Source organism: Oreochromis niloticus, linkage group LG2 (genome assembly GCF_001858045.2).
Source record: "Oreochromis niloticus isolate F11D_XX linkage group LG2, O_niloticus_UMD_NMBU, whole genome shotgun sequence".
Classification (NCBI taxonomy): Eukaryota; Metazoa; Chordata; class Actinopteri; order Cichliformes; family Cichlidae; genus Oreochromis; species Oreochromis niloticus.
Window position 1 is genome coordinate 12,158,058 of NC_031966.2, and position 288,358 is coordinate 12,446,415.

At 38.5% G+C, this 288,358-nt stretch overlaps 2 protein-coding genes and 2 long non-coding RNA genes across 7 annotated transcripts in view; 3 read left to right on the forward strand and 1 right to left on the reverse strand.

The window, feature by feature from the left end:
• LOC109203905 (homeodomain-interacting protein kinase 2-like) overlaps positions 1-14,637 on the reverse strand; it is a 17,673-nt gene extending 3,036 nt beyond the window's left edge. The window contains exon 1 of one of the 2 annotated variants that reach the window (XM_019363974.2): positions 14,167-14,637. The gene's annotated coding sequence lies outside the window, so the exon portion shown is untranslated. Of the gene's footprint in view, positions 1-3,607; positions 3,792-14,166 lie in introns of those variants that run through there. The other variant, XM_019363971.2, reaches the window with a different exon arrangement.
• A 23,907-nt stretch (positions 14,638-38,544) lies between these two features.
• On the forward strand, positions 38,545-39,525 carry LOC112842186 (uncharacterized). The gene is made up of 3 exons (XR_003213895.1): positions 38,545-38,654; positions 38,772-38,876; positions 39,406-39,525. It is a non-coding gene; the product is annotated as an uncharacterized LOC112842186 (long non-coding RNA).
• A 1,930-nt stretch (positions 39,526-41,455) lies between these two features.
• On the forward strand, positions 41,456-218,362 carry fstl5 (follistatin-like 5). 3 transcript variants are annotated; one of them, XM_005467247.3, is made up of 17 exons: positions 41,456-42,048; positions 69,223-69,364; positions 76,188-76,218; positions 102,787-103,035; positions 131,066-131,262; positions 136,884-137,004; positions 153,388-153,554; positions 158,011-158,025; positions 161,594-161,714; positions 176,730-176,891; positions 177,544-177,678; positions 195,471-195,497; positions 195,718-195,836; positions 201,908-202,057; positions 206,194-206,301; positions 208,035-208,159; positions 215,941-218,362. In XM_005467247.3, the coding sequence occupies exons 1-17, from the start codon at positions 42,026-42,028 to the stop codon at positions 216,641-216,643; spliced, it is 2,595 nt and encodes an 864-aa protein (XP_005467304.1). In that variant the 5' UTR covers positions 41,456-42,025; the 3' UTR covers positions 216,644-218,362. The 3 variants fall into 3 exon arrangements, with proteins under 3 accessions (XP_005467304.1, XP_019219520.1, XP_003443460.2); XM_019363975.2 differs by having other exon boundaries at positions 158,014-158,025; XM_003443412.4 differs by lacking the exon at positions 158,011-158,025.
• A 58,537-nt stretch (positions 218,363-276,899) lies between these two features.
• Positions 276,900-288,358, forward strand: part of LOC112847756 (uncharacterized) — a 50,155-nt gene continuing 38,696 nt past the window's right edge. Inside the window, exon 1 of the long non-coding RNA XR_003221517.1 lies at positions 276,900-277,190. This is a non-coding gene — a long non-coding RNA (uncharacterized LOC112847756). The remainder of the gene's footprint in view (positions 277,191-288,358) is intronic.

The following is a 288,358-nucleotide window of genomic DNA, read 5'->3' on the forward strand; positions in this document are numbered from 1 at the left end:
CATAGAAATACATTATATTTTCAGTCAGGAGTTTGTCTCAACAGCAGGAAAGACCCCACTTTTTAAATTGCTTCTGTCATCACATTTTTGACACCACAAGGATAAAAGAGACACTGTTGTGTAGAACAATTCCTTGGGATCCTCATAGTTCAAAAGCTGTTTTGATGGGAGTTAGGGTCTTGGATTTAGATGCAGTTTTTCAACAGGTGCACCAAGGCAGATTTGACAGGGTTTTGCCACAGAATAATAGTATGCCAGTAGTTAGTGCAGGCCAACTAACTCCTTGGTGTTCATATTTATATTAATAGTTTTCTATGACAAAAAAGTACACGTGTTCATTTAAGTAAATAAACAGAGCAGTAAGAGATGTTTTTCAATTTTTTTTTCTTTATTTTGATTTGCCGATTTTGTAGTGCTCCCTACAATGTGAACCTCTCACCTGAATTTTTAAAATTTTGTTCAATCCAATTAAATTAAATTAAATTAAATTCAAGCCCAACAATCAAATGATCCCCTATGAGAGCAAGCACTAGGCAACAGTGGAAAGGAAAAACTTCCTTTTAACAGGAAGAAACCTTTGACAGAACCAGGCTCAGAAAGGGGCAGCCATCTGTCATGACTGGTTGGGGGGTGAGAGGCAAAAGAAAAGAAAAATGAGAGCACAATTTAGCTATGTGTTGCTCACATTACCTAAAATGAACAACATATGGTTTCCTGGACTGTGAAGGAAATCTCTCAAGTCAGTTTTCTGTGAGGTGACTGAAGACTTTGCTGGATGGCCGAGCGGATGCTTTTCAGAAACAGTGCATTTCCTTTCTTGTTTAAATGAACTCCGTCGGGTAAAAAATTGAGTTGTTGAAAAACCTCAAGCATGGGTGTTCAATAATCACTCCAGCAAAGCGGTTGACAGCCTTTCTAATGGTGGCGTTCACGATGTTCCTGTCCTTATTGATTTTGCCTGGATTTCCATATCTCCACACCTGACGCTCGTTGATGGATGAATATACAATTGTCATTGAGGGGAACTCTGTGTGCAGTTGCATCAGTTCCTTCTCAATGACAGAAGAAAGCTGATAAGCAGACATGAGTCCCAAATCATTGCCCCCAGCATGGATCACCAATATGTCAGGTGGGCTCTGTGTGGATAGCTCCTCATAAAAACGAGGAAGGACTCCACTCCAGCGCATCCCTCCTTTGCCAAACCACTGGACTTTGGCATTAAGTCCGAAATTTTCTCCGAATATCTCATTTGCGTCACTCTCGCCTCGTCTGATGTAGCTTGACCCAATGATCCAGACTTTTGTTTCTCCCTTCTGGAGATTGATTCTGTGTGGTCTCTCAATGGCAATACATGGGAACCTGTTAGAGAGGCCAGGGTTGAAAAAGGGATGCCGGAGAACCTCCGAGGGTGTTATGCGCTGGTGTGCATCTAAGGCCAACATCTTTTTAATCAGGCTGACAAATAAGCTTTGGCCATCTTCTGGTCCTCGTCTAACCTTCATTATTTGTTCGAGGTCATCGAGACATTTAAGTTTTATGTATCGAGTCTCCAGGGATGGATATCCTGTCTCGTACTGAAATTGTTGGTCAGTCTTAAATGTCCAGCGCTGTTGCTTGCAGTTGTCTTCAATGAAATAGTCATCAGTGTACACGCCAGAGTCTAGAACATGATCTGGTGGCTGACCCTGAGTCTCTATGATGAATTTCAGATAATCATACTCATTCTCCGCAGGGTAGAGGGGCACCCCTGTAGCAAGCTCCACAGCTACCAGACCCAGAGACCACATGTCACTTGCTTCATTATAAGGAAGGCCAAGCACAACCTCAGGTGCACTATAACCAACCGTCCCCACGCAGTCACTAGGATTCACTGCAGACGCAGGACATGCGAGGCCAAAGTCTATGAGTCTGACTTTGACTGGAGTCTCATGGCGGTTTACAACCATGATGTTTCCAGGTTTGAGGTCAGCGTGCACTATTCCCACAGAACCCAGGTGGGACAGAGCATTTGTGAGTTGACCTAAAATTGGCCTGAATTCACTTATGGGGAGACCCTGTTTATTCCGGTCCCGTATGTAGTCCCACAGGCATTGATCAAGGAGTTCAAACTTTAGGCAAACCCGCTCTCCGTCTTGGAAAAAGCCGTTCCATTTAACAATGTTGGCGGCATCTGGATCCAACTTTCGCAGCTGCTCCAGGATGAAAATTTCCAGTTTTGCCTCTTGCTGAACATCAGGGCGGCTCTTGTTGACTTTAATGGCAATAGCTTGGTTGGTTTTTGTGTCGCGACATTTGGCTACAATACCAAAGCCCCCTTCTCCAAGTAAAGCCTCTACCTTGTAGTGGTTTCCCAAAATGCTCCCTTCAACTATTTCAAGCTCATCTGAGTTGAAGGATGGGCTGGCTGACGTGTTGATGTGCACTTGTTGAGAAAATTCAACAGAGTTTTGGAAACTGCAGTTGATTTTCTGTGATCTCTTACTTTTCAAGTTTGAAGGCTGCTGAAAGACCACAGGGTTTTGTCCCCTTGTGCTACTTGCGTCAATGCACAGGGAACTCTTAGGGTCGAAAAAGGGATGCCGGAGAACCTCCGAAGGTGTTATGCGCTGGTTTGCATCCAAGGCCAACATCTGTTTAATTAAGCTGACAAACAAACGTTGGCCATTTTCAGGTCCTCGTCTAACCTTCATTACTTGTTCAAGGTCATCAAGGCATTTAAGTTTTATGTATCGAGTCTCCAGGGATTCATATCCTGTCTCGTACTGAAATTGTTGGTCAGTCTTAAAGGTCCAGCGCTGTTGCTTGTAGTTGTCTTCAATGAAATAGTCTTCAGTGTACACGCCAGAATCTAGAACATGATCTGGTGGCTGACCCTGAGTCTCTATGATGAATTTCAAAACATCATAATCTTCATTTCCAGGGTAGAGTGGCAACCCTGTACCAAGCTCCACAGCTACCAGACCCAGAGACCACATGTCACTTGCTTCATTAAAAGGAAGGCCAAGCATAACCTCAGGTGCACTATAACCAACCGTCCCCACACGGTCACCAGGCATTACTGCAGACGCAGGACATGCGAGGCCAAAGTCTATGAGTTTGACTTTGATGGGAGACTCATGGCGATTTACAACCATGATGTTTCTAGATTTGAGGTCAGCGTGCACTATTCCCACAGAACCCAGGTGGGACAGAGCATTTGTGAGTTGACCTAAAATTGGCCCGACTTCACTTATGGGGAGACCCTCGTTATTCCGGTCCCGTATATAGTCCCACAGGCATTGATCAAGGAGTTCAAAGTTTAAGCAAACCCGCTCTCCGTCGTGGAAAAAGCCGTCCCATTTAACAATGTTGGCAGCATCTGGATCCAACCTTCGCAGCTGCTCCAGGATGAAAATTTCCAGTTTTGCCTGTTGCAGAATATCAGGGCGGCTCTTGTTGACTTTAATAGCCACAGCTCGGTTGGTCCTGGTATCACGACATTTGGCTACAATACCAAAGCCCCCTTCTCCGAGGAAGGCCTCTACCTTGTAGTGGTTTCCCAAAATGCTCCCTTCAACTATTTCAAGCTCATCTGAGCTGAAGGATGGGTTAGCTGACATGATGAAATGTGTCGGCTTGGTCGGTGAATTGCTGAGAAATGTGAAATTCTCTCAAAACTCTCCAAAAGGGCTGTGGCTGCTGTCAGGTCTACGTCCGTTAAGCAGTGAAGTTTAACAGAGCAAAGCCTCTATTTATGGGTTTTGCCTCTCAGCAAGATGATGACATATCAAAGGATCAAAGGCATTCTATTTTGGATAAAAGGCATTCTATTTTTTCAGTTGAAACACTGAAAAAAAAGTGTTTCAACAGGGCAGGCTGGCGTCCTGTGGGAGGCAGAGGTGATTGGGTAAGGATGCAGAGGATAAAATCCAAGAAAAGATTTACTTATCGGTCAGCTCATCAGCGAGCAGCCGTAGAATCACAGGTGCAGCTTGGCAGGCGATGGACTCAGGGTGAAGACACAAAATCAACAATGACAACAATGTTATTCTTTATTCAAATGTTTATTAGCATCCACACTAATAAACTGGATCCTGATTAAGCATCCACAGTATTGTTCTTCGAATCTTTATTATTATTATTCCGGTTTATTCCGTTCAACACCGTTCAACTTAGAAAAACCATTCAACCACCATTCGATTCCTCCTTTTTTGGACATTACTGCTTCTATTTTTCTCACTTTTAACTTTTATATTTTTTAAATTATTCAACTTTATTCAACAAAAATTTATAATATATTTCAATGGGAGACCCTTCAAATCTTCATTCAACTTACTCCTCTTTCAACTGTATCTACTTCCACATACGTTGACCTAGAGCCACCATTCAAACTCTAAAACGAAGCCAAGCCATTCAACTATTCAACTTGTATTTATCTTTTCAATATCTATTATAATTTTTCTTCAGTTCCAGTTTAAGTTTCATGCTTTTTTTCACCCGTTTCAGAGTTTATAATGAGTGTGTATGGGACGGAATGTTGGAGGTTAGAGTGAGACAACTCAACTGCTAGAGTGGGAGCAGAGCAAATTTTTATCTTAAAATCTTCTCTTTAAACTGCTGCTGGGTCCACAATGTTCGCTCTACAGGTATGATTTGCCCTCAAAATGTAGCCATCGCTGTCCTCTTTCATCCAATGTTATTATTATTGTAGTATATGTTATGGTTCTTTCATAAATGTCACCAATGCACATCCTCCTCCCTCCAACTCTTCCATAGAGTCCAATATTAAAATGGATCCCAAAATTCGTCTGAAAATCAGAAGTACAGGCTGTCTTTACACTGTCACCACGTCCATATAATAAACTCCACAGGCATGAAAACTCAGAATTTGGTAGACTAGACAATGCTGACGCTTATGGTGAAATAATTTTGTCAATACGACTTGTAGTTTTTTTTTTGGAAGCATTTGTTTCACAATGACTTTTCTGTTTATTTAAAGCAGCAGAAGAGAGGCACATGTGTGTGTGTGTGTGTGTGTGTGTGTGTGTGTCTGTGTGGGTGTGGTGCCACTGGATGGAGTCGCTATAGCAACCAGGCTCACACCTGCCTGCTTAATGAGCTCTGTCTGTCACTGCCAAGATTAATCTTAAAAACTGCTGCTGTGTGCACAGTGGTTGCTCTACAGCCATAATTTTACCCTGAAAACTTAGCCATTGTTGTTCTCTTTCAAACAGTGTGTCTTTCAAAGGTCAGAGATGTAAACTTTTTGAAGTGTGTGGATCCAAGTAGAGGGATAACCCTGTAACTGACCCATAGAAATACATTATATTTTCAGTCAGGAGTTTGTCTCAACAGCAGGAAAGACCCCACTTTTTAAATTGCTTCTGTCATCACATTTTTGACACCACAAGGATAAAAGAGACACTGTTGTGTAGAACAATTCCTTGGGATCCTCATAGTTCAAAAGCTGTTTTGATGGGAGTTAGGGTCTTGGATTTAGATGCAGTTTTTCAACAGGTGCACCAAGGCAGATTTGACAGGGTTTTGCCACAGAATAATAGTATGCCAGTAGTTAGTGCAGGCCAACTAACTCCTTGGTGTTCATATTTATATTAATAGTTTTCTATGACAAAAAGTACACGTGTTCATTTAAGTAAATAAACAGAGCAGTAAGAGATGTTTTTCAATTTTTTTTTCTTTATTTTGATTTGCCGATTTTGTAGTGCTCCCTACAATGTGAACCTCTCACCTGAATTTTTAAAATTTTGTTCAATCCAATTAAATTAAATTAAATTAAATTCAAGCCCAACAATCAAATGATCCCCTATGAGAGCAAGCACTAGGCAACAGTGGAAAGGAAAAACTTCCTTTTAACAGGAAGAAACCTTTGACAGAACCAGGCTCAGAAAGGGGCAGCCATCTGTCATGACTGGTTGGGGGGTGAGAGGCAAAAGAAAAGAAAAATGAGAGCACAATTTAGCTATGTGTTGCTCACATTACCTAAAATGAACAACATATGGTTTCCTGGACTGTGAAGGAAATCTCTCAAGTCAGTTTTCTGTGAGGTGACTGAAGACTTTGCTGGATGGCCGAGCGGATGCTTTTCAGAAACAGTGCATTTCCTTTCTTGTTTAAATGAACTCCGTCGGGTAAAAAAATTGAGTTGTTGAAAAACCTCAAGCATGGGTGTTCAATAATCACTCCAGCAAAGCGGTTGACAGCCTTTCTAATGGTGGCGTTCACGATGTTCCTGTCCTTATTGATTTTGCCTGGATTTCCATATCTCCACACCTGACGCTCGTTGATGGATGAATATACAATTGTCATTGAGGGGAACTCTGTGTGCAGTTGCATCAGTTCCTTCTCAATGACAGAAGAAAGCTGATAAGCAGACATGAGTCCCAAATCATTGCCCCCAGCATGGATCACCAATATGTCAGGTGGGCTCTGTGTGGATAGCTCCTCATAAAAACGAGGAAGGACTCCACTCCAGCGCATCCCTCCTTTGCCAAACCACTGGACTTTGGCATTAAGTCCGAAATTTTCTCCGAATATCTCATTTGCGTCACTCTCGCCTCGTCTGATGTAGCTTGACCCAATGATCCAGACTTTTGTTTCTCCCTTCTGGAGATTGATTCTGTGTGGTCTCTCAATGGCAATACATGGGAACCTGTTAGAGAGGCCAGGGTTGAAAAAGGGATGCCGGAGAACCTCCGAGGGTGTTATGCGCTGGTGTGCATCTAAGGCCAACATCTTTTTAATCAGGCTGACAAATAAGCTTTGGCCATCTTCTGGTCCTCGTCTAACCTTCATTATTTGTTCGAGGTCATCGAGACATTTAAGTTTTATGTATCGAGTCTCCAGGGATGGATATCCTGTCTCGTACTGAAATTGTTGGTCAGTCTTAAATGTCCAGCGCTGTTGCTTGCAGTTGTCTTCAATGAAATAGTCATCAGTGTACACGCCAGAGTCTAGAACATGATCTGGTGGCTGACCCTGAGTCTCTATGATGAATTTCAGATAATCATACTCATTCTCCGCAGGGTAGAGGGGCACCCCTGTAGCAAGCTCCACAGCTACCAGACCCAGAGACCACATGTCACTTGCTTCATTATAAGGAAGGCCAAGCACAACCTCAGGTGCACTATAACCAACCGTCCCCACGCAGTCACTAGGATTCACTGCAGACGCAGGACATGCGAGGCCAAAGTCTATGAGTCTGACTTTGACTGGAGTCTCATGGCGGTTTACAACCATGATGTTTCCAGGTTTGAGGTCAGCGTGCACTATTCCACAGAACCCAGGTGGGACAGAGCATTTGTGAGTTGACCTAAAATTGGCCTGAATTCACTTATGGGGAGACCCTGTTTATTCCGGTCCCGTATGTAGTCCCACAGGCATTGATCAAGGAGTTCAAACTTTAGGCAAACCCGCTCTCCGTCTTGGAAAAGCCGTTCCATTTAACAATGTTGGCGGCATCTGGATCCAACTTTCGCAGCTGCTCCAGGATGAAAATTTCCAGTTTTGCCTCTTGCTGAACATCAGGGCGGCTCTTGTTGACTTTAATGGCAATAGCTTGGTTGGTTTTTGTGTCGCGACATTTGGCTACAATACCAAAGCCCCCTTCTCCAAGTAAAGCCTCTACCTTGTAGTGGTTTCCCAAAATGCTCCCTTCAACTATTTCAAGCTCATCTGAGTTGAAGGATGGGCTGGCTGACGTGTTGATGTGCACTTGTTGAGAAAATTCAACAGAGTTTTGGAAACTGCAGTTGATTTTCTGTGATCTCTTACTTTTCAAGTTTGAAGGCTGCTGAAAGACCACAGGGTTTTGTCCCCTTGTGCTACTTGCGTCAATGCACAGGGAACTCTTAGGGTCGAAAAAGGGATGCCGGAGAACCTCCGAAGGTGTTATGCGCTGGTTTGCATCCAAGGCCAACATCTGTTTAATTAAGCTGACAAACAAACGTTGGCCATTTTCAGGTCCTCGTCTAACCTTCATTACTTGTTCAAGGTCATCAAGGCATTTAAGTTTTATGTATCGAGTCTCCAGGGATTCATATCCTGTCTCGTACTGAAATTGTTGGTCAGTCTTAAAGGTCCAGCGCTGTTGCTTGTAGTTGTCTTCAATGAAATAGTCTTCAGTGTACACGCCAGAATCTAGAACATGATCTGGTGGCTGACCCTGAGTCTCTATGATGAATTTCAAAACATCATAATCTTCATTTCCAGGGTAGAGTGGCAACCCTGTACCAAGCTCCACAGCTACCAGACCCAGAGACCACATGTCACTTGCTTCATTAAAAGGAAGGCCAAGCATAACCTCAGGTGCACTATAACCAACCGTCCCACACGGTCACCAGGCATTACTGCAGACGCAGGACATGCGAGGCCAAAGTCTATGAGTTTGACTTTGATGGGAGACTCATGGCGATTTACAACCATGATGTTTCTAGATTTGAGGTCAGCGTGCACTATTCCCACAGAACCCAGGTGGACAGAGCATTTGTGAGTTGACCTAAAATTGGCCCGACTTCACTTATGGGGAGACCCTCGTTATTCCGGTCCCGTATATAGTCCCACAGGCATTGATCAAGGAGTTCAAAGTTTAAGCAAACCCGCTCTCCGTCGTGGAAAAGCCGTCCCATTTAACAATGTTGGCAGCATCTGGATCCAACCTTCGCAGCTGCTCCAGGATGAAAATTTCCAGTTTTGCCTGTTGCAGAATATCAGGGCGGCTCTTGTTGACTTTAATAGCCACAGCTCGGTTGGTCCTGGTATCACGACATTTGGCTACAATACCAAAGCCCCCTTCTCCGAGGAAGGCCTCTACCTTGTAGTGGTTTCCCAAAATGCTCCCTTCAACTATTTCAAGCTCATCTGAGCTGAAGGATGGGTTAGCTGACATGATGAAATGTGTCGGCTTGGTCGGTGAATTGCTGAGAAATGTGAAATTCTCTCAAAACTCTCCAAAAGGGCTGTGGCTGCTGTCAGGTCTACGTCCGTTAAGCAGTGAAGTTTAACAGAGCAAAGCCTCTATTTATGGGTTTTGCCTCTCAGCAAGATGATGACATATCAAAGGATCAAAGGCATTCTATTTTGGATAAAAGGCATTCTATTTTTTCAGTTGAAACACTGAAAAAAAAGTGTTTCAACAGGGCAGGCTGGCGTCCTGTGGGAGGCAGAGGTGATTGGGTAAGGATGCAGAGGATAAAATCCAAGAAAAGATTTACTTATCGGTCAGCTCATCAGCGAGCAGCCGTAGAATCACAGGTGCAGCTTGGCAGGCGATGGACTCAGGGTGAAGACACAAAATCAACAATGACAACAATGTTATTCTTTATTCAAATGTTTATTAGCATCCACACTAATAAACTGGATCCTGATTAAGCATCCACAGTATTGTTCTTCGAATCTTTATTATTATTATTCCGGTTTATTCCGTTCAACACCGTTCAACTTAGAAAAACCATTCAACCACCATTCGATTCCTCCTTTTTTGGACATTACTGCTTCTATTTTCTCACTTTTAACTTTTATATTTTTTAAATTATTCAACTTTATTCAACAAAAATTTATAATATATTTCAATGGGAGACCCTTCAAATCTTCATTCAACTTACTCCTCTTTCAACTGTATCTACTTCCACATACGTTGACCTAGAGCCACCATTCAAACTCTAAAACGAAGCCAAGCCATTCAACTATTCAACTTGTATTTATCTTTCAATATCTATTATAATTTTTCTTCAGTTCCAGTTTAAGTTTCATGCTTTTTTCACCCGTTTCAGAGTTTATAATGAGTGTGTATGGGACGGAATGTTGGAGGTTAGAGTGAGACAACTCAACTGCTAGAGTGGGAGCAGAGCAAATTTTTATCTTAAAATCTTCTCTTTAAACTGCTGCTGGGTCCACAATGTTCGCTCTACAGGTATGATTTTGCCCTCAAAATGTAGCCATCGCTGTCCTCTTTCATCCAATGTTATTATTATTGTAGTATATGTTATGGTTCTTTCATAAATGTCACCAATGCACATCCTCCTCCCTCCAACTCTTCCATAGAGTCCAATATTAAAATGGATCCCAAAATTCGTCTGAAAATCAGAAGTACAGGCTGTCTTTACACTGTCACCACGTCCATATAATAAACTCCACAGGCATGAAACTCAGAATTTGGTAGACTAGACAATGCTGACGCTTATGGTGAAATAATTTTGTCAATACGACTTGTAGTTTTTTTTTTGGAAGCATTTGTTTCACAATGACTTTTCTGTTTATTTAAAGCAGCAGAAGAGAGGCACATGTGTGTGTGTGTGTGTGTGTGTGTGTGTGTCTGTGTGGGTGTGGTGCCACTGGATGGAGTCGCTATAGCAACCAGGCTCACACCTGCCTGCTTAATGAGCTCTGTCTGTCACTGCCAAGATTAATCTTAAAAACTGCTGCTGTGTGCACAGTGGTTGCTCTACAGCCATAATTTTACCCTGAAAACTTAGCCATTGTTGTTCTCTTTCAAACAGTGTGTCTTTCAAAGGTCAGAGATGTAAACTTTTGAACTGTGTGGATCCAAGTAGAGGATAACCCTGTAACTGACCCATAGAAATACATTATATTTTCAGTCAGGAGTTTGTCTCAACAGCAGGAATGACCCCACTTTTTAAATTGCTTCTGTCATCACATTTTTGACACCACAAGGATAAAAGAGACACTGTTGTGTAGAACAATTCCTTGGGATCCTCATAGTTCAAAAGCTGTTTTGATGGGAGTTAGGGTCTTGGATTTAGATGCAGTTTTTCAACAGGTGCACCAAGGCAGATTTGACAGGGTTTTGCCACAGAATAATAGTATGCCAGTAGTTAGTGCAGGCCAACTAACTCCTTGGTGTTCATATTATATTAATAGTTTTCTATGACAAAAAGTACACGTGTTCATTTAAGTAAATAAACAGAGCAGTAAGAGATGTTTTTCAATTTTTTTTTCTTTATTTTGATTTGCCGATTTTGTAGTGCTCCCTACAATGTGAACCTCTCACCTGAATTTTTAAATTTTGTTCAATCCAATTAAATTAAATTAAATTAAATTCAAGCCCAACAATCAAATGATCCCTATGAGAGCAAGCACTAGGCAACAGTGGAAAGGAAAAACTTCCTTTTAACAGGAAGAAACCTTTGACAGAACCAGGCTCAGAAAGGGCAGCCATCTGTCATGACTGGTTGGGGGGTGAGAGGCAAAAGAAAAGAAAAATGAGAGCACAATTTAGCTATGTGTTGCTCACATTACCTAAAATGAACAACATATGGTTTCCTGGACTGTGAAGGAAATCTCTCAAGTCAGTTTTCTGTGAGGTGACTGAAGACTTTGCTGGATGGCCGAGCGGATGCTTTTCAGAACAGTGCATTTCCTTTCTTGTTTAAATGAACTCCGTCGGGTAAAAAAATTGAGTTGTTGAAAAACCTCAAGCATGGGTGTTCAATAATCACTCCAGCAAAGCGGTTGACAGCCTTTCTAATGGTGGCGTTCACGATGTTCCTGTCCTTATTGATTTTGCCTGGATTTCCATATCTCCACACCTGACGCTCGTTGATGGATGAATATACAATTGTCATTGAGGGGAACTCTGTGTGCAGTTGCATCAGTTCCTTCTCAATGACAGAAGAAAGCTGATAAGCAGACATGAGTCCCAAATCATTGCCCCAGCATGGATCACCAATATGTCAGGTGGGCTCTGTGTGGATAGCTCCTCATAAAAACGAGGAAGGACTCCACTCCAGCGCATCCCTCCTTTGCCAAACCACTGGACTTTGGCATTAAGTCCGAAATTTTCTCCGAATATCTCATTTGCGTCACTCTCGCCTCGTCTGATGTAGCTTGACCCAATGATCCAGACTTTTGTTTCTCCCTTCTGGAGATTGATTCTGTGTGGTCTCTCAATGGCAATACATGGGAACCTGTTAGAGAGGCCAGGGTTGAAAAAGGGATGCCGGAGAACCTCCGAGGGTGTTATGCGCTGGTGTGCATCTAAGGCCAACATCTTTTTAATCAGGCTGACAAATAAGCTTTGGCCATCTTCTGGTCCTCGTCTAACCTTCATTATTGTTCGAGGTCATCGAGACATTTAAGTTTTATGTATCGAGTCTCCAGGGATGGATATCCTGTCTCGTACTGAAATTGTTGGTCAGTCTTAAATGTCCAGCGCTGTTGCTTGCAGTTGTCTTCAATGAAATAGTCATCAGTGTACACGCCAGAGTCTAGAACATGATCTGGTGGCTGACCCTGAGTCTCTATGATGAATTTCAGATAATCATACTCATTCTCCGCAGGGTAGAGGGGCACCCCTGTAGCAAGCTCCACAGCTACCAGACCCAGAGACCACATGTCACTTGCTTCATTATAAGGAAGGCCAAGCACAACCTCAGGTGCACTATAACCAACCGTCCCCACGCAGTCACTAGGATCACTGCAGACGCAGGACATGCGAGGCCAAAGTCTATGAGTCTGACTTTGACTGGAGTCTCATGGCGGTTTACAACCATGATGTTTCCAGGTTTGAGGTCAGCGTGCACTATTCCACAGAACCCAGGTGGGACAGAGCATTTGTGAGTTGACCTAAAATTGGCCTGAATTCACTTATGGGGAGACCCTGTTTATTCCGGTCCCGTATGTAGTCCCACAGGCATTGATCAAGGAGTTCAAACTTTAGGCAAACCCGCTCTCCGTCTTGGAAAAAGCCGTTCCATTTAACAATGTTGGCGGCATCTGGATCCAACTTTCGCAGCTGCTCCAGGATGAAAATTTCCAGTTTTGCCTCTTGCTGAACATCAGGGCGGCTCTTGTTGACTTTAATGGCAATAGCTTGGTTGGTTTTTGTGTCGCGACATTTGGCTACAATACCAAAGCCCCCTTCTCCAAGTAAAGCCTCTACCTTGTAGTGGTTTCCCAAAATGCTCCCTTCAACTATTTCAAGCTCATCTGAGTTGAAGGATGGGCTGGCTGACGTGTTGATGTGCACTTGTTGAGAAAATTCAACAGAGTTTTGGAAACTGCAGTTGATTTTCTGTGATCTCTTACTTTTCAAGTTTGAAGGCTGCTGAAAGACCACAGGGTTTTGTCCCCTTGTGCTACTTGCGTCAATGCACAGGGAACTCTTAGGGTCGAAAAAGGGATGCCGGAGAACCTCCGAAGGTGTTATGCGCTGGTTTGCATCCAAGGCCAACATCTGTTTAATTAAGCTGACAAACAAACGTTGGCCATTTTCAGGTCCTCGTCTAACCTTCATTACTTGTTCAAGGTCATCAAGGCATTTAAGTTTTATGTATCGAGTCTCCAGGGATTCATATCCTGTCTCGTACTGAAATTGTTGGTCAGTCTTAAAGGTCCAGCGCTGTTGCTTGTAGTTGTCTTCAATGAAATAGTCTTCAGTGTACACGCCAGAATCTAGAACATGATCTGGTGGCTGACCCTGAGTCTCTATGATGAATTTCAAAACATCATAATCTTCATTTCCAGGGTAGAGTGGCAACCCTGTACCAAGCTCCACAGCTACCAGACCCAGAGACCACATGTCACTTGCTTCATTAAAAGGAAGGCCAAGCATAACCTCAGGTGCACTATAACCAACCGTCCCCACACGGTCACCAGGCATTACTGCAGACGCAGGACATGCGAGGCCAAAGTCTATGAGTTTGACTTTGATGGGAGACTCATGGCGATTTACAACCATGATGTTTCTAGATTTGAGGTCAGCGTGCACTATTCCCACAGAACCCAGGTGGGACAGAGCATTTGTGAGTTGACCTAAAATTGGCCCGACTTCACTTATGGGGAGACCCTCGTTATTCCGGTCCCGTATATAGTCCCACAGGCATTGATCAAGGAGTTCAAAGTTTAAGCAAACCCGCTCTCCGTCGTGGAAAAAGCCGTCCCATTTAACAATGTTGGCAGCATCTGGATCCAACCTTCGCAGCTGCTCCAGGATGAAAATTTCCAGTTTTGCCTGTTGCAGAATATCAGGGCGGCTCTTGTTGACTTTAATAGCCACAGCTCGGTTGGTCCTGGTATCACGACATTTGGCTACAATACCAAAGCCCCCTTCTCCGAGGAAGGCCTCTACCTTGTAGTGGTTTCCCAAAATGCTCCCTTCAACTATTTCAAGCTCATCTGAGCTGAAGGATGGGTTAGCTGACATGATGAAATGTGTCGGCTTGGTCGGTGAATTGCTGAGAAATGTGAAATTCTCTCAAAACTTTCCAAAAGGGCTGTGGCTGCTGTCAGGTCTACGTCCGTTAAGCAGTGAAGTTTAACAGAGCAAAGCCTCTATTTATGGGTTTTGCCTCTCAGCAAGATGATGACATATCAAAGGATCAAAGGCATTCTATTTTGGATAAAAGGCATTCTATTTTTTCAGTTGAAACACTGAAAAAAAAAGTGTTTCAACAGGGCAGGCTGGCGTCCTGTGGGAGGCAGAGGTGATTGGGTAAGGATGCAGAGGATAAAATCCAAGAAAAGATTTACTTATCGGTCAGCTCATCAGCGAGCAGCCGTAGAATCACAGGTGCAGCTTGGCAGGCGATGGACTCAGGGTGAAGACACAAAATCAACAATGACAACAATGTTATTCTTTATTCAAATGTTTATTAGCATCCACACTAATAAACTGGATCCTGATTAAGCATCCACAGTATTGTTCTTCGAATCTTTATTATTATTATTCCGGTTTATTCCGTTCAACACCGTTCAACTTAGAAAAACCATTCAACCACCATTCGATTCCTCCTTTTTTGGACATTACTGCTTCTATTTTTCTCACTTTTAACTTTTATATTTTTTAAATTATTCAACTTTATTCAACAAAAATTTATAATATATTTCAATGGGGAGACCCTTCAAATCTTCATTCAACTTACTCCTCTTTCAACTGTATCTACTTCCACATACGTTGACCTAGAGCCACCATTCAAACTCTAAAACGAAGCCAAGCCATTCAACTATTCAACTTGTATTTATCTTTTCAATATCTATTATAATTTTTCTTCAGTTCCAGTTTAAGTTTCATGCTTTTTTTCACCCGTTTCAGAGTTTATAATGAGTGTGTATGGGACGGAATGTTGGAGGTTAGAGTGAGACAACTCAACTGCTAGCAAATTTTTATCTTAAAATCTTCTCTTTCAACTGCTGCTGGGTCCACAATGTTCGCTCTACAGGTATGATTTTGCCCTCAAAACGTAGCCATCGCTGTCCTCTTTCATCCAATGTTATTATTATTGTAGTATATGTTATGGTTCTTTCATAAATGTCACCAATGCACAGCCTCCTCCCTCCAACTCTTCCATAGAGTCCAATATTAAAATGGATCCCAAAATTCGTCTGAAAATCAGAAGTACAGGCTGTCTTTACACTGTCACCACGTCCATATAATAAACTCCACAGGCATGAAAACTCAGAATTTGGTAGACTAGACAATGCTGACGCTTATGGTGAAATAATTTTGTCAATACCTCTTGTAGGTTTTTTTTGGAAGCATTTGTTTCACAATGACTTTTCTGTTTATTTAAAGCAGCAGAAGAGAGGCACATGTGTGTGTGTGTGTGTGTGTGTGTGTGTGTGTGTGTGTGTCTGTGTGGGTGTGGTGCCACTGGATGGAGTCGCTATAGCAACCAGGCTCACACCTGCCTGCTTAATGAGCTCTGTCTGTCACTGCCAAGATTAATCTTAAAAACTGCTGCTGTGTGCACAGTGTTTGCTCTACAGCCATAATTTTACCCTGAAAACTTAGCCATTGTTGTTCTCTTTCAAACAGTGTGTCTTTCAAAGGTCAGAGATGTAAACTTTTTGAACTGTGTGGATCCAAGTAGAGGGATAACCCTGTAACTGACCCATAGAAATACATTATATTTTCAGTCAGGAGTTTGTCTCAACAGCAGGAATGACCCCACTTTTTAAATTGTCCCTGTGGCCAAGTTTTTGACAGCAGGAACATGAAGAACACACTGTTGTGTAGAACAAGTCCTCGGGACCATCACCGTTTGAAATTGATTTTGATGGGAGCTTGGGTCTTTGATTTAGAAGCAATTGTTCAACAGGTGCACCGAGGCAGATTTGACAGGGTTTTGCCACAGAGTAATAGTACGTCAGTAGTTAGTCCTGGACAACTGGATCAAGCATTCTGATTGGCCCATGAAATCCAGGCTTCTGTTTGATTAGTGGATTTGTTTTAAGCAGATAGGTGGTTCAGATCTCGGCATTTGGAGTCAGTTGATGACTTTTAGAATCATCTTTTCTGACTGGATCATTAAAACTTACAGTATTGATCTTTCTGTAGTGGATTCTCCCACATTTCAGTGGTTTGGTGTTTAAAAGAATATGAACTTTTAATATTCATTCAGATGAATTAAATTTTCTTTTGTCATTACTCAGGTTTTTCTAATTTACATTTAAAACATGTTCAGCTACTTTCGAACTTCTGTGTGAATGTAGGCTTTTAGCAGTTCTGCACTTTTGTTTTTAGGTTAAAAATTCTTTATTTTTCATCTCATTCAACATTTTTAACTTAACATTCAGCATTTATTTCATTTCAGCTCAAAACATTCAGCTATCAGCATTCACACAGCAGTTTCTTCAGAAAATTCATTTTCTAGTATTACTTAGATGCTCTGTTATGGTGTATACGTCCATTTAAGCCTCATTCATTGAGCCATAATCCTGTTGGTTTTAAGAACAGAACAAATATATCATCAGAAATAACTCAAAAAACTAAACAGGCTTTCTTGCAAATCTAACATACATTCAGCAATTTTCCACAAGGCTTTATGCTCCCATTTTTAGATTTGTGTCATAAAGCGTTAGAGAACAAGGAAATAGCTTTGACACAGCTTGGAGTCAGCAGGAAAAAAAATAAGTAAGGAATAAGGTTCCCCCTGCTTAGAATCTGCATCCCTCATTGATGTTGGCTAGGGAAATTCAAAATGTTTACGCAATGTGGTAAAATTATAAAGCACTTTAATGTCTGTATAGCAATTTCTACTCCTCAGGAGACACTTCAGTTATACTCTGTGATCCACCATCTTGGATGTAAACTGTTCTGGAGCAGGCTGTACATAACAGATAGGCTTAGCATCCAGGTCTCAGAAGTGACATCACCGCTGCCTTAAACCTGGATGAGTCCTCTATGGTTTCAAAAGAAGTCTGATTGTATAGAAGTCTATAGAAAAAACTGGACTCAGCTCATTTTCCCGAGACTTTTTAAATACAGCACGATGTTAATTATGTGCATTATGGTCTCCATTAGAATCCAGAATGACAATAAAGAAGATCATGCTTCAGGGTGGGCCTACCTTGTGATTCATAAGTAACTGACAGATGGGCGTGAATTGTCTCTGGGTTCTCAGTGAGCTCCACTGTTGCCTCTTCACATCTGTTTCACAGCAGGATTTCAGTAGGCAATATGTGACATCATAGTAGCTACTTTTATTTTTATCATCTATGCCTAATATGCAGCAAACTACCTTTTTGATGGCAAAAACTTGGAATTAAACTAATTCTAAGCCTCATTGTACAGGCCTCTAATGTTTGTATTATACAGTACCATTGTTTTAGGGGGAAAATAACGTTAGCGGCAGTAGAAGATTTTAATCATGCTGCTTCATTCTCGTGTTTTCAGCTGTGCCCAGTACTACTTAATATTTCATTTGATCTATTCTGTATAGATAACTTAATCAACTTGTAGCGCTCTGAAAAAGTCCGCAGTGGAAATAAAAAAATCCCCACTGTGTGTGACAATGTGCATTACTTTCTGCAACAATCCACAGCTCTGTTCCTAAAGATTTCCTCACATCTAAACTGTGGATTGAAGCAGCAGGTGAGGTTGTTTTTTCTATGACCATAAAAAGAAAAATAATTTCCACGAGTAATATACTGGTCCTAATGTAGCGGGATATATGAAATGTGTCCTCACGGTCTCTGATGTAGCAATTCTTCTCACTACATGAATCTTCTATTAAGTTAACCCAGTACAAAACAGCCTAAAGGAGACACAATTCACAGTTCAACCAACAGAAAAACAGTGTGAAAAAAGCTCAGGGTCTTTACCTTTTTAACTTTGTTTTACTCAATTTACATGTTTGCTTTAGAGAAGTGATTTGATTTTCATTTCCAATATTGCTCCACTCTGCTGGCCTCTTTTAACCTTCCTCACCTCACACATTAAGCTCAGACTTTGTGATGTCTTTTGTCATCCCCGTGCCATGTTTTGTCGAGTAATGTTGATTGTGCGTGTTTATCGTTGTAGTGCAGCACTTTGTGAAATTTGTTTTTGAAGCTACCTGTAAAAATACAGGATCACATTCATAAGTGGCTGTGCTCTGTTACCTTCTGGAATGTATTCTGTGCATGTTTGAGCACACCAATGCCTTCAGAAGAGGATTAATGCTGTATATAAAGCTGTGGTTATGCATAAAGCCATTACTCATGCATTTTAATGCATACATTTCTTGCTGAACTATTTTATACTTTGACTTGACACCCTACGTGTTCTGCCATGTTAAAAAACAGAGCTTAAAGGAAAGGTTAGATTGTCTGAGTGAAACATTGGTCGAATGCAGGCTAAATTTATACAAATATGAGTATTTATACAGGCAGAAAAATCAGTTATAGAAAACATATTCTTGTACCTTCTATTTGGGAAGGTTAGTTTGTTAAAGAAGAAAAATATTGTTTTATGTATGTTCAGTACAGAGGGATATAATGTTTGGATCCCTTTGCTATTCTTCAGCATGTGATAGTAATTCAGATTCTGAATAAGTAAAACACACACATGAAATACTTGTGAAGACACGTGAAGATAAAACAAGCGTAGGCGCAGACAATACAGCTACTGGTGTTTTGGCTCATTGTTACACTGTCACATCGTACTGAGATACTTGAATAGAGCAGGGCTTTATCGACTGTTATACCAGAACACCTGTGCTTTTCTTGCAGTGACAAGTTGAATTGCCCATCTCAATCTATTGATTTATCAACAGGTGTGTTAAAGGGCTGCTTACAGCAAGACTGGTGTTCTTAATCTCACACTCGTTTTCCATGTTAGAGAGTCGTACATTCAGTCATCAGAACAATTGAGCATTTTACACTAAAATATTGTTTAATTTTGTGTTTTTAAAACTGTGTTGAAGAGTGCTGTAATATCTATGGGTCTGGACACCGATGTTATACACTGTACATTCCTTGCATAACAGAGTAATTTAAAAGGTGACATTCTCTCAAATCAAATGCCAAAAGTTGCAGTGTGCTTTTCCAGCATTACCCACCACTCAAAGTGCTTTAGACTTCAAGCCACATTTTGATCATATAGCACTTAAATACAGTCAAAGCACTTCATCTACCTCAGCAACTACAAAATTTGTAGTAATGCTCAGCTCTCCTTAGTGAAAAGAAGATACCACAAATAAAATACAATGCAGTCTTGAACCACGCCTCATTATTTTGCTAATGGGGGTGGTTGCTTATTGAAACATGCAAACGTATAATGAAATATATTATGTAAGTTAAAAACTAAATCTGTACAGTTCTAACAAGCTTGAAAGTCAGTTTTTGGTATCACCACCTTTATTCTTCAGCACAGCCTGAACTCTTATTCAAGCTTGCCTTTAACCTCTTCAAGTAGTCTTCAGGAGTAGTTGAATGTCCAAGGACATTCAAAGCTGCTCTTTGGATGTTGGCTGTCTTTTGTTCCATTCTCTGTCAAGATGATCCCACACTGCTTCCATAATTTTGAGGTCAGGGCTCTGATGTTCATACATTCATGACAATTTGAATCAAAGGTTTCACATTTCGATTCAGTCAATATAATCCATTACCAATTTTCTGTCAATTTCTTGTATAACTTTGAACACTTCTGCCTTTTCTCCCAGTTTCCATTCCTTCAAAAGTTTGACAGCTACTCTTCCACTGAGACCATTCCTGCTGAGGCTTCTGCAAACAGATGGGTTAGCTGAAGGTCTTTGCGGATTTTTTTCATGGTGTTTGAGGCCAAGAATTAAGATACTGTTCAGCTGTAGATATTTTTGGGGATCTGCCACTTCTTTTGTGAGCACCTTATCCAGTTTCCTCAAGTGTTTTAAGGAAACAACATATATGAAGTTTTTAGCCAACAGCCGTTTGGAAATCACCTAGATGGTGCAGAAAACGTAGGTCCATTTTTGTGAGGGATCGCTTATCAAACAGAACTCGTTCTGTTCAAAAAGAAGACCAACGCTAGCGAAGGTCCCGGGCTTCCACATGACAGGGTTATTCCATAAATCCACACATATCTAAAGATTCTCTTCCAAGATGAGAAAATATCTCATCATTCTCCAGCAAGGGTCTCTCCAACAGAATATGTATACAGGGAAACATCCAGTGGTATAAGAGCCAGGCTTTACTGTTTATAATACAACAATCCAGCAAAGATCTTGATGCATGCTCAATCATCCAGGTAAATAAATCCCCAAAAGTTGATTCCGTTCATCTGGACATAGCGTCTTCAGTGGGAGAAACGTTTCATCACTCATCCAAGTGACTTCTTCAGACTCAGCTGACTGCAGGTTTCCCCAATCTTATATTTTCCCCAATCTTATATATTCCCCAATCTTTGATCAGTGGTTGTTGATCAGTGGTTGTGAGAATTTGCATATTAATGATCAAGGAAATTACCTCCTAGCCCATTGTTGCTTCAGTGGGCTAGTTTCAGTCGTTATGTAAATGTACTGTTTATAAGATTGGAGAAACCTGCAGTCAGCTGAGACTGAAGACGTCACTTGGATGAGTGACGAAACGTTTCTCCCACTGAAAACGCTACGTCCAGATGAGCAGAATAAACTTTTGGGGATTCCAGCAAAGACTAAAGCCTGCCACTACCTTAAGTACGATGATAGGAGAGGACTGAGGAACCATGACAGTTTTATGTCTGTAAAACCATGTTGTCTTTGGCACTTTTTCTAGTTTCAACAAAAAAAGAAAAGGGAATAAATTGTGCTTTTGCAACAGACTGCAAGTAACAAAGTCCCTACATGTAATTTTTAATACAATTTTAAGTTGGTTCTTTGCTAAATTATCTGTCACTCGCAGACATAGTACTGGTTCATCCCTTGATTCAGGAAATTATATATGATGTACGTACTCTGTTATGCCTGAATGTTTCAAAAGTCATTATTAGGTCGCTTAACAAAACATCCCTCTTAAAATGGTCAGGTAGAAGCAGCTAGTGTCCAAAGAAAAACTTGAAAGACCATCAGAAAACCTGAAGAACTGTTGCTCAAGAGCACTTTAAAAAATTAAAAGAAAGTCTGGCTCCTTGGAAGGAAAATATAAAAAGTGTGCAGCATTTCACATCACAACTTTTTTTTTTTTAAATCATTTTGCATTTTGTCTCGCGCTGTTCGTTGTCACTCATTGATTTCATTTTCTCTTGCTTTTAACTTGTGCATTCCCTCTCTTGTTAGCTTTAGTGAGTGAAATTTATTTGGTTAGTTTAAGAAAAGATTGTGGCTTTGGTTAAAATATTCTTTACAATGTTACTCTTGCATGTTGAAAAATTACATTTAAGGGTACCTGGTGTGTTTAATTGTGACGCTAACGTGTAATGTGTAAAACTGGTCTTTATCCATATGTGATACCTTCTTACTATTACCATCAACTACGGTGTTGGATCAGACCACAGACGGCAAATGAAAGCTTGTATTAGCAGCTATGACAAAAATGACAGTACATCAGTTAACACAATGGGAATGTGAATGTGCTGACTTATCGGTGTAAACGCACCTACGTCTTCAAAATAGCAAGCATACTGTAAGTGTGGAAATACAGGATCTGAAACACTGTGCCGGTGACAGCAAATGGTGTTATACGTGATTCACATCATTTTCGCGCTTACCAGCCTGTTCAGTGACTCACTGTCATTATGTAAGTAACGTAAAAAAAAAAAGAAAAAAGAAAAAAAAAGGACAAAATACTGTAATGGTAAAGAAATACGAGTATTACATAAAACAGAGACTATCTGAATATATATGGACTTGCACTCCTGTGTAAGGCATCTACAAATGTGAAGTGAAGTATAGTACTTCCCAAGTTTCTACGAGTTACTGCTTCAAAGTCTTCTTTTGAGCCTGGAGCAAGAAACACCTCAGATACTCTGATCAGAAAATCCTAGAGACTTGCTGGCGACATAGAGCTGCGCTAATTCTCTAACGTCGACAGGTGCCCAGCCTGTCAGAACACAGAAAGTGAGGAAGAATCTCGAAATTCTCGATAATTGGTAGCCAGCCTAAAGCCGAGTTAAAGGGAGTTGTAGTAAAGTGATCTACATAAAATAAAAGCACAGTAATTACCTAACTTGTCTGTCCGAGCTGACAAGAAGTCCCAAATTATAGCAACAAGTGTACTCTCCATTAGCAGTGGAGTGGCATTATTATCTCTAGTAATTTATTCATGTAATCCATTTAATTTGATAACCTGTCTGTATCTCTTCCCCTTTTCTTAAAAACACTTCCTTCACAAAGCAATAATACTGCAAGTCCTTGCTTACACAGTGCATTGAAGAGAAGGACTCAAATTGTTTGTTGAAATCAAATTTCTTCTGCACCAAATGAAAATATTTCAGAGTAAAAAAACCCTCAAAACCTAGTTTCTTGTGTAGCAGATAAAATGTAAGTGTTTTGTTTTGGTTTGGGTTTTTTTGTTAAACAAAACAAAACAAAGCATTCGATTCTCATAGTGCCTTGTAGCTGTGGACAAAACTATGTAAAATCAGTGTTTTGTAGTCCTCTTTGCCACTGAAAATTTGGGTGCTTGTTTTGCTCCCCGGCTATGACAGCCAGCACCATCTAGCCAAATTGTTTGCACTGATTCCGCCACTCTTGACAGAGAACATAGATACATCCTCTCTCCGGGGTGTCTCCCTCATGGACTTTGATTCTTTTGAGACATAAATCCAGCTTTTTCAGTCATCCCCAGGCTGTGTCAAGCACCACTTTGTGGCCATTTGAATTCTAAGCTTCACTGTTGGCGGTTTGTAAATAGGTGCTTGGAGAGATTTGGTCTGCTGTGAGTTTGTTGATTGCAGTGATTCATGACTTGAAAATGTGTTGGGTAGCTGAGCTGCTTGGAGTGGTTTTATTAATGGGAGCTAATCAAACAGGGAGAAGCAGGATAGGCAGATGGCTGGCTGGCTGGATGGCTGACATGAGCATATTTGGGATCCTAAGCCAGAATCCTTGTTTTACAATGACCACAAAATCTCTGCACATTGCCTGCAAAGTGCTGCAAACTGATTCAATTGTGATGCGAAATGACCACAAAAAGACATGTAGATAGAAGAGACGAAGAGACACAAAATAACCAATGTCATTCAAAAAGATTAATTAATTTCAACAAAGAAACATAAATATGACTGAAGAAAAGATGCAGAAACAGAAGCAAAGAGAACTGACTGCCTTAGATTGAGCCAGTATCCCAAAAAGACAATAGTAACAATCTGTACTGACCTAAACAAATATAAATAGGTTACATGGTGGATAATGCTTCTAACACTGGAAATTAGATCATTATGTTTCTGCAGCCTCACAAGTAAAAATTTAAACCCAAGTATTAAAATTTAAACATGAGCCTGACAAAGCAAAGACTCGATGAATTCTTTGACATCTGGTAATACATTCTGTCTCTGGTTCAACTCATTAAAGATTAATCTGTTATGATGGAATTACTTCTCCACCTTCACATTTCTTAACATGTGTATCTTTTTTTAAAACAAAAAATAAATTATAAAGTTGTGAGATCTCTTTCTCTTTTATGAGAAATAACACATTTCTCTTCTACATATGCAGAGACGCAGCGTTAGGAATTAAGAAAGACTTCTTTTCCTTTTCTCTGTGAACACTAGATGTCCCCATGAGTCTTTAATAAAAATGAAACTCAGCCCAAGCTCTTGGTGTTTCTCTCAGCCTGTGAAAAAGCACTGTTTGGGGGATCATAAATACATATTTTTTTCTATCAAGACCATGTAATATAGATGCAAATTAAGAGATTACACAGAGATTATGCAAAGAAGCAACTGTACAGACAGTGCTAATGGGGAGTAAAACACAAAGCACCTTGGTTAAATGCTGGGCAGTCTGTAGCATCACTGTGGCCTGCAGACAAAGCATGAGCTCAGAAAACAAAACCCTGTGCATTGTAGGCCAGGTGATCCAAACGGGGAGGATTAGATAGTGGAGCTTGAGGGGTGTAATGGCTCAGATCTCCCAGCAACTCACCCTAAAGTGGATTATGAAGCTGATATTGGTGTCAGAAGTTTACTGGAGGGTGAGAGATGGAAGGAAAAGCAGGTCCAGGGTAATCTGTTGGTAGACAGACAAAGAGACGTCTGCTACTGATGCTGGATAAAAGTACAGCATGCCTCGAGTAAGATCAGCATGGAGAAGCAATAAAGTGATAGTGTGATACTGTTAGCGACTGGTGAGGGGGAGAGCTGGAAGAGAGCTTTCACACCAAGGTGAAGCTGTGATTAGAGAGAGATTGGAGTTAAAATCCCAGGGAATCTCCAGTGTCTGTCCAGGTGCTTATTGAAGTCTTACTTTCATGGGTGTGAGAGAAATAATCAAAATGGAGTTGGGGGAGAATCAAGAAGGGGATTGATACATCTGTGCCAGGGACATTGGGCTTAAAGATGGAGGAGATACGCTTGGAAGGAAAGCGTACTGTAAAAGCGCCAGCAGCTGCTTCTTCTTGTCCAAAGTAGCTATGATTTTTTAAATCACAAAAATCCCATCACCATCTATTATTCTGTTTATTGAATCTTCTGATTAACTTAGAAAGAAGAAAAAACAGCAGACTTCAACTTTCAAAAGTTTTCCAAGGCAGAAATGCAGATTTCTTTTTATCCACTGTCTGCGGGTTGATGAAGCTCATTTAATTTGAAATAATCACCTTAAGAAAAGACTTCTCTAATTGAAGTTTGCATGCTGATAAGTTCAAAATGTATTAGCAAAGTGACTGTACACACCAGTAGTCATGGGGCACTGAGATGTAAACAACACATAAATGCTTATTTTCTAAATGCTTCGAGGAGATATTGAAAAAAAGGAAATATGAAGATAAAGGCGACATTTTCTGAGGCATAGTTCAGTCATGCAGAAAGGAGTCTTTTGCGAGAGTAACAAATGTCACCATTTTTCTACATCCTATTTCCATTCATATCGGATTCATTTTGGAAAGCTAATGTTTGCATGTGTTGTCTTTTCATTTAGCATTTAAAATTTCAGCATGCAAGAAAAGACAGAAATAAAAGCCTAGTCTGTTTTGATGGGGAAGCTGCACAAGGCAACCGGAAAGTAAACACTGATATGAATTTTATCATATAAAAGATAAAAGACGTATCTTGCAAAGGTTTCCTGGCTGATAAAAATAAGTTTTATATTTATTTCTCTTCAGAGTCAGAAACAGTAAAAAGATGAAAATGTAGCTTCTGGTTGATGTTTGACATTTATGGTCAGACATCACAAGAAATCACCTTTGATGACTCAGATGTGCTGTGTGCTGCAGATTCAGACTTCTTTTCAAGATGCAATGCTAATGTTCATTAAAACATTAAAATCCAGCTATCACCAGAGTTTAATTGTACAGTTGAGTGTCATCTACGTAAACCAACACACACACAGTACAGTAGAAAGAAAATAAATGACATAAGAAGAAAAAAGTCACTCTTGGAGACAAATCTCCCCATATCATTGTACTTCCCCTGAGTTCCAGAGTTTTTGGTAGTTTTTAGCAAAGCCTCGACCTCCAAGGTTAAAAAAATTGAGCTAATAATGGATTTCAAAAACAAGTCAGACCCCCTACACTCTTATTTTAAAATACCATGTAGCATGTAGCTACTACCTACCTGCTTGGCTTCAATGTAAATTCAAGTTGAACAGGAAACTGCACTCAAATTTATTTTGTAGCATTGCTGGCACCTTTTGAAACACTTAATGCTATAATATGTCAAGAAGTCTGTCCAGTTGCTATGCTAATTGTCACTAATCAGTGTATCAGTTTATGTGATGCACTCTGCCAATCAAGCATTTCAGCTGGATTTGACAGCTTTGAACAATAACATGCAAAATGAAACTTCTAAAACCAAAAAGGTGTGACATCACTGTAGCTCAATCCATCTTTCAGATACAGTCTATGCTTTTTTACTAGCAATGTATAGGATTTGCACTTCACTTTGCCTACAAAGAGTGAAGGTTTTTGGATATGCAACCACAGCATACCTTGCTTGTAGACATCTAAAACCCACTTTGCATAGGAGGTATGGGTTGAATATTTCTCCCAAATCAGTTTCACTTTCACGACACTTCACTTTGTTTCATATGACTAGTGTTAAGCTAAATGATCAACAGAAAAAACAGTCTTGCACATATTTTGGAAGGGGAAGGGGCAGTGGTTTGCAAGGGTCTGCATAGGATAAGTTCACAACCACAAACTCCCATGCTGGTCCCTGGAGGACAAAAGTCACTAGCTGGATGGTTAATTCCTTTAATGCTGAGGACTGTAATTTGTTTGCTAGATGTATAAATCAAGGGTTTTAACTTCACATACGTAGGCTGATTATATGTCATTATGTGACATATAGAGGGTTGGTTTGATACAAGAGGATGCTATGGACAGGGTGAAATGATTCACTGTGGCAGGCTACAAGTGGAGCAGTAAAAAAGAGATGTAGCTGCATACAGCAACATCAAACACTAATGCTTAAAAAAACTGAATTCCCTCTTATGGGAAACATTAACTATGTAATTTAATGTTAAGTTTAAGCCACACAAAGACATTTGTCACTAATATGTTGGTAATATGTCTGCGCTATATGCGAAAAATGTGTGATAACAATGTTCACTGTGGCAATGACAAAGGCTTTATGGACTTTATGACTCATGATTAATAAGCAAGTAATGACATGTTCATAATAGCTATACAGACCATGTGTCCTTCTGCTTTAATTAGTATTCTGATGACAGGCATTACACATTTAATATGCTGTGCCCAGTGGAAAAAAAGAAAATAAATCAATCTTTTCAAGGTCAAACATCTGATGCTAATTGTGACTGCTTTGTGCATGTAAACAAAATAACTTTCTGTATTGATTCCATTTCAGGCAGTCATTTGCAATGTGTGTTTACTGTACATATCACAGTAATAATGACTTACCAGTTAGCTCCATTTGTTAAAAACTGATCCAGAGGTTGTCGGGACTAAACTGCTTATTCTTATCTTTCTACTTTCTAAACTAATGTGATTGCAAACAAGAGTTCTATATTAATGGTCTTTTTACCCTGTCAAACCTATTGTCTCTATTGGTACTCGCACACATATATAATGTCATTCCAAGCCTCACTAAGCCACTCTGCGACTAAATATAACAAACCTGGGTGGAGTCAGTCAGTCATACTTGATTTACATAGCACCTATAATGCAGCTATAATGCAGGTTGATAAGCCAATAATGAGATATAAAACAAGGAGTAATCAAATCAAATCAAACTGTAAAAAACTTGAAAATGAAAGCAGGATAAGAGTACATTAACTGCAAATTAAGAAAAAATAGATAAAACAGATTTAAACTACAAATACAAAAAAAATAACAAATGGTAAGATAAAATGCAAAATATACAACAGTAAAGAAAAGAAAAAGCTCCATTCAGTAAATGTATATTGATTGGAGGTTTAATGGTGGTAATACTGTAATATCTGAACTTGGTGTTTGTTAAAAATCAGTAAAATCCAAGTACAGCTGATAACTGACAATAATTTATAGCAAAGTTACAAAGTGCAACTTCTCGGACTTTTCTGAAAAAGATACTGTAAGTCTCATTAGTGAGGTCAAAACAAAAGCAGTAGTTTCTTTTTAGAAAGAAGTCTTTAATTAACAAGTTGTTGCAGTACTTAACTGCAATGAAACAACAGATGGGCATAAGGACGGTGAGGACGAAATGATTAAAGGTTCAGCATTTGCACTTTACCCCTTCAGTGTAGCGTTCACTTCATTATTTATCTTTTCAGCAATTTTTCACTAGTAGCTGAAACTCAGCCAGAGCCAAATCCCCGAACGTGACAGATGAGCCAATGAACATGTTCAGTCACACGACTCACCAATTAAGAAAAAAACAATTTCTGGTTGTGTTAATTACAGCATAAGAAGGCTTTCCATACTGTATGTGAACTCAAATTTATTTGTATCGTGTTAATTAAGTTTTTTTTTTCCTTTACACGTTGCACTATTGCTGTAATTTTAAAAATCAATTTATGCTAAATTATTTTAGTATGAAAATGTTGAAAGCAGCACATGGGATAAGTGCATTTTTTGAGCGTCTGGATATTGAGCGCTAAAGTTAAACGAAAGAAGAAAAAACATAAAGGTAATACTGAATGAAATATAAAGTAAATGTAAATATTTGGAGTTCTGTGACATTTTTGATGTTCTTGACTTTGTTGATAGTTTGATTAGATACGTCAGAAAACTGTCAGTGGTCTCAGAGCTGTCAGATTTTCAAAAACATATTTATTTAAACAGCTTTGCACCTAGCAGCTAATCCACTGTGTGCACTGCCTTTTGCAATATACACATTGCTGTTGATGGGGTAGCATTTCTGTCACTCCCACATGCATCAAAACCAGTTGCCTACCATTTCCAGGTTCATTTAACTGTGGAACCATAGCAAAATTTCTGATTTATAGCATTCTTGGATTACAGCAGAAAATGGACTTCTGCCACATGAGCCTCCATAGATCCAAATTCAGCACCTGTCCCACATTTTATCTTAGTTTACAGTATTATTTCATATTTTTTGGAATATGTCTGATGAAAGTACACAATTTATGTTTAATGTTGCACATTCTTAAATGAAATCTGAGGCCAGATAGAATACCAGGAGAGAAAAACTCTACAAACTGGTAAAAGCAATACAATAATGGGCTAAAGAGAAATTTAACACTCACTGAAATCTTGTTGTCGCTTACTTCCGGTGTTTTTAACTTCTAAACTTGCCACAAAAATGAAAAATGTGTTGTTACCCCAACAAAAGAAACCAGCATGTCTTTTGTTGGGCTACAAGTGGTATGACATTATTCTTTAAAATGTAATTGTTCAGCCGAGAAACCTCCCATAAGCAGGTAAACCCTTTATCAACACAGCCTTTCCTTTTGCCACTTCTATCTCTTCTTAACAGAAAGCCATTTGCTGTGACAGAGGACCTACCTCTGCAGCAAAAGCAAAATTAAGTCCAAGCTGTAGAGCAAGAGCTGCCATGTTCGCTTGCTTTGCATAATGAGATCTGATCACAATATGGACAGAATGCAGGCGCGCATATAAATCATAGATGTAAGTATAAGGCTGTGATTTGGAGTGTTCATAAGCCACACAGCACATCCAGACATATTGCACGGTAATTCAAGATGAAAATCAGGCCTTCGGGTCACAAAGATAATCTCATGTCAAACACAGCAATATAACCTCATTAATAACAGAAAATCAAACTTTGGAATGAATTTAAGAGCTGTCCTTGAAGCATTATATAAGACTCAAAGTCTTTTTGAACACACTCTAAACCTCGTTCCTATATGTGTTATAAGTTGGCACTAGGCAGAAGTTTCTAACCTATGCTTTTAAAATATGTGTTCGTTTAAATGTCTTTGTGTTGTTATATGTGTAGGCCCTGACACCTGGGGGCGGAAATCTTGTAATATGCAGCTTAACATCCACGCAGTTATAAAATAACTTTAATCAAGCTATACTTTACATCCACACTGTCATGTCTGTCTTTGTACAGAGTTTCTGTCCATCTCACTGGTTTTATTTATTTGTGGACTACAGAGAAGAACGTCTACATCTTATATATAATACTTAATCCCTTTTTCCCTTCATGCCAGAGATTAGCATTGATACAAATCTCCTTTCTCAAACCTCAGTTTATCTCATTCTCTGGTTCCCAGCTTTGACTTTGATATGCACTCAGTGTCTGGACTGTCGATCGCTTTTTGATAGTTGTGGCAAGTAACTGTTTAATTAAGCATGATTTTGAGGTTATAAACAGTATAAAAGATTATATGAATGACTGGCAGTCATTTGAAAAAGAATGTTATCACAGGACTCGATGCAGTCCTGTGGAAAAACTGAGTCTACCCTTCTACTTCCATGGGAATTAAAAGGGCAAGCAGCAGCCAGGTGCTGCAAATCAAGTGCATTGATTAACTGATCATCAGCAAGTGTGATGAGAAATTTTGGCAGTTTTCTGATCTGGAGCATTCAGTTGTGCCATAATTTTCCCAGGAGTGGATGTTTGGACAAATTCACCCCGAGGTCAGACCATGTGGCGTTCACAGAAACGCCACATGTATCTCAGGCTCTCCAGACCTCATTTAACATGTTTAATGTTAAAGTGGATGGCAGTAGAATTTGAAAAATCTTCTACTCTCTAAAAAGTTTTTGACAGCATGGCTCTCAAAGCTACATCTGAAGAAGAAATGTTTCAGGAATTATCCCAAGCAAACCTACAAGTCAAGCCTACAACAGAATGGCTGAAAAAGAAAAGGAGGTTATTGGAATGGCTCACTCAACATCCAGACTGCAATCCAGTTCAGATGCTGTGATGCGACCTTGAGAGAGGTGTTCATAAATGTGTGAGACTGATACAATCATACACAAAACAGTTACTTTGGGTTGTTGCTGCTAAAGGTGGTTCTTCAAGCTATTTAATCATGGGGTGGTCTTAGTTTTTCACAGGACTGCGTGAAAACTTTTCACAGAAGGGTCTAAAGAACAAAAACAGAAGAACACCGATCAGACTTGACTTTGTTATATTTCACAGAAAAATATTGGACTTTGCACATATACAATACATCTGTATGAAAGTTGCTTGCACGCATGTTTTTAAAATACAATGGTATGTTGAAGATTTAAGAAGTGGATCTTTGCAGTTTGAAGGCAACAGTGTCTGGTTGGATTCCCTTATCACATTTCAGATTTAAAGATTTAAAGAGGCACTTCCCCTGTAAGTAGATTCAGTGGTGCTATCTAAACAACTGTTTGAAGCACTAATGGATAAGAATGTTCAAGTATTTCACAAAAGCAACAAAGATTTAACAAAAGTCTGAATAATGAAACACATCTGTTGGGCAGAATATTCTTATTTCTGGAATCAGAGTTATCTTGAACCCCTGTGCAGAATTGTGACCCCTCGGCTGGGAACTACAAACACTTTAGGCATATTGTAAGTTCTGTGTCTTTGCTTGGATTAATTTTTCATGGATTAACCGACACTTAATACTTTATGCCTCCCTCTCTGTGCTTTTTATGATTTGCACCTACTGGAAAAACTTCTGTCTGAATTAAATGCTTACCTGTCTTCATTAAATTTAACAGCTTGCTTTGCTTCACCATCTTCAATCAATCTGACATCCTGTCACCTGTTCATTCTGCATAATTCAGGATGTATATTTATTTTTTATATTTTCCGCTGCACATGATGATTTTACAAGCTTGCTGGATTTAGACCTTGATGTTAATGTGGCTTAATTGATAGCATCACGAGGGGTATTTACTTGTGGATTTTATGGGTTTATGCTCTTTATATACAGGCTTTGCGTTTGCCAATCACACCCCATCCATTAGCATATAATTTTGAAAAATGTCAAAGGCAAATTTCATCTTTGCATATGTGTATATCCAGCGTTCCTTATCAAGTCTGGTATGTGTTTCTTGCAGGTGTGCACGGAGTACACACACACACACACACACACACACACACACACACACACACACACACACACACACACACAGTATATTTACTGTCAAGTCAAAATGCAAGTATGAATTTGAGCATGTAATCTCAGTCAAATTTAACTCCCAGAAGATAAACTTGCACTGAAAAATTATAATCAAAGCTTTTTTGAACTCATTCACAGACCTGCTTTAAAAGTGGACCATGTCTCTTTAGGTCAAAAGAAGTGTTTTATGTTTTTCGTCGTGCTGAGATTGATTTCATACCACATCCTTTGGGGAACAATGTTTAGCTAAGAAGCACATCAAAAGGCTACAACACTCGGTTGTAGCATGTGCACAAAGTTTTGATTAGTGGTGATCCACTTTTTAGTTCACATCCATTAGGGGGAAAAACTGGCTGCAGTAGTAGGTACTGAGATATCCAGCAACTACTGTTAAATGTTTCTGCAATCATGAATACGTCTAAAAGTAATAAAATATGCATAAATAATAATCTTAATAACTGAGCAGCACGCAAACTGTCTTTCCCATCATAGTACAGTCTTTGTAATTCAAATACGTGTTGAGCACAGATTATGTTTTACATAAATTCTGGGCTGAATTCCTTGCCAAGATGCAATCATTTGAGTGCAACAAACACTGGTCACAAATTGAAGTTGCTGTGGCCTGAAAGCAGCATGGTGCCGTGTCTTTGTTTGAGGTCTGTTTGGGTTTCTAGTCTCAAATATCAGAGCAATGTTTGGACTCTGACCTCCAGCCAGACACAAAAGCTTTCAGTCAAAGTGCCGTGACTGCTGCATGCATTATGAATGTAGCTGTAGAGTGTTCCATTAGGAATGACTCAGCAACAACGTCCACTCATTTTCTAAGAATTACTTTGTGCATAAGTGAGAAGAGGAAAACAACTGTGTGAAAAGGCTGTTGAAAGCCTCGAGGAGCGCGGGAAAAAAGTCTGCAGCCCAAAACACTAAACTAAAAGACAGATGCATTTTCAGATGATGATCTCAACGGTATTTGAACAGTAGGCTAGTCTTACTTTGTACTTAAAGTCATCACCTTGTGGACAAATTTCAAAGCATTTGTACGTGCATTCAGGTAAAAATGCTTATAAAAACGACATATGTAAATCGATAGATTATTTAATGGACATTCAAATCAAGGAGCTATGCACATAGTGCAGGAATCAGAGAAAAGAAGAAATATGATTGAAGTCCAGTTGGATTAGATCAAGTCTGAAGGGCTCTTAAAAGACAAAAAAACGTTTATAGTACAATGATTTCTCGGATAATGGAAAGATTTGCGGTAAAAGCACACATTCCACTCCACAAAGCACCGATTGGCTCAAAAAAGTTGAGCCTTTTTTTACTCATCTTTGTCAGTAATCGCACTGTACTGAAGCAGAGGTCTCCTTGAAATGAATGCTCGGGCTAAACTTCTTTGATGAAGAGCTATTGTGAATCCAAACATGGCCTCTGAAATATGTTGTAAAATGGTGAAAGGTGTCCATCATGCTTTGTCAAGGTAAAAAGTGACACCTTTTTTTGACAAACACTTCAGAACTCAGTTCAAAGCAGAGAAAATCAACAAATCCACACAGCTGAGAGGCTGAAGCATGCAAACTGGCTTTCAATTTTTTTTTTTGCTTCAGAAGCATTTTCCTTCGAGATCCCCACAGAGAATGATGTCTTTTCCACCATATCGTACAAATCACTCCGTAAAGAAATTTACTTATAAACTGTGGCAACTGCACTCTCTCTTTTCAAGTGTTTGAACTCTCACTTTGACTAAAGCATAGATCTTTAAGTATTCTTTGTTTTAGCTTTCAGCACAGCAGCTGCAAATTCACCGAGGTTGAATCCAAAGCCTCGGTTCAGAAAGATGGATCCCAGCTAACGTCGGTTCGAGCAGAGGCCCAGAGAGTGGCGAGTGGGAGCCATATGCTCAGTCCTAATGCAGCGAGCACAGTGAATGTACATCAAGTTGACGTCGCAATCTGGAGTCTTGCACGACAGCGTGCAGTTTAACAGATAATGGGATGCGAAACTGGTCACATATCACATCTGTGTGCGCGCGCTCTTGCTGACGCTGCCCATACAATGTGTCACAATCTATTACAGTCTCCACCACACGCCTACACACACACGCACACACACACACAGACACACTCTCTGATTATTCTCTCGCATCCATTATTTTCAAAAGAAAAGCCTGCTCACATATGAACAGATACAGAAGTGGAGTTTCTAACACTTCAGTGTGTGTGCGTGTGTGTGTGTGTGTATGTATACAGGCTCTTTCAAAACCAGGCTTACGCACAACATACCCACAACCTCTCAACACAAAAGCCTGAACACACACAATGAATTTGCTGCTTGAGCACAGCAGCATGCTTTATTGCACCCGTGGAGACAAATCCTTCCCCGACTTTCTTATTTAACATGCAGGGCATTAATTGTCTGCATGATAAATTACAGCCATCTCAGCTGCGCCCATGTGACATATACACACGGGTAGTTTATAAGCACAGATGTGGCAACATAATCTCTGGATTTGTGTGGAGAATGTCAAGGGAGAGCTCCGTCTTATTTGCCTTAATGAATCATGCTGTAACTTCATTTCACACGAGCAGCAACACTTTTGGCATATGTGCTGAGTGAGCGTCAGCACGTACATCATGTTTGATTATGGTGATGTGACTGTTTACACATGTGACGTGAAGCCTGTGACTTGTTTTCGGGATTTACATGAAGGCAAACATTTCAGAGGTTTAATGCTGGCGTGTTTTGGGCATCGGTGGACAAATACATCCATAATAACCTTTCAGCATGCTTTAATTCAAGTGGTCTGAGAGGGAACTTGACTCCTACACCTTGTGTGGGCTGTTTTTTTTTTTTTTCGTGAACAGATCAAGTGACAAGTATAAGGAGCAAAAGAAAAAGTGTGCACATGAATTAAGCAGTGGTAGAGCACTGAGTTAGCCTTTTACCTGATGAGTGGGGAATGAATTTGTGTGAGACCAATTATTCTATACCTATGCCTCATCTGATGGCAGGGGCCAAGATGCCAGAGGAGGGCTGGCTATTTTCACATTTTGGCAGTTTTTAATGGGCTTTTTTTAGTCTTTTAGATTTAGACTTTCGGTTTCAGGCAAAATGTGTCTCTTTCATGTGGAATCTACCAATTAAAACAGCCTCATGAAATTACTGCCAGTATAAATGTACCTTAAATTTGCTACCAGTGAGAGTCAGCAGGTGCTGGCTCCAGAAAACTCTCTGGCTTGTGTGAAAAATTCCAAGAACTCTTTTCACACATTGTTATGATGTCAGGCGCTTATTTATTTTTGTGATGGTAAGTACATAAAGAAAATTCAAAACTGAATAATCACTTTGAATAACCTTTTCTCTGTGCTTTAGGAACGTCCACACAGGAAGTGCACATTGTGCATCATTTTCTGATGGTTGGTCATTAGCAGACATTCCAGGCTTCACTTCTTGGTAACCCTCTTTTTACCCATACTGCTGTATTTAACAGCCTGTCTTATGTCAATCCCCAATATCCTTCACTGGCAGCCACTTGAATCCCTTGCCCTGAAGCTGAGAAAAGTTTAACCCAGGCCCTGCCAACTTCACATCACTAAAACTTCATCTAAGCAACCAGCAGGGGCGGATCTAGAAGGGTGGCATTGGGTGGCAAGTGCCACCCTAAAATGATCCCTTGCCACCCCAAGTGCCACCCCAGTTTTGCATATGACAGTGTTGTTTATTAAAATAAGATAGCATTAACAGTTTGAGCGTAGTTACAGTCAACAGTGAATATAAATGCTAAAACTGAATATATTGCATAGTGTTCCCCCCCTCCACCATTAACAAATGGTTCAGCCCATAGCAGGACTGGCTTTTTTCTTGTTTTCAGTAGCAAGCACTGCTTATGATTGTGCCAGAGCACATTTTGAACAACACCATGGGAATTTCGGATTTTACACAGGTGGTTGGATGTTACACTCTGGAAATGGAAGGAAGGTGAGTGTTATTAACCCTCTGTGGTCCACGGACACGCTGCACCTCCAAATCGCATGACTATTTTAAGCTGACGTAGCAAAAAGCTGCAGCCACGCTGAGTCTCTATTTCAGCCCACATTAAAAGTTCGGACTTCAAAGTTTTTAAATTTTAATTACAGGCCAGTAAATCCAGAGTTATGATAATATATATAAACCACGCTTTTTACTAAATACTGTCGTCACGTTTTTGTGTGTGTGTGTTTTAAGCGTTTTCTAAGGACAGCGCGAAAACAGTAAAGAAAGGGGAATAAAGCCACCTCTTTCCTATCGGTGGAAAAATGCACCATGTCGACCAATTAAAAAAAAAAAGTCAACACGTGGGATTTGGTTGTTTAGGAAGAGGAGAAAGTTTTGGGAGTGAGGGTAACGGCAGCGAGACAGAGCGAGCGATCAAGAGTGAGAGAGAGAGTTTTTAGATGTGGGAGATTTGTGACGTTTAATGTGGAGTGTATACTTAGTGTGTTGTGTGGTCTTGTGTAGCTGTTCTGTTGTGTAGTCGTTTTGTTTTGTGTGTCAGTGAGGGCACTAATGAATGTCACAAAGGCACATTTGCAATGTAAACACTGTCACTAAGTAGAAAACCAGCGGAGTGATACACCTCCTGTTGTGAGGCCTGCAGGTTTGTCCCTGTGCTGTTCTCCTCTGTCTTTTGGTGGACAAACGTTTTTTTTACTGGCACACATCAGTTGTGGGGCATCTTATTGCGAAACCTGATTGTTCTCTCATTTTAGTTTTAGTAATATTTTTAAATGGTTGTACAAAATGAAAAAAACGGCAGGTGTATCGGCTGCATTTTTAGATAAATAGTTGTATATGTTTACAAAAGTACAATTTATATTTGCATTTCAAGTTATAAAAATTTACTCAACATGTCTGTGGGGGTTTTTTTTACAGTAAAAAATACTACTAGGATTTTAAGTTCTTTGTGTGATTTCAGATCAGTAATACTAATGCAGTATGTCAGTGAAAAAACAACTAAATTCAGTTGAGCTGAAAAGAATGATACCAAACAAGACAAGGGGAAAAAAATAAAATGAAACAATCTGAGGGTGAAATACAAACGTAAACTCAAAAGGGGTCAAAAATGGCCGGTTGTATTTCAGACCTCAGTGGATTAATCCAACAAATCAAGAAAAATGAGGTTTAAATTTTTGTTCATGACAGTGCAGATTTCTGACATTTTGTGTAATTTAAGCTGTAACAATGAGATTGTTTTCTAACAAAAAACAGAGTGAAACTTAAGTTAGACGTGTGTTTGTAAATGAACCGCCCCATGTTGAGCTTTCTGGATTTTATACTTATTGGGCTACATATTTATTTATTATACAGGCTATACAGTACATAACATCAAAACTCACATGTTTTATGTAACTAAAGTGTGTAATTATGTGGGCTACAGACAACAATTAAGTTATAGACTATATTTATATGAAAAACGTGTATACTTACTGCATTTGAATCATTTTAACCATATGTAACCGCCTGCATATGTGTTTGGGGGGGAAAAAAAGCTTTGATTTTGCCACCCCATTTGATTTCTTTGCCACCCTCATGCCACCCTAAGAAAATTTCTCTAGATCCGCCCCTGGCAACCAGGTGACCTTAGAAAGTGAATTAAATTCTGTCACTTAAGCAACTACGCCATAACTGCTGCTGACGTGAAGTGGATAAACTTCACAAGTTAAGGTAATTTATTGGTAAATTTAAATAGTTAATTGCTGTTAAATTTCATAGTAAAGTCATTGTCTTACATATACTTTAATACTTTATCTTTTGTATGTGGGTTAGGGAATTTATTTTTATAGCTATTTTTTGGTGTTTATCAGATTGTATAATAAAGCAGCAACCTTTGTTGCTTCACAAACAGCTGTGCTAAATCCATCTTTTATATACAGTCTGTGGTTTAACTCAATATTCAGATCACTGCAGTTACAATTTGTTCATCAGTTAATTAGAATAACTCACTTTACATTAACCAGATTTTTTCAAAAAGTGAGCATTTGTTTATTTTTAAAAGGTTTTTGTTTTAATACATGTTATGTGAAGATTCAGTGTTTAATATGCTTCAGTTTACAGCAGTGATTCATCACTGGCAATGTTCATCTTTGTTTCTATCATTTCCGTAGCATGCAGGCCAAACAACATGTGATTAAACAATTTAATGTTGGTAATGAATGCTGAAGATAGATGCATGTGAGGTATTTTATGTATGCAGAGGAAGCTATCAGGTTGGTTAACTGAGGAAACAGATTAACAAGAGGCTAAGAATATGGAGGCTTAGTCTATGTGATCGTCACTCACAAGAACCCTGCCTTCATGACAAAACGTCACCATTGTTTTTTGTTCAAATGCTTCAAATGACCTGTGTTTACATTTTCCTAACAAGTGACCTTTTGTGTCTTGAGTGACTCACCTCTGCCACAAGCAACAATGGAAGGATGGGAGGTTTGATAATGTCACAACACTTAGGAGGGAGGTAGTCTGAATACAAAGTGGCAGACTTTGACTTTGCATTGTTTACTCCAAACAGTCAGCATGCTTTTTTTGTTTTTTTTTTTGTTTCTTGCGGGTTTTTTAGCCAGAAAACATACTCATTCCCTAACATTAACACTATTTAATTCCTATACCTTAAACCAGATGGCAGAACTGAAAACACTCATATCATGCATACAGTCACAAAAAACAGTCACAGCTGTTTCTTATTTTAGTTTTTTTTTTTTTTTTATCTAGGTTTCCACAAAATGTGTTCGCTGAAGCCTTCAGTCACATCATTCTCTTTGTTCAGATATCACAGAAACATCTCAGTTGTAATCACAGGAAGTTTGGAGCTTTTGTCAGGTAAAATAAACTCTACAAGTGAACTTCTGGGCAAAAGCTGGGAAGTAAATGTTGATTTTGACTGTTTTTGTCAAAGTACTATTTTCAAACTCAAACCTTTTTTTCTTTACATATTAGCATGGGTGAGCCCCTGGGCAATGATGTATGAGACCCTCTTTCTGCAGCGATGCAAGACCTCCAGACCAAAAAAGAGACAAAGACACAAACTATGCACCTATCACGGTCTGTCTCCAAAATTACATCCCTGAGCTATTTTGAGTTATATTATTGTATGTCATTTTAGTTTTTTGTAGCTGTTTTGCACCTCTTTCTACAATCCATCCAACCTTTTTCTTCCACTTATCCAATTCTGGGTCACGGGGCGAAAGATGTCTTACACCATGGACAGGACGGCAATTTATCATCTATTTCTTATTACTTTGCTTTACTCTGTTGCCTGTGTTTCTTGCAGTGATTGCTTCTTCTTGTGGTCCTTCTGCAACTCATTTCACTTCCTTTGTGTGTCTTTGCTATCGTTTTGTTGTCATTTTTTATTTCATTTTGATTGATTTCTGTCTCCTGCTGCTTTGTAATACAGTACACTTTCTCAGATATGCCCATTAAACATTTCATTTTAATACACGATAGCTGGTCCTGAGTCACAACATAGAAGTATCTTTAGAAAATAAATTGCTGCTGATTTTTTTTGTTTTGTTTTATAGCATCAGACTTCTTCATTGAAATCTATTATTATTCCTTTCCCTCCTCCCAGAAACAGACCATGTGTCACTTATGTGTGAGGATAGTTTACCGGAGAGACACTGGCCATGTATTTTTTTAGCACCCAAGCAGGAAGTGAGAAAGTTTTTGTGTGCATGCTGGGTGAGCAGATGTCACTAAAATCAATAAACCAGCAAGTGCCGACTTCTTTTCTGTGTTTTACAGTACATCCGTAATTTCAAATCATTCTTCAGTTCAATAGGGAATCACTAGCTTATTATAAGCTTACTTATTCACTGAAGACTGAAGGATTGGTGACTCAAAGGCTCGTGCAGTTCTCATAATAGCATGGATACGTCAGAAATATGTGCTTGCCAAACAGAATAAATAAATAAATACAGTCAGGTGGCTAGATGATAAATCAATAGAACTTTACACCCAAGATGTTCACTTTGCAAGTTTACTGACAATTTAATAATGGAAATATTCCAACAAAAAACATGCTGGAACAGTAATTTGCTGATTAAGTCCAGCTGTCCTTCCCTACTACAACAAAAGACAAACTCAAGTGAAATAGAAGTGTTGCAATTCCAGGCACTGATGACAGAGAGCAATCATTCCATTTCCTGAGATCATTTTTGCTCCACAGAACTGAACTTTTCTTGCACTGAAACAACCCAGAAAACATCTTATTCCCTGGACAGTTTGTAATGTGCTGAACTGGAGACTGGTCTGAGACACAGCCAAGGTTTCTATTGGTGCTGTTTCTTTCTTTGTCTGTTCAGTCATGAAGACTAATGTTACAGTGCTGCACAGTTCCTTTGCTGACTGTTCCCACTGCTGTATGAAGGAAATGTGCACCAGTCCTTTTGTGTGCGAAACACCAAACATGCACCAGATGTTTACATTACTAAATGTGGAAACATTTGTTTATTGGTTGCATTTCTGTTGTGCTACTCTGATATTAAGTATGCAGAAGTGGCATAGATTGCTACTTGCAACATCATTTTGCAGAGATGTTGTACATTGAAAATCTTTCACAATGAGCTAGAGTGCATTTTAAAAGTAGCCCCGGATGCACAAAAAGGACAAAAAGGTGGTGTGGTATGCGAGGATCATAATATACCAGCAGCAGCCTGCAGTGTCGCACACACATAAAGTAAGAATGGAATGTCGTCTCACTTTAAGCGTGCATCAAAAAGGGGGAATTTAAAACGTCTAGAAAGTAAGCCAAACAATAGACTAAAGAGAAAAAATATAAGAATAACAAATCAACGAAAAGCTCAAATCACTGCATTTGTATATCTACTGACATCCTATAAACATAGCACATGTACAGGTGTCATACTTACAGTACAAGATCAAGTTATTTAAAGCCAGAAAAGCTTTATGGCAGAAGACCCCGAAGGCAAACCCCCTTTGCCATTGTTGTGTCTTCACTTATAGACTTTATTTTGCAAACAGACTACTGCTCTAATAATAATAACTGAATGTGGACAATTGTGAAGGATGTACACTAGACTTTAAGTAGGAGTGCAAGATATAAAAATGCAAAAATGTCCTAAAATGTTATGAACATCATCATTATTATTAGTGTTCGTAGTAGTAATAATATATGCTTTTCTTTACTGTACCACCAATTTAAAACATTGTAGGATAGTTTAGTCTTTTACACATATACATACTTGAATGCATGTTCTTTAAATTTGCACTTTAGTTTAAAACCTAAGTAAGTATCTAAAAGAAAAAATAATAATACTATTTTTTCTGTCTCCCCGCTTTATATGGTCTGTAGCAAAAAAGGGAATAAAGAACTAAGAAATAACCAAATCTGCTCATTTGCGGTTTGTCAAATTTAATTTAGTATAAAACAGAATTTTATGGAGCAGCAGTAAGGTGATAATGAATGGAGTTTAATTAATGGAATATGTAGCACCGTTGATGCATTACTTTATAGTTGATATGTGAATCTGTGTGTGTATAAATATAAATACACATACGTGTGTGTCTCTGTGTGAGAAAGTGAGAGAGTGGGGCAGCCATAAGACCCGTCTCTCTCGCTCTCTTTCTCTCCCACTCTCTCTCTCTTTCGCGCGCTTCCCTTTCCCTCCCGTGTTAGTCAAGGACAGTTTCGCTTGGCACGGAGGCACTAAACCGCTCCACATCCACTCTGTCGGTGTGCGCTCGTTCTCTTGCCTATACTGCCTACTACGGGATATTTGTGATTGGTTCATCCCCTCCTCTCATCCCTCCCTCCCCTGTGATTGTATGTAAATCCGGTCGGGACTGAGCCAGTAGGTGAGGTTGGGGCTGGTGGCTCCTACCTCAGTGGCGCACACGAGACCCGAGAGCGGCCGAGGTGAGATCGCTGCGCCGTCGGAGCTGTCCACTCTGTCGTGGTGCTGAACTCTACACCCTCCTCTCGCCTTCTCCTTCCTCCGTCGGCTCTACTGTACTTGGTGTTATTTTGGGAAAGGATTAACAATCTGCCCTTTGGCTGCTTAGAGGTGCAAACTTCTACGGAGCACAGCTCTCTGCCCAAATCGGAAATTACCCCCAGATCGTCCGTGGATTTGACCCGACCTCGAGATTATCGTTAATTGGCCCTTACTTTGTTGAGAAGTGTTGCTTCAATCCGTTCACCGCAACTGTTGTTTGGATTACCCTCCTGGATGGTTAACGTCTGGACTCACAGGTAAGAAAATGTGTGTTTGTGTGTTTTATATGCTGTTGTGGACTAATTGTTAAAGCCCATCCGATCTGAGCGCCTTCCCGAGGAAGTCCTCATCTCTGTGTGACTCGCTATCAGACACCCAGCTTAACCCCCATCATCGGTGAGGCGCCACAACTCTTTTCTAATAATCCACCGGGTCAGTCTCCCCGACTCAGAAAATATCTCTCAATCTACTGCCTTAAGCTTTTACCATTTTCAATTTACTTTGAGCCAGGTCCCGGAGGCTCAAATCAGCTGATATCCGGATATCTGAAGTTGAGATTATAGTTGCTGTTATGCCGTCAGGGTGCGCGCACTGAAGCACAAACATTCCCCATTGTAACACAATCAATGTTTCTGAAACGATTGCAGGCACGCCGCGCTGCCCAGAGCTTTTAATTTATCCGCGTAGTACTTAGCGTGTTATTTTTTCCCCCCCTTGGCACGCTAATCCTTGAGTGACACCGTTAGCAGCGGAGGGATTATACTTTTGTTTTTCATCCTCTGCTTTGCGCCTGACTCATTTGGCAGTACTATATTACGGGCTCTTGTGCCGGGGATGGCCGTTAACTGTGTTGTCTGGCGATTTGCGAAATAAAATATTTGGGGGTCATTGTTTTAATCTCTGCTGTGGTGCATCAGACGGACTTAAAAGTAGCCCACCAGAAAACCAGATTAAGTTCTCCAATCGATACGACTTAGATTTTACATGTTAAATCCACTACGCGAGGTTTCTGTTGCAGGACGTGGGAGCGTCATCATATTTTTTTTGTTTTTTGTGTGGAAAAGTAGGACTCGTGCACATTAATATACAACAGAATTTGGCAAGTTTCAAATTAATTTAATAATATGTTCTGTGGATAAAAGCCCATTCTTTTGAAGTTCATGTTTCAGATGAAAATATAAATGGGAACCTTACAGGTTTACTTATGTTTTAAACACATTTATGCATCATCGTTTGACACTTTAATAAGAGTTACATGCTTTTATTTACACGGGCATCTTCAGTGTCACTTTTCCTTTTAGTGTTTTGTTCTTAGTGTTTTCTCGCCTTTAAATGATCCAAATACCTCTTTCCGCACAGATTATACAAAAACTAGGCTAACGCTTCAACTTTTACCTTCAATATTCGTTTCTTTTTTGATTTGTGGACAAGACTGAATCCTGATTCACCTAGTGACAACTTCACTTGCTTACAGTAAGTGCAGTAAGCACATCAAAGGGACAAGACAGAGGATGTCTTCATAAAAACTTTAAATTCTTGGTGTTTGGTCCTTCCCACACAATGTTGACATACTTTGTAATTCATAAGGTGCGCAGATGCTGCCAATCCCGGCACATTCCTTGACTAATTGCACTAGCAAGTAAAAATCTTGTGTAGAAAGTACAAATGCCACAGAAGCCATGCAGTTTGAACGTTCAGCCATCTGTAGGCCTCTACAATCAAACTTCAAACACTCCATTCCCGCAATGCATCTACTTTATCTTTCGAAGCTCTTTGAAACCACAAGATAGAATCTATTTCCAATGGTGCATTAGATGGATCTGTGAATCTGGTTTTCAAGGCTGCACTCACTAATTGATTCTCCACTTGAATACAAGCCAGGGACCAAGTAATGTATCATTTATGCAAGTTATATATTATATATACTGTGCAGAATGAAGTGAGGATATTTGATAAACGTGCCAGTCTTAATAAATAAGACTCAGCTGTAGAGGGAAGCAGAAAGTGAGATAATTTTCAGAATGACTCTGTAGACTTTGCGCACTGAATGATGCCAATAATATCAGTGCACATTAATGTTCAAGATGACAAAGCTAAATAGCTGTATTCATAACACTCCCAGTGGGAAAACATTTTTTTTTCTCCACCACACTAAGACCAGAAAAGTCTTTCTATTTCTTTTTTGGACTCCAATTAAGCCATTTAACAAAAGATATACTGTAGGTGCCAGCTGAGCAGGTATAGTGTTAATGGAGCTGCTCTGCTTTCCATTAAAATGACTTTCTTTTGAGCACAGTGGGGAGGCAAAGACTTTAGAGTCAATAATGCTTTTCACTAGAAGGAAGAATAAAATGCTAGGAAACTGATCAAGGCATTTCAGCTTTGAGAGGAAAAGCACACAATGTGAAGGTGAGAGCACCCACTGATGGTAGCTAGTTGCAGGGGGCAGATTTGGGGTGATATGACAATAAAGCTGTATGTTGGGAAGGAAAATTGCGCTGCCACTGAAAATGGTACCATTTTAGGGTTTTCACCGTGATCTCAGGTGTCCAGGCGTCGCAGCAGGCTCAAAAATCTTTAGCAATTATCCTCTGAGATGTCTTTATGGGCTATTTTAGAGAGGTAACTGGTCTTTGAAAGCAGATTTTATTCTGAGAGAAGTACTCTTGTGGCTTTCTGTACACATGTCAGATACAACTGCGCATGCTGCAGCCAGGTCAGTTCGAGTAGGTTTTCCCATTAAACCAATAATGGTCTGCTCGGCCTCTTTTGAAAACTGTACAAGACACTCATCAAATGTGGGGGATAAAAACTGTAACACTACCAGTTTCCTGTGTTGAGGTTTCTAACATGTGACCTGAGCATGTGTCACAAGACAACATACCTGCTGTGCTGGTAAAGCTGCTTTAATGGGTTTAGACAGTGAACGATGTGTTCGAGTCCCTTGCAGATGGAGGTGTACACACAACCTTTCAACTCTCAGAATTTATCACCATGCTTGATAAACACTTTTTCAAAGCTCCGTTTGATATCTAAAAGGTCTGTTCACCCGAAAGACATCAAAAGAAATGTTCTTGGTATCCAGTCATGCAGATTGTTTTCCTCCTTTGCTTTTGAAAAGGTTTAAGAGATAAATGCCTCTTAAACTTCTGCCTCTGCCCAAATACAATGAACATAAATAAATATGAATGTATCTGTGCTAGTTTGAACCCATTCTATAACTCTTATATGGACTGTTTCTGGTTTTTGGCAGAAACTGGTTCATCTAAAGGGCAGAACATTATTCTTAGAAGTACATGTTTATGTTGATTTTTACGCTTTACCAACTGAAGCCAAAAGCTGCTCTAAATGCTGCTTCTCAGACAGTTTCTTCTACTCTTGGTCCTGTATGGTGTCAATTAGAGGGGATATCTCTAAACGGTCAGCTCTTTCTGTAAGCACAGAAGCCCCGCCCACCTGCTGTTCACGGCTCATGTTTACGAGGGGCAGCCAATAAAATAAAAATGAGCTAGTCTGAGATAAAGAGTGAACTGACAGGGATCTTGAACCGTGAATCTTGCAACACTGCCTAAACAGAGTTGAAGAATAAAATTAAGGATCTTAAAATGAGAATAAAAGATCCCCTTTAAACATTTCAGTTCCATAAGCTTTGCAAAATAAATCTAATTCACCTTGGGCCAATAAAAATGAATCAGTGGAGCTAAAGTAAATGAGAAAATATCTTTTAGAATTAGCTGAACCAGATAAAGAAAGTTCAGTGCTCAAGATATACTCTCATACTTTTTTGTCAACCATAAAGTCGGGGGGTGAGGGAACGCATGAAGCAGATGTTTTTCAAAGCTTAAAAATGTACCTGCTAACACAAGTCAACAGATTTCTTAGCTAATTTGTTCATCTGATCCTTGGCTTTGCATCTAATATATGAAGCAACATTTTGCCTGTCACTATCAGTGCATCTTCACTCTTGATGTGGCAACCACATTGTGACAACAAGACTAGGAAGTCACTGCACACAGCTGTCGTTGGCCAAGAAATGTCTCTAGCACATCCTGTACAACACCAAAAATTCATTTAGTTTTTCAGTATTTGCGCAGTTATTTTAGTATAGCCAGATAGTTAGCGAGGTTTAGAGATACTAGCAGATGCAATTTTGAACTTTGAAAAGAGCTAGCAGCTTCTTCCTGCCTCCCCAGCTCAATGTTTACAGTGCAGACATAATAGTGGCATCAGTCTTCAAATTTCACTCTTGGCAAGAAAATAAGCAGAATCCCCAAAATATCTCTCTATTCCTTCAGTTTGAATTCTGTTATTTGTTGAAAGATGCCACCTGCACCGACTGAATTTATCAGCAACAGACTGTTCCTAAGTAATGCCTGGTTTCACAGTCATAATGACACCGTGTATATTCTCACCGGAGAGTTACCCTTTACGGGCACGGTGACTCCACTGGAGCAGTTTGGAGAGTAAAAGCACTTTTAAATTGGTCCCAGTCCAATTTATAGGGTGTTTACTTCCAGAATTCACCTTAAGTAGTTTTTCCCTTGTTAGTCTGGGTTTGACCAGCAGTATGGGTGTTGTCTGCCTACCTGTTTTCAACAATCATCATATGGGTTATTTTACATACAAGGGGCGGCAGCTGAGAAAAAACTGACTAAAGACGGTGAAAAACACTGAGATTAAATCTACATTTCAAGTGTTTTCAGTGTATATTGTCATATAAAAATTGTTTGTTTTTATGTTTCATGACTTAATAGCCCAACCCATCTCAACAATGACACTTGTAACACTGCTCCCCCCCCTTTTCCATCTCTTTTCTTCCCACTCTGAGCTAAGCTTTAACCGCTGCCAACTCCCATCTGTGTCTCTGTGTCTGTCTTTGTTGTTCCCCTCTTTAATACGTGGAATCTTTATTGTGCAGAAGACCCACACAGACTGACGTATGTTATTCTGCTAACATGTTTAGGAGACACAACCTCCTCCTGACATTCTTTTCTCCTGGCAAGCAGCGGTTTGTTTGATGATGTGAAAAATATTTTTTTTCCCCTCTGTTGTGCACGTTGCCGCTCTCTTTATAGGACTTCACCATTGCATGAAAAAATACAAACAAACAGAAAAGCTATTATTATCGCATGTAGCTTTTACAGATGAAAACGGCTATAATGTAATTTAGATTACTATTTGCATTTAGCTTGCTGTAATGATGTGAGAGGATCCCTGCTCTGTGTACAGTGAAATCAAGCTGGTAACATTTCCACTGGATCATTTTTCTTTTTCCTTGCTTGGAGGATCAATATAAGCTAACAGTATGAGGCCGTGTCTCCTGACTTTTCAAACAGCTCTAGATTTCTGAAGCATGACCTCCTACATTCCATGTCTTGATTGAACTCCAAGTGGATTGTTAAATTGTTATTGTCATAACCTATTTCATGCAGTATGGCAGAACAAGGGTTTTGTGACTACTTTTAAGGCCAAGGCTTGGGGATATATTGAGAAGGCTCTTTGCAGATGGTCAGACCATAACAGAAGTAGAACAAACCTTCAAGGCAAAGGCCAACAGGCTGTAGGTTTCTGCTCTAATCCCGTCGAGCACAGTGATGACAAGTGTGGTTTGAGGCATTGTAAAATACTGTATGTTTCAGTGGGTCTGCTAGGAACCTGGCGGCTTTGGTCAAAGTCAGAGACATAACAGTCTGTCTCTGAAATAATAATGCTGTTGTTTGCTGGTTGTTGGAAGCATCTGATGCTCTGGGAGTAAGGGTGGTCTGGCCATGCGTTGCATTTTAATGATATCACAAGTCACAGTTTGCTGTTCGCTGCTTCTGTGGCCAAGTGTGACAACATTGTTCAGGGCACAGTACAGTAGATCAGATCGGTCTGATTATGTAATGATTATTAACAATGGGAGAGCCATGTGCCTCTGCCAGGCGTTTTTCCTGCAGTCTTGTAGTGACAGCCTGTACTTCCTGACATTTGAAACGGTCTATAAATTAAAGAGCTATAAAAGAAAAGTCAAGGTCTTTGTTGCCTCTGCCTCATGTGGAAAGACTCCCAAGACCATAAATGATTGTAATGTCAGCCATATAAGGTTGAAATCTCTGTCAAATCTTTCTCAGGAGTTCCTGCGTTGGGAGTATTTTTGTTGTGCTTCCTCGTGCTCTTGATTGTTAATAACTGTGGTTTTTGGATTAATTGGACGGTACAACTAAAGCTGATAGTACACACTACACTGTTTATAATTCTCAGATGTTGAGCCAAACTCTACAGAAAGCCTGTGCATGACAAAACATATATTAGAATCCCCTTCATTTTAGCTTTGGGTGGTTTTTTTCAGTGCTGTGATGAATAATGAACACGCACTCTGTGGATGAATTAGTTCAAATTTTCATACAGTATAAACTGGCAGCCCGGGACTGGTCACAGTGTGCTATCTGGCATTTCTTAGAGGACTGGCTGTGTGGATCAAAGACACACGATATACTCTGAGAAATTCTCAAGCTTCTTTAGCAGGAACCAAGAATAGAGTCTTTCAATTCCCCTTCAAGTGTCACCAAGTCCTGTTTTTTTTTACATAAAATTATTTTTTTAGGGTTTTATTATCTTTTTTAATTGCTATAATTTCTTAATTCATACATCTTGAGAGAGTGAAACTCCAAAAACTTCAAGTGCATTTCTTATCACTTGGAGTTTATGTTTGAGCTTCAGTTTTTTTTTTTTTTTATTTAATGATAGAAATTGAAATTTAAAAAGTTTTTTTTTAGTTTCTTCCCTACAAAGTATAAAGTAGAGGGGGCTTTGATTCATCTTCTTCATCACCAGATAAAGTTTGCCTACTTCAGATGAAGTCATAAATATTAAAATATTTACTGTTACAAGAAATATAAATGAGGACTATTTGATATTTATGGAATTACATTTATTTACTTTTTGCCAAACTCCCAGGCCTGTATCATAAATGCCTACCTAGTATCTGGTTAGATCAGGTTAGAAAGCTATAAACTGCCTGCATAGGCAGACAGCAATGTAAATGCAAATTGCACTGAGGTTGTTCTTCTTGCCTTTAATTCTGTTTCATTTAATAGCCTTTGATGTCCACCACCGATTTGTGAAGCTATGTATTCAGTTTTATACGTGTGTGTGTGTGTGTGTGTGTGTGTGTAAAGTTTGACATTTTTGAGAGCCTGCCTCAAGTGGCCATTAGAAGAACTGCAGTATTTAACACTGACTTCATTTTTTATCCCTGAGTGCCTGTTGGCAATATGAACGTGGAGAGAGCAAGCACTCATGGGATTGTTAATATTTAAGTTGAAGAAATTACACAATTTACTCTGCAATTACTCAACTACTTTTCATATTGAGTATGTTAGTGGAACTACTTGCATAGTCACACCAACTTTTCTGATAACACCTTTTTTAATAATCCATTTTTCTGAGGAAATTAGTTTCATTCTTTTTGTTCGCTTGTTTTGGTTTTTTGTTTTGTATTTTTAATGTGAAGATACCAGACAATACATTTTAGAAAATATTGCGTGAGTTTAGTTCATTCATGTCCAGCGTTTTTTGCACTTGGTATAAGTGAAAGGAAAATGCATGTATTTCCCATGCAAAATTTGTACTGTAGTTTATATCTATGAAAAATCTTTGCGTCTTTATCTGGACAGCAAAATTGCACACCCTGTTTGAGGAAAGAAAAAAAACCAGTTTGAGTGCTTGCAAGATCACTCAGTCAGTCTCAGCGATCACTGGAAGCCCACAGCCCACACAAAACATTTACAGTCCTGCAGAGAACAAAGCAGGCAGCCAAGTAAGAAGCACATCAGAGGCTCATTAGCGTTCCAGTGATTGACCAGCTGAACTCTACTTACCCTCACAACTTCCTTAATGTTTTAACTGCTGTAAATCTGCTCTCCTATGTACCAATATCACACATTTGGCTTCCCTGTGATTCCAACAGGACTCTTTTCATACGCCAAATGCAAAGTAAGACTCATAAGCAGAGTCAAATGAGCTGCCAGTGTTCTCAAGGAGGGAATCTACCTGCTATGTTTCTCTTGAATTTTCTCTTGAAGTACCTACTTTCTGAGTGTGAGGATCATTGAAATTCCACATTTGATTTCAAAAGTTTCTCTGCCCAGATTTGGACTGCCTGCCAGGATTTATAGCAGATTAACTTTGAAAGTGATTTAGCTCTCAGGCTCTGCAGTCACTACCAGGGCAGAAAAATAACTTTTTCTCATCCTCTATTTCCATCCTCTCTGGCTCACATGTTCTCACATTCACTAAATACTCCAAACATGCAAAATATGAATTGCTTGTATGCCAGTGACAGTGAAATGATGAGTATAAGTTTAATATTAATAAGAGGTTTGGGCGTGGAAATACATTCACACGCAGGTCTGCAGAGGAATCAACTCATCTCATCGCTTGCACACAGCTCAATGTAAGCATAGCCCGCAAGCATTTCTGACGTTCCTCCATCCGTGTTAAACATGTGGTGCTTGGAGGATTTAGTGAGAAGACACAATACGCCAGCATAAGTTCAAAGCACAGTGTTATCACAGTTTATGTGTTTGGATAATATCTGAATGAAACGGATAACAGCCTCATAAAATGGATGGCGGGTGATGAATTATGTCATCACAACATGCAGCCAACAAATTTACACAAGGATCCATCTCCGTCTTTATCTGTCATCCGGTGGCGCAGGAACACACTCCTGTTATCCGCTTGGCATTTGGAGCCATTGCCCTGTCTAATGAGTCGGGGATATCGGACCAGTGGCTTCCTACGGAGTTGAGAAGGAAGGCTGTAGACGGGAAGTTGCTCCTTTGAAGCTGCTTTGAACTTAGTTTGGCAGCCAACTCAGAGGCTTGTAAATGTAGCGACTGAGATTTGATTGATGGAGGGGTTTTGAATGATGATACGAGTCTCTTTGAAGTCTTTTTGTGCTGCAGTTTAATGCATTTAATCTTGCATTTATTCATTTTTGTTCACCCAAGGGCACTGTAACAAATTGAAATGTTATTATCATATACTTGGGCTGCTATACCTAATGTGTTAGTGAATAATTCATATGTATACAAGAAGCAACAAGGGGTAGCTATTCTCACACATGTGCTTTTCTAAACCTGACAGACGCACATGTGAAAATGCAAATAGTCAGATTGAAATGGCCTTTAACCTGCCGGCTCCCTTGTGTGATTTTTTGATTGCGCGTATGTAAGAACAGAACAAGTGTAAAATAAATTCACAGTTAGTGGGCGGATGTCACGGCCTCCTGCATGCTTCATACAGGCAGAGCCATCGCCTAAACCAAAGTATTTTCAGTAGAGAAAACATGTGAAGAGCATTCTCCCCTGCTGCGTGCTACTGTACATGTGAAAAAAGGGCAACTTTAGATGTCATGATCTGATTCACTCAATATTACCGTGTGAAAACAGAAACCATGTTCACTGCCTAAATTTGTCAGCCTCTTGTTTGGCCCTAAGCAGTGAGTGCAGCTGCTGCTGGAAACAAGGCTGATTAGTGCAGAAATGACCAAATCATATAACAGAAAAGTTGTTTTTAGATGAAATTGCTAAAATTCTTTGTAGCAACTAAGAGTAGCATCTTTTTTCTGGATTGTTAGTTAATTTTGGGGGAAAACTGCTGATTAGCAAAAGCTACAAGAGCATAGCACAGAGCTTTTGATCATGTGACCAAGTCTTCATCAGGTGTCATGACAGATGTTCAATTTCCATTTTTTTTTATTCTGTAGGGAATTCTTTTCCACATTGACTCAAGAGTTTAGATTCAAAATCACTTGTTGACCTTGAAAGCAGCACTTGACAAAACAATCTCAGCTGCACTCAGCTGTTCGGGAGATTTCAACTGTCAGTTTTAATTGTAGGTTGGGAGTTTAATTTCTATTTGGCACCATCGTGACTGCCGTAGTGGTGGCTGAGTGCTTTTTCAACCCAGCGTTCCATTCACAAGTCATGCTATCCGGAATTATTAGCAGTTAAGTGCTCAAAACGTAAACATTGTTTGCCAGTTCGATAATTAGTCTATGAAGTATATATAGTCAGAGGCTGGTAGTGGACTTCTTGAAGCTAGGTTGAGCTGAGCATGAAATCAGCAGCATGCTTCATAACACACAGTCACACCTGAGAGCTGCCCTGAGCAAGCACAGTTTTTATCTACTACTCACCATCAGCCCAGCGAGCACAAAATGGGAGTTAAGTTCACTTTAGTGGTGGGTAATGAGGTAAGAATATGTCACTCAGTCAGTCATACTCTGTAGTGTTTTTTGGTTTATCTTGTTTTTTTCTGTTTTTCTTTCCTTTTATGTGGTTGAACATATTTAACTGGAAGATTTTTATTAGTAAAAAAATAGACAGCCTTTACAATAACAGAAAAAAGGAGGAATGAGAGTGGAATATAAAACAGACTCAACAATATGATATCTACAAAACAAACAAAAAAACCCAAACAAGATTTAATAAAGTTCCACGGTCCAATAAACTCTTCCTACTCCTCTTCATCTTGCAGAATTGCAGTTGCCTGTTCCTTTGATAACAAGTCCATAAAGTCATTTTGCCAGTTATTCATACTGAAAGAATGTGTTTATGTTATTTGCAGTTCATTAAAATTATCCTTTTAGTTGATAACAAAAATTCTCAGTGATAAATCCATGTTTGGATCAGTGACATTTTCATATCTACTATATGTTTCTGGTCAAGGTTTGATATCTCTATTGAGAAAACATGACAGTTTTTCAGTAATATGCATTTAAAGGTGCTTAACTCAAGGATAGTACCACAGAAAATGCCTAAAGGTGTAATCACCTTTGCAACCACTGCACGCAGTGTTGATCATTCATTTTCTACAGTGTACAGGATATGTTGTGGTTCCTATCTATTAAAAACAATAATGCTGCACCACATTCAGTCGCTTACATGCTACAACCTGCCTTAAATTATTGATTTGTTTTCCCTATTATCCATCCATTTACTTAACAAGTTATCCAGTTCAGGGTTGTGGGGGAGTTGGAGCCTTTCCCAGCTGTCACAGGGTAAGATGCAGGATACACCCTGGACAGGTTGCCAGTCCTGTGAGGGTGCACAGAAAGATAAGCAGCAATCCACATTTATATTCATGTCAGTTAAGAATCACTAATTAACCTAATATCTATGTCCTTGGACTGTGGAGGAAAGCCAAAGTAGGATACTAAAAGAACACCCATGCATGCATTGGAAGACCACGCCACCTCTCTACAGCAATATTCAAACCCAGGACCGTCTTGCTGTGAGGTGACAATGCTAACTACATTTAAAGTGCATTCAACATATTGTTTTGAGCACATCTTGTTGGTTGTTTGCACGATGCTGTTTAGTAGTGGTTGTATTAGACCGCTTCCAGGTGGGAGGCTGCGTAACAATGCAGCAGAGGTCACTGGATGTCTTGAGCATTTTTGGACACTCAAAATGGAAAACTTCTTACACTTTAGTTGTAGGTAAGAGAAGATTTGTATCATATATTGTATATGGAAATTTAGCAAATAAATAACTATCTTCTGCTTCATATTTAAATGTTACAGTTGTTTGAAATGAGCTTGGATGTCCTTTTATAAAAGATTTTCCTGTCTGGCAAAAAAAGTTGATAACAGACTGATGCACACAACCGAGCCAAATGTGTGAAGATGAAAGCTTTTTGTAAAGAGCCTCTAGGTGTTGTTAATTAATTGTTGAGTAAGCTGACCCATCTCACTTCAAGGAGTTCCTCTACTCCATCCTGCACTTCTTCACCGTCAGGGTATTTTGACCTCCTGCCAACACATGGTGCGTAATCATGCACACAGTTTCTGTTTGTCATACCTTATACTCAAACTGCAGATCAGTGAGTGATGTGATTAATTTTTTGAGTGCATAACTGCATACATTTGCATATTAATATAGAAAAATGTATTTTTGTCAAATGTGTTCAATTCTTCACTGCCTACAGAGCTGATATTAACACCTACAAATTATGAAATGACAATAACACTAACATGAAACGTACACAAATTAGTGCATTAATTAGCTTAATGAATTAGACCATTAGCATAACTGGTCATATTTAATATATCATGGTGATTACGGCAGCTAAATTGCCTCTTATTTGGACATGATCCAGAATATCTGAGGGATGATTATTAAGGCTGTGCCAGGTTTGGGCCTCAGCCTTTTTTAGATTTGGCTCAACTAGTAGGACTCAATTTAAGCTCCACAAAGAAATCCCCCCTTTCTGAAAATTGCTCCTTAGATGAAATGAAAGAAATAAAGCAGAGACATGCTTTTTTTTTTTTTTTTTTTTTTTCAAAGAGCCCTTTTAACTATTTTCTCACATTGTGGCTAGTATGTCTTCTCATTATCATGCTGTCAATAGCAAAAACCACCATACAGTTAATGAAGTCCGGTGGCATTTTACCCGTTTAAACAGTAGGCTGCCGTCAAAGAGGTGGCTTAAAGGTGAGCTTGGGTTAGTTAATCTGTCATGAAAATGCTCTTCCTTCCTGAATTTAAATGCAAAGAAAGTCCAGAGGACCTTATTACAACTCCTCAGGTGCCACCGACACATTTTTTTTCACTCTTTAAGTCCCAGTCAGTCAAAAAAGTGTTAGTGACATCAGCATAACGAAAGGTCACGCATGACCGGCTCTGTGTAGAAACATGAGCTAAATATATTAAATACAAAATTGTCTTCCAAATATGGAGATCACAGAGAAATTAGAGGCTGCACACAAAGCAGAATCCATGTTAGCTGTCAGCAGATACAGCTGCCAGCACAGCTGGGAATCTGCAGAGGAAGTGCTCTCATTGCAAAAAGACGCTGTATATCCTCTCACCAACACATCTGTCACCATGTCATTTGAGATGAATGGCCGGTGATTACACAATGATGGTTTTGTCAGGAGGTGGCATCTAACCACCTAATTCTGGATAGATGACAAGACGGTTCTTGTTGCCACATCCTTCTGAGACAAGACAGCATGGATGGGTTGTCAAATCAATAATATATATTTAAGGAATCTTTTCCAGATATTATTATTCAGATATTTTATACTATATATATATATATATATATATATATATATATATATATACACACACGTGTAAATAGTCCCCGTAGAGCACAAGACAGCACAATGGAATGGAATTGGAATAATTTGCCTCACCTGTGCTCAGTGGTTTTGGAGCATCTTATACCTCCATGTCAGATTGAGTATGATACAGAGCTTGTAGCAAACCCTAGACTTGCATGTGGCCAGTTCTACCTAATAAGTGCTACCTTAGAGGCATTAGCATTTCTGCAGGAAGGACCCAACTGCAAAAAACTTTCCTTGCTCTTGGACAGGATCCTCCTTAACACAGTGCTGCTTATTAATATCACAGAAGGCTGATTCGAAAAGATATTCCATTCATGGCGGCGTTCATATTTGATTTTATAAACATCTGTTTGTTTTAGTACTTTTCTTCAAGTATAAAAAAATGCTCACAGGAAGTATGCTTTATGTTTCCAGGTGCTATAACAGCTTGCAGTAAAAAGAGAAGCGGGGCAGTTATCATGAACAGCAAAACTCACCATGACTTTATAGATAAAAGACCACAAAAGTACAAAAACTAAAACTTCATCACGAGAAAGTCAAAGATAAAAAAAAAAAGGCAACAGCATGGGCCAGAAAATTTAAAAGACAAGTGATCTCCGGCATTGCAGTGCCAAATTTCTACAACTGTGATTATGTAGCTCTCCAGGTTCCTGCCAAAAGACTGTGCATGCAGATCAGCACTGCAGTTATGTTTAACTGCACAGCGATAAAAGACTGTGAGCAACTACAAGGACTAAAGATGTAAAATAACCCCCCCAAAAGTGGAATTTTAGGTCTTTAATGCTCGAAAAAGTAGTTTGGAAAAACAATTCCAGCTTAATATAGACCCAATAAAGAGCATGGGCTGTCATGCTGCATTATGCTGTGGGTTCTGGGGGGGGTCCTCCCCAAGGAAATTTTGACCTTCAGACCATAATTTCCCGCACTATAGTGGATTTTTTCTACCCTTTCAACCTTAGTTTGTAGTGAAAATGTCTTCAAAGGAAAAAGCACACAAATAGCTAGCTAACAATTCAACATATACTAGAATACGTTACAATAAGGGTCTCTAGCATTCTGTATTGCTCTCAAACAATTATGCTCATTTTTTCTGATATAATTATCCTCTCTATGTCAACACATGTACAGACATAATCTGTTCTTCTGTCCTCCTTTGTGTTTGTCTGGTTTCAAACATCAGAGTGTTCTGTTTGATATCAGGCTTCTGCTTGCTTTAATGTGCATGTGTCATGTGTAGTCCAGCAACATTTACACTGATGTTCAAAACTCCAATTATGTCACACATGTCTGTGTTTTGGGATGATTATTGAGTAATCACGTACATGTCAGCTATGCTATTAAGGCTGATTTGCAACAACAAGAACAAGCCATTTTGGCAAACTACACTACAAACTCACACAGTGCTCACAGCTTCCTCCTTTAACTTTTTCCTCACTGAAATATGTCATTATGTTTTTTTCCCTAATGTTGCTGCTTTTTGCCATATTTTTGTTATATGTGCTGTAGCCATTGAGGAAGATATTTCCCCTGTGTACCCAGTGAAATCTACACTGTAGGCTCAGTTGCTTTCTTTAGTTTTCCATAGCGCTTTTCTAAAAAAGAATAGTAAAAATTAATGATAATAATGAAAAAAATAATAATAAAAGAAGCTCTACTTCTAAAACAAAACAGACAAGATGTCCTAAAACTAGCGTTGAGGAAATCTTAACATCTGTTGATGTCAAAATTGAGTGAAAATGAATCAAACTCGATGTGCATGGTGATGTTCACGGTGATGACCATGCATGAATTGGCTTTATTCTGTCAACGTTTAATTAGCAATATTTGACAACAAATGAAAAGAAAAAACACTAGGCACTGTCTTACAGTCTTGGTATGCATAATGACAGCATACCAAGACTGAAGACTGAATGCTGGGCATGAAATGATAATAAATAGAAGTTAACGCGTGACTGTGGACTTCTAATTCATAGGGGGCTGATAACACTTATGTTTTGTAAAGAAAGTGGAGATTTCTCTAGTGTGGACTCGGTGGAAATTCAGGGAAATACACTGAAAAGGTTGGCAACTGTTCTGGAAATTAATTATAAACAATCCCACATTTATCCGCTCCATAAATGAAACTCCAGCGCAAGCCTCTTATCAGTGTGGTAATTAAAGGCTTTGATTTGCACTGGCTGGAAGTGAACAGAGTTCCGGGATCACTGCTGGAAATGACCTGAGGATTGTTTAAAGCTTTCGACAATGTTATCATTCTTGAAAGATTCATATAAAATCAAATCCGATGCTTTGCCACTGACACATATCTTGGTTTTAATTTATGGTTTGGAGCCAGTATACTATACCTGCTCGGGTTATAGCATGCAGTTATGAAGCCTATGCTGGGAAATACGAGACTCGTGAAATAAAAACCTTAATATGAAGGCACAAATCTCAACCTTTCCCCATAAAATATAGGTCAAATATAATATTTTCATCTTTTTACAGAAGGAAATTTCACTCTTGTTGATTCTGCTGACCAGTTTGTAGTTTCACAGTAGATACCTGGCTGGGACTGAGTACATTGCCTGGGGTGGATCTCAACAATATTTTCTGAAGGAGGGGAGATTTTTGTCGTGTTTCTTCAAAATCCCATTTCTTTTAGTTCGTCTCAGGATATAAACTTATATTCACCAGCCAGCTCCTCTAACCTCTAGGCAAGTGCTGCCCCTTTTTATGAACCCACTTTGCCATTTATTAACTGACTCACTGACTGCACTGTCCTGCAGAAGGAAATATAGTCTGTTTGAGTTGTTAGAATTCGTACTCCCGTAGAACCATTAGAAAACCTAAGTGAAAAGCTTTTTTTGCCCTATGCAAAACATTTTCAGCATGTCCCTCTCAAACCCCAACGGTTTCATTTTCATGCACATCATAAATGCACGGACTACAGAGGCAGCTAACATTTTCTTGATGCACCAAAACAATAACAAAGCAGTTAAAAGATGTAAGAAATTTTTAAAAAGAGATTCATACAGACACCATGCAGGGGCATAGCATGAATACCATATGAGATACCCATTTAGGCATGTATGACATTCAGAATGAGTCCTCTGTTCCTTTGTTGTGGGAAGTGCTCTATCTGAGAGATTGGCAGAGCATTTTCAGTATTTGTAAGGGAAGAACAAGGAATAAACGGAAGCACTACCCTTGGGCAAAGAGTGTCGCCTGTGGTTTTGGACGTGCTTTGAACTTGAAGGAGTCCTTTATCAGTATACAGTGGTGTTGGGAATGTATGAGCATAGAGTATATGAGAAGTGGCACGATAATTCTGCCACATAAGACATGCTTGGGCAGTGTGCTTGGGCAGCAAACACACAACAGATGCTCCAGCGTTCTCCAGATACCTCAGAGACAAACTGTAGTACCCCACTTAAACCGAACTGTACATAGCAATACTGCTGAGCGTGCTTAAAGAGATCTGGTCACAGGGGGTCAAGGATGTGTCAGCTGAAGCATATGGTGGAAGAGGGGAGCTGGCGGTCTAGTAGGGTGGGGGATAGAAAAGCCGTTTATCTGCTGACTGAAGTTCCCCTCCAGTGACCTCACTGACAATCTGAATAATTTCAAACAAGTCTCTCAAGGAAATCATTGGTTTGCCAAGCAAACTGGGAGCATCCAAGTCCCAGTATACAGTATGCAATCAGCTGCAAGCTGAATCAGGCGCAAGTACCTCTGCTGCCATCCAATTTCTCCTCTGTATAGGTGGGTTTTATTTTGACTAGAAATTGCTCTGCTGAAGATAATGATTTTTCCTGTGAACATGCACCTCAGGAGCTTAAAATATCAATAAGTTTTGGCAAGTCTACTCACCTAGTCTAAAACGTTTTTTGGTGTTTTTGTCTATAATATGCAGCATTTTATGTCCTGAAAGCCAAAATATGAAACCCCAATAAGAAAATTCTATTACATCAACAATAATTCTTAGCCAGATTAAAATAAGCCAATATAAGCAGTGGTGATTTATGTGCTTATTCCAATGCAAGCAGATTGAGTACATTTGTTTGCATTTGTTTGTCACAACATTTACAGAATCATTTAGGGAGTGTAATATATGAGCAGGACCCTGCAGACAATACACACATAAAATTAAAAAAAAAGATCTGCTTTGCATTTTTACACAGAGAAAAGTTAAAGATATTGAATACTATGTATAGTTTGTAATGAAACTCAGTGACATGAGACCTTAATTTGACCTGAAATTACTAAATAAGCCAAACTGTGTGGAGAAGAAATGAGACTCTACAAAATAACTATAAAAAAAGAATGAGGGTTGAGAAATGTCCAGTTTTCCACTCAATATGCTGCCCCAGTTAAAAAGATGTTTGTTGACCTTGGCATATAACTTTGGGCTATCCTGTCAATTTAAAATAACAGAGTCTTAGAAGTCTATAGAAAGGGGATCCAGTAACTCTGCTTTGCTGTGGGGGGCATTTTGCTGCCATTTGGTCAGCTTGTTCACTTAGAGCCAGTCCTCTGAAAGTGTGGCCCGCCGGCCAATGCAGCCTTCACATGTAACAAGAAAAGAATCGAGTGCTGTGAATTTCAGTCATCCATATTTCACGTTTCACTACATACTGTAGCGGTACTTAACATGGAAGGAAGCATTTCTAATCAATCTCATCTTTTCTAGCCAGTACAGCAGATTTTAATGCTGTACAATTGAAAACAGCCTCAAAACAAAACAAAAAACCAAAAAATAAATTAGCATAGCATAAACTATAAACCTGTGGACACATTATAAACTCTAAAAGTGTTTGGTGTGAATCCAACCCCTGATATTCCAAAAGGAAAACCACCTCCTTGAAATCAATGAAAGGGAAACATTATTTCAGGAAATCTTTAAGGCAAATGTTTGAGATCTGTTTAAATATGGAAAAAAAAAACTTGTTCCATTATTAACTACAGCATGTTACAGCATTTGGCTGATGGCTAAACATCTGTCCTTTGGTCTGAATATTTTAACATCAGATGACTGAAATCATGCAGAGAGGTGACCGTCTCAGTAGTTATGTATAATGATGGTTTTTACAACTTATTTACAAATACTAAATATTATTTTAATCCTAATCCATCTCTTAGTCAGTCTTAATTCAGTAACACAGGTCTGTACTGCAGTGGTATTAAAATTTCAGATAACTACACAGATAAAAATAGAACAGAAAATAATTAGAGTTAATTCATATTCATGAATATGACCATACATTTATTTGTAATTGGTGTCTGTGAATATTTATATTTCCCTATTTTTTCTTCAGGCATATTCTAGTAGTATAGTCTACATATATATGGGGCCACATACACATATTGTAAAACAGTACCTGCCTTCTGATTTCTAATTAAAACAGTTTAAATGAATTCAGCTCTATGTGTGTGATATTTGAATATAAATGTGGAATGTTTGCCCCCTCGGCTCCGTTAGTATGGGGCTCAGAGAAGAAGCGATGCCCACCACGCCCGCCGTTAATCTGCTTCCCAACAGCAGAGGCAGCGTTGAGCTGTGACAGCACAATAACATTAAAACCACGTCGGTGTAACTGCCCCAGAAGTTCACCTACTTGTCTTTACTGGCTGTAAGTGCAAGACTAATGCTCTCCGAGTTCTTATCATTGATAATAAACAGCCCACTTAAATTGAACTGAGCTTATATACTTCGCATTACTTAGCAAAGCATTAAGTTTTACATTACATTTCCCATGTACAAGGTGTTTGTAGATTTGGCGAGCTTGCCTCTATTGAACTCTGAATGGTGAGAGCGGTGCAGCAAACACAGCTGACTTGTGGTCTGCCTGTAGAGGTCCACATGTGTGGAACTTGTGCAATCCCTTAACAGGTAACTAACTCAAACGTATTAAAGTTAAGTGCATTTGGTGTTTCTCAAAAGATGTTACTGTTGATTGTAATTTAACGGGAAAAGTATTAACCTAAGAAATAGGAAAACATCCAGCAAAGACCTGAAACAGGAGCTGAGAGATGTATCTGGAACTTAAGTTGATCAATTTACTGTTCACCAAAGCCTCATCAGAAATGGTCTCAATCATCCACTATCCAGTACCTTCTGGAAAGGATTTGATTGGTAGGATTTTAATTTTTCAGCATGACAATGTTACTAAACACACTGCCAATACAGCAAAAGCGTACCTGGATAGAAAAACTCACAGGGGAACACTGTCAGTCATGGATTGATTGAAAGAAATTACACGAAAGTTTGCCTAAGAAAGTTCAGGCTTTGTTGAAGAATAAAGGTAGTCATACCAAATATTGGCTTTCCAGTTAGTTACAAGAAACCATGTTGTTGCTTTATACTCTCTTTGCCTGAATGTTTGCACATGTTTCAATAAATTGCTACACCGGTTTTCCATTTTCCTAGCAAATTATAAAGAAATGAGGGGTGGCTCAAGACTTTTGCGTGCTATTGGATACATGTGGAGCAGGATGAAATGTTTCACTTTTTAGTGTGCTTTCCGTTTCTAGCATCTTTGAGCCTTTAGATATTCAGTACAGGCGATAGCTGGAATTTTCAGAGTTGAAAAATAAATTGATATGAACCTTGAATAGTTTACCCAAAATTCACTTTCTGAAATTTTCTCAAGTGAATGATGAGAAAAGAGATAAAACATCCAGGGTACCGATGTTTTTTTTCTCCTGTGCCATTAATGTTGAAGGCAGTTACAGTAAAAGTTATGCTGAACAAAAATGTTGTTTTGGCTTGAAATTATGACACTTGGAGTATAAAATTCATTTGGTTGCAGTTTTTAACTGATGTGGTTTTCATGTAACTATCCCTGTTTACTTGAAGTTACAAGACCTCAAAATTACCTGAATTAAAAACAAATATCAACTCAATGCTTTGTACTTCAAAGGCCTTGTAAATATTCATAGTATTAAAGAAATGTTGCATGGCTACATCAAATATGCTCATTAGTATACAAAAACCAAAAGTTGATTCTGAGTTGATTCAGGTGGCAACTGTTTCAGATTTGATTGATTTTATGATATGGCCCATTAGCGTTTTTCTGTCTGCTGGCACACTCGTATTCTGTGTTTTAACATATTAGTGTGGATTTTGTGGTGAAGTGTTTTTTCCTGTTATCAGTGGATGTGACACATTGCATTCAAGTCATTTAAATAAATCAAAACGTGATCATGAAAATTCAAAAGCACTTTTGACTTTTTTATTGGATTTTATTGGATCCTGTGGTTTAAATTTTCATGATTTAATGGCTTTGATGTAAAGCAAAAAAACCCACGCATGCCCAGCGAAGTGGAAAAATAACAGTCCAAAAAAAAGTGTTTTTTTTTTTCCTTCTTGGACTTGGAATGGATAGAAGAAAAGACATAGCTGTCAAAATGTATCTGCCACAGAAAAAAAGATGAAAAACTTCAATCATCATTTTTAAACTTGGCAGGTTTCAAACACGTTTTGCAAAAATGGCATTTAAACATTGATATAACAGCAACAGATTTAGATTTTTTTTATTATCTGCCAGGCATGCTCACACCCTTTTCTGTTGTTTCTTCCACTTGTGTCTGTCATCATTTTGTTCTGTGGCAGCAAAATGGTAAAAATAAACCAAGAGTGCGACTTAAACTTCAGAGATGTTGCCGCCGAAGCTTAACAACTTCTTAAACATTTTCTTTCTTTAATGTTTTCCTGATTGATTAGCACCCATGAAAAAATGTTGAATTATCAAGTCTCCTTCTATGAAAATATCTTTGTATTTAGTGTTGAAATGTCAGGAAGAGTTGCCTCCCTGTCTTTATATGCAATGTGAGAAAAGCAGCCATCACACTGACCTTGAAGCAGTCTCATAGAGTGTTTCAGTGGTTGTTTGGCCACGGTCCATTGACTTAGCATGCATGTTTCTTTCAGCATTGCCCTGTTCCTTATTCATAGATGTTTGCTCCACTCACAATTGGGAGCTGTGCAGTGCAACAGGGGGTTACTGTTTCCCACTTGGAGAGCTCACGGGCAACTGAGGGGAGTTGAAAGGTTCAGAACATGGAAACCTTGCATGCTGTAAGTTTCAAATGGCAAAGGGAAACCGATGAATTGAAAATTCACAGCCTTAAAGCACGTCATGTCAAAAATGCTCACAGCATGTGCACATTCTTAACAGAAACCAAAAGTTATTAAACATCCTTGAGTTCAGGTTTGTGTGCTATTCACTGAATCCCGCTGCTGTTTTAAGACTTTGGTTCCCTCCGTGAAGGTCAGGTTTCCAACAAGGAGCGGGCAGATAAATCTGCAGGCTTGGCAACTAAGCAGGAGGAGAAGAGAGCAGAATAGGATTTTTCATCAAAACAAATGTGTATTTATTACCAACATTTCTGTAATCTTTGTTTTTTGTTGCTTTATTGCTTATTACTTTGAATTGCATCTGTGACTATTATTCAAATAAAATGCAACCCACGCCCCCCGATTTCACTTAAACTAATGTTTATGATGCTATTACCTTGTCAAAACACCCACCCCTAAACAAAACATTACCCCAAAAAAGAATTACTGTCAGTAGTAAACAGGAGTTATGGGGGGATAATAAACAGCTGTACAATAGTATTTAAAAATTAAAATTCAGTTTGTTTTCTGAACATGGAGGGCTTTCTAGCATCTGGTGACTTGACTTTTATTTGTGGGCGTTAATAGAAAAGGCTTGCGTACTTTCATGATAAAAACAAGCCATTTTTAAATGTGTATCACTACATGATATCCTTTCTTTCTCTGTGTGCAACAGTCTGTTTTAACTTCTGTCTCCTCTGCCTAGAAAGTTGGCAGTTTGAATACAAAGTTACCATCAGTATGTCTGCTAACAAGGAGCTTTAGTCTCATGTTACTTGCAATTTTCTCTCTGAGTGGTCTTTTTACATGTGAATAAAGGTAACGTCATAGAACAGCCAAGACTTTAAGCCGAGTGAACAGGGTTTTTATCAGAGTTCTTTTAAAAAATAAAATAAAATCAGGACTTTAGCCTTGAGGAGAATTGGACTGGAAAATGTCTTTAAAGTAAAGGCCAGTTAAAGCCTTGGTTATTCTCCCTGTTGTTACCCTGGTGAACAGTGGCGTGAGCCAAAAGTGACTTCAGAACTGGCACGCACCACACTTCGGTGTAGTTTCAACTTGTCATCCACCTCTTGAATTTTGTAACCAGGCAGTTGGGTTAAAGACAGGGGGTCAGTCTTTATAGCCATTTCGCTGATATATCAGTACAAGAGCTCAGCAAATCCCAGCTCATACAGAGGGAGATGCTACAACAGCTTGAAAAGATAGTGGAGATCTACATTGAGGGATGAAAGATGAAATTGTCCTTGGTTGTTGGTTCAGAGATTTCAGCCTAAAACTTCTCCAAGTGTACAGTATTTCATTATGTTGTTATTCTGGTCCAGACCTTATTTTCCAGTTGGTTTAGAAAAATCTTAGCAGCTAGGAGAAACATTGAAAAAGAAATTGTAATTAGCAGGGCAAAACAGATGTTAGAAGGAAGCGTTGGCTGTGACTTTTGGTGCTAAAGTAGTTTAAACAATCTGCTACAGGGTTTGGTGCCCTTTTGCAAAAGACTGAAAGACTCTTAACTTTTGCAGTATGTTGTTCTTTGTGTTCTTTGTTTGTTCTGTAAGATGCGCTGTACTGCAGCTTATATTTCACTGTCTGACTAAAAACAGTGAGAGAAGAAAGTCGGGGATGGTAACAGTAGACGTTCAGCTATATTGAGAGTTTTGCATTTCTCAAGGGCTTTGTTTAATTATACTGGAGACAAGCTGACAGTAATTAGAAAGCTGTAAATTGAAGACTTATCAGCAATAAGTCAGAATTTGTCCAAGATTACTCATAATGGGGGGAGTTTTTGAGTAAAGGTCTTTTGGGGGAAACCATGCATAATGTCAGGAAAATGTATGGCACGCTTTAATAATATATTCCTATTTTCCAGAGTTATGGGTTACCACACATGCATGACAGTTGACAGTAAATTACAAAATGTGCATTATTCAAATCTAGCCAGTGCCCAGTGTGGTGCAGTCAGTGTGATGCATACATAGAGCCAAGTATCTGTAAGGTGAGCTGTATGGGCATTTATGGTAACTTGCCCAGTGCATGAATGGCAGAAATCTGCTGAATGAGATGGAAAGTGTCTGTGAGCTTGGCAGGGCATGATTCATTGTGTACATAGTGGGAGATAGGTAGTCTTCATTTCAAAGTCAATGCCAAAGCTTAGGTGTGCTCTAGGGGATTTAAAACCACACGGCGAAGTTATGATGGCAGTCTCTCGGGCATCCCGGGAAAAAGAATTGAGACTGTTTTTGTCTCTTGTGCTTTCAAGAGAAATAAATAAGACGTGCAGCATTTAGATTGCATGCTTTCCCTCACATACTAAGACTTACAGTTGTAGATCACCCCTGCTGTGCCTGGGACATTTGGGGGATTTTGCTAAAAATATTTTGAGATTTGTTTATTTTTTTATTTTTGAAAATGAGCTAAAATTCTTAATTTATTCTTAATTGGGTATTTTTTTCCACATAAAACATATTGGTACGTACCAAAGATGTTTTAGCCCTCCATCAAAAGAAAATAATTATGCCTGCCATTTAGAAAAATTTGGATTTAATTTACTCTAACTGAAATCAGATTTTTGTTTTGTTTTCAAGAGGAAAATGCAGAAACGTATGTTAGGTGAGGTGACAAAGACGCTTTACCTCGAGCTACATCCAGACAATTATTTTTATGTGCAGCGTATCGTTCAATAAGCTGAAAAATTTAGGCACATATAAATTACACAGTGAAAATTAATGAAATTTATCAGTTTATTACAAAGAATACAATAGCTTTTTAGTAATTTTATCTTTAAACTGTATATTAATGATGTATACTTCAGAATTGCTTTGAACTTTCCTTTCTTCAAGGCTCATTTGTTGAGCACTGTTGCTTATAGGGATATAGGCAGGGAGTAGCCATTTTCCTGCATTGAGGGTATTGTCTTAAAGCCATCCATCCATCCATCCATCCATCCATCCATCCATCCATCCATCCATCTTCTGCTTATTAAATTCAGGTTCCAGTCCTCCCTCCGCAACCGTTATTCAATATCCTTTTTGCATTTCTCTTAGGGGTTAGTTTGTTCAACCTTATGGCTGTTTTGGAAGTTCTGCTTTTGAATTTGAGCACACTGAACGTCTATGAGTTATAATATTTTCTGCTCTGGTTCCTCCTGTCCATTCGTGGGCAAGATAGTGAATACTTAGTTACTCTTTCCCCTCAGGCCAGGTATATTAAAGGCTGCATAATTTATTTTTCATTTTCCCCAAAGAATCACACAGTCTGCGATCTATTTGTGTGTGGACAATTCCCTTTTTCTCTAAAGCTCAAGGTTTTCTTACCACCTGGGTCATTGGTCAGGTTGGTCAGTATTATTCAGATGCCTCCTTTGAGCAAGCTCCAGCTACTGTTTGGACTGGAACTGATGGTGGTAGTCCTTATTCTGAGAGCTGCTGCAATTTGAAGGGCCAATCTAAGCAGAACCCGCAGCAGGTGGAGAACCATTGCATGTGCCACTATGTCGAGCTCACCAAAGCTGAACGGATTAAAAGGACATTGCCAACTGCAGGTTGGTTGGATGGATGAATGCATGGATGTGTACCCCATTCGTCTGGTACTCACTGGAGGCTGAACTGAACTGGAAGCTGAATATATTGTTCTTATAATTGTATTATTTTGAAATTAATTTAAAAGGGCACATGTGCTCCCCCACTTGTGTAATAGCTCAGCTGCTGTTGTTGTTTGTGTGTGAATGGTTGAATAGGAGATAAATATTGTAAAATGCTTTGTCCATTAAGGTAGGATAGAACAATACAAGTCTAATTTATTTGCGTTTAGTGCCATTGCTACAAATGGGATGGGGAAAATATTATAGAGACCTCTTGGCTCAGCAGGACTGCAACCTTTTTCCAACGATTTCTTTCAAATCCACGTGCTCATTGTAGCGATAGCGGCTTTAAAAGAAAATCAGGTTATTTTAATGAATCATAGGACAACACAGTTTTAAAACAGTCTGGAGCTCCAAGAAAGATTACTGATTATTCACTAGAAGGAGGACTGGAAAGGTGCTTGCTTATGCCGCAGTTGTGACTGATCATAATGAGTTTAATGTCTCTGAGGAACTGTGCTGTATGGTGCAGTTAAACTTCTTAAAACTGTGCATATGTTTTTGTCTCTGACACAGCACCGTGCAAAAGTTGGTCCATTAATAACCCATTTAACACTGGGATACTGGAAAGAAGTTGATTGATTGTGCTAGCAAATATGGTAATCCACCTAGTGTGGCATAAAGACTGTGTTAGCGGAGAAGTGGAGCAGCAGCTGCTGCAGGCAGGGTTCCTACCTGGATCGGGAGAGTTACGACGCACAGAGAATGAATATGAATATGATCACATTAAAAAAGTGAGTGCGACTATTAATGCCCTATAGCATAAAAGGACCATAATATGTCCGCAGGGGGTTAGTAAGGCTGTTGATCATTACCAACATTTTAATAATTATTTTTCAGGTTCATAGATCTTTTGAATTTCTAGACTCATTGTTCAGAACAAAACCTCCCGCTGGATTATCGAGGCACTTTGAATGTCCCTCACTACTGCACTGACACACACTGGGGTAGAGGACCTAGCACGACATTTCATTTGCAGAGGCTTAAAGCTTTGTTCACAAGGTAGCCACACTAAAGACCAAGGCCTTAACATACAGGATTATACGAGTATGTTGTCTAGAAGTTTTTTGTTTGTAGTGAGACAAGTCTCTGTTTGGGGCAGGAGTGGGGTGGGGGCGGGTGTATATCATACCATGAAAAGAACTGGATTGGTTAGTAGGCTGGCGATGATTTGTGTAGGAGGTGATTCAAGGCTGTTTCAGAGTTTGATAAAGAACACTGATTTTTTCTTTTCTTCTAAAGGCCAGTGAAACAAAAAGTCTGAAAATTGGATTAAATTTGCCAGAGAATTGCAGTATACAACACAGCTGTTGATGATATTTTTAATTAAATGTGTTTTCCACCAAAAGACCAAGTTCTTTATATCTGCTCCACATGACAAAAAAAAAGTAGGTTCGAAATAAAAGGAAGTAATTTCAAAGCAGAAATCCTGCAGGCATCAGGCAACAGAGGAGGGCTCTAGAAGACATGTAAAGTCACAAAAATAAAGTTTCAGTATCACCTCTCTGTCCGGCACATCACAGTGACACGCTGCTCTGCTGGTGCAACCTGCTGACCTCCAGTGAAAAGCGCATGGACCCACAGAGCTGCCACAACAGCACCATTGTTGTCTGACTCAGTGTCAGCCCCAAAGAACAAGGAAGCGGGGTCACCATCCTGCTGTCAGTCATCTCCCTTCACTGGAGAATGGTTTTGGATGTCTTAGAAAGTGCAGCTCAGTGTTTGACTGTGAAAATAAACAAGTCAAGTCAGATTTATTTATAAAGTGCTTCTGATGGAGGAGATCTTTGCAGTGAGGTGGATAAAAAAAACTTGTAGGGTATAAATGCAGATAAAGATGAGGGATAAAAATATGAAGGAACAAATCCACTGCAGGTTTCAACATAACAATTGTTTGGTGTGTAAGGCGTGTAAGGCAGTATAAGAGGAGTGGTTAACATATCTTCTTCTCTGGGTATGTCCTGTGCCTTGCTACTTGCTCGAACCTATCCGTTTCACTGACACAGACATTTCCACAGGGCTTGTTTTTTCTTTTTTTCCCCTCCTTTCCTCCACAAGTGTGATTTTGTTTAATTCATGTCATGCAAAGGTCAAACTTGTTTTTACACAGTCCAATGAATAATTGAAAATGCAGTCGAATTGGAGGTGAAAAGTGAATATTCTCACTTTTTAAAAAAAATAAATATTTCCAGGCTGCATCTGTGCAAAGCTGTGAGGAATCCGTTTTAAGATGTAATCTCTCCACTTCATCACAGTTGCTTGACTTAGACACTCAGCCTAATTAATCCAAAGCCCTCACTTTAATTGCCTTAATATATTGGCTCTTTGTCTTCTTTATCTTGATTTTCTCATGACGTCTATTTCCCCGTAATTGATTTGAAAGGAGATCTAATCTCCCTGCCGAGTGTGGGCCACGTATTGATAGCTTTAGTTTAAACCAGCGACAGTTTTGCGGTTCTCATTGTCTTCACTAATTATTGTGGGCCTGATGTATTGTCTTGGCCAACCAGTATTGAACCTGGAGAGTGTTGGAGGAGAGTACGCATTCACCATTCTTGTTTGGTTTTTGACAGGAAAAGACCAATGAAGACGACCAGATGGTGGTCTGCTGCGATTTTGCTGTTGGGGCTCGCTGCGCTTGGCACCAACGGGAGACCCAGCAAGGAGGGATTCGGGTCACCGCCCTATCGACCAGTCGTGAGATTTCGACACAAGGTATTGATTGCCTTTCTGTTTTCGCATGCTGTCCGTAACAGGTCTGTGTGCTCTGGCCAAGTATGAAGCTCATTACAGCGGCACCGTCTTCCTGCATCATATGACTCTCCTGCAGTTGTTGTTTTTCTGCCCACTTGATGAATCATTATCCCTCCTTCTGAGCCAGAAGACTGTCATTTCAAAAACAACATCAGATTAATGCAAGGCACAGATGAGCAAAGATGAAGACGAGCTTTGAAAGAAGATGTTGGCGTGGCATTTTAGTTGAGTGTTTTAAGTAAAAGAAGTAATTGAACACTTATTGACTTAGTAATAGAGGGCAGGCCCCAAAAGCAAAATCCGCCACTTTTATTAATTTCTCGCTACATCTTAAGGAACAAGATAATTTTTTTTTATTTTCTAAAATAAGTAGCATGCTCATTTTTTCTCGTCTGATCCAGTTCCAAAACACCAGCACAGCAGGCATGGATCAATTAGAACCAGACTAGGAAAGAAATTGACTGTTTTGGCAGACGGAGAGTTGAGGAAAACAAACTGTTTTGTCAAGAGGCATTAGTCAGATTGTGGTCCTTCAGTACTCATTTCCCATAAGCCCCCTTTTTGCAATTATGTTTGCTAGTAAACACTTCTTTCAATCCAGTCCATGATAAGAATTAGCAGTGACAACAATAGGAGAAAAAAGTTGTTTTCCTTTGTGGGTTTTTTTTTTTGTTTTACTTTAAGAAAATCTCTTGTCTCCTGGCTACATATTACATTTCATGTTTGTTTATGTCGGTCTGTTACAATCACGTCTGTGTGGAATGAAAGGCAAAGACAGTGGTACTAAAGGGCGGGTAGGGTGAGAGGTAGTTAGAAAGAGAGGGAGTCGGAGGGAACAGATGGTAGGAACGTCATTGCACTGTATCATAGTTGAGTGGGGAGCTGGAAGCGATGCAACGCTGTTGAATCGACACAATGGTCAAAATCACTTTGACCTTTGAACAACATTTATTCACAGCGATGCTTTCTAAACATGTAGACTACACATATCAGCTATTTGGGACTTGTGATTCTTTCTAGCAACATCTAATCTGAAAATTGAGTATTTTAAGAAATTGAAGTGATTTAAACTTCAGTACCCAAACATCTTGTAATATGGTGCCAATAAACTGCAGAGATAGCACTTCTGCCAGGCTGCAGTGCTTTATACCAAAGGGAGGCGCAGCAAATGATCCATCATCCACCTCTGCATGGACAGGGATGGATTCCATCTAACACGACTACGCAACTTTAGAAAAAAAAAACCCTTACCTCTCTAGCGAGGTATATGATTTGTATCTTTCCATATCCTACGTATCCGAGGATGAGGCAGAGCAAGAAGAACTAGTTTCCAGGAGAGCAGTGTTTCACAGTTTCATCTTGTAAAGAGGAAGTCTGCGGAAGATGTAATGTCTTTTTCTTTAGCTTGTATTTGCACTTGGGGCTGAAGGATTTCAGGGATAGGTGGTGATTTTTGAATTGAATTTCTAGACTCATTGTTAAGAACAAAAATATCAGCAAGTATTCTAGGCAGAGTGGCTTCCAGGCACCTGAATCTATAAGATTGACTTTTGAGGGCTTGATAAGATGCTTATTTTATGTACTAGTTAGATTTGGAATAAAATGAAAAAATAAAAATATTGTCTAATTCATTCCTCTTTTTGCGGCGAACCCGCCCCCCCATTAAATCAAATGTAAAATCCAAAAGCGGAGCTTAATTCTTTCTGGGCCTGTGAATAATCCCGAGTTACCTCATCTTACCTTTGGAATGGCTTGATGCTGTTTCATTTTAAAAACATCATTTTTCAGTTTGAGTGAAGGAAACAAAAATACACTCTGTAAAGGTGCACTTATAATCTGCTGGAGTTCAATCCAACAGTGCTACTGGGCTGTTTTTTTTTGTGGCAACATTGGATAATAAAGGTGAGAGACAGGAAGGAAAGGGGAGAAGGAATGACGGCAGCAAAGGGCTCAGGGTGGAGAGCGACCCAAGGCACTGCAGTAAGAATTAATCTTTGTACATAGTGATCTACCTCTACCAGCACTGCCATTAATTCTGATAAAACAATATGCAAACAACACATTTCTTTGCCTTGTTGGAGACTTGTTTTTCCCCACTGTTTGGCTAAAAAAGGAGGTACACACACCATCAGCAGATTATAAATCAGTGGAAATCACTTCCTTTAAATATTAAGACCTAAGAAACTTGTATTTAATTTTTTTTAAATGCAAGTGTTTCAGTGATATCTATTTGTAATGAATATGGCCCTTTTCACTTGTAGTGTCTCTTTAATGTCTCCACTGCAACACAGTCCAGTATTTCTACTGTCCCCTCATTCTCTCTTGTACTGAAGAGAGTGTACTTTTCAGTGTAATGCAGTGCCATGTGAATAAGGCAGACATATTTTCTTTAAGTACTTTTAATCTAACCAGCAGTACATTTTGAAGCTGAATGGTGCTCTTTTCTTTATTGTATCCAGCAGTACATTATCTCTTATTGAAACTAACTGATTTAGACTTTGTCTCTTTTCGCTGGTGTGGTTTGGAACTGCAGTGACTTTAATAATTAAGGTAATGTATACCCACATGTAGCGGAAATCTGACGAGAAGCCACAGAAATGATATATGTGCTTTTCCACTCCAGTGAAATTAATGTGCCAGGCGCTGTGATTACATCGCAGAGGAATGTCATTACAGCATCTGCATACCATTACAATTCGTCTTGCGAGAGGACAGAGGTAAACTGCGCTCATCTATCTGCCTGTCAAATGAGACTGTGGAAATTTACAGCCCTTTGGTGGAAAAAAAGCCAAAAGTAAGCCCTTTTTCAAATTATGTCATTGGCCTTTTTGTTGCTTAGAGAATTTCTCAGCTCTTGTCTGGACTGCAGAGAGACTCGGGTCATGCTCTTGTCAATAAAGCTGAGCGAGCTGTGTTAACAGTTGTTTCAAAGTGAATTATTGTGGAGAAGTAATATCAAGTTCAAGAACGTGGTTGTCAGCTCAAAATAAAAATTAGTTAGCACTGTTTAAAAGCAGATGATGAAGTCAGCGAGATAAAATAACAATTTCATATTCTCTAATGTGCCTCATTTTTGGATGGAAAATAGCGAACTGTGCTGGGAAGGTTAATGCGATGTCTTTTCCTGTGCTTCGAAGGACAGCATTTGGTTAGGGTAACGTGATCGGACACAACCTTATAAGCTTTCCTCACAAAGAGTTCAGTCACCACGTGGTCATAAACAGCTGGTCACATGTTCTACTCCCGTGTAATTCCCATGGCATTGTTTCAGAAAATCACTGTGAAATCCTTTACATGGGGTCAGGTATAGGACACGGGTCCCTGCCTGTAGTTATTATAGGTTTTATTGCATACCCCATTTAAAGTGTTGGTTGTTGCTACTTTTAAGCTCCTGATACTTTGAGATCTTTCAGCCAAGGTCTTACATGAAGAGTTTAATTGTAAGAATGATGGAGGGCTCAATGTGCAATTTGTGAAAATCACGTAGAAGTGCCAGGCTTGCTCAGCATGAGGGACTACAGCAATTTCTGTGAGTTTTTGTCGCTTTGACATCAAGCTGTTATGTCAGGACAAACAAAATGGAGGCAAGGACAACTGTGTGTGCAAAACCCCATCCATCCAGCACTGGCTTGGCCACATGGCAAATCTAGATTAACAGGGGATAAGCAGAGTGAGAGAGAGAGGGAGTGGGGGTGGCGGGCAAATTAGATTGAGATAAAGAGACGGGGAATGGGAGGAACAACAAGACTGAACAGGAAAATTCACAAGAAACAGCTTGTTGTACAGTAGCATCAGTTAAAGCTGCAACAGGCAACATTTGGCCTAAACGTGACTTCTGTCAGTATTATTTCCCCCTTCCTCTTCCTCCTCCTCCCTCTCCTCCTCAGCTGGTCAGTTTGAGCCCCAACCCTTGTCACTCATCTTGATGAGCTGTCTGCTTTCAAATGGCAGCCAGCCCGAAACTGAGGTAACCAGCTTTTGTATCGTCTCCGCAGGGGCCGAAAAGGCAGGGATGCTGTACGGAGCCAGTCTACTAGAACAATAACAAGGTGTTGACCTGTGGTTTTCAAAGTCTTTCTGCTACATGGTTATTTTCCCTGTTCTTTTGGTTTATTTATTATAGTTGTTACTTGTCAACATGATGAGTCTTAGCAGTACAGCTACTGGCCTTGCCATCCTTTGTCAGAAACGGTTTGAACACAGCTACCCACAGACAATTATAAACAGATAAACCATGAAAAGACAGCAACGGTGTTATGATGCAAAAAGGCTAAATTACACATTTGTTTTCTTGAACTTCTTGACCGTATGAAGCATTTGTTAGAAATTCAAGTATTTATTTGTCTGGGCATGCTATTGCAGATACAGATACTGTGCATAACTCTAGCAAGGTACAGGCACTGGAATATGCACATGTCTGTTTTTGTCTTGCTCATAAGGAATAGTACTGCGTACCGTATTCTGGTCACTTGTCATACTGGTATGTTGCAATTTGTTGTCATATGTTTCCAGATGGAGTGTACTTGGAAGTTGGTGGTCTGGAGAAGTGAGGTTTGTGAGATCTGAAGCGGGAGAAAGAAAAGACAAGGAGGAGGTGTTGCTGCTGGAGTGAGGAGGGTTGAGAGACAGTGAGAAACACAAAAAGGGGAGAAAGAGAGATAGATGTAGGCGGTCAGCCAGCTAGCTGTGACAGGAGCAGATGAAGCACGAGTTGTACAGCTGGGTGCTTCACTGTCCCCGGAGTCTCGGGGCAGAAGAGACAGGCCTGCCAGTGGCTCAGGAGAAATCACTCTCTTCAAACAAATGAAGTGTGAACATTGTCTGCTATATGCAAATAAGGCCCATTTGATATCTTCCCTACCTGTAGTGCAATTCTAAATGTCAGCTCCTCTAGTGTGTGTGTGTGTGTGTGTGTGTCTGTTTGGTGGGAGGGGTATACAAAGAATGTCAGAGAGCCACAGGTGTTTTCTCTGATTTGTATCGGATGGTCAGCAGTGTTTCCTGAAACATCCGGAAAGATGATGAGCAGAGAGAGCTGTTACCACATCGCAATGTTTAACTTGAGCTTTAGTGATTGCTGGGTGATGTGCCTGCATATCGAAGAAACCACGTGATGGATTTCCATAAAATGTCATAGCCACATTGGGGACTGTCAGAGTTATGTATTCATCCTCAACTTTCACAAAGAGAAGGCTGACATTTGTGGTACATCTTGAAAACCATTGCATGTCATCAGGAATGCATTGATTGCGAATTCTGGAAACATACCAGGGTGTAAAATCAAACTTGGACCCACTGCTAGCGCTTTGTAATAAACATGGTAAATAAACTGCGCAGTTAATAGTAACCACTAAACACTAAGTTAATAATTTTTGGTAATTACTGGTACAGTTACGTGTGTTATGTGTTCCTATTGATATTTATAGATGAATATTTTGTCATTATAATTAAGAGCTTAGAAAATGTAATTGTTTTTCACACTTTTTTGTATTATGTGTTTATTTTTTTTATAAAAATCAGTTAACCTTTTTAGATATTGTTTACAATAAATCACTATATCAATATTTATTAGATTATCAATCATGTGGATGTTCTTTTCTGTGGGGTAGGGATTTCATTAACAGCAGGGCTCAGTATGTACAGACCCAGTATAGTCTAAATAAAAATATGACAATGTCAAATGTATACACATGGTACCCAGGAAGCAAGATAGCTGAGCTATTCCTTCAGTCAGAATTGATATTTAAAGTCACATCTCTTGGATATGCTTACCCATATATCTTTAAAACACATTAAGTGCATAATATCCTTTATTTTAATTGACAGGTAATTAATAGTGCATTAGGAAGAAAACAGTAGGTCGATTTCTGTGCAAACTGAGAAAATGGGTAAACTGCTGTTTTCTTCATGCATTCAGGGACCACAGTTCATTATTGACTGTAGACCCGTTGCATAATGCATCTTCCTCATAACGCCACCCAGCTTGAGCTGCTAGAAAGAGAATCTGATTTTTCTGTACAAGAACGAGAAGGATGAGCTATGCAGATTTCACTGTAGAGAAATCAAATATTTATGCCTCTTTCTTTCGCATTCATGGTTTCTGGAGAGCAGTTACTTAGAATAGTAGTCCTGATAGCAGCATTTTCTACAACTATGCTCAATAAGCATGCAAATCTGTTAAAGCGCGGCTACTCAGAAGGTCCTAGTTGTTTGCTCTTCGGTATATCTGTAATATCTTTTTTTCTTTTTCTTTTTTTTACTGCATATTTTTTTCTGTTACACTACATTTAAACATTTATTTGTCAACGTGAAGAAGCATCTGAATTACTAATTTGGTTAACTCGTTCAAAACACAACAGGCATATGTACTTTATCCTCAGAATCTAAAGAAACATATCTAATGACTAAAAGCAAGAAGAAGTCAATAATATGTATTAAATAATATGTAAGTAAATAAAATCTCAGAGTTTGTTTGTCCGTTGTCTGTGTAAGCGAGTCAAATTGCCGTGTAAAGGTACACTGTTGTTTGGGTTGTTCATGCAATATTATTTGACATTCAGACATTCAGAGTTCTTGCATTCAGAATGAAGTCCTTAGGCTTTGTGTGATGATTGCATTGAGATGTGAAACACCATTTTTCAGAAGAATGTTAATATACTGAATGGACTACAGAATGTCATTCATCTAATACAAGGACATGTAACTGCACTCATTTACCTTAATGTTGGTGAGTTTTGATCTCATAGATCTTATCTCTGTTTTCTTTTTTCTTCTTTTCCAACAGGATGGCGTTCCAGAGAACCTGAGAATAAAAGGTGAGTCTCTGCCTTTGATTCCTCCTTCTTCCTCCTTCCTTCCTGTATGTCAACATGTTGTGTACAAGGGGAGGGGTTGTTGAAGCTACAGCGTAAGTGAAGCACTTTTGCTTTTTTTTTCTGACTAACTGTAGTATAAAATATTTATGTAGCCTTTTTTTTTAAACTAAAAGACAAAAAAGAGCACATTTGATCAAAAACACCACAATAAGAAAGAGCATAACACTCTCTTATCTTCTCTTTCTAAAATTTTGTCTCCTACACCAAACACATTTCATGCAATGGTCACATTCTTGTACAAAGCTTGACGTTTCACTTATCAAGATATATTTAAACCCTAAATGAAAATTTTATGTAACTAAACTTGTTTTAAAATATACAGTAGCCAGCAACCATTAAATAACAAAACTATCCATCAGACACCAAACTGATAAAACTCGTCATTCTGTACACAAACAGGAAAGACAAAAATCCAAAGACAACAGCAATTAAAAAGTTCTGTTTGGATTCCTTCAAAAACTAAAGTTATCAGGTCCGTGTGCAAGAAATCTGGTTGGTATTTTTTTGCTTGAAATGCCTGTGTCTAATTGTAATACTATGAATTGTGACTAAGCTCGTACAAATGTTGAGAAAAAAAGTAATCACCCTAAACTTTGTCAGCTGCATCAAAACATGTTTTTACGCTTTTGTTTGGAGCTTTAAAAGACATTTTGCAGACCCTCCGCCAACATGTTTTGTATCTGCTCATATTGCCTGTAGTTTTACAAAAAAAGAGTGTTTTTTTCACTAGTATATAGAGGGTTTTTCACATTATACTATAGACATATTTCACTCATTTAACCTCCTGCAGTGCCAGAATAGAATAGCCTTTATTGTCATTGTACAGGGTACAACGAAATTGGAGTGCCACTCCTTTGGTGCAAAAATACAATAATAAATATAAGTGTAAAATATAAAAGGTACAATAAAACAAACAATAGTAAGTACGATATATACAGGATAGCAGCATTAATATAATGACAGTATGAATAGCAGCATAATAAATGACGGTGACAGTATCGTGTAGCTAAGCAGGTTCAATTGTTTTTGTGCTTATTTACTACGGTGATAGCTCTGGGAAAGAAGCTATCCCTGAATCTGTTTGTCCTGGTTTCATGTGACCTGTATCGTCGGCCTGACGGTAATAGTTCAAACACTTGATTGCTGGGGTGAGAATAGTCCTTGATGATATTGCCAGCTCTGCTGAGGTACCGAGAGTTTGCAATGACCTCCAGGCTGGGCAGAGAGCAGCCAGTGATCTTCTGGGCTGTGTTGATGACCCTCTGCAGTACTTTCCTGTCTGCAGCTGAGCACCCTGCATACCATGTTGTTATGCCGTACGTTAGGATGCTCTCTATGGTGGCTCTGTAGAATGTCACCAGCAGCCTCTCCTCCAGGTTGTTCCTCCTGAGCACTCTCAGAAAGTGGAGACGCTGCTGGGCCTTTTTTACCACCGCCGTGGTATTTGCAGTCCAGGAGAGATCATCAGAGATCTGCACGCCCAGAAACCTCATGGAGTGTACCCTCTCCACACAGTTCCCGTGAATGTACAGTGGGGCCGGGTCTGCTCTGCCCTTCCTGAAGTCGAAGATAAGTTCTTTAGTTTTCGTGGTGTTCAGTTGGAGGTTATTAACTGAACACCAACCAGGAGAATTAGGTCTGAGGTTACCTTTTCACACTTGTAGCACATAAAGGGGATAGTCCACAAATGGATATAGTCAGGGAAGGGTTTAGGGAAGCGGTGGTGCGGTGTGGTGAGTAGTAAGTACAAGGAAGGGAATGCAGATAAACGGGTAGCTAAGACGACTGTTTGAATCAGACATGTTACATACAGCTCAGCTGAGTAATATCTATAAAAGTTCAGTGCTGCATTGCATGCTTGAAAGCAGCTTAAGTGAGCACTAAATGGTTATACCCTTCAGCGTCTATAATGGGAGGTAGTTTTATTGTTCTAATGTTTTCTCATACTTTACTTTCAGCTGGGTGTTTTTGTGCAATGAGATATGTTACTCTTGATATGCTCAGTCCATGAAAGTGATTGAATTATATTTCCATAACAACGAGGAGCCGTGTGAACAAGTTAAAAATGGAGCCCAGAGTTTTCAATAAGCCATTTATCTTTAACACCAAATACAGTCGTTCAGCTCTCAGCTTTAACAAAAACATTTTGTGCTGTGAAGGTCCAGCAACCTAAAAAAAAGTTGGATAACCTCAACTGTAAATGTAATTTTTAAAAATGTACTCAGGACACACAGTCAGTATATTAAGCAGTTATTGCATCGATAATGTTCATTTGAGTTTAATGTGTGGCTCTGCACAGTAGTAAGTCTTTTGGGGGGTTTTTGGAGGAGGAAACGAACAGTCTTTACAGTCTACACTACAATAGCTTTATTCATACTAGTGCTCAAGAGCAATTAAAATAGCCAGTCTTTATAAAATCAAAAGTATAACATGTTGTGTGTGCAAAATTAAGCACATCTATTTTTTAAATTTTATTATTATTGACTAAACATTAATTAATGCTTAAATCTTGAACTTTAATAAAATCTATGATTCAGAAACAACCACTGTCATATTTGGGCCAAAGCTCATTTATGGTGGACTGTGACAAAGTTGAAAACTTTTCTCTGGGCAGACAAATCGAAATTTGAAATTCTCTTTGGGAAAACATGCATGTTGCATTCTCAAGACCAATGAGGAGAGGAACCATCCAGGTTGTTATCAGTGCTAACTTAAAAAGCCTGCATCTCTGATGGGATGGAGGTGCAACCTGTACATATTGCATTCTGTTTTTACTTACATTTTCCACCGTGTCCCAACCTTTTTGGAACTGGGTTTCTATAAAATGGTAGGAAAAAACTGTTAGTTGGAGCTGTAGTTGGCACCATTATCTCCAACCAGCTTCAACTACCTCTGTGGGTCTGGACAGTGGTGATGCATTAATGCACCATGCTCTTCTTGCTGGTTGACAGATACATCTCATCTGTCAACCTGTCACCTTTCTAATGTCTTCTCTGTCTCCTCTAAACAAGAGTCAATGTCAGGCAAAAGGTGGTCCTGCTGCCCAACATGCCTGCCACTAAGTGTTTGAAAGGGGCGCTAAATGGACGTCTCCCCATTTTTCCTTGCCGGGGAAGGTCGAAGCAGTAATTGTAGAGGGTGCATTACCATAAAGGGCGGCCCCAGCTGTCTGCTGTGATTCACTTTAATGCACCATGTTCTGTAAGCCGAGAGGGGAGCTCTCACTTTGGCCAGTTTTCAGCAAACTCATTTCCAGCCGCGATAACGAGAAGGCAAGCAAACTGTAGGGAAAATCATAAATTATTCAAGTATCACCATGTACATTGGAGCCTTCTCGTTATTGTGAAACTGAGGTCGATTTAGCATTAAAAGGCCCAGTTTTACAGGCTACGTCACAATTAACGGACTGAATAGACATCTAGCAAGTCAAAATGAGAATAAAAGTCCCCCCAACCAAATTTAGTTTATAAAGCTGTTGTGGTTTCATGTCACTTGGTCAACTTTGAGGTAACGAGTAATCACATACATTTATTAGTTTTAAGATGTAGTTACAGGGCAGACATCTGGATGGGGGGCACTTACCTAATTAATGTTTCCTTCACAAATATAACTTGATATTTCTTACTTTAATTAACAGAAGCCACACCGACTCTTCCTGTATATTAAAACAGATGAAAAAGTGTGTTTATTATTCAGCTTTACCCTCACACAAAATAAATATGCTAGAGTAGATGCCACTGTTTATCTCTGGGTTTTCTACAGATCTACAAAAACACAACAACAAAGTCTAATATTATCCACAAACGTGGTTATAACAGGAAAAATTGTGACTTTTTAATGTGTTGTACTGATTGATGTTGTTTTAATACATAAAGTCATGGTAATGCACAGTAAATCTGACAAATTGTAATGTATAGAAAATATGTTGAATATAATGTTAATCATAAGAATGAGAAAAAAAAATACAGCTCCAAAAGTTGAATTTGACTTTTTTTGCAGGCTAATAAGATAAAGCTAAGTTGTAGCTTTTATCTTAAAAACAGAGGAGGGTGGTGTAGGTATACCAGTAGACGCTCTAAATAGTGCAAATAGTTAAAGCACAGATCAAAGTGGTAAAAGTGTCTTCAAAATCCTTGTTTTGTCTGAGCAACAGTCCAAAATACAAGACTTTACTGTCATGTGCGATAAAGAAATGGTCAAATACTGTCTGCTGTAGATATTATTGCACTGATGAATAGCTTTTCTCCCAAGTAGTAGTTACTGATATTTTGTAAAATGTCCAAAATGTATTATACAACATTGTTCAATATGAATTCTCATTTTTTTATTTTTCTGTTTTTTCTATTTTTTCTATTTTGTATTTATTCTGTTTTAAAATGCAGTTTCACAAGTAGTTTTGTTGTGTGGTTTATTGAGAAATTCTCTCTCTGTCTTTTTCCACGTTCATACATACTTGAATGTGTTCTCTTGTCTGAGACTGTTATATTTTTTTACCCTGTGATATACTGGCGACCTGTCCAGCCCTGAACAAGATGAGCAGTTTGTGAAATGGATGGATGAAAATTACATTGCTGCATTTACTGTGGATGCCAAAACAAAAAAAAAAAATCATAGATGGAATGAATGAAGCGCCTTATAAACTCTAACTGAATGTCAGCAAGGAAGAGACAAATGCCAAACGTATTCCAGGATGCTCGGTAATTGGAGTCCCAGAACGAGCACATACCACACTAAGCGAGCTTGTTATGCATACTACAGGAAGACCTTGGGCTGCTGGTGAAATGCAATTTTACAAAATAAATGGGCTGATTTAGTCATATGAAAAATCTGATTGAGCTTTTTAAGATTGTCTTCCCATTCTCATTACATGTAAAAAATGTCATTGGTAGCAGCACTATTAAGATTAATGACTTTTGCTGGTGTAGTGTATAAACAAGACACAGTAAAACAAACTTGCTGGTGTTCACAGAACCTTATTTTATTTAGCCAACCATTGATTTGTTTTCATATTAAGATGTATGTTTGTGATATTAAAAAGCTTGGTCAGAGTGAGGGGAATAATGTTTTGCATTGGGGTATTTTTTTTCTCGAGATTTGCCACCTAACAAATCCCAAAGTGTCCTTGGGAAAGTTGCCCCACATGGTGAACAGAGTGCTCATCAGAATGGGAATGAAAACCTCTAAGATTAAAAGTACAACATGACTAATAAAGGAGTTTTAAAACTAATACCAATATTTAGTGATATAAAAACCTAATATTCTGATATGTTAGCCAATTTTTTTCTTCCCTCCCTTCTGGCACAAAAACATAAATGGATTTTGCTGAAATTGGTTATGTGTGGTTATATATTAATTTACTTGTTTATGCTCTGCCCTGACTGTAATTCTCACTTAGTGTTTCCTGATAAGTTTAGTGTTACAACTTGTAGTTTCAAACTATGTTTACTGTAGTATAGGCTGGCGAAATGGTCACAACATCAAATATTTATTACATACTGTACAGATTCTCGATCCACGTCCTTACCCTTACCTGTGGCCATGAACTTTGGGTAGTGATTGAAGAAAGATTGTGGATACAAGCAGGAGAAGTGAACTTTCTCTGATTGGAGGCTTGTCGCTTCCTTCGATTCAGTCATTCGGGAGAGCGTCAGAGTAGAGTGGAGTTGTTTCTCCATTTTGAAAGGAGCCAGCTGAGATGGTTAGGGTATCTGACAAGGATGCCTCCTGGGCACCTCCTGCGGGAGGTGTTCTGGGCATGTCATACAGGGATTAGGCCCTGGGGTAGACACAGGACACATATCACTCGACTGGCTCGGGAACATCTCTGTGTTCCCACAGGTGAGCTCGGGGAGGTGGCTGGGGAGAGGGAGGTCTAGCCTTCTCTGCTTAGGCTGTTGCCCACGCAACCTGGCCCACCAGATAAGTAGAAGAAAATGGATAGATGGATGACTGACAGATGGACACAATCAACACCCCTTAGGTATTCAGCTGTGATGGACACTCTGTTACATGTGCTCAAACACATAAAACAAAATACGGGTCAGTATTGATTTAGTTATAGCGAGCACATCCTAGTTTTAGAACTTGTATTCTCACTTGGCACCACAGCCTTGTTCTGTGAGGAAAGCTTTGGAGTTCAGCTGAATCAAACCCAGGCCCACCGGTTAATTATAAATGCATTTTAAAGCAACTATGAATATCTGTGAATGTATATCATGAATATCTCTCCGGTGCTTTTCTGTTATTCACATTAATTTTACACGAGTAGTCACCAGAGTCCAATATAAACAACCACACTTTTGTGCTTTACTTTGTATAGTTATTACTAGTTACTTGATGTATATAAACACAAAAAAAAACCAAACAATAAAAAAACAATCATGTAATAGCATTGAAATTTAGCAGATGAGTCAAATCTTATACCTGCAGAAAATGCGTTGATGTATGTATTTTTGTTGAGTGAACAGATGAAGTGCTGACGTGCGAATTTGGCTGCTGATGAAAGATTTCCTTACAGACGTGGACTATTCCTATTAGTATGTTACAGCCTTTCAGGTTTGAACTCTGCACAAGAGCAAACATCTTGTTTTGTTTCCTGGCACAAATGTTTATGTTCTTCTAATCTATGTCGTCTCGCGTAATTTATTCATTTGTATGCATGGCAACTGCCTACTGCTTACTCCTACCAAACCCAAGCCCATAGCAGTACATTTGAATAATTCAAAAGCTGCAAACAGCAAGCTCTAAATTGTATATTAATTCTAAAATTACACACCACCCCCTGGGACTGGGTTACACTTTTAATAACTCGTCACAGCTGTACTGAGGAGAGGTGAATGCTGCGTTCCTCTGCACCTTTCTCAGACAGAATTATTGGAAGACTCCCTGTTGTTCCATCTAGCGTCACTGTTTTGCCACAATTTAATTTGTAATGGCTTTCATACAGTAAGTCTTAATCAAGTTATTGTAGATTCATGAAGTGCTGTCTTTTTCTGGGCAGGGAAGGAAGCAGTTTTAAAGAGATGCTATGGGACTGCACTGCACCATCTGCTTATGAGCACCCCAGTCAGTCTTAGATGAGTGGCTGGGTTTAAAAAAACAGAAAAAAGGCCCTATAGGATTTGCTTTTTGAATCCCCGCAGGACCTTGTGGCTAGCTTTACAGGCCACTTATGCTCCTTGACCCACTAAGCCATTAGAGGACACTTGTGTCTGCCCTAAATACTGTATGGTACAACTCTTTCACCTTCTCAGGGGAAAAAGCCAGCTGTACCTTGCTTGGTCATGTTGCACTTCAGAAAGCGTTAGACTGTGTTTGCAGTGGAAATCTTCATGCTCTGTTTTAAATTGATGCCCATGCTTTTTTTTGTTTCTTATACTGGATGACGGTCCAGATCCTTCAATATAGCCCATAGACTGTCTGATAGTAATATGACCATAATGGCACACACTCACCAAAAAATTGCATGATATCACATGTGGAGATCTTTTATTCAGTTCTCTTTTTAGGCTCATCATCCTACAATAAAAAACAACTTGTAGTTTAACTTCTACTTTAAGCGTGTCTGAAATGGAAAACCATAAGCCATGTACAATATCTTGTTATAGAACCAGTGACGTAGCTAATGAGCCTGTGTTTATAGTGTTAACAAGCTGAGGCCTGATATCCTCACATTTATCTATACATTTACACTGAATTTATATGAATTATAGTACTATAGCAGCCAAGGGATAAAAACATGAAACATGAAAAGGAATCCTTTTTAAAATTTGTATAACACAAAGCCAAACACTGCGGTTCAAGTAATGGCCGCCTAAGTCAGTTCCTGTAGAGTCCCAGCTGTTTCTGATCGTTACAACAAATTTTCCCTGTCATGGCAACGACTGCATTAAAAATAAATAAAATAATAAATGGCTGCTTTCAGTGCCAGGTGGATGCCAACAATTGCACTCCTAGTTATTTGTACGACTTTACCTCTGCCAATTTAAGTCACTAATTTGGACCTCTTGGCCTTTTTGAAGATTTTAATGCAGTTAACTGACAAATATAATGGATTGCTGTTTGGCTAAATGTACTAACAGCCTGGCCATGAAGTCTGTGCTTAAGATTTGGCGACTGAAACTTTTGTTTTATTAATATAACTTTGTGTCTTTGTGATGCTACCTTACTTAGCTTTCTAGTGTTGTTAGCTGATAATTTTATCCTCACTCTGGCTTCAGAAAATCGTGATGGAAATGGCAAAAATACTAAAATCAAGGCTGGGTATGTTGTTCTGTTGTATACAGTCTGTATTAACTACTCCGAGGAACAGTGTTTATAGCAGCTGAGTAACAATTATCCCTGTCCTTCTAATCTTTAGTAACACCACCTCTGGCATTATGTGTGATACAAAATAACTGTAATATGGTCATTTGAAGGCTTATCACTGTACAGTTGTTTCTATTAAGCAGGATTTTGTAAAGACTATGTAAAGTTATGGTGGCATTTGACTTGTTTATCCTATTATAAACCAGTCAAAGTATTTTGTATGCTGCAGAGTGCTTAACATCAGATGGGGTCATTGTTTTGTTTGATTGGCCAGGGCTGCTGAAGTTATATTGAATGATTTTTCTGGGCATGTCTGGCCTCCTGTGCCTCCTTGGGGTCAGGACTCCTGCTATCCCAGTGTAGACATGTCAGTGAAATGAATGGGGAAGCTGCATTTTTTTGTCACAGTAATTTTGCTGATCTGACCCTTGACAACGAAGGAAAGGCTAAAAAGCATCAAACAAGCTATAGCACAAGCATTTTGAGGGTGGGCTTACCAACACTGTTAAACCAACACACACACAATCCAAGATATAAAAAACACAGTAAAGCAAATTTAATAATTTAACAACATTGTTTTGTTTCATTTGATAAATTGGATTTTTGTGGGCAAAAGCAACAACACTAAAATTGACCATTTTAGACCTACATGTAAAAAAACAAAATAAAAAACAAACGTCAAAAGTTTAATGCACTCTTAATTTAAAACTGCTTATTTGAAAATAATATAATGGGATGCAATAGGTACAGACATCCACATTAGTAAGAAGTCATAAACTCAGTTTGCTTGTTAGTACTTGTTTACTTTTTGTGTTAACATACTACTATTCTAATATCTTCAGAGAGCAGTCTCACTTTGTTCCCTGCCAGGGACAAATGAACAAACTAGAAACTACAGTGTGTTTACTCAGCTTACACTACTGCAACCTGTAGACCGTGATACAGTCTTGGCAACAGAGTTCAGATTAGTATCAGTTTTTTCCCTCTTCTTTCAGTCCAGCCCTTTGGTAAATTGCATTTAACTTTAAATTAGTGCTACTTTATGTTTGTATCTTCTTTAATTCATATTATTTATCCTTAAATGCTGCACACTCAGAATAAACAATCTGATAAAAGTTGAGGTTTCTTAAAGTTTCTTAACTGTTTTGTGTCTTTTTTTTTTCTGTGAAAGTGCATTTGTGTTGTGCTGCACATATCAAATTGTTTAGCATACTGGGACATCTTAAATGGAACAAATCCATTACTGGTGCGATATGAGAAAGGTCGATTTTGTCATGGGGAGAAAAAACATATCCGAAATTAGCTTGATTTTAAAATAGCTTTCTATAGCACCCTGGTATTTCATCCTACATGCTTGTTAATTGCGCTCACCTGGCGTTGCAGGTGTAAGTTAGTTCCTAATTAGATGACTAAGATGTAAACCAGCAGGACTCAGCATAGTGTGAACCACTCAAATGTTTCCTGCTGAGGTACAGACGTCTAATGAGCTACTACCCAGCAAAACACATTGACTGTTCTAGGCCATAAGAATAGCATTTATGAGCCATATCCTTGTATACTGTTATGGCATGTAATTTATTTTCTGGTCTTTGAATTGCTTAATGAACTTTCAAAGAACGTTAAACTGCTTATTTGAAAATAATAACAGACACAGGGTATAAAAAAAAAAAGAGTGATGGGTGTCATGGTGATCATCAGTGCTGCTGCCAAAGGAAGCATAACGTGCTGCACACTTAGCAAGATCAACAATATTACCATCAAAAGTCATCTTGAGTGTATAAATGACTCCCTGGATGTTGATACCCATAATTTTTGGCAAACCATATCCTGAATATGTAGAATTAAATGGAGTGAGACGAATCTAATTGAGATTCATCAATAATTCTTAGTGATCTGCATGAACCCATGCTACTTACAGTGGATAATGATGAAGGCTTGGCAATAGCAGTGCTTCTTTTTCCATCTGAAGGTCAACACAGTAATCACAGGAAGAGATATTATCCTGAAGGTCGGTTCCAGCTTTCAGCCTAGATTAACTTTAATGTCCCTTTTATGTGAATGGCATAACTGCAACAGTGTCCAAACATGTAAAAAAAAAAAAGTCTACTTGACCCATTTACGTATAACTTTTTAAAAATTGTGTTCTTTTGTACATATATACAAGATGAATACATTTGACGATTTTATCTAAGTTGTCACCCAGCTTTGTTCCATGTACTCAACATAATCTCAGAGCAGTGACAGGCAGTCTTTATATGTAACAGTGTGCTTGTGTTAACCAGCTAAGGTCTTCTAACACACTCTGTTCCCAAATTAGCTTTCAGGTGTTATTTTGTCTTTCTCTGCTAATTTCATTGCATGCAGATTGAGATAAGAAGTTGATGTGAGTGAGAGTAGACTGTTCTTGCCGTATGACTTTAGTTCGATTTAGCTGCAGTTTATTTGACAAAAACACCCGCATTTGTTTTTCTTCTGATTCTAGAAATTTCACAAACTGACTTGTTGCACCTTATTACAGTTCATGCAAATTCACTCAAATCCAGTGAGTTTTGTTTTTATAGCATACCAGAAGATGGTAAAGATGGGAAACAGGAGAGGTACCTACTAGAAAGCTGTAGTGTTCGTTACAGTAACCAACTGTCTGCTAGAAATGGCCATAATCTTAGGGTTTTTTAAGAGTTGATGTAAAGTCAAAGTCTTTGCTGTTTCTCTACAGCTTATATTACTACTGTGTCATATATGGATTTTAACACAAGCAGAAGAGAATAGTTAAGGATAGAAGCAAGCCACTGGACATGTACAACAAAGAGGAGCTGAAATGAAAGGCCTTCTTTTCCTGTTTTAACTTCTAAGGGGGTTGTCATCTGAGTTTGTGTTGGACAACAACTCATCAGATGGTTGGTAAAAAAGCAGATGAATTTTTAAAAATACATGAAGTCATCAGTCTGTATGGTGATTTGCAGTGAGCATGCCTGCTGCTTCGTTGTATTAAAAAAACTAGGGAAACAAGTTTTTGTCTTTATCAGGTGCTCCTTCCGTCTTTTCCTTCCAGTGGTTCCTAAATGAAGTCTATTTGTTATTGAAGTGCAATAGTTGGCAATTGGTGTGCTCTTGCAGTAATGTTTTAACTCTTGATTTTTTTGTATGCTTTTATTATTATTTCAGAGTCTGTGAAATTGCATTTTCCTTTCCTTTGATCGTGAGTTGTTGCCGCAAATCCAAAATAAATTAGCAAGGCAGAGCGAGACAGGGGTAGAAAACAGCCATAGTCATATGCATTAACATTACAAAGCCTGTTTTAGTTTAGACTAGGATTACTTCCGGTTGGTGCATCAACTAAATTCTATTCTGAAGACTCAGTTTAACAAAAACTTAGCAGTTAAATCAGGTCTAATAAATACAACTCAGTCCTCCTGGTCCCTGGTCTTCGGTGAATGGTAGTACATACAGTAAGCTGGAAATATCCAGCTTTGGGGAAAAAAGAACTCTAACTCCTGTTTTATTGTTCAGCATAGAAAGCTGTTTCTTGATTTTGAAGAGTTCGCCTTTTCGGTTTGATAGTTTCTTCACAAAATATGTCAAAATTATTTGGTGCAAGTAGTAAGAGTCAGGTTTGTATTACAGTCAATATAAACAGAAACATTTCTTTTTGTATGAGAGAGACGTGTTAATCTCCTCTCTCCACAGAGCCTAAAATATTACCTTAAATGTCAGGAGAGTGTGTAGTGCTTTGAGCAAGAACATTTTACATTGGACTGAATTTACTTAAACAGTTTTTATCTTTGTATGTCAATATTTCACCCAGAGATATAGTAATGCAGAATCAGCCATACTAAGTTCAAGAGAGAGAGAGAGAGAGAGAAAGAGGGAGAGAAATCAGGTCTGAAAAGGAAAGCTGCTTGCCTTTTTGTTTGCCTACCATCCAGCCCACTGTAATGTGAAGTAGTAATGGGAGTAGCGCAGGGTGCTTACAATTAGGCGGCAATCTCTGATAAATGGGGTTGTTGGTGGAAACGCTCTCAGTGCTGCATCCTGATGTGGACAGACTGAGAGAGGAGCCAGACCCACGTTCAGTCATTAGGCCAGGGAATGAAATGGGACGGAAAGTTGCCAAGTGGTTACCAGGTGCTCTCATCCACTCTTACACGTGCACTCAGCCAGGAACCAGCACACATACAGATACTATAAGTGGCTAAAAGTAACACACTTCTCTTAGTGTTGTCCCTGAAATTGAATGCTTTTTCTTTTGGTCTTTTTCACATTTCACACATTTCACATTCACAGCACAAGTTACATAACATAGATAAGGTATTTTCAAAAGATACCCCCCCCCCAAAAAAAATATACATCCTAAAAGGAAAATGTAATGAGTATGGTCACTGAATAAAAAACAGGTGCACAATCTATCTAGTATAGATTTCTTTTCTTTTTTTATTCTTTTAAGTGTGCATCATCATAAGTGGAACTGCGGTTGCTTCATTTGTGTCTCTCTGTGTTTGTGTAGTTATTTGCTGTAGAGAGTGTAGGATTTTGGGTATGCAGCCTATGCAAACGTGCTTGCCTCTGGTCCACTGAAAAGCCAGCAGCACTTACTTCGGTGTTGACAGGAAGGGAGTGAAAACAGAGGTTACCATGAAAAAGGAGAAACATGAGAAAATAATCAGTGGTCACATAAGCAGCATTAAAAACATTGTTTTTCACACCCAGTACACGTCAATCCAAATATTTTTTTGTGTATAGCGAATTAGGACTTTTCTGCATGCTAAAGTAAATAACCAACAACAGCACAAGAACAAGTAAGAGTAACAAACAGACCATTTTTTTCCAGATATTTTTGAAATTTCCCGCTGGTAAGAGTACCCACCTATCACACGTAGACAAAGATCTTGGTTCTCGACAAAGGCTGTGTAATCGCAGCTAGTCAATTAGCATGAAGGTCTGTTGGTTCTCTCTGTTGCTGCATTCAGTAACTGTAAAGGTGGATAGAAATTGAGGAAAAAGAGACCAGACATCCACAAGGAAACCTTGCAAGTCAGTAAGGAGGTTTTGTAGAAGATTTTCTGATCTAAAGTATATAATTCTGAAACAGTTAATGCAATACTTTTGCTAAACTGATTGGATTCAAGCTGAAAGTCTGCTGCTGTTAGTTTTTTAAAATCTACAGTGGTGGTTTGCAGAGACAGAGTAATTTGTCCAAATACTTGCGGATAATACTGGATTTGGTATACACAAAATATGTGCACATCTTGCACAGTAGCATAATTTTCATAAAACAATATTTGTCTCTATATTTGAACAACATTTGCAATTATTATAAGTGTTGAATCTCAAAATTAATTGGTGTAATTTCTACATAAACAGTGCAAGTTTTATCTGCATTAATTAAAAACCATGCGGGGAAAAAAGAGATTTGATGTTTTCATTCATAAAGAGTCTGTTTTCCTTTTGACAGTGTAGTTTGATTAATTTACAGTCCTTCAAAGCAGTGAAAGTCTTTTAAAAAAAAATCTATTGTAGGGGTGGGGATTCTTTGATTAGCCTCTGCTGAGCAGCTGTGATGTATACCTTTGTACACTGTTGACAAGCTGGGGAATATTTCATGTGAAGTTTAGTCATATAGTTTTAATTTGTATTTACACTATGTCCTTTGTACTCTGCAAAGTGGTTTGTGATGAATATGTCAGACAGCATTTTATGAATAAGTTGAACGTGAGTTGACTTCGGTGTTCTTTTAGATTTCACAAACACGAAGCACATACTATTCATGTGCTGTCAGTTGTGTTTGTTGAGAGCGACAAGATGGATGTTGAGTAGTAAACACCCCCGTCTGTATCTGCGTCCTTTTACCTGAACTGAAAATGTCCCTGTCTTGTTTAAACGTAATGCTTTTTTTTCCCTGCAGAATTTCTGTATCTAACAAGTTTTCATAGTATGTGATAATTCAAGGCACACCAGAGCGTATTTTGCAGCTATTCTTGTCAGCACGTAGTGGCTTTGACCCTTGCACTTTCTACTCTGGCTGCTTTTACTGTTAAAGAGAAAATTGGATTTCACTGTTCGGTTGTCTCGTATAAGAGTTAAATGTCGAAAATGTGAATGCAAACGCTTTCTCTTGACCATAACTGTTATATATATATTTTTTATACGGTACTTAGAGATTCAGAGGTTGGCAGGGTTTCAGATCAGCAGGTTGCAGAGCTCAGCTTTTATTAAAATGGAATAGGCTTTCCCCTTTATAAATGATATCAAGGATTTGTCCTCCGTTCCTCGTTGAGTCAGACTAGATTGAATTTATCAAACAAAACAAGACAAAACATGGGAAATTAAATTTAAGAATATATAGTCCAACCATGTAACAGTATGAAACAGAGTTATATGTTGACCTGCAGTCACACAGTGAGTAAAATGATAAAAATGGAAACATAAGAAGTGACAATGTTTTTTATTTTTTCCCCAAGACTTTTTCTTTGCATTTTAGTGAAAGGGCTGTGGAATGAAGTCATTGAGGTGGAAGGGAAGTCATCAATGTTTTAAACATAGTGTGTTGCTCTGCTTAAAAGGCTTGAAAAAGCTCTTATGCCTCAAATAGATACTCATAAATTGTTCAAGAGTTGTTTATGCCACCAGGAGTAAAAGTGTTGTCACAATGTTGCAATTAGCATTTGGTAAGGGAAGGAAGTGCATTTCAGCAGGTGATAACACAACACCTTAACGACGCTGATGGATACAGGTCTTTGAGCAGGTCGTTACCTTTGGGGCTGACAGAAACAAGTCTTTGACGTGCCATGTGTAAAGCCGAAGATAACAATGCTGTAACAGCCTGCCTTTTTGACACCTTTTATCACCAGAAAACAATTTGTAACCGAATGAGAAACCGTGCCAAATGTACTTCCAGTGTAGTTAATGCATCTGTTTCTATACACCTAGACAAATTCATAGTTTGTGAAGAAGGAAGAAAAAAAACAAGAGAACAACTTGGTAATAAATTTAAATCTGATTCAGATATTTTAAAAAAACAGGAACTTTCTAAATTGACAGTGTTCTGGTGAAAAAGTGATAATTATGCACATTTACATTCATATCAATTTTGAGCTGTATAAGCTGTTCATTATCTGCAAGAGTTTTAAACATATTGATATAGTGTGGATTTTAAGTAAACCCTTAAGTAGGCTCTCACGCTAAATATAGAACGGAGAAAATATACTTAAAGCTTCATTTTCTTATGGAGTGCATCTTTTTGCACTGCACGTGTTTTATAGTACTGGCAATTTTTATTTACCCAGCCTTCCTTAGCTTCCTCACAAAGCTAACTCCTGGCCACTGAGAGCATAGATGTGTCTATTGCAGGACAGGTCCTCTGACAGTTGGACACTGAGAAGTTTAAATTGGAGACCCACTTGATATATAGTGGGTTATAGTCTGTTCTCTTGGACCTTCTGGAGTCCATTGTTATTGTTGTTCTGGAACAGACTGTTGTCAGAAGCCCAGACTGCCAGTGTCACCAGCCTGTTCTTTTTACCTTTTAAATTGATGTTTGTTCACTTATTTGAAATGTGGAGATAATCCATCGATCCCTTCTCTTCTGCTCATCCTTGTCAGTGTCACGGGGGCACTGGAGTCTATTCCAGCTACCAAGGGGAAGGTTACACCCTGGACAGGTCACCAATCTGCAGGGCTAACACAGATTGACAGACTACCATTCACACCTATGGGCAGTTTAGAGTCACCAGTTAACCAAATCCCACTACCTACATGTCACTGGACTGAGAGAGAAGCTGGAGTACCTAGAGAGAACCCACACAAACACAAGGAGAACATGCAGAATCCACAGATCACAAAGTCGAACTCAGGACCTTCTTGCTGTGAGGCAACAGTGCTAACCACCGCACCACCATGCTGCTTTAGTAAATCATTTGGCACCGAATGTGAAGGGGGTCGCAGTGACCAGGCTTAACGCCTTTTCCTGGCAGAATATTCATTTTTGAATAAAGAGACAAGTTTGCCAGCTTAACAAACACATCAGACATTGAGCCTGAAATGAATTTATCTGAAGTCAATCCATTATAAGATTCAAAATTCTTTCTATTGGTTAAAGGTTCATGTCTTTAGGTGAAAATTATTCACCAGTTGTTTTAAAATGAAATCTCCAAGACTGTGCATGCCTCTGGCTCAGGATGGCTGAAAATAAATCATGCTTAGTGCCATTAAATGTCCTTCTCCATAAATGTGTCACAAATAATTCATTGTCAACAAATTGGTGACATTTTGGAGATTGCTGTTCCTGAGACACTGCTAATGGTCAGACTTACATGCAGCCATTGTTTGAGAAAAAGGCCCGGTGATGGCAGACTGGATGATGTCAGATGTTTAACCGTGAATATGTTACACCTTTACTTTGCATGACAACAGGTTGGCTAAAAATACACTTTGCTGCTGCTGCTGCTAATGTAGACGCTTGTGCCTTCCAGTATCCGCAGCGCTCCACTTAAGAACTTGCTCACCGCCTGAGATTTCAGATAACTTATTTGCACAAAGTGTCAGTTGGTGTGAGGGAGTGTGACATTGTTTATGCGCAAGTAAAGTTTTAAGATTGTTGTAGTTGTTGTTTATTCCAATTTGCATCTCCTTTTTCTTATTCATCGGCCTTGTGGGCCAGCTAAACTCTGCACTGTGTGAGCTTAGCGCCTGACTGTTGTTTACCACGCTTCGCTCTCTCCCTCAGGACTCGGAGCTGTTGTAATGGAAAACATCAGATACAGGTACTACAGCAACAGTTTGAGTTTACAAAGAGAATAGAAAGCATTCGCAAAAAAAAAAAAGAAAAAGAGGTACAGAGATGCCTGTCCAAGGAAAAAATATGCTTCAAAACAATAATGCTTAAATGGATGTGTGTGTGGTTTTTTTGTTTTGTTTTTGTTTGTTTGAGTCAGCATCAGAACCAGAGTTATCAGAAGCTTGAATGGCTTTACAAAGAGTGTAGGTTGTTACACTTTGGGGAGGACAATTTCCATAACACTATTGGGTTTTTTGTGGTTTTAAAGCTTGTCTTTTGGTGCCATAGCAATGCTTTGATCCATCTGCAAAGACAATCTGATTATGTTGGCCATGTCCAAGTACGTCTGTTATCCCTTTACACAGTGTTCACCTCATTATGCATGCATGGAGGGATGATGCCCTTCAAATACTGCACACTGGAGTCACATCTGTCAGGACCTTGGTGTTGCTTACACGCTCTGACTAAAGGTTAATGTTTTACCTGCACAGGGCATATTTTCATTTGGTTTTTAATGAGATAATTCTGACTAATTGTCTTTGCATCTTAAGCCATTCGCCACACTGAGATTTCAAAACACAGAACTCTATCAAACAAGGTTAAGAACAAAAGTTTATTTAACTCCTGGAAAGATTTTAAAGGTAAATGTTGAATCAGGGATTTTTTTATTTATTTTTTTTAATTTTTAATTTTTGATGACTTCAATATTCAGCTGCAGTTTTACATAAACAGCTGTTGTCAGTGCCATTCTTTCAGCATATAGCAAGCATACAGCTGGTGAACTGTTAAGTAATTTCCAAGGTGACATTAAAGCTGCATCTGATGAGCAGGAAGGATCCTTTCAGGGTCCTTCCTGTCAGAGTCGGGGTCCTTTCAGTCTGTGATGCAAGCAGTAGTTCAGTCAATTACAATGTCCAGCTGTCCACAATAGCACTAACGTAGCTTTAACTTAATAAGTGTCGCTCATCAAACAATTTCAGACAACTTCTCTGCAGTTTAAAGTTACTGTAATACCTGTCACTAATTGACAATTATGCAGCTGTTATCAGTGCTAAATGCTTCATTTGCATATCATGAATATATTTGAATGTAACTTAAAAGGCTAAAACATAACAGTATCCTAATATTTTAATGAATGATTAAATGACTTGGATAAAATTAACCATAATTTTTCTTTAATCTAATGATATTATATTTTTCCTTTATTCACTATAGAACTGAAGGTTCTATAGTGTCTTTTAACTTGATCATGCCAAGGCATATTAACCTCTTGTAAGGAGTCATGATTTACTGCTACTGGTAGTTTCTCTGTGTCAGCATAAAAAGGATTTGTTTGAATATTCACTGAATATTCAGAACAATGCAAAAGGAACTCAGTGAAGATCTGAGAATGAGAATTTTAGATTTACATAAGTTATGTAGGAAGGTCTCTTGGAGTCATTTCTAATCAATGATCCAGGGCTATTTTACTACCAGTGGTCCTGGGAAATTGTACAAAGTTGATGCAGTAACGAAGGAGGAGGACTACTTCTAAATTCTTCAGCTTCACTCAAATTAATGGCTAGACTGTTGACACTTGAACACAGTTGGGTTCGCAAACAAGTCAATGAGTCCAAACTCATTAAAACTGATTTGGAAGTGGATTAGAGAAAATCCAAAATAAAGTCAAATTGTGCTCTCAATTCCTGTTTATAAAAGTCATTAAAGATTTTGCTGTTCAGTTCAGAATTTGCTGTTCAGGAAAAAGAACAATTCAAAGAAATCATTTAAGTGTTTGGAAACTTTTTGTAAACTAATGTAAACTTTTGACCCAATAAATGTTACCAAAGGGTTTTTGTTTGTTTTTTTTGTTTGTTTTTTAATAATCACCTGTTCAGAGTGTGTGTTAGTAACGCTAACCTAACAGCTCAGGCTTCAGATGCTTAGTTTCAAGCACCTAACTCTGACTGTGAACACAGAAGCCCCACCCACATGATTTTCAAACCGTCTGTTGATAATGGGTAACCAATCAGACAAAAGCTAGTTTAAATGGAGTGCAAAAAGAGCTAAATGGTTTGTTTCAAAGAGAAGATAAACTTGAGGGCTGCATTAAAGCCTCAATGTAAGATAAATAGGAATTATGTTGAGCTGTGACTCATGAAAAGCTGCTTAAGTAGAATGCAGCAATGAAAAAGATGGAATTGAAAGTGAGGATAATGGGTCTCTTTTTGTAGAGAACAAAGATGGATTAATTATAAGGCTTAGTTGAGTCAGATGTTTTAGATCAAGAATGTGGGTTGAAAAAAACTTTGGCAATCACAAATTTAGCAAAAACAAAAACAAAAAACCCAGTGTTTTAGTTTTACATTTTTCCTAAAATTATTTGTACCTTGCTTTCTTTACGATGAAGACAGCTAACACATATTATAAATCTCACAAAGGCATTGTTTCCCAGCGTGTTTGACATGATCATCAAAGGAAGCGACTTGATATAAGGCGTCTAAGATCCCTTTGCTATTTTCTTATAAACCTCATGTTGCTGCACTGTTTTGTTGCAGTCTGCATAAATAAACTTTCAGTTCTCAAAGCACTGCAAAAATGATCTCTGTTGGGGAGTATGTTAATGACAATTTCTGGGTTCTGACCTGCTGACTTTTGCCTTTTTGTTCTACTTTCTGCTAAAGAATTTGTGCTCACTGGTTTTGCTTAGTCAGCCTTGGCTGTGTTGACTTCACAAATGTTATATAATTTCTCTGCTATCCAGCCTCAATCTAACTGCAGTTGAAAAAAAAAAAAGGAAATTCAGGTGAGCCAGCTGACAGGAACGACTCTTTCAAACTCAAAAATTGTTGCTAAAAACTTTTATTAGCATGTGACTTTTATATAATTTCCAGTCTGCTATCACCACTCACACATCATCACTATTCAGCCCACCCATATGTCAGTATCCACAGTGTCTCAAAGTGTTATTGAGTCCTCTAGCAAAACTTGCATGGTGTGGGAGTCTGTTGTCATTAGGTCAGATTTTTTCCGTTTCTTTTGTTTTCTTCTTGTTTTTAGTGTAGTAGATGCATGGAAAGAAACGAATACCACCTAAGCTGAGGTATTGTAGCAGAAGTTGTGGTGTGTTTACAAATGACAGTTCATATCATAGCACGTTACGATAAAATATTGTACTACTCCGTGATAAAACAATAAGCAGAGGAGAAACAAATTGACTGGCTGCTCTGAAAAGAAGCATCAGCTGCAATGAAGTTTCACTGAGCGAGACTCATGCATTATATTTCAAGTAAACAGATTGTATTCAGCCACTGGTAGAACATGATCTATAATCTCAGTGGGTGTATACAAGACAAGTTACATTTCTACCCTGAGGGTCACATTGAACATTCAGCATCATGGATTTCTGTCCACGTTTTGAAAAACAATAGGTCATCAATAAAGGAATTGCTGTGTACGATCCCTCATTTGTCTCTGTTGTCAGCTGATGGCCAGACAGTTGGATGTGCATACTGATAACAGATGACTGTGCCCTTCGCTGACCCTGCTGGTGACGGAGGATGCCTCGCTGTGCGACACAAATTCACTGAATAATCATTACGCCAGTGCACCGCGGGGAATTAATAAACTAGCAAATTGACTGGCTCCAATCAGGTCACAGTGTACACACTTGTATCCCGTCTAAATCCTCTGTGACGGATAGAGCATAATGCGGGACTATGTGTGGGGGGATTGTTTGGGATATGAATGAGGCGCACCACTTTAAGTTATTTTGTTTACCCTGACGTCTGACTGCTAAAACCGAGCGCAGATATTCATGAAGGCTTCTGATTGAAAGCCATAGTCCTCAAAAGTGAAACTGTAGAAGTCTTTTAGCTGAATTCCTCTGATGTTCTAGGAAGCTCTGAAATTATGCAGTATGTTTTTTTCCTTTTTTTAAACATCTCTAGACTCATTGTCTTTAAATACATATAATTATACAAACTATTATCATAAAAACAAAAGCCTGAAGTTATTGTAATTTCTGCTCATATCCGTCTCTGTAGAAAGAGACTTTGCAAAAGTAAAAGTTGTTTTTAATAAATGGAAGAATAAAGTGATGCTAACGACGAAGAATGTAATGGATCTGGTCTCAGAAGCAAAGCTATTTCTTTAATGCATTTCTATAACCATCTGCTGCGGTTTTCTGTGAATAGATGGTGTTGATCTTGCTTTCTCTGTGAATTAATAGAGCACTATACTGTCCCACTCAAAGCTAAATATATCATAGATTGTAATTAATGCAGTGAAGCACCTCTCTGTAGTCAATATTTATTGGTTGGTAGTGAACAGCTTGTGTGCAGTGTGAGTAAAATTTGTGCATGCTGGTCTGCTTACACCTTATTTTGTTATTTTTCTATTTTACATGACAGTTTTCCAGTTAAGTTGGGCATCCTTATGTAGAGGAAATTAAGTGAAACTTTGTGATCTACGAGTTGTGATCGTGTGCAGCTAATTTGCATTGGGTAATATGGTTCTGAGTAAATGAAATGCCTAATGCAGTATGTTCACTGGCAACTTGCCGAAATAGCTATGTAAGAAATAATCTTGCTTTAGGAGTGGATAATGGGAAGGAAAACAAAAATGCATTGACATTATATATTTTTTAGATATTCGGTGCTCTGCAGTGACAATGATCAGAGAGGAAATTACATTATGTGAACATTACCAGTAGAAGCCTAGTTGTTACGATAATTCTCAGGCAAAGTAGACAAAATGTAGCTCTTATTTTAATATTTAATCTACTTTTTTAATAATGCTTTGGAAGGTTAATAGAGTTGATAGCTAAATATGGGTTAGAAGTCAGTTCGAGTATAGGCATAAAATCTACTCTTAAACATGAACTGGAACTAAAGTGGTAAAGACTGTATTGCTAAACACCAACATTTTTGTTTTCTTTGCATTGTTCTTGATAGCTATCATGCATTCTCATTATTCCCAATACAGAAGAGAGTGTATGTAAGGGGGGATGAGTGTCTTTCTCAGCAGCAAAGAAATGCCTTGGAATCTATTATTGACTTTTATCTTTTCTGAAACACCAATCTGCTTCACGGCTAAGTCATTTCAGGTGGTTGTAAGCCAGTTAAACTTTACTAAATACTATAGTCACACTAGGGAAAACAGTAACCTGAGACCACTGCATGTGCAATATCATTATGTTTCAGTGCAGTGAAGTTACAATCTTGTCTTTTTAGAAACAGTTGCTATGAAGATGGGCATCAGAGTCTGTGACAACTTGCCATGAGTTGCCATGTTCAAAGTTACTTTGATGATAGATGGTGATATAATGACAAGCTGTAATCAGTCAACTGTGTGTGATTGGGATCCTGTTGTACTGTCTGCATCCAGAAATTCTCATTAACTACTTAGATTCAGAGTCTAGCCAAAACCTCATAGATCTGAAACAGGAAAAAAATCTCCATAAATAGCAACGTAGTTGTTACAGAAGGGGAATTTAATAAAAGTATCACATTGATGATCAACAACCTTGCTTTTATATAGCAATTAAACCAGAATACAACCAGTTGACAGCTAGTGAAGTCAAGTTGCACTCATTGGTGCAGAATGACGTAAATTGATTGCAGCATGTTGGCATTCTGCCATCTGTCCGCATTTATCAATTTAGATGCAATTGTTTGCAGACCTTCATCAGACTTGTGATCACAATCAGTTCTAGCTCAACTGCAATTTTTACGTTGCCTCCTGCTTTTGACCTGTGCAATCACCTTGCAATTGAAATTGGTTGCTCAGAGGATGAGGATGTTGCAGTCTCAATATCTGGGGAAGAGTTGGTCGCTACTTGGTCATTGAATGTGAAATTCTTTTTGCATCCGCCAATTTTTCTTATGAGGTTTCCTATGAGTTGCAGTGAGGTTACTGTCTTATTTTTACTTGAGTAGGACTGAGCCAAAAAACAAAACTGCCTCAAATGAAAATTAGATTTTGTTTTTAAAACTATGATTAAAAACCCACAACAAGAGCAGATTCTCAGAATTAAAAAATGTTTCTATCAATCACATAAAACATTTTTAAAAATGTCATCTGTTATGAGTAATTTGCAGTTAATTTCATGGTGAATATTTGAGTAATTTCTCCAGCTCTCTGATAGATATAAAATATAAAATAAATAAATTGCGAAAAAGGATGATACAGCTTGTTGTGGCACATAGTCTCTTATGGGGGCCTTGACAGGGAAGTACATGAATCAAACAACTGTATCAACCTTGTCTCTTCTGTATTGTGTGTGTGTGTGTGTTTTCATAATCATAAAACCAGTTCCCCCTCTTTAATATGCACAAGGCATGTTGAGATTGTGTTCATTAAAACAGAATTCATGACACTCTTCCATACGGCTGTTTGCCATGGTGGGCTTTCATTCATTAACACCAGTTGGTGGTCTGTATGAAAGGGTGTGTGTGTGTGTGTTTAAATATGTATGTGTTCTTTTTATTTATTTATCCTTGTTTTTTTATTTTAACTTTTATTACGGCCTTAACGATGTCCTTTTTGTCATGTGAAAGAAAAAGGCTGAACTATATTTGCAGGGTAGTGTTATTACTTTGGTAGTTTTTAAATAAGGGTACACTAAGGCCTATAAATACAGTGACCTTTTCTCTAATGGAGTAGGTAGTGGACAAAGCTATAATCATTTTCCATGTAGTCATTGCCTGACTTCCCTTACGTTCATCAGGGTGCAGCCTTGAGAGGCATGATTGAGGTTATTTTTTTCTTTTTTTTTCTTCTGCGCTCAACATACCCCTCCGCCCCTTGTGGACTATTCCAAAGGGCAATCTAAGAGCGGGCAGGCTGCTATTAGAAAGCCAATATATTTGATATGGTTCATGGGTTACTGTACGGACTGATCTGTGGCCTGTCAAGACGTGTTAGTGTTCATACAGGTTGAAAAGGCAGACCACAGAGAAAATCACACTAATCTTGCTCTCATAAAACCCCTTGTAAATGAAGTCATCCTCACAAATCACACAGCTTTATGATTTTATTTATGTTTGCTGCTGAATCACCATATAAGCTGTGATGTTTGGCTCTCTTATTACGTCTTTTCCTCCTCTTTTTTCCCTCCTCCACACAGTGGTCAGAGATCAGGGTTTGTTGCAGAACTGCAACCTTATAGTCTTCCAGAAATAAATCTGTTACTCAAGGACGCCTTTCACACATATGGTTTTTGGTTATTTTTTCATTTTAAATCCTCAATTCCTTAACCCTAGAATTCAATGAATACTGAATGACATTGTAGCCCTTGCTATTTTAAGGGTCACTTTGTTTGAAAATACATTGGTTACTGCAAAATACAAGCTGCTCCATCTCTTCTGGTCATTCAGTTCCGACTTGCAGCAAGGTGGAGGTTATGCACATGTACACTGTGGGGCACTTTGACCTTGTAAACAAACCTTCTCCTTGTGGTTTCCAACCAAACTTATTATAGTTTTGTATTTTTCATGAGTTTATATTCATATTTAATTTCAAATTTTTGCTTTCAATCCATTTTTAATTTGTTAGTTTCAAGAGTGGGTCCATTTAATATTTATTGTTTGAAATATTTAGTTTTAGTTAGTTTAGTTTAAACATTAAATTTATTATGACATGGTTAATGTTTGGCAAGGCAAAAGTGTATAAGTTCAGACAAACACTAATGCCTTTACATACTGGACTTGTAAAAGTCATGCTTAAAGTCATGCTTGCAGACTCACCTTTTCTTAATGCAGCCATTGACATGCTGGTCTGTAATGGCTTTTACAGTACAAAAACTCGGTCCTGTCAACATCTCAACTGTCAGTAAACATGTGGACCAAAGCCTCCTCATCCTTTTTCTGTTGCCACATTTGATCAAATTGACAAAGCCTAAAGCTAACAACAGTTTTTTGTGTTTTACTTCATTTTAGGAGCACAACAATGCATCAATCATTTTTTCTTAAAGTCTAGTTTTCTTTCTTTTTTACTATTTAAGTTTAAAGTATACTGACCTTGTTTCTAACCTTGATTATCAACTTAATTTCTTAAACCGTTCCTAATTTATTTTAAAAGATCCAAATGGTTAGAAAAATACAATAAATACCAACAAAAATAATACTGGAAAATTTTCTATATTGATTAACTGTGAAATTATCACTACCCACGTTTTTAAAGGATTCTCATGGTTAACATGGTTTGTTCTGACAAAAAACATGATATCTAGAAATGAAATATTAATACTGTGTCAAATATTATACAACTGTGAATGACTCTCATTGTTCCTGTTCTTTTGCACATTTATAGTTACGTTCTCTCTTGAACCTCTGTGCACATGTATGTTGAGTTTTGCCTAAAAAGGGAGCACACAGTGAAAATTTCACATTATGACAACCTTACATCACAAATTTGAAATGTGTCTTTTTAAAGGATATTGATCTTTGTCAGGCAGCTCTTGCATTTTTTGCCGATGTTAGATGTTAGCTTAGATAGGCCACACTGAAAAAGGCTTAGCCTAGGTAGTAGACCAAGATCATAGAAACCATCAAAAGACCATAGAAATTATGTAGTGTAGTGACGACAATGAAAATATTCATTAGCGAATCAAAGAATCCCAAATTCCTTTTTTTCCCCCCAATTCTGAATCAAGCAATTTAAATAACGTCAAATGGGAGTGAATGATATTGCTGATTGACTTGTGACGTGGTGGTAAATTGTCTATGCATCAGAACATGGAATGTCTAATAGCTACAAAGTTGTGGGCATTGAACAGATCACCTCATGATGGTTTGGACAGAAGAGTTGCTCTCATGTGTTGCTCACCATTTAATTGTACATAAATAAAAGCTATAGAACTGCGCTCTTTTCTCGTCACATTCCTATAGGCTTATTGGGCCTTTGAAACCTCAAAGCAGACAAGTGACATAAAAGAGCTGCTGGATCCACTCACCATAAGGGTGGAGTCTTTGAACTATTAAAGTTATGTGCATCATAACTGATTGATTGATTGACTGATTGATTGCTGCATTGACTGATTGATGCATTGCTTGATTTTTTTTAAATATGCTTGTGTAGTTGATCCTTTTCTTTCATCAGTCCACTCAGTTGGAGGTTTTCAGGACACACAGGTGTAGATAAAAATAAAATAAATGTAAAAAAAGAAATGTTTTTCTTTGCTTTTCCCTACTATGAATGGTTTGCAGTGAACTTGACTTGCATAATTTATGGATCTCACTGACACTTTGAGTTGAGAAAAACACCTTCCTGTATTGATGGGAATTCCCCGAGGGCCTAGGGGACAGGGAAAAAGCCTGAATTAGATCCAGCCCTTGACAGGAGCCTAAATCCGGGCTTTCGATTTGTTTCTGGCAGGGACCTGTTTAGATCACAAGTTAAAGTCAGACAGAAGTGTAATGCTCTACGCCCCATTGTGTGTTTTTTAGGCTTTATGGGGCACAACAGCTATCCGGGTCCATGTGAACACAAGTACTGTGGCTTGGGACGCCATTGTGTGGTCGACCATGAGACCGAACAAGGGGAGTGCAAGTGCTTGGATCACTGCAAACCACACTACAAACCGGTGTGCGGTTCAGATGGGAAACTCTACCAGAACCATTGTGAGCTCCACCGAACCTCGTGCATCAGAGGACACAGGATTACCATCATGCACAGTGAAGAGTGCTTCTACAAAGGTAAGAAGTTTTGTGACATTTTTCTCATAACACGTGTTATCTAGTCCATCCTGTACCTTTAGTAATGTACAGTATATGAAGTCGAAATGGCTTTTTTGACTTGCAGTATTTAACATATTTGAGTTGTCAGGAGAAATACCATTGGATACACCCACTGCTTATTGTAACAAAGTTTTACATCAGTAAAAAGTCCTGATTTGTGTTTCCTCTTTAAGCAAATCTGTAAACTTGACAGTCATCTTGGTAATGCTTCTGAGAGGTTATTTGGGCAATGATTTTTTAAAGCCAGTATTTAAATATGGTGTTTACCTGGTGATAAAAAACTGTATGCATAGGAAACGTCTATCAAGGCTTAAATAATACATTTGAAAAAAGCTTTATGTCTCTGCAGAGACACTTCTACTGCCATCTTTGCTGTTGTGAAATTTCCACATAGATTTCTCTTGAGGATTATATGGGGTATTCAACATATAGAAATCTGTTAGATAACAGTTGTCATTAAATAAATGTCCTTCATGTACTCTATTTGGTTGAAAAAAAGGCTCCCACTGACCCGAATAAACTGACATGAAGAAATATGTTCTTTCTCACAAAAATTTACTGTGAGTCAGAGCCTGTTTAACGATACGAGGTTGGTTTAGGTAAAAAATGTACACAGTAAAGCAGTTACCCAGTATGGCATCTGCATTTTCATCTTGTCATAGAGAAAATAATGATGTTGTTGAATTCATGTGGGAGTTTTATACAAGCAAAAACATCAAAAGCAGCATAGTAATTAGTAAGATATCAGCAGAACAGTTATGGTTGTGAAAAAGATGCATGATTTGCTTCACATTTAGATATGTCATGTCAAAAATCAAGCAGATGATCTTAAAAAAAAAATCTGCCTGAATAACCAAATCAAAATTAACACATTACAGAACATGCAGACATCCATGACATTTTATTTACATTTACAGTACCGTGTTAATAGCGCATAGTGAAAGCAGCTTAACAAAGAGACTACCTGAAAGCAGTCATATAGCTCTCTCTGGTTTGCACAGCACACTTTAGAGGTAGGAGCAGGTGGTAGTGCTGTTGTGGTCATATTTCCCCAGAGAAGGCTGACTGCATTCTACCATTGATTGTATAAACATACCAATTATTCTTAGTCCACGGAAACAGGCTCTTCTCCCTTCGCAATGCTAGACATCACTGAAGCAAAAGCTCCTGACGCTCTGCACCTTTGTTCCTTTCAGGTCAAAGGGGATTGATGAAAAATCCTCACATACAGCATATGCATAATATTCATGAGAGACTGCATCTGCATTGATTTGACAGGGTTTCTCCACATACTTGTTAACTTTGAAAAGTAACTTCATAAGAGACTAGGAATGGTGCTTGGATCTATATAGTGTTGCACATGAAACTCTCTGCGGTCCTCCTTACAGAGAGTTTTGAGGACAACATTCTCGGGATGTAAAACCAAAATAAACCAAAACAAAAACAAACAGCACATTCTCCTTACCCAAGTATGCGTTCTTCCACTACTGAAATGTTCAATTTAAAGATGAACAAAGCCTCACTGCAGGTAGGAAAACAAGCATTTACAACAATTCCCTTTACAATACAAGAGCCGGCATACAAACCATCTTAAAACTGCAGCCTCATGACTTGGAATACGTTAAGGGAGCAAAAAAGCGATGCAGGTAAGGCAGTGTTAACACTTGAGCATGCGTTTCATCCTAAAAACACAAAACGGCATCTAGATCAATGATCCTCCTGTGAGTGACTGTCCTAACTAGCTTGCCACATGTGCCCTGTCCTGTCAGGCTATCCCCTTCCCACCCATCAGCATCTGTTCGAAATGCAGAGTGGGATATTTGACCAGTGTCAGGTGATCAATATCAGATCAATAAGAGCCAAAAAAAGGGGAAAAACACAGGCTCTTTTTTCTTCTCCTTCTTCTTCTTTTTTTAACATTGCATCCTTTGTTCAGTCCGGATAGTTTTTCTTTCTGCTGTGACTGATATGTAATCAATTTCTCATTGGATGAAAGCTCCAGGGAGAGGACACAGGAGCCTGTTGGATTAGTAATCACAGCATTTTTTTTCTCCTCAGCACTTTAAAATATTTAGAAATTAAGCCATAAATTATATTTTTTAAAAATTGTTTGTGATTTTAAACTTTACATTGGAAAACAGAGCGATTGCTTAAATGTTACACAGCTTCAGGGAATTTGTTCTTTGTTGTAAGTACAAAAGGCAGCATAGCAGCGAGAGGAAAGGAATAATTGAGCAAATGTAATAGGGCTTACAGCCAGATCTAGATGTAATTATGATTCAGGGATTATTAGTGGGTAAAACAGAATGTGCCCTCAATGGCATGTTAAATATGTTACTTGATTATTTGTCCTTCAGGTAATGGGTCCAATTTATGTAGCAATAGGGAGATATATACTCATTATCACAGCATAATAATGACTTTTCCTCCCTTCTTTCAGCATTAGTTGCCGCTAAAGCGCTTGCTTGGGTCCAGACCTTTGAGACTGTGGACTGATTCTTTTGGTGCTGTGACATAAAACAGCAGTTTCTAAATTTAAAAAAGAACAGTCATCAGCTAAGCTGATGTGGGTTGACTAACAATTAACAAATCAGAACCATGAGTGAGATTAAGGCTGTATTTAGGCTTTCATCAGTAGAGGGTAAAGTTGTGCTCTGTCACAGGGATGATTTAAATGGCCAGTTCTAACTTAAAAAAACCAAAAAAACATCCCCAGATATTGTTACTGAACAGTTAATTGGGGAATGGAATGGACTGGTGTGTATGGCACTTTATCTACCACAGCATTGCAAATTTAGAATTGGTAATTGCTCACTTGCACCACGGTGCTGCAAATTGTAGTAAGGTGCACATTGTACTTCTTTTTTTGAAATTGCATAAATTCAGGCTGATATTTATTGCTTGGCTAGGGAAAATCCAATCCCTTACCCCATGACATTATTGAGTGGGCACAATGTAAGACTGAATGCTTGACAAATCTAATGTTAGACTAAAGAGTTAAAGTTACCTTATTATATACAATAAAGCTTTCATTTAGATTTGGAAGATGCCTAAACCATTTGTGAAAAGCTTTTCTTTTCTCTAATGAAAGCAGCTGGCACTAGTAGTGACTGTCAGGCTTTTTACTCTGTCAGTTGAGCTCTTATCACATCAGCTGTTTAAACCAAAGAATTCTTACAAAATTGGAGGGACTAATGCAAACAAACCTGCTGTGTGTGGAAATAATGTGTATATATATATATACAGCACGGTGGCACGGTGGTTAGCACTGTTGCCGCACAGCAAGAAGGTCCTGAGTTCAATTCCACCATCAGGCCGGGGTCTTTCTGTGTGGAGTTTGCATGTTCTCCCCGTGTTTGCGTGGGTTCTCTCCGGGTACTCCGGCTTCCTCCCACCGTCCAAAGACATGCAGTTTGTGGGGATAGGTTAATTGGATAATCCAAATTGCCACTAGGTGTAAATGTGCGAGTGAATGTGAGTGCGAATGGTTGTCTGTCCCTGTGTGTTAACCCTGCGACAGACTGGCGACCTGTCCAGGGCGTACCCCGCCTCTCGCCCTATGACAGCTGGGATAGGCTCCAGTGCCCCCCGCGACCCTGGAAAGGATAAGCGGAAGCGAATGGATGGATGGATATATATGTGTATATATATATATATGTGTATATATATATATATATGTATGTATATATATATATGTGTGTGTGTATATATTTATTTCCTTTTGTTTGGTTTGTTTTTAACATGTAAGCAGTATATAGAAAGTCATTCAGAAAAAAAAAATATAAATAAATATATATATTTATGGCAAAATCTGAATAGACGAGGAATAATGACTAACTATAGATATTGGCAAAGATATGCACTCCCTTCATGCTTCTTGGTTAACACTTTTAAGCATAATCTGTCATTCTAAAGTGAAAAGGAAAAAAAATCCAGGTAAGTAGTTAACAGTTTTAGTATTTGATCGATAAACAATGCATTGAAACTAAGTTTACTGGGTTCATGCTGCTAGGATCTTAGTGTTGAATTTGAGGAGCTAGTTTATGATAAACATGTTTGGCGCATATTTTTCTACAGGCTTTTTTTAAAACTGATGCTGCCCTTGTCCTTCTTTGGATGTGAATCATAGGTATTATTCAGATATGCTCTACTGAATTACTGTGGTTGGCCTCCTTTAATACACAGAAGGTTTATCTTTACAACATAAGGTGCGGTATACTGTTCAATATATTAAACTTGTTGTATTCGGTGACAATTGGCTGTTTACCTCGAAACACAATGCTATAACTGTCGTGACATACCACTAACGCTTTGTTGGCTGGAACAAATTGGTTCATATTTTTGTTGCTGTTGGCTATACAGATGCTGACAAAATGATGACTGTCAAACAGTCATCTACCAATCACATGCCAACACACATTTGTTAGTCTATCTATATTACTTATATATTCAGTACTGTATATGGTATATGATAGTTGAGAATTAAAAAAAAATCTAAATGCTGTTCTGAATATGTTCATCAGCGTTACCCTAGAAGATGGCATGGTGCCTTGATTTATTAATAGATGCTGTTAAATTGTACAGTTATTTAAATGTCATTGTGATGTCTTAATGAGACCACATATCATCAGCAGACAAGCCCAGGCTATCTCTTGATCACTGAAGAGATTTTGCTTCATTTTAATTTGACAGACAGACAATTAGCCCTCTAGGCCAGCTTTAACATAGAGCCACTGAAAATGATTGCTTTTGAACTGACATCCATATGCAAGAAAAGTTGAGTCACCCTTGGTTCTGGTCCCAGCTGGATGGATCTGTGTTGGAAATGGACAGGGCTTGTCAGCCAAACCTTTGCTGGGCCTTTTATCTATTATGAAAGACAGGATAAAAAATGACAGCCATGTGTTGACTGAAGCTTCTCATTAGCACTGGGGAGAACACATGACCCCCATTTTCCTCTCACACTGCATGGCAACTTAACCAGGATCGAATCTGATTGAAAATTAAGTGGTGCACAAAAGCCTGTCCAATCTGTGGAGGGCAATGTGGGCATGAAGACGAGCAATCTCTGCAGCAAGCAATTGCCACAAGTGGAGACAATTAGGGCTACGGTTGCGGCACATCAAGCAAATGGTTACAGTGCATTTAGTGCATCCAATTATGTGGGAGATCATACATTGAGGAAAAACTTCAGACATTCAGCTTCCAGTAAAATTCCTGCACCAGTCCTGCTTAATTTTTTATTTACTACTAACTGTATTGTTGCATTGCATCACTTACTTTGCTGTTGCATGCTGCAAGATGGATCAAAGTTTTTACTCTTTGATCCTGTCTGTGTTTCAGCTTTGGGGATGAACTGATGTTATTACTTGACATCATACCTGTATGAAGTGAAATGGTATGCTGGAGACTTCTGGCAGTTGCATAACATATTGGTTTGAGCATTTTGGAAGAAGACACATTTTTTCTCTGTGATTTGATAGGGTTAGAATTATTGCCATAGGCTCAGAATATAAATGAATTCTACATTCCTGTGAACATGTGCAGGATCATGTGGTTCAGTCCAGCAGTGTTTTTCAAGGTTATTGGATCAAAAAACAAACAAAAAAAAATAAACCAAACAAATACATGACCATGTATCGGAGTTACAATTTTCCAGTATTTGTTAATGAACAAGATATACATTATAATTTCACACCTCCTTCTCATGCTAGAATTAGTGTCAAAATATTTTAATTGAAATACATTCTAGATATTGTTTTATTATATCACCTTACCATGGTACTGTGATGGGTGATTATTGTTTTTTATTCTGCTGATAATCTTGAATTTTGAAGCAACTTGCTGTAATCTAGTAATCATAACAGATTTATATAACATAGGCTCTCTATATATGATTTACAATGTGATTTTAGAGACCTCTGATACTGGCAGAAGTGAAACTCTCTAACTGCCTGTCTTTAATAACTAAAATGTCAGCTTCATTAAAGTTTTTATATAATAATTTCACACAGGCTTCAGTGTCAAGTTGCAATATTTGGTATATCTGCAAGTAATAGGCTGTGTTATATTTTCTGAATGAAGACCCAAGAGGTGGCATACAGAATAAAAACAGAATTGGAAGAATTAGGCCTGAATTTACCATGTCAGAGAGGCTGTTTTAAAAGGTAAGGAACCAGTGCTGAAAAGCAGGATCATTAGTCAGATATGACTTGGAATAATTTAGGTCATGGCCATGGACAATGATACCCGGTCTCATAGTCCACCAATTCAAAACGTAACAGTGAGATCAAGCAATACAAGAATGGCAGAGTAAAAAGTATCAGCAATGCATAAAACGTCATTAAAAAGTCATGAAATAGCAGATTCCATGCTGCGGTATAATTTGAAGCCACTTTGAAACACCGTGACTTCAGACTTCAGACAATACAGTGCAGAGATTGGTTTAAAATTTGACTGATCTGTAGAACCTACATTGTCATACATACATACATGGACATAGTGCTGCATGTTTAAAATATCGTTGCGCTAAATCTGTTAAAAGATGAGAAATTATGATTGGAAAAATCCATGACCCAGTTAAACAAAATAGCTTCTTGAAACACCCAGAGGGACTGATTTGTGATATGCACATATTTGTCAACAGTTAGTACAACTTGAAAGGTAGACAGGCTCAGATTAATTAAACCAATTACATCTGAGTAACCTTAACTATAAAATATCTAAGTATCACCCTGTATGTGTCAGAGCAGAAGGCACACATGATAGTAAGAAGATTTGTGGTAAGGGGGTTGATGATAGAATTTTCGTCTCTGAAGCAAATTCTTGGCTTATGAGAATGATTTGCAATTCAGTCTGAAAAATATTTGTTTCTTGTAGCCTTAAAAGCATTTTGATATTAATCATTTGTAAAATTTGATACGACACTCAAAGACTGTCTTTTTCCCATGTCCACTCTGTTCTCCTGCCCTGCTGAGTGCCAAAGTAGACTCATTCTATCATATTTTATTATTATTACTATTTTATTTAATGTAGGACTGTAATAGTTACATTTAGGCTCTGTTTGTAAGTTTACATTAGCATCATTTGTGCTTCAGTATATGAAAAAATGGGACTGAGGCTGTTGCATGGATGAGAAATGTATGATGCTACTGATACGTGGCACTGATATGAAGATATTACTTACTTGGAACGCGTAAGCAGAGAAAACTAGCTGTCGCAGGGTCTAATTTATCTACTGCTTGGTTGTAAGGAAAAAACAAGAGTGATTTAGGAGCAGCACACCAAAAGATTTTGGGTGTCCCTTGTACTTTTGCATCCATGCATAGCTTGGCTTATAACAAAAGGTGAGAAAGAGTTTTTGCTTTTGAACTCCAGTGAATAATAAATGTGTTTTTTTTTCCCAAAACCTATATTGTTAAGAATCTTAAATCAACTCTTAATACAGTTCAAACTGTAGAGCAATGGTACATATTGTCCTTTGCAGCAATATCATGTAAGGCAGCACAACTATGGTGAACATCTGTAATTAGGTTATGTCTATAAAAGTAGGGCTTGTAGAAGTAAAGTGCTTCTGTTATTAGCTGCTTCCCTGGCATTCTTAGTACAACAAACTCTTTGTGGACAACTCCCGCGGGCTCCACCAAGAAAAACATGCTCATGAAGCATCATAGCTTCCGGCCTCTAGAGACATCCTACCTTAATGATGTGTCTGCGCCTTTCCCACTGGAGAGTCACTCCACTGAGATCAGCTTGTGTACAGGGTTTCAGAACCTCCTGTGTGTTCTTGCTTTCTTTTAATGACTCTGTGGCGCCATTAATGCTGCGACCTCTGTACAGGACCTGGCACTGTCATCGGCAGCAGTGCCAAAGAACAAGCTCCTCATTAAAATCTAGACCTGTGAATCATTAAGTTCGCAAGGACGTCCAAACCATTGTCAGCTGCAGGGTCTTGGTGCCAGTCAACTCTGAAGTTAGTCTGTGCACATCTCGATATGCTTTGTTGATTAAAGGTTGTTCTCGGAATAAGACGGACTCATTTGAGTCAGTCACAAAAAAAACAAAAGAAGAATATTCCCTTTAATAAAACACTGGAATACTTAATTATCATAGGGATGTAGTTTTGAGATGTTTAAAAATACTCTTTAAAAGTTTTCTGGGATATTATTCTATATTTGACATATAGTTGACACAGGTTTGAGACTTTATGTTGTATTCTGCAATACTCAGGGCAGAGGAGATTAATGTTCAAGTTCAATCTATCCAGATTATGTGCTTATCTGATGTGTATTAAATCAGTCAATGCAGGATCACATTTGTCTTTTTTGTCACTAAGAAGAGGAAGACAGACACACACAGATATACACATACACATCCACAAGGCCTCAGTGTGTGTAAATTTACACAATAAATGACAAGTCTATGTGCCGTCACACAGTTCTTACACTGGAAAATGGATATTTATGACAAAAACCTTATCACAGTCAAGGAAATATAGATTAAGGGCAAACTAGTCATTATCTGAAAGATAAAGAAGCTAAGACAGCAACATATCCTGAGACATAAAAATCCACACCTTGCTTGAGACCAGTGCCAGCCGGCTTTGTTCCTTTTTAAATGGTCAGTCAGAGAATTAATGTTTGACATTATGCAGAGAATGGAGAAATACAAGGCCAGGTTGAAGGCATTATGCTTGAAAGAATGCACTGAAATTACTTTCTAGAGCAGGAATAAATGGTGCCTCTATGACTTTGCCACATTTTCAAAGGAGACACTGAGAAAGTCTGCTGTCTGGAGCCGTGATAATGCCCATTCATACTTCCCTCTCTCGTGGCTAAATTGACACTGCACAAAATTTTGTTATTGGACAACTTGGAGAGCAGAACATAGTCATCCTAAATCAGAGTTGGGGCATTACAGCGAAACAGAGATGTAGCTTTTTTATTGATTTTTTTTCCCCAGCCTTTTTCTCTGACACAGTGATCTGCTAATGATAGTCATATCACTGAATACATGGCAGTGTTGACCTTCCTTATTATAGCTGAATGAAAACAGATGCAGTAGAAAAAGAATGTAGCTGTATGATATAGCTGTAGGGATTAGCACTAGCCCATTTGCTGAAAACTGATTGGGCAAATTTAGAGTACAATAGTTTCATTACTCTGTTGTGGTTAGCAGGAACAGCTTTTCTCCTGCACTTGTTGGGAAGGATGCACTGGAGATGGAGTGTAGACAAAATGTTAAATAATTGGGTGCAGAGAATTAAAAAACAGTGGGCTGAGGGAGAAATGTTAACTCGAGGTAAATCAAATGTCCTCAACAAGAATACAGTGGAATCTGCAAACGTATTGTTTTATGAGTGAAGGCGCCGGTTGTATATTGAACACTTACCTTGTACTGTATGGCAAAATGCATCCACTTGTATTTGTTTTACTGGCATTGTCAATCACTGACATCTGCAGTCTTGGACTGAGTGGCATAATATCTGTGGTGTTGTTTTGTACAGTGAAGGTTGAAAAATTGGAAGACAAGGGCAAGAAGTGACTGGAGATGGCGAAGGCAGTCAATATTTACCGAAGGCTACAGGACCTAAAGCTGTTCTTCCATGTCAAGAGAAGTGATCTAGTCTTATAGGCTGCAAGTTTAGTTTGTTTATACACAGCCCTGACTCCTGTCAAAGTGATAAAACACTGAACCCCAAGACTTAGCAGCTAATTTAGCTGGGAGGTCTATATGGCAGCTCCTGCTATAAGTAGGTTTCACTACAAGCTGTATCAACAGTATCAACAGTCAAACAGCAGCTTCCTGAGCTGCTCAAATTACTCATGTTGAAGGCCTTTGTCCCAAGGGCAACTGAAAGTCATGAGCCCTTCATCTAAATGCAAAAAAATGTTCCACTTTAGCCCCTAATTAAAGGATCTGTTAATCTGATACTTAAAGGAGATACCAGTCCAATACAGACTAAATATCCTGGACTAGGTGTCAGTGAGAATGGGCCAATAATGGTGCACAGTATCAATTCAGTTTATTACTGCTATGTTATCCTACTTCAGTGCAATGGTAGACTCACATATTTTGCTAGAAGGAAAGTGAAACAGCATGGAGGAACTTAACAACAAATGCTCCACAGTCTGGAGTCATTTCATGCTCACTTCACCCAGAAATGCTGTTGGTTTGTGATCTTTTTTTCTTTTTCAGTAGTCTGTGAATTAATTGTGATTTAATGGGAAACAGCAACTTGTGACTGTGCTTTCACTGTTGGTCTCTTTTGTTATGCTAGGCTGAAAGCTTATTATGCACTTAAGATAAAATTATGAGATATCGTCAGCTTGATTAATGTCAGCTGTCTCTTGTCTGTTCTGGACTGTCCATGTATGGAATGTGGTGAAAGAGAGAAGAGAAACTCTGCATCTGCAGAACACAGTGCTCTGTCTGTGTACTGATGTTATTTAAATAATAATAAGTACATTTTTAAATAAGAATGATTCATTAACACATTCATTTTTACACTGTTATTAAGTCAGTACTTTAAGCAAAGTCACATGCCTTACATTGCTGCGCCCTTACATTGGATATCAGGAGTATTTTTTTCGAACCCAGCCCAGTAAGGCAGGAGCTGTAGAGTTTTTACTATGTACAGTAAACTTCTCTTGTTAACATAGGAATACATTTTCTTCCTGCAGTTTTACAGTTTGGTTCATGTTAGTAAAACTGAATTTTGTGGAATGAAAGAGATGATTTGTAAGTTTCCAAACACAAAAATACATGAACATGAACGAAACTTGGGGAGCTTTAATGGAAATCTTTAATAATTTTGTTGATCTGTGTTCCTCTGGGTTGTTTCTACACAGCAATCTGTCACTTTACTCTTCCTCCCTTTGGTTATGTAAAGGCCCCATCAACCGTAAAGCAATGATCTGCAGCGTAGCCATGATGATGATGATGATGATTATAACACAGCACTGTGATGGAGAGCTGTGTAGTACACTGGACATTAGTGATGTCATCTCATATTTTAATTTGATCCATAGCTGACAGCGTGCCCTTGAATCCAGTAAACATGATGGGCTTTACTGGCAGTAGTTTCTGTGATGTGATTTTGATTTTATAGGACAAACACACTCCTTGTCTTTATCTGTGGTTTTCAGTGTCCTTGTGTTGTGTTTATCTATTTTTCTTTTCCTTTTATTTTTATGTGGGCACTTTGTTTTCCTCTCTATTAGAAAATTTCCACTTGCAGAGCGTGTTGATTTGATGACAGAGCAATAACACCTGCATGGACTTTCAGAGTTTTTAGTCTGGGAACTTAACAGCCAATCTAGCTCAAACAATAAACACAGTAATTGAATCACACCGAGGTTACTTTGTTATAAGCTACTTACTTTACTTAGACTATTAAATTATATATTATGTAACAATGGCTGGAAGCTCTGATGCACACTGTACTTTTTCTATGCATCACCATATTTCATGTGTTTATATAACATAGATAAAATAAATTCCTCCTTATATGTATTCACTGCAGTCGTGGCTATATATAGCCATAGTTTTTCTCAGCATAAAAGCCAAAGAACCAGCACTGTTCTAAAATTATATTTTTAAACAGTTTCCTTAAGATGTTTTTCATTTATTTAAACATAATTGTCTTTCTTTTGATTGAGCATTCAGAAATAATAAGAAACTCGATTTATGTCAGCTACAAAAGCGCATACTTGGTGCCTTTACTGCATGTGTAGTTACTTGCATGGTCGGACTCCTCCAACGGCTCACTCTGGGCCAGGAAAAACTCTGATAGTGTGCCATGTGTTGGTGAATAACATAACAAACTTACAGTAGGTGTTTGCATTTTGTTGGCATGTCATGTTATTAAATGAATTCTAATTTGGATTAATGCTTGATCTATAAATAATGATTTATACGGGTACTATTTTAGTGACACAGAAAGGAAAAGCCTTTGAGAATTTACCCCACAAAGAGACTTCTAATTTATACAGTGTTCATTTCTGAGTGGTATTTCTTCCTATTTTTTTTATTTTTTCTCCTCTGTGTGTGTGTTCTCCTGCGGCACACAGTCTAGACACCTGAGGCTCGATTTACCCTATTTATACAAACAATTAGCACCATCTGCTATGGACTGCATAAAAAAGCAATGCTATAGACAATTCTGATTTGCTGCAGTGTGTTTGTTTATAGTGCTTCATTGCAGACAAGTCTGAGGGAAAAAAGCTAAAACATATTTAAGACAAGTAGAACATATAGTCTATTATAATTTTAACAGCAAATAAAATCATACTCTATAAGTAAAAGGTCCTAGGTCACTCCAAAAGGTCTTAGTCTGAGAGCAATATCTGTGTAGGCTGGAGTTTTAAATTGAACAGTAACAAGGATCTTGGGAAGAAACTGAGCATAGAAGACAAAGAACATGGTGTTGGTGGAAAAATGTTTTTTTTTTTCATTAATCATTAACTATTAGAGTGAAAATAGAATGTATATAATGTACTTTCTGATGAAACATCACCACAGTCAAAAGAACCACAAGCAATTTATAAATATTAGATGGAAACGTTGTGCAGAATTGATTTGAAGGACAAGTTTGTCTTTGATATCAAACCATGAGCCTTTGGAAAAAAATGTTTCAATTATAGTACCCCCTGCTAACGGAGAAGAATATGAAACTACATCTCTCTTTTCATGGTACTTTTCAGCCCTATAGAAACCTACAGAAGCGGCACATCTATTTAGATGCTGCACTAATTAGCACTGTTTAGTGCCATTTTTGGTACAGTTGGCTCCCCTGTACACAACGCACACACCACTGCAGGTTTGTGAACCTCAAGACAAGAAACTGGTGTCTTTGATCGATGGCTTTATTTTTAGCTTGGCCAGCTTCAAAGCAACTTATAGTCATTTGCATGTCATTATGTGCCCAAAATGGCCAATTATTCCATCAAAGGCGTGTGCTGAGGACTAGGCCACAGATCCCAAACAATCATATGACAAATTAGCCAATTAAACATGTTTGATGTTACTCTCCCCTGTAGTGCAGAATAAGAGGTTGTCAGTGCAGAATAATTTCATTAATGTTTACAGGAGGACTTTCAGAGATAAGTGTAGCTACCTATAAATAGTAGAATTGAGTTAAGTAGGGAAAACATAAGGGCTATATATTTGTAATTTAGTGAGGTTATCTACATGACTTTTTCAGTAACAGTTTGCTAGATTGTGCAGTTTGAAGAGATACAGTTTGGACTATAGGTTTTATGAACTGTTTTGTCTGTTAATATCCTTTTATAATATAAACTTTTAAGCTTTTTTGTTGGTTTCTGTTTGTTTTTAATTTAAATTTAATTTTTTCTTTTCCCCTGTTGTCCTCTAAAATATTCCAATGACAACACAAGCTTAAATAACCCCTTAAAAGCTCTGCAGACTGTTGATGATTCAGTCGGGATTCAATTGGCCGATTGAATCCCGTTGCAGGTTTGTTTACTTGAAGTGAATGGGTTCCAAAACCATTTTTGCAGTCTGCGCAAGATGGCTTTCCATTAAAGTATTGGTTAAAAGCCATTTTCCTGCATGAGCCATTATCCTGAAAAGTTTTCATTTTATTGCTCACTGCATTTTATTCCTCTTTTGTTTCCACCTACTTTGTCCTTCCTGGATATCAGACCTTTGTAAAATTTGGTGAAATGAAAGTGAACAGTAGCTGCCAACATTGCTTGAAGCAGCGTTTGTGAGTAAGTCATAAATACAGAGATGTACGGAAGAAGAGGAGTGTGGGGGGGAGGTTGACTGGGTTACAGCATTGTGGGTGTTTTCTAATATCAAAGCATTGACCTCATTCTATATTTAGTGCAAAACATGTGACCCAGTGACATGACAAATGTGTTGGATTTTCAGCTGCTGGACAGTATAAAGTGAAGAAGCTACTTTTTCAAAAGGAAGAGAGGAAATAGAGAATTGCTAAGTGATGCAAATTTAAGGACTTGTTTTTTCACTAGCATAGTGAAATCCAACCAGTTATTATACGATAGTGTATACTGTAAATGCAACACGATGGTGTAATAAACAAATCCTTTTTAAAATTTGAAATTCCGGTGTTTTCCACACGTAGACTTTATTTAGACTGAATGCTCAGGTGAATTAAGGGCTGTCTAAGTAATATTTGGAGACCGGTTTTAGTCTTGCCTCAAAGTCTGATGAATTTACATTACAAGAGAACAATATCCTGGGTAGTATTTTGAAAGTTGTTGCTAACAAGTTACCACCAGTCCTTCCTGTACTGTGTTTGCCTTCGAGCTAGCCAGCTTAGCTAGAGTTTTTCATCTTCAGTCAGACAGATAATCCTTGATCTCTTTGGGGAATCCGATGTGAGATAGATCGCCGCTATATCCAGAAACAGCTGTAGGTGGAGAGCTGGCTATTGTACTACGAAGCAAGTTCAACATATCCTAGGTATCTTTTTGTTAAGTGGCTTTATGCACCCTAATATCAGTATATAGAAAAGTTAACCCAGGGTTTGTCAATCTAGCTTTAAGCACATTTACATAAAGGGGTGGTGTTGGCAGCATTCGCTCAGTCACAAAGATGATATAAGTCACAGGCAGCAGGGGAGCTGATTTTACACAGAAAAACATAAAAGGGTTAAACATATAATCCAGACTGAAATAGACACAGCTGCTGCAGACAAATGACTAGAATGAGTGTATTTAACTGGAAAACCACTGTACAGTAGTTTAGTATTAAAAGTGATGTATGAATGAGCCTGTGCTTTAAGCACTTTGGTCAATAAGGCAGGACAAGACATTTGGACAAATTGTGACTGTGTAACTTAACAGATTTATCAAAATTAAAGCTCTACTAAGCTTCAGGAGTATCTTCTGGATTATTATTATTACATTAAAGGAATATTTAGATCTGCATAAGTCAGTTAGCATTTAATGGTCTGAGAGTGGAAAATGAATATAAAAACATACTTTCCTCGTAGGCGTCTCCTTACAAATTTAATATAAGGTCAGTAAGTACAAATGATAATCCTTTCCCACTAGTACGTACTCGGCTCCACTCAAGGCGGCTTGACTCGACTCGGTTTTGGACATTTTCCATTCCAATCGAGTATAGTAATGCTATTTACTGTAGAATTGATTGTCTGTAGGTGGTAATTCCATACCAGTACATTAATCTGGAACATAACTTGCTCCAGTGCAGTTTAGGTCTACAGCTTAAGTTGCAATGGCAGTATACCCGGGTAAGAAATGAAGCGCCTTTGTAATACCAAGGGTTAATCATCATCAAGTTTCACTTTTAAAGCTTTAGAATTGTTCCAGTGCTTCCAAAATTCCTTTGAGCGTCCTATGTAAGTAATATTTTATGATTATTGTAGGAAAGCATGGGTGCACTTCATATACATGTGCCCTACGCCACAAATAAAATCTAATACATTAGAAATGCAAAATTGGATTTTGCTTTTTGGGTATAAAAAATGCTTTGCAGGTTGGAAAGTGTTATTGGGAAAATAATTAAGATCGATATTTTACTCTCTGTTAAATGTGATTTGGAAGATGTTTTTATCCACTGCCTTCCCAAAGAGTTTTTGGACCTTGGAAACAGCAGCTGAAAATGAGCCAAAAATGATCTGGGGTGTTCTTGCAACAAAGTATAAATGCTCAAACTTTCTGTTGTCCTGAGCAAACTGCAGCTGCTTTTACAGTGAAAACTTTTATCATATCAGAAATACAACTCCTGAATAAATTACCCTTCCTCTTCTGAGAAATGTTATCCTAAAAATGAATGGTTCAACAAACTAATTACCAAAAAAGCCATCATGACATAAAATGCTTAACAAACTAAAGTATCACATCTGCTCTTGTGTGCAATAGCTTGTTCTGATCTGGTTGAACGCATTCTGACCACTTCATTAATTGCACCTTCTATTGATGGTTCCATGTTAGTGTCGTGGTGTTTACACATAATTCAGAAATCAAGACTCGTCAAACCAAGCAACATTTTTCCAATCTTCTTTTGTCCAATTTTCATGTCCAATTTTGTAGCATTAGTTTCCTGTCCTTAGGTGACATAATAAGAAGTATAATGTTCTTTTAAGTGTAAGAACATTACTAAGTAATTAATGTTTAATGTTCTGCTCATGTAGAGCAATGTACATCATGACATTTGATTACAGTTTAAGTTGATTCCTCATGGCTCTGTCAGTATGACTGTGAGTCTACTACAGTAAGCAATGACTGAGCTCACACCAATATGGCAGTTTACACCAAGCATTCTGACAAACCATTAGCAAGAAGAATACTTGTAAATCTAACTGATTTGGTTCCATTTACTCCACCCTACCAATGTTAAAGGTGATCACAGCAGCACAGAATGAAATATTGATTATTATTAAATGCTACTTAGTATTTTGCTGGAATGCAATTGAAAATAATCAGACAACTTATAATGATCGATCTGTGTTGGTGCTGGAATAGTTGTGACAAAATCGTCTTGTTTCCATCCATTCTGAATGTTTTATGAGCCGATCAATAAAGGCTACAGAAAGCGCCGTATCTCAGCGCAGCAGATCTATAAGAATTCAACTCTTTATGGTTCCCAGCTATGAGCTGAGTGGCTAGATAGATGATAATAGAGTCCTTTAACCTAATGCTGACCCCACAGTGCGATGAAAAGCAGGAATCTATAGGCATTGTGATCAGAGTGTTGCCGCTGGTCAGTATAAGAAGCTGCTTTACAATCTGTGTAGGAGTAAGAGATTGTGTGTCTGTGTGTGTGTTTGTTTGTTTGTGTCGGTTAATGTCGGCAGTATAATACAAGCCAGTACATAAAGCTGAATAGAGTACTGTATGTCTTCAGACCACAAAGCAGACTTCTGGCAGACTAGAGTTTATTCATGCAACACAAACATTTCTCAGAGGCTGAGCTGCACTGGAGAGTAAAATAAACTCATTGGTTGAGGTAAACACTGATATGCTGAGTTAAAGAACCAAACATTTTCTTTGTGCAAAGTCTCTTGCTGGGAGGAATGTAAATGCCATTAGTCTCTAGATGTCAGAAATTGAGTTTCTAGGTATGTGCTTTAACTACAACGAAAACAACGAAAAAGTATCTGAAATTGAGGTCAGCTTCTGGACTTTTTCAAGAGTTTTAGACTATAGTTAATTACATTTTAGTGATGCTAACCAAAGACAGATTCCTGCTTGGGCATAATAGATACAAGGGGTCATAACTGTATTTTTAATTAAATTAAATGAAGTGATTATAATATAATGACTTAGATTCTTAGTCAAAGTACTGCAATGTACTCCTGCCTAGCCTGTAGTGTTTTATCCTGCTAGTCCAAGTTCAGAGTAAGACTGAACTTGGCAGTAGAGTAGCAGTGCTAGCACCAATACGCTGGGACAGAGTTGGCTGCACCCTGTGACATCGCCTGTGGAGGACAAAAGGTGTTTGATGATGGATTGGATTCATCACTGTCCTAACATATGCATTTAAAATGACAGTCATGTGAAAAAGAAAGCTTAGAGATCCTATACAGTCCTGTAAAAACACAACAGAACACAAAAAGAAGAAAACCAACCAACCAGCTAATCAAACAAATAAATAAGAAAAACAAGTACAACCTTACTGCTTCCATAGGAATTAACAGGGTAAATACCAACCAGGTGCTGTTAATGAAATGCATTTATTAATTGATCATCAGCAAGTGTCACCATCTCTATGTAAGCAGGTGTTTTGGTAGTTTTCTTGGCTGGATCGGTTAGGTCTATGTTAACACAATGCTGCAGTCATCCCAGGGGTCCGAATCCCAGCAGATTCACCCCGAGGTCAGACCGTGCAACGCTCAGAGAAAAAGTAGAAACTCCGAGATCTACATCTCAAACTCTGCTGTCCTCAGTTAGCATGTTAAGTGTAAAAATTCATGACAGTACAATTAGGAAAAACACTGAAAACAGTGTTGGAGGGTCGATGGGTTATGAGCCATGCAAATAATGGGAGAGGCACAACTTGAACCACAATTTATTAACCAAATAAAGCAAAAAAAATATAATTAACTTCGTGAGGTGTGTCAGTCATTGTCAGTGTGTCAGTATTTAGATGAGTGAATGTTAAGTCTGTGATGTTGTGTAGTTTAAAACCTAAAATAACCCGGCTGTAGTCAACCAAATCAAATCCTGGGTCGATGGAGAAAGAGCTGAGACAGACACCTGTTAAGTCCTCCAGGGACACTGGCCAGGTCCTCCCAGTTGTACTAATTAACCCCACCTACTAGGATACTGCACGACAACACAGAGGGTGTACTCTAAAGTTCATCAAAACTCTCTTGTGTTCACCATGGAAGCACCAAGTTTTCATGTTTTTGTTGCAGCATGTTATAAGTGCAATATAGATGATTTGCTGGGATAATATATTTGATATGTGCAAGTTGTTAAGACGTATCTTAAACAACTGAATGAAGCACAAACTGTGCATCACATTGTAACAGGAATGTGCATGTATTCATTTGGTGAAGCAGATAAATTATCAGTGGTTTTTGACTTGGTCCTAATGTGCTGCTAGGTTTCCTTTAAACTGCTGGAATCGCAGCTACAGTACCACAACACAGACCAAAAATACCTGCCCAGTCAACAAAATAATTTCACTTTATCTTGCTACAAATTAATGGAATGTCAACATCTTCTTTATTATGCTGTGTGACAGTAACGTTTAGTGTTTAGAGCTCTATAACTTTAGACTGGATCATTTAATGTGGTGCAGTCACCTTATTTGCACCAGTGTTGCATTTTAATGTCATAGTTTGTGTTATGTAAGGATTTATCATCTTCATCTGATAATATGATAACTCTGATTGGAGTAGGTGACACTCATAGGGATCACTTTTTTTCTGAAGCAGAAAGCCACTGAAGTAAGGTCAGCATGCTTAAAGGGTAAAGTACAGCAAAGCAAAATGGCAATACCGCGTGAAGGAAGCTGCCCTTTTACTGTTTGCTGGTCACACCAGCACACATCTACCCATCCATTCCAAATCCATCTTGACTTGGGGCTAGATAGTTAACCTCGCAACACCAAAAGCCATTCTGACTAGTTTAAACTGTAAATTTTACTCAGGTTACTCCTTATTTCTTTGCTTCTACCGCTGGGTTTCAGTCTAACATTATTAACTCAGCTATTGACATCATTTATGCATCAGCTATACATCTGAGATATATTTCTATTCTTGTTCAAGCTCGCTTATCAAACTGTGGCCCGACTGTGAAAAAATGATATTCCTCAGTCTGTCTGCAGTAGACCAAATATAGACCTGCAGCAGTGTTGATTTGATGTCTTGGCCAAGGTGTATTCAGCCCCTGGGTCACTGTCTTCTATCATGTCATCAACAAGACCTGCCACTGAAGGAGTAAGCTCTGTGTAATCAAGCCTTCTGGGATCATATTTGAGAGGAAAACAAAGCCTTCCTGTTCCCACAATCTCCTTCTCTTCTCTTCCTTTTCTTTGTCTTGTATTTCAGTCTAGCTTCATCTCAGTCTGGAAGATTAGTCTAAGCCAACCTACATTTTTTAAAGGCCTGTTTTTTTTTTTTGTTTGCTTGCCCCACCCCCCAACTAAAAAGACCTACAATAACCAACAATTTCAAAATATTTAAATGTATACTTATTCTTTATTCTTTTTTGACCAGTTTCCATTTACAGTCTCTCTCACTTATACATGTATTGGATTAATTAAATTGGAGCTCCAGCCTGTAATGCTTTATACAATGCAGGAGTCAAGATGAGTCATATGTTTCACATTCACTGAAATTAATAATTAAGATAATCCATCAGAACATGCCACAAAGCCACCATGGCCAAGATCCAGCAGTGCTAGAACAAAAGGCCAGTAAAGTCAGAGTGTTCAGGTGTGGGTGTACTGGAGTATATAGTAGCAGATGGCACAGAAGCTGGGGGGGTTTTTTTAATAGGGGAATTGAAGCTCTGAACACCTCCTGGGGATTCTGTCAGTCGAGTGAAAAAAAGGAAAGCAGTAAGGGTAAGTTGGGTGGATGGAGTAATGTTTGAGTAAAGTCTCCTAGATGATAATGATTCCATTCAAGGTAAGAGAGGAGGGGTGGGGTGGTGATACATCAAAGATTAAGACATGAGGAAGAGCGGCAGTCTTGATGAAAGATTGGAAGGAGAGGATTACACCTGCATCTGGGGAGGAAACAGTAGTGACAGAGACTGAATGAAAGGAGGGAATCTGTCTTGTGCTGTTACTAAAGGCTCAGAAAGTTACTAAGTGGTAAAGAAACAAAGTGAGGTTTCCAAAGAAACTTTTGTATAGAAGCTGTCCTCTATATGAAAAATACACAATTGTTATTTGGTAAAGACAGAGTTGGAGTTACTTATTTATTATTTTTATTAGTTTTTTATTATTTAGAATTTTTATTATTATTTTATTATTATTTGCAAAACATCTCATGGAGGAGGCTGGTGTGGGTTTTTGGTATATAAGACAGAGTTCACCTTTGGTGACTGTTTTGATATACGAATATATTGGCTATAAACACAATTACTTGGTTGTTGTAGAGACAGTACAAAAATGGGATGGCACCCATGGGTTATGAAGTCATGTCAGCAAAAATGCTCATCCTCAGGGTGAGTGTTTTTGCTATCAAAAATCTTGGTGCTTTGAATCTCAGCTTTCGAAGGGTGTGTGTGTGGCCCAGAAACCGCAGAACACTTTATGCTCATTAGCAAATGACTGTGATAATCGTCCTTTACGACTGTAATTGTAGCCATAATTTACAAAATTCTACTTACCCTATGAAGTCATAAGAGAAGCCTTTACTGAGGTCACAGAGCAAAGCAGCCAAGGGCTATTTTTCTATAGTCTTCTGTACAACTAGCAGTTTGTTTCACAAACTGAGCACTCTGCCCCTGACCATTAGCAAGAAAACAGGTTTACGGTACTTGTGGACTGACATTACTTGTCATACCCAGAACCTACTTCCATATAAAATATGGAAGTAGGTGTGTGTGTGTGTGTGTGTGTGTGTGTGTGTGTGTGTGTAGCTGGCGAATATATCAGTAATCACTAGTTTTCGGATGACTGTGAATGGTTTGAAAGTTTTAACATGTTCTCCAAAACAAATACATATCCTGTCTTTTACCAACTTTTTCACGTTTTCCTTGTGGCTTAACTAATACAGTTCTGTAACTGACACCAAGTTATTTTAATTGCCTGAACTTAACAAAATATTAACAGAGGAGACTGATAAGAAAATGCTCCTATGATCGACTTCAAACAAGAAAGCTTGTGGGGGTTTTTCTCACTAGTTTCTGGTTTTAATAATTAAACAACAAACCAATCATTATCTCCAAAGGATAATTCAATAGATCAATCCTGTACTTTGTACAGATATTATTAGATACTGCAAAACACTCAGCCATCGGGCCAAACACAAGAAATCTGTTCATCAACTCTAGCAGCCACTTTGACATAAGTCTAACAATTTAGAGACCCATTCCCTGTAGAAATTGGACTGGCTTGTTTCCAGATTTGTTCTTTACTTTCATTGCCATGCAACCACAGATGGAATTGGTTTTTAGTACAGCATGAAAACAAAATTTCAGTACACAATGTGATCATATAGGCACATGTAATAAAAGAAAAGCAGCTCCATGACAGCTGGGTAAACTCAATCTGCTGATAAAGATCATGGAGTGTGATTAAAAGATCAAGAATATCTAACAAAAGGACCTTAGGGTGTGATTGTGTTTTAACTTGCTGTTTCTAAGGGCAGGAATGAACTTCAGTTTTGTATTTCTTTACTTTTCAGTATGGATGCAAAAAACCTCAGTGTGACTAAAATTTTTTAGTTTGAACTCTGAGATATTAGCGGGAGTCTCTTCTCTGTGCCTGAGGTCTGCTGTGAGTGTTTTGCATTCATATCGCCCTGGCCAGAGCAGCTTTGAGGGGTTGCAGCTCTACTGCCCAGATATCCATTTCAGATTCAGTCAGGTGTTGCGGCACTGACACCTCCAGTTGCTCTTAAAGATTGCAATCAGTGACCTCTGATTTGGTTAGCCCAGTTGTCATGCTGTGCTGTCTTGATGTATTGTGAGCGGTGGCAGTACCCAGGGCCCTGGAGACGGAGATGGAAAAGCTGCAAGAGATGGTTGGTGGGGGGCAGGCTTAGTCGGGCAAAGATGGGACAGTTTCAGCAGAGTTGACTCTAGCTATTCCGCTGAGCCGCCTTTTTCTTTTTATAAATAAAACAGTAGGGCTTTTAAAGGGGCAGGTTGAGGCAGCGAGGGGGGTTCAGTCACTTTTATGGTCTCTGTGGAGAGCATGTAGAATTTCTTTTTTCTTTCTCTGAGTCTACTGCATGTTCGGCAAAGGATTAGTGTGTATTTTCAGCTCGAAAAGTAACTTTTCATTAGTGCCAGCTGGACTTATATTGGTTGCTAATGCAGCAGCTGCTTCTCCATGCTGTTTGGCACAATGCACGTTTGAGACTCTAAATGTCTTGTGCACAGCAGTGTGCCTCTCAGGTGCTTAGAAAGCAGGCGTTTTTCATCTGTACAATATTTACGTTTGCTACACTGACGTCATCTGTATGTGGAAAAGTTCTTTAAAACAGAAACTGCTTTTTTTTGCTTTTAGCCTTCATGCTTCATTACATTTGCTCACCACAGAGTGTACCACCATTTCCCTGTGCTTGCATGCTGTTATACCCATGAGAATACCACTTTTGTATGGTTTGAATGTAGGATTTTGTTGTTGTTCTTTGGATACAGCAATCTCCGGGTCATTGAGTCAACAGCAAACAGTAAAAGGGTGGCTTCCTTCACGTGGTATTGCCAAATTATCAAAAATTAACACTGGCTTCCATGAATACCTGGATGGCCTACATTTTGACTAAAAGCCACTTATTAACCAATTGCCCACAGATGAATAGTCACTGTGAAAAGATACATTTTTTAGTCACTCTCACTAAATTGTTGAATGTCAGAGCTAACAGTAGATGAGAGTGTTCACAGCCTGACTTCTCGTGACCCGTTTTAGGTGCATCTGTTGCTTTCTCTGCAACGCTGTCTATGAAAAATGTCATGTATTCCATCCATGGATAATATTTAGTTTTGCATGTATTGCAACACTTTTCCATGTCCCTGAATATATTATTTACTAATCATATGTTGTTTTCAGGGTGTATTCTTAATAAGGAGACTGTGAATGAAAGGTACAGTTAAGCTTGCACTGGGGATAAGGGAAGATGAAATTATTAAGCACTAAAAAAAAATCAAAACCAACATGTGGAGAACCCAGTGTGAAACATTAGTTTAAATTTTAGATGTTCTTTCTAAGGCTGTAACTGCCTGTTCAGTCTGTTTGTGAATGTCACTAAATGTAGAAAAAGCTGTCGGCTGCATAAAGCGGTTAGCCATAAAGATTTTGTTGTTTGATCACTATTCATCACCATCCATCACTTTTGCTGCACAAATGCAAGATGTCCATCGATACCACTTACATAGAACAAATAAGAAGAACAGATTAAACTACATTCCAGCTCATCTTTAACACTTAGCATTTAAGATGCCATTGCTATTCAGTGGGTAAGGCTCAATCGTTTAAAGGCCTTACCCACTAAAGTAAACAAACGTAACTTTGGTTAATGTGATACTATTGCAAGAATTGCTTTCTCTGCGTCCTCGAGGTCTTCATCTTGAAGCTATTGTATACAATACTTTGCTGTTTACCTCTTTTATATCTACTGTTTCTTTGCTCTTTTTGTTGGCACAGGTCACTTGACCTTTACCAGCACCAGCTGGAATAACTCTGAACTGGCAGGAAGCTTGTACGCCACATTAAGCTTTTGCTTGAAAGTTGTCCTTTTGTTTGTATCATCTTATCCATGCACATGAGTAGCTATACTTGTGTGACAGATAGATGGACCTTTTAGTGGAATCTGCATGTTCTCCGTGTGCCTGCGTGGGCTCTGGCTGCCTCCCACAGTCCAGAGATATGCATTTTAGGTTAACTGGTGATTCTAAATAGGCGAAGGTGTGAATCTGAGAGCATATGGCTGTCTTTCTCTCTGTGTTGTGATCAACTACGTATTTGTCCAGAATGTACCCTGCCTTTTCACCCATTGCTTTGCCTGCTGACAGTGTTGTGTTATAAATCAAGCACACCCATTTGCCCTGCTCTAAATGCTCAGTCTCACTCACTGTTTACAGCCCCAGACAAGATGACCAAAAGAGAGTCTTTGGTCAGTAAGATCAATCTAGAGGAAGCTCTCAGGGTTTCATAGTTGAACCTGCTGAAGGATTATTAGTTGCCTGCAGCTGTCCTTGTCCCTGGATTTCTCTGAGTCTTGCAGCCTCTCCACTTTCACAGTAATCGGTGACAGTTGACTGTTGGCTCTCTGTCAGTTACCCTGTGGCTACCGTGTTGGTCTCCCAAGGCATGGAAGTCAATGGAGGCATGCTTGCTGTTATAGTCAGGGTCTTAAACTTCCTACTGAAGCAGCCTGCTCTCCTACCATCAAATTATTTTAAAATAAAAGGATAAGGTTAAAGGATTATTTAACATTATTATCATTATTGTAAATAAGATTATATTGTAATATTATATATTATATATTGACGGAACAGTAGAACTCCATTTTAAGCCTTTTACTGATATCTAACATGATCCTCCATCAAAAAACAGCCCGAAACAAACAAAAAAACCAAAGCAAGCACCTCACTGTTCTTCCCTTGTTGTTCCATTACAAGTAATTTTGAGTCCAGATGAGGTTTGCACAGTTTTATAACCCATCCTGATTTCCTGTGTCTTTGTCTACAGTAAGACTGAAAAAAGGCATATGATTCAATTAACAAGACAATGTTGGAACTGAGAGCTCATCAGTTAGTGATGATCAATTTAATGATCAAAGTTTTAATGGGAAATGGTTTTTCTTTTTTTTTCTTTTTTTTTAGGATAACCCCGACAATTACACAGAAAAAGCAGACTCCATTGATGCATCCCTTTTGGCTCAAAAGCCATTTCTGTGCCTGAGACATTTCCTTATTTACAGGGAACTTTGGATTTCACGAAACGGAGAGTTATTCTTTCAGCCATCAGTAGATCTTAGTTTGACAAAGTGGATTGGACTGAATAACACAACAGCTTTCTGCTGAGTTTTTACTTGTTCCCTGAAGTACCGTTTTGACTAAGGCATGTTGGCATAGTTAATTTGACAGATTATAGTCGCCATTGCCAAATTAATGCTTAAACTCCCCTGTGTAGACAAGTACTGTTTGGATATGTTGGAGTGTTTAAATGCATGTCTGTGGGTAGCAGTTTGTGTATAAGTAGTTTCATTTACATCCACGTGTGGACCTGTATGCGTGTGCTAGTTCATACTTCTTTTATGTAGCTGACCTTAGCCGAGGGTATGCCAGCAGCCATTTATCTTTTATTCATTTTACCAGCCATTTGTGACCAGGGCAGCTTCTCTGCCACTGATGCTTGTTAAAGCAGAACCCGCTCCATGATGTGCAGCATGCTGCAGTTGGTACACTTTGGAGGGCAAGTTACTGTTTTGATTCCCTAAAATTCACCAGCTATTCTCACTATTTTGACAGCCAAAGCAAATTTTGTCATTTAAAAGATCCTCCTGTTGTTTTGTTACCTGCTGCGGCTGCTAGAAAGTCCTTAGCAGCCACCACTGTTTTTGTTCACACCCTGCTAGTTACAGAGCGCTTCTTACTGAGTGTGCAGCTCAAACATCTGTCAACACCTCAGTTTGATAGTTTTAGAAGCCAGACCAGCACTGAGAGACAAAGTCATTGTTCCAGAGCTTCTTTCTCTTGCCTAATTTTCTCCACCTGGCTAGGTCATGATTTCATAATTTTGGTACACCAGGTCATCAGAAAATAAAGCATTGTAGGAGTAGAATTACACTGTTGACAATATGTCTTTGGATGAACAAAATAAAAGAGACCCTCTTAAAACACAACATATAGATCACAGGGAAAAAAATCTTTAAAGTGAAATATGTCCACAAGCATCTAGATGTGTTTTATATGCTTCTTGGGACCAAACTGTTAGAGCAACATTCCTACAAAATATAAACCTTGTTTTTCAGTTTTTTTATATTCATAACTACAGCAGAGAGCATGATCTTCAATATGTTGATCCAATATCTCCCACAGTAAACATTCGTGGTTGGAGTTGCTAACTGCAAAGGTCATCGCATACGATTCGCATCAATTTTACACTCATCAAACATTCACTTGAACCCTTCTGCCCTGCATGGAATAGCAATGATCAGACACTAATGGTGTTAACTTTTCCTTTTCATTGCAGCACAGTGAATGTGGCAGTTTTTAAATTTGAAAAGGTAGAGCGCTGGTATCCAAGTGGTACCCGTTGTCCATGATATTGACATCTGTATTAAAGAGAAAATCTTATTTAACAAGCTTGTATGGAAGAATCTATATTTGTCGTGTTTCTTCTTATTTGTCAAGGCTTTTCTCTTTTGATTCATAGCTAAAGGTATTTCTTCACTTTTCCGCCAAGAGAATATCACAGAAAACAGCAAATATCAGTAAATCGTTTCTAATAAGTTAAGTGTCAGTTGTACATTGTTTACACCAAATCTTTACGCTACCATATTTTTATACTTAAGATGAAAAAATGACCCTTTTTTTTAACTTCTTCATAATAATAAACATTATATGAATGCAAAGAATAGAGTTTTTACACCTTGGGGACTTTACAAGGTCACAGAGAACTGAGATGAAAATAAAACCGACTTGATAGCTTCGGTGAAAGCCCATTTATTTCCCTGGCAGAGTTTTAGGAGAACTTCTTCAAGGCTCTCATATCCAAATGATGGCGAGCGTCGGGATTACATCAAGCATCTCATTTAAATGCTCACTGATTGCTCAAGTTGTTTCTCTGAAGGAATGCTTGAAGAAATTTACTAGATAAAAATGAGATCCCAGGTATCTCATAATGACATGTCATTGGTTTCTGGGGTCACTCTGATTCTACTTAGCTAGTCATCAGCTCTCGGTGAGAACCCAGTTCTACTGTGTGAAATTCTCATTACCAGACTTACTAAATCATTCCTGCTTGATCATCCCCAACAAAGATCATTTGTCTCACATGAGACTCTGCATCGAAGCTATTATTCCATACTTGTCCCATGTTGATCACGCAGTAAGATGTGGTATAGATGTCAGCGTCCTCTCCAGAGACTTAAAAGACTTCCCAGTGAACAGCAACGTTTTTCCCATGTGCTTGTTGACATCAGCTAATATAACTGTTATTAGTAGAGAGAGACTTCCAGATTTAACAAGGAGAAGCTGATTTGACATGTGTCAACCTCTAGTTTTAGTCCTTATTTTTCTCTTTGGCTCCACTCTACTCTGCTGAATCTTTCATGTAGTTTACGTCTTTGATCTGGAGCCTTTGATGGTGGATTGTAAATACAAAACCATCGTGTTTTCTGTTGCTGTCAGGGTTAGTGTTTGACACCTGTGTGATGGATTTGTTCATCAGTTTCTTTGTGTTGAAGAGGCTCCCGCTTTCTTAGTTTGAGGCAGTGAAGGCAGCACGTCTGTCACACTTTGTGCTCCCCTCGGGAAAATAATCCTTAGCATTTGTTATTATGAGGAAGACAGTCAGAGACCTGCACAGATTTGGGTTTTGCTGAATATAAACAAGAGCTAATGTTTAATAATGTGAATCTTCAAGGGGATTCTACTTTGCTCGGGTACTAATTGGCTAAAAATGTGAAAACACTACATCCATTGTTACAAGTAATAAGTTCAATGTTTTTAATTGTGCTTTGTTCTGCACCTGGGAATAATTTAGATATTTATGAAACATGTTATCGGACAAAATAAACATATAGTTTCCCCTTAGCTCTTATTGCATTTTTTACTACAAATAAATCAGTAAACTCTCCATCATCCAACCAATTTGCCTTTTCTATTTTTTTCCCCAGATGATAACTGTAGACTGAGCGACTACCGGCGGCTGAAAAACAAGATTCTGGATTTGCATGACAAACGATACATGGGGACTGCCAGCCATGGGAAACACAAGGACAGCATGGTTGCCAAGAAGCAACTGGTTGATGTCATGTTCAAACGCTTTGATGCGGACAATAACGGTCAAATAGATGCCAGCGAGCTCTCACAGGTAAGAATATGGGAGTATAAATGAGCTTGACTATGCCACTACATATCCCCCCTTTCAAAAATGAATGTGGTATTAGTGTGTGCCTGGCATAAAGGTAACATACTGCTTAACCTTGACTCACAAGCTAACACTGGTCTTAAGGTATTTTGTAAAGCAGCATGTAAGTACAGAATAAAAAGGTTTGCTTCCTATTTCAAGAGACTTCACAGTATCTGTCAAGTCTGTCAAAACTTGAGAGCCATTTCATTTAAATATCTCATCAAAGGGGGATAAAAAGTGAACAAACCATCTGTGCGCTCAGGTGTTTAAACTGTCCTCTTTCATGTGTGCCAGAATTGTGTCCGCTTTACTCCTTTTACCCTTCCCTCTGGTGGCTGTTGTGCATCGCTCAAGGTAAATCTTTTGAAAAGCAATGTGGGTCAAAGGAGCCATGAAGCTTAAGGGAGGCTACAGCCTTTGACCGGCACTACCAAGAGGGATGTTGTGAAAAAGACCTTTTTGTGGCTGCCGTAAGGAAAGAAGATATTCTGTGCATATCAAATAAAGTCTACCAGTACCCTGGGATTGAGTTAATATAGAGCTTATTTGAATAATTGAAGGGGTAAGCAACCCGCAGTGGTTTTCAAAACCATCATATCAGTTCCTTTTCTTCTGTTATCTTCCTGCTGATCCAGTAGGAAATCCTGTCTGTACAGGGGTCACCTTGGTAAGCTCTGTCAGTGCCCCTTCCTCTGACTCATTAGATCAATTTCAGTATATTTTAGCACTGGAGGTTTTTGGCATATGGCCACAAAATAGTGATATTTTTGTCATTTTCATATTATTTACATATTTTTACATGTTTTAACATTAAATGGTACTCTTTGCCAGCTTGAGAGAAATCAATGCTCGGTGAATAAAATACATGGTCAACAAACCATGTTGGACTGTTTTGTCTGTGAAGGTTCTCAGTCATCCCCCCAGGGGGTTCATGACCCTCTTGGGGGACACTCCCCTAGGACTTAAATCTGGGCCTCTCTACCATTTGACCTTAGACCTGAAGAAGCTTCTAGGATGATAGGTGAAACATCTTCAAGCAACTTAAAGAGACGCTTTTCTTTCCAAGCTCCTTAGACCATGTTGGACTGTGTTTTATGGAAAAATATTGCCAATATACCCCAAGTGTTAATTTCAATATGCCCTTTCAACCTATTGAATATTACTTTGGCCTGGTTTTTAAACATGTTTATAAATGACATGTATTCTGTTCCCCTGCAGAATTGATACCCCCACCCCCACCAGGTGTTTTGAATCATGCAGGCTAATAATATACGTCCAAATGGAGGAGCTGTTTTCGGGGATTCCTCCTGGGCTGTTTTTAGCCCTCCTCCCATTTTTGTTGTTTACATATATGGGAAATTTGGCATATTTCATGCAGAGCCAGCCACATAAACCTCATTCACAGGAAAATGGAGAGAAGGGAGCACTTTTGGGAAGGGCAGAAATTGAAATATCAGTGAATTGCAGGTGGCCCTTATGGGGGTTTCAACTGAATTTATTATTTTTTTGTTCATACAGATATGCTTTTTTTCATGACCCTACCTGACTTTGGGATATGCATGCAGTTTTTTTTTCATTTGTTTTGTTATTTACCTTGGAGAAAATATTGTCCAAAAGAAGTCCATCAATGCAACAGTCCAAACTGTATTTTTGTTTGCCTGTAGTAAGTGAAGACTATTTACATGTTTACTTTACGGGCATAAAAATGCACAGTTTCTGCTTAATTTAATTCATATCAGAATAACTACATAATGACTGAAGGACAAATATCACTTTGAAATTGGTTTCTCAACCTAATCAGTCAGTTAACAAACAAAGGCTCTCGTGGGTTCATAGCGATTTAACATCATGGCTCCTATACCAAATTAATAATTGGGTTTTTGATAGATTCTCTGCTTTATTAAGTAGTTCTTCAGAATTGTATTTCAGAGTAATTCATAGCTAATAGGATGTAAGTTACACAGTAAGGTTATGACTCTCTTAACTTGTACTGGCAGGGCCGTGCACGTTTTCTTAACCTCATCTGCTTGAGCTGGGGCTGGGTTCTATCTTATTAACAAATGATAATTTTGAAAGAAGAGATTAATGCAAATCAAATTTGGTCTGAACAAGCCCTCAAAAAGCACTACATAAGCAATTCACGCATTTTTCATCAGTTTAAAATTACAAAATTATGGCTGCCACCCGCATGGCCTAAAGCACCCTTTATAATTGGAGCATTCTCTGATCTCATTTGAAATTCTAGGACAGAAATCCCTCACTTGGACTTACTTGATGTGCTAGAGTGTGCACATGAAGAGACATGGGGAGCAATTGTTCCTGCCCTTTTAGTCTAGAGTGCCCTTTAAAAATGGCAAATCAAAACGTATTTTTTCTTCATGCATTCATCGTATCTATCATTGGACCAAAGATAGTATTTGGAGATTTATCTTTTACTAGAAAAAAAAATTAAAACACTGCCTCTTGTCCAGTATTGATCCTTATATACCGTGTATTGTCTACAAAAAGCATGATAAAAGATGCCGTAGAATTTGCTGTAAGAAGAAACAAGTTTATTTTCAACTTACATCTATAAACTTTTAAATATAGTACAAATCTCAAGGTTATAACTAATGGGAAATTGCTCTTTTAAATCTCTGCAGAAATCTAGTCTGAGTCTGTTATCAGGTCTGCAAATATTTCTAAAAGAGCTGAATTCAAATTAAGAGGAGTGCGAACAGGTGACTTCTGATCCCTCTTTTGGGATTTTCGGGGGCTAAAATAGATATAAAAAATAGATATAATGAATTTGCAAATCTTTTGAAATGTTCACAGCACAGACACTGAAGATCTTGCTTCATAAGTCACACATCCTAGTATAGGTCCTGCAGTATTGTTTTGTACTGCAGTACCTAATTCATCCTCTTGACAATGCAAACGTTTTTTTTGCAGATTCATGCATGCAGGGTTCACGACTACCCTCTGCTCGCATGAATAACACAGAATCTTATTTTGTTTGTGTGAAAAAATAGTAAAGGTGGATAAGGAGGAGACAGATTAAACTTAAAACTTTTGAAATTGTAAGGGAGATGGTGTGTAAATTGTTATGGTTATGAGGGAAGAGCAGAGTTGAGAGTGAAGGAGATGAAAGCACGTCTGGGATGCTGGAAAATGTTCACATACAGCAAGGTTTCCACCAGTGTATTGCAAGCCTGGAGGCGCAACAGGGGGTCAACTTAAACATCCCAGCTGAACAACTTTTCTGGCAGAAACCGTATAGTTATGGTACATAATGTCTGTATTACAAGAATAGGTTCAGTGTAAGTAAAAAAAAAACTCAGTGTAACTGCTAATTGTAAGACATATGTTCTGTCTGGGTAACCAGCCAATGTTCCATTGGCTTTGTAAATTAAGGTTCGATTTAAAACAGGCAGAAGCTGCAATCTCAATACACATATATCTGGTTAACCCATCGATGATTTGCCTCAGATCATTTAGCTCACATGGTCCACTGAACATGTGCAGGGTGTGTTACTGCTTTGTGTTGTTCTCTTTTTCTCCAGAGGAGTCACTGGAAAAACAATGTAGAAACCGAAATGGAGTTTATGCATCAAAGCCTGCAATTCCAACACATAAAAGTCTCTTAAATGCCACATCAGTCCTGGTCAAAGTAAGAAAAAGGACCAAAAAACCAAGTAAAGAAAGGAGCACTGAGTAAAGACCGTTTTTGAGTTAAAATCTGCTTCTTTTCAATTGTTTCTAAGTCCAAGAATGAAAAGAATTAAAGTTGAAAAGAATATGAATTCTAACCTTTTTTCAGTTTTTCAAGATTGAAATGAAAGTTAGGTGTAGTTCACATAGCATCACAGGTAACTCTTAAATTTTGGCAAGTCATCTGGGAAAGGGAAGTGCACTCATCCGATGGACAATGCATGATGTATAAAGCGGTCCCTTGTGATCAGCATTTTGACAGCTGATCTAGTATGATGGATGCTTTACTGCCAGGGCCATGCAGAAGGTGTTGAATAGGATCATGTTTTTATCAGGATGATGACAAAAACTGCAGTATTGTTGTACGTTTCTACAGATATTGAAACCATTTTATTTGTTTTTCAAATTTAAACTTTAAATTGTTGATTGGCTTTGTCTGAGTAAACAAGATGGGGGGAAATGGCCTGACATTGCGTAGTTTTTCCACCAGAGGGCACTTTGCGAATTCACTTTTGGCAACGCACACGTTTGAAACACAGCAAGCTTAAAAACGACACGATCTAAGCAGATTTGGACAGTGTAAATCACTAAATAAATAACTATGTATAAGAAATGCTAGCAAAAATTTTAAAATGTGAAAAATGTTCAAATCACCAAAATATCAACATTGGTAGTGGCCTTAAAAATCTTATGCTTCGGCTTCGGTATAGCAAGTGGATAACTGGAGAATATAGTTGATATCTGGGCCATTACTTCCATTTTTGCACATAATTTGCCAAACATCCATGAAATATCCAGTAGGGTACACACTGGTCACATCACCATTCTATCACAGAGGTGGATTCAAACCCATCATCTTGTTGCTGTGAGGTGACCACAAGTTAACATAAAAAACTTAATTGACCTGAGATAGTACCTGATGGTTTCGACTTTGCATTTCAGCCAGTGCATTCCAGTTACTGTTTTCATGGCGATTAGATATATATAGTACTCAGTTTTTCATTTTGTAATGACAAGTATAATCCAAGCAACGCCTATTGTTTCTTGGGTTTAAACCTGGGGTAAACACATTTTTCTCATCAGTGGACAAAAAAATCCATAATAATCTTACCGCCCACTCACATCTTGCGTCAGTTGATCTCAGTAGGTCACATGATAGGGTGAGGCAAGGTCTCACAATGTTTCGCCCGGACCTCTGCTGATGTCCTTGGCTCATGTGATGAGGCACATGATCAATAGCGGGTCAACAACCATCTTAAGGGACAACTCCCACTAGGGTTTAAATACCTGGGACTCTCCACCATTTGGTCTTAGAACTGAAGAAGCTTCTCGGAAGAAGAAGCTTCTCGGATGAAACGTCTTTAAGACACTTAAAGAGGTCCAGTCGCTTTTCTTTCCAAGCTCCTTAAATTACCATGACCTGGATGAATGAGAACCTACACAGACAATCCATAATAGCCTTTGTTTGCCTCATCCCACTTGAAATGGACTTAAAGGCAACTGGACTTCTGTCCCTCTACTGTATTCAGCTTATTAGGATATACTTGTCTGGTGGGTAGGACTTAGAGCAGAAAGCAAGTTTATGTGTTAAACCTACACTTCTCTGTGTAGGTTTAACACATATCTGTGTTGATTACTCACTGTAGATCGAATAAGCGATGCCATCACTGCTGTGGTTTACTTTAAGAGACATCAAATCCTTTGGTGGAAAACAAAAATGTTATTAGTCAACATCTGGCTGATTTATTTAGTGACAAAATTAATTGCATAGAGGTTTTGTTTTATTATAATTTCTGGAACAGTACTGAAAAAAAAAACAGACACACACACACAGAATTTTTAAAAAATGCTCTTAACCTTCTTTAACCAAGATTGATGTGTTCTCGTTGAAGGTCATCAAGCAAGAAGGTCTATCCAAGGACATCTCTGAATGCACATTGTTTGACTTGCTGAAGTACAACGACGTGAACGATGATGAGCGCCTTACAAAAGAGGAGTTTTACACAGCCTTTGGTGAGCATACAGTTGTGTTACTCCCATTGTCTGTTTACATTGTTCAGTAAAATATATATCAGATGTGACATAAATGCATTTTTTAATTCGCAGTTTTAGTCAATACTCAATAATAGCTCTTGTCTTTTAAAAAAAACTATATTTTAAAGTTGATTGTTCATATTGTCCTAGTGTGTAAACATTATGGCAATGATCTTGGTGTTCTTTTTACCCAGTTGTTTGTTAATTGATTTGGAAAGTAGTGCAGTAATTATGAGTATTATGAGAAAACAGGGAGTAAATTGAAACCCTGGAAAAAAAATCTTTCAGATGTCACGACATAATTAATCTGTATACTCATATTTCATTGATACTGATGCTTGTTTCATCTTTATTCTCGTTTTAGAATAGCCCTTTTATTTGTCCTTGTACACTTACAACAAGTACACATACAACTGTGCTGGAATAAAAAATAAATGGTAGACAGCAGGAATAAATGGCAAACAGGGGAAATATATACAATCAAGAGGTATATATACAAAACAAAAGAAATGTATACAAAAATAGGAGAAAGGCACACATTAGAGAACAAGTAGTGCAAAGCAAAAACGTAGTCTGAATAGAGTCCGTGTGTGAGGGGCCTGAGTGATGAGACCATGGCTCAGATTATTGAGGTGGGTGGGCAGGGGTGGGTTGTGGGGGATAGTATTTATTGAAAGTCTGCATGGCCAAGGGGAAGAACCTGTTTGTGAGTCTGGAGGTGTGATTGACCAGAGGGCAACGGGTCAAAAAGGTGGTGAACAGGGCGCATGGGGTCACCTGTGATGGCCCTGGTTTTCCTGAGACATAAGCAATTTCTTTTAACGTGTCTAAAAACTTTGGCCTTCATAAAAGAAATATGTGTTTCATTAGGCTTTGATTGAGTTTTTCTTTGAAACTGACAGACTGTTTCTGTTCTTTTGGCCAAAGTTACGATTGTGGTAAACCTCGAGAAATATTTGATGTCTTGCCAAAGTTTACTCACTGAGACCTGCAGATTGTTGCCAACAGCGTTGTACCATTGAAGGAGTTCAAAGTGGAAATGGTTCAAAAGAAAGCGGGTCACAACTTCTTAGAAACAGTAGTTCAAACCAAATCCCCATCATTAGGCAGCATAAAGACGACAGGTGCTGTGTGATATCTGAGTCACACTAACACATGTGCACCAGTTTCTGTCTTTTGTTTCCTTCCTATTCACGGTTCCTCCCTGTCTGACATTTTCAGTCAGCTCAATATCCTCTGACAGAATATCCTCTGACATTTGGCTGGCTTGACACATTTAGCAGAGGGAGAGAATTCATAATCAACCTTCATCCTATCAGCCCTTTGTATTTGAAGCATTTCCTAGAGGAGACCAAGAAAAAAAAGTCACGGGAGCAAATGGCAAAGTGCAAGAGTCTCATCTAGTCTGCTGGATTCCACATCATACATGAATGTGTGGGAGAGAAACCCCTTCTGGCAAGTCACAAAAACACAGAACCCCATTCAATCTGGGGCGAGATTTCTTTGAAGAGTTGAGTTGCTCTGTCTCTTCCTTTTTTAGGTTTCAGAGGATTTTTTTTTCTCAAGCTTCCAGCTTAACTGCTCACAAGGAAATAGGATATTTAATGTGAGTAAATCTCCCCCTCTGTGATGGAGTTTCTTTCAACCTGCCTTACTCCTCTTTTAGACTTTTTCATTTTTTGTATCCTTTTTTATGTTCCTATTTAGCGACAGCGGATAATTATCCAAGTGTAGAATTAATCTTTGGATAAGCTATTTTTTAAGACGCTTTATTGGAAATTGCTTCTATATTGATGTTAATAGTTACGGAGGCAATCAATAAACAATATGCTTAGCACAGCTGAAGTATCTTTGGCAACAACTCAGGATTTCTGAGTAGATTGTTATAGAAAATAAACAGAAATAAATCCACAATACTTTCAGTGGTAAAAGTTCTCATGTAACATACTCAATTTCCTGTGTATATCTCAGTGTGAGATAGAAATACATATAAAGCAAAAAAGATTTTTTTTTTTTTATTCCATCCCATGTGGGCAGTATCAGATTGCTTAAAGGAATTCAACTCTCTTCAACTAACACTCAATATTGAATACTTGGTTTACTGACGTGCGTTACATACCTGGAGGTCATGGTAGTACTCAGCTTGTGCTTCCTCACTTTATTCATGTCCAAACCTGTTTCTCTCTCCTAAATACTTCCATCCTTTGAAAATAGGCCCACAGCTCAGAAGGAAATGGTGATAAAAAGGCCACCATCTCTAGAGACTTAACAGCTTGACTGAAGATTTTAGTTCTCCTAATTTCTATGTAAATGTACTTATCTATCATATAGTCACTAGAGAGAGGTGATAATAACTCTAGTGTAGTATAAAGTGTCTTTCTTCTAGGTACTAACCAGAAAGCCAACACCCCAACCCACTGCCATTCCTTCAAGTTGAGAAGCAGTGAAGTAGTTATGTTTATAGAAATACATCTTTCTAACTATGGAGGAATCAGAAGGGGAGCCAGTATTAAGATATTTCATCACAAACATCTGATGCAAACCCCGTCATTTTGTTCTATAAGCAGGCCTGAAACATGACAAAAACCGCTCAATTCAGAAAAAAGCTTCAAGTGCTACTCCTAGTTGGTGTTTAGGGAGTAGGGTTAAAACCATATGCAGTATAAAAGATAGATGTAGCAACCATGACATCAGACATTGGTATTTTGATCTTTTGAAGCTGGATCTGACAAGTGAAGGATGGACCTGGCTATGGAACCTTACGCTTATTGGGTAATGACTTGTGAATGACAAGTGGTTGGTAAATGAGGACATCCTCCTTTCTGATTCTTTACAGAGGTCACAGAGAAAGGGAGCCAAGGGTCATTTTCACGTTGATCTTTATACAACTGGTCTTTTTGCAAGTCTTTTAAGTCACTTCCATTTGCGCTTTACTTTTCAAACCTGAAACCTACATCCATCTTTTTTGCAGTGTAAAACCAAATAACATGTGATCTACTACAGCAGATTTTTTTTCTTTAAGTTTAAATGTGACTTTGTTAGTTTGCTAACTAATTTCAAGGTGATGTTGCGTGGCCTTCTAGTTTTCAGTCAGCGTCAGTAAAACTGGGGAGATCAACATAGAAGTATAAATATGTGTATATTTAAATAAAATTCATCTCGAACTGAACAGGTAAGATATTTAAACAAGCTCACAGAAAAACAGAATCTCTCTTTTCACACCAGAGAGAAAAAATGTGTAAACCCAGACTGGTTGGCAAGTGATTGCTGGAGTTAGGTTTGATTGTTAAATCTCCAGTTACACTGGTGTAACTGGAGATTTAGCTCTGAAAAGCTCCTTGCAATTGCTTTGATTGGTAGAAGATTGTCATAGTGACAGTAGTCACCCTTTTTCACCATTTAATAAAATCCAGATTTGAGGAAAAAAAAAAAAAAAAGTCTTGTTGACTTTTGAAAAACAAAACGTGGGACATGTCCATTATACCGTGTCTTGAGACGAGGGGGACGCCAGGTCATTCTGCTGGGAAGACAACCCAGACTCCCAAAAATATATATTTCAGGTAGATCACCACGCTGCATACTGTATTTTGCCCTGATGCTCACAATCATGCAACATAAACGCTAATTGGAAAAGCATTATTTTTTATAGTATATTGAACTTACTAAAAACACAAGTCAATCAGTTTTACTGAGCGTGGCTAATCTATTTTATTACTGCTGATAGTGTTCTGTCTGTGCACAGGTAGAAAGCAGCTATATAATGAAACACTTTTAATTCTTTTCTTCTTCTTTTTTTTTTTTAAATCTGAGTGGGCTGGTGTGCAGCTGCTGATAATACTGCAATAACAGGCATCTCCAGTATAAATCTGAGTCAGAGCACTGAACATTTATTTCAGTGACTTGTAGGTTGTAGCCTGTGGCCTGATAGAGCCTGGTCACAGAGCTTGGGGTAAAAATACATTGTAAAGTTATAGTTTCTCACTTCATTGCCAACATAATATCTGAGTGGCAGCTATAAAAATCTATGCAAATACCTTAAGCGCTGTCGTAAACTGAGCACGATCATAAAGTAAATCCGTTGATTCAGTGTATCCAGAACTATGGTGTGGCTTGGAAATGAACAGCAGTAAAGGCAGAATGACTCTCCATGAAAACGACACCTGTCTGACTGCTGCGCTAATAAGGACCCTTTGCACACCTTTATGGAATATTCAAAGCATTGCAACATTGTTTGTCAGGACAGAAGATAAGATTCTAATGTCCATGCATTATTCATTCCTCCTTTGCATAGACTGGAAGGGGGTTGAGAATCAATTTGCTTCAGCTAGCAGTAAGGAAACTGTCTGGCAGAAGTGATGTCTTTTAATTAGATGATGTTACAGATATGAATGATGTCTGCCACGCTGCTGATAGTGAGTACCATGTCATCGTTGAATAATTTGGTGAATGATGGCTCAGTGCATCATGGGTAAACAGATAAGGTGTCATCTATCACAAAGTGTCATTAACTTTTGGCGCGGAGGTGACAGAATACATTGCACAGACACTGAAGCACCCGTATCATGCTCATTACCAGGTGCCTTGATTTTATTTCGGGGTCTCATAGAAAAGTTTTACATGCTTAAACTATGTTATTTATCTTTTACATACTGTACCACCTCTTGCCATGCTTTATCTGCAGCACTCAGTTTTAGAGTCTGGTTCTTTAACATCTGTCTTCTAAAAACCCCGGTCTGCTCTGATTAGTTTTGGCATTACAAAAAAAAAATTTCTAAACTTTTTGATTGTATTAAAATGCTGCAATGGCAGCAAATAGTTTCATTCACATAGTGATGGAGACAAGTGACAGAAAAAAGACCAGGACTACAAATGAGCTGTTTTAGTCCAGCAGCAATGTTTCCTTTGAGAGAAGAAGACTGTTTGGCATTGACAGTGCTCTTTTACATGCATAAAATGATATATACAGTAACATCTGTCATATTAGAGTAGAGCAAAGTATATGAGAAATCTTATACCAATACAACATGAAAATAAACTCAACTATGGTAAATATACATGCCTCACTAAATGCGAATGTCAAGTCAAAGTCAGCTTTATTGTCAAAAAACATATGTACAGATCATACACAGGAGTGTGGTGTAACAAAATCTGTAATACAGTACATACAGCAGTTATACCTGCACTATGGGGTTTGTTGTAAAGTACTAATTTTATGCCATGTTTAGTCAGTATACAGTAGCAGCACTTGAATTATTTTATTTTTAAAAGAAGATGTTGCTGCCTGCACATGTGGCAAATGTACCACGCTTGCTACTATATATGTAGTTAGTAGGATCCTTTCTGCTTTAATGCTAAATCTTTTAATCTTTCCTTAGTGGAATAGTAGAATTTAAATATTTCTTTCCATCTCTTTCTTTGCTTTACTCAAATTAAACAACTACCAGATAGAACAAACCTCAGGACGTAACTGCCGTCTTTAGGACTGAGCTGAAGGTGCTAGGCCAATTCAAAAGGCACAGAAAAAAGTGCTACTTTAGACTTTTTACACTCTTTTGCACATTTGCAAATAAAGTTTTGTTGTATTTAAATTCAGGAACCAAATCCACAAGCTGAAAGAATGGACAGTGTCTAAAGGGTGGTTTAAGATTAGCTAAGTTGGGTGCTTTTAGATTGAGGGCTTTTGAAAGCTGATGCGTGCAATTCACACATTGAATAAATCCTTGTGTTAGTGAGCTTTTTAAGCTCTTTGAAGTTGGCTGTACAATCACAATGCGCTTTGCCTGTGCACCGCACAGTTTAAATGTTATTAGTTTGGGAACACCTACTGAATGCAATCTTGAGGCATACTGCTTGGCAGACAACAGTGAAAATGAATTTGAAAGTATTTGGAAAGATCTCTCTGGATGAGATGCAGCCTGAGGCTAACTTTTTAGTTTGAAAATTTATCAGGTCCATAGACATTATACAGATTTGAGGCCTTGTCTCTTACATTTAAACTGTAAACTGTATTTGCCCTACTTTAGGCTATATCCTGTTAGCATGACAGAAGTAGGTGGTTTATTTAAAGAATGTGGGATGTAGTATGTAGTTTATAGAATATACAATATCTGACTGATTCATAGTAATGACATACTCCACTCTCCTTGGGTATCAACATATTGATCTGAACCATGACACCTGCTGACAGAACACACATCCAATATATACACCGCTTTGATTTCTGCTGAGAGTAGAAAGCCTTGGAGTGCCCGCTGGCTTCTTGAGGGATTGGTGGGAAGCTAAGATGGACTGTAACGTGAGCTATCATATATTACTCTTGTGATCCGTACACAGAAAGAATTTTCTACTGTCTGCATCAAAACACATGATGTGTATTTATGCAGGGCTTATCCACCATATCCATCTACCTACAGCATGATTTTTCCTGGTTCAAAATCAGCCTTGGGCAGCTGACTGCATTTTAGCACGATTGATCAGTATGTAGTTAAGGCAATAAATCTGTGTTACTTTAACAAAAGCCTATTTCTGTCCATTCGTTAAACAAAAGCGTTTTATATTAAAAACACAATATAAATAATTCAAGCCTGGTTATTGTGCTTTGGGGGAAGGTCAGAATGAACAATACATTTTTCGAGTGCAAGAATAATCCAGACACATGTGAACACACCTAAAGTAAGTTATGAGTGCATTTTGTTATATTAGTGCAATATCCAGTTGTGTTCAAAGATAATGCTGTGGTACTGTAATAGTTTGCCAGCCATATACATTATAAAAGATAGATGTAATTACACAATGTCACATGTTGTTTTCTGAAAACTGTTTTCTTTAAATCAGCTAAATTTTATCAACATAGTGTCACATCACAACATATCAAAAGGTACTTTATATTGTAAGGTAGAGACCTTACAATAATAAAGAGAAAACCACTGCCCCTAGAAACACAGTGCATCACAGGAAGTACCTAGCTGCCTAGGTCTATTACAGCATAATAAGGCAGGATTCAGGGTCACCTGATCCAGCCCTAGGTATATGCTTTATTAAAGAGGAAAGTTTTAAACCTAATCCTGAAAGTATAGAGGGTGTCTATCTCCTGAATCCAAACTGGAAGCTGTTTCCACAGAAGAGGGGCCTAAAAGCTAAAAGCTCTGCCTCCCATTCTACTTTAAAAGGAACCTCAAGTAAGCCAGCAGGTGGAAGGAGCATTCTCTATATCAGTCATATAGTATCAGTAGCTCTAGATAAGATAGGGCCTGATTATTCAGAGCCTTTTGCGGGAGGAGAAGGATTTTATTTATCCATTTGAAGCATCAAGATGAGCGTTTCTTTCATTAGTAGAGCCCAACCCATATCAGATTTTTAAGGCAGAAAATTAGTGACTTAAAAATATATCAGCTCATATTTTTGTTATATTAGACACATAAAACATAAATAGCCTTCCCTAACATCTGTTATGTGTAGTTATTTTTGAATCCTTAATAAGATGAGTGTCATTTAAAAATAATCTTGTTTTATTGAATTGAGTCATGTATTACTCATTCACCCAACTCTTTACCCAACTAAGGTTGTTGTGTTGGTGGCATTCCAAAAGTATGTTACCTGAAGGGAAATTGCAGAGTGGACTTCTTGGTTAAAAGAAAAAAATAGATGTGACAAGGACGAGTGTTTCAGTGAAACCGCTCACTTAATTGTTATAATCAAACATTGCTCGTATACTACCTTTATTTTTATGACCCAATGCCATGTTCCTTTTTTTGCGGTATCTTGCCAACCAAATTATTGTCAGTGAATTAAAAAAACAAAATATATATCAAGTAAAGTTAACCCAAGTTTGGGCAAATACTAGATTCACTTGAGAAAACATTTCCAATTAGCTGCTAGAGTGAATGCTCAAACTTATTAGCCTTTTTAAAATTGATTTGGAGGAGCATAACAATTCTGGCTGTACAGTTGTGATTTCCTTTTGGTTTTTATTAATTATCTTTTCTTGTTTCTTTTTTATCATAATTGTTTTTATTCACGTTCTCTTTCTTTTTAACCTAGTCCACCTCTAATCTTGTGTTGTTTCATGTGTGGTGTAATACAGACTTTGCCAGGCTTGAAAATTAGTTGACTTACACCCTTTACTTCTCTGAAGATTATAATTAGACATCCAAACCATCAGCCAGGCCTCTTCTAGGAAAAGCTGCTTCCATTAAGTCAAGTTTGCTGTTATTCAGCACCCATGGTAGAGCGAGAGTTAATGGATAGTCTAACTGTTGCTTGTCAAAACCCCTGCTGAGTGTTTCATTCAAGTGCTAAAATGGTTTCATAACTCGTGGCTCATTTTCAAACCTTTTTTCTGATATCTCCAGAATTTATTAAAAGAAGAAGTTGATGTACTTTTTAAATTTGAAGTAATCCTTGAGTGAAGCACTTTTTAGTTTAGTGTGGAAAAGATTAATCCATCAGTGTGGTATAATTTATCTATGTATGCGCTCCCATTGACATGACTCATCACCCTGCCAACCAACACTGTGGGGGACAAGCGGGACCAGTCCCCCCTGCCACCCCAATACGTTACATCTCAAAGAACACAGTGAATAACAACTGTAAGATAAATCCAAATAAATGTCCTGCACCAAAAAATAAGCTGGGAACTTTACTGCATGGAAAATGATCATAAACCCCAATTTCAGTATGAGCTTTGCAGTTTCACTATGCTGATTCAGTGGGCATAAGGTACTCAGTAAGTTTACTTGTGAAACATGTTTCTCTGTGGCAGCTAGTTCTGTGCACAGTGAGGTTGGAAACAGTGGGGTTTCAATTAATTAACTTTTCACTAGTGTTCATGTGCCACTGATGGGTCAGGTTTAAATTCCCAGTGAGGAGAAACTTTTTACAATATGTTCTACAGCCCTCTCAGTGAGAAAGGTTCAACTTGCTTTTCTGGCTGTCAGGAATGTTTAGGAGTTCAGCATAAACGGGCTGCTGCATTCATTTGCTTCTCTCAGCATTTAACATCTCCTGTCATCTATTTGAAGGTGTAGGCATGCACCATTTGCAGCTGTTCAGCTGGGCTGTAATGTTGCCGTAAAACTAGCAGAAAGCCAAGACAGTTGGATGGAAGTGTATTGTAGAGGTGCTAAATATACTGGCCCTTTAACACACACAAACTGGTGCCTGATGTTTGTCAGAAAAGTGCATCAACACACACTGGACTCAGCAGCATTAGTGGCTTTTATATCTAAGAAATAAGAAGTCATTGAAATATAGCCTCTCTTATGCTGTTGCTTAAGTGCCGTGTGATTTACTTATAGCAGGAAGATGGAGGATTTTTTTCATTACTTGTTTTCCACAAGGTAGCTGTGATAAAATTAGTCCAATTAGACATCCTCTTAAGCTCTGTAGCATACTAATGCAGGCCGTCCCTCAGGATCTCTACCAGCAGCTTGGAAACAGACTAGAGGCTGATCAGCCAGAGGTAATGCACTCACAAAGGCCATTTGTGACTGTTTTAAAGCCATCCTGATGTTTGTGGGAGGAGGGTGGAAGGAGATAATAATAATCTTCTCACCTTTTACCTAATACCTGTAATTTATTTTGCATATTTAAGATTGTTTTAGCAAGCTGCAAAAGCACAGTTATTTCTCCTCCTTCACAAGATGGTGAAAGGTGACACGGGATGCTGAGATGCCGCCCCTGTAGCTGCGCATTATATAATCATCTCTTACAAGCACAGATTCATCATAAAAGGCAGCTCGTTGTTCTTTGACCTGAAGTTGAGTGGCAGTGTTTTCCGTGTAAGTAAACCCAAATTTATTATTTATTTTGCAGAAATCACTTGTGCAAACGTTAAGTACAGCTGCCTCGGACAATATCGATTACAGTTATTAACGTCAAAGCTCAAAAGATCTGCTCAGAAGATCTTAATTACAAGTACGTGATTATGAGTTAACAAGCCCCATGTCTGCATCTGTTTATATTTTCCTGTCTGCTTATTTATTTTTTGAAAAATTATTAAATAATTTGCTTATTTTGCATAAAGAATTAGGTACAAAATACACTGAAAAGCACTGGCAATTGCATAAGACTCAGTAATGAGTAGCAGCTCTAGTGGAATAAGAAGACAGTGCTGCTGTGTACATATACTTATTAATATAAAGAATATACTGAAATAAGACAGCCATTATTACTTCACATCCATCCATCCATCCATCCATCCATCCATTCTCTTCCACTTATCCAATTCAGGGTCGCAGTCTCTACCCCAGCTGTCTTAGCGTACTCCCTGGACAGGTCGCCAATCTGTCTATGGCGGTTTGGTGAGAGAACTGTAAAAAAAATGCTTCATAGTGTCATAATATAAATATTCTGTGTAAGCTCAGCCTTTTTTGAGCTTACATAAGATTGTTTTGGAATAATTGGTGTTTATAACATGCAATCAACTTCTTGTAGGTACTGTTGTAAGCTGTAATTTTCTTCCGACTACATCTTTTTCTCCTCTGAACAACAATTATGGTTATGTTAAACCTTTCATTTGTACTCTCTCACCAGGTTTTCCCACTCATGTCAAAAACTGCTTTTTGGTCTTCACAGCTAAGTTGTTTCTGCATTACCAAACAAGACGGGAAAAATATAAAACCTGGAATGAAGGAAAGGTGCAATGTTTCCCTGTCAGCAATGTGGGTTTGTCTTAATAGACGCATAAAAAGTCACCTGATTAGTGTTTTGTTTCGTATTATACAGGGAATTATTATTTTTTCTTTAAGTAGTGCAACAAGCCACAGCAGTTCGACATGAAAAGCAAAAATACGAATCTTCTTTGGGAAAACAAAGGAAATGGGAATGTTTCACCAGTCAAACTATTTTCTGTCTCTGCCAAACATCCAAGTCCACCGAGTCATTCATGCGCTATATCAAAAACACAGAAGCAGAGACTCCATTCTTCTTGCTTTGGGAGAGAGTTTGCACAAATCAAGTCAACCATCCAAGATCAGAGAGTATTCAGATGAATGTGTATTCTGTTTTTTTGGGGGGGTGTTTTTTTTACCTTTGAGTCTATGCATATGATCTATGAATACTGAGCATCAGGGAAAAATACTTTTATCTCCTCTTCAAAATGTCAAACTCAAAAGCAATTGGGGCTACACAGGCGTTCAGCTTTGGTAATATTGAATGTCATTAGGATTGAGCGAGGGAGTAAGTTAGAAAGGAATGAAAGACTTGGTGAAGAAAGACAGCTCGAGTGAGCATGTATTTGAGAAAGAGGGCGACAGAGCATGATAGAGGATGGAGTAAGAGGGTTGGCTAAGCAACCTTGGTGCAATTTGTCTTCATGCAGCTGGTCCTTTGCAGCGTCCTCTAGGCAGAGCCTATTTTCCCTGACAAGCTTGTTGCCTCCAGTGCAATAGGTGATTTACCTCGTGCCGTGCCACTGACCAACATCCCCTTCTGAGAGCAGAGGAGAGTAAATCAAAAGTCTGGACCTTACCGTTAATCACTAATTACAGGTCGAACGGTGAAGGTTGATCCTTCCCTGGGGGCTGAGTCCCTCAGGCCTCAAATCAGACCAAAAAGAGGAGCTGGTGCCACTTCCTCCACTGATAAATCTTTAACACAGGAGCTGCTGCACGCTGAAGGCTTTCAGCTGGCTCTGGCCGCCCTGACTCCCCTTTCTCTGAGGATTTTCTCATTCGGGTCGGATCCCTTCCCTTCCATCCCATCCTTGCTCCACCCAATAGCTAAAGCTTGCCTGCCTGTCTGCCTGCCCACTTTCTTCTTAAAATTCTCCCTATACCTTCACAGATTTCTATCCCCCTGGGGATCAGCAGCAAATCGAGTTTGTTGCTTGCAGCGTATTCCAAAAGCATTAAGATACAAGGGTGCTGTAATTGAATGGTTAGGGAGGACATTATTGAAGGAGATTTTTGTCAGTGTATCCACCCACCACCACCTCAGCACCATGTAGAGCACCAAGTAGCTCCTTGGATTGTTGATCTGCTGGCTATACTGTTATCAGTGTCGCGGGAGGAGGAGGTATGTGGCTTAGCCACGAGTGACTGAGGATCCACTTTCCTTAAATCTTTGCTTTCTGCATGAGGGTGATGTTATTGTGTTTTGTTTGGCTTGCTTTGTTTTTCTACTTACTTTCCCAATTATGTTTTCTTCTGGATATTGTTCATTTTGCTTGACACCTTGATTGCTTCATTTTGGGTTGCTATGGCTATAGTTAATGTAACATGAATTTGGTAGAAGTACACTCAGACTCAGCCCATTATTTTCCCATGAACTTTGATTTAAACAAAGTTGAAGTAAAATAAATATCCATTTATTACAGGAAGAATAAACGTAAACCAAACTTACTAAATTGTCAATAAAAATAGAATGCAATGATCTCTTAAATGATTAATGATAGCAGTATAAAGAGTACAAATCAAATGTTTGAACTGATAAATGTCTGTTTTAAACAGTCATCTTAAATTTGCCTGCCAAGCATTTGAAAGAAATTTCTGACGGAAGGTAAAAAAAACCAGTGGACAAACTGTGTGATTCTTAAACAAAAACAGTGACACACACACACACCAAAAAAAAAAAAAAACTCTTGTGGAACATCTGAAAAGTAATAATTGGTGAACCTGGTGAAATGTCACCTTGTCTCTTAGATACTGATAGCTTCAAAAACAGAAGCAATTCTTCCATTTTGACAGCTTCTAAGTATTTAAGGCTAGTGACATGAGCTGGAGCTGCTGCTTCAGTTTTCATTGATATAGCCTGCAGTGTTCTTAAGAAAACACAGTGAAGGGGCATAGGTCAGGAGTTGCATCAGTAGCACTTATTTACAGGGTTGTGCACTATGAGTTCTGCTGTAATGTCCTCAGGCTCTTGAGAGAGAGTATATGGCAAACACGACCAGTGCCACTGGGTCGTTGTGTGCCTGAAAACATCACAATGGAAACAGTTTTTTTGGCCTTCCAACACATTCTTTACTGTCTACCAACCCTGCACCATACTTTGGGTCCTTATAACTTTGTCTTATATCCTAAAATAAAGGGGGCGACATAAATGTATCAAGTATTGTTATGTTAGTAGAAGTTATATGCTACCTGTGGCTGTGGATCCACTTTGTTGAAACATGAAGAAATACTGAAGAGGTAAGCTAAAGACAGCAGTGCATCTGTAAGCCCTGAAACAGCCTTTCCCTTGTTGACCTGAAGTTGTCCATGTACAACAATACTGCATAAAAAAACATGTTTAATGAGGTGCTATAAAACGAGTTTTTACTCCTAAATGTTTTTCCATTTCCCTTCAGTCATTATTATTTATTTCCATCCATGACAGCTCTCATATCACCCCCGCTGACAACTGTTGTCATGTCTTTATTACATACAAACAGTTCTTAATTAATCAAATGTGTTCCATCAAATGACTGTCATATTACGGTGTCCACAGGGGAGATGTTCCAATCGTTTATGAAGCTGGTTATTGCTTTTCATGTATCATTTTCACCATGCTTTTTTCTAAATCAAAACAAGTGGCAGGCTTATTATTTATTTCCGTCTAAAAAAAATACTGTCTGTGCTGGGCATCACATGACATTTTATCATTAACCAACAAAAGAGACTGACTAATGAGCAAATATGTTTGCTTTTTAAGTTTCTTTATGTTAGTTTGAATGTTTTTTTTCTTTTCAACTTCAGTATTTGTGTTCAAGATCATTTGTTATTAAGAAGGAAACACTTTAATTTTCATCTCCTTGGGGATTGTAGTGCTGACACACATAGTAATATAACAAAATAAAAAATTATTAAGAAATCTAAAGTTCATCCTTCAAGTTTATCCTTCAAGCTTGTGTCCTCTACCAGAGGTCTCTTCTCCGATTCTTAGGACTGTGCAGTTCTGGACAGAGATCTCAGATGTTGTTCCTGGGATCTGATGGAGCAGCTCGTCCAGTTTGGGCATCACTGCCCCGAGTGCTCCCATTACGACAGAAACTACTGTTGCCTTTATCTTCTACATCTCCTCTCTCAGCCCTTGGTATACCTCTAGGTTTTCGAGTTCCATCTTCCTGAAGTTGTTATGACAGATTTAGCTGAACGTGTCGTTATCACGTTATAGCTACATCTATCACTATGGCCTTCTGTTTGTCCACCAGTACTGGTTGGTTAGCCATCACCAGTTTATCTATCTTTATCTGGAAGGCCCACCAGATCTTAACTTGGTCATTCTCAACCATCCTATGAGGCGTATCCCATTTTGTGCTAGGGATTTCCAGGCCATGCTCCCCACAGATGTTCCTGTATACTATGCCAGCCACGTGTTTATGGTGTTCTGGTTATATATAGACTTCGAGCATCTTGCTGTTATGTGCTGAATTGTGTCAGGGGCATCTTTGCACAGCCTTCACTTTGGGTCTTGGCTGCTTGTGTTGAGAGCTCATTCCTGTACTGGCATCGTTAGGGCCAGCCATTGATAGGATTTTACGATATCAGCCACTTCTTCCATCTGCTGGTGGTACATGCCGTGCAGGAATCTGTCCTTCCATAATGTTTCCTTTTCTTGCTCCTCTTCTTTCTTGGGTTTCTGCTATCTGAGTTATTCTCTACGCACATAGGTCATCTTCCTGATGTACCTAAGGAATCTTTGTTCTTTCATCTATTCAATGCATCTATTCAAGCACAGACTTATGCAATAGCCTAATGGTATACGGGTCTCTGACTCACCCCAATGAGCTACAGTGGTAGACAGTGTCTTTTTAATCACTTTTTCATCAGTTGAATAAGAAAACAATTTCTAGAAGAAACTGCAGCCTTATAAATTACAGCAGAGTTTGTTCAACACTTCACTAACAGTATAATCATTTAAACTTAGTTATTCTTCACTCAGAAGAAAGGGCTCTCATTAATCCTCTAATTTTGATGTAATCCTAGCAGTGATTTGCCTGGGCTTAAACAGGGTTTCATTGGGCCAAATGTGAGATTAGAAGTCTTAACTCAAAGCTTCCCACTGAAAAGAAGTATGAGTTTTCTCGCGGTCTCAGTGTGATTAGCTTGGATCTAACACGCTAGCCAAGTTCACAGTTCAAAGACACAACAAGTGGACCAAACACAGCAAATGAGTGAGAAGGTTAAAAAAAAGCAATCAGCAGCCATTGGTACAAGGGCCACAGGAGTCATGCTGTAATTGAAGGTGTTCTCATCCTCATTCTCTGGGCTGTGGCAAGTGAACACTGTTGGACCTGCTCTTTCATTAGGTTTTGTATTTCATGCCCTTAGGAGCAGAACAAATTGAGTCTCTGTTTCCTTTTGCTCCATTGCTCATTACCCAAGAGAAAGATTAAAAGGCATTCTTTCACAGGCCGCATTACATAATATCAGCAAAGAATGGCGGACTGTATATTGTACTTGTTGTCTCTTCAAAATACTGGATGCACAAAGGGATTAAACAACTGCAACCATGGTGACCTCTCGCCAAGCCACCCGATCGGGCTTACTTGCTGTTCTCTCTCTGTGTTGGTCTCATCATCATCAGAATTAGGTTTTAAACACTTTGGCTTATTGCAGAAATACTGAAGCGAGCAAAACGCTAACTCTGGTTGAGGGTGAGGGGTTGTGTTTCCGTGGGGAACCTCTGTGCACATAGAGAATTTTTTTTCTTTTCTTTTTCTTTTTCGATTTCAATGTTACTTTCATCAGAAAGTGTGTACTCCTGGGCTTTTACAACAGCATGGAGATGTTTTAAACTCTCAGAAGACTGAGCATGTTAAAAATATTCCAGCTTTAAGTTACAAAGCACCACGCTTCAGTTGAGATTTTAGCAGTCAGCCGAAGAGTAGTACTGGTGCCTCCCAAAAGTGTCAGGTTTGTTCTTTTAGCTAAAAAGGAAATACGTAGTGGTGGACACAGACTCTGCAGAGAGGCTTATAAAGCAGAACTTCCATTAAAGTATCTTCACATAAATTATGCAAAGTATTTACAGAACGTTAAACTTAATTCCCTCTCATTACTGTGCAAAATGCAATAATTGTGCTGCCTCGGTGCATATTTAAAAAAAGAAGTGTCTCCCGCTATAGCACGATAGCAACTAATTGAAACACGCTTGTATTGTGTGTTCTTATTTTTATGCTTCGTTACAAGACAGATGTGAGAAAACCATGAATTTTGAAACATCTCAGTGGGTAAATTGTGAGCCATTAGAAGAATGAAAAGCCAGCGAATACTCAATGTAGAAAAAAATATAGGATGACTGAGTTGAATTCAATTTTTTACTGTTAGCCGTCATGTTCAAAGTTTAGAGTGGGCACTTTTACTTAGCAGGTTAATTGTTTCAAAAATGATAAATTGAGCCAAAGACAGCCACTCTAACTTCTGTTTATCTCATCAACAGATGCGTACCTGCTCACCCTTCCAGAGAACCAGAAAATCAGCGTGACAACAGTAACGGTGGGCCAGAGTGCTGTGTTGACTTGCGCCATCACAGGTGAACGGAGACCTCCTATATTGTGGAAGAGAAACCATCAGTATCTGAACTCCTTGAACCTGGAAGACATCAATGTAAGAGCTACCTGTCAAAACTGTCTTTAATTTATTGTTTCTAAATAGATGCAATCTAGTTAGATGTGCATATAACTTTGAATCGGTCTAATTATTGCATTTTCACAGCAGCAAGTCTCACCAATTTGCAGTTTTTGCAGTTTCAGGGCTGTCACTTTTTTTTTTTCCTTTTGGAAAAAAATTACACAAAAAAAATCCCTCCTATATTTTCTTCTCATCATATTTCAGCTTTATTCTTTTGGCAGTGGCTCAGATTGTCAGCGCATTTTATTTGACTGTTGGCACTGGCTTTGTGTTGTAGGCCTGACAGTAATCCGGAATGTCAGTTTGTGTTCCTGGTGTCTGTGTTTAGAGACTGCTGGGAGGGGCTGGGATTTCAGACAAAGACAAAAGATGAAGGGGGATACCGAAGGGGTTCAGCCCTAGAGGAAGGACCTACTTTTACAACTTGGTGAAAGACTGCGTGTGCGTATGTGTTGGCGTTTTAATCTGTATGCACGGCCCCAGACAGCCCTCTGTGTCACTTTCATCCACATCAAAAGGAGCACGGATACTTAACGTAGCGAGATACACAGAGAGGTACAGAGGCAGAGCTCCTTTGCTTTACCCTTTTCCTCTCCATGTGTCTGGGCTGACCAAGATGAGTGTGATACTGCTGTGCATAATTAAGTCAACACTGTCGAAGAAGATAAAGGGAAACCCAGCGAAGCCACTAATGTAACATTAAATCTTGATGACCCTTAAAATGAGTAAGAGGCGCCCAGCTGTCGCCAGTCATCCTTGGCACCATCAACTGGCTTTAAACTAGTGTGCTGGTACTGGATGGAGGTGATGTGTGACTATTATAGAAACCTGTGCCAACCCCATACGTAAGTCAGATTTTTTTTCTCAAGAACGCTGTGGATATCTTTCGGAGGATTTATGGAAGTGAAAAAAAAGTGAAATGCAAGGTTTTGTAAGGTCAACCTAGACTTTGATCTCTTTCATATATGTTTTTTTCAAGAACTGTTTTACTGCTTTGTTTTTTTTATTGTTTTTTTTTTTTGCAAGATTCAATAGAACCAGTTTTTGTTTCATCTTCGTATTTTGCCTGAAGACACAGCAGAGTTCAGCATCTCAACGAGGGGTGGTCTTTGTCTGCTTTTCATGCACTGTCATCCGTTTCCACAGTGACCAGTATCAGATCTTGCTCAGGTGTAGTTTCAATTCAAATGTCAGCTCAGGGATGAAAGCTTCTGCTACTGAATGAGGTTCATTATGAAAAAAATGCTTTCTCTGAAGTTCATCAATAGCTGGGAAAAATGACAGCATATAGACGAAGGAATAAAAATGACCTATTTTAAAACTGTTGGACATTGCTATGATTTTACATCAGAACTTAGATAAAAAATAATCTCTCCACCTTTTCTACTCATACATTTTTTTCCCATTATTGTGAGATTTGATGTCCGTCCACAGAACTCAAGGTTTGAGTTGCACATCATGGAGAAAGCAGAGTTGAAAGAAGGCTTCAGCTAACAGTTTGCATTTTAATTAACCCTAACCCACTTTGGTACCCTCAGAGCTTCATAGTACTTGTGGTAAATGTTGACACATAAATTATACTCACTATGCCTCTCGCTCTATGGTACACACAGCCTGTTGGGTTGATGCCAGTGCAGCTTCATGAAGTGAAACTGAGTTGGACAACTACAGGGACTAATCTGGCACTTCATACTGAGAGAACTTGATCTAGTCTGATCCTCGGGGTATGCGATTGTCAGATTAGATCTTTTTTTGTTGGTACCTAAAAACGCCCAAGTTTACAACCTCTGGTGTTGCTCAGATTACCTCTTCACTTACACTAAACACTGTCAGCAAGGCAATCAGCATGAATGCTAACAGCCTCTTGCTTTTTAACAGAATACTGTGTGAAAGCCACGCAGCATCAAGAGGAACTACCAGTGGAACAGGCGCAGCTCATTCCAGATTTATTTTTGGCCCTCAGACATCCAGTCAATCATTGTTGTTCTTTCCAGAGAGGAGAATGGATTTTGCCTGCATTTGGCATCCACAAGCCCTTTCCCAAATTGCCTTGCAGACAATTTCTGTATAATTGCTGTCTGTTAATATTTGTGAGCATCTGATGCCAGCCTTAATTGGAGTTATATTCCTGTGAGTACACATGGGAGATTTATGCTGTGTAATCTCGCAGGCCCTCCCAATTTTAGAACGTTGTTATTTTAGATTTTTTTTTCTTTCTCAGACTTAGTGAATTGCACATTAATCCCAGCGGGGCGCTTGTATCCTGGAGTTCAATAGAGCCTCTCTGAATTTTGACAAAGCAGCTTACTGTAATTCCGTGAAGTTGACAGTTGCTGGCTATTGCATCATCATCCAAGGCTGTCAGTATTTCAATCCTCCCTGAGTGGCCAAGCCAAAGACACAGTTGTGTACTGTGCATGTCTCTGTGTGTGAGTTCGCGTGTGCACCTTCGTATTTGCTTTTGGGGATGATGACTCTTGGGTTTTGCCAAAAGTTCAGATGATGACATTTTTGTAATTTTTCAAAAGTTTGAAAATCCATCTATTTAAAAGAGTATTTAGAGGAGATTTGTATACAGTATTTGTCAGCAGCTTTCAGAGTAGTACGTCCTACTTAAACTAGTGCTTTTACAATAGAAACATATCTCATTAGGACCAAAATCTTTGATCTGAATGATAAAAAACATGAACGTGTTTAAAAATAGACATGTTTTGAAGACAGACACCAAAGCTTCAATAGGAGAAGATGAAACACAGGAAACAGTACAAGCTTATCTGAATGTTTCTTATTCTCCTTTCTGATCACATCCATTGAAGTAGGCATTTATCTGATATAATTCTTCAGCAGCTGTTTTTTTTAATTGAATGCAGCTCCTGTGCTGTTTCTAACAGATGATTCAATCAAGTTTTGTCATAACACATTTCAGATAATACATGAAATAACTGAAACTCAGTGTCCTGTTTTAAAATAGCTACAAAAATATGTAATTTAGCAAAGCAATCATATGGTCTGGAAGCTTAGCTCATATTCTGTACTGTCTGTACTGGGTGACTTGCTGCCGTGTCAGTGTGCATTCAACAGGCTGTTTGCCTCAGAGATTCTGAGAGAGTAGCTGAAAGGCCAACTTAAATCTCCTAAAGTTATGCCACAATTAAACACTATAAAACAAGAAACAAATTGCGAAAACTGCAAGTTTTCATATTTGCGACAAGTGTATTTTTATCATTTTTTTACTGAGACTTGATGATGCAAGTGTTAGCACTAGGGCAGGTTGATAACTCCTGATTTGCAGAAAGTTGATCGAGTTCATTTGGATGCAACATTTTCAGTGGTACAAATGTTTCATCACTCATCCAAGTGACTTCTTCAGTCTCAGCTGATTGCAGGTTTCCCCAGGCTTATCAACAGTACAGTTGCATAACGATCAAAACTACCACCACTGCATCACAATGAGCCACGAGATCCAAGAGAAAAGGAGGACACTCGCTGCCCAAGTGATAAGCATTGTTGATCTTATATATGTCACGAGTGTTGGAAGAGTTGCGATGCATATTTTTAAAACTCTGTGTCTCTGTGGCTTTCAAACCCCAAATGCAATGCACAAGAAATGGTCCATCTCAAGCAAGCGTCAGGTTCACAGCAGGATTACTACCAGCTAGTGCCAAAAGCACTGAGGAAACCAAGTAACCACTGCTAAGTGGTTGCAATCAATCATCACTCTTTACACCTACATGCCAGTGGCCACTCTTTGGATGAAAGGATGAGGAAGGGATTCTGTTTGAGCGGATATTTATGTAAAAGGGAATGATCATCTCAGAACAAAGTTCAAACAGTCCAGTACTGTGATTTCAGACATTCTCCAGTTCACTGTGAGTAATACTCATGGCCACTGATTAATGCTCATGACAATTTGCATATCAATGATCAGGAAACCGAGCTTGTGGCTCATTGATACATAATGATGATAATTTTGATCATTATGCAGTTGTGCTGTTTATAAGACTGGGGAAACCTGCAGTCAGCTGAGACTGAAAAAGTCACATGGATAAGATATGAAATGTACCTAAATTACTGAGAACGTGTCAAGACAAATCTCCTGGTTGTGTGTATATATTCTCCCTGTCAATGTGTGGGGTTCTTCGATTTGCACCGGTTTTCTCACACAGTGCAAAGGCATGCTTGTTAGGTTAATGTTAGGTTAATCGGTGATTTTAAATTAGCCATTTTTCTCTGTCTGTTCCTCTGTGACTGGTGACCTAACTTCCACCCCTTGACAGCTGGTAGTAGGCTATAGACCCCATTTGGATAAGTGGCTAAGAAAACGTTGGTACTTTATTATTTGCTTCCCTTTTTTGGTTTGGAATCCATGTCTTTCATAAATGCTTTGATTAGAAATGAACCTCTAAATCTTTGACTTCTGTTTTTCCTCCAGCAGATCCCGTCTCAGGTAGGGTGTTTTTGGTTTCACAAAACTGACATCAATTCACGTTTTCTGTTATTTCATCCAAAAAAAAAGCCCACAAAGCTGTAAAGTGCTGACAACAAATCATGTCTGTCAGCTCAGGGATGGGACAAAAAAGTCTGAAAATATTATACATGAACTGTCATGCAAACTTTTATGGGACAGTTAAATCTAAAGAAGTAATCTGGTCAAAATAAAAGTGTTATGCTAGAAGGTACTAGGATTATTAGCATAGGAAAGGGTGGAATTTTACATGCCTATTATACTTTCACCTTATTGCTGTTTTAAAGGGTAATATATTCCAATAAATATCTGGTAGTGGTCAGCCGTGCAGATAGGTCTTTTATGTCACATTTAAAAATATGTCTCTCTGACATTTACAGCTTTCCCCACTATGACAGAGGTGACTTGAATTTTGTTTGCAATGCGTGCAACATCAAAACAAATTAACTTCAGCAGCTGTATTTCTCTCCAGGAACTGTCTGCTTAAGTTAGAGAGTGAGCTCTGTGGATTAAGTCAATCCATTTCCAACATTTTCTTTTCCTCTCAAAAGGCAATTCGAAGCAGTGAATCTGCAATGAAGCATTCGTAGATAAATCACCTACAAACATAAAAACAAACAAAATACAAAACTTTATATAAGGAGGAATTGAAACAAAAAAGTGTTTCTATGAAAACATGCACCTTTTTTAAATGTCAGTTTTGTTAGCTCAACAGATTAAGTACCATTCACCTCCATTGTGCTGGGGCGCAGGAGTAATTACAGCAGCTGAAATCTCATAAACATAGGCACATAAAACTGAAAATATTTGCATGGATAGAAGTACACAGAGGTAAGTAATAAAATGGTTCTTTGTATTAAATTGAACTGACATTTTAATGTCGAACAGCCTATTTTTAGCTGGATTGCAAAAACATTTCCGTCTTTGTTTACACTGGAGGGTATTTTTACTCAAAATGTTGTGTTCTTCTAACAAAGTTTCACAAGGCTGAGCTGGAAACTTCTTTAAAGGCCATTGTCTGAAATGCCTCATCATACCACAGGTTAGCTATTCAATGAGGTGGCTCTTCAGTGTCCTTTCAGAGGTGACTGGGCAGTGACAGCTTTATTAATTATAGTTTCTTGAGGACTATGGCCTATTTGTAAATCCACCTCTGCCTGCCCTTGTCTCCTTTCCCTACGAGTAGTCCTACCCTTGCCTGTTTCGTGTGCACAGAGCTGGGTGCTGGGCGCTGCTGATAGCTGAGGTTAGGGTGGTGAGGTGAGGTGGAGGAATCTTGTCGACAGCCTCCGCCGTGGCTCGTTCCACCCCTGTGAGTTTCATTTCTCCCCCCATTCATTTTTCATTTAAGAAGGTGACACAATATGCTCTCAGCCCAAGGGGCCAAAACGCACCATCGATTTCCCCTCATATTGTGGAGCTCTGATGCTTCACTCAGCCCGACCCGTTACCAAGCTTGTACGTTAGATCGGAGCACACCGGGATGAACCGATAAACACCCAGTTTGCCCGTAAACACGAAGGCTGCCTGTCCTCGCTCATCTGCAGACATTTAAGGGTAAGCTGAATGTCAAGATGTAAAGCCGGCAGAGATGTGATCAAAATGTTAAAAGCTATTTAATGAGAAAAGGTACTTTTCTTCTTATGAACTTTTCTGATAGAGGGTTGTAATTAAGGCTGAGTCTTGACAATGCTGTGTTCAGTTATAATAAACCCGAAGCACTGAAGCAGAATCACGGATATTCTTAAGAGCAAACGTTCACACTGCTAAAAGATATCTGGATGATTTTTTTTAAGCGTAGCAGCAATCAGAAGTGAACACGTTTTGGCATTTGGCCCTCATCAAGTTAGATGGCAATGGTGAAAACTCTAATGAAGGCAGAGTGCCGCAGCACGCTCATTTCTGAAAAGCCACTGTGCACCTCAGTGTTATTGTAAGAACAGGCACTTATTTAAGTAGTCCCAGAAGATTTATAATGTATTCGCTTGGTTTAGATGATATGCTTAAAGGAGTGTTGTTATATAATTCAATGTACGTTTATTTTTTCCTCTCAAATATAGAAGCCGATTGAAAATATTAATATCTTCTTTTTTAAAATTACTACCAGTTCCACATTAAAAAAACGGTAAAACCCATAACATGTGTCAGCAACTTGGAATTCAAGAGTGAAATTGCCAACCACAATAAATAGTTACACTAATACTAATGAATGATTCAATAAAAAGCAAATAAATAAATAATAGTCAACCATAATATCCCAGGTAACTTCCTGTGCATTAGCATTATTAGCATGTTTAGGTCAAAAGTAAACTAATAAATTTGTTTCTCCTTTAGGGTTGTAAAAAAGAGAAAAACACTTTTGCTTTTCTTTCAAGCAGAAGACGTCTTTTTATTACTTCATATGAATCCAATGCAGAAAAAGAGCACCTCTTTAATTAATTTTTAGGAGTAGATTATTATATTACCCCAGGGCTCAACGTAGTACCAAAATGTATTATAGTAACTTGTGAAGATGACTTTTTATTGCAGTGTGATCTTACCAAGAGGGCAGACATTCACTCTTTGCCAGCACACCATCAATGGGCTCATTAGCTTTGGGGGCTTCTTTCTGTGCTGCAGCTTCAATTTATTCCTCTGCTCGCTTTGCTTCCATGTCCGGCACCATTTTTTTTTTTCTGTTCTCTGGCTTAATAACCACAACACAGCATGAATTAATCATGTTTCAGTTGGCTTTCATAGATAGGTTTTTGGTTTTGTTTTGCTTGAAATAAGCCACATGAGCATTGCTTTGTGTATTTGTGGAACATGCATGGACACAAAGTATCAATGTTTTGCCTTTTTCAAGGTCGGTTACACTTCAAATAAGTAGCTTTTGTTATTTTTAATATTTCACTGTTTTTGTTTGTGAAACACTGTTTGATTTTTGTCGGTGACCCCCGTTAGCACTAATGCCTCACAGCAAGAAGGTCCTGGGTTTGAATCCACTCTGTGTGGAATTTGCATGTATCAGTGGAGGGTACTCTAGCTCCCACAGTCCACAGATATGCATGAGGTTAGGTTAATTTGTGATTCTAAATTGACTATAGATGTGAACCTGAATAACCTGTCCAGGTTGTACTTCTTACCCTATGACATCTGGTATAGCCCCACCACCGATGGATGGATGTGTAATTTCTACAGTAATCATCTGTCACCTCAGCTCCTTTCCATCAGATCTCTTGCCACTGATTGGAAAAACTGAAAACAATTCTTCTTAACTGTGACTTTGACAGTTACGTTCCGCACTTGTTTTCTGTGGCACAAAATGGCTTCAACTTTTGACTTAGATTGATGGCCATTAGCTCAGCAATGTGCCTTTTTGGTTGTCATGTGGTAGTTTTAATTTCCTGTTCTATAAACGATTCTCATCTGCACGCCACAGGCTTGTTGCATTTCATCTGAAACGATTCATTTCAAGCTCTCAATGCCTAAAGCCAAAATTGCTGCTTCTGGTAGCTTTCTGTAAGTGATAAAAGCTGTTATTTATTTATTTTCCCTCTGTGTGTGGTAGGATTTTGGGGATGACGGTTCACTGTACTTCACCAAGGTCACCACTACTCACATGGGCAACTACACCTGTTATGCTGATGGATATGAAAAACTGTTTCAGATCCACACTCTTCAAGTGAACGGTAAGAGGCTTACACATACATTTGTCACAGTATTTGTAAAACAATAGCCCCTGGTTAATGCTAAGATTTCATCTGAAAATCTATATTTGGTAAATAATAGTGACAAAGTGGAAAAAACATTCTTGTCAGGTTTAAGGCAAATTTACATTTACTGTTAACATTTAGAGTTTTGTTATGATCTCACAATGGTCATTATAATCTCTTTGTATTTGTCCCCACAGTCCCTTGTCACATTTGTGGTTGTATCCAGTCTTTGTTTATATTGCTCTCAAAAAGTCATGACAATAAGTATTTGAACAGTCACACATTTTTGTGTTTTTTTTTTTTTGTTTTGTTTTGTTTTGTTTTTTTCTCTGTACGCGACCACCGTGGATTTTAAATCAAAGAACAGAGATGTGATTCAAGTGCAGACTCTCAGCTTTAACTCAAGGGGAATTTGCCTTGAAAAACTCCTGGGTTCCTTTTCCAGTGTGCTTTGGGTCGTTATTCATTTGCACAGTCAAGTGCCGTCTAATCAGTTTTGCAGCTTTCGGCTGAATCTAAGCAGAGAGCCCTGTACACTTGAGAATTAATCATCCTTTTTCTGTCACCAGTCGCATCATCAATAAACACTAGTGACCCAGTTCCAGTTGCAGCCATGCCATATTGCATTAAGCTATACCATACCAATACTACCTCTATTATGCTGGGCAAGGGTTAGGATTAGGGTTTAGGGGTAGGTTAGATCATGAGCTGTTCTAATCTGGCCTTTTTGTTGAGTGTAATCAGTGGTTTGCACCTCTTTGTAAACCCTCTGCATTTACATTCATGAAGGCCTTGACAATGATCCACCTCCTTGAGCGTGTTCTTGACTTGATTAGATTTTGTGAAGGTGTTTTTCTTGCATCAGCATTTCTTTATGTCAAGAGGTTAATTTGTAATGAAATAACAACGGAACAGATCATAACTAGCCATCAATCTGATTGTCAGTCAGTTGTCTAACTATTTTTTTGAGCCTCTGAAAATTGGAGGCTATGTGTAAAAATAAGTGTAATTCCTAGAGGAATTCTTTTTTTAATCACTTGAATTAAAGCTGAAAGTCTCTACTTCAATCACATGTTCATTGTTTGAGTTAAAATCCACTGCAGTGTTGTACAAATCAAAATTACAAAAAATCATTGTCCAAAAATGGACTTGTGGACTTGACTGTAGCGGTGCATTTAGAGCCAATAATGGGCTTTTAAAACAGCCTCTAAAGAGTAGAAAAGTAGAAATTCATTTCTGAGAAAATTGTTTTTTTTTCTAAGTATTTCTTCCTGGAACAGTCGTCCTTTAGAAAAATGTCCCTCTCCAAAATCACTTCAAAACAATCATTGTGTAGGGCACTCTTTATTAACGGAGACTGTAAGTAAATGGGTAAGTGGTAAAATATCATGCTGCTCTCAGGAATAGTTGTCACCATACCTACTGCTTAAAACTGCATGCCAGGTTCTGCTGTGGTGGGGCTTTTTTTCTTAGCTGGTTCTATAAATTCATAATATCTCAAAACTTTTTGCTCCGTAATTAATAGCAGGATAACATAAGGGAGATGTTTTTCATACGGCATGAGTGCATTATCCCAAAAGTAAAACGTAGTCTTAAGATGTAGTCACACTAATACCAATTGAAAGGAAAAAACTGTGGCAGACTGAAAGAGCTAGCTTTTTGTCTTATTGTTTAGCAGCCTGAGTGGTTTCTCTAAAAGTTGGTTTGCACTATATGCTCTGGATTAAAATGCAAACAGTGACTACCTGGCAGCGGCATTTAACAGCTAAAGATTCAGAAACTTCCCAGAGTAGAAGTCAGTCCAGCAAACAGTGCTGGAATGAATATTTGACTATTGGTCAGAATTGCAACTCTAACTATAAGACATTCTTACTTCTTACTTGTTGGTGTAATGCCTAACATGAGTAAATAAGCCACTGTTTGCAAACAAGTCTGCCTTATTCAGTAATGAGTTCATTAGATGTCTGTTGCATTTATGGCTTCTTCCTGCAGCCTCTGAGTGGCCATACAAATCAGTTATTGCGTATTTATTATTTCTTTTGTCATTTTACTCGATTAAAGGCCAAAAGACTGAATGCTAAAATCCAGTTTATACTCTAGTGAGATCTCTGTCTGCCTCTGCTAGACTTATAAGTCTATTCTCAAAAATAAATCTTTGAACCAGGTGTGTTCCTCATACAAGGCTTTTCTTGGCTCACAATGGGCCTTTGGGGGTGACTGTACACCTAAGCACAGCTGGTTCAAATATAGTTAAGGCAAAGAGTCTGTGTTTCCTGTCTTTAGAGGTTTATGTGTTTTTCTGCAACTTTTGGTCATTTCATACAGAAAAAAAATGTTTGGGCTTGAGTAAATTAACCCCCACTTAAAGGGAAATAAAAGCCATATTTCATATTCAGGGAAAACCCTGTAGTGATGGTAGTATTGGCTTTTTGATGGTGCTAAACAAAAGTCATGTTGTTCAAATATTGTGTAAACAGGAAAAGTAGTACATAAAATTTAAGGAAAAGTTGACACATTTTAATTCCTTGAAGGAATTCTCATCATTTCGATAAGCATGCTAATGTTTCAAGTAAGTGGCCTTCATCATAAATTACAGAAAATGAAGGTTATATCACTTATGTACCTAATGTTGGCAGGTGTCACGTAGTGTCCTGATAGAAAAATTATTATCATGTAATAGAATAAAAATGTAGATTTTTGAATTTGAAAATTAGTAATTGATTGTGTGAAAAAAAGTCAGCACTATCAGCTGATTAGTCTCGTGAGTGGCAGAGAATGCAAAACCAGACTTCCAGTAATTAAAATTGTTAGAGCTAGCACTACTTTTATGTTAACTGAGTACAATCCACCCAGGATAGTGCATATTGTATGCAAAGTCAGAGCAGCTGCATATTGCTGCAGGTGCAAATAAAAGAAAGTGCTGATTGGTTCACAGAAGGCAGGCAACCCCCCCCCAAAAAAAAAACAATTGGACCAGAGTGATGACGGAATTAATTTTGGCAGTGTGGGAAAGTTGAAGTTGAGTAAAGAACAGACTAGAAGCCCCAGTACCCAGAATTCCACGCAAATGAGTAAAGACAGACCAGCCTTCTTGAATCGTGACAATGATAAAATGAAGCGAGGTGGTGTGATTCTGATGACAGTTACTGATGCTCAAGGTTCTGTTATGTATGCTCTGTTGCTATGTTTTTAAACTTGTTCAGAGAAAGCATTTTAAAATAAAATCATCATTCAGTCCAGCAGGTGTCATTGTGTATAGAGCTGAGCTCTACTACATATCTCTCTGCGGCGTCACTCTTGATTGATTGCCCCACCTCGGTGGAGGATTTACATGTTCAGGTCCAGTGAAATACTGAATGGCTGTAGGGCCATGGCTGGCTAACTGATAGTTTCATTCTCACAGATTTATTTTTTATTATTATTTTGTGCACTGCACCCCTTTTTAGAGTATTCTCCTTTCATTTGTGCACAAGTCAATGTGACCTCACTTTCATTTAGAACTAATACCAGTTCAGTATATTATCTACTTTTTACTAATTGGTTTAGGATAGTCAGTACAGGGAATAACGGTGCAAAGACTGACACAGGAGCAGTAAAGAGAGGACAAAGGTGAAGAGGGCGAGTTTGTGTGAATGAGACACTTTTCTTCCATACTGCCCCTAATGAGCTGAATGTATTAAAAAAAAATCACAATGTGTCAGTGCGGAAAGCTCAAGATCTTCATTACTTTTGACAGACACTTGGCTCATTATCATTCTTCTAGAAGATTACTCTGAGGTTAATTGCAAAGAAACACAGGCCCTAATAAACCCAGTATTGTGTATATGGAAAATGGGGACCCTCATGAGGCCGGTGACTTTTGGTTGTAATTAATACTCTAACTTCCAGATGACCTTTTTACTGAAGACTATGAGTTTCACATGCTTAGTCTGGGTGAAGCCTCAGAGGACCTGCTATCATCCTGCCATGGCTACTGAGCTTTTCTAAAACTCAATTAAAAAACAGCTGAAATAGGGTAATCCTGGAGAAGTGGATTCAGAATGCTGTCCATCACTCTTGGGGCCGCAAGAGAATGGCAAGATATACATTTAGAGTTTTATTCTGAGCAACTAATGAAATTTAGACTGGATGTACATTTAGGGGAACTTTTTGATTTCCCAGTGAAGACGTCTGAGAGCAGAGAGGTTTCTATGTTGTAAGCTGAGTGCAAAGTGCGGGAGATCATTAAGAAGTTTTGGTTTTGATCCCTTTTTACCCACACAAACTGACTCATCAAAATGTCCCTCATGGATTTTATACAAGCATTTCATCTATTGTCCGCATGCTTTTATTGACAGCTAGCTGCCTCCTATTGTTCACCCCATCTTAATGAAGACACTGCAATGCTATCTTCAGTGTACACTATTATCCTCGAGGTGTTTATTTTGTCGTGATTATTTGTTGTTGTAACTCTGTTGTGCCGGCTCTTTTTTTTGTCTTCCTTTCTTTCTGTTTTGCGGTGACCCCACTTTACCCACATGAATCAATAGAGCTGAATCTCATTTATACTGTGGCTGCAAAGTTTGCCCACTCTCCCAGGCACTTAAGCAGAAAACAAATTGTTGTTTGGGGTAAATTAATGAAAGTCTTGGTTGAATCGTCAAATACACCAACCAATTTTCCTCCTGGAAAAATACATTTTGTTTCCCTGTCTACAAAGCTGCTTTCATTCGGGGGAAAAAATAATTTCAAAACATATGCATTTTTGAAGTGTTAAATGTGAGAGGTAGTATCTTTTGTCAAAAGTTGGCATGTGCATTTTGTGTATGAATGGAGTTTGGTTTTTACTTTTATCCAAGAATGAATTGATGATACCGTCTAATATTGTTGTTTATGTGCCCTGTGACCCCTGGAAGTCGTGTTGTTGGGGGTTAAGAGCTCGTGGTAGGGTGTATGGTGCGAAAGGGAGGGCACACTAATGGGGATTCAGAGACCTGCTGAACCTAACACATACCCATGGGGTCTTGTTATGAACCCTGAGGTTAGCTATAGGTGGTAGGTGTGGTGTGCTAATCCCTTGCTCCAAAATAGCCCCTTGGGGCCTGAAAGAAGTCATATTTCTGAGAAATGGCGCTAGAGGTGGAGCTTAACCCATGAGAGCTTACCTATGCAGAAGCTCAGGAAGCATAAACCTTGACTGAAACTGGACTGTCTGTTTTTCCGCTGCTGCTCTTTGGATGTGTGAATACTTACAAGCCCCTAGCTGAATGCTGCTGTGTTGGAGTTTTTCCTAGAGAACCAGTGGGTTGCCCACACACTGCTGGATTTTGATGAGAGAAAAGGGTCTGAGTGTTGCTGTGCGTAGGTGCTGAAGAGCAGTTCAGACAGAGTGTACAGACGTGTAGATTTGGAGTGTCTGGTTGGGGGTTTTAGGGGGGTTGTCACCTGTGGAAGTTCTGGCTCTGTCAAACAGACACAGGTAACCAGACACACAAAATATCAGAGATAGAGTAGTTTAGGAAAAATGAGCTATTTCATGTATACCAGATTTGTGTGAGTCTTTTTTCTTTTCTTCAATAATTTGGCCAAGAACTATACATGTTGGACATTTAATCTTAGTTCTTAAATCTATATAATTGCATGGTTGTTTTTATTGTGGGTACATTAAACATATAAACCATAGACCTTTAATCAAAAAGGAAATAGCTACTGTAATACAACCCATTGATATGTGGACATCTTTTTAAAGGATTAAGACTGTTATGGTGTATTCAATAACTTTGAGCCATATACAGTTTAAATATGCTTGTTTCTTAGCTGACACTGGATGTATGGATGTTGCCATACTTCAAACTTTTGGTGAACTTAGCGAGACAGCATATGAGAGCTGTACAGAAAAAAATACACATGCTGAATAAGTTAAGTTATTAACTTACAAATTACTTAGTTATCTGTGATGTTTCTGAACACTAAATCTATGATAATGATGGCTGGAACAAGCTGGTCCAAGGCTTTAAGTATCTTGGGCTGAGACATGACTGTTCAGTGCTTCCTTTAAGTAACTTTTGTTTCAAAATAAAAGATTCTGGTACAAATTACAGTAAATAAAATAGCAAAATAGGTCTCATTCATATCACCTATTTGCATTTTACTGGAACTGAATTTATAATCAAAGAACTATTACAACTATTATAACTCTAGTTGTATCTTTCCACAGAAAAAAAAGAAAAACCAAAACATCTGTTCTTTTTTAGTTTCTTTGTTTTTGCTTTCTATTGTTATGTTCAGCAGGTGCCCCATGGACCAAATTTCCCTAATTTAAATTGTATTATTTAAATTCCTTGTTGTAAATAATGAATCAGATAGAGAACACACATTAAATGAGGAAAAAGTAGCCCAGCCCCTGTGCACACGTACAGACGTTTCTGTTTTTGAGACAGAAAAGAAAAAGCATATAAACACAGCATCATGGTATTCCTTAGAGATCCATTATACTTAATTTCCATTCCAGATCTTTTTTAATAACAGTCCTAGCAGTCTTACTTTTGTTTTACCCTTGGAAAGTACTTTTTCAATTGCTTTGTGATTTTTCACATAGTGCACTGGATTCAGGCTCTGGACCAAACTGTTTTCTGAGCTTGATTACTTCCACATATCCATGGGAGGCATGCAGGTGAAAGAGTAATCACAACCGAGAGAGAAAGCTTTCATCGTGGTGTGCATATTTGTCCTGGTGTGTGGCTGTGGATGTGTGTGGACAGTATTTCAAGGTGGCGTATGAGTCGCTGTCATAGGGAGATGTGCAGAGGTTCATGTGTGTTATTAAGAGTGTGTGTGTCTGTGTGTGTTTAATAGCATGAAGCACAAGTTCAATTTGACTGAAGTTCTGTACCAAGACTGCCAGGCTTAGTTGGAAATCTCCCAGTCGTGTGATGGTGAAGTGGTCTCCTGCCATGGTGTTTGTGTGCGCCACGCTTGTTTGTGTATGTGTGTCTCTGCACGCCTGCTCATCTTCTGGAGCGCCATGGCCGACGGGAGCCTTGCTGAGTGATTGACGACTGGCTGGGGAGCTTTATGATGGAGCTGTCAGCCCTGCTGTGTCGCATTCTCCTGGCAGTGGCTCTCCTGACACTCTCAGAAACACATCAGAATGCAACTTTTCTCACATCTTGTCTGAATTGAGTTTTGAGTGGAAAAATCCCCCTGCTTGCCTTGCTCTTTTCGTTTTCACGAATGTCTGGGCAAAGAAAATGGTGATTTGCACGCAGGAATCGAGTATGTGCATATGCATTGATGGACTGTGTGAGAGAGGGATTTTCGAAAGGATGAGTGTACACTTTCTGTTGTTTTTGAGACTCTGGTGAAAGAGCGGGATTTACTGTGGGAGAAGGCAGGCTTTGTCAAAAGTCTTCAAGCTACATTTTGTGTCATTAGATACCACTTTATCAGAGTAGCTATACTGTCAAAGCATATTTTCAGGCTTTCAGCTGACATAATCATTGGCAACAAACAAAGGTGTCAGAAAGTAACAGCTAACAAACAGCAGTTGTGTCTTCAGAAACACACAGCGCTCTCAACATCAAATAAACTATGTTAATTTCATTTAAAACTACATTTAAAACAAAATACAACTCTGATATTGTTTTTTCTAGAATGAGAGAAAATCACTCTACACGCATAAATTAAACAAAAAAAGAGACATTTTAACCATTAACAGTATATAGCAAATGTATAGTGAGATTTTCTTAAGCAGAAATTTTGTTTACGCTCCACAAGAATGATTCTGAGTCCTGCTGCATAAATTTCTTCATCTTGTCCTCCAGATTGAAATGATGGCGGTCAACGAATATTACTAAGCCATGACCACTCTAAATGGCTACATCAATAAGTAAACCCTAAAATAAAGAATCTTAAATTCTGATTATTCTGAATTTGTTGCACTAGAGAAGATATTGATACTGTAACACTGTTTTAACTATTCATTTAAATAATAAGTAAAATAGACGTAACATTGTCACCATAACGATCTATGTCTGCAGGCAGAGGTTTTGCATCAGCAGCATTTATTTTTCTGCTCCGTACAAATCCTTGGAAGCTCAGCATTTCCAGTGCACAGCTCACTGCATTCTTGGCACTCTGAGTTGAAAAGTGTGATTTTAGGAACATGACCACACTCAAGACGTGAAGGTTTTGTAGCCAGACAAAAATAAACACTCAAGAAGTGCTCTAAAAAATGGGTCATGGGCGCGTCCGGTGCAAAATCCAATGTGTGTGGACACAGAGCCTAATTGATGGAATCGAGCAATCAGATGGCACACCTGGTATCATTATCTGTTGCTTTGTAAGCACATCCAATTATTCCTGATGACAATTTTAAAGCCAAAAGCTTGAAGCTACATATGCTCGCATGCCTCTACTCTTTTTATCAGGGGAATTCCTCTTTTCAGGTATCTGTGGTGTTTTCCTGGAATGGTAACACTGGGAGAAAACTGGGTACAACATGCAAAAATAGTCCCCTGGGCACTTATTAAACTGTAAACGAATGTGCTGTAATACTTTACTTTAAATGATTATATTAGTTTAAAAGTTTCACCCATTAAACTCATAATAACCCACACACACATACACACATGCACAAACACACTTTGTAGTTAATTGCTATTCGAAGCAAACAGTGCTTCTCCTAAACTAACAATTATCCCAATTCTCCCGATAATATTAGCTAAATTGGTTTTGAACTTAATTACATACATTAACTATGACTTTCAGTTATTGCAGTGCCACAATTCAACATTTCAATTTGCTCTCATCCAACACCACACAAAACTTTCCCTCTTTTTTTCTAATTTAATAGATGTGCACGGTTGGCTCACCACATTTTAATTAATTCATTCTACCTCAGGTGGGAATTAAATAACTTGGTGGACTTATCGAACGCTACCAGTGACCGTTCGGAACCCTGGTAGCATTAATAGATATCTGCAGCAGGGCAGGATGGGCTTTCTCCCCCACATTCGCACAGTCACATGGGGAATTCACTGACATGAGCTTTTTCTCAAATAATAGGCCTTTAACTAAGCAGTGACCTTTATTGGGCTCTGTGGGCAGCCACTGGGAATTATGGCAACATTGATAGAACTTGGCACCTCCTACGCAGGTTTCAGCCCTCCACACCTGCTTTTCAGCTCAGAGTAACAACTGTAGGCTGTAAATGATAGACAGCAGTCAGATTTTCGCAGTCATGATACATAAGCTGTATATTTGACAGGGAAATTTGCAAGAGGAAATGCACCGCTCTGCTATTTGAATAGCTTTTCTGGTCTAAAGAAGAGATGAGAGCTGATATCTCCCATTGCTAAATATGACTTATGACAGGTAGAAATCCCATTTTTATTAATACTTATTCATACTGATATATCCTCAGAAACTTTAGTATTAGAAATCTGACGCAACGCTGCAAAGTCACAGTATTCTCCTTTTTATTCTATAATGCAGTGTTTTCAAATGTTATTGAAATACTGCGCTACAGCACATGTAATTTTATTGCAAACATCCTTTAGAAGTTGTTTGGAATTTGAAACAATTGCTACAAAGTCAAGGATTCCAAGACGAAGAATAAACAAGTCTCTTTTTAAACAATAACTTTTTGAAAAGACAAAACCTAAACATCTGCAGCCCAGATGCAGTTGATCCAGCTCAGGATCCGGGAATTTTTAGATATAGCACAATGAAACATTTTGCATCGTGTGTTCACAAATGCATAGTATATCGACGTTCTCAAGTAAAATATCCCAAAATAATTTGGATACAAATCTTAACAATTCATGCGTGGGGGGAATTTTCAGCCTTACGTAACCTCAACCTGCTCTTACATAGTTAATTATGTATTTATGTTGTGCTGAACACCTTCATGAATAAAAAAGTTGGAAAAACTAGGCTAGGTTACAAAAATTTTGGCAGGCAGTGATTCCTTCCCATCACAGATAGTTGAACTAGGTCCATGAAACCAACAGAGGACCCACACACCTGCTGGTCTGCCTGCGCAAGCCGCTGTATACCCATCACAGCACTGATTAGTCCCACTCTTACTTACTGTGTAATTGCACCTGTACATGCTGAAAATATACTTTGACTGTAATCTATTGGACTCCTGTAGTGTTGTTACCAGCAATGATTAGATCGTAGTTCAGAGACCTCCAGCTGAAAGCGCCAACCAGTTCCACCTTCTGAAATCACACAAGCAATTTACTCAAAAATTGGATGAGATGTGAGCGCAATCTCATTCTATCCACTTTCCATCAGTCTCAATAGTATCAGAAGATATTTCTATATACTGTATTGGCCTTAGCAAAAGACCACCCTGATCACAACCTGGCTGCCACTTTTCAACACCTGTTTCAGACTGAGAGTGAAGACTAAAAAAATGTGATCATATCATATTTGGTATCTTTGAAATCACATTAAAATAGCAAAAATGAATGGATACTAGTATTTTTAATACAAATTTATTTATAGTCCTGTTTTAATTCTTAATGATGATGATAATGATAAAGAAATAATAGTTGTAAAGTTGAAAAAAAAAGAGCGGAGTGAAAACATTATTGTATCAAAACATAGATTAAACATATAACATACTTTGATGACTCAAAACTTAAAACCTAAAATAAGACAAAGAGCTACTACGTCTGATCCCCTCAGACAGCTTGTTCCTGAGTTGGAGCGCCTGGCCTCTAAAGCCTCAAAGCCTCTGTTGCCTCCACCTTTGAATTTCAAAAAATATCTCTGCTGGATATCTCAGGCTGTATTAAGGCTTATAAAGGTATTGTTATGCTGTAAATCTAATAAATGTCTGTCTATCAGAGACAATAAAATTAAACTATCTGTAGATTGTAAATTACATCTTTTATTGGTTTGAGTAGTCTTATAGCAGCCTTATTGACCTGTTTAAGCGTATATATTTTATACCGGCTAAGACAGAAATAATGATGGTATTGGTTCATCTTCCAAAAGCATAAATTACAGTATTAACGTGTGGATTTGTTTATTAAACCATCACTAAACCTTTGCGAAGCAGCTGATGGAGCTACATTAATGTATTTTTTTCCTTTTTCCTTCACACTCTTTAGCACTACTTTCAGCTATCAGTAAAATACCACTGAATGCCTAATGACATTTTCTTCAAGTCCCCAATTTTTGCAAATGTAATTAACAAGAAAAATCCTGTTGGGTCTGGGCCAGTAGAGAGCATCATCAAGCAAGCAGCATTTAGAATACATTTACATTTGTACTTCTGTGATGTACTTTAAAGAGCTTAAGCTTGAAACTAAGTGATATTATTGCACTATGAGTTAAAAAAAAATTAGTGTTAATGCCTTCAAATCAGAGGTGTGGGATCCACTTCCCCAACCCCGGCCTGAGTGGGAGTCTGTGAGACAGTCATTTTCAAATTCATGCTGGTAGACCTTGTGATTCACAGGCATTTACACATTTTATTCTTCACCCCTCTCTTACTTTTCATTTTTGTTGCCAGGGTTTGGACTTGTGCCTTTCATGGCTCCAGAGGTCTCACCAGACTTTATCCTTTCATTTTAGACCCTTGCATTTCTCTGCAGCAGTTGCAGATGGGAGGATGAGAATGGTATCTATCTATCATTGCTTTTTCCTCGAGAACTTGCTGGAGGCAAAGGCTTTAACTGACATGGCTCCAGACCACCATGGCCTGGTCTTAATATCTACTTGGGATTCTGTAGGTGACAAGTCCTCCACTTATAAAAAGCACTCTGTGTCATAGTAAGCTGCTTTTCTATGTAGTCGTCCATCTTTCTGTGACCTCGGGATGTCACAGAGCAACTCCTGCCTCAGACATCCATACCTGCCCCCTTCCACAGCCCTGTTAGCTGTTATTTTCGTAGATTTTTAAAAGCCTTGAGGATCTTTTTTCTTCTTCTTTTAATTCCAACACACTAATTAACACAGCTTTGTCAGACTGCCTGAGAGGTTTTTAATGATGGGATACTCAGGGGAACCTGGCTGATCCATGCTTGCGCTATACAGCTGTTGATTAATGGGTTGTTGTTGTGGGCCAAGAACATGCCATTTTTGTCATGACCCTCTTTCTTTAACACCTCCACGCAAAAAATACATCCCGCCACTCAGTCTAATATGCACTAGTAGAAAAATCTATAAAGAAATTTAACATCTTATAATTTAACTACAATGAATTTAGTCAGAAACAGTAAGAGCACGGTGAGGAAATACTGCCCATACAGTGGCTTCATTTACATTTTCCAATACTAAAATCCATTCTATTTATTCAAATCATCATTTCTCACTTCACAGTGATTAAATTTACATTCATAATGACAATGATATGACAATGACATTAGCACTGTACATAAAGAAACCTGGTTAATTAGATCCTTCTCTTGTGCTTGATGTATTAGCTATGCAATGCATTCGCCCTTTTTTAGTATCATATGATTTGTAGTTATTTTAAAATTATTTGTTAATTCATCAAAAGAATTTTAATAAATGCCACCTGAAGTATTATAGCTCAGTAAGATAAAGGTTGCAAGCTTCTGAAACCAAATATGATACCAAACATGACGTGGTATTTCAAAATGTCAATTATAATCTCACTGCAGGTGTGTTTGTACACACTTTACAAAGTATTACAAAGCTGGACTCTTAAATTCTACATTGATGCTAGATGGGAAATAATACGTTACACATAAAATGTTATATATATATTAACTTTAGTCTAGACATAACTCTCATACACTCTCTGCTGTTTGGATCGCTTGTTGCATATCTCGTTCTTGCTCCTTGCAGGTGCATCACTTTTGGATCTCCTGCACATGTTGCAGGTGCAGCTCCACATTGAGATGATGTCACAGTTCAGGTTGTTTTCCTTGCACTTCTGGACATTACTGTAGAGCTTGCCATTGACTGTTTGATTGTGGGCTACATAGTCACGTTGAACAGCCCTGTGAACACTATAAACAAATAGCAACCATGTTCATGGTCACGCTTTCTGCAGCTGACTCATCTCCACGGACGATTTTAAAAATGGGGTCAGTTTCATACAAAATCTGATGTTTGCGCAAGTTTTGAGGTTCATGGCAAAATTGCACATGGTCAGAACGTGACTTCCAGGGTGCAGCTGGCATGTAGCAGGAGTTATAGGAACAGTTTATGGCTGCACAAGGAGATTAACCAGAGCACTGACCAAATATGAATCACATATGATTGTTTTGCAATCGTAAGGTGCTAATTGACATAAAAGTCACATAAAATGTGATTTTTAAAAATGATTTTTATGATTTGTGTATTCAGGCTGATTGATATAAGGACGCAGGTGTAGATTCGAGCTTCCTTTTGGAACAGCTTGTATTTACCGAGTAAACAAGTTGTTTCACCAAACAAGGCAGTCACAGAGTGATTTACAGTAAGCATATGGCACAAAAACAGATAAGCAAGGAGGATTGTAAAACTTATGCTCTTCACCCCACCCCAGCTCTTTCTCTCTCACACACACACAGACACACAAAAGAAAGAAACAGATCTTTTGGGGGATTGTGTACGCATCTGTGAGGATATTAAGCATGAGTAATAAACTTTATTCAAATGATTGTACAAAATAATTGTCTCCCAGAGTTCTATGCAATCAGCATTGTAACTGCTAAGAGGCATTGGCATAAGCGGAGTGTCTGTGTGGCTGTGATTGGTAAGGTAACCTGAGTGCCATAAGAACCCTTGTGGCCCACTGTGGACAGTGTGTTGGCAGTCGGGTTGACGGGAGCTCCAAAGCCCGGGAGTGCTGTGGTTACCAGATGGCCATGGCAGTAATCTTCAGTCCTTTCACTCACCTGGCTGAGTAAAGACTTCCTCTAACCCAGTGCCCACAGGAAATGGTCTCTACAGCACGTCTGCCTTCTCTGCTTCTGCCAAGACTCTTGCTTCCATCCTCCGCTCACGTCTCTGAAGTCTGTTTCAGGAAAGAGAGGGAAAAAAGGAGGTTCTGATTTGGGCCACAGAGACTCAAAAGGGATCGCTCAGAACAAGATGGCAAGATAGAGACATTTGATGTCTCTACTTTAACTGCTGCCAGGTTGTCATCCTTATATGTGACAGGCTGTTGTGGAATGAATCATGCTGCATTTTTATGGATGCTCTGTAAACAGTTCATTGTCACTGTCCAAGTTTGAGTCACCATTCCAGTGAAAGAGTCTCCTCAGACATACCGCTATGCCTCTGAAAGGTTTTATCATTGTTATGCTATTCAGAGAAGTCTTCCGTCTATAAAGGATTATTCAAATTCATTCTTCTGATATTTTCCATGTTTTGTGGAGCAGGGCTCTAACAAGTTGGCCCCCGGGTGTAGAGCAAAATTTGTGGCATAATTCTCAGCCAATGCATAAATGCATATTATTAATGTATTTGTGTGTTTTATTGATTTATGTTAATTTATGGTTCTTGGAAGTACAATATGTCGGAGAGATATTTTTGTTTGTCTTTGCTTCAGGGTAGGGTAAACAAGTGAAACAGCAGCATGACAGTAGCACCGTGTGCAGAAATGTGCCAAGTCAGCTTTTGGAACAGTTTGCAGAAGAGAGCGACATTTAGCTTTTACCTTTTTTTTTATTTCTGTACAGATTTTGTTTTCTCTTCTTCTATCACCTCATCTCCTTCCTGACAGGAGGTTACAGAAAATCAATAGCTACCAAGTGAACAGAGGTTCCCTCCCTTATTTATCTATCTGATTTGTTTGGCTTTGTGGAGCACATTAACCTTATCTAAAGGCATTCGGTAATGCTGCAAATGCACTCAATCCTATTGATAGTTTATGCTAATTCTGAGCCATAAGTTCAGAACTTGTTGTCTTCTTGAAAACTTCTTGTTCAATGAGGTTATCCAACTCCTTAACTGATTCTAATGTAAACAGCAGTGAGTGATGCAGCAGCATTCATTCATTTCTCTATGCTGTCTCTTTTCTCTTACACCATCTTTCAGTTCCTCCTGTCATCCGAGTTTATCCAGAGAGCCAAGCCAGGGAGCCGGGTGTCACTGCCAGCCTCCGCTGCCATGCAGAGGGCATCCCCAGCCCCCAGCTGTCCTGGCTCAAGAATGGCATGGACATCACAACCAAGCTGTCCAAACAGCTCACTCTGCAAGGTAAACAGGAGTAATGAGTTTACTGCAAGTGCACCTGTGCATTTACTTTTTCTGTAATTGTTTTTACCACCACTCTCACACTTTTTATGCTAATATCTGAACATGGTTGCCATCACTTCATGTATCAAAGAGGACTGGGTGACATAGATGATTGCATGTATTTCTAATATTCTCACACATTTGTCCTGTTAGTTCAGTGGCTGCTTGAAGACTGGTTCTTGTGACTAATTTTACTGTGAAGCTGTTTGTTTGAACAGGAGGCATTGTTAGATTGATGTCACCAAAAGATGCACAACGTCAAAGTCTTTTGTCCAAATTCTATATCGAAGGCTCAGAAGTAAAGTTATCAAGTGTCACTTGATTCTCAGAATAAATAGTGAAGATTGCTTTTCCCCTCAGGTTGCTTACAAAAGCTACAGAGCGGAAAACTGTCCCAGATCTCACAGAAACACAGCATGTGCCACATTCTTACTTTGAACTCCCACCTTTTTGAAATCTGCCCGAAACAAACCTTTCACCCTTCTTCCAAACACATAACTGTTATATAATGGTAGCAGAGGATGGTAACATTGAAGTCACCTTTTATCTCTTTCCTGAAGGAAAATTGTCTTTTTATTTTTGTTTTTCCCTCCTGTTCTGTTGTCCCTTGCAGCTAATGGAAGCGAGGTTCACATCAGCAACGTACACTTTGAGGACACCGGCGCCTATACCTGTATCGCCAAAAATGAGGCCGGCGTGGACGAGGACATCTCTTCGCTCTTTGTTGAGGACTCTGCGCGCAAAACTTGTATGTATAAGTCAAGATGTCAGTGTCTGCTTTTTTCTTTTTTTTTTATTCAGGGGGAAAATGGAGCCATGCAAATGGAGCTCTTAATAATTTATCCTGTCAGCTCTTAATAGTTTATATCCTGTGATGCTGCGATGAAGGAAGAGGAGTAATGGTGATACTATCTTTACTCTCTGTCTCTTGGCTTGAAAGCAGGGAGAGTTGTTCTTTTACCCTTTCATCCACTATCATGCCATTTGTGTTCCTCATATTGCATCTGCGTCTGCCTTGATACACTAGGGATCAAACCAATCATAATTTCTATTAGTGCTGACAAGAATAATTTAATTAACTGATTAATTATTAGTTCCAGAAATGACAAACATGTTCTGTTTCTTGCCTTTTCTACTTGCACTTTTTTGTAAAAGTGATCATTAATTGAGCATCTCGTGGTGATGGCTTTCTGAACAGATAAAATTCACGTCGGGTGTAGTAATTTTTCATCATTTTGAGACATTTGCATAATAAATAGTTGATTAATCTTAGAAGAAATGGTAGATTAATCGGTTATGAAAGTAATAAGTGCAGCTGTAATGTATTTATGAATAAATCGGTTGCTGTTTATTCTATAATCACAAGCATAAGGGAAAATCTTAAAATAATTCTTTGTTCTATAAAACACTACGTAAACCAAATATATTAAATTTGCAATTATGTAAATGTAAAACATAATTTTTGATCCTGAAATTTGATGAGGGGAAAACATCTCTATCCATAACCATGATCCACGTCACCATGTTTTGTTTTTTTTAATACCCTTATTAATTGATAAGGTAACTGTCAACTGCCTGCATGTAACTTGAGGGCACTGATAATCATCTTATTCGTATTTGGAAGCTTTTACAGTCTAAACAAACTCTTCTGATTCCTCTTCGTGAGTGGAATCACACACTCTAATTAACGTTGACCTTCTCAGAAATGTCAAAATCTGTCTTTGGGGTCTATGACCAGTTGTTAGTGTGTTGTATTTTCCTGTGGGTAATTAGAGTTCCCAAACAACACACGCTTCAACTTTGCAGTCCGGTCACACATCACGCACACCCTGTCCCACACCGTCACCTGCCAGACCCGGTGCGTTTAGATGCGATCCCTACAGTACGACACTTCCTCCTCCGCCCCGCCTGTCACGCATCAGAGGATCATACTTGGTGAGGTCAGAAGTCACTCCTATGCTTTGAAGCCTTTGAAGCTCTACCGCGGGCAAAATGGTGCTATGAGTTAGATATGGCAGACCCTTTTGGAGTGAGTTCAAAGGGATGTCAGCTGACAGGCAGACAAGGTTGCACTACTACATTACGAAAGAGAAAGACAGGAAAAGACAGACTTTACTACACATGCTGTTGTCTGTCTTGGATATCTGAAGACTGCATTCTTGACCCGTTCTGCTTTTCCCATGAGATTGTCCCCTTTATTCAGATACCAGTTAAGTGAGCAAATAGAAGCTGACTGTCTATTTTTCCTGAACTGGCTGCCTCTATGAGCCTGAGGCTAATGTGGGGTGTCAGCTCACAAAGCCTTCATTCCACAAACACGTACGTCTATTTCTAAAACAAATACACATCCATTTCACACACAAGGGAACACCCAATTAAAATTCACAAGGGAACTTTAAAATGCATGATCGTCAATTTTCATTGGCACTTAAGGTGTGGTAAATACACAAATGTCATTCTATTGATATCAGTGATTTCAGCTTATTAATGATCTATTTATTTAGTCAAAGACCACACAGGATTGCCTTAAACCTGCATCTTTGCTAAGTGTCACTTCCATATAACCAAACCTGTTTTTATAACTAGAGAAGATGCCCTTTCTTTTTTTCTTTTTATTTATTTATTTTTAAATATATTAAAAAGAAGATGCTCTTTCTGGTTGTAAAACTTGTCTGGTTTAGACTGGTGGCTTTTACCTGTAAAGCTTTGCTGGAACTCTGCTATATGTTACCTTTTCTATTCTGATGTCAGGAAACACTTTCCTAATAGGTTTATGGGCTCGGTGGCTATTTACAAGTGTTATTAAATCTAACATGATGCTTATTTTGTCAGTCATGGTCCTATTATGCCAATCTAAGCGCTGCGCATCTCTCGAATTCTCAGGCAGGTCTACTCTCTGCTTGTCATGTCTGGTTTGAAAACAAAAAGATGGCAATAGGGAAAACGCCAAACTTGAGGCTTCAGAGCAACCTCTTGTTTTATGTCCACCTATTATGTAGGGTCTATGCAGCCATTACAATGGAGGGAGTCATTCATTTGTTTTAATAGGTTTTTATTCCTTTTCACTGGCATCCAGTATGGCAGCAGGTAGCATTTACCCTCACTGGCAATTATCCATCCACCCCATTGTCCTACACATATTATTTTATTGAAACCACAGACTGTGAGAAAAAAATGGAACTTGAACCCGTGGATCTACTTGTTCCTTGTGATTTTGTCTTGGTCTTGTTAAGTTACTAAGTGTTGTCACAAGCCTGGCTGGATTTGCAACTGAAGGATGAACTGAGTTGATTTTCAAGTTTAAAGACTGAGTTTACTGTAAGTCCTTTCTGTTCTTCTGAATGTGATAACTCAGGAACACTGGAAGAAATTTCATTACATCTGGCACAAAAAGTTCACTTGGAGTGAAGGATGAACTCTAGAATTTCAAAGGTCAAGTTTCATGTGACCTTACAAAACATGTTTTTGAGCATAATTCAAGAATTCCTCCTCCAATTATGAAAACATTTCGCACAAGGTCAACTTCATGTGACATCACCGTCTTCTGAAAAAATACTTTTCTCGCTATTATTCAACACCAAAACACAGGAATGGAAGGATGTTAACTTTGCCTTCAGTTGACAGAGGCATACAGTTCTGGGGTGGCAATTCTACAAAAACTGCACTGTAAGACAGAATTACTTTGAATGCAAAGAAAGCACTTGTTAGTAGATTCAAATCTGTGCACATATTGGTCTTTAGTGCACCAAGAGTCAATTTTTACTGTCAACAAAGTGTTCTATGTTGATAATAAAAGTAACACCAAAATCATAGGTATTCTTCGGTGACAGAATATCAGTGTACTTCTCATGCTGTGTGGTCCTGAGACAAAAACAGACATGGGAAGAGGACGCGGGGGGATCGTATTCAGTCTTACAGATGTAATTAGAACAGTTAAAACATGTCAAGTCAGAAATATCCCTGATGCATGCAAACTATGGGATCATTAAAATAAAGTAACTATCTTACAAAAACTTCAAAGATGGACAATCACCTGTTAAACTGGATTTTTTCAACCCTTTTGTCTTTATCAGCCTATCATAATCCTGTTAGTTAAATTCATCTTGATAGCTTCTCTTCCCTTTGTCACCATGGTGTGCTTTATGGAGCATATGCAGCCATGATTTTCCAGACTGATTGCCATACTATATTAAATTATTATCTTTGTGCTTCTTTTTTTTCCTCTTTTTCGACAGTTGTAGCTCCAGTTTTGATCACAGGTGATTTAGTTTCTGCAGAGATGTGAAAGTTGTCTAAGGTTGCTTTGAAATCTTGGATATCAAAGAGTTGATATTTCGGAAGCTGAAAAATGTTGCTAATTGGCATCAACTCTAATATAACTCCCCTTTAATATCATTTGTACCTTTTGTTTAAGTTATTTTACATGTATGGCCAAGTTAGTTTTATGGGATAGACTTGTTGTTAAGCAACAATGCTCATGGAGGTTAAATATCATCATTATAAAAGCTGCAATGAGCTGTAAAAACCCTAAAAATCCATCAGTTCTTATTTAAAAGTGTGTGTGTGTGTGTGTGTGTGTGTGTGTGTGTGTGTGTGTGTGTGTGTGTGCGTAGTAGCTTTACCTCAATATCTTTGAGAACACTACTGTGGGGACAAATGATGTCAAATATAAAACTGCCAGCAAGCTCTCTGAGTGGCCCTAATGTGATGAACACTGGCACATTCATTCAAGTTGTTACTAATGGTCATTTGGCAGAGTTTAACAGTTTATTCCAGCCTGTTTTTGTTAATCATGTTGAGGTTGCCAAGCCAACAAATCTTTGAAAAAAAATTAAATCAATGCAATTAATATAAAAACATTAAACAAAAATAGTTAAATACAGACTGTTCGACACTAAACCATCACCTCAGCTTTCTTAGCAACAACAGCATTTGATGGTTCTTTTTGCATATGGACAAACATCTCGATAGGACACATCTTTTTTTCTTTTTCTTATCTGACCAGTGGGCATGCAACTGTCTGATGCAGCTGGATCAGATATTAATCAATTTTAAATCTGACAGATCTCTAATCCATAGTCTGTGTAAGAATAGTGCAGTTAATAGTCCGGTGGACTTTGTTGCCTCATATGCAAACTATAAAGACAGCTCCCTCGCCTAAATTGCATACTAGTGGAAATGCATCTGAAGCTGATCATTTCCTTCTGTGTGAAAAGTGACAATTATGGAAACTATGACATTCATGCATTATTCAGGAATAGATCCAAGAGGTTAACGATACAGGCATGTGCAAACTGGACAATATATGCGTGCTGATCATGAGGATTATGGATGAAACAATAATAAACTATGATCTTGGTAATTCCTCCATTCATAACTCAATACAGCAGTACAATCAAAACCAATCATCATTCATCAATTTACACTGTAGCTACAACGCTGTCCTCTTCACATAGAAAACAGAAGTGGTCTGGTATAAGGGAAAGACAAAGAGGTATTGGATTCTTCAGCTTTACAAGTGTAATTAGTTTAATGGTCACACGAGGTCATGTCAAGTCAGATTTATTCCTAAAGTGCTTTTAACACAGATCCATCACAGGGTGCTTTACAGCTGACAACTGTGTGTTTGTGTGTGTGTGTGGCAAGTAAACTATTAAGCTGTCCCCACTCCATCTAAAGGTTTTCCTGGCTTGAAGGAAAAGGCATACAAGGTGTTGACTAATTAAACAGATTTAAAATGTGTTTTTAAAACAGCCGCATACTGAAATTATCTAGCTCAAGAAAAGAGAATAAACTGATATGACAAATGTAAGATTCATGCATGTAAAACAGAAAAACAACCTATTATATGTAATGTTTCATGTGCAGTCTGTTAAGAAATAATAAATAAATTCGTCTCTATGCTCAGATAATTTAATATCTGAGCATAGAGGAGAAAGGCTGACTAATATAAGTTCAGACTTGTTTGTGTCTGTGCAGCTGCTCGTGTAAAAAGGTGAGACAAACACAAAACTCATTAAATCTGTGAGAGGGTTGCAGGTTTAAATTTTGACCCCCTGTTGTCATTTGCATTATCTTGGTATTTGATTAGCCTCTGCAGATGGACAGATATTCCTATTGGGCTCTCCAATAAGAGGCTGCCATGGGTGATATTTCAGAGGAAAGCTACCAGCTGTTGTCAATACATCAGTGTTTTAAGGCCAGAGCACAGACACCGAGGAGTCTAAGCTGCTCATGTGTATTGTAATGCACAATGTACTTGTACTTTAACACAACAAATTTAATCAGGTTTAGCTAGTGTCGTTGTACACTGCACCTGGTTTTACCTGAGAAATTGTCTGAGTAAATATTGAAATGTTTGTCAAGCAGCTGTTATTTAAAAAATATAATCACTGATTTACCGTGGCTTTATAATGATGAGTGCAAACAGATAATCCCAGGATTCATGTTTGGAGCGTGCAGGGTTGTCTATTTTACTTAAGGTGTGTGTGTAAACTGCATTACGTATGCAATTCCCAGTCCCACTTCATGTTGACAGACTTCATGTTAAAGTTATTTAACACGTATTTGTCTATTAACCCATACAGGTTGATACTATTTTACATTTGTGTAGCTATTAGATTAGACAGTAAGCATATAGTACTTTGATATACTATTAATTCTCTACTATTAATAGATGTAGCTAAGGGACTGCTTGACAGTTGCCAGAAATAGTTCCCAGAAAATAGTTCCTGTTTTGTCAGACAGACGGGTATCACTTTTAAATAACAGAATACTTTGGTATGCAGAGGAGTTCATGTCTGCAGGGTCCTTTGGCTCAAATCATCATGCTTCCACCACCACCATGTTGACAGTTGGTATGAAGAGTTGCTATGGTGTTGGTGTGTCTGTGCATTATGGCCGGACATTTCTACTTTGGTCTTGTCCGTCTAAAGGACATTGTTCCAGAAATTATGAGTTCGTTCAGATGCTACTTTTCCAACCTGACACTTTCTTTTTACAGAGAAGAATCTTTTTCTAATTGTTTTGTCATTAACTTTAAATTTAACATGCCTATTTTTTTTAAGGATTGCACCCCCTGACTGTTAAAACACACCTGAATGCTCCAGTCCAACAAAGTACCAAAACTTGTAGGTTTATAAAGGTGGTCACAGTTACTGATGATCGGTAAATCAGTAGCAGCACCAGTCTCTTAATTCCTATGCAAGCAGTAAGGGTGTGCTTAGTTTTTCCATGTAGAGTTTGGTGGAAACTTTAAATTTTTCATATGACGGTGTCCTTCTCGGCCATCCAGTATTTAATCTCTGTCTCCGTTTTACAAGAGCATGGTCACCCTTTTCTTCTTAAGCATGGGACTTTCCACATTAGGCGGCACAGTTTGATTCTTTCCCCTTTATTTCCAGACGGCAGAAACATTGGCAATTAGACAAGTTGGTTAGACTTTACCTGTTCACCCCTTTTATCCTTTTGACTCAAAGATCTTTTGGTCTGTCACATTGTCTTCTGAGTCTGAGCTTATTCTCCACCTTGATCTTCATCAGCAGCCTGCCAGTCCCTCTATTAGCAAAAAAACCTGCTACAAACTTTTCACTACTTTTCAATTGTAGCAGCTGTTTGTAATAATAAGTAATTTTAGACTGTTTAGATAAAGTTATGATTAATTACCATCTGTGCCACCCACTTATGCCACATAAATCACAGTCTTTTCAGTCTTTTCCTCATTTAAACCCACACGCTGTAGTACATTTGGAGTGTGAATCTAGATTAGCTCCATGTGATATCATGTTGGGCCAGAGAGGCTCTCTAAAGTCATTGGCAGTTATTACCCATCCAAAAAACAGCATCTGGTTTCATAAGCTAGTTTCAGGGAGACACTATGGGGACAAATATAAAGGGAAATTATATAACTAGTGAAGAAGTATTCTGTACAAAACCAATCCTAATTCTTACTGTGTTTTAAATTTGTAAAAAGTTTTAGTCATTCTCAATTCCCTAAAGCCATTGAAAATAATGCCTAACCATAAAGATTAAAGTAAACTTGCAACTCAACGTTTTTACAGACCGAGGATGAGGATTTCTCAAAGGCCACAAATTATTCTGATTTTGATGAGACTTTATTATCTGTTTTCAGAGGTGACATACACGTCAGTAAGCACAAGTAGTCTGAATACAGTAAAAGCAAGTAGTTTGTGTTTCATTGTTTGATGTATTTATCAAATGAATTACAACTATAACTTTTGAAGTATGGCCATTTCTAATAAAATGTACCCATTGTTGGCTCTTGTAACTACTCTGTTATCAGAGTTCACTGTACAAAGAGAATGACTTTGGCTGGTAAGAGGTAGATTCACTGACTGTTTCATGGTGAAGACATTCCAGACCCAAAGGCAGTGTTATGAACTTTAAGTGCCTTCTTGATATGGGGAGGAAAACTTCACCGGTGATTCTACACAAGCATGTAACAGTATCCTTCAAGCCAAAGCCAAGATAGAAAATTCCCTCCACACCGTGTATAAATGGCGTCTCTGTATCCACATCTGTTTGTGCTGTTTGAGCAGGACATTCAGTCATATTAGTTTGGTAATGGAAGACTTAAACAGCATTGCAGAAACACCACAGCTCAAGTTAATTATCCAGTTCATAGTAACTTAGTGTTTCTGCAGTGATACAGTTAACTGCTCTGAGTAAGGACACTGATCCTACTGATGGGGATTTACTTGTGCCCTGATGATTTTGAAAAGGATGTCCTTAAGAATGCAAGTCGCATTTCAAAAACTACTCGCTTATGTTTCATCGTTACTAAAAAGAGCTCATCCATTAGCTTGTACTGCTAGCTTGGAAGGATGATTTCACTTAAAAAGTGCTAAACAAATGGAGATCCTGCCAACTGTCACATTGTGTAGTGGGGCTATTTATTCCCGTGTGGACTTTGGGAATATCCAAAGTTCCCACTGTGTTGTTAGTTTAAAGTCTCTGTTTTGTGACTTATGGAATTATGTGAATGCAGATTTTTTTTGTAAATGAAACAATAAAGTAAGATGAGCCTTTCACCCTGTTAAAACATATCTTTAGGCTCTGGCGCCGACTCTGAATTTAATAACAGCTCAGCTCTGTTAGCTGAAGATGTGCATTAAAAGTTTTGGAACAACTCCTATATGTGTGTAATAATTCATGTTTTTTTTATGTACATATTTTTCACTAATCAAAAATTGGACAACCAACTGCAAACACTGTGAATCATTTACATACAATACTTAAACACCCCTATATAAAAAATACTTTTTCTTTGTACATATATAATTGTCGTACTTCTGGTTTTCTAACTTTTTGATGCTCACAAGTACTGACTTAATTGTGTTTATGCTCAGGGACAAGATATGCACATTATTAAAACAGACGACATTTGCCTTAAGTGCCAGAATCAAGGACGCTTTCAAGCAAAAGCTCAATACTCTGATCCTACACAGGATGAGATGCTTGTGGGCATGTTGTGGCAGCAGACTACCCTTGATCTACCAGCATTGATCTGAAACAGACAGAGATTTAAATGACACGTTGAGATTACACTTGGAAATGTTTTAGAAACCTAACTTCGTGGAAAGTAATGATCTCTTTCTGTGGAATCATTGTTTATGACCCGCCTTGGGCTTCTCATTCAAACACTTCAATAAGAGAGAGAGGAGAGCTGAATAACTAACTAAGGCAGTTGTCAAAGGGCTGAATAAGGTATTAAGCATTAGATGAATTGAAAAACATGATTTGATGAGCAAGGCATGAGTGATCTTTTTTAGATGAATCCACCAGAGGAGCTTGGAGGTCAAAACCTTCTCTTCACAGGCGCAGCACTGAATTGTTTTTCTCTCAGATTTATCCAAGCACTTTGTTGTTTGGGAAAACCTGAGCAGTCACTATTCTGAGATCTCTTTAACAGAAGCTGTCACCAGCAGGCAGAGCACCATCCATCTCTGACAGTCTGCCGCTAAACTGGCATAAATATCTGCCCTTCACAATGTGCCAATTATTTCTGCAGTGTCAGAGGATCTGCGAGACTCAAAGCGAGTGTTTGTTGCTTTGGTCTCTCCACTTTGTTATGTCTCCACATTATGCTGCACTTCATACCCCATATCAGGGACTTACAATACTCTACAGTGAATCTAGTGGCCCGAGTTACTGCTTCTTTACCTTCATTGAAGTGCACTCGTGGACCAAATAAAGAACTTTTAATTATGCTGTTATTACTAGAAATAATCTTGTGACAAAATCTGCCTTGCACCGTTTCAAGGGCCGATCATATCGTTATCGTCTAAAGCAAGCCACATATTAACTTTATTTTTATGCCCACCAAGGGGTTTATGTGATTAATTCAGTGTCTCTGTGTATTTGTTAGCGAAATTACTTAAAAGGTTACAGGTGGATTTTGGAGTGATTCACGATCTGGATCCAGGAATTTTTGGGAGCAAAATTGGATGATTCATGTCATATCTTCATAAATATGAAATTGAGAAGTAAAAAAATGGGAAACATGATCTTGGCTTTCTCAAGAAAATATCACAAAGTAATCCAAATCTGGATATCCACTTGGCTCCAGCGACTGAACTAACGGAGAGTGTGGTGGGAATGTTGAACAGAGGTTTGGTCTTGGTGTGCTCTTTTCTGTGCATGAATAGCTTTTGTATATGTTGTTAATCAAGGTAACTCCTCTGCTCAGCAGCTATGGTTTGATGCAGCTAAAGTTCTACTATTTTTATACGAGTCTTAATTAGAAAGATAATTAACATATAGAACACAGCGTGGTGGTAGTAGTTGTCTTCTGTAGCCTTGACCCCTTAAAATTAGTGGCAACTTTCAGCCGTTTTACCTTTAATAAATGAGTCACATTACATTTACCTTGCCAAGTGATAATATTTGCTTACTATAACAGGACAATTCTTTCCTTTTGTGCTGACTTTCCTGTTTTCTGTCTTACTTTGTGGCTGTGCTTAGTGTGTAGCCTGCCTCTAAAATATGTGACTATGTAAGTAAAACAAGAAACTGAAGGAAGCATTCAAGTTTTGTTTTTTTTTAATGCAAAGAAAGAAGCAGCTGTTTAACAGGTGGATGGAATTTTTAAAAATCTCCATTAGCTATTTTTGTATCTGAATCTTTCATTTTATATAATTTATTAAAGTTACAAGTAAGTTTGTTACTGTTACAATATTTTTAAGCTCACTTACAGGATAACGTATTTTGTCACATATTTTTAGTGTTTAATTGCAACATGCATCTTTCACTTGTCTCTCTATTAGCACAACAATTACATTTACATTTTTGATACTTTATATATATCCGCGTTTTAATAGTATGGCTGTTTGTGGCATGGTTATGGCCTGTTGTGAAGAGCAGATGAGGTGAATAACATTGATGATTTCATAACAGTGCAGTGTTCTGCTGGGAAAACATCGGCTCCTGGCATTCGTGTAACTTTGATATTAGTCTCCCCAGCAGCACCTCACCAAACTGTAAAAATATCTAAGCATCTGATATTAGCCAGTCCCATTTCCCACATTCACAGGACCCAAAAGATCTGGTGCAAGTACCATGGTACCAGATAGTGCAGGACACCCACAGAGGTCCTGAAAGGGTCATAGCTGTTTTGGCAGCTCAAGAGAAAGATGGCTTTTAATGTTCTGGCAGGTCAGGGTACATCCCCATTTTTCTCTTTACTCTGGTTTTGACTCACAGTTCCAGTATCTATTTATTATTACTATATTTTCTCTACTTTATATTCTTTCCTCTGTACTCGTTGCTTCGTGACTCACTGTAAAGGTTCATTAATTAATGTATGACCTTTAAATACTCCAGCAGGAACAGAGAGTCTTGAAACTCGAGTGGGCTGAAAAGTGAGTTAAGCAGTTCTGCTGCGAAACATCTCCACTCAGACATGATTCACCTATTGAGTCCTAAAATCATTATTTTGTGGCAAAGCTGCAGACAAGGTAAAGCTATTTCACCTTTAGGGTACAGACAAATTGTTTTGGAGAAATTCAGACTGTCTTCATTCTGAATCAGTCTGATTATTCTCTAGTCTTGAGATTTTTAGGGCTCTGTTTTCATGTGTATTTCGCACTGGTGGCATTTTGTGCTTATTTCTTCAACTGGCAGTTGGGTATCCTGAGTCATTTCCACAAAAGCACTGCAGCCATGAATTTTTCTAGGGCTCAACCAGCGGAGGTGCAGGTAACACAGTGAGACTGAACACTGAGCCAGTGTTTAACCTGCCAGCTCCCTGCTACAAAGTCAGTGTAATGCCAGGCTGCCTCGATGTTTTAACAGAGCATCTAATCGTTCTGCACATTCACCACTAGTGAGTGGGCGTCACATGTTTTGCTTCCTTTATTGTAACAGTGTTCTCATCTAAACCACACGGAGCCTTTTTCATAGTATGTCCCACATGTGGAGAAGGACAACTGTGGAAATTATCACAACCTAATTCTCCTAATTTTGTCCAGAGTACATGTGTGAAAATAAAGATAGTGACTCACTGTGTGCAACTGTAGGAGGTGTGATCTGATTCTGAGGTTGATGCTATGCTGAGGTTTATTGCTTAGAGCACTTCCAGAATGAGAAATTTAATGCATTTTGGTAATTTTTTGCAAAGTGACACCCACAGCTCCCTTTATTCTTGTGTTCTTCATCCCACTTGTGTTGTATGTTTTTCAACCAGCTAAGTTTCTAGATTGAATCATTAATGTCAGACATAATAGAGCAATTTGTGATGCTTATCAGCTTTTTAATACACAGAAATAATCAGGCAACCTTTTCTGTTCCACCTCAATAGTAATGCTGTGTTGGTGCAAACCACAGTTGGCATAGAGGCTCTTTAAATTTTGTGCAAGTTAACAGACTAATAACTACAGATACCTGCTGATCTGCAAGATAAGCAGAGAGGTATGTGACCAATAATAGATCATTAAAACTCCTCTCACAGTCAGATACTGCTGGTCCTCATCTGATGTCTGTATCTAAGCCATCGAGTGACATGAGGTCTTAGGATCGTCCACATTAGATTTCAGTGTGGTGCTCCAACAAATTCTTGTTTAAAGTAACTTAAACTTTCAGATATACACCATGAAAAGAACATTTGACATTTTTACAACCCCACAGCTGATATCTACCTGTAGGTAAACATTTCTCACTGCAAAACTGCATGAAAAAAAATGACATGTCCAAAGTAAATTCAAAACTGAGATCATTGGTCATGCGCATTTCTTAATAACCCCATAACTTTTTTTTATGTTATTAAACCGATAAGTATGCTAGACTGTTGTCTTTGCTCCATACTGTTCTGTCCTCTTCTATGCAACTTTTTTCCTCCCTCACCATTTGTCTGCACACCTTGCTGTTTTCATTCGGTCACGTTTTCTTGGCCATTTTATGATATCTTGCAGTTTGTAAGCTTTTGTTCCAATCAAACACGCCACTGCTTGATTTTACAGTTTCAGACGAAGGGGAAGATCTAATCAGTGAAATCTGCTGCTGAAGTGATTGGTTGGAACAAAGCCCTGCAATCTCCTGGGCCTCGGCGCTACACAGATGAGAACCACCGCTGCACACCGAAGTCTTCACAAAGCTGTTTTATGCTATGCTGTTCGCCGTGCTGTCTGCTTCATATCCTCTGAACACAGAAGATCAGCTCGAGCCAAACTAGCGTCCATGTTTCCATCAGTAGCGTCCCTCCCCATCACAGCAGGCTTTCACACAGCGTTGGACACGCTGTCAGCAACAAGGAACTCTAACCAGGCAGTGACGCTATCCGCAGTGTCAGCAGCCTACTGCCTGTCGACTGAGTTTCACGCTGAAGGCTTTCCGAAATGAATAACGTAAATCCAGTGGAAAGTTTTAACGCCTTTAAGCCCCAGCTACAGCATGACAGCTTATGAATATTTGTGAAGATTCTTTTGAATACTAATGTAATAATACTAATCATGAGGATAATGATCATAATCAGTACAAATCATGAACAGCAGAGGACACAACACGAACACCACTTAAAATCTATTTACACTTGAATGATTATAGTGATTACATTAAACCTGGTCTGTAGAACTAGACTGGCTGAAAGGTTGACTGGATTTAGTTGCCATGACTTTGCAAAGTATTATAAATGTGATAGAGCATGATTCATTTAGTGATGTAATAAAAATAAGAAACCACAAGGGTTTTTTCATAATTATAGATGGATCACATTGGCTGCACTGCTACAGCGGATATTCATCCGTGTATGTCTCCCATAGCAGCCCGTGTTTGTGATGAAGCACAATCAGTTAAAACAAGTTTTATTTTTCAAGTTTGGATGTTTGAAGTGCTCTCCAGTAACTCGTTTTTTTTTTTTCCCTGTCTGAAAACTCTCAGGGATTAAGTCTTTTGAATACGTTTCATCCTAAAGAGATGATACAGCCTTCGGTCGTCCACAGGCTCCCAGCTCTAATTCAAGTGCCGTCAGACCTGTTATTTTGAAAGCTTCCTCGCTCTACCTGACTTTAAATAGTACTGCTGGGAACTTGCTGTTGAAGCACAGAGCTGCTAAAAGCAATGGGGGAAGAAGAAAAAAAAAAAGCTGTTAGGAAATCTGAAGAATTTCGTGACTGAAGAATGGATGGGTTAAATATAAAAGCTAAAAGACTTTCTCTGTATGAAGTTGGACTTGATCACTAGGTGACTCATAAGTGTTTGTAGTGCAGAGAGAAGAAGCCAAGTGAGAAGCACAAGGCTCTGAAAATGATATTGTTTCATCAGTATTCACTTTAACGCCAGAGAGGCTGAGCCACCATCAGTTGATAGCCACTTTAAATAAGACATGAAATATCTTGGTGCTTAAAATGACCCTTCATGACTTTTTCTTCAGCCGTATCAACCATCATTTTTACATTTTGCAAAACACGCAGGAAAAAGATACTCTGCTTACCATCTGAGAGCTACAGCTTCATGACATTTTCTCTGACCTTTGACTCACAAAGGTGCACTGCTTTATAATTCTCATTTCCTAGAACTGGATAAAGATTTCTGCTGTGGCTTTTCTTTGTAAAGCATACGGCTCATGATATGAAAATTGCCCCCTAAAAATTGTACTCTGTACTTTTCATTGTGTTAAAGGGCCTGCACAATGGTAATGATGTCAGACCTCTCAGTAGAAAGACCAACGTGTATATACTGAAAACTTAAAAGTATTTAACAAGTTTTCTGTACCCCTTTTTTTGTACTTAATTTTTGCATTTCTTTTCTTTTCTTCTAAAACGGGAGGGATCGGCATAAGCATAAAATTTTAAATTATTTGTCTGAGCACAATTTAGAACCAGAGTATGGAAAAAAAGGCCTCAGTGTGACTCACGTGTCAAAGCTCCACTTCCATCAGTTTGACATGTTCATCTGTCAGAAAAATGTGCCAGTGCTGATAAAAGCAGTTGGGGGCATACAGTCGAGATAGATTGGACAGTTGGAAGCGGTTCTCAACTCGAACTGTTTTTTGATTCCCACCCTGCGCCCAGAGCATTGTCTGATAAACTGAGGTTAAAGGGACAGTTCACTCTAAAGTCAGATTGCTTTGGTGTGAGCTGCCAGTTGCAGAGGTATCTGCCTTCTCTTTTTATATAATGGAACTAAATGGCACTCACTCTTTGGTGCTTTGAAAGTAAAAGAAAACATGTCTGGCATGACATCTGGCATTACATCCCATCCAATTTAATAGTGTATATTATGTGTATATTTACATACTTTTGGGCTGTCACTACCATGAGCACCTTGCTGTGGATGAACACTTCTTTATTGTTACATATTTGGCATGCGTTCTTGCATTTGTTTTGAAAATTACTCAGTTCTCAATAGTGGTGTGCAGTTCTGTGTGGTTTTTTTGTTTTTTTTTCACTGAAACTGCAGCAGTATCAGACAATAACAGCCCTCTCACTCTCTCTCTGTGATGGGAACTTTATCTGTGCTTTCTATCTGACATTCATAATCCAATAGATGCAAACTTGGGGTTAGTATTTTACCCAAGGACATTTGGCATGCATACTGGAGCAGCAAAGGATCAAACCACCAATCTTCTGATTAGTAAATGACTTGCTCTACCTGCTGAACTGCCTCCCTAGATTTATAGTTTGACTTCTAAACGTGGTTTCAGGTAAATTCCTGAGCTTTTTTCATTTTAAATCAGAGGCATTAAGGCAAAAATATGTCGTGGCAAAACCAGTCTTTTTTATTCATGCTGAAAGTACTGTAGTGTTCACTTGTAGGCAGCGTCACTCATAGTGTAGAGCAAATTAAGAAAATAGTCTTTCTTGAAAACACCTACAAGAAAATTGATCAACTACCTAATTCTGAAAATCAACACAGAGAAAATTCGAAGAACAGAACATTTTGGGGTTGTAGGTAAAAGGAACACGTATTTACTTTTTTTAAAGGAGCATTTGAAAAGTAGTATTAGACACCGTTGATAAAGACAAATTTCTGCTGATATTCGGGTTTACAGGGCTTGGCTAAGACCCAAAGGAGAGAGTCCTAAGGCATCTTGATCCAGGCCTCGATGTACTGCAAGTGGGAGTTGGCAGGCACATGCAAAAATCTTTTTGGCTTCGCACAGATTTGTGGGGTACCTGCTCTGCATGGTATCAGCGTTCTCAAAAGACTTTTGTATCAGTGTAGATGATGAAAGAAAGAAGAGGAAGAATGATATTTTTCCCTGTTTTCTCGAGCATTATTTTTTCACTTTCTGAATATATAATGCTACAGCAGCGAGTAGGCTTTGTACTTCCAAACTGTCGAGAAGGTGTGCGTGTGTAGAGCTTATAATTAAAGCATAAGTCTGGGTCAGTTTTTCCAAGAAACTTCGTAAAGAATACCTGGAAAGAGCAATAAAACGCTGAACACCTAAGGCAGTCATCCTGAATTACATTTTACATTTGCATCTACTGTGACCCAATTACTTTAGCTGTATTATACTGTCTTCTGCCATGCCACTGTGGTGAACATCACAGGCTGTTTGGCCCACTGTCGCAGCAGCGTGCTCTTGTAAACAAATTGAATTTATGTAACCTTGCTGACGGGTAGGAACTGCGGAGGCCAGACTGGCTGGTGAGCGTGGCGTCCCCGATGTTTGGAGCCCAGTGGAAACATAGTTATTACGGCCAGAAAGAGTGAACTCACTGCCTACAGTGGCAGCCAGCTTGTTTTGTTATATGGATGATGAAGTTGATGTATGGGCTCCTTGTATGCGCAGAACAGCCACAGTGTTTCTGCCAAGTGATGAATAGCATCAATACTGTGGACTATTGGAAAAGACCGGGGCACACAAGATCTCATCTCAGCTCCTCTTTTCCATTTTCCATTTTTGGCAGATCTCAAATAAATTGTATTGTTTTCCTTTTTGTTTTGTCCTTGCTTTCCTTCCTTCCTCGATCCTCCAGACCCCGCTATACACCCCACTCCTTTTGTGTAACTTTTAATGAGCTAAAAGGTATGCAAGAGTGCACAGGAAAGACTTGACAAAGCACTTTTGAAAGATTAAGGCTGACTAACGGCACAGTGGTGTCTGGTTGGCTTTGTCTCAGCTCCCTTTTCTTTCTCTGCATCCGTCCACCCGAGCAAGAGGCTGCGGGAATGAGCACTGCAATAGAGGCGAGATTAGAATCGGATGTGAATTGGCCTGGAGATTGGTTTGTAGACTGAAAATGCATGAAAATGGAAGATGGAATGGAAGCAGAGAGAAGACTGGGGGACACAGAACAATGAGAGAAGGTCACAGTTAAAAGCCAGTGTGAGATGATAGTGGTGGTGGCGGGTTGGGGGATGAGAATGATTGAGTAGAAGAATTTGCTCTTATCTTTACATGGAAAGTATATAATAGCTCTAGATTTTCTTCTCACTATTTAGTCTTATAATGTCATCTTTTCTCTCCGAGTATCCAGCGGCTGCTTTGAGAGCCCACTGTCAGTCTGTGTCTTAGGTCGCCAGTGAACATTCAGGGTGTTATGTGGCTTTCATCCCACATTTCATGTCATTAGTCACTTCTAAGTAAATTTAATGAGAAATTACCTGTTATAGCAGCCAAAACAGGTTTCATGCCACTGAAGAAGCAGCACATTAATCCTTCCTAATGACTTATGATAATCATCTGAGCCTGAAACCTGTGGACTACTCATGGGTGTCTAAGGCAGCTTACCCATAACGCTCATATTGATGGATGATGATCTGAGGTCTAGGATTTTTTTTTTTCCTCTCTCTTCGTAAGATTGCAGCATCCAAAAATCATAAGCTGTTTTACAGTACTTGTTGTTGCCTGCACTCCATTTTCCAGTGTTTGGAATCAAATTATTTCCAAGCAGAGGGCTCCATCGATTGTTTGTTGCACTTGGTGTCAGACAGACAGCTTCCATAAAACTTTCATGTGGTCTGCTTTCCTCTTTGCCTCAACAGGAGTCAGTATTTGGGTGTTAGTTCTCACAAAGGGACACTATTGATTCTTGCATTTATTTTCATCTGTGCTTTCCTCTTTTTCCTTCCTTGCAGTGGCAAACATTTTGTGGCGGGAAGAAGGTACGTCTAGACTGCTTCTGCTCCACTATAGCATTCATTAAACTGAGTTAATTGAATTTCTGTAATAGGGTTACTGAACTGTGATGAGAAGGATTAAATGATTTGATGCTTCGAGAGTAGATAACAATGTTGTATGCTTATTTCCGTTCGAAATGTTCGTACTGGTGCAGTCTCATAAGCTTTTTCCGTATATAACGGTGCTGTTGTTACTCCTTCGCAGGTCTCGGCATTGGCAACATGTTCTATGTGTTTTATGAAGATGGGATCAAAGTCATTCAGCCGGTTGCATGTGAGATTCAACGGCACATTAAACCCAGTGAGAAGCTGCTGGCTCTGCAGGTGAGTCGTCAGAAAACATTTAAGATTCAGTGCATTAAAAATGTACGAAAAAGCCCAAGTCTAGTCAGAAGGTGGCAGTAATGCTGCCAGAGGTTTTTTGTAAGCCACCAATGAAACAGCAAGATGTGTAAAGACGTCTAACTCAACCAGGCAAAGCTCAAAGCTAGCATATTAGAAGTCGACCATAACTATATGTAGCCATAAGGTGGGGGACAGGAGAAGGTTGCAGTCTTCAAAGAGCAGTGAAATAGTTCTCAATGAATATCTAGTGTCAGTTTTGGGCTTTGCTATAAAACAGATCATAGTTTATAATGCATTTCTAAAGCAGTGATGTAGAATACTATAAATGTAAAGGATTTACAGTAATTATTTTTAATACATTTTTACAGAAGACCTGAACCAACAGTGGGTTTCTGGTTAGAAACACTGTTAATGTATCCAAAAGTATAAAGTGTATAAAAAAGAAAAACACTTGCGTGAGCCACATTGTGGTTTCTTTGCCGACATGCAGCATAAAAGGAGACCTCTATGGTGCATTTAACAGGGTATTTTGCTCTTCCTTTGTATAAGTGTCAGAACTCCAATGTTGAAAATTAACAGCACCTAACCTAGTATACTTCAAATTTAATTGTAATAATTTTAATGACATTATTTAATATAAATTCATGCCTCTCTGCATAATCACTTTGCAAAACCCATTTCTTTTCCTAAAGTCCAAAGACTGTTATGATTTGTGCCTGCCAGGAACTCGCAACACTGTGAAATGTTCCTTGTAAAATTTTTATTTTAACTTTGGAAAATCTTGTCAGTGAACCAGTTAATTTAATGAAGTGGAAGCAGAGGAGAGGTGCTTGAATACTCTTGTAAGCCCTTGGCTTGCATAGATCTAAATGTCAGTGTTTGGATCTTAGTGTTTTACAGTGGACTCCTGTGGACAAACAGAAGTGTTTGTTAATCTTTCTGAAAGGATGTAATGTGTTATTCACTATTTATATCCTACACATCAAGTGCGCTGTTATCCGACAGAGTGACAGCTTCTGTGAGCAGTTGGATTTATCTGAGGTTCAGAGTCAGCTAAGCTGCTGAACGTTCAGTGTCCTGCTGAACAGTTGATTGCAAATATGATTTAAATATAGATCTGCATTTTCTCACACACTTGTTTGATAAATGATGGTGTAATTATCTTATTATGTCAGCAACAGATCCATTGTAAATGCTGCAATGTCCTCCTTTTTCTCCTGATTTTTAAATGAATGGACCTAAAGCTTTCCATTGCAGTATAGATTAATTTGAACGTTTTTCAGAGAAACCCCAAAGAGAATTAAGATCAGACTAGACCAGAAGATTGTCGTCCGCAGTGGAAAAATTCATCCCAACAGCTTGGGTGGTGGAGGCAGGGCTAACATGGATAGACATGCAGCCATTCACATGGCAAATTTAGGATTACCTGTTGTGAGAGGGAGCTAGAAAACACACACAGCCATCGAGAGAATATGCAAACTCCACAAGAACAAAAGCAAACCCACCAATTGGTCTCCATCATCTCCTCCCCATTTACCAGGTAATTTCATTAGAGCCTTTTTCACTCAAGGAAGAAAAACAAACGTGTTCTGTAAACCTGCAAAAACAACAGGCTCAAACAGTCATTTTCCTAACATTGTTCACATAAATATGTTATTATTTTGCTTCCGTCAGATAACTAATGAGGGAAGAGAAAAGCAAGAGACTGACAGGCAGGCCTGGTGCAGTGTACTGATGTGGATGCACTACTGATCTGTCAAAGTGGAAAGAGCTGAGTTTGAAGATGAGGCTGTCGATTTATTGGTCAGTCTGGGTTCCTAGCTTCACTTGTGTCTACAACCTTCAGTGACAGAAAAAAAGTAAATCAATGTTGCAGATTCAAGAAATTGGCTTCTTTTAGACTGTGTCTGGGCATAACAGAGGGTGAGGAATTGAGTCATTCTTGAGTAAAGCCTCCGCTTCTCCGAAAAGGGCATCTAACTAAGATGCCTTCAAGGTAAGGTGTTTTGGGCATATCACCAAATTTGGACCAAGGGGAATACCCAAGATTGCTGGAGAGATGTATCTCTGTTTTGGCCTGGGAATGTCTCAGTTACGCCCCAGAAGAGTTAAAGCAGTGGCTGGTCTAAGCATCTGTGTTGTTTGGACTGCTGCCCTACGACCTGGATCCCGATAAGTGGTAAGAAATGGACAAATGGATGGATAGTTGAACAAAACAATGCCCACTAGACACGTAGGGTACCCACTGGGTCATGGTGTTAATTCACTAACATAGCTCATGCAGTCAGAGTGAGTTTCACATGGCAGTGGACTGTTTACACCGAGCCTCCCCTACTGAGACACAGTTTATCACTGAAGCTTTCAAGCAGCAAAACATTCAAAGCACCCAGCTGATAGATACCTGTTAGATTTACACGTGTTCTCGAATAGCAGCTTTCCTCTGAGCTGCCTTTCATCCAGGAGCCCTGCACTGATTGGACGGCTGTTATACATAAAGCGATGCCATGAACGCGCAACAATCAGCCAAGCGTTCCTCTGAGAGGTGTTTGTATTAGGATATCAATCACTGCAGCACTCCACTCTTGTCTTGGTGGATTGCGGTGTGAACACATGAGACCGTTTCCCAGCACAGTGCTCACGTTTTCTCCATCACAGAGGATTGATTGGTTATGCACAGCCAATCCATTATCCAAATCCACCATATAGACTGCTTAACTGCAATACATGTCGTATTGAAGAAAACACAATGATGTCCAATTCTGCTTCAGGAAGCATCTTTATTTGGTTTCCTGTGGAACAAAGGACAATCAGATATGTTATGAGGTGTTTGTTTTGTTTTTTTATGCTACAGGGTTATGTTAAGTGCGGTGGTTGTCTTAATGTTTACTGTAAACAATAACAATAGCTTATTTTTTATAGCACCTTTTAAAACATACAAAGTGCTTCACAGTTTGGAGACAACCACAAATTAAAGATAGTTGTACATGTCTAAATATACAAATGTGAGTTAAAGATAGTCTTAGATTTTCTCCTGCACATTAGAAGAAGAATAGTTAAGAAAAAGGACAAAAGGTTAAAAACTAATGACTGCAGAAAAATTGTTACGTTACGTTTTCTGCAGTTGTTTGAAACAAACCACAGATTTAGCCTGTTCCAATATGTAGGAGCTACAACCTCAAAATGATCCCCTCTGGTTTTTAAAATAAGAGCATGGAACAGTTAAGAGTGTGTACAGATTATCTGAGAGAGACATTACTGCCACAGTAATGTCTCAGCACATGTCCCTGTACAAGATGGGCTTTATGTTGTTAGCAATATAGCTAGTTTTTGTTAGCAGCCTAGCTGCTGCATTCTAGAGCAGTTAAAGATGGCCTATTGCAGATTGTGGGATGCACATCACAAGTGAGTTACAGTAATTAAGACAGGAAAAGGCAGGAAAAATTCAAATGCGTACTAAACGTTCCACATTTTTGGGTGTTAGTAAAGGTTAAATCAAAGAAACACGAATGGATGCGCTCAGATGGACGCAGTTTGCACTTTACTATCGTTGCTCTTGGTCTTTTGTACAATAAAAATAATTTCCATATCCACGCTGTAGACTGCGCCACTGTTTTCCTCCTCCACCTGGTGCTCCACTTGGTATTCTACCTGCACCAGAGCGCGATACATCCACATTTTCCAGTAGATAAAATTTGTTGATCGGCTGAATACCCTCTCGGTGTGGATGGAAGCAGCTCGTAGTGTTCTTTTTTAGGACTCACCGCTTGGTGTTTCAGGGGGTAGAACAGACTTGGGACTATACCTTAGCCCCAAGGATAAGCCACACGATGTTGGCCAGATCCAGGCATTGCCTGAGGTGGCTGGTCCTCCTCCAGTAGTAACAGAACTGGACCAGGAGGGTGTGGTGTGACCATGAGGAACTTAGACTGAACAAAGAGTGGAAGAGTAGCTGTTGGTATTTCCAGAGTAGGAGGAGCATAGAGAACCCAAATGCTTAACTTATGTAAATGCATTAAGTATGTATATAAACCTCACATTTTTAATGATAATTTTAATCATAAAACAGTCAAACAGTCAACTGTAAACAATAACAATAGGGTAAATAGAATGTAATAATTGGAATTTTAGAAATGCCACATTTATCTTAGAAAACTGACGGGACTCAGTCAACAGCTTGAACACTCTCTCTATATTTCTTTAATTTTAACAGAAGTGTTTTCTAAGTCTCATGTATTCCAAGAGGACCTTGTTTACTCTCAAGGGTGATAATTAGCATGCTGGTTCAACAAGAAAAAAAACACTTTAGGGTAATACTAGCTGGAACTCACCTAAAGCTTTTTGAAAAATGTGCTTAGAGAATCCTCTAAAAGCTTTAGGTTCTAACTAAGCTATCAGTACATGTTAAAAAAAATATTGTGAGTTGCATCACGTCATACTATAAGAGTACAGAAGTTTGGATTGAGAGCTTGGAGGAACACCTCAAGAGATTAGACATGATTGTGCCGTGACTTTACCACAAAGTTTCTCTTTTTGACACTTTTGGATGTTGCTGCTTCACTGTTTTCGGCACTTTCCCTCCCCACAGACGACTTATGTGTCACAAATGTACTAGCTCTACAAATCATCCGGCGGCTAAGCTGGAGAATATCAGAAGCCTCATATTTCTCACAGCAGCTCTTTAAATGTCATCATCCACATTCACAAGTGTAGAGAGTAAAAATCCTCTAAATATAACTTCACACTAGTATTTTTTTAAATATCTTTTAAAGAAATACAACACCGCTGTATCAATTCACTGCAGCATAATGTCCTACTGCAGTATTTGATGAAAAGATATATATTGTTTTGTATCACACTGTAGTCATTTCCATCATAAAGGAGTACAGCAAATTTTTGCAGTCTTTAAAACCTGTCAGTTACAACATAAATTGCATACATCGATTGCACCCACATACATACTGACATATGCAACACACATACAGAGAGGATTACAGCCGCCTCCATTCACACCCTCGGCTGGGCATCAGATGTTCGACTTCTCACTTCTTAAAGGTGCCACCCTAGCAACAAAATGACCACAGCGTAGGTCTGCAGGGGTGTCGCAGGGTTCAATAACAATGACTCAACGATTACTTCACAAAGTGGAAGGATTTCTGGCTTTTAAAAAAGACTCCTCCAACCTCTTTTGGAATAAACAGTAACAGATGGCGCTGCACCTGGACAATGTAGTCACAGAGAATTGAAATCCTTGTGATGGAGCCAGAAAATCCAAAGCAGTGTCATTGATTTAGTGATTAGCTTCTTGAAATGACCTCTTAGCTGGATGTTTTTGTGTGCAAATTAACCTACAGAGAAGACACTAGGGAGGTCGGAAGTAGAGTTTAGATCCCTTCTCGTTCCCCCCCCCCCCATTCTTAATATAAAGTTGAGTCAAGTTCATAGATTAAATAATGCCCCTCAAACCAAGAAAATTTGGCCAGTGGAAAGGGACCTGTCATGGGCTGCCTCTGTGGTTGTAAATATGAGAGAAAGTGTTTATCCCGCCATGCCGGAGCCCTTCATTCATCCTTGCAGCTCCCAAAATTGTCCCACAGAGTCTGAAATGGACGACTGGGCACTGCCTGGAGGATTGGATGACTAGGGTAGGGGGTGAGAGGTGGAAATCTCCAGAGCCAGAAGGCTGGTTGAGTTGCCCGTTAGCCAGCAAGGCGAGAGCTGCCAGGAGTGGAAGCTGAACAGCCGTAGACTGTCCGCGGGCTTTGTGTTGAAGAATATGTGCGCACAAGTGGGAGCGATTACAGAGATTTCGCTGGACCACGTAAAGCTCATTTATCCAAGTTGCCAAGATAGCACGACTCACATCAGCATAGGTGATAAGACTGCAGGTAGTAAACAACACAGAAAAACGACTAGGTGAAGGTAATTGTTTTTTAATGAGACGTATTTCCCTGTAATATGAAAAACAATTAGCTCACTGTCGGTGTGTGTGTGTGTGTGTGTGTGTGTGTGTGTGTGTGTGTGTGTGTGCGCGCGCGCCTTTGTTTTTGCAGGAGGAAGTGTGCCCCACCTCACCAGGAGAGGCGGTTCAGAGGTGTGTGTGGTCATCAGCGGTCAACATCAAGGACAAGTTTATTTATGTGACACAGCCAACCTTGGATCGAGTGCTCATAGTTGACATCCAGTCTCAGAAGGCCGTCCAGGTAATTGTCGGGCTAAACCGGAAAAAACAAGTTCTCGTCCGTTTTGCCAGAAACACAGAGAGAGGGTCTGACGATAACACGGGTCAAGAAAAAAAAGAATCTTTCCTGTTTGTGTCTTTGTAAAGGTGAAAAGTTCTTGTTTACAGTAATTGACTCCATCTGTGCCAAAAAACCTCAAGGTTGCTTGGTGTCCCCATGTTGATTGAACGCAACATATTTCACAAAAACCTTCAATACATCATTGCTCCATATGGGTATTTTCTGTGATTGATTTTGCTGAATGAAGGACACACATGTTTTTTTTCCTTTCCAGTTCCATACATCATCCTCCTTCATGAAGCTCAAATATGTGAATGCTTTGGGCCTAAACTATGACCTGTATCCAGTTATTTGGGAAACACTTGTATCAGAGGTGTTGGAATATTCTACTTAAGTAACAGTTTAGTAGAGCATTAGTACAAGTAAGTGAGTGCTGTGGTGTGACGATGTATGAGGAGTGTAGACCAAAGTAAATTCAATATAGCCAGGCTTTCTTCATGTCATCTGGCTCAACAAAACAGAGCATTAATGAAAGGTATCAGAATGGTGGTTATCAGCTTTCTTTGTTAACCCACACTTCCTTCAACCAAGTATTCTGGGTAATAAACGCCAGTAGACTAAATAATTTTCCAGTTTATGGTCTATTAGTCTGAGTAAAACACCACCAAGCATAAAAATACATTTTCTGATTCATTAACTAAATGTACATAAATTAGTGTAGTAATGGACATTATATTAGGTACATTGTGTCTGATACTGTGCTGTATCAGGTTTGACGACCTTTGGTTTTCAGGCTGCATAAAACGTAGCCTCAGGTTCATGTTTATAGCAGCCAGCATTAGTGACACCTGCCAATGTAGCCCATCGGCTTCAAGGTTCAACATGTTTCACATTCAGTGATGCTGTTCTGCATACAGAACAGCTAGTTATTTGAGTTAATGTTGCCTTCCTATTAGCTTGAAGCTGTCTGAAGCAGTCTTTTTCCCCAATGTCTGACACCAACAAAACATTTTTGGCTATAAACTGCCTCTCCCTGGTATTTTTCTCTTTTTCTGATCATCCTCTGTAAAGTCTAGAGATGATCGTGCCCATCTGGTACAAAAAAAAGAAAACGTTAAAGAAGAAAACACATTTCTTTAATATTTCAGGCAGGATGACTTTTGTTATCTTGCTTGAAAACAGCCTGAAACATCATCACTGCTTGTACATATTTTTGAAGCCAGCTAAGAGTACTCATTCTATTCTGTTTACTAAATACTCAGAGATTTTTTGCATGCACTACTGTTAGAGATTTATCCATAAGCTTTCATTGATGGACTGTCCCCAGTCCCCAATCTGAAAGCCATGATAAAACATTTAGTTTGCATTTCTTGAGGTTGCACATTGTGGAATTTGAGGTGCGTTTAAGGTCATTTTCCTGCCGTAGAAGCCAAATGCTTTTCCTAGTTGGTATTTAATTGAATCCATTGTTTCCTCTAACAGCGAGAACCCAAAGCACGGTCAATCTAAAATGGTGCGACAGTTTGAGAGGAGTTCTTTTCATGAAAATCTGCACTTTTTTGCTCCAAATACTTCGCTGTTCAGTGTAGCAGTCTGCCATTCATCTGGTTTGTTTGGATGTTGTTTGGATGGCAAACTTCTGATTCCATGAAGGTTATTTTTATGAAATCGTGGAGACCCACTCCAAATGTCTATTTAAGAAAAAAACATTTTTATTTGGTTTTCTAGCAATTATTGAAGCAGCTCTTTCAACCTGACCTCTACTTTCTGTTAACTGCCGTTTCTTAATTCCATTACAAAGTAAGAAAGCTTCTACTTGAAAAAAAGCTATTTTCTTGTAATCAAGCTTTGTGGGCATCAATTATTCTCTGTTCTTGAGAGTAGTTGGCAGCTCCTAGTTGTTGGGACAAGGTCTTAGGAGTATTTATTAAACTCTGAAATATGCATCCCCGGGCCTTTCCATAATTCTGACCTAATAAGAAAATGGGCCTAACAAGCTACCGTAATCAAGGTTGGAAACCTTGGCAAAACTTATGTGAGAGTCAAATCTTGTGGGGTGCCCAAACTTTTATTTTGCACCAAAATTATATAAAACAGAGAGCGTGCTCTAATCTTGCTTAAAATATTCAAAATAATGCTTCATATTTGTCTTTTTAGACATCAGCTTATCATCTACTCACTTAACTATTTACAGTAGCAGAGATTTTGACCAGGGGTTCCCAGCTACTGCTGTCACCACTACAGAGAGATTATAAAATCATTCTGATAAGCAACCTCAGTATCAACAGCAGAGTGCAGGGCTTTGTCTGCATGTGTTGAATTTTTCTACTTGATGAAGTCTGTTGTGTTTCTTACTTGCTTGAAAGCTTGCCAGTGCATCAGCCCGGCTCTGTTCCACTTGAACTGCTGCTCTAAAGTGCTGCTTTTTCAGCTTTAAGATCAGCTTTTGTTTGACTGCTAATCCCTGACCTGACCCATTTCATACAAACTGCAACTGTCAAGACCCACAGTTAACCTTAGCGTCAACGTGATGACCGAGTGACCCTGAGACCCACCTCTTCATGGATACTGTCGCGTGGCAACCCTTCAGAAATACTTTAAAATGGCAAATCCTGCCATCTTCCTCACAGATGGTGTGAGGAAGCCGCCCCTTTAACACTCTGCCACCTTGCTGCACCCGTCTCTTTTCCTGGTGGATTTTTTTTTGTAATGCAAGGCTTTCTCAGGAAACGGCAGTGAGTAGTGTGGAGTTGAATCATCAGTGTCAGCGGGGTTTTTTTTGGGTGTGTCAGACTAATTCCGGGCTGTTCAGATCCCTGCAGATGTTCCTGACACTGTGATAGCTGTTTACGGCTTGCCAGCCTCTCAGGGACCTGCCAGTAAGCAGGTTGGTGTCCCAGAGTCTGTCACAAGCTCATTATTCAGTCGCCTGGAGGTTTAGCTTCATTGCATTATATTACCAGTTGTTAATTAACCACCTGAACCCGTCACTCGTCTCGAATGGTAAGAGACACGCAAGTTCTGGTTTCCTAGATTTTCGTGTTCTCATTGGATTATTAATATGATTGACGTGCCGAAAGCAACAATAACAAGCGATTTGCGTTTTGAAATTTGTAACCAATTAAATTGTTAGGTTAACAGTTTTTAATGAGCAAGCTGTATTCCAATCCGTGCATTATAACTAATTAATTGCGGAGTGCATGCGGATACTTGTGTGGAAGTAGCTGCAATGTTCTCCGCGCTTCATCTCTGACAGATCTGCAGAAGTTACTAGAGCATATTGGCTGAGGATCTTTATAATCTTCCTCAGCCAGAAAGAAGTTGTCAGTCGAGAGGAAAAGAACAACGTGAACACCTGTTTTCTCTGATGACTACATGCTCGGAGATTAGTTAGGATTCAACAGATATTCTCATCTTATTTGCAATAACTCTCTTAGGAGAGGTTTACTCTCTCAGTAATACAGTATATATTTTGCCAAGGTAAACAATACCATTAGGACTTTGTGGCAAAACAAATATTATAGAAAGAAAGCTGCAGTCAAAGGGGGTTGTGGGAATACAGGGTTGCAATAATTCTTTTTAAAAAAGATGATTGCTTTTTCTTGCTGTTGTGAAAAGTAAAGCTACTGCATGCTCTCGCTTCCCCTGAGATTTCCGTATTCCCTTTGAGCCGGCTGTCTCTCTGCACTCAGGTGGACATAATGCATGAGGAGCGCTTCTCTGTCACATACGACTCATCTATTGTTCTGGTTGGGAATATTGCCGCTGTGTGTCAAAGAACGGATAAAGACTGAAAGCAATTACTTCAGTGTGGTAAAGCAATTGTGTCTGTCACCACTTGATTTGAAATGCAGCTCAACACCAAACACACCTTATACATAAAAAGCACACCTCCAATCTACCTTGTTAAAAGAAGACTTGGTCCTGTCAACCCGCGGTGCATTAGTCTGCAGGAAAACTTTTCAAAAGCATTACCATTGCACATCAAAGAGGGATCTCTTCAAACACCAAGTCTAGTTTGCCTTGCGTTATTATACCATGGCCCTGCTGTCTTTGGGCTCAGTTTGGTTTTCGATCGGTTGTGTGTTCTCTTTCAGACGGTCAGCACTGACCCGTATCCGGTGAAGCTCCACTATGACAAATCTCATGACCAGGTGTGGCTGCTCAGCTGGGGAGACACGGAGAAGAACTTTCCTACCCTGCAGGTGTGTCTGTGGTTCACTAGTTAATTATATTTCAATGTCTTCCTCTCCTCTGCAGTCCTTGTCCGTTTTTGTCCTTGTGAAACTGTTGAAAGCAGTGAGTTATACAAACAAGCACAGAGATGCAGACTATCAAGGCAAAGTTCGGATGGTTCACATGCTTTAAAACGTATTTTGTTCACCAACTGTCAGAAAATTGTGAAAAATACCAATCATGGTGTCCCACAGTCCAAGGCTGCTCATTTTTCCTTTACCAACAGTGCCAAATTAACTGGTCATTAATTTTCTATTACTCAACGAATCCTTTCAGGATTCTATAAATAAAGGGAGCTGATAGAGGAACTTAATATCTTCCTGCTGATTATATTAAATACACAAGCCTATCTCCACACAGGGTAAGCTGTAAAATCAGCAATAAGGAATAAATATTAGCATAACATTACCAACAAAGCCAATCCAGAAAGCTACAGGTGATAAAAAACCAAACTGATCTTTTCTCCCTACAAAAAATTCAGTGACTTTAGCTGTGCATTATTTGACAGTTGAAAAAAGATTTTATTTTTATTGCTTCTCCCTTAGAGTATATTTTAAGTTATTAAATGTAGATTACTCCAAAAAATCCCATTCCCCATTTTTTCCAAAATGACATAAATGCATTAATCATTCAGTCTCTTCGGGATTTTAAATTGTTGACCTATTTGTCTTACCTGCCTAATTAAAAGGCACTTCGAGTGCAGCAAGCATGAAGGCTGCAGCAGTAGGTTTTGGTTCTGAACCACTACACATAAATCAAGGCACATAAACTTCTGACCACAAATGTAGAGTGTTTATCATTAAAAAGTTAAATTAACATATATATATCAAAAGATGGTGCTTTTTTTTGCACATCAGGATTGGTCCATCTCATTCACACTGCTCTTTAGATATCCTGTGCTGACCACTTGTGTCTCTGTGAACAGCAAACATTAACTTGTTGGGTCAACATCAAAATGACCCAAATTTCATGTAATAATTTTTAACGTGATCCTCAAGATGAAGGGTTGCTGGAGGAGAGCCAGTGCAGCACACATTGCATACTTCAAGTGGTAAAAGCAGGACCTCTGGAGAACACGGAAAATAGCACTTGCGCTGTTATAGTACTAACTAAATCTGCTATTTATTTCTTTATTTATTTAAATTCTGGAATTCACTATACTTATTGATTGCACCTTGTAAATACTCTTTGTATATGTTCAATTTTGAGGAATTTGCTATAAATGGAACAAATATTTAATGAGTGTGTTTTTTAATTGTTTCCTTTGAGTCAAATTGAGTGGTTTCATTGGAAATTCTAGTTTGTCATCAGCAGCACAGAGATGTGTAATGCTGGGATTTGGTCTGTGGCAATTTACCTTCAGCATTGTGGTACAATCAAAGCAAACCCTGCCTACACACAAGCACATGTCTGCATGCTTCCATGCATGCATGATTATTATTTAGACACCAAGGAATATAGCACACATCACCTCCTACTGAGAAGCTCCAGCAACTCAACAGCACAAGGAGAGGCTGAAGAGTTTTATCTGTTAAAAAATGCTGGAAACCATTGCAGCTTTCTGATATTAGTCCCTTTTGGTTCATTGTTAGCTCCAAGTAAGTATGATTTAAAGACTTTAATGAGGAGAAACCAGCAGCACTGAGTGTATTCATCAAGCTCATTTTAAACACCCACCTGCTTCTCTGTTGGTCTTCACCAGGTGATCAATCAGGCCAGCGGAAGAGTCTCCCACCACACCGTTCACACACAACCGGTCGGCAGGCGCTTCGACAGAGTGGACGATTTCTTCATTCCCGCCTCCAGCCTCATCATTAACCACATCAGGTACATCCAGCATGATCCAGCAACATTCCTAATGCAAATTGATTTGCAAATTAGGTTCACCCCTTTGGCATTTTATTCACTTTACTTAAAATCTCTTCAAGACTCAATACAATAATTTGAATGGGCATTGTTTGGCGCTACTTGAGTGGGTTTTTGGATCAAGGCCAAATAGTTATCTGATGAAACTGGGCACCCTGAAACAGATCATATAATTCCTTATTTTTAAAATAAATTCAAAAGACAAACAAGAACCAGCATAAAAATCAAAACAACAAAAAACTTGTACAACTAAGCAGAGAACAATAAATAATATAAGCATTATTATAAGTATTAGAAATGTTAAATATGTCAGTGTACTCTTTGCTTTACATTTCTTGGCAATATCTCAAAGGAAACTTGCAGAAAGTCGCAGCATCCTTACAATTGTTAAATATCCTTTGACTATTTAAAGTCTGGTTTGGCCATGAAGAAAAAGGTCAAAGTTACTGATTTTTTTTAAATCGAATCACTCGGTCATAAAAACTTCCAAAAACAAAAAAATCTAATTAATCTCAGTCTTAATTTTTCCAACCAACAGATTACCAAAAATATTCAGTTTTCAGTAATAAACAGCAAGTGGCAGAAAATGATCTGCATTCTTGCTTGAAAACTTTTTGAACAGTTACTAGATTTCAGTACAGTTGCAAATACTGGATTAATTAATTAATTTTTCATCAATTATTATTTTATCTTAAATGTTGCTAGGTTGCTTAAAATCAAATCTTTGTTGGCTGTGTGTTCCAGGTTCCTGTGCAAAGACTGTAAATATTACACAGTAGCTCTGGTAGATCTTGTACGCAGTGCTTTTCAAATGCTCAAAAAATAAGAGGACTGACAAATGCAACTGACTAGAGAGATAAGCATGTCACACTGGTAAATTTATAATCCGATTCATTTTTTATAATTCTGTAGATTTAATAATACATCATAATAGATTCTGAATCTACCCTTCAGGGCACGTTAAGCTGTAAGGCAAATTCATGCCTACATTAAAGTGTCTGGGAGGCAGAAGCTCAGCCCATCCAACTGGTTCACATTCCAAGCCATCAAATACTGCTGTTGGTCAGAAGACGCTGGGGTGACAGACTTACACATGTCCAAGGTGTTTAGGCATCGGTGCCCTGATGCAGGGGCTCCTGCAGTATTAGACTCTAAGAGGTATTGTGTATCAAATTCTAAACAAAGGAGACGCAAGGGGGAGGGGGAGGTCTAGGATACAAGATGCTGAGGCAGGTGGCAGTTAATCTCTCATCTCTGGCATCGTTGTATTTTTCTGGCATCGTTGTATTTTTTACTCAGTTGTATATAGCATTTGTATTCTATTTTTATCTTATTGTATATTTTATTCTATTTTATTCTATTCTATTCTGTACAGTTGTGTACTGTATTTATTCTTATTTTATTTTATTCTAATTTTTGCTTCATAACTTTTGCACTGTCCACTTCATGCAGCAATTTCGGGGGCTGAAAAGAACACCAACGAGGATGTGTTTCTTTAATGGCCACTTTGGCTCCAAAAGTGAGTCTCTGAAAAAAGCATTTTTGTAACCGGATACAGGAAAAAAAAAAAAAAAAAAAAGATTGTGGCCTCTACGAATAGTAAACACCCACTCCCTGTTAGGGGGGTTATAGAGGTTTTGACTGACAGATGGGACAAAGGAAAGTGGCTACAGCTGACGGCTGCCTGCTAGGCCCTACCTTTACTAATTTGATTGTAATAGACCTTTCAACCTTTTGGACTTTTTTCTTTTTCTTTTAAGGAAATAATGTAACAAATTTCCGAGCTTGGTGCTAGACATTACCAGTAAATGGTGATTACCTGATAAATCAGCAGCAATACCTGAGGCTTAAGTTAATTTCCAGTTCTGCACAGGTTGTCCACATAATGTGCACTAACTTTAAAAACAATTAACTAAGGTATGCCGTTTATAGCTGTTGAAATTTTCCTTTCAGAAACATCAGGACCAAAACAGAATAACAACAATTAAATGGAGCTGCCTCTTACACTGATAAAGATATCCCCAAACTCTTTGTGTCAAATGGTCAAAGAGTGGTTTTAAGAATGAATCGGCAATTAGTATTATCATCAAATGCCACTACTTACAGGAGTCATTAGTGTTTTCTTTGTTCTCACCAAGATAAAATAAAAAAGCCCCAACAAAGTCAGAGAGGGGGGGCAAGTTGGCACCTCACCTGCTCTTTATCGCTTTAGTTCATCAATAACAAAGCATAGACCTGCTGAGTGCAGAGTGCATCGAAACGCTGCTTCGGTTTTCACATGTCATGAGCAGCTGTCACACCCAGGCTTAACGCGGATAGAGAAAAGCTTTTCCCAAACGCTTGGCTAATGTCACGGAGAGGCCGGGAACAAGCAGGAGGTCTGGAGGATTTCAGGAAGTTAACGGTCTCCTGCCGAGGAGGAGCAAGCAGTCCGGCGTGTGTGTGTGGTGGGAGTATGGGTGGGGTTGCTGGCACAGCTGTAATTAGATCCACTGAGACCTGCAGGGAAGATTGCAGGAAAGTGTGACCATGTTTTCTTTTTTTTCCCCACAATGTTGTGTGAAAATTGCTCTCTTTAACAGCTACTCATAGTTAAAAATAAGCTTTCTCTTTGGAGGTGCAACTATTATGAATGTTTTTCATATGGCTAAAATCTGACACAGTACCTGAGGCTGAAGCCGAGTACTCTTCTGGAGAATGTGTGACAACAGGTGGAGCAGACAAAGCTTTGGATCTATACACAATTTTTATTTGGACAGCTGTTTTATTGCAGATAATAGGAAAGTTGGAATTAACTGCTACCCTGTGGCTCTGATTTTTCTTTATATATCTGGTACTCACACAGGCATTTATCTGCTGGCAGGAACGCAGCATCGATTAGTCGATTTAGCAACATGAGCTGTGTGTGAACAGCCAACATATATTCAGCAACTTCCAGGGATTGTTTAATGACTGGGGATTCCCTCAGCAGCTACTATAAAGCAAACAGGAACTTCCAGGGGCTGTCATTCATTACAACCATCGACTTGTAGCCAAGCAAATTTACATGTCAGCAAAAGGAAAGAAAAAAAAAAGTGGTTGTTTCTTATTTATGCCCACATCTATAGCACCCTGCAGCTCAAGCTACCCACACTTCTTTTTTTTTCCACAGATTTCTAATCATTGCACAGACTCCCTTTTGGCAAAACAAGTCAAGCAAGATGTTGATTTGATGTTTCTTTTTGTGCTGGAGGATGGGTGAACAAGAATTGCTGTGCTTTAGATATATTTTGCTGTTCAGCATCCATTGTGGCTGCTCACAAGCTTTACCCTGAGGATCTTTTACTGAACTGCATAGCAAACATTACTCTGGGGTTAAGTGTTTAGACTCAGCCATTTCTAAAGTGAAAACACTGACACAGAGATGAGATAGCATGCAAAGCAGCCTTAGTTGAACATAGCCATGTCGTGCAGAATTGGGGAAAATCTTTAATGCATTAGTCATTGGTACAAACGACAAACAGCAGCTGTCAGTTTGGCACAGAGCAATCCGAGTCTGCCAATGAAGCACCCCAGCTGTGTTCACATCACAGCAAGGCCAAACAATGTCTGATTATCAATTTTTCATACATGAAAAAAAAGTCAAACCATTGAGAAAAGTATTTGTTTCATTGCAAGATAAATGCACCACTGACCTTTTGCTTCCAAGCATGTTACCAGTATTTCACAGCATTTGTGCACTAGTCATTGATCAGCCACAATATTGATAATAATCCATGGCAAAACAATTTCAGTGTTGTTTGACAGGCAGAGTTGTAATATTGGTCTATAAATCACCAGCTCTGCCTGCCAGTGGATGAAAATGGTTTTTCAGATTTAAACTGCACAATACATTTTTCTGATGATTTTCTTCTAGATCCCCCCCATCTTCCTTCAGAGCTTATTTTTTAATATAGGTGGGGGACACTACAGTAGAATCAAGAACCAACATGTTTAGTTTTTAATTGACATAAAACCGCTTCAGTGGTTTCACAGAAATGATCAAATGATCATAAATCTTTGTAAGACTCCAGTGACTCGAATACCACCTATGAAAGTTAACATTAACCAGTGTATACTGTCAACAAATTTTACAGTCTAAATTACTAAAGTCCTGGTTGTATAATGGAAACTTTATCTAATTAATTCATTTGAATGGACATTTTAAGTCTTGGCTGTTCTGAGATTTTGGCTGTACTTATTGAGAGAGATTAGGATGCAGTGCAGTATTCACAACGCTTCACTCATTCCACAATTTGTCATATTACAGTGGTTGTTTCTTATTGAATCTTAGGATTCAATTCATTTTTCACCCTTAAAATTCTACAAATACCCCATAATGACAAAGTGAAAAACGCACACAGCCACCAGTGTAGACCAGTTCTGAGCCAGGAAAAAAACAGCAAAGTGTAGTTCATGTTAGTTTGATGTCAACTCCAAGTAAAAGTTTATTGGATATAATCATTAGTTAGGCTAGCATTGACTCTACTAGCCTAACTAATAGGTTAGGCTAGGCTAGGCTGATAAGTATTAGTATAAGTATTTTCTGCTGCCAAAATTAATAAAGAAACTCTGAAAGGCTGCTGATATCACTGCTTGCTTCTTATGGAAGTAACACATTCACATATCTGAGCAATAACTTGGTAGGATGAGTGCACTGGTCCAGTGTTATACTCTAGCCTTAAATAAAAGTCCTGTCCAGGTCTCTTACTCTTACCATTTTCCTGCAGCAACCTGCCTACTCTGACCTGTTTCCTTTGTCTTTGCTTTACTTATTCTGAAATCCTTGGTTCCCCTTACAGGGATTAATTAAAAATAATTAAAAACATGCTTTTTGTATTTTTATTAAATGACAATGAGTAGAGAGTAGCTCTTTAACTGTATGAAGGGGGTGGAGTGCAGAACAGAAACTGGTCAAATAATTCATATTGCAAGTTCTTACAATAACACTGAGTTAGAAAAAGAACAATTAAATCTGCTGTTTTCCTGATTACACTGAAAAAAATTTTTTTACCTGTGCAAATGAATGAAAAGAAATGGTCTGCTCCACAATTTTTGTGCTAAATGCAGACAAGTGTTTTGTAGCACAGTCCAGACGTGGCCACAAAATATGAAAAACTGCTCCATTAATAATAAGACAGGCTAATTAAAGACTATTTAATATGCCAAAAGCCATCGATCGTTAGCAGCTCCAAACCAATGGCAGGAAATTTTTAAGAAAAAAACCCCCAAAACTAAATACTGATCACATAATAAGTAAACTATAATTAATTGAGGAGTAAAGCCAGCCTCGCACATGTGAGAAATAGTTGTTGTCAATTTATGCTCGCATGTTACAAACCAAAAACTCAGATTTAGTTGTTTCTGTGACCCTGTGCAATCTCCTGCCTGGCCCCAGTGGACACAATGATCTCTGGATCAATGATTCCCTTCACAGTGATGATAATGTGCTGTGTGGCTTTCAAACAGCCATTTTCTGTTCACAGGTACAGACAGTGTGGTGTTCAAACGGCATAAAAGATGATGAATGACAGCAAGATTGAAGTGCCTGTCAGCATCAATCACCTGGTATTCGCATTTAATTGAGGCCTGTCCGCTCCTTGCATATTCCAACTGTTCAGCTGTTAAAGTGTAATGTGCCATTAGGAGGTTCTTTGGGTTTTTCTAATGAGTAGCATTTTCACTGATTGTTGCCCACATATAACACTGCTATAATTCTATTAAAGGGGAAAGTGTAGATGATTTTAGACAGCCAATATTAAGATTGTCAGAGGGCAGAATATGGTCGTTTTAGTGTTTAAATGGACCTCTCAGCAACATTAATTTTTGCTCCTGAAAATTTCTTTAAAATTATGACAGTCCAACAATCTTCATAATTACCTAGTAAAAAAAAAATCAATTTCTTATTTCAGGTTGACCTTGTCTTGTTATGTGCATTGTGCTGGTTTATTTAAGTTTTTTTTTCCACCTGCAGGTTAAGCTTCTCAGGGGCATTTTACTGTCAGATTTCTTTAAAAAAATCGAACATTACAGAACATTTTCAAATACAGTGCATGACTGTTCAAAGCAAATGACTTGAGCTTTGAACTAACAAGATGTCCTTCTGCATTAATCATCCAAAACGGCCGGGAAGCTGGAGAAGACAGCCCAAAAATGTATGATTTTGCCTCTCAAATTCAGCTTACAAGCACTAATTGCAAGTCAGTCTGTATTAGATCACAAATTATAAAGAGTGTAGAACTAAACACAGCTGCAGCTGATGGGATGATCTAGTTGGTCGTAAAACAAAAAATTAAAAATGCAATTGGATGATGGTGTAGGATGGAAAAACTAAGAATCATCAAGATTCTTATAATTAACTTGGGGGAGAGATGAATATATACTTCAAATTTCATCAGGAGTGTTTGAGATATTTTATCTAATAGTATGAGTCCTAGAGTTAAAGGTAAAACTCTAGAATTTTGTTTCACTAGACTAAAGTTGTGCAGCAATCCAACGAAAAGGCGTTTAAAAAAAACCCTCCAAGGTCTAATGTACTGTTTTTGTGCACTTTTGGTCAAATTTGTCAACACAACACGACTGAGGAGACTGTATGTTTATTTATATGGGGATGTCGGAATGACAAGAGTTTCCATCGAAATACCTTTTGCGACCTGGTTTTCATTTGAAAACCAAGTTAAACCCAACATTTATTTACTTTTTTCCCCCTAAATCTTCCTATATCTATAAACTTATAGATTAAAATCAGTTTCTTGCATGTTTAATTGGTCCACTAACCAATAATAGTCATGTGCCACCAACCACAAAATCAAGAAAGTGCTATCAGGCTCTCAATCCGATTTCAATGTCCGGGCAGAGTGAGGTTTCCTATATTAAGTCAAATTAATCTGCAGCCTCAACTCCTGGTGGTGCCTTTCGATTGGTTCCAAGCAGGTCATGGGAGAAATGCCACCGGCGGTCAGAACTACAACGGTACCTGATGATCTTCTAATCTTAGCAACACAGTGTTGCAGTGGCTAGCACTCATGCCGTACAGTAAAAAGGTCCTAGATTTGGATTGACTGACAGCTGAGCTCTTTTTTGTGGAGTTTGCATATTCTGCCTGTGCTTGAGTGAGTTTTCTCCAGGTACTCACTCCACTTGGTTTAAAGGAAAGCATTGACCAATTACAATCCACAAAGGCTAAAAATGAAAATGTTGCAGCATCACTAAGGAGGCAAATTTCGCTGGCTGACTCGCTAAATCTCATTCTCAGCAATGTGTGGATGTGCTGAGTTGGGGCATTTTGTCAGATAACCGAGATGTTTGCTGGATGGGGATTATAGGGAATACATTGTGCATTATTTGGAGTTTATGCATCAGAAACTGTATATAGAAATAATATACAACATTTAAACTTGCTTCTACATTTGTGTTTTATTTTAACACGGGGGTCTGTGGGGATTGATTTGATCTCGAAGGAAGCCTCAAGAGTTTATTAAACAAACTGCAGATTTGGGCAGTTGTGCATTACTGCTTGGACGGTCTTAAATGAGAAAAAAGTATCACTAAAGTCATGCTCAGGTAAACCGAAATGTTTTGGATATATTCTGACACTACTTTTGTACAAAGTGTTCAACCAGTCAACTGGGTTGGCAGTTTCTTGATTCTTAATTTGGATTTCAGAAGAAAAATGTGATATTGATTAAATCTTTTCTTTGTTTTTCTCTTTAAATTCCCTGCAGATTTGGCCTCATCTTTCATCGAAATGAGCCTGTCCTACACAAGATTGACCTGGAGACGACTTCATACGTGAAAAACATCAGTTTATGGGAGTACAACTGCATCCCCAAGTCTGTAGCCTACACCCATCTGGGTGGCTATTACTTTGTTAACTGCAGGCCAGACTCTACCGGTGCCACGCAGCCTCAGCTCATCTTAGACAGCGTGACAGACAGCGTAATTGGACAAAACCGTGACATCACTGGCACTCCCTACGTGTCTCCAGACGGCCACTACTTGGTCACTGTCGATGACAGTGATGGCTTGATGAGAATCCAGACGATCTCAGAGCGAGGGCAAATCCAGGAACCCTTCGATATCCACACCAACTTGCACCTATCTGATCTGGCCTTCCAGCGCTCCTTCACCGAGGTCCACCAGTATAACGTTTTCGGCAGCTCCGGCCGTCAAACTGACGCTCTGTTTGTGGAGCTGAGCACCGGCAAAGTCAAGATGATCAAGAGCTTGAAGGAGCCCACCAAGTCATTTGAGTGGCCATGGAGCAGCAAGAACAGGATCATGGCGGGCAGCGGACTGTTCGGACAGTACCTCATGACACCGTCCAGAGAGTCCCTCTTCATCCTGGATGGACGGCTCAACAAGCTCAACTGTGAGATCACCGATGTCCTCAAAGGCAACGTGGTGGTGTGGGTGGGAGAGTCTTAGGGTCATGACGATGAGACCCAGTGAGCTTTTTCCTTTCAAAGGTACTAATGCACTGAATTCTGTTGCAGATTCTTTAGTTTTGTGGGAGTCCGATAATGAAAACCACAGATTCAGAAACCAAATTGACTTGAAAGTCCAACGGATGAAGGACTGTCATCCGAAAATGAAAAAAATAAATAAATAAATAAAAAAATGCTAAAAAAAGAACAAATATGTGAGGGCATAATTGATTGATATTGTCTTGAAGCCAAGTTTGTTTGTTTTGTTTTCACCTGGTGGTTTGCCTCTACATCAAAGTTGCTTGCTAGTAACATTTTTTTCAGAAAAATTGGTATGAAATCATAAATATGTGCAACTTTGCATTATTATTCGGTTGTATTCAGTGTGTGGGAATGCTGTAGATAATCTCTTAACAAAAACAAACTAAAGTGAATCGGCAGAAACGCATATATACATATATATTGTATACACCCAGATTAAATCTTATAATTTTCCCATTCCCAACTTTTTTCCTGTGCCTTCAAGGAAAATTCCCCTTCATCAGAGGAATTAGCATAATTATTCCCAGTGTGACTGCAGACTAACACCTCTTTCTTTGACCCCTTCATTCATTGTGAGTGTGAGTGGTTCCTCACAAATCTACAGCTTTCGTCCATCGAATGCAGCCAAGTCTGTCTAATTAAAACGAGCCCTTGCTGTGATCCCATCCTGTTTGAAGTGGAGACTGAGTGGTTCATTATGGTTGTGTGCTCTGTAACCTTTGATCCGAAATTATAACCAGCTTTGGAAGATTTTGAATGTTATAGTTTTTTTTTTTTTTTCCTCTTCTTTTCATTTATAGTCCAAAGCAGAAAAATGAAAGTCAGTGGTGATGTTAGGTAAATATTGCCAGCTTTACACATTATGAAATTTAAAATATTTCAAAAATGTTCCTTAGCTAAGAGTCAATAGAGCACTCGTGTGTGAAGAAAATTCTGTCATAATTTTAATATCCCTGGACCAAATAAACGAAAAGCATCTTAGAGTGTAGCTGAATGTGGAGCACATGCGTAGTCTGCTCTGTTTGACAGCGTGTTTCAAGTGGATGTTTTAATGTGAAGTAATGATGAACTAGCACACTGGGGACTGGGGTAGATGTGGTTGTGCCGTGTAGAGGGTCTTTGAGCATGAGAAGCAGCTCTTTCTAAATGCTCCTGCAGTAGTCAGTGAAACCGTTTCCTAGCTGGACACATTTCTATGCATTTTCACCCTAGCACTCTATGACTCTGAATCACAATGGGCAACTGTATCTCAAATTTAGTATGAACTTTTGATGTGTACAGATTATATATAGTCATTCTGTCTTTCCAGTTAAGCCTATATACTTTGATTTAAATTTTCCTGTTTTAAACCCCGACTCTGCTGATGACGACCTCTGACCTTTCTCTCTGTTAATGTCCTGTACATAGCGGCTGGCTGTGAGTCCATTAGTTTCTCATCAGTGTACAGATTCTGCCAGGTTCTGTTCATTTCAGAAAATCAGCACACTCCTTTTTAAGAATGAAAAACAAAACACACAGCTATCATTATGGACATCCTGTACCCAAGCAGCACATTGTGATCACAAACACTGCTTCCACCTCCATATAGCCATGTCTCGTATGTTCTTTCATGTGATTGTTATTTATATAGAGAAAACACGCTTGTCATTTTACCCAACAATAAAAAATATATCATGAACCAAGTGTATCGTTGTGTCTTTTTGTTGTTAAAGTGACCTTCTATAGAGGCCGCTTTACAGCTATGGAATAAAGGCTCCTTTAGGAGCCAAGCTGACCGTTATTTATTCTGCAACAAGAACAAGGTCACAAGTCTGTTTTCCCTTTGGGTGCATTTATCTTGCAGCAAAGAATGCTTAAGATAACTGTAAGAAGCAGAGAAAAAAAAATACATAAATTAAGACTTACTAGTTTCATGCAAAAGTGAGTGTGTATTTTTGTTATTGCAGGCCTCAGTCACACAGAGACCAATCAGCTTCCCTAAGCTTGCTGGGGAACAATGTGTATTCCCCGATGGTTCGTGAATGATTGCTGGAGGTTACTGGCTGTGTCAGCTGAAATCAGTCACCAAGAGCGTCCTGCACCAAAAACCTCCTTGTGATTGCTTTGGTCACTAACAGATTACCACAGTTGCCCATAGTGTGCATGGAAGACACCGATTTATCTGCAAACACTCGCCTGCTGCTTACTGAGAAGTAGTGAAACTTGAAAAAGTGCAACCCAAACCATAATCTGAGGGGAAAAAAACACCACAATTGAAAATGCATGACTTTTACTTTGTGAATCAACAGTCTTTGCAGACAAGTTAACATCTTCCATGAATACTGCGAGTGAATGTGACACTTACAGCTAGAAAGAATTGCAATTGCAACCCCTGTCTTCTAGTGAGCAGTGGTTGCCAACAGGTCTCTGTGTGACTGCATCTTAGCTCTCAGGTAAAATGTGGCATGTATTTGACTAACTGAAGGTAAAGAAAGTATATTCTTTGTGTATTTTAGTGATATAGCACCAATATTTGCTTTTCAAGTACTCGTTTACTTAAAAAAATTATTTGTACAAGAAAGTCAGTGCCTCCAAGTGCCTGAGGCCATGGTTCTCTGCTGGAAAGAGGCTGCTTCAAGCAGGGGACTTCAATTATCTTATTAACAAGTGATGAGCAGGTGGGGTGTGAGTTGGACTAGTGGATTGATGAGGCGTCAGCAGCAATGTGGCCATCGTACCAGACTGTCGTGGTAAGAAGAGAGCTGAGCTCAAAGGAAAGTTTTCATTTTACGAGTCAATCTGCACCCCAACCCTCACCTATGTTCACTGAGGTACTTCTGCATCTGCTTAGGATGCCTTCTGGACACTTTCCTTTGGAGGTTTTCCATGCACACTGAACTGGGAGGAGACCCTGGGGTAGACCTAGAACCCACTGGAGAGATTATATATCTCGTCTGGTCTTTAAACACCCCAGGATCCCCCAGGAGGAACTGGAAAGTATGGCTGGGGAGAAGGACATTTGGAAAAACCTACTTAGAATATTGCCACCCTTACCTGACTTTGGATAAGCAAATAACAATGGATTAATAGGGTAAGTATGTTCAAAATTGTTCAAAATGGCATTAAAATCTATTTTAGTATTTTTTTTAAATCACGCATTATTGACAATTTTGTATTTGTGTTTACTACACACTGTATGTACATTAGTGGATTATTATTCTACATGCATTAACAGGCTTAAGTTGATCCAGTTAGAGCTCATTTTGTATCAGGTGATTTTATAACTTAATCTATAAAATCATATAAAGTCACGTTTTGCCAGCTTTTCATTTGGGAATCACCTACCTGTGAAGGTAAAAATACTGCCATTTAAAGTGTGCTGCAGGCAGAAGACATTTAATGAAAATGAAACTGAGAAGTCCCCAAGAACAGAGTGAATCTCCATCAACACTGATGAGGCAAACTATTCTTATGCAAGTTATGGTGTTCTGATGTATAAGAAAGAAAGGCATGGCTTTTCCTGATTTTCTTTTTTTTTAAACACCACCACACCGGCAAAACTGCCTGAGTAATCTGTGGGGTTTCCTGCAAAGAGAAACTTGGGTTAAATGAGGCTCATCATGAAGGTCATGGTTTTTGAAAACACTGAGAAATCTATCAAACAAAGATTAAATTAATTTTTGGATGTTTGGATTGTTGGATGGACAAAATGGCTCATTTGAAGAAGTCATCTTGGCCTTTAGGAGATTGTGATGGACATATCTGGAGGCATATAACTATTTGATTAATGAAAGGGGGGAAAACTGAAATTTTTGGATGCAAATCTAAACTCTAATTTGGAACCTGTCATCTTCAAAGGAAGATGAAGAAAACGTTAAGACTTTTGTTTTTATTAAAGTCATATCCTTGACTTTTTCAGTGGTTCATCATTGAAATTTTCTTCCCACTGATATGTGTTATGGAAGAAAAAAAAAATACTATAGCCAGTATATTCATGTTTTAGCACAGGTAATGTTTTCTGGCACTGTCATATTTTTCTCTCAGGGCTTATTCATCTTTAAAATGTATACAGCTGCAGGTTCAGTCGGATGTTTTGGATAAAAGGATCCTCCAAATTGCATAAGGTTGAATACTTATCTGTGAAATCCATGTGGAGAGGTACTTCCATCTCAACAACCCCTACAGCAGATAAGCCTTTTTTGTCCACAGATATGAAAAACTTACCACATTCAACCACAACTACGACACAGAAAAGTCTCACCTTTTCACTGCCTGAAATATATTTACTCTGTGATGAATTGATTATATTGATTCTTAACGAATGAAATGCTTTTCTGCCTAATGTTCTATAGTACTATGTAGCTTGAAAAATACATTTACTCACCTGGGGATTTAAACTTTTTTCCTTTCTTTTTTTTGAATCATTAAAAGTGATGAAGCTTGAATGAACAGGAGACTAATATGCAAAAAACTGCAGCTGTGTGACTTTTTTCTGCAGCAGCGATTTAAATATGTGAACATGCAAACCGCTCAAAAGAACCTTTGTTGCTGATTACATGCGTTTGTTAATTCACCGGAGCTCGACACAGCTTCATTGGCAAAGTGTGGAGCCCATTCTCATGATCGCCGTGCTCCCCTGCGCTCCTGATAAACACTCCCTAATGCATTCCTCCACACACCGGCCCCAATTTATATTCATCTGAGTCACACGGGCTGTAGTTTATATTAATATTCTTCCTGACTGAATCCCCTTTAATAATACAGCCATGTGAATAGAAAAGAGGTCCTGGCAGTTCCTTAATTATCTATTGTCAGTCTTTTATCTTCTCTCGGTCACATGGGAGGGCCTCGGACTCCTCCCCACCGCATACTCATGTCTCACCTCCATCAGGAGAATTTAGCACCAGACTATGCCTCCCTCTATTACTCCATTCATAAGGTGAGCAGCGTAATCACACCGCTGGCTCCTTAATCATGCTGCCGGGGGCTGCCAGCACAACAACCTCTCTGCTCCATTCGTGCTGAGGCACCTCATGACTGATTGAGGCCACTGGTGGTGCTTGCACCTTGTGCCAGTTGTAGGTCCTCATCCTGCATTCTCCTGCCCGCGCTCCCACTCTGTGCCTCCGGAATAATCAGCATACTTGTGTGTGGCGGTGAATGGTAGGAGCTAGAAAATGGATTTTCTCTCAGACAAAGAAGCCTTCCCCAAATGCTAAATGAACTAGTCACAGTGGTGAAATAAGCTCAATGTAAACATAAGAAGGAATTTAATTACTATAGCAAACATGGACTTTGAATAAATTACACATTTCTCTTCTGTGGGGTTGCAGAAAATGAGCAGAAAAAAAATTCTTAAGGCTGGGATGATAGCTTTGAATAGTGACAGGGGTACAATAAGAGTCTACCGTGTTCGCCAAGTTTGTGTGCTTTTATTTTAAACTGAACACAAAGTTTAGGCTGATAAGATTTCCACTTAGTGCCTCACACTAATGCTAAAGTTTAGTGATCACACAATGTACACACTGAACAACTGGATGAATGTAGCACTTTGACCACACACAAAATACATGCAGTCCAACAAATCCACACAAATAGCGCAAACACTGTACAACAACAGATCTGGATGGGCTGTTATCAAAGCCAGATTTACAGTTTATAACAGGTTACGTGTGTATTTAGGCTAAGTTCATAAAAAACTGGTCTTTCACTCATCACATGTTCTGTGTGTCTATTTACTAGCTCAGTAAACACTGGCTCCCTGCTGTCTTCCCAGCAGACAGATAAACCTGGAGTACTGCGACGTGGATTTAAGGTGCAAGTGATGATTGTGAGGATCTATTGGGTTATATCATTTTTTATGGTCTATTTTAGAAATAAGAAATGTGCCTGCATGTTTTCTTATATGATGTGATGATCACAGTGTGGTCAGAGATGTTGCAGAACCCAATGAACTAACATCCAGTATTTCCACTATAAAACACTTCCACCCCAGTCACACAGGCTGGGCCTACAGAATGGTTGGCCATCAGGGTCAATGCTTATTTTGGAATTTGTTGACTGCTTAAATTAAGGCAAACAATTTATTATAATTTTTTTTATTGCTAAAAAAAATGGTTGTTCAGTCTACAAGATGCAAATTTCTAGATTCCACACTGGAGAAGCAGCAACAATCAAATCTCTGGAGTGGTTTGAAAGCAGCACTTTTTCAGGTCAACATGTTTATATTGTCCTGCTTACAATGCCAGTTTGCAACATTTAGCAAAACTGCTTTGTTAATATTCCATTTTAATGTCCATAATATTCCTTAGGAAATTAACCAAATATTGTCTCCTCGTACATAATTTCCTTATGAATTATTAAAGTATTCTGATTCTGATTCTTGTAATTCATCAGGACATCTCGTCTCTTTTTAACAGATGGGAGTTTTAGGGTTTTTGCTCCTTAAGCCAATGTTCAGCAGTCCTTCGGGGAGTTCGAGGATCTGCACACCAGTCTGCAAATAGCAAAACTTTTTAAAGGTCATTTCCTAAATCTTTGCCAAATGTCTAATTTTGACAGGAGATGTTGAATATTTGTATAATCAGTTCAGCATTGTTTAAATAAATTTATATCAGCGTCGAGGTGAAGTTTTACTAGTTCAGATTTTGGACATATGTTGATGGCAGGAGCCCAGGATTTGGTTTTAACTGCTGACAGCAGACGGCTTGTCCCCTTTAGTTGTCCTATTGTCATGCTGAGCTGGCTGTCATGACACCAAGGCCGAAATACGCCTGTGGACACTCTGCAGTGATGGGGACGCAGGCAGTTCTGTCATCCAGACACAGACGACTGATCCCGTCCTGATAGCACCCAGGTCGACTATGACAGGAGCCACCACCTTCACTTAACATGCACCTTGTCTGTCCTTTTGCTGTTCAGTGTGCTGTGAAAAGGCAGCAGAGGGAGGGCTCCTCAAGGTCGACCCGAAAAGAAAAAACTAGCAGCAAAAGGCTCCAAAGTCAAACTCAGGATTCCTCAACAGTTTCTGCATCTTTTCTGAGACATATTTGTCATATTGCTGAGTAAAAGTATCAGCACTGCTAGCTCTCAAATGGACAAGCATGGTAGGTTTCTCCTAGCTTATTCTAACTGCATCACCTCAACCATAAAATAAAACTGAAACCTTCTGATATAAAGTAGTTAAAAAATGAGAGATTTGGTGTATGCTTAATCAGATTCTTTGTCTTTGATACTTGTCATGATCGTCAAACATCTCCACCGTAGTAAAGACAGCCTAGCGGCCACTGACATGTCAAATTGCAGTTGCACTAATGACCACTTGAGGCTGGCTCCAAAGGATTCAATCCCTATACAATCTGATGTTAAAACACAAAACATCAGCCACTGAAATAATGTTTTAGAGCATATTTCTTGCACTAATTAGCAGATAGCAGATGTCTGTGTGCTGCAGCCATATATACTGGGAGTAATTGGCTGGTCCTTTTGTGCATTTACATTAACAGCAAATGATCAGAACCCAAAAGATTGACAAGAGGTGCCATAACTGAGCTTAGACTTAGCTTGACTTTAGCGGTTGTTGCTGCCATGTAGCAGGTACCTTTATTTGTCAGTTTATAGATGTCGGTTTACTAATCATTTCTCAAACAAAGTAAATAAACAAATAAATAAAATAAAAGGAGGCCAAAACATTAATGCAATAGGCTTCAAACTTTAGTTCTTGTTAACTTCTACTACACTGTATTCTGACTGAAAATATCAACTGATATTGGACATATACACCCCAGAAGAAGGCTCTGCAGCTGGTGATCAGAATCTCCCAGAATATCACCAGCAACAATCTTTTGAGATACCAGTGAGGCGGCAGGGCCTAAAGCACCTGTAAAAAAACAAAAACAAAAAAGCAACACCCCTGTTCACCCTGCTGCTGTCTGACAAGCAGACGTATCTGCTGTCATCCCACAAGACTTCACAGCAGGTTCTTTCCTCAGGCTGTAAGACAATGGAACCTCTGCACTTAACATGAAAAACTGATTTTTTTTAAATGACTAAATCATTTCTTCATTTTTTGTTGTTTCTGAGTTGAATAAAAGGACTGCTTCTACAATTTTGTTGTGCAGTCATGTGTTACATAATGATAATAAATCATCTAGAATCGTATACTCTGATCCAGTATTTCCCCAACTGAAAGTCTTCAACCATCAAAAAAGGTTATTATCTAGTCACTAAAATGGATCCATGTTGAAAACAAGGTATTAAACCAGCACCAAGGCTGACAGAGGGGTGGAGACAGCTGTTACTGTGACTTGCTGCAACATATTGTTAGCTTACTACAATATAATCAGGGATAGGCATGATTTTTGAACATTCAGATAGTCATTAAACTATTCAAAAAAAGGCTAATTTATGCAACATTTTGTTTTTATTTTGTTTTTATTTATTTATTTATTTGCCCAGAAACAACTATTCTGCGCTTTTGCCATTTGGTAGTATGTAATGCACCACTACAGCCTGAAGGTGGTGCTAATGCACCTACTAGCTGTGTGATGAACATCAATAAACAACCAAAATAGTGGAAGAAGTTACTAACAAACATTAGATTGATAAAATGTGTCAGATGCAGTGAGGTTAGCTGGTAATGTACAAAAAAGGATAAACAGGCAAAGACAAAAACGGCATCATCAAGTAAACTGCACTAGATAAAGCTAGCATGCCACATGTTTTCCACAACTGTGCAGTCATTTGAGCTGACCGAGGTGGAGGATGAATAATAGTGGAACAGGTTCCAGTAAAATAGCAGAGATAACAGTCAGTATCGGGAGGAAGTGGGTAAAACAAACATGGAGGGATTGGAGAACAAAAAGCACTGTCTTTGTTTAAATCACTTATATGGACTTATTTGGGATTTATTTATTTTACGATGGATACGACAAAGGAAATAAATATGACACATGGGATTTGCAAGAAATGTTGTATAAAAGGAAAATATTCTGAGAATACAACCAATATGAAAGCTCATCTCATGGGTTATCATTCCAATTAACATCAGCTAAGGACGATTAAGCTAACACTAAGTCTGCTCAAATGAAAAGCTCACCAACACTGGAAATGCTGAACTTGGAAAAGCTCACCAACACTGGAAATGCTGAACTTGGAAAAACTACATCACACTTCACCAAATCCATCACCTTTAAAGATTTCTCTCTGCGTACTGTAGAAGGGAAGAATAATTGAGGAAAGTCTGAGTACAGCACAAAGGGTTGCATCAACTTTTCGACATTTTCACTATCACATTATTATTAGACCAAAAGAGCTCATTATATCACAGAAAACTGGCGACTGCTGTCCCACATTCAAAATATTTTAATAGTAAAGTAATCTACACTTTTACTTTAATACGAGCATTTCATTTTATCATGTGGATGCAATATTGCTGACAGGCTTTATTCATAGGGTTGGTAAGTCGTTCCATTTGTAGCAAAAAAATAGCAAAAAAAAAAAGATCTTAGACATATTCAGTTTTGACAAGTTTACCACTTGGAAGATTGCAAAATGTTTAAAGCTGCAATGATATCACTTTGTGAGCTAAGTATAATGATAATATTGTATTGGGTCTCTCTCTCTCACACAACTATGTTTTATAAAAGTAAAACTCTGTTTCGGTGCTCATGACGAAGCAACTTTGATTACCAAATCTATTCTGAGTCGGACGTTCGTCTCCATACTGTTTCTGTACATCAGACAGGCTCACAGACATTTAAGGAATATAACCATCTCAGATTAAAAGACTGTTATTTCCTGTTTCCAAAGATCAGTCCCAACTTCTTTGAACAAGGAATCTTTGAACGGAACTGTCATACAGAGCAAGTCAGCCCCTGCACTTCTCCAAACAAATTTCTTCAAACTATTCACAGTGATAAAGGAGTGTGTATCTGTGAGCCCCAAAAAGGCATGAAATGACCATCACATTACTGCAAGCAAATTCTGGAGTATATTCAAAGCGCCCATTGTGCTTCTGTATCTCATGACAGCAGACTTCTGACTACAGCAGTTTTATAACACTCTCAGTGATATCCAGCTGAGATGTTTGCAGGAAATGAGGTTGATATGCGTTAGCTGTCTATATGTTGGTACACTGCTAACAATCTCTTTGGGTGTATTTGTTTGGATGTTTTTAGGCAAAGTCTTTGATGTTTGAACTTCCTCAACAGAAAATCTAAGTTTCCCATGGCAACTCTTTGTTCATTCAGCAACAGAGGATATTGTTGGTAAGGCTAATCATCATTTTTTATTATCTAATCTTTTTCATTTTTTTTTAATTTATTGTTATTGCAAACAAGATAATGTGAGAGTGAAAAAAAAAAGAAAAAAACATATTTATTACAAATGAAAAACACATTAAGTTAATTTTTGGTTTCTTATCGGTTTTTGGAAAATACACACTTATTGTCATTGCTGCTGTCTTTAATTATTCCCTAATTTAAGGAAGATAAAACATTTTTTGAGGCCATTAATTGAAATGGCACTTAAGATTTAGGGCTGAGGAATACTAAAAGAAAAAAAAAATTATCAGAATTGTCTATATTTTAATATCGGTGATGTTAATATATATAACAATATAAATCAAATTTGATTTTCTGTCCAGCTTAGAGGTTTCTTTTTACTCCTAAGTGAGATGTGATAATATACGGATATACGGATTTTGGTTTAAATATTTAGCATAAATGCCTATACAGTAGATATAATCTAGGTACCTGTGCTAAAAATTATCTGGTAAAAGTTGAAGTATTGATTAAACTTCTTTACTCAAGTAAAAGTGAAAACGTACCGGCTCTGAAATGTACTCAAACTAAGAAAGTAAACTCTTTTGAAGACTAAAGATGGCTGCCGCTCCCTAAGCCTGGTTCTGCTGGAGGTTTCTTCCTGTTAAAGCTGAGTTTTTCCTTCCCACTGTTGCAAACCACTTGCTCATAAGGGGTCATATGATTGTTGGGGTTTTCTCTGTTTTATTATTGAAGGATCTACTTTCAAGTAATCAGTTCTGTTGTGAGCGCCAGTAGATTTTCTTTGTGTACAAGCTGTGATCAGCTGACCTGCTGCTGCTGAGGTTTACTGCTCTTTATGGAGTACACACAACTGAATTTCTTATCTTTTGCCATCTCCAAGTGAAGTTAGTTCTCATTCTTTTCTCTCTCTGAGAAATACAGCAGCTGGACCTTTAGCCACATACACAGTTTGTGTGTTTGCTGATATTTGATGAGCTGATAGAAACAGTGCATTTGACATTTCCTGATACCAAGAAAAGTTACTCCCTTTATGCTCTCTTCTCTTCTGTAAGGCTGAAATGCCACTACCACAACTTATCACAAATTAACAAAACAAACCCATGAAAAAATGGGCCACTTTAACTCGTATGACACTATAAATAATCCATAAATTAAATGCTGTTACCTCTTTAATGTCTTTGGATATGATAACCTTTGGTGATTGATACACCATTAGGTTTGCCTTTTATGTGTTGCTTTTCAGGCTCAAACCAGTTTGATGTAAGCAGTAGATATTTGTGTTAAAAATAAACACTCAGGTAAAATACAGATACCTGAAAATTCTACTTAAGTACAGTAACAAAATATTTGTACTTCATTACATTCTATCTCTGTATTTCTGCCTTTATCACTTCTGTCACTGAAGAAGTAGTAACAACAACAGAGCCTGAACCAGAGATGAGACTTGGGAGGTTTATGAGCTATTATTATTGTGATTTCAGTGTTCACAGAAAATTAACCAATGAAATTACCAGTTTCCAACATTGTCAGACACAGATTTACACCCTGTGGAGAACACTAATGTAGCAGGCATGATTATTTACTACAACTTTGACCAAAGAGAAACTAGAACATCCAGCAACAACAGAATCATTGATTTCTAAGTTTTATTCCACTTAAAAACCTTGCAGATACTTGTAGTGTATGAACCAGCCCTGAGTTAAATCCCTGCTGTCTTGTATCAATCAATATGAACATTTAGTATCCATCATGTAGCTGACCTACCGTCCATCTGGACACAACAGCTTTCAGACCACAGAGTGTGACCTTGGAGAAAACAACTAGCAGAGTGAAACATGCAGCAGCATGTTCAGTCTCAAACCTTTCTCATTTCCATTCATGCACCGAGTGAACCCCGCCAAATGTGTTCAATGTTTCACAAATCATATAGGTCCCCATATTTGGATTTCTCTCTCTACTAGAGCAGGATGCCAGCTTTACACCCAGGCCCTGGTGGATCAGGCCGTTGGCCAGCCAGTCGTCATTAGGAGAATTTACCTCTCACTGCCTGTCGCTGTTGAGTGCAGGACCAGATGTGATGCCCGTCTCCTGGGTTGCTAAACACAGCGAGACGCATCCTGCACGGGGGGGAAATAATTCTAGAGAGCAGCTCTATCACTGCCAGGAGGAAACATCATCCAGCTCTTGCCAGCTCGACGGCTCTTAGCCAAAGAGCCAGCTGTTCAGAGAGAAAATCTGAGTGCACAGAAAGAAGAAGTCGTCCTGTGGTTTTTAGGCCAAGAGGGACTCCTCCATAATGCAAACCTCTCAACTGAAGAGCTAGACTACAGAACTGAATGAGGACCTTCACTGCAATCTGGCTCATGAATTTAAAGTTACTTCAGTAAAACTACAAGAAAAAAACCCAAACAGATTTTCTTCCTTTCTTTTGTTATCTATAAACTCACACTTCACACATTTTTACAGCAAATTGGTGGAGAAAAATGTCAGAAATCTCACTTTGCAGTTGAGTTTTTCTTCTGTTTCCACTTAATTAACAGTGACACCTATGAACTGATAGGAGTATTTTTAGCATAGAAGCAGTGACAAGTGCGTTGTATTGCTTGTTATCATGTTTATACATATTTTTAGGATGCAACTCCTAAAACTCCAAGTGAGTTTTTGAAAGAAAATTAAACAGGTTTATTGCTCTGGCCTAGGATTAGCCACATTACTATATTCCTTATAACACCACATCCACTACAGTCTGTCCACTTCTATTGTTTATATAGAGCCTGTACAGAAATTAAGATGCGTCTCTTCACTTTGGGACAAGTTAGTCCTTCTTAACCTGTTGAGGATGATAAGCCAAAATAATAGTAGCCATTACAAGCATAAAAAGTCTCAGTCAGTGTGGCTTTGTTTTGAAATGGCATAATTGGGTGTAAACATCTTCATATTCTGGGCAGCTGGCCAACAGGAATATATCACCATTACTGGGGAAAGACAGTGCTGCATGAGGGGAGATATTTTTCAGGAATGTAGCGATGTACAAGTGTCACATGAATCTGTGTTTTTTTCTTGTTTTTAGTTATACAACAAGTTTTAACAAATACAGGTTTCATAAATCATAAAAGTAAACACTGTAAATAACTTTTAATTTGCTGAAATGATGCTAGCAACTTTGGCGAATGGAGGTTTTCTGGATCACATGTTTGCTCAGAGTTGTTAATGAGACACTTTGTATACTGAAGGCAGACGTGTTAGCTGAAACCTTTGCGGGTTCACTTGTTATGGTCTAATTTTACCTGGATGTTACTCACAGAGCATTAATCCTGGCTTTTACATGTTTTTAGGTGATGCAGTTGTTGACAGCAGAGCAGCAGGTAATTTGTGCCTCTAGAAGAATCAGTTTCTGTCTTTGTTAATTAGAATCAAACTCATAAGAAGATTAAGAGTAAGAGATGCTTCTTTTGACCTTACAAAGGCAGTTTTTATTTTAATTACATAAAAAAAAAATACAGCCATATGCTTCTGGATCAACACGCTAACATATTAATATCCACTGTGGCCATGTGGGATTTCGCAGCTCATGCAGGTTCTCATCAGTGCTTTGTGTTTTGATATTTAAACTCTAGTGATCCAGGTAACTTTAATGTGAGTAAAAGTATCTTCACAACATAAATGGCCACTCTACCTTTTAATGTTTCTGCTTATTTTTTTCATCTTTACTTGATTTTTTTGTTCGTGGGTGTCTTTGTGGTGCATTTTGCGCCCTTTTAAAGGTAATGGATATCAGTGCAAAATGAAAGTTTACTTCGTTACTGAAAAGAGAGGACTGAGGAATGGCACACACGTGAAGTTATCTCACACCCACCCTATTCCAGGAGTCATTGCCAATCCTAAGCTTGAAGACGTTTTTTGAAAAAAATGGTGGATGGTTGAAGTGAAGCGGTCCAAAGATAAACTTTTAAAAGTAAGCACTGAGTTTTAGCTCACTCAAATAACCAATGGAACAAATGTTAACATAACGAAGAATATTGAAGTTAAATTTACCTAACTTTCAGCCAAGTTATGTGACATTAGTGATATCGCCACTTAACATACTTTGGCTGGTTGGCTATTTAGTTCAGTTTTCTGTCAAAGTTGGGCCTGTTTGTCTTAAACGTTTTAGCAAATAAACAAAAAAACAAAAAAAAGAAGCAGGCAGTTCACTTTTTAAACTAAGTGTATTTACCTGGACCAAACATTTTATACGTGAACTATGATAAGGAAACAGAGTGAATTAACCATGCGCTAAAGTCATAATTACATGAGCTCTCATCCTGTATAGAACTGTTTCCCAACCTTTAGGAGACACAACACATATTTCACATTGGAAAAATCACAGGCACATCACCAAACATGACTGTTATGTAATTTCTTCTTGTCTTCTTCTGTTTTACTGGCAGTTGGCAACCCATTTAATTAGAGCAGGTAGTTGTACTGCCCTCTAGTGGAAGAGAATGTAACTGTTCGGCCAGTTGCCCACGCATGCTAGCAACTAATAATAAGATATACAGTAAATGCACAATTTTTGGCATGCTTATATCATACAATCTCAGTCTGTCGCCCTTGTTGTAAAGCCCAACATTTCTGCAGGATTATATGTTCCGTTTCCCCTTTTTAATTTTATTTTTGCCTCTGATCAAAATATAAAAAATATATACAGGTGATTCTAAGAGCAAATTGTGTTTTCATCTGATTGTTAACAGAGACTTGATAAACTTTTCGGCTTTTGTTGTTAATCACACTGGTGGATTTCCTTCTGCAAGTGTCCAGAGTCAGGAGAGACTGAGAAACCCACCGGTGAGAGCTGAGAGGTGAAGGGACAGAGGCTTTTCACCCATGGACAAATTCGGCAGTGTTAGGAAGAGGAGCCAGCAGCAGCTTAGAGATGAAGAGCAGAACAGGGGGAGAACAGATATCTGTTCTCTGTAGTTGAGGGACTGGTGGAATCATTTAAAACAATTTCTAGATATTTGTTTCTTGTATTTGCAGAGGTATCTCCAACACAAAACAAAACAGATGCATATAGAGAATCACAAAAAGAAATTTGTGGTGAATCACTGATGTTTATCCTGCAGGACAGGACAGGGGGAAGGACAAATAAAGGAAACAACAGACAACTTGATAATGCTTTGATTTATCCAGAATATGTTTAGTTAAAATATTGTTCTCATCAAAGTGGGATGGTGTTCTTCATGGCCGAGTCCTTGGAACGATGCAGCCCTTGACCTGACAACAGCGTCACCTACAGGAAGCTTCTCTCTGAGGCACTTTTATCTGACACAGCAGACGCAAAGATGGACGTAGCTTCCGGGTTTATAAATTTAAGCCAGCACATAAGTGGCTTAAATCTGCATTCTTTTTAGTGGTCAGCAGGAGGGGACTACACTCGTTGGAATATACAGCCTATGGTTGGAACCATTTTCAGTGGCTGTATTCCCCCACCCACCCCTCATTCATTTTTCATCCATTTTTCATTCATTTTTGTCTTTATTAGAAATAACTGTTGATGATTGGACAGGAAGGCAGAAAAAGAGAAGGGGGCGGGTAAAGTCTCTGCCTTTGTACAGTTCATTGGTTTCATGCTCTACTAACTGAGCTATGGCGGCACCCCGCAAAGGAACAGGTTGCTTTATGATGGGTGTGCAAGCCTCTGAAAGAAGGTAAGATCATTTCTTATTTTTCTGTTATGGAAATATGGAAAAAAAACAATACTGAACATAAGAAACAGAAACAAGGTTGTAACATACTGAGCTAATTACAGGTGTCCTTTGATTACACCGGTAAGTACAGCTAAGACTGATTTGGATAAAAAGTTAATTGGTGAACATTAATAGTGCTTTTCTGGTTTTAACAAGTACTAAAAGGACCTTTATATTACAGACTATGTTCACTTATTCAAACACACTCACATTCTTTCTGCACGCACACACAGTTGGATGCACTGGGAAAATTTGGGGGTTCAGTATCTTCCCCAAAGACACTTCAGTGTGCAGACTAGATATGCTGGGTGTTCCCATCGCTGACCCTGCACTCCACCTCCTGAGTGCCAGCAACCACATCCCACTGAGCTAAAACACTGCCCACTGTTCTTAAACAAAGCTACTCTGGCTGTCTGTTAATTCACCAGTTTCACCACAGGACAGATCGGAACGGGTTTGTAATGTCTGTAAAAATACCAACATCCATGATTTCCAGAGTGTGAAGTCTACTCACTTAGATGATACCTTAACTTTTCATCCAGCACCATTATCAATTGAGCAGCACTGTTGCCTTACAACAAGAAGGTCCTGCGTTCGATTCCACCACCTTCCCTGTGTTTTTCTGTATGGAGTGCTCTTAGGTTCTTTCCATGCACACCGGCTTTCACCCACAGAATTCTACCCAAAAGTATGAATGTGAGTACGAATGGTTGTCTGTTTCTCTGTGTTAACCTTTCTCTGTGCAAGAGGTGGGGTACACCCTGGCGATCTGTCCAGGGTGTACCCCACCTCTTGCCCTATACCCTGATAAGGATAAGCAGAAGATGATGGACCATCATCTGTTTACGAAAAAAAACCTTTGCAAAACTGACAACATTTCCCTCTGTTTGTGTTTAGTGGCAACTGTGAGCAGGTGGCATACTAAAAAGCATAATACTACAAACATTATTCCTGCTACATATCAGTAAGTTAGCACTGTCATCACTTTAGCATGCTGATGTTAAGGCTCCTTGGCTATAGATTCTTGTTACTGCCAGACAAAAACACAGCCCTTCTCTGGAGATCTTTTTTGCTCTATTCAATTGGTCTACAAGGTTCAAGCACAGACTTCATGGCCACAATAAATAAAATTTTCATATTTCAAACATATCATGAAGAGAATGTGCATGCACAAACTAAATGACTGAAGTCTTACTCTCAGCCTTCAGAATTACTGAGATCTGGAATGGAGCCCCCGTTGCTGCCATTCACATCCTTCCTACTAGTAACAGCTGATGAAATAATACCCATATTATGGATGACACACCAATATTAACAAAATAGGAAAATTCTAGCCTGACACTATAATGGTGTAACTAAAGCAGGAAGTCATAAACTGGCAAAAAGCCTGCCACATTCTGCCCTCTGCAGCTGCATGTGCTGCCATTTGTCACAGAAATTCAAACTGAATTCATTTTGTCACCTCACACACAATCAAACACATGTAGGTGTATGGCACTGACCTTTTAATGCATGTCACTTGCTGGAGAAATGATAAATAACTTTGTCTATCACACTGACACATTAAGCTAAAAAAAACATTTTTCGTGCGACACTCAACTTGTGTCTGCTCTGAGATGCATTTCATTCTTGCCTTGATTTAATTACATTTAGCAAATCAAAATACTGAAATAAAGTACTGTGCAAAAGTCTTGAGCCACCCCTCATTACTTTACACTTTCCAAAGAAAAGGGGAAATAGGTGCGGCAATTTCTTGAAACATCTGCAGACATAGTTGGAAATACAGTTTTTAAGGCATAAACAATTTCTACAATTCAAAAAGCTTGAAAATCTATATTTGGTATGACCACCAGTAGTCTTCAATATAGCCTGAATTTTCTGAGGCAAACTTTCTTGGTATTTCTTTAAGTAGGGTTCAGGAATATTTCTCCAGGCTTCTTTAAGGACATCCCAAAGCTCTTCTTTGGATGTTGGCTACCTTTTGTTCCATTCTCTGTCAAGATGATCCCACACTGCTTCAATAATGCAGAGGTCTGGCCTGTGAGGAGGCAAATTCATGACTGATAGTATTGTATTGTGCGTTTTTTTTCCCCCCAGGTATGCTTTTACATGCCATGCTGAAAAATTGAGGCTTTTGTATATCAGACACTTAACAGATGGTATTGCGTTTTTCTTCTTTGGCTGCTTCCTTTAGTGGTCACCAGAGCGAATCATGTGCCTCCATCTCAATGTATCTTTAGCATTAATGGTCTGCATGTCATAAAGATGGTATTTCATGGTGAAACCAAATCTGACTGCAGTTTTTTGTGTTTATAATTCCATCAATTTTGACAGCCTTGACCCAACACCACTAGCTGAAATGCAGCTCCAAACCTTAACAGAGCCTCCACCATGTTTTACAAAGGACTGCTGTTGTATCTTTCCTGACTTGCTCCAAACATATGTACAAAGATTTTAACCAGAACTTTAGATTCACCACTTCATAAGACCTGTTCTCACTTATTATCAGCACAGTTCTCATGTAATCTGACCTACTTCAGCCTTTTCTCCATGTTTCTCCTTTCCACTAAGACCATTTCTGATGAGGCAAATAGTAGATGGCACAACTTAAGGTGTCAGATGGATCTCTTAGGTTCTGTATCAGGTCTGCTGGATTTTTTTCCCTGTACTTAAGAACATGAATTTCAGATACTAATAAGTATCTGAATTTGTCCATTTTCCTCAAATTTTTTAAGGGCCTGCTTCACACCATGCCAAGATATGCCAAGCTTTTGGCTAACTGATTTTTAGAAATCATCTATGCCCATGAAACTGTGCCATCTTTGGCATTTTTGTTGATTCACCTGAAGGAACAGGAAGAAATTATGTGGTTTTGCAACATGTTGGTACTACCTTAAGATACAATTTAAAATTGATTATTTGCTGATTATTAGTTGTCTGTTATGGGTAGACAACATTGTTCATTTCTAGAGTTTTGTGCTTGAGTGATTCATAGGTTAGAGTTACATGTTTAAGTGGCTTAACAAATAAAGAAATAAAAAATTCATTTGAAAATGGTCAGGTGCAAGGACAGAAAAGAAGTGAAAAAGCAGCCAGTGTCGCAAACTTTATAAGACTTGGCCTGGAGAATTATTGTACAAGACTACTTTCGAAGATTACCACAAAATCTGGCTTGATGGAAGCAAAATATAAAGGAGTGAGGGGTAGCTCAATACCTTTGCACAGTTCTGTACCTCTGGGATACAAGTAGAATCTCAAACATGAACTATGTGTTTTTTTAATTGTTCTACCTTGGTTTACTTATCATCAAGGCTGAGACAAAGACAGTACAATTAGAACTCACCCATGCGAATTGTAGTCTTTGATTACATTTTCCCTCTGTCATTAATCCTGTTTGAATGATAACATTTCTGCTTCCCAAAGACTTCCTTCCAAGGCTCTCCGTTTCACTTAGCTGAACAGGACAAACACACTGATGGTGAACTTTACGTCAGCCTTCAGCTACTGATAAAAAAAGACCTTAGGTTTGTTGTCTTTATCAGAACATCACCCTACTGTCTTGTTTAAGTAAACAAAGACTGTCAACACGAAACATGGCAGCTTTCCCATTAGGGATGACCTGGTGGCACAGAATTGGAAATTTATTGTAGACGTCATTCAAAGCTGTTAGTCTTCTTTGCAGTGATTGTGTACTGCAGAAAAAAGGGGCTGTGGTTCAAGGTTTATTCTCACTCTTTAAAATGGCCATAACAAATACACTAGATGTCAAATCTGTCAATGCTGTGAAGGTTTCAGGCACACAGCATAATCAGCCATTGGACTCTGTGCAGTTGTGCAAAAGTAAACTTTCAATTTTTCAGCACCTCAAGGACTTCTTGTCCATTCTTGACAGCTTTGAAGAAGGGACAGAAGAAGCAGAAGAATGAAGGAAGCCAGTTAAAGAAAAAGTGAAAAAAGTACAAAAAAGAGCCAGACAGATAGAAAAATAGACCTTGGAGTGAAATTATTTTATCAACTTCTGCTAAGCCCATAGAACATTCAAAATAGTGCTTATTTGTCTTTTATTTGGCCTTGGTGCAGCACTTTCATTCATCCTCTTTCTAAACAAACTATTTTAGCTGCCTTGCCCCTTCGTTTATGGAAACTTTTAATTAGCTGCCAAACAAGAGGTCTGAACTGCATTTTGGTGTGCAGCTGTATGTCTGACATGACCATATTTGAGATAACTCGTCTCAGTGATGTCATAGAGAACAAAGGATTGAAAAAACTGTCTGAAACAGAGTTTCCAAAGTCTGAGCTTTTGGCGTATAGGAATGCATTGTACTAATGTTGACCTTTCATTCAAATGATTCTTTGAACATGTTTATAGATTGTAACAATAATGACAGAAATCATGAAATGAGGAATGTTTGAATTATGATTTCTGTCATTAAGTCATTCAGATAAGTGTGCCTGTGGTGCTTTAAACAGTATCTACATTACTAAGTAGATGTTAGGTCTCCAAGAGAGGTATGTTTCCCCAGTCAGGTTCCAAGTGTCTATCAACAAAACAAGCTAATTTTCAAATATGGACACTTCTGACTCCAAAAAAGCAAAGGCAGTGATGGCTAAAATGACACATTTGAGCCTTCAAAATAGTAGTTAACAAACCAGTAGGTGAAGTCACAGCAGATAAGTCCACTATATAACAGACTGTAATGGAAAAAAAGACATTTTGTGAAAAATTCCCAAGTGCACTTGAGAAGAAAAAAAGAAAACAAAGCATCAATCTTACCATCTGCAATTTAACATGCAGCAAAACACCATGAGCTAAGGAAGAATGATGTGAAATGATGAAAAGCTCCTGAACAGCCAGTAAATTAGCTTTTGTGATTGATTTTGTGATTTTATGTGATTTGTTTGGCATATCTGCTCATTTGTTTGTCGTTCTTTTTGTTGGCAGGATTACTCAGAAAGTTATGGGATGTTATCAGGATTTGGAGACATCACCTGATGTTCGATAAAATACACCATATTGCCAGAAGTATTCACTCACAGATCCAAATGATTGAATTCAGGTGTTCGAATCACTTCGATGGCCACAAGCACCTGCAGACTGCTTCTACAAACATTTCTGAAAGAATGGGTCGCTCTCAAGTCCAGTTGTTAAATTTCTTCACTTCTAGACATTCCACAGTCAAAAGTTAGCGGGATTATAACAAAGTAGAAGCAACTGGGAATGACGGCAACTCAGTCATGAAGTGATAGGCCACGTAAAATCACAGAGCGGGGTCAGAGGATGCTGATGTAGATATAAAAACTTCATGTGGCCTTTGGACTAGTTCAAGAACAGTGTGTAGAGAGCTGCGTGGAATAGGTTGCCATGGCCAAGCCTTACATCAAGAAGCACAATGAAGAGGATGAAGTGGTGTAAAGCATGACGCCACTGGAAAATACATGAATTCAAAGATTAAAAGGTGTGGTCTAATACATTGTTCACAGTATATACTTTGAGTGAAGTCACTCATTTGATTTTAAAATCCATGGAAGTATTTCATATAGACACAATGAATAAGTCTCTTGGCAGTTTTATATGACCAGCAGACTATTTGTGGCAGAGACAGTGGTGGGTTAGCTCTAATTAGCCTAGACCTGAGCTTGCACCCTACTGGGATTTTCAGTAGAAGTCTCCCCACTTTTCAAAAACAGATGACTTCAATCCATTAGTTAAAGAAAAGAATCCCCTCCTCCCCTCAGTCTCCCCTTGACTTTTTTATTATATCTCATGGCTACAGCAGCAGCTGTTGCTATGCAATGGCTGACACTACACTACAAATATTAATATAGTGTGTAAACAGTGTTAAAGGAATAAGCAATTAAATTAATAGCATTTAACACCATATGATATAATTAAATACAATAAGAGTGTGAGACATCAAGTGTCAGATGTCAGAGAAAACTATTTTGAAAACCAGAAAGAACCACATCCTGACAGAAGAGCAGGAATGATACCATCAGCTCTCTGTGAATACCACTGAGTGAGGAGGAATCAAACGATTTTTTTACTGGCTTGAAAAGATTTTACCTGGTTCATTTGATTGAAAGCTGCCCAGTTGTGGAAGCTAGCACACAGCTTCTGAAATTTCTTGCATAGATGAATTATCCTCCACCAGCTTGACTATGAATTACTCAAGCTGTTGGAGGATGTGTAATAAAAACTAAATGGCCAAAAAGTTATTCACTCTTTGCACATTACTTTAGTGCTGATTGTTGGTCTATATAAAGGACAGATAACCGATTAATTGACCCATTTAACATCCTCTCATATGTCAATTAGCATTATCTGTCACTTCTATTGACAGCTGCTTCAATCATCCATCTCAAAGTTGGCAAAATTTTAACCTTGAATCCACCCACTTGGAATCACTATCTGAAAAGAGCAAACTGAGGTCGTTTGGGCATTTTGTAAGGATGCCTCCTGGGCAAAGTGTTTCGGGCATGTCCCACCAGGAAGAGCGCCTGGGGCAGTCCCAGCATAGGCTGGAGAGATCACAGTATATCTTTTGGATAGTCTGCGAACACTTTGGTGTTCCTCTGTATAAGCTAGAAGAGGTGGCTGGGGAGAGGGAGGTCTGGGCGTCCTTGCTTAGTTTCCTTCCCCCACGAACTGCAGCACACACCTGTCAAAGCTCCATCTGATTCACGCCCCAAATATTTTAATCACCTCTCAAAAGCAGATAAATAATAACATCATAACCAAACTGCAAGTTTGATCCACCACTTGTGAATTACACATTGCGGCTGCAACAGTGTTCAGACCACTTAAAAGCCCTTGTTGAACTCTACTTTGGTCAGGTTTTACAAAGAAATTATAGAGAAACCGTCCACCCCTATTATACTGCTGCCTGGCTGAAACATACAAAAGATGCAGACAGCTATATCTGAATGGATCAATAGTGCTGCAGTTTGGCTGGTGAAAGGTAAGAAATTCTTCATTGTCAAAGCAAAGGTGAATGCTAATTAGCCAAAGGGTTAGCTATCTAACATCGACCCGTGGATCATTAGATTCAGGGTTTCTGTAAGTGTTTCGGGGCAATAGTAACAAGACTAATATTTTGGTTAGATTTAGCCAGTGGGTGATGTTTCCCATTTGGCCCATGTGCTTGTGCGGTCCTATGCAGTGGTATACAAGCTACTTTTGTAGCAGCTAGTCATCAGTGCATTTGAACAGCTGTAAAATATTTCAGCCTAACAAACCTGGTTTTAAAAAAGCTAAACAAAAAAAACCTCAGACAGGGTAGGAGGACACCATTTTGCCCTCTGGACTGCTAAAACTATGAACTCGACCAAACAGATCAGACTCTGAAACTAAAGAAGAGTCCAATTATGTGAATTTTTGATACTCAGAAAAATAGTACACTCACCTTGAGTTTGCCCCCCTTTTTTATTACAGTCAGTGTTGGAATTATTCATAAAGGGACCAGACTTTACAGCTAAGAACCAAATATACTGTAGGTATTTTATTAATGATTTCAGAAAATTCTGTTTCATTCAAGTCAGTCGTAGCCCCACAGCAATCTCCTGACCTTATGTTACCATGCATAAAGTTTTATCAAGAACAGAATAAATTGTTTAGATAACTTAAAAAAAGGAAACACAGACTTAAACTTCGAAAAAAAAATTACAAACTGTTAATATTTATATTTTTAGAACACTCCGACCATATTTATTCAGTGCTATTAAGGGTGAGTTACTACTCTTGCAGTACTTTCATTGTATAAAACCAGCACTGCTCTGAGGCATATGCTGTTTGTTGCAGAGCCACTGTCGTTCTATTCTTATGTTTATGTGTCTCCACCGTATACTCTCTAATATGCAACAAAGTGATACGAGTATAATTAATTATTAAAGAAAACAGTTGTTCTTCTAGAAGAGCAGAAACTGGGAGGAACAGATCATTGGCAATATATGGGACTAATTGTCTTCTGCTGTCATAAAGTGCTAAATGTAAATTTCTTATTGTCCTCTCTAAAATAAAGAACTGCTTCTCTCTGCAAATGAATGTATTATTTAGCCATAATAAATGGCTGTAACAATGGTTCCCACCTATGCAAAATGTTGCAACGGTGTTTAAAATTCTATGTGTGTTGAGCTTTATTTGGCTCACACATCTCAGCTTTAGATATTGTGATCTTGATGATTTGATTTCCTTTTTTAACACTTCTAAGCTGAAGTAAAGTCCTGGCAGTGCAAACAGAGTAACAATCCACTGCCTGATAAAGTGGTGAAATTGAGTGTCTTTGGCATTCGAATCTGTGGGGACATCTGATTTACATTACCAGCCCCAAAGCTGTCAGATCTATCACTGGTGTTTGACACTGTAACAAGGTTTTAATCTTCTTTCTCTCACATCCCCTGACCAATGTTATAGTCCCTATACTAGAAAGAGAACAGCATGATTTTTTTAGTGCTCAATATATATTTGTTTTTGTTAGGACTTGAGGAAAAAAAGCACACACACATGGCACAAGTATAAACAGTTATTCCCACCAGGAGAATGCTATGTGCAGGTGAGTTGGAGGCAATTCAAATGCAATGGAGCAAGCAGGCTTATATTTCCCAAAATAATATAGAGCCAGCCAACACTAGCAGCATTTCTCAGCAGCCTGCCTGCCCCCCACTGCAGTCACCTCAATTGGGAATTTAAAGTTTTTCTTGGGAATATATTGAACACAGAAGTACTTTTCAAAAGGCTGCACGTTCATCATTTATTACTGCCTAGTCCTTCAGTTCTGACCAGACTTGAGGAAATCATTTTAAAGGTCTTTGCGATTTTATAGAGCTACACTAAAAAGTTGGGATGTTTTATGTGAGTGGTTTTACAGATCAATACAAAGAAAGGTGAGTACATATCTACATGTATTTCTCTTCAATACATTAATATGTAAAGATATGCATAAGACAGTAAAAAAAGTGTATTTTTATTGTTTGAATTCCATTAATACACACTTAATACAAACACACACACATAAAAGATAGTCATGTATTACAGTTTTAAAAGCTTTGAGCTCATTGTTTTGATTTTCCAATCCATTAATTTACAGTCTGGTTCAGCACCAGTCATACATAAGTTTCCAACTGCAGCCATAAGACAGGCCAATAGACATCTCTAATGGAATGTAATTAATGCTTTTGTTTTACAGGGAAGTGAAAAGGCAATGACTGCACTAAAGGACTAAAATCACCATATAAAGGTTTTAGTAGACTGTTTTAGAAGGCACACGTTTCTCTACTTCTGTCAGATTGTAGCAGCAATTTTTTTTGTTGCTCAAAGCTCCAGTATGTTCAGCATCTATATGCTAAATTTGCCCGTCTTCTGTTTGGCACTAAGCTGGCAGAGTATATAGTCTATCTGATATTTTTTCACTGAAACCAGCCCCCTGTTGCAGAGGAGATGCTGTTGGCAGTGCAGTGATTCTAAACCAATGAAGCAAAGTTGCCGCATGTAAAAACTAAGATCATGCATCAAAAAGAATAAAAGGAAATTGTTCTCAGTCTTGTTGTAGTGGTGCGTTCGTTGGCCTTCTGATGTATGATGAGCTTACAGACACAGAGAGTGGGGCTGGGTATCAATACCTTCACAGAACAATAAACATGGTAAGACATTAATACAGATGAGAGCGGTAATATTTGCATGTACAGGTGCATGGTCTCAAATTAGTCCCAACTTACACAGACTATTCTAAATGCATTCACACTATCATGTATGGCATGATAAAATCATCTGCAAGTACCTGGATGGCATAAAAAAAGTCAGTGATCACTATAGTTACTATATTCCAGAAATTATAATATTTAAACAGAAATATAACACTTATGCCTTTTAGTTTTTCCTAAAGGGAACTCACCTCACCTGCTGGCATTCCCCTTATTCTTGCTGAGTGATCAGTTAAGATTACCCACAGGACACACTACCCCAATGGCACTCATTTCAAAATGAGGCCTGAGAGTATGAGATCTCTGTTACACATCAGAATCTTTCTTAGGATAACTCGTTACTACAGATTATAACTAAAAGCTAAATTTCATCATCTATCAACAGATAGTTAAAGCTAGTTAAGTGCCAAGTAACTGCATTTAATTTTTTTTGCCGTCCGAGACCGATTGGAGCATTAGGTTATCATGTGGTTGAGGGTGCAACCATAGATACCGTGACACTAGTTTCTTGTGGCTGACTTGTGATTGATAAATCATTAGCAGGTGAGTGTGCGATTTCAGATTATCAATAGTTTGTCTGGAGGCCTTTAAATATAAAGTAGATGTAAAGATTTGCATTGCATTGGTTTAATTTTTCCAACCCTGAAGTGACTGGTGCAGCACACCAACTTATGGCCAACCACTGTCAGTCACAAGGCAACTGTACAGCCTGTCACTACAGTCACAGTCTGACTTTGACTGACTCCTGTCACTGTCAGACAGATTGGTGAAGGCTTGCAAATAATTGCCATGTAGATTAGAAACACATACAGAATGATTGCACTGGTTGATCAGGCAATCAGTGTAAGTCTGTGCCAATGAGTGCAACACATCTACGATGCATTTCTTTGCAAGAAAGAACTTAAGTGGTTGCCAACTGGTTGCATGCTTGTTATATTTATATATAAAAGTTAGCTTGTTGAGGTCCTGTGTTAATTTGTAGTTGAATCACTGTTCTGCAGCAACTCCATCACTGGTTGGGGAGGAATTTCTGTAATTTTGTTTCACATTGATAACGTTCTGCCTGGACTGAATTATTGTGTATATAGAGAGCACATATTTGAGGTTTTCTCCAATTTATCAGAGCTAACTGAACCATAGACCAACTCTAACTTATTGCCATTTTATTGCTGTCTTCAAGCACTATCATTGCTCTGAAAAGTGGTCGCTGACCTGGTCACCTGATCAAAGACACCAAAATCACTGCACATAAGAGTAATTTTGGTTTTCCGATGATTTCCAGCCAGTGCGATTGTAGCATACTCAAAGTGAAAGGAGCTGCTGACACCAGAGGGTCCCATGTTTTTTTCTTGATCAAAGAAGGTAGTAGCCTACTGTTTAAACTTTCTTCATCACCATGGATTTTTTTTATGACTAGAAATAAAGCACCAAAAAGAATCATACAAAGCATGATTATTTTTGTTAAGGTATTATCAGTAACAGAAATGGCATGATTAATTTCTTCAACAGATGAGTAGGATGTCACCCCGTCTCACCCTTACAAAGCAAAGTAGACAGTTGACCTTTGATGAAGATGAGCTGTGTCATTTCTAACTTACTTTAACCGACATGTCTGCTTGATGTGAGTCATCTGTCAAAATCTGTCCATCTCATACTCCACATGCTGAGCTGTCTAAATGATTTTTTTGGGAAAATGCAAACACCAGGCAGGCCCAGCTAAAGCAGAAAATATTTACTGTGATGGATTGCTATTATTTGCATGCACACTGATGTGTCTGTATTTATGTTTTATTACTTTGACTTTGCTACTTTGCTTGTTAGAGAAATATGAAAAAATAATACCTACTGCGCAAAGTGTGCAGTGGATACTAAAAATCAGTCAGATTAAAAACCAACACAGATTTACACTTGAGAAACTAAAATGTACGCCATTTTTTAAATCATGTAGTCACATTCACAGATGTATTCTGTCAGCAGAACAACATGGTCTGTTTTGTTTTTAACAAGAGCATGAATGTCAAAGGCTCGCACTGTATAAAACAAAGTGAACCAATTCATTATGTTCCACTGACTGAAAAAATTAAATGCTCTTCTGCTATCACAATGAGGGCTGTTTCCTTTGTTGCCTCTGAATCACTTCTTGGCTTGGCTTGTCCACTGGGAGCTACCAAGACTTATAGTTCTGTTTGTCCCATTCATTTGCATTTTTCTACTGCAGAACTGCATTTAATTATCACACAGAGTGCCCATTTAGAGAGATAATGAGAGGAAGGCCAAAAGCAACGAAAGCTTCCCATTCCAGAGTTAAAGACTATATACAATAAAAACAAATCCTGCAGTATGCTCATTCAGTTTTCCTCCATATGTTCTCCAAAAAGAAAGATAAAGCCTCAACAGTCACATATCACTCTTTGCTTTAGCACTAGAAGCCTTTATTGGACATTGCAGAGCACAGACATGGATTAATGAGGGGATATAAAGAGATCTGCCTAAATTAAAGTTATATTTCAGGCTCCATTCCTTGAAAGATCTTCTGAAGTATATCTACAACAGCAGATATCATTTTCCAGTAGAAAGAAACAGTGACAACAACAGAAGAAATTACAGTCTGAAAGCTGTATCAAGTCAGATGTATTCAGTGTGGGTCTGCACTGTAAAAACTTGCTTCAATCACCTTTCCTCAGTCCTCACAGTAGATATTTTATTTCACAAACCTGTGAGACACTTAACTGTGTCATAGTAAACTAGTTACTTTTGAATAGAGAGCTTGATTCATGCAAGCAATTAGTTTGAGGGAGCCAAAATATAGTAAATAATAAGATGGATGAGTTTTAATAATGGGTACATCATTCTGTGATTTTACTACAGCTGCTACACCACAAGTGTAAACACTTTTATTGCTGTGGCTGTTTGACAGTAACAATAAATAGAAAGGGATAATATGTGAGTAACTATCATGGTTGGTTTTTTTTATTTTTCTGTTTGTCTATTTATCTTATGATCTTATGGGATCATAAAAACAACACATTTCAGCGGTTTAGGTCTTTCTGTGAAAACTCAATCAGTGCCTCCTAATTCAACCCACCTAATTTATACAATAACCTTATTTTATTTAGTAGACTTTCTGTTTTCCTAATTTCCAATATTTTTTTCTCATCACTTCACAAATAGAGGACACTGACATGCTGCAACTGAATCAATTTTACACCCACTCCAATTGTCACTATCTACATGAGTTATTAAGGGATATAATGACTGTAAAAGTTTTTCTAGACTACATAAAGACACTGAATTCTCTGCAAAGCATCTAAATCCAAAGTGCAAATCTTGAAATTTCATTTCAAAACAACCAATCAGCAAAATATCTTAAAAAGGAAGGATTTTATAAAGTAAGGAAATCACTTAGCTAGAGATACAAGAGAAAATGTCTTAGTATTGATAATTTGTCATAATCGTTCAAATAATCTAACTGAAGTGAAGTCGTTCCTTCCCTCCAGCATATGAAGACACAGATGAATCGATACCAGTCGGCGGCAAAACTCCTGCCAGTATGTAATGGGAAAAAAAAAAAAAAAACAACATGTCTTGGCACCAATTTTTTCTTGGCATTCATCTAGACTTGTTCACTTCATTCAACTAATATGAAGTGTATAACCTTTGGTTGGAATGGCCCTCCTCAGCCTTGAATGTAAAGCAGGGCTTTGCCAACTCTCTTGACACCTTACAGTGTACTGAGGCGTGTGATTCTGCTGCTATGTTGGCTCTTTCTATTTCCTCAGCCAATTTCAGCCATTCGCTGTGTCAGGGAATTTGCATGTAAACACTGCATATCTTTACTTTACTGAATTGTATGACATTTGTCCCAGAGTTAAGCCTGGAGACAGATAAAGCAGCTGGAAAAAAGTTAAAGATTGTCTGGAAAAAACAGGGGGGGAAATATCAAAGGTAGATAAGTCAGACTCCTTGTTTCTAGCTGTTCTCAGTACAAATTATAACCATCCTTTTTGCGATCAAACTAACCAAGCTAACGTTACTTATTTGAAAAACACGCTTGATGATTGGTTTCTTAAGTTTTAATTCATTAATTACTGACATAAAGTCAGAAGACTGATGCTAAAGGTTCATATAAACAGGTAAAATGTCAGCCTCTCAAAGACTGCAAAAAGTACTGTAGTATTTTTGGTGTTTGGAGCTTCGTTGATTTGGTGTTTTCTCTGTTTTGGGTAACAGGATAAAGTCACAAAGAGTCAATGAGTGAAGACTGTGTGAATGTTTTGGTTTTTTTCTTTAAAATGTGCTGTGAGGGTGAGCCACAGTTCAAATTGATTGCATCATGTTTCTTCCATAGACATTCCAAGTTACTACAGTAAAACTGAACTTTGCCTGAAGGAAACAAAAACAGTTCAGCCAGCTCCAGGTTACACATCTGGATTTAGTCACTGTTGTTGGGGCTAATATAGTGGATTGAACTGAAGCCATTCCTAGGGTTCTGGGTCAGAAACCCAGTTGATATCACCAGTAAAGATCCTCAACATGAAAGGTGGGTCAGCTTGACCTTGTTTGTTCTCAGTGGAAATATGAGTTGCATGATGAAAGAACAGAGACACACATGCTGAGAACAGCAGTCCCCCTTCTGGAAGAGGTGATCAAGAACTGGGAATTGGCCAAAAAGATCGTTTCTATTTTTACAAGAACTGTTACTCCTCGTAGAGTATTGAGAAGTTTTTAGTGAAACATGGACACAATGACCTAATGGATGTTCACTGAAAGCATGCTCAAAGTTAAGGTAATGTTAAGGTAATTCTTTTCAGCTAGTTAACTGGAATATAATATTATTCCATCTATCTCACTGTAGACCAAGGTACATGCATCCATCCATCCACTTCAGGGTTGTGACGGAGCTGGAGCCTATCCTAACTGTCATAGGGTAAGAATGGGGATGAACACCTGGACAGGCTGCAAGTCTGTCACTGTAGCTTAAGATTTGTAAGAACAAGTTACATTTCAGCATCTGAGGAAGTCAAATGGCTTTTTACATGTTTCATTGTTTCATAAGACAGAACAGAGTCATATAGCTGAAATGTTTTGTTAAAGACAAATAAAAGATATTGTGCTTGTCCTGATTGGGGTTTTATTGTTTTGTAAGATGTTTTGTAAGATGTGCCAATCAAATGGAGTAATGCTGAGTCGCCCGTCGAGTTCTCTGGAAGATTACTCATGCAAAGTAAACACAAAAGCTTTGTCTTTGACAGACAGTGCAAACTATATTACCACAGAAAACAGGAAGGTTAGACATTTATCAATTTCTTCTCAACCCAGAAAACCATACCATAGAAAGATAAATAATACCAGTAATAACAGGTATTACTTCTCTTTGCGTTTAGCCTTTGAAAACATCAGAGGGTCTTCTGTTGTTGGTTACAATGAATTTGTATAGCACCTTTCTCACAATTCAATCTGCTGGCCTGAAAAAAAGGAAAGAGAAAAGTGAATCCTTTGCTCAGTGGGACACTAATAGCTGTACTTCATACGGTACCTTTTCATATATGAGAATGGCCAGTAAGAATGTCAGAGAGATGAATAAATCATGACAATGTACAACCTGAGAATACCAAACGACTCGGAAAAAAGAGTGCAACTATAATCTGTTCACCTCAAGCTGGTGTTTCCTTTTTACAAAATTCTTGTCACAGAAGAAAAGTGGATTGGTAATCACGCCTGTATCACATTTAAAAAAACTCATGCCAATTCTGTAACCACATAAGAACATTTGCAGCCTCATCAATAAGTTAGGAAGAAAATTACACCACATTAACTGAATGGTATTTGCTGAATTAATTGAATTTGAGGTTTATGAATTAAAGAGGAGCCATGTACATTATAATTCTAAATTCACTTGACAACTTGGGCGTGAAATCCATTTTCTTCTTTTTTCTGGAGCTCTGAGTGCAGCGCCTGATCATGTCTCTGTGTGTTAGTGCAACTGGATCTGACTGCAGATAAAATGAACCTCAGAGGAAGCAAAAAGGCAGCAGAGGATGGTCGACCTCATTCATGAACAGATAACTGCAGAAACAGATATACTGGACTGTATGCAAATGAGAAGAGAGGACTGTATTGCACATGCACACACACACACAAATTCTTCAAACCTTTCTTGCACACATTGCAACTGAGTATTAATTATACAGTGACTTCCTGTTATGTTTATAATATCATTCACTTTTTGATATTGTGACCTCACCAGGCTCAGTAGGTAGTTGCTTTGTACTCCTCTTTAATGAGACATGAACAAATACCCTTTATAAACGTTACTGTATGAACACACTCTTTGTACGCTGTTTGAGAAACGGTAGCAATTCTCTTAAATCAGATGAGAAATAGGCCATAGACTCATGCGTATTTATATCTGCATTGCAAATAATTTTAAAAAGTGTTCAGGATGAATTTGGAGAGCCTAAGTTGCACTATTGTTGAAGGCTTTTGTTCTGTGGCACATTACCTGGAGATTGCTTGTAAAAGAAAAAAAATGTCAGCATTAGTCATTTTTCCAAATGCTTAGACGTACTTTAACCTACTGTATGTTCACACAATGATGCCAGTAATTAGAGGGCTCTCTAAATAGCGCAGGTGGTTGGAAAGCGCTACATGTGCCTTCATCCACCTGTTTTTCCACCTGCTATTTTGCTCAAGTAGGTGATGCCACAAGGTACAAAGTTCAGTATAAATCCAGAGCTGCAGTGATTAATGACGTTAAAAAAAAACCCAAACAACAACTCACATCACTGAGGTTAAAAACAGCAGTGCTAATCACAGTGATGTATGACAACAACAGCTCAAAGACTTTCATGAAATCAAAGGTTTGTCTGAATGATGCAGATGTGCAGACAGAAGCAGATTATCGAGAAGTTCAGCTGTTACGAAACAGTTGAAGGAACAAACAGAAAAAGAGAGTTTGATGAAGCAGTGTACTGGACAGCATTTTACATCGTGGTTTATTAACATCTTGAAATTTAACATATTATTGATTAATATTACATTTCCATAATAAACATGATTTTAAGTTGTAAAGGAGGATGTGATTCACATTAGTTGGTAATAAATACAAATAATAACCAAACCATCTGAAATGTATAGAGGTGCATGGGGCTATTTTGTAACAGCTCTGGATTGTTTAAATTTGATTTAATGAAACTAAATGCAATAGATGGCTGAATGTAATGTGCTTTGTGCTTTGACGCAATCATTTTCAGATTAGTTTCTGCAATCAGATGCCTGCAGGGATCTAATGAACTGAAGTAGTCGCTTTTCTCCGAGTAGAAAGAAGCTCAAGATTGCATTCACTATAAGGTTCACCCAAAATTGAGAAATGCAGACTAATATACCATAATCACATTAATGTTTTATTTTTATATGCATGCCTAGGTTGGGGACTGTTTAATGGTGGGCTTCTTTTTCCAGTTGGATGCAGTTAGACTGAACCACATTACAATCAACAGAAAAACTACATTAGCAGAACATTAGATACAACCGATAGATATAGATGGATGTAATGTCCTGTTCTGCCTCTTCTTAATGAAAATGAAATATTATTAAACAAAATAAATATTTTAGACCAAAATAATCAACCAAAATATTTTGGTTGATGATCTTATGAGCTTTGTAATTGGTCTAATATGTCACATGGTTATGTCGTTGTTTTGCTGTTGGATTCCTTCTAAAATGTATTTATACTATTGAACTGTCACAGAATCCAGATGAAAATTAACAGATATTGATAAATCCAGCATCTTTACATGATGGACTACTAGTATTGTTTTGGGCCTGATTTTGCATTCTAAAATTCCTTCATTCTTTATGCAATAAATTCAAAAAGATGCTGAAAACATTCCTCAGAGACTTTGTACCACTTGGCATTACTGCAGATTTGTCAGCTGCACATTCTTGATGTAAATTTCCCGTTCCACCACACCCCAAAGGTGGTCTAATAGACTGAGATCTTGTGACTGTGAAGGTGATTCGAACACAGTGAATTCACTGTCTAGTTCAAGAAACCAGTTTGAGCTTGTTTGAGCTTTGTGAAATGGTATGTTATCCTGCTGAAAGCTTCCATCAGAAACTGGGTACACTGTGGTCATAAACGGATGGATGTGGTCAGCAATAATATTGAGATAGGCTGTGGAGTTTCAACAATAATACAGTAAATTGGTACAAAGGGGCCCAAAGTGTGCCACCAAAGTATCCTTTACATAACTGGAACACTGCTAGATCCCTGCTTTCATGTAACTTTCATCACTCATCAGACCAGGGAACATTTTTCCAATGTTCTCTTGTCCAATTTTTAGTGAGCTCATGTGAATTTTTAGTCTCCGTTTCCTGTTCTCAGTTAACAGGAGTGGCACCTAGAGTGATCTTTCACTGCTGTAGCCCAACTACTTTAAGCTGCACATTCAGAGATGCCCTTCTGCATACCTTGGTTGTAACAAGTTATCATTTGAGTTACTGCTGCCTTTTTATCAATTTGAAGCAGGCTGGTCATTCTCCTCTGGCATGGACAACGCATTTTTGCTCGCTTACCAGATAGTTTCTCTTTTCTGACCATTCTCTGAAAATCCTAGAGATGGTTACATAAGAAAATCCCAATAGATCAGGAGTTTCTAACAGACTCAGACCATCTGCCACCAAAACCCATGCTACGTAATAATTATGCAGATTTTTCCTTAATCTGAAACAAGAAATTAAAAATATAATGCATTTAGCATGTTACTGAATAAAACTTGACGTTACAAGTTTCAGTCTTTTAACCAAAACTCTGCAGGAAAGATTTATGCAAAAATATGATATAATTAAAAATAACAGGCCATCTGTGTGTAAGTTGTATATAACATAACAGAACTTTTACTTTAGATCAATTTTCAGTTCAAAGTCTTACTGGGCTTCCAATCAAAACAAATTACTCCAGGCGTATGTGTCGTCTAATTGCATATACTGTTCATAGCCATAATCAACTGTCACTTCCACAGCTTCTGAGAAAAAAACCTGAAAATTAGCTGTAAGGCAAGCTTTTTGCTGAATAAATTACAATTTAAACCTGGAAATGAGTTGTTATAATTTTCATTTGTTGTTGTGCTTGTAATGTAAGTGCTAAAAAGCCGTGTGATTGATTTTTGATGTCATGTTGCTTTAGTTTCCACGGACCACAAATTGCAATATTTTTTTTAATTTTTATTTTACACAACAACGCCTTTTCCTCATCAATGCTTTATTTTCACAGGAAAGTACATAGTTTTTTTGGGCTCAGCATGCATTCAAATCAGCTTTACCTAAATAATAACTTTACTCTTTGTTATAATTTAAAGCCCACAGTGAATAAAGTGAGTCCAGAAGAATTCATTTAATTACGCTTTATTGTAAACAAATAAGATGTAACAAGCCAGATTTACATATTTTCAAGTGTATATGTTTCACTAACAAGCAGAGGCATTTTGTTAAAGTAACTGGAGGACAGGTGGTCTCTGTGTTTCATTATAATCATCTACCCAAAATAAATCAGCAGAAATTGGAGTCATATCGCTGTAAAGTACTTTACCTCATCATAAAACGGAACAAAACACAAAGTGAACTTTGCTTCATTTTTCCCAAGACTATCTCCAAACTAGAGTTGCACAAACTTTTATATTTCTGAAGCTAATGAGAATATCTAAAGAGTCGTATGAGACGTTTAGTGAGAAAATCTAATCGCCAATGCCTTTTTGTGTTTTTCTGAAGGTATATTACAGGCATGTGAGACATCTGATCACATTTTCTGGGCAGATGGAATAGCTGAAGTCAGTAAATCTGATGGCTGCACATCTGTTTTTCAATTGGCCGATCTGGAATCCACTCTATCACCCAAACTCATTACACAGAGAGGAGGAAATGGTGACTGATAAACCTCCGCCGAGTCCATCCATTCTGCAAGCATATTCAATTAAAAAATTCATTTGTCTGAAGGACTTACCATAAATGTATAATGATACTGTGATATACAGGAAACATCACTGTCTATGACCTTGTCCTTTATATAAGGAAACTTTCTCGGGGTCTTTAATCTCTGTATGAGCATAATTTAGGTGTGAATACATGTTTGCCTAAAACTTCAATAAAGCAGTCAAGTGTGTGATTGTCACAGCACACAGCAGTCAAAAAGGAAACAGTTTGCCTGTATTTTGCAGCTGTGGTTTCCACACAAGTGAATTAATAAATAAATAAATAAAATACAATCTGATAAAAATGAGCCATGTGCTTTGTAAAAGGCATCACTTCTAAAATAATCGAATAACATCCAGATGAAAATAATAACCTGCCTCTTCATCACTGTTACAGATGCTTCTCTGCCTTTAGTTGAGATGGATCTCAGCATCCCAGAACCTCCCACAATTGTCTCAGCTGTGTGTGCAGCTCCCGGGTCCAAGAGAGGATTTGGCAGCATTACAATCACAGGGCAGACATCCAAATTCTCTAAGCCTTCACTTTAGCTCCTCCTCTCCCCGCCCAAATCTGACTGTCCTTTACTCCCAACTCCACTTTACTTTCTCTGCTTTTATTACATCTCCTCCTGTCTCCTGTAATCAAGACTTGAGTTGACCAGTCTGTCATGACAACTGAATACAAATAACTTGAAACATGAATTATATTATGATGATTACCAAGAAAAAAAAACAGTAAGTGCACACTATTGTGTTTATTTCACTGTTTGCATCAGTAAATGATTAAAAGACTAGTTAAGGTGAGGTTTGAGTTAATGTAATTAATTGGAAGCATCAGGAAAGTGAACTGCTTTTCTTTTTTTCTCATCTCCAATCCAATTTCTTCTATACGTGTCTCATATTGTCCCATTTTCTGCCCTCTAAACTCATTGTTTTTGACTTGGCAAAGTGCTGGGCACTGGAACCCTAAATTCACTTTTCTGCAGACGAGCTCCAGCCTTGTTGATCACATGATGCTCACAAATGATGCTTTACACCTACAGTTTTCAAATGAACCATTTTTTAACAGGTTTTATGTTGTTTTTCCATTTCATTTTCAGTGAAAGCTATTTGAAAGTAAAGCCAACTGATTATTAATGTTGTCCTTATGCCACTCTGTTGACACTACAGCTTTCAGCTAAATTAATATACATGCTTTTCTAACTAAATAATTGAAACCCTGCTTTGCTTAAAAGGCTGCACATGTGGTAATCAGAGCTTAATTTAAAAAAATAAAACAAAAGCACCACCCACAAAGTCTAACACCTCCTTTTAGTAAAAGATTTGGTGCCTGGTCTCCATTCTCTTAAAAAAATTGATTTATTTCAGCTGTTGTCCATGGAGCCTGGGGATCAACAAAACACAGCTAGTTCACTTTCCCCAGTTCTGAAGCGGCCCATCTGCCATGTAGGTGAGAAGGAGAGCAAAGAAAGATGAGGGGAATAGAAAGGAGGAATGATTCTGCCGCTGTGAACCCTCTGGCTCGTTCTTTTGTCTCTTCTTGGTGGCAAGTGAGCATCTGGCAGCCCAAAGCTCTCCAGGTCTCCCCTTCCATATTTCTTTCATTCTCTCTATTGGTTTCTTTCGGGTCCTGACAAAAGCAAGCTGGCAGACAAACCCAGTCAAGCAGAACATGGTGCTCAGATGTAAGACTATTCGTTTTAACAGGAGCAAGTCAAGGGAAATAGTCTCTCCTTTTCTGCTACTCTGGTCAGTTTTGTACGGGGTTTCGAAATGAGGCGAATATCAGGGTGATGAAAAAGATGTTATTGCAGCAGAAAAGTGATTTGTGCTGTTTTTAGAAGCACAAATATATAGCTCAGAAATCTTTATCAACAATTATAAATTCAAAGCCATTTAAACAAAATAGAAATGATACTGGCTTTTTTCCAGGTGCCCTTACCCTTGAATCAGCTCAGAGTAAGATGGAAATGCTGCAGATGATTAGTGACACACATGACTCATCTGGATTTCAAGGAGGCACATCATCATCAACCAAGGTCCTTCTGGCAGCTGCGAGAACAATTGCAGCTGGATATTGGTTCACATTCAGGTTGGGCACCTAATCACAAACTTGATAGGACTCTGTCAGGTAACTGGAGCTGTAATTTTTCGCTCCGGTGATTTCAGAAAAGCCATTTGATATATATGTTTCAAAGCTAAAACAGACAGCTTATCTGATCAGCAGGCACATTTTATGATAAATTACATACAAGCTAAGGTCAAAAAAATGGGACCACCCAAATGTCAACATTAAGGCTACACAGAGTGACGGATGAGTTTTCTGTTCTAGAGTGGCTCCATTTCCTGCCAAGTTCTCAGCCCTGAGGGAGCTGAATTAATTGCAGTAATTTCTAATACAACACTTTGTGCTGAATACTCTCATTCTGGGATGCAGCTCCTTCACATGACAACTCCACTGTGATAATCAAGCAGTCAGAAGAGAACAAAAGAAAGACAGAAAATGGGCCTTAATTTGTTGATTACATTTGTGCATGCTGTTATCCAAAAGTTAAAAAAAATAGAAATATTTAAGCAAAGATATCTGCCGTAAAGAAAAACAGATTTAACAGCCGTCATTTTCAACATTTTAATGTAAAACAATGACTGTTCACAACAACATTTTGCTTATGAATCACTACGTTACTGCCCTTCATTAATTTCCTGATTCTTGCCACTTGGGCTCATAAAGACATTGTCATCATCACTGAAATGCTTTGTGTTAAACTATATACAAAAGATAGACAGGCCAAGGTAATGCCAAGGCTAAGGTCATATAGCTTCTCTAATTCAATATATTATTCAACATTTTTTACTGCACTTTGTAAGAGTATAAAAGTATCTAACAGAAAGTAGACATTGTTATAGGAGATAGTGTGAGGCTGGAGCAGAACATAGGAAGAGAAACTACAAGTGTGCAAACATTGGCATTAACATTTCATCATTTTTACTTGAGTTATCTACAGAGAGACTTTGATTGAAGCTGATGAGCCACACCATGAAGCTGTGGGAAAGAGTTGTTGAAGCTAGGTTAAGGAGAGAGGTAATGATCAGTGAGCAGCAGCATGGCTTCATGCCGAGAAAGAGCACTACAGATGCAATGCTTGCTTTGAGAGTGTTGCACTGTGTCTTTGTAAATTTAGAAAAAGCATATGATAGGGTGCCAAAAGAGGACCTGTGGTAAGGAAGTCAAGAGTGGTAAAGAAGTATGTGAGGCTGGTGCATGTATGATGGCAGAAAGACCGTGGTGATGTCAGCTGGAGTGACAGATGGGTTTAAGGTGGGAGTGAGAGCCCATACTTGTTTGCTGTGATGATAGAAAATTTGACAAATGAGGTCAGGCAGGAATCTCCATGGACTGAAAACAGAGTGCAGTTCAATTAAGTGAATTCAGATCAGTTTAATTTGTTATATAGTTCCAATTCAAAACAACAGTCACCTTAAGGTACTTTATATACACCTTGAGAGCACAAGAGCAGCAAAGAAGACATTTAAGAGAAGGACAGCAGCAAGAATGAAAGGGAATGTTCAAAAGACATTAGTGAGCCCTGCTATGATGTATGATATGTATGGTGCTAACACAAAGACAGGAGGCTAAGCTGGAGATGGCAGAGCTAAAAGATGCTCAGATATTTGTTGGGACTGACCAAGACAGGCAAGATTAGAAATGAGTGCATTAGAGGGACAGTTTGGACACAAAGTTTGAGAGAAGGTTGAGATGGTTTAGACATGTACAGAGGAGAGATAGTGGATATATTGGACAAACGATATTAAGTGTGAAGCTGCCAGGGAGAAGGAAAAGGGGAAGAGCACAGAAAAAGATTAATGGATGTAGTCCAGGAGGATAAACAAATGGCTGGTGTGACAGAGGAGGACGCTAGAGATAGGTTGAGATGTAGGCAGATAATCTGCTGTGGTGACCCCTAAAGGGAGTAGCAGGACAATGATGATGACTGCAACAATGGAGGGAAAAAGAAGGAGCTTATAAGTATTTCTTTTCTGCTAGTATACAGACTTTTCTGAAGTAGGGATGCTCCTTGGGCTGTTTTACTGTGGATTAAATTGGAGGGAAAAATGACTAGGCTAAAGGCAAGAAAACACACCATTAAAACTGAGGAACATTTACTGGAAAAGGTTAAACACTCCCTGTGCAAATGCTGCATGTGCATTTAAGGGTCATATAATAGCTGTTTATGTTTAATTATCACATCGTAATTTAATTTCACGTGAATTGTTATCTTGTTAATAACTTTACCTCCTCACTACGTACGACTCTGGATACTGTAGCTCCTGTGAAAACTAAGGTCTCAAATCCGAAGTACCTGACTCCGTGGTATAATTCTCAAACACGTAGCCTAAAGCAGATGACTCGTAAGCTGGAGAGGAAATGGCGTGTCACAAATTTAGAGGATCATCATTTAGCCTGGAGAAATAGTTTGCTGAGTTATAAGAAAGCCCTCCGCAAAGCCAGAACATCTTACTATTCGTCACTGATTGAAGAAAATAAGAACAACCCCAGGTTTCTCTTCAGCACTGTAGCCAGGCTGACAAAAAGTCAGAGCTCTACTGAGCCAACAATCCCTTTAACGTTAACTAGTAATGACTTCATGAACTTCTTCACAAATAAAATTTTTATCATTAGAGAAAAAATTACCAATAATCATCCCACAGATGTAATATCATCTACAGCTACTCTTAGTACCATTGATGTTAAGTTAGACTCTTTTTCTCCAATTGATCTTTCTGAGTTAACTTCAATAATTAATTCCTCCAAACCATCAACGTGTCTTTTAGACCCCATTCCTACAAAACTGCTCAAAGAAGTCCTGCCATTAATTAATGCTTCAATCTTAAATATGATCAACCTATCTCTAATAATCGGCTATGTACCACAGGCCTTCAAGGTGGCTGTAGTTAAACCTTTACTTAAAAAGCCATCTCTAGACCCAGCTGTCTTAGCTAATTATAGGCCAATCTCCAACCTTCCTTTCATATCAAAAATCCTTGAAAGAGTAGTTGTCAAACAGCTAACAGATCATCTGCAGAGGAATGGCTTATCTGAAGCGTTTCAGTCAGGTTTCAGAGCTCAGCACAGCACAGAAACAGCTTTAGTGAAGGTTACAAATGATCTTCTTATGGCCTCTGACAGTGGACTCATCTCTGTGCTTGTCCTGCTAGACCTCAGTGCAGCGTTCGATACTGTCGACCATAATATCCTATTAGAGCGATTAGAACATGCTGTAGGTATTACAGGTACTGCGCTGCAGTGGTTTGTATCATATCTATCTAATAGACTCCAATTTGTACATGTAAATGGAGAGTCCTCTTCACCCACTAAGGTCAATTATGGTGTTCCACAGGGTTCAGTGCTAGGACCAATTCTATTTACATTATACATGCTTCCCTTAGGCAACATCATTAGAAGACATAGCATAAATTTTCACTGCTATGCAGATGACACGCAGCTCTATCTATCCATGAAGCCAGGTAACACACACCAATTAGTTAAACTGCAGGAATGCCTTAAAGACATAAAGACCTGGATGGCCGCTAACTTTCTGCTTCTTAATTCAGATAAAACTGAGGTTATTGTACTCGGCCCTGAAAATCTTAGAAATATGGTATCTAACCAGATTCTTACTCTGGATGGCATTACCTTGGCCTCCAGTAACACTGTGAGGAACCTTGGAGTAATTTTTGACCAGGACATGTCCTTCAACGCACATATTAAACAAATATGTAAGACTGCTTTCTTCCATTTGCGCAACATCTCTAAAATTAGAAATATCCTGTCTCAGAGTGATGCTGAAAAACTAGTTCATGCATTCATTACTTCCAGGCTGGACTACTGTAATTCTTTATTATCAGGATGTGCTAAAAACTCGCTGAAAAGCCTTCAGCTAATCCAAAATGCTGCAGCAAGAGTCCTGACAGGGACTAGGAAGAGAGAGCATATTTCTCCTGTTTTGGCTTCCCTTCATTGGCTTCCTGTTAAATCCAGAATTGAATTCAAAATCCTGCTCCTCACATACAAGGTCTTAAATAATCAGGCCCCATCTTATCTTAATGACCTTGTAGTACCATATCACCCTATTAGAGCACTTCGCTCTCACACTGCAGGCCTACTTGCTGTTCCTGGAGTATTTAAAAGTAGAATGGGAGGGAGAGCCTTCAGTTTTCAGGCCCCTCTTCTGTGGAACCAGCTTCCAGTTTGGATTCGGGAGACAGACACTGTCTCTACTTTCAAGATTAGGCTTAAAACTTTCCTTTTTCCTAAAGCATATAGTTAGGGCTGAATCAGGTGACCCTGAATCCTCCCTTAGTTATGCTGCAATAGACGTAGGCTGCCGGGGATTCCCATGATGCATTGAGTTTTTCCTTTCCAGTCACCTTTCTCACTCACTATGTGTTAATAGACCTCTCTGCATCGAATCATACCTGTTATTAATCTCTGTCTCTCTTCCACAGCATGTCTTTATCCTGTCTTCCTTCTATCACCCCAACCGGTCGCAGCAGATGGCCGCCCCTCCCTGAGCCTGGTTCTGCCGGAGGTTTCTTCCTGTTAAAAGGGAGTTTTTCCTTCCCACTGTCGCCAAAGTGCTTGCTCATAGGCGGTCATATGATTGTTGGGTTTTTCTCTGTATGTATTATTGTGCGATCTGCTGTACAATATAAAGCGCCTTGAGGCGACTTCTGTTGTGATTTGGCGCTATATAAATAAAATTGAATTGAATTGAATTGAATTGTGTGACACTTTGCACCCTGCATAACACTGTACACACACAAGGTCAGATTAGTTTGCAGAGTGTAGCTTCTTTTCTTGTGGTTTAAGCCTTCACTTATACAAGGACTTTTTAAATGACCCTAACTCTGCAGTTTCTTTCTAGATATAAAATTGAAACAGTTTTGGAAAAAAGAGAAGATGAGCTTTGTGGGGATATTTGGTGTATCATGGTAGCACAAGGCATTCACAAGGTACTGCTGTTTAAACACAGACTGAAAAAAAAAATTGCTTTGTCTAGATGTTACCATGTCCACTTCACATTACCATACTCTTCAATCATTTTGGGCTAGAGAGAAAATTTAAATGGTTCCTGAAAGATTTGTTTTTCATTTTACAGCCAAAATTTAAAAATAAGTCCATTAGGCTTGTATAAATCTTAGTCAAAGGATCCTCATGCTTGTGCGGAATGTGGTCACACTTGAGGTTGTGGTTTAGTGGGTTTACCCCGCTGACATGCAACCATTCAATTTCTATTACAAAGTGCTGCAGAACTGTGCTGGCTAGCACAGCTGTCATCTGTCTTACTTTACACCTTTATGTCTTTTTTTGAGTCTAGTCAACTAACTGCACACATACATAATCCGAATCAGCTGACAGCATTGTAATTTAGTAGTTAATCACTACACAATGAGAAGTTTCCAGATTTCAGCCTTCTGGTCAGTCCTTCTGTTTAGAGTATGTCCACGTGTTATTTAGCTGGTTAGAATTGTTTAATGAAAGTACTGACTTAGTATGACCTTCCCAGCAATCATGGCTGTAGGTAATTATCACCTCATATAATTGCATTTGCTCAATCATGCTTAACAGTAATGGAGATTCTGTTTCCACCTTAAAACAGTTTACATAAATAGTGGAAATTTCACCATCTACAAACTTTCTTACCTTACCTGTTTCACAGATAGAAGACTGCTTGTGTGGGTTCTCTCTGGACACTGTACTTTCCTCCTACAGTCTAAAGACATGCTTGTTAGGCAAATTGGTCAGTCTAAATTGAGCGTAGGTGTGAATGCAAGTGTGAATGATTGTCTGTCTCTCTGCATTAGCCCTGTGATGGACTGGTGGCCTGTCCATAATGTGCCCTCTCTCTCTCCCTATGACAGCAGGGTAGGCTCCACACCTCACACAACACTGTATTTTTACTTAGTATTTAGGATACATTACATCTCATGATACATGTCTAACTGATTCTAACAACACAGGCATCTTCATACCTTAACATGGAAGAAATCCAATATAAATTACTACAGTACTGTTTCCAATATGTATTATTACATGAAAAATCTGTTGACATAAATATCATTTTGAACAACTGAAAAAAAAAATCTTACATGAACGAAATCTAAAAAAGGCTTTATGTGAGACATGATGGCATTATTTCTGGGTCTTTGTTTTTTTTCGATAATTGTAGTGTTTGAATGGAAGAATATCTGCAGAACGGCACGCAGATTTGACTTTAAACAATTCTATGAGCCCAAGGCACTAAAAAGATCAAGATGCATATTTTATGAAGCTAACTACCAACATGAATGAGTCCAAACCAAGCAGCAACCCCCATGAAGCCAATACAGAAGTGCAGAAAATTGCAGTTCTCCTTATGGCCACTTGAGGTTGGCTCAAAAATTGAGTCAATTCCCATAGATGGGGGATTACAGGCTGGTCCCAAATCTGGTTATGGCCTGTACGGAGAGCTTCACCCATTTATGAAAACTCTGCTAGGGAGGATTTTTTTTATAACTCATCCTGGAGTACTACCCGGTCTCACGGGAGTTCCTGAAATAGTCTTGACCTATAACCTATTGATTTGTACTGTAGAACATGAATTTTCTTTCTTGTGTGTGTGTGCGTGTGCATGTGCGTGTGTGTTCCACAACGTGAGTTTCCCAACTTTATTCAATGCCTCTGAACACAACTTTCAATCAGTCTGCTATCATATGCAATAATTAAAAGACAAAAAAAGTCCAAATTTAGGGGTTGGATGAGTGGTGGGGGAGTAACTAATATCAACGTTCATGCCAAATGCCCAAGTTTATACACATCACAGATTTTCACACACCATTTGTATGACTTTAAATATGCTATTTATTACAAATATATTGTTAGGAGTAGACATTGAAAAAAGAAATTCCTGATCTACTAGGTACCGAACCCCTATGGCTCCTCCTGTGGGTGGTGGGCCAACAGGAGGTCCACCTCGAAAAGGAGCCAGTTGACATGGTTCAGGCATCTGACTAGGATGCCTCCTGGGTGCCTCGTCTGTGAAGTATTCCAGGCATACCTCCTACCAGGAGGAGGCCCACAGGGCAGACCCAGCACTCACTGGAGAGATTATATCTCTCGGCTGGCTTGGGAACATCTCGGTGTCCCTCTGGATAAGCTGGAGGAGGTGGCTGGGGTGAGGGAAGTTGGGGCTTCTCTCCTCAGTCTGCTTCGCCCACTACCCTAACACTAACCCTAACAAGTGGCAGAAAATGTATGCATGGATGATTATAGCCATGTTTTTGAAAACTTGCTTGACATGGTGGCAAGATGGGGCTTTTAGAAACGTTAATGAGTGTGTGCACATACAAATACTGTATAATAAATTGCATTTAAATTATTTAAAAGAGGCCTTGGGCATATGTGTCCACCATATTATTACATTTCTACATCCTCTGTTGTCTCTAAATACTGCCGTGGAACAGGTTACACAAATAAAGGTGTCTGAAGATGCATCTTTAACATAACAGAGCTGATAAAAACAACAAGCAGCTCTAAAGTCTATACAGTGTTTAAAGGAGTAGTATTAGTATTTGTTCCATTTCTCATATTGGCAAAAATTTCTGTCGACTTAAATATTAAGTTCCAGTTTTTGCCCACCAGCCACCATATTCATACTGCATGATTCAAAGCACATACTTGAAAATATATCGGAGTGCAATTTTAACAAATCATTGTAATTTGATCTAATGATAGTGTTTTTCATTCAATCAACAACAGTGTAATCAAGCAATTGGAAAGAAGCTGAGCACCGCAGCTTGGCAGGTCTTCTGATCCTCAAAATTCTTCCGCAAAGTGAGAAAAAAACAACACAAAACAGCATGCAACTTCCTACTTTCATGCAAGATGTTACTGAATGTTTTTACAATAGGAAAACAATTATCCTTCTGTTCTGTCACCTTTCGTAATGCTTTTTTTTTTTTTTTTTAAATTTACACTACATATTAACTCCACAACTTGCTTCTAAAAGGTATGTTAGAGGCTGCATGATTGACTTGAAGGTCAAACAACAGCTCATTGCAGCATTAACCAATTGACACTACTTTTTTTGATTTCATCAGTGATTTAATTTCTGTCAGATAAAGTGTTATGTTGAGTCAGTTTATTCATATGCAAATGTATATTCAGAGTGCCACATTAATAGAGGCCTGACCTGGCACAGGCTTCACAGCAGCATCACAGCAGGAAAGCAAATGCTAACTGCACAGAGGAGGCAGGCTTCCTCCAAAATAACTGTCTGGTTGGTGTGTTTGCAGGACAATTCTGCCTCTTTATCTCGCCTGAGCCTCAGCGGATACTCAGACTGACACATTCCAGCTGCTTCTCTGCACTCGCCGCAGACAATATAAACTGCCAACTACTGAGGATGTGTAACGGGATGCACACTGTGCCCTTAAGGATTTATGCCCCAGTCTCTTTGAAGTCTTGCTGCAATCTCCGTAATTGTCTGGCCTTTTGTGGACTAATTGCTTGTCTGCTGCACTGTGGCATAGTACAATTGCTGAAAGGAGGACTTAAGGCTTGTGTCTTGAAATAGAGATATCATGGGCTGTGCTATGGTTTGGCTTGCTTAACATACCTGAGAAATACCACTCATATGTTTTGCAAGAGAACCCTAACACAGCATGAAAAATAAATACTAAAATCTAGAAAATGCACACACAAAGCACATCAATAACCTTCCCAGCACTGCTGACTGCATTAGTACTCATAGCTTGTTAGGGCCAACTCAGCAAAATGGCAACAGCTTGATTGGACCATATATGAACTGACAGGCCACATAATTTCCAACACCCTTCTATCTGTCAGATGCTGACTGTCTACACTACAGCATGTGACTTTTGTGATAAGGTTGCCATGACATTTTCCAGATGGCGGCTGAAAAATGTCGGAAACAAAAGGCTGGTTAAATGGATTCTATCAATTGCAGCGGGTTTGACGCTTTCTTATCAACAGGCTAATTCCCCGAAGGAATAGAATGTGCCAGGGGAGGAGACTAATGACAAAAATGGAGACCTGTATTCCCCAGACATCCTATCTGGGTCTAAGCTAGGATGCTTATGTGCTGCAGCACTAGCCAGCTCCAAGAGCCTCTCTTTATCTTTTGCTATGCATCACTTGCCACCTTGATACCAGGTTGAAAGGTCAAACCTACATCAGATTTATCGTTATATTTAAAAACAAAATGCTGTATTTTTCATACTTGTAACCCTGTGTGAAAGTGGGGGGTTGGAGGATTTCTACTGCTGAGAAATGTGCCAATGCACAGCATGTAAAGCCAGGCTGACAATGACACATGACAATGACAACTCTTTTGGTGCTCAGACTCCTGGTGAGATTGGATCCACGGTGACAATACAGCAGTATAAATAACTCAAGCAGTGGATTAGATGAGGGAGCTCATAAGAGACTGTTCATACCATTTATACTGAAGCAAATAAACATAGGCAGCAGGTGACATGTCCAACGGCTATTGTACCCGTGAAGTACAGGACTCCTAAGGCAATATCTTGAACTTTCTGGATAAGAGTGACTTAAAAATAATGGACCTGCTACTGGATTGAAATGTTGAACACTACATTTATATCATATAAAAAAGAGTATATTGTGCCATATTCTTATCTTTAAGATACTTTTCAGATACGATATGTGTTTTTGACTTAATTTCACAATAATCCAGAGAAGATTCACAGAGCAGCTGGTGCCGTTTTACACAGTGGGACCTTTTGGCAGCGGGAGTAGTAGTAGCGCGTCATCTGTAAGACAACGGGGTGTGGCGTCTGCTGAGCTGTTCATTTGTGAAATGAGCAGTGCTGCAGTTGTAATCAAGGCTCACCAACAAAACTCAATCTAGGCCCAGGCATAAAACAACTGGGGATGACACCAGCACCATCAGCACCAAGGCAGCTGAGAGGATTTTCAGCCATGATCATACTTACTGTTGATTTACTGAAAGACATTCACCAATAAATTTAAACGTAATACTCACCTCCAACAAAATATAAATTGATATTGTACAGTAATTTACTCACTGGTCACTGGTTTGTATGAAATTCATATATTCATTTATTTATTAATTTACTTTTTAACAGAACAAATTGTCTAGATGCATTAACCATATTAATTTTGATAACTTAAACCAAAATTTCCTAAATTAAAAATGTTTTGTTTCTTGATTAATATCTTTTTAAACTGGCTGATACCATGAACAATCTCTTCAGTGTATTCTGTTTTTAGCTAATATTATGAACACAGTTCCCTAAAATGCTTTCTGCTACTATGATGAATAGTAGCAGAAAGCATAAGCTGCCTCTCAGCATCACAGGTCCCACATGTTGCTTAACTCAGGAACCGATTTGTCTGTGTGATAGGATAAAAAGTGAAACCTGCTGGAAGATAATCTCACAACACAATGGAGCTGATGAGGAAGTCTTTGTGCAGAGGAAACAAAGAAGTCCTGCAGGACACCGCGGTGTGCAGAAATATCAAAGCACTGTTGACTGGGTAATCGCAATCAATACATTTCCTGAGTCAGAAATGTGTCTGGGGAAAAAGGCACAAACATGTACAGTGCGCAAAAAAGACTGATGCAGAAACATGTGAAAAGCATTAATATTTTGTGGTCTACACTAAAATGACACACTAACAGGGAAAACACTTTAAAACTACTTTGTCTATGAAAACAGTTTGAAGTAAATGTTTAAGCTTATCAGTGTTTCAACAAACCTACCTATGGAAAAACTAGGAACCTAGCCTATTTTAATGCATGAATCCCTCCCTTTGATACAGTTCACCTTATAGAGTCATAAACCACCTCCTTTATGTCCCCATCTTTTATTTTAGTTCAGTCTGAATGTTTCTACTCTCATAGAATTAATGATGTTTTGTGCACAGTTTTGCCCTTGTGTACTAATTCAGGGTGTGACTGTAGTGCAGACTTTCAGCTTTAATTAAAGGGATTTAAAAAAAGGTTTGTTGAAGACCTTTCACCTCTTCGACATTTGTTTTCAGAACTGGAGAAGCTTGTCGGATGAGAGGTGAAATGCCTTCAAGAAAATTAGAGAAGTCCAGTCACTTTCTTTCCAAGCTCCTTAAAAAGTATACAATGGATACGTCACTTATACTTATGGTATATCGATTACTATCAAGGAGAACGGATGAAAACACCTGTTAATGCAGGTATCTTCATCCAGTGAAGGCCCAATCACACACAGAGTTTGATGTACACAGTCTTACATTAGTTCTTCAGATAAGGAAAGACAGTATGTCCCTGCGCTTTCAACAAGCGACTGGGCTGTGCGAGAGGCCTATCATAGATCCAACACAGCCAGCACCTTCTGCGAAAGGCTCTACTGAGACTAACCTTATTTTGGGACTCACCAAATACAAGGATTAACCCCGAAAAAAATCTATTACATTTCCTGCTGTTTTCGGTGTCACTGTGCGTGTGTGTGTGTATTTGTGTAGGTGTGTGTGCGTTTGTGTGTGGAGCAGGAAAAGGAAAGACTAGCAATTGCCTAATGACTCACGCTGAGCTGAAATGACACTAATGAAAATAAATTAGATGCCACACAGTTTAGAATTTTCACTGCGTCTATCTTGGGGCAGTTATTTATTATACCAATTATTATTTTACCAATAAATATAAATTCAGTAATAATATATTATTATTTATTATTAAATGTGTTTATTTGTCACATTTAATTTGATCAAGTTAGGAAGCTATTTATCATTTAGACAGGATGTTCATTTAAATATAAAGAAGCCAAGGTACTGGTATTGTTGTCAGTCAGAACTTGAGATAACTGAACTGATGAATCTCTATTTCAAAATGGATTAAAAATAAGCAATGAGTTTCTGGTAAAAATAAATTGTATTTTATTAGTGAATCACATAGCACTAACACTAGTAACACTAGCAGGTGCGTCTGGTTTAGATGTCTGTATGTTGCATTCCATAGAGTTTATAGATGTAGCTTGCTAATCAAGCTACCTAGCATTAGCTTATAAGTTAGTACTTTACCCTGTTGTTCAAATACGTAAAATAAACAAACAAACAAAAAAAAAAAATCACAGTCCAAAACACTAACTTTCAGGCTTTAAAATGCTGTATGCAAAGTATCGTTTAGCTGTGATGATGACAGATGCATGTTTCCTATGCAGCTGATAATTCTAAACCACTAGCAAACTAGCCAACAGACAAAAACAAACAATGACAAAAAAAGGCAAAATTTTAAAAAAAATGACGTAATTCACTGAATATCTCATTAGGCAGCAGCTTAATATATTCATACATATAGACATGGCCAAGATGACCTGCTGACACTCAAAATATGCATCAGAATGCTGGTATTTGAGAAACTGCTGATTCTACAAGGATTTTCCTACACAAGCATCTCTGGTGTTTACAGAAAATTGTTTGAAAATGCCATCTTGATGCTGGAGATCAGAGAAAAACGGGCAGAGTATTTTTGCTGATCATATCCCTTTAAACATATTTTGATGGCTGTTTTAAGCATATAATGTAATAATTATCCCAGTGAGGTTTAGTTCACTGTACTTATATGGCATCAATAGTCACCAGATGTCAATCCAGTAAAATACCTTATGGATGTGGTGGAACAGGATATTCACATCATGGACATGCAGCAGACAAACTACGTGATATGAATTTGGATCTCTGAGAAATGTTTCCAGCCTTTTTCTGAATGAAGAATGAAGGGAGTTCTGAAGGTAAAACGGAGTTTAACCAAGTACTAACACAGTAGTGGTAAGTGTATTCTGTAATATGTAATACAGTGTAATGCTATATTTCATTTATCCCAACATTGTTGAAATTGTGTATTATTTATTCACTTGCTGAGGGCATTTATGTACACATTTCAAAAAAAAAAAGTTTGTGCCCAAATAAAAACTTAGACTTTGTTGTTCCATTTTGCCAAATGCTTTATGAAGATGTGTCAGGCTTTATTTGATGTTCTTGACACAGATTGCATGGCACTAATTTGATACACCAACACAGACAGACGATGAAATGACATAACAGATATGGTGAGAAATGGTCAGGTGTGTCATGGGCCTGATTAGTACTTTAAGCAACTGGTGTTAGTAACGGGCAGAACAACTGCATTCTCTTCCACTAGAGGGCAGTACAACTACCTGCTCTAATTAAATGGGTTGCCAACTGCCAGTAAAACAGAAGAAGACAAAGAAGAAATTATATAATAGTCATGCTGTGAATGAGACAACACAGTGTGTAATAGCAATAGATAAATACAGACGTGGACAAAATTGTTGGTACCCTTCGGTCAAGGAAAGAAAAACTCACAAGGGTCACAGAAATAACTTTAATCTGACAAAAGTAATAATAAATAAAAAAATCTATGATGTTAACCAATAAAAGTCAGACATTGCCTCAAAAGGTAGTGCAACAAAATATTAAGCTTTGGGTACCATCATTTTGGTCCAGGCCTGTTCCATGCATTTATTTTTTAAATAATTCTGTTGAAGCATTGTTGAAAAGCAATGTCTGACTTTTATTGGTTAACATTCATAAAATTTTTATTTATCATTACTTTTGTCAGATTAAAGTTATTTCTGTGACCATTGTGAGTTTTTCTTTCATTGACCGAAGGGTACCAACAATTTTGTCCATCTCTGTATTTGAAAGAAAAAGTAGTCAATCTGGGTCCTGGAGAAAATTCTGACCAGATGAAGGCCCTAGCATGAGAAGTGGTCAGAAGAAAGCAATAAAGGTATACTGGGGACAAACTGAACCAATTCCACTATACCTGGTGCGTGGGGAAAAATAATCAGTATGCTTTTTGTGACATTTTTGTTTGGTGGTGTACCGTGTGATTTTTCTAATAAATATGTGAAATACGTGCCTTGGCTCCAAAAGGTTGGGAAACACTGCTCTAGACCACATGTAGGTCCAAAATGTAGGTCTGTGAAGGTTCTCAGTCATCCAGGTCATCGTAGTCTAAGGAGCTTGGAAAGAAAAGCGTCTGGACTTCTTTAAGTTTTCTTGAAGACGTTTCACCTCTCATCAGAGAAGCTTCTTCAGTTCTAAGAGCAATTGGTGGAGAGTCCCAGATTTTAAGCCCTATGGGAGTGTCCCCAAGAGGGCCATCCCAAAGACCAAGCTCCTTAGATCCAAAATGTAGATGAAAACATATCCTGAAGGTTCATTCTTGTCTTGGAGAAGTTGTTTTCCTTTGAAAACTTTATCAGTAATAAGTACATCTCTAACTCATTTTTTTTCTTTTAAAATTATCCATCCATCTGTTTAGATTTCTTGAAACATGCCGAGTAGTGGACCCAGGGGGATTCAGTTCTTGTCTTTTGACAAGTCATTCTAATTTTCCTCCTCGTGAATGCCTCAAAACTGTTTTGATAGCAGCAACTGCAACAGACAGATGGCTTTGAACTAGGGTCATAATAAAATTTTCCACGTTGAAAAATTACTTTTTCCTCAAAGCACTGCACTGAGAGGGATCAAATTCCTGGTTCCATTTAGTTAACTTTCTGTTTGTATAATAATAATATTGGATAAAAGGATTGCGTACTGCACACCTCGGTTACAAACCAATGGTCTGTATTCAGTTATGGAGGATACAGTCATGGTTTAAAAAGTATGACACTCATTTCTTTATCCACGATAAAACAAAATGATGCAGCACATCCTGTCAGGAAGTGCCGCACATGGGTTTATTTCTTCACTGTGTATTAACATAAAAGACTCAAAATAAATATTGAAAGTTAATAAACATAAAAAATAACAGTGTGACAAAAAGGCTCCAAGCTATTTCCCCCCATGCATTTAACTTTAATGATATCATAATGCACAATTGTTCCTTGGAGAACAAGAAGATGGAAAAACAGAAGAAAACAAGATCACAACGGAGACATGTTTCTAGACTGTTCCATGAAACTCAAAGCCATGTGCCTTACTGAATAAACAAACTTAGACCAACAAATAAAACAAAAATTAAAGCCAACCTTCAAACTTCAGCACTAAATTCTAAATCCTAATAATGTACAGTTACCTACTTGGTGTATTGTTTTGACTTGTTACCATTTATTCAATTTGTGTAAAACACTAACTGAGAAATGTTATTGTGCCAATCTTTAAATCAACTGACAGAAAACAGAAAATGCTCTCAATGAATGGAGTCCAAAGCAGCAAACTTCACATCCAAGACTCTGAAGCCCTGTGACAAATTAAGTACACTTTGCTGCTATCAAAGGAGGTAAGAGAGTAATTAGCATCTAGGTCTGGCAGATCATTGGCAAGTGTGACTACCTCCAGAAAAACATGTGAAACAATGCCACAGTCTTCCCCAAGAGTGGATGTCCTAGTAAACTCCCAGCAGATTCAAACAGTGCAGTGCTCAAAGAAAGAAAAAAACCCAAAGCCATATATCAGACTCTACAGGCTTCCATTAAATGTTAAAGTTCATGAGTTGGCAGGGAAAACCAGTCGTCTCTAAAAAGATCAGCACAGCTTAAGTCTGCAAAGTTTCACAAACAAAGTAGCACATTCTCCTTTAGACTGATGAAACAGCCTGTTTTTTTAATGTGAGTTCAAATAACTTGCTGATAAGATAACAATATATTAATATTACAAACAATTCAGTTATAAGAAAAAAAGGAAAGCTAGAGAAGATATTGATTTTTTAGAATGATTCTTTGTTTTGGTAGAACATTTATTTAAAAATGATTTATTTTTGATCACTGTAAAACATTAAGTAACAGTGATTTAGTTCAAATTTATCTTAGGCTTTGTTAAATGTTCAATACAAATTTCAACCAAATCCATTGTAAAATATGCAATTAGTGAAGCTTAGAAAGATTTTTTTAATGAGATTTTGCTCTGGAGGCCCCAACTTAAATAATGTATGACTAAAAAAAGTATTTGGTTTAGATCTTTGGGATTTTGCAAGGTCCAGTGAACTTAATAGAAGTTTTTTTTTCTTTTTCTTTACATGACATTCAAGAAAATCCTTAACATGAACTGAAGTGAGGTGGATTGAATAGCCCATATGTTATAAAGAGGAAAAATGCAATAAAACTGACAAGACAAGCAAGTTGGAACTCCAGCCCAGTGGGTCTGTTTGATAAATATATCTCATATGTTTGGGCCAGAATGCATAACAGGTGCAAAACTAAATGCAATCCTGTTCATGTAGGGAAACAGTGAGTTTGTCAACAGAAGCGTAATTTAAGACGGTGTAAAACTAATTTTATACAGTGATATATAGATATACATGTATGAAGAATGACAAACTCAAACTTGACAAACTTCTGCAGGAGAAAATTCTGCCTGTCACATTAAAAAGATATACCCATGATCAGCAACAGTTAACTTCTCCCTTTCCTCAGAAGTGACTTCAGACGTTTTATACTTCCTATCTGCCCTATAAGCAGGTTAGTAACCTTGAGCATTACAGCATCATTATGACCGAACTGCACTCTCATCTCATCAGAATGCAAAAATCTCATTTACGTGGCACATCTCTGGGAGAAGACATCAACATTGCAATATTGTATTGCAGGACTAAATGGATTTCCAAGTGCTTTCACACATATTACCACATCTTTATGTTTTTTTACATAGGAATATTACTGCAGTGGATAGGGCTGTGTAACACTGAGTTATCTAGAGATACTTCATCAACTTACCTGGTAATGAAGTTGCCAGCGGTTGAGTAATTTATTGGCATGTTTTTCACCATACTAATGACGTTTTGCCTCATTAAGCCACATAGTGTAGGCAGATATTTTGTCTTAGAGGTTAGGTGTATAGGTTTGACTCTGACTGCAGGTAATAATTTGCTCCTCTTTTTTTGTTTATCTGACATATCAGCTTTTGTTAAATATAGTTGTGGAGTTCACAATTTGTTTTATAATTCATGCTTATTTTATGTGCACAGCAGTCATAGCTTATCACAACAATATGCAAGCTCATTCTGCCTTGTATCATTATCACTGCTGCAGAATTCATATATCAGACTTATATAGGACTTCAAACGCAAAAGGTAGGGGAGTTGTTCGTGTAAAAATTCATTACCCTGACAGTCTTTTCCTTCATCTGTAAACAATACCTTTAACCAAGTTGTCTGCAAGGAGTGCTTGTCATTAAATCAAGAAGCAGCTCTACAGAGGTCATTACTTTTAATGGTTACAATGATAAATGGGGGTGTTAGGACAGGTTGTTGAGGTCAGGCAAGGCTCTCAGTCTGAAAGCACCTCTGAAGTCTTCACAAGAAACCTTCCCCAGCAAATTTTCAGTTGATTTTTTTGCCATGAAAAGTTAAGTTGCTGTCATCATATGCACTAATAGTCACTGTACGCTTTCTGCAGAAACACATCTTGGCAAGCTTGCATGAAATAAAGGTTATTGCTGGGGAAACAAAGTGCAGCAGTGGCTTTAGGCTCTGCATTGATTTCATGCTTGCTGGCCAAATTAATGTAATACTTTAAAAACCAACCTCCAGTGTGCAAGCATCTGCAATTAGTCTGAAAAATTACACTCTTTGTTTTGTTGCTTTGGAGATCTTGAATTGTATAACAGATCACATGACTTTTAAATGTGCACATTCCCACATCATTTCTCATTCCCCACAGCCATTGTAGCTATTGCTTTTCTAAACTTTTATCACCAATATCTGTGCTGTTCCTAGGTTGCAGTTTATACTTTAATCTACAAAAACCTCACTGCTTTAAAAAAGACATTCAATATAAAGGCTCACAACACAATGGCTGTAAGTCAATCCAGGAGGCATATGTTCACTTACAACTCACTCATCAGTATTTTTATTTGAATCTGCACTTCAGCAACCAAGAATCACTCAAAGGAATCATTCAAAACAGATGTAGCATTACGCCACGTCTAGACTTACTCAAGGAAAGTTGATTGCTCATTTCTACCATGTTCTATATTAAATTATTTCTCTATATTATTATTTTCACTATAGAGGGCCATTAGACCCAATGGCTCCTGCTGCTGCATGATTCAGTATTTGATGTTGCACTTGATTCATGTAGTACTACTCACCTTCTCTAATGCTAAGTGTATGTAAGTTATGTGCAGTTATGTGCAAAAGATTTCTCAGGACAGTATAGAGTCTCACGATTCAATAGGATGTAGAACCACCTTCAGAAGCAATCATTTCTTTTTCAGCCATTCTCCTGTAGATTTCCTGCTCTGCTGGGGATTATAGTTCTGTTACACGACTGAGTTTAGACCAAGCTGCCGGGCAGATGGCCTCATATTTGACTCTAAAATACTTTGGTATACAGAGAAGTTCATGGTGGACTCGATGACTGCACGATGTCTAGGTCCTGTAGCTGCAAAATAAGCCCAAATTTTCACCCCTCCGCCCTTATACTTGACAGTTGGGATGACATGTTTGTATTGAAATGCATTTGCCAAATGTAGTGCTATGCTTTGGTCTTGTTTGTCTAAAGAACATTGTTCTAGAGGTACGGTCATTTATTCAGGTGTAGATTTGCAATCTTGAGTTGTGCAAGCCATGCTCTTTTTAGCAGAGGGCTTCTGCTGACAACCCTTGCCAATAAGCCACACTTGTTCAGTCTTTTTCTAATTCTGCTGTCATAAACTCTAACATGCTAAATAAGTGTTGCAGAGTCTTATTTTTTTTGCAGTCTGTCTGAGCATTGCAAATCTTGACCTTGGGGTGAATTTTCTAGGACGTCCACTCCTGGGAAGATTGTAACATTGTGTTAAGAGACAATTGATTTTTTTTTTTTTTTTTTTTTTTAGAAGAGGACCAGACCAGCAAACTGACAAAGCTTCTGCTTTTAGAGGCGGTCACACTTGCTTGGTTAATCAAGTGCATCTGATTAGCAGCACCTGGCTGTTCCTTTTCATTTTAATTCGTATGGAAGCAGTAAGGGTGTACTTTTTCACTGGACTACATAGAGCCTTATGAACATGCATATGAACATACAAAAATAAAATTATCATAAGGCTCTATGTGGTCTTGTGAAAAAGTATATTTTATACACACACACACACAAACACACACACACACAGACACACACACACACACATACACACACACACACATATATACACATATACATACATATAGTGATGTCTCACTAATAACATTAGTCTTGTTCTTTCTTCCCCTTTAAAGTCATTTTAAGCTGTTTTTAGACGTCTCAAAGTGATTAATAAGAACAAAAGATATGATGATGATATTGTGATATCAGTCTTTGCATTTCTTTTCAGTTAAACGAGTTTTCAATTTTCCCCAAACAATGGCACATTTATTTATTACAAATAGTTCAGTTGCTCAGCTGCTTAATAAAATGTGTTTGGTGGATATCAGCATGTACAAAAAGGCTATTTTAAGTTAAAAAGCTAATACAGATGAGATGATAGCTGGTTGTATCAGCTGCCTTGATTCCTGTCTGTGACAAGAATAGTTATAGCCAGACAAGCTACTGTCTTGACTTAAAATGGTTAAGTCGTTTTTTAAATTTTTTTTTTTTTCGTAGCTTATCTAGAGATTTGATCTAAGAGAAGGAAAAAAATGAAAAAAAAAAAACATCTGCGCATTGATCTGATCTCTTGCAATGTGTTTGTTGATGAGATTTTATCTCCAACTATGAGATATAAAGCTGTGGAAGTCAAGTGGACAGTGTGATTCAAATGTTGTAGAGGAAATAGAGGAGTATTTTGTTTAAATAGCTTGCTGAGTTAAAAATATAAAACACTAAACAAAAGCATTGAGGTCAGATTGCTCAGTTTGTCTTTGGTTTTTATACTGTGTTTATTTATTTTAAGTCATTTTGCATATAATAAGAACTAATAATATTCCATGAGATCAACAAATGTGACACTTAGTCATCAATTCCTAAAGGGAGGTAATGACCTCCTGAGACTTTGTTTATAGTATAGATAAAAGTAACAAGATTACAGATTGCACATGCCCTTTTTATAAATTGCATTGAGAGTGTCATTCAAATTAATCCTAATTATCAAGCAAGTGTAAATGATTTAAAAACAAACATCAAACTGCAACGCGAAAGAAAGTGTCTTTCATGTTGTCCATATGATGTGCTGTTTGGTGAACATAGTTGCTGTTTCCTGATATGTTCAGGATTAAATACTATGAGGTTGGACAATATTAAATAAATGAATTCTACAAAAGGGTCCGAATCTGGAGACGAGCGACGATGCTGTAAGAGGTTTACAGTGTTATGTTTAATAATGATTTAATTCACTCAGTTGTCAAGTACAGATAATAAAAACTCACTCTCTTCCTTTACACACATACAAGAATCTACTGTTTTATACATTCTTCATTAATTACACCTCGGTAATACCAACACGGAGGAAAATGAGCTGGAGGTAATGGGGGACACCAGGTCATTTGGTTGGAAGGTGAGGCTATACCAGAGGATGCTTCTGACCTTGAAGCCTGTCTTGGACTTCAATGATGGAAGGCCCTCAGGCAATACAGGGAGAGCAAAGGCGAGCTGAGCCTCTAAAGGTTCACATATACCTAGAACTTCAAATTCTTCTAGATAAATCTTTTTGAACAAAAATTCTCTTTCTGCCATCCTGGCTGAAGCTGAACATAAACACAAAAAACAAAGGTGTGGTGAATTTATAAGACAAGACAAAATTAGAGTACTGTGAAACTGTCCATTCCTACATGTCACCAACTATCAAGCTTTAGGGAGCTAAGAACTCTTACTCCATTAAGAGTTGAGTTATGTGTGCCCCACCTAAACTTCTTGAAGCTTTAATATTAAAATCGGACTGAACTCATTTTTACAGTCTCCATCAGGTCATAAAATAAATGTGATTACATGACTCCCAACATTTTCTGATTAAAAATTTTAACTGTCAACCTTTTAACTGTCAGCCTAAAAAAGTAAGCCAATAACAGCTAAAATATGATTTTCATAAAAATGTAAAACATTTGGCACTATTGCTCTATGCAGAGTGAGCTAATTTATTAGACTGAGCATTAGGTTCTGCATTCATTTAATTGCCTCTTAGATGATCCACAATATTCAGTGGAAGCAACCTCCAATGCTTAGCATTAAAATGTTATTGTCCCTGAATTATCAAGCAGAGTAGGTGACCCTTATTGAGAAGCCCCGAGATTTCAGAATTTGCATTAACAAGCCTATTTGTCAAGTTATTTACAGGCGCTTGCGCAAATTATCTCTGGGATATTGATATCTGTTGGTACTGAAAGCCATCCACTTTGTCCAATATAGAGGGTAGAGGTGGCAATATTACACCGGCGTTTTCACTGGGATACTCAATTAGATGGTGATAGCTTCTTTTTGAATAATTTAATCCAAATTAAACCTTAACCAGAGTATGGTCAATAACCACACTGCTTCGTGCATGCAAAATGTAACAGAAAAAGAGCAGTAAAGACATTCAAACAGGAACAATGGCTGTCAATGAATGCGTTTTCCGCTGATGGGATTTAAGCTGTGACTTTTTAATTATAGCACAGTATCTTTAAACCACAAGGGCACCTCTTCCCTCCTCCACCAGAGAAATCAAACAGAGATTTTTCTTCTGGTGGACAGGGATCTTTCACATCATATTTTATGTTTTTGTCCTTGTCCTTTACTTTGTCTCCTTACTTTCTGCTACATCTCACTCTGCTTATTGAGATGTTTCAATACTTCCATCTTTAGATATCCCATGTCCTCTGGAGCTCTGCAGGCAGAGGGTTGCACTAACACTGCCAGGATTAGGGGTTTTATTACCTGTGTGGCTCAATAGATAGAGCATTGGCCTGACGCTGTCAAGGTTAGGGGCCCATAGCACAGTGTAACAACCTATCATGCTTTATAGATGTCAGGATTAAAGTTGTAGCACAGAAAAAGCAGGATCTTTAGAATCGTGTGCTTTGAAATCTATAGTCAGTATAGTGCAGGTAAGCACATAGTTGAAGATTTGCCATGACAACAGGTTAACCAGTATGTAAAGGCAAAAGCAGCACAAGAAAAATAAAACAATAAAACAAACCGTGTTCATCTGCATGTAAACCAGAGACGCTCTGACAAACTGTCAGGCTGTTCCCAGTAGAGCAACATGTCGGCGTCCCCTCAAAAAGGTTTTGACCTTCCTCAAACAAAAATACCAGGACTAAAAATAGATTTGGGGTTTCATCATAAAAAACGTTATTTTATCAGTTTGTCAGAAATATTAATTTTCTGAACATTTGTTACGTGTATGTTATGGCTTCACTAGGATGATTTTCGTTTTGTTTTTTCCTTCTTCCTTTTTTTGTTACCCTATTAATCAATTCTCAGGTGGAGTTGCTGAGGTGACTCTATGTGTGGTCTCCACCCAGGGATGGTGTTTCCTGGTGTGAGTCTCTCCCCTCACACCTGTTTGCCAACGTGTCATTAGGCGAGCTAGTATATCAAGAACAGGTGGTGCCATAGTTCTCTGCCAGACTGTCCCTGTCATCATGGTGACAATCAGGCTACCTTTTTCTTGTATCTGTTTTAAAAGTTTTCACTCGGTAACTTGCAATCGCTGTGCCCCTTGCAGCTGTTTACCCTTGAAGCCATGCTTGGAGCTCGTCTGTTTGGAAGATTACTTACCAGCACTCTGTGGACCGCTTCTGTAAATCAGCTACCCTCCTCACCACTGTTGCAGCAACAGCTCCAGCTTGCCTATCCACCTGCCAACTGTCTGGAACCTTCCTGCCGACTCTGTACTCCCTTCACACTCTGCCTGCCTGCCATAACAAGTAAGACAAAAGATTCATCTATAACTCACTGCTACACTACCTACCTGTTGGAAGCTTGGCTAACTTCCACTCTCTTCTCTGGCAGAGCTTCTGTGATTCCCTTTGCATTGAGGCCTTTCCTTATTCCCAGTCCCCTATTTTCCAACTATTCCACATTCTTCAATAAAACGTATTTAACTGAGAACGTAGCTACAAGTCAGCTCTTTGGTTCCGGCCTGAACCAAATCATCACAGAGTAATTATTTATTTGTATGTACACTACCCAACTCTGCTGAGGTCATCTGGTTATTGTCCTTGGGGCATAAAGCCACTTATGTTCCCAGCAGGGAAGTTGGAGTCAGCACTGGGGAGCAAACTATGCAACTTCAACACTCGTAACATAGTTGAAGGGTATTTCCCCCTTCTCTTCTTCACTTTTTAAATTTCATTTATCAGCCATTAAAAATGCTGACAGATTGAAAAAGAACTGTTACTCTTAAGTGTTATTTTCACATTCACATTTGCAATCAACAGTTTTCTGACAACTTTGTCATGTTTCTCTTTGACCCTATGCATTTGTGTCTCTCATGTCCAGAGACACAAATGAGATATTACGGCATCAAACTAGCATATGTTATAACTTACTGCCTGGTCAGAATATACTGTATATATTATTACTGCCACTTTATTTGTTTGGGTGTGTGTGTGGGGGGGGGCTGTTTCTTGCATCGTCAAGCACCACAGAGATCCTGGCAATTGTTTATTTTCTTAAGGCAAGCTAGGTATTTAATGAGTAGTCAGTCATGCATTAAAAGTGACACCCAGGTAGAAGGAAATTGCACACAGTTAAAAGTTTTTCCAACTGGGCTGAAATAATCTGTAACACTTTAGACCACTAAAAGCAGGAAAGAATAATGTAATAATGATAGGAAGAAGACAACTCGAAGATGGCGTAAGTGCCCATCAATTTTGCCATTTTAGAAATTTTCACAGTTAAGATGCTAAGCTCTTCAAAGTCACATGTGTAACAAAGAGGCATTTCTTTGGACAGTTTTTCCCCCCGGCTATTTTGCAATATTGTATCAAGAAAAGAAAATTAACTGTTAAAATCATTTTGAACTACTTTGAGAAATTTGGCCTCTATTCCCTGATTTCTTTTTAAAGTCGTTTTACATTCCAACCAACTTTCTTGGGACTCACCCCCATAAAAGAATGTAGAAACTCAGAAATTACAGAGGAATTTAGTCATGTGAAGTAAGGAAATACACAATTTATACACTAAAGGTACTATACACAAGATCCCGAAAACTGGATGCCCTGGATGCATAAAATACATTTTTAAAAATCCAGCCAAAAAATAGCAGTTAAGATATTCTGCAAAATATTTTCAATCAAGCTTAGCTTTCATGTGCTGCAGTCTGGTGATCTTTTTAGCTGATGCCAGAGACACTTAAAATCCTAATTGTACAGATCTTTTTTTTCCATCCCATTCCTATCATACATTCATGGTTTAGATGCCAATACATTTGTGTTTGCTTACTTCTGCATCTAGCTAGCACTACAGAAGAAGAGCCAGCATAAAAAGGAGTAACTGTTTGAACTGGCAAGTAATTCCCAATTCAATGTTTCAAACAACTCAACAAATATGACACAAACTGTTTCAGAGCATTCTGGCACACAGTATGTCTGCTAACTAAATGCACACTGGCTAAATAACCAAGGAAGAAAACATGTTGATGTGTGATCATTTTACTTTCAAATGCAGAAGATGTAAGAAAGAGAAGGCAGGAACATTAGATGAGAGATTATTCTCAAAGTTAAGGACCGCTTGACAAGTGATCCTATATAATATGGAAATTCAATGCTTACATGTCATGTCCTGATTAATTTTATATTGTTTAATCAGATACATGATGTATTGTTTAGGTTATCTAGATAGTTTATGTTCTGAAATGTTTACTAATTCCATGTTATTAAAAAGTTTATAAGGGTGCCGGTTTAGTTCACTGGGATGAGCAGGCGACCACATGCCGTATGGCTGAGAGTGGCTGGCCCGGGTTCCTTTGCCTGCATGTCTTCCCCCCTCTCTCTCTCCCTCCGCTCCTCTGTCACTTTTCACTGTAATTATTGAATAAAAGCCAGAAAAAGGCCAAAAAAATAATATTGGACATTTTTTGTGTCCCACTGAATATTGGAATTAATGTTAATTTAGGTAATTCTGCAAAATAAATGCAAATATACAACAAATATAAGTGCTCAAATTTATTTCAGCATGGCTGCCGTGTAACAAGAGTAGGTTCTATAAGGTATCATCATTCTGAAATTTAGCTCATAATGTTCATTAACAACACTCATCAAATTTCACCTTTACAATGACCATGGGTTTGAAAGCAGCCACATTGGCTTATGTAACATGGGTTATATATTGAATAGTGTAGCTGGCTAAATCCATAAAGAGCAGGAAACAAAATCAGAACTAAGAACAGCACAGGTCTAACCTCAGTCTGTACACAAAGAAAATCTGCTAGAGCTCACATCAGAAACTATTATGTATTATTAAGTAACTAATTTTCCCCTCCTGTCAGGAACTAAAGAGTCCCCCACCTGCTGAATCCCACTTTAACCTCTGTATACCAATTATTGTAACATAGTGCATAGTACATAGTATTCATCAGTCCGAGTATTATTATCTTACCCCATGTGTGTACCAAGGAAACCAAGGAGCAATCTCCAGTGCTGAAAAATGAAGCCAATGCGGAAGTACCAAAAACTGCAGTTCCTCTGGGTGCTACTTAAGGATAGCCTCTAAAGTGAATCAATCCCTATAGACTCCCATGTTCAGATGTCTAACTTTACAGGGTTAAAAAGTATATTTCAGTCTAGGTACAAAAACTGTTTTAACATCTGTGAACATTTTCTTCCTCATCAGAACTGTGAGAGGGCGGAATTTATTTATTATAACTCATCCATCTGGTTAAACGAGTTAGGTGTGTGGCAACATTGATTAACAGGTGTCCCCACACAAGCCAGCTGGAGCTGGCATCTGCTAGACCTCATCCACTACTTCCAAGTCATTGAACTGGACCTTTTCACTGTGTGTACCATTGGTGCTTTTTGGATCACTTGCATTTAATATTAGAACAACAGACTACTGTAGTGTCTTTTTTAGTCAATTACCCAGCTTACTAAGTAAGCTAGCTAGTGTTAGCTGATAACTTATTACCCAACTCTTTCACCCATATAAAGTATTTCCTGGTAATTCCCCCCCCAAAAAATTATTTTATATTGTCTATAGCTGAAACAGATACAGAAAGTGCAACAGAAAGCACACACACACGCACGCACACACACAAATGGACACGCAAAAATGAGAAGGTGAAGCGAAATATGAATATGAAGACGACGAGATGACACATACTGTTACCCTAAGTATAACAAAGCTACCAAACGCTATAAACAACCAACATCTAGCTTTTATTTTGTACAGTATCTCACCTACAATATCAAACATAACAAGCTGAAAAGCGAGGGAGTGAGAGAAGAAAATCCAAAGCATCTTCTGATCTGTGCTTTGGAATGTTGTCAGTTCACTTGACCAAAGCTTGTGGTTAAGTAAAAACCATCTGCAAGCACTGAACTGAGTAGATAGAGTGACAACGAGGCAGCTTTTGAAGCAGGATTGACAGACCAAATAGGTAAATTAACTTTAAAAAAATTTGACTTTTTTAAATTTAAAAAGTAGTTAAATGTTACTATTTCTAATTAATAATTCTCCAAAAGCTTTCGGCACTATAAAGACACTAAACAGAGGTAAAGTTTAGTGACTTGAATTAGTAGAGGTGAGACGAGCAGATGGCAGAAGCCTGTGCTGACACATCTGTCAATCAGAATGAGCGATCAGAGGATGATGGAACATAAATATATAAACTTAAGCTAAAAGAGACAATACAGCTTGACATTAAGGTAGTAATATATAAAAACTAACCTTGAACTTTAGTGAAGTCAAACAGCTGTCAAACGTCTGCTAAACACGGTGTTTGTAACCAAATGTTTCTACTTACTGTGACACATCTGGCACGTTCTCTCACTTTGTGTCAGATGTGTCCAACCTCGCAAGTCACAGGCCACTTTACACAGAGACAGTCTGAGACCCATTCTCAATGTCTGTGACCTTCATAGACTTTAATTATAGTCACCTACATGCTCAGCATTAATGTTTGAGAGCAAAAGAAGGCGAGGACTCAAAGTGCTGAATCAAAGGACAAACTATCCAGTGTAGGGCTTGATGAGATGCAGAATGTTCATGTGGAGTTGGGCGATTTTCTCCATAGTCCAATCATCTTATCGTCACCCTGCGAGATTGCCAATACCCAATACGATCACCTCTGCTCCCCACCGTGTTTTCTGCACACACTCAGAACAGGGTCTTCCACATACACATTGATGAGAGAATCACTACTGTCTCTCCAAACACGCGATTACATTTCGTTTAAATGTAAATTTAACCCAACACACATAAATTCCCTCCTGTTTTCTCTCATTTTGTGATGGATCAATATAGTCACTCTCCAGTCGTACAATAATTTTGCAGAAGCTTGACCTTTGGTAGTGTGTTTGTGTGAATGTTTTAAGTGATGGTTGTATTAAGGGATGCAGACCATGTTGTAGCAAATTAAATTTACCATTAATTAAATTACACTCATTTGCTACATTATATGCAAAACTAGTTACATACACAATTAATTGGCAACATTTGGTTCTCAGTTCTGCTGACAGGGGTCTTCTTTTGATTCTACATACCCATCTGAAATCTACAAGGGATTGTTCATTCCAGTCCTTAGCTCTAAAACAAAGTGTTCTTTAAAAAACAACTTAAAACTCATCTGTTCAGATAGGCATTAGGTAGTGTTTTGTTTTCTGTGTTGTTTTACTGGTTTGTGTTTGTTCATTTTTGTCCTTGCATGAACTGTTTTTATTGATACCTGTGTAAAGCAAATTATGACTAGTTTCTTGTCTTGAAAAGCACCATATAAATACATTTTCCTTACTTTTTTACGTTTCATTTGGCAAGCTGGAAAGCTTAGCAACCACTCTGACCACAGCTAAACCCCTAATTTATCTTCTATTTGCACAAAAGGTGCAACAGTACAGCAAGTCCTCAAGGGACTGTGCTGAATCTATTCCTCTTCACCTCAAGCTTTCAGTACAACTCCAGGTCATTCCACCTTCAGAAACACTATGTTCAGTGGTTGGGTGTATAAGTGATGGGCAGGAGGAGGAGTAAAGAACACTAGCGAATGATTCTGTGGAGTGGTCAAGCAGAAATAATCTGCTTCTGAATGTGAACAAGACAAGACAGATCCTGACTAATTTCACAGCTACATGGCCGACCCTGGTCTACCCTGGGAAGCGATGCTTAAGTGAGGTGATGGAGGAGTACAGGCTAAACTAGAAGACCAACAGAAAGGCTGCATATAATATAATATAATATAATATAATATAAGGGGAAGAAGAGGCTACATTTGCTGGTGAAATTGATATCTTTCAATATATGCATAAGAGTGAATTAACTGATCAGGAAGAAGAACTTTTTGACCGACCAAATTGTTTTCCATTATGGCCAATCCTAACCTAATCCTGACTACCCTCTGCACCACTTAGTGGACAAGCCATGGAGCACTTTCCGATTAGTAAGGACCAATACAGAAAATCTTTCTTACCTACTTTAAAATGCAATACATCTGTGTAGCAGAAAAAACACCTGTTTCTCATACTGACAATTTAGTTTTTATGTTTTTAGCCCTGCCCTGTCACAGCACGTTGCACTTTGTTATCCTGAGAAACTATTTTTCCCCTTTAAACCATTTTGGTTTTGGCTTCTGTTTTTACTAAATGTTTCACTTTTACATTAAAAATTCAGATTTCATCCTTGAAATCTTAAAAAGAAAAAAATCATCATTGAAACAACTTGCAACTATTTCAGGTAAAACACCCAAACGTGCTACACGATGTGACATGACTTTTGCACATGTTCACAAATTAGATGCTACCATGAGTATAATGAGCAAAATAAACACACAAAAAAACCCAGTTTTGTATGAGAACCTCAGTTTCATTACACTGCACAAACACACACAGTACTCAGTGAGTATTAATAAATGCATTCTTATTAACTTTGAAATATAAAGATATAAATATGCAATTATTAAGTCTGAAATTATGCAAATAAGTAAATATGATCATTCATCAGTATCTATTACTGATGATAGGCAAGCAGAGAACCCCCCCCCCCCCCAAAAAAAATAGATTAAAACATAGCGTTTGTGCAGCCTGTCTGCACTCTTCATGGATATCTTCACCTTTCTGCACTCCTTCCTGGATGAAGAACTATAAAATATTTTTACTTTTTGGTTAAATAAATATCTACTATATTACCAAATATTACTTATTATTAGCTGAAAATGACAAGTGGTAGAAGAATTTTTCAAACCATTCCTTTATGAAAAGCAGCAATAAAACATGTCAGTACACATTAAACTGTATCGAAAGCTAAAATAATTATTCTGCAGAAAAATGTCTTTCATCAGTGTTAAAGTAATTAATATTTCTGATGCATATGTTTAAATGGAGCTCATTTTAAGTACTTTATGTTTTGCTTAATATCGTATTCTATAAAGCACAGGATTGTCCTGTTGCTGTTCTTTTTTTTTTTTCTTTTTTTTTCGACTGGGGAAAATAAAATGGAAATAATCAGAAAACCTGGGGGACTGGAATACCTTGGAACACGAGGAAACATGGAGACACCGGGAAGGATTTTAAGGGATTTGCAGAGGCACTGAAAAGGTATGAGGAAGAAGTGGAAACACATGGGAACACAGCTGGAAGGAGTAGACATAACAAAGGGGAAGCAAAACTGAACAGACACTGGACAAGGGACTGTCACCAAGTGGCACGATGACTGAGACCCAGATAAGGACAATGACTCAAATTGAGTCAAACTGTAAAACTGCAACTTAAACCATCTTTATAATACAAAAAGTCACAAAACACAAACTCAGATCATCTGAATTAAAAAGCTTGAGTGGTGAGTGACATGGTGAACTGTCTATATCTACAGGGGGATTAAATGCTGGTTAGACATTTTACATTAAGGGATTCTTATAGATTTTAATCTGAAAGTGTTGCTCAGGCTGTGCCTGCTCAAATTGCCTGATTTGTTGAAGCAAACATGATCAGATCTGTTGCTGCCACTCCATTACAGCTTTTCTTGTTAATGCACTATAGGAGTTATTATAATTTTCTAACTCCATCTTCTCTACATCACATATGTTGGCTAAGGTGGTTAACAAGAGGAAACTTCCATGAAGAAACTTAATTGAAGCTGGTGTCCTTGTTAATGTTAGCTGTGTTTCCATAGAAGTGCTCTAGTAAAGGAGCTCAGAGCAGTGAAAGCAGACCACCAGCAGATTTTGTCCTCAAAATCTTTTTAAGGATTCCATGTACATATATGTTAAGCTTTCAGCTAATAGCTCTTTAGCAAACAAATGCTTTACTGGGTTTTCTTGGTAATTTTATTTATTAATTTATTGATTTGTTAAGATATAACTTAAAAGCTGTTCTTTGCTCTTATATATACAGAACACTGGTTCATGGCTTAACATATACAAACAACATTTCTCTGAAAATGGTCAGCTATAAGGAATGGACTGAAAATGAGCCAAAAAAGCAACAAATGTCTAAAGAAAAGGTTTAAAAGAGCTTCAGAAGGCCTGGACAGCTATTGTTTGAGACCACTTTCAAAAATTAGAATAAAGTTTTTCTCCTTGGAATAAAAAGAAAAAGAAACGAGGAGTGGCTAAAGACTTTGACACAGAACTGTACATATATAAATGCAATAATAATATTGGTACACTGAAGGCATTATACTAAAACAAACTGTCCAGCCATGCAACCCACAGATTACCGTAGTGTGTGGCGCTCACTTTAAGCAGTTATTCTGAAACTCCTCTCATCCACTCCATAACTCCACAGTTGAGAGAGAGAGAGTCCCTACTTAATTTGAACACAGTACAAAGAAGCAGCAGACCAGTGGACCATAAAGCTTTTAGGGAGTGATGTTAGGAAGAAGAAAAAATACGAAAGGCTAAATAAATAAATAAATAAAAGAGAGTAGTGGAACATCGGCAAATGAAAGCCCCTATGGTCTTGTCTGGAAGTCCAGCGGTACATTTCGAGGTTCCTGACTGGCAGCGAGGTGCCTAGAGCAGAGCTTCAAAGGCCTGTTACCGGGAAAGTAGTGCGTTGCAGCATTGTGCCCAAACGAGCGACTTCAATATGAGCATCAAGAGACCCGAGAAAAACCCATCAAAACAAAACGAAAGAGGGAGTACACTGTGAAGCACAATTGAGTTAGCAAGTCAAAACCATAGAGGCTCGAAGAATCCATCTGTGGCTTGTGTGTTGTTTTCTGTCAGCAGTTCTTGAAAATCGATCCCATTATATATTGATATGTGACTATATTCAGTGAATTAGGAGACAAAATGACTCCTGAAACCAGTATGATTTTGTCCCCTTCAGAGGGCAAAGATGAATACATCTAATAATTTCAAAGAATTGATGGAAAGGAATTTGAGAACTAAATGTATTTATCATCTTTGGATCATTTAATTGGGGGATACAGTGGCCCTCTAATCCTATTTAATCATCTCTACTCAAACTGCTCAATGCCACGGTGTATATTTGTTGAGCTGCACTGGGAATACTGTGATAGACAGAGTGGTGCACTTTCTGTCAGTTTATTTTGCCTTTACTTTTCCTCTGCTCTTTTAATGGAGCATGTAATTCTGTTCCAAGTTGTGCATTGTTCAAGATAAGACATTAATCATTTTCCGACATGCAATGCATTCATTTCATTATTTAATGATTTGAATTGAAAATATCGTTAAAATTAGATTAGCAGGGCAACCAAGTGTGGGCAGCACACGACTGTTATGAATCTTTGTATGTATATAAATTAACCTTTTTAATTACATATATTTCAGTAATTGGTTGGCAGTATAATGCACTACTTGGGGTTACAGATCCCACCTAAAACAGCTGTGGGTACAAGAGAACCTACGTCAACCTATGTTTTTTTTAAAGATGAAAGAGGAAGACTGAGACTTTGATCAGTCTCAAAGTTTAAGCTTGTTTCTGCAAAATAGTATCACTGCATACCTTGATAATCATCATATTTTCCCCACAAACGAAAAGGTAAGTGTCTGACACTGACACGCCTGAGCAATACCCGCAAGGCGCCTCAGGCAGTTCACCAGTAATGTAAATATCAGGTTGGAAATATGCACTTCAATTAAAATGCCCCCTGCTGAGATCTGATACGTAAAAATGTAACGATCCAAAGTTGTATAAAAACTTCTTATAAGTTTAATTTATGATTTCATAAATCTATATTATTTTTAAAATATCCTGTATATTATTTAAAAAGCAGCATAAAAAATCAATGCAATACATAAATAATTATAAACTTAAAGAAAACAGAAAATAATAATAATAAGCCTCATGCTGAGTGTTTCACATGTTGTAAAGTTGGTTTTTTGAAATTGGATGAGATGACTGGGAGGTGGATCTGACTATGAAACCAAGGATGCTGTACGACAAGTTTTTAGTCAAAGAGCATAACCTGGATGATCCTCCTTCCTGATTTTAACAATGAACATTGTTTACAATGATTGCATTTTGTCCAGTATGACTAGCAGCGGTCCATAATCTCCTCAGGAAGGTCCCAGTAAGTCCTATTGTAAACAACCAGAAGTTCTTTAAGCAGGCACAAAAACTGTCGTATTCTGGCTATCAAAAATTATTTCGGTTTCAGGCATTTCCATAGTTTGACTTTTATGGGTATTGACGTCCATCTGTTTTAATGTCTATGGAAAAAACAAACAAAACAAAAACGAAAAAAACAAAAACAAAACCACTTGACCTTGTTAAAGTCATGTGAAAAAGAAAATGTACATAGTTAATCCTAAGTACACCCAATGATTCAGTAGCTTGTAGAACCACCTTCAGCAGCAATCTTGTAGTAATTGTTTTCTGTCTCTCACATTGGTTTGGAGGAATTCTATCCCACTCTTCTTTGCAGTGTTTCTCTCTTAAGGTTTCACCACAACATTTCAGTCAGCCTGAGGTCTGGACTTTGACTGGGTCACTGCAACAGTTTTTTTCCCTAGCCATTCTGTTGTAGGATTGGTGTTGTGCTTGGATCATTGTCCTGGACAACCTTTAGTCGTTGGCCTTGAATGTGACTCTCAATTACTTTGGTATACAAAGGAGGTTCATAGTACCAGGTCCTGTGACTGCAAAACAACCCCCAAATCATCACCTTTCCATGACTAATCTTTGTGGTACTGAAATGCCGTGTGTGGTTTTGGTCAAACCACCCTCTGCATTTTGACCAAATGTATCCACTTTGGCGTCTGTCCAAAGGACATTGTTCCAGAGGTCTTGTGGTTTTGTTCAGATGCACCTTTAGAAACCCAAGCTAGCTGTCTTCTTTTTAGAGAGGAAATGACTTATTCTAGCAACCCTTCCGAACAAGCAATATTAATACATACTAATATTAATACTTTTTTGGGGGGCTTTTTTTTTTTTGGCCTATTCTCCAAGCATCGCATAGTCTGACCTGGAGGTGAATTTGCTGGGTTGTCCACTCCATGAATGCTCCAGACCAGCAAACTACCAAAACTTTTGTTTATGGAGGTCGTCACACTTGATTACCTGATTATTGGTTAATCAAGTGCGTTTGATAAGCAGCACCTGACTGCTACTTCCCCTCTTAATGGCTGTGAAGGATAAAGAGTGCACTTATTTTTTTTTTTCCCACAGGACTGTATGTTAAATGGCAACCAAAAGGGTAAAAACATGACCAGCCACTCTTGTTAATGTGCCCCTACCCTTTACCTTACACTGCAATTTACTGTATAAAAACACAAGTAAAATACCTGAAAGAATAAATCTGGTAATGATCGTTATTTTTGATAGTTTTGGCAAATCCCATGATCAGACCGGCTCTAAAAAAGATTGATAGTACACAGTCAAGTCATTTTTAGTTATACAACTCAATATCACAAATCTCAATTTCACCTTAGAGGGCTTTACAATCAGTATATTATACAACACCATCCATCTTTAGC

What these genes read in the sequence shown, in the direction of transcription:
- fstl5 (XM_005467247.3), top strand. Translation starts at nt 42,026, where the DNA reads ATGGTTAACGTCTGGACTCACAG. An exon ending in TCGTGAGATTTCGACACAAG is followed by an intron (nt 69,365 to 76,187) that starts GTATTGATTGCC and finishes CTTTTCCAACAG; the next exon opens with GATGGCGTTCCAGAGAACCT. An exon ending in AGAACTTTCCTACCCTGCAG is followed by an intron (nt 206,302 to 208,034) that starts GTGTGTCTGTGG and finishes GGTCTTCACCAG; the next exon opens with GTGATCAATCAGGCCAGCGG.